Below are 288,358 nucleotides of genomic sequence, written 5' to 3'. Positions count from 1 at the left end.
AAACGCGATCACGACACGCAGGTTAAAATATCAAAACAAACTCTGAACCAATGACATTCATTTGGGGACAGGTCGAAAAGCATTAAACATGTATAGCAATTTAGCTAGTTAGCTTGCATTTGTGCTTTTTAGCTAGCTTGCTGTTGCTAGCTAATTTGTCCTGGGATATAAACATTGAGTTGTTATTTTACCTGAAATGCACAAGGTCCTCTACTCCGACAATTAATCCACACATAAAACGGCCAACCGACTCGTTTCTAGTCATCTCTCCTCCTTCCAGGCTTTTTCATCTTTGAACTTATATGGTGATTGGCATCTAAACTTTCATAGTATTACCACGACGACCGGCAAAACAGTTCGTCTTTCAATCACCCACGTGGGTATAACCAATGAGGAGATGGCACGTGGCTACCTGCTTCTATAAACCAATGAGGAGATGGGAGAGGCAGGACTTTCAGCGCGATCTGCATCAGAAGTAGAAAGGAGTTCTATTTTAGCCCTTGGCATCGCAGACGCCCGCGAGCAGTGTGGGTGCAATAATTGAATAACATGGATTTCAACATTTATTTTGCGACGCTCGTGCACGCGACGTGTCCGGTCTGGTCAGCATGTTAAGGTAGCGTCTATGAATGGGCTATTTAAACTCAACTCCACGATTTAAGCAGCTACTATTGTGAGCGCACTGGAGCTCTGACACCACAGCATCTAAAGAATAGCCAGCAATTACACACAACATAGTTCTGCGTAATTGCAGTGGAGAGCTAAATAAATATGTAAACACTCGGTTGTATCTATTTTTGAATGTTTCATTATGTTAGTCTGTTTGTCTCCACCGTTAGGCACATTTTTCTATAAAGATGTTTGATATGGAAGTTAAAACTCTCTTCAAGTACCATTATGCCACAGATAGAAAAATTAGCTAGATATTTCATTGGATGTATAAATGTGAAGCATCCGGTTGGTGTTTCCACTAACTATCAAATATGGTATTTAAAATATATATATTTAACCTTTATTTAACCAGGCAAGTCAGTTAAAGAACAAATTCTTATTTACAATGACGGCCTACCCTGGCCAAACCCGGACGACGCTGGGCCAATTGTGTGCCGCCCTTTGGGACTCCCAATCACGGCCAGATGTGATGCAGGCGGGATTCGAACTAGGTACTAGAGGTCGACCGATTTATGATTTTTCAATACCGATACCGATTATTGGAGGACCAAAAAAGCCGATACCGATTAATCGGCCGATTTTTTAAAAATACTCTTTTACTTGTAATAATGACAATCACAACAATACTGAATGAACACTTATTTTAACTTAATATAATACATCAATAAAATCAATTTATCCTCAAATAAATAATGAAACATGTTCAATTTGGTTTAAATAATGCACAAACAAAGTGTTGGAGAAGAAAGTAAAAGTGCAAAATGTGCCATGTAAGAAAGCTAACGTTTAAGTTCCTTGCTCAGAACATGAGAACATATGGAAGCTGGTGGTTCCTTTTAACATGGGTCTTCAATATTCCCAGGTAAGAAGTTTTAGGTTGTAGTTATTATAGGAATTATAGGACTATTTCTCTCTACCATTTGTATTTCATTAACCTTTGACTATTGGATGTTCTTCTAGGCACTTTAGTATTGCCAGTGTAACAGTATAGCTTCCATTCCTCTCCTCGCTCCTACCTGGGCTCAAACCAGGAACACAACGACAACAGCCACCCTCGAAGCAGCGTTACCCATGCAGAGCAAGGGGAATAACTACTCCAAGTCTCGGAGCGAGTGACGTTTGAAACGCTATTAGCGCGCACCCCGCTAACTAGCTATCCATTTCACATCGGTTACACCGGTCTAATCTCGGGAGTTGATAGGCTTGAAGCACAGCGAAGAGCTTCTGGCAAAACGCAGGAAAGTGCTGTTTGAATTAATGCTTACGAGCCTGCTGATGCCTACCACCGCTCAGACTGCTCTATCAAATCATAGACTTAGTTATAACATAATAACACACAGAAATACGAGCCTTAGGTCATTAATATGGTCGAATCCGGAAACTATCATCTCGAAAACAATTTCTTTCAGTGAATTACGGAACCGTTCCGTATTTTATCTAACGGGTGGCATCCATAAGTCTAAATATTCCTGTTACATTGCACAACCTTCAATGTTATGTCATAATTACGTAAAATTATGGCAAATTAGGCGGCCCAAACTGTTGCATATACACTGACTCTGCGTGCAATGAACGCAAGAGAAGTGACACAATTTCACCTAGTTAATATTGCCTGCTAACCTGGATTTCTTTTAGCTAAATATGCAGGTTTAAAATATATACTTCTGTGTATTGATTTTAAGAAAGGCATTGATGTTTATGGTTAGGTACACATTGGAGCAACGATACGCACCGCATGGATTATATGCAACGCAGGACACGCTAGATAAACTAGTAATATCAACAACCATGTGTAGTTAACTAGTGATTATGATTGATTGATTGTTTTTTATAAGATACGTTTAATGCTAGCTAGCAACTTACCTTGGCTTCTACTGCATTCGCGTAACAGGCCGGCTCCCCGTGGAGTGCAATGTAATCAGGTGGTTAGAGCGTTGGACTAGTTAACTGTAAGGTTGCAAGATTGAATCCCCCGAGCTGACAAGGTAAAAATCTGTCGTTCTGCCCCTGAACGAGGCAGTTAACCTACTGTTCCTAGGCCGTCATTGAAAATAAGAATGTGTTCTTAACTGACTTGCCTAGTTAAATAAAGGTGTATTTTTTTTATATAATGATAAATATCGGCCAAATCGGTGTCCAAAAATACCGATTTCCGATTGTTATGAAAACTTGAAATCGGCTGTAATTAATCGGCCATTCCGATTAATCGGTCGACCTCTACTAGGTACTGCAGTGACGCACGCCTCTTGCACTGAGATGCAGTGTCTTAGATCGCTGCGCCACTCGGGATGAGAGGAAGCCTTTTGGCCGGTAGTGGGAGGAGATAGAGCGAGATGGATTTTTGGCCAACATTCTGCTCATTTTCTCATCGTTTGATCTCATTCAGTTTTCTGTTTCCAAAGCTTATTAGTTTTAGAGATGTTCAGGACCAGTTTATTACTGGCCACCCATTCCTAAACGTATCTAACGTGATGAAAACTGCCCACTGGTATATCTGAAGGGATCTAGCTAGCCAGCTACGTAGCTCCCCAGCCCATGTTCTCTATTTGATTTCCCCATTGACAGGTGCTGTGGTGTCAAAGTAGTAGATGGAGGTTAACAACATGCCATCGCCACAAGTCCTGCAACCGGTGCTTAAAATGAAAGTGGATGAGCTCTTCCTCAACTGGTTGAGTGAGCCAACGACCCAGCTGATACTCAAAGACTACCTGGGCCTGATCAAGAGTGGACAGAGCATTGACCTGGGGCTTGGGGACACTAAGGACAAAAGGTCGATGACCTTCAATGAGAACAACAATGTGGCGTCCAAGAGAAGTCTGACGGAGAGGTCTTCTGCACCCCTCGGTGCGCCTTCCAGCCCCCCCTCTACACACACACTACCATCTGGGAGCAGTGGTAACGCCAGAGTAGTGGGTCCCAATGGGAGGGCGCTACGGAGGTCTGTCAGCACGAAAAAGGTAAGGCTGCTGCTCACTAGACTCATTTGTCTCAGTCCCAATTCATCAACCTAACCTCTAGCCCTAGAAATGTATCATCATTGGATGGGTGTAGCCAAAATACAGTGCATTCGGAAAGTATTCCGACTCCACATTTTGTTATTGTTACAGACTTATTCTAAAATTGCTTCAAATAAATTCTCATAAATTTATACACTACCCCATAACGACAAAGCGAAAACAGGTTTTTAGAAATGTTTGCAAATGTATAAAAAAAAAAACAACAGAAATACCTTATTTACATTAGTATTCAGACCTTTTGCTATGAGTCTTTTTTTATTTTAGGAGTGTTTCTGTCAATCTTGAGTAAGGACACGCACCTGATTATGCATAGAAGTAGGCTTAGGCTACCTGGCCTGTGTGCAAATGTAGGCCTATAAATGTGCCCATCTGGGGATCTGATACTATTTCTGATTGCCTTAACTCACCATCACTGTGTAGCTTCTCAAAGTAATTTTTTATTTGCCTCAAGTGGCAAATAAACATCCATTGTATCAACTATTAACTACTCAACGTAGCCTATTTGAAAAATCTTTCCAGCTCTCCCTTTTGATAACCACTCAGCATGAAAGGGGGAAAAAAATGTCATGCTCTGATCTGGTGGAAAAGTCCTAAAATAGGCCTACCTGATTACTTCTTATCCCTTGTGCAAATAGCCTACAGCTGTGTATGTCTGTCCAGCACTGGAAATTCTGAGGGCCTAGAATATTTTATACAATATTGCAAGTTTGCTAGCAGGAGCTTTGGGCCAGACCAAGTTAATAGTTGATACAATGTTTCAAGTTCCTTGCAGACAGACCGTGCGTAGCCAATGTGATTCATAGGATATTTACTTTTATCAGGATATTTTCTACCTGCGGGCTGCAATGTTTTTAGTTGCTGCCTTTTATGTAGGCTATTTTTACATATTGGCAATAGAAGTTACTTTTTTTTTTTTTGTATCAGTTTCATATAGATAGAATTTTGATTAACCACGTAACATTGATTTTGAGATATGAAGACTTTATTATAAATTAAACTCTTCCAGGAAAAGGTGCATATGAAATTCATAACTGTGGCACGCAGATCAGTAGAAATGGGACAATAACTTGACACTCCAAATGGAAAAGTTTGCTGACCGCTGGTGTAGCCTATTGCTGGCAACTTCAGGAGCTTAACAGCATAATCGCGGTAGGCCAGCAGCAGCGGGAGGATGGTCTGGAACACGTTTTTGTTCTTCTGGTTAGGCTATATTGATCTCTACTGGCTCTCTCTGTAGTAATTAGTGTCTTCATTTTTAATTGCAGTGCTTAAAACATCAGACAAGCTTAATAGCCTACATATAGTTGATTTTATTCAGTTTATTCAGTTGGTGATTTTATCCTTCGGAAAGTATTCAGACCACTTTTCCACATTTTGTTATTGTTAGACTTATTCTAAAATGGATTCAATAAAACAATTTCCTCAGCAATCTACACACTATCCCATAATGACAAAGCAAAAACAGGTTTTTAGAAATTTTTATATAAAAAAAAATATATATATAAAAAAAAATACATACCTTATTTACATAAGTATTCAGACCCTTTGGTACATGTATGAGACTTGAAATGGAGCTCAGGTGCATCCTGTTTCCATTGATCATCCTTGATGTTTCTGCAACTTGATTGGAGTCCACCTGTGGTAAATTGAATTGATTGGATGTGATTTGGAATGGCACACACACCTGTCTATATAAGGTCCCACAGTTGACAGTCCATGTCGGAGCAAAAATCAAGCCATGAGGTTGAAGGAATTGTCCGTAGAGCTCCGAGACAGGATTGTGTCCAGGAACAGATCTGGGGAAGGGTACTAAAAAAGTTCTGCAGCATTTGAAGGTCCCCAAGAACACAGTGGCCTCAATCATTCTTAAATGGAAGAAGTTTGGAACCACCGAGACTCTTCCTAGAGCTGGCCGCCCAGCCAAACGGCGCAATCTGGGGAGAAGGGCCTTGGTCAGGGAGGTGACCAAGAACCAGATGGTCACTAACAGAGCTCTAGAGAACCTTCCAGTCTGGTGTGTTAGCTGGGTCTGGGACAAAAGTGTGACACCAAACTTAACACTGTAGTTTCTAAATATTTAAAACTAGCCAACCATTTTCATATCATAGATCATGGCTCTCCAACTCTGTTCCTGGAGCACTACCGTCCTGTAGGCTTTCCCTCCAACCGTAATCTACCGCACCCGACTCAAATAATTAGCTGGTTGAATCAGGTTAGTTACAACTGGGGTTGGATTGCAAACCAGAGGTTAGCTCTCCAGGTACAGGGTTTGAGAGTATGGTTACATGCACACAATAATGCAGTTTATTGTGGATAGTCAGATTTAAAAGGTTTACATGCTTTGCAAGAGGAACGATTTCCCTAATAATCCTGTTTACATGGACACATCTGAAATCAGGCTACCTGATGGCACTCTGATCAATGCAGAAAATTGCCACTCGAAATAAACGTTCTACCACAGCGACCATGTTATTTTTCGGAAGCATATTTGATTCTGAGTTGAGACGTAAAATGTGTGCGTGAACTACTTCTAGGCGCATACATGGTTCCGAACTCACTTCACTCGCACTAAAGAGAGCAGCTCGCTCGGCTGGCGCTGGCACATGCGCTGATCAAATGCACAGCTGTTACGCCGACGTAAGGTGTTTACATGTCCTAATATTCCTAAAGATGATTCAGAACCAGGTCTTTTAATCGGCGTTTGCTTACTTCGATTTTTAAGATGAGCAGTGTAAGGTGTTTATGCAATAGTCCTATAATCTGCCAACTGCCATAATCCGTTTTAATATCGAATTATTACTGTGCACGGAAACATGCTCATCGATGGTCAGTTCTTGCATCCGTAGCCAAGCTGCGGTTACATTTTCTCAAGCCCCATCCTTCAGCTGTTTACCAAAACAAGTGGCGGGGTGGCCGCTTTGTTGTTTTTGGAATCCCAGATTGCTGTTTTAAAAAGTGTTAGGCCGAGTTAGTTTGTCTGTTTCATGATACTAAGAGCTATCCTATCAGCAACGTCCCATATTCCATGATCTTAAAATGGATTGTGAAGCAGTCCCAAGTCCTTTCTTTGGTTCCGGACAGTGACACAAAAACATGCACAAGTCTCTGTATGTCTCGTTCATTCAGATAATCACTCGCATGGCATGGTTCTCAAAGCTAAAGAGTGGGTGCAGTCAAAGCAAAACCAATATTTTCTTAGTATTCAACAGGGGACAGTTTAAATGGCCTAGTCTCTAGCCACAACAGTGATTGGCAGCATTTAGAGAAACCTCAACAGAACCATTCAGCCTCCGTATCTGTGGATTTTAGTCAGATAATGGTCTTTTCTCAAGGGAGACATCTGTTGGTAATGAATTGCTTGTCATAGGCTCTCTCTCTCTCTGTGCTGCTAGGGCTCGGATGATACCAATATCGCGATGCTCATTAGTAATTGTTGCGAGGAAACAAAACACGAAGCGGATTAACTTCTTTCGGGAAAAAAGCCCTAATGTTGGAAACACACATTATGTTGTCATTGAGTCACATTTTATTTATTTTCCAACCTATAGCACACTTTTTTTACAGCAGGTTTTTAAAGGACCAAAGAGTTTGGTCTGCTTTGTGTTTTCATTTTTGCCATGGAAAAAGTATTGCTGTGAAACGTCAAGAGGTGTGACAGATGTGAAAAGGTGATTTCCACGTCCGTTCTCTTTTTTTCCACGAGCTCTTCACTGGTCCCCGGCCCCATTCCCTCCATGTAGCAACTGTTTTGTACAGTCTGTATTTTGTGGCCTGACGTGAGAGGCTATCGGGTATCAAGTAATGCTCTATTTTAAGCAAGCCACAGGAATTCCAGAATACAAATGCATTCTTCAAAGGATTAGTTAAAAATGCAATTAACGTCATACTGATGCTGCTCAGAACAGCTGGTCCAACTTTCACACAAGACACTGATATAGATAGCCTTGGTTTCCCTTGTGCTTGCATTAACTTCTCAGAACTGAGCCTGGGTGTGCAGGCAAGGGTGGCAGCAGATTTGTCCTCTGTGTAATTTCAGTGAAGAGTAACTCCACACAGATGCTGTTAATTGTCTGAGTAAATGGCGGTCGATCATTCTTTTGATTTTCTGCTGAGGAGGGTGAGGTTCAGAGAAGGCAATATGTCTACTAGGCATGACCTGAGGTCTCAATGATTTGACGTGATCAGTGTTCTCCTTTTAATGGGCTGCCGAGGCTACATTCGAACAATCCCTATTCAGTTTCTACAATCACTGGAGTGGTCATTGAACCTGTTTTACTGTGACTCTTCTAAAGCTTTTGGCGCTTGCTCCTGCTCGCTTTCTTGTGAAGTCGGCCACACATAGGCTAGAACAATTCTAGCCAGCACCCAGCCTCAAGTGGCAACCCAAAAGGAATCAGCCACTACCCATCAATGGGTCCCAACCAAGCATTTTGGAAACAATTCTGACATGGCTAGGATAATGTATCAGTTAAGTATATGGCATTCCACTATAATTGAGAATTTCAAGAAGCATTTCTCTACGGCTGGCCATGCTTTCCACCTGGCTACCCCTACCCCGGGTCAACTGCCCGGCACCCTCCACAGCAACCCGCCAAAGCCCCCACCATTTCTCCTTCACCCAAATCCAGATAGCTGATGTTCTGAAAGAGCTGCAAAATCTGGACCCCTACAAATCAGCCGGGCTAGACAATCTGGACCCTCCTAAAATTATCTGCCGAAATTGTTGCAACCCCTATTACTAGCCTGTTCAAGCTCTCTTTCGTATCGTCTGAGATTCCCAAAGATTGGAAAGCTGCCGCGGTCATCCCCCTCTTCAAAGGGGGTGACACTCTAGACCCAAACTGCTACAGACCTATATATATCCAATCCTGTCTTTCTAAGGTCTTCGAAAGCCAAGTTAACAAACAGATTACCGAACATTTCGAATCCCAACGTACCTTTTCCGCTATGCAATCTGGTTTCAGAGCTGGTCATGGGTGCACCTCAGCCACGCTCAAGGTCCTAAACGACGACATAACCGCCATCGATAAGAGACATTACTGCGCAGCCGTATTCATCGACCTGGCCAAGGCTTTCGACTCTGTCAATCACCACATTCTTATTGGCAGACTCGACAGCCTTGGTTTCTCAAATGATTGCCTCGCCTGGTTTACCAACTATTTCTCTGATAGAGTTCAGTGTGTCAAATCAGAGGGCCTGTTGTCCAGACCTCTGGCAGTCTCTATGGGGTGCCACAGGGTTCAATCCTCGGGCCGACTCTCTTCTCTGTATACATCAATGATGTTGCTCTTGATGCTGGTGATTCTCTGATACACCTCTACGCAGACGACACCATTCTGTATACTTCTGGCCCTTCTTTGGACACTGTTAACTAACCTCCAGACGAGCTTCAATGCCATAACTCTCCTTCCGTGGCCTCCAACTGCTCTTAAACGCAAGTAAAACTAAATGCATGCTATTCAATCGATCACTGCCCGCACCTGCTCGCCCGTCCAGCATCAAAACTCTGGACGGCTCTGACTTAGAATACGTGGACAACTACAAATACCTAGGTGTCTGGTTAGACTGTAAACTCTCCTTCCAGACTCGCATTAAGCATCTCCAATCCAAAATTAAATCTAGAATCGGCTTCCTATATCGCAACAAAGCATCCTTCACTCATGCTGCCAAACATACCCTCGTAAAACTGACCATCCTACCGATCCTCGACTTCGGTGATGTCATCTATAAAATAGCCTCCAACACTCTACTCAACAAACTGGATGCAGTCTATCACAGTGCCACCCGTTTTGTCGCCAAAGCCCCATATACTACCCACCATTGAGACCAATATGCTCTCGTTGGTTGGCCCTCGCTTCATACTCGTCGCCAAACCCACTGGCTCCAGGTCATCTACAAGTCTCTGCTAGGTAAAGCCCCGCCTTATCTCAGCTCACTGGTCACCATAGCAGCACCCACTCGTAGCACGTGCTCCAGCAGGTATATCTCACTGGTCATCCCCAAAGCCAACACCTGCTTTGGCTTTCTTTCCTTCCAGTTCTCTGCTGCCAATGACTGGAGCGAATTGCAAAAATCACTGAAGCTGGAGACAAATGTCCATCTCTAACAATCAGCTGTCAGAGCAGCTTACCGATCACTGTACCTGTACACAGCCAATCCGAACTTGTTCTCAACTGGCCTACCCTGTTAAATAAAGGTGAACAAATAAAAAGTGAAATAAACAATACAAATTTACAGTAAACATTACAGTCACAGAAGTTCCAAAAGAATAAAGACATTTCAAATGTCATTGTCTATATACAATGATATGTGTTGTATACAATGATACATATATGTGTTGTAAGGATGTGCAAAAGGGAAAATAAATTAACAAATATGGGTATTTGTGGTGTTTTTTACAATGGTGCCCTTTTCTTGTAGCAACAGGTCACATCTTGCTGCTGTGATGGCACGCTGAGGTATTTCACCCAGTAGATATGGGAGTTTATCAAAATTGGGTTTGTTTTTGAGTTCTTTGTGGATCTGTGTAATCTGAGGGAAATATGTGTCTCTAATATGGTGAAACATTTGGCAGGAGGTTAGGAAGTGCAGCTCAGTTTCCACCTCATTTTGTGGGCAGTGTGCACATAGCCTGCGGCAGCCTTTCTCAATAGCAGGGCTGTGCTCACTGAGTCTGTACATAGTCAAAGCTTTCCTTCAGTTTGGGTCAGTCACAGTGGTCAGGTATTCTGCCACTGTGTACTCTCTGTTTAGGGCCAAATAGCATTTGAGTTTGCTCTCTTTTTTTTTTGTTAATTCTTTCCAATGTGTGAAGTAATTATCTTTTTCTCCCCTCATTATTTGGTTGGGTCTAATTGTGTTGCTGTCCTGGGGCTCTGTGGGGTCTGTTTGTGTTTGTGAACAGAGCCCCAGGACCAGCTTGCTTAGGGGACTCTTCTGCAGGTTCATCTCTCTGTAGGTGATGGCTTTGTTATGTAAGGTTTGGGAATCGTTTCTTTATATGCGGTTGTTGAAATTAACGGCTCTTTTCTGGATTTTGATCATTAGCGGGTATCGGCCTAATTCTGATCTGTATGCGTATTTGGTGTTTTACGTTGTACACGGAGGATATTTTTGCAGAATTCTACATGCAGAGTCTCAATTTAGTGTTTGTCCCATTTTGTGAATTCTTGGTTGGTGAGCGGACCCCATACCTCCACAACCATAAAGGACAATGGGTTCTGTAACTGAGTCAAGTATTTTTAAGCCAGATCCTAATTGGTATGTTCCTTTTGATGGTATAGAAGGCCCTTCTTGTCTTGTCTCTCAGATATTTCACACAGCTTTGTGGAAGTTAGCTGTGGCGCTGATGTTTATGCCGAGGTATGTATAGTTTTTTTGGTGTGCTCTAGGGCAACGGTGTCTAGATGGAATTTGTATTTGTGGTCCTGGCGACCTGACCTTTTTTGGAACACTTTTTGTCTTACTGAGATTTACTCTCAGGGCTCGGGTCTGACAGACTCTGTGCAGAAGATCTAGGTGCTGCTGTAGGTCCTCCGTGGTTGGTGACAGAAGCACCAGATTGTCCGCAAACAAGACATTTGACTTTCCATCAATTTGTATAGCAGACCCTTATGTCAAATTGAGTCGAAGGCTTTTTTTTTTTTTTTTTATCAAGAAAGCGTGAGAAGACTGCCTTTGTTTTGGTTTGTTTGTCAATTAGGGGGTGCAGGGTGAATACGTGGTCTGTCGTACGGTAATTTGGTAAAAAGCCAATTTGACATTTGCTCAGTACATTGTTTTTATTGAGGAAATGTACGAGTCTGCTGTTAATAAGGCAGATGATTTTCCTAGGTTGCTGGTGAAGCATATCCCGCGGTAGTTATTGGGGTCAAATTGACTTCCTTTTGGATTTGGGTGATCAGTCCTTTGTTCCAAATATATTGGGGAAGATGCCAGAGCTAAGGATGATGTTAAAGATTTTAACTATAGCCAATTGGAATTTGTTGTCTCTATTTAATAATTTCATTGAGGATACCATCAACACCACAGGCCTTTTTGGGTTGGAGGGTTTGCATTTTGTCTTGTAGTTCATTCAATGTAATTGGAGAATCCAGTGGGTTCTGGTGGTCTTTTAATAGTTGATTCTAAGATTTGTATTTAATCATGTATATGTTTTTGCTCTTTGTTATAGGGCCAAACAGATTGGGGAAGTGGTTTACCCATACATCTGTGTTTTGGATAGATAACTCTGTGTTTGTTTAGTGTTTTCCAATTTTCCCAGAAGTGGTTAGTCTATGGATTCTTCAATTATATTGAGCTGATTTCTGATGTGCTGTTCCTTCTTTTTCCGTAGTCTATTTCTGTATTGTTTTAGTCATTCGTAGGCTTAGGTTTTCTGGGTCTCTATGTTTTTGTTTGGATAGGTTTCTCAATTTCTTTCTTAGAGTTTTGCATTCTTCATCAAACAGTTTGTCATTGTAAATGTTCTTTTGTTTTCTTATTTCACAGACTTTAACCTGGACCTAACCAAAAAAGGTCTTGTTTAGCCTACTTAACACAGTGGTGACAGAGCCCTCGTTTTATCTGAGCAGGAACATGAAATCAAATCAAATCAATATTATTTGCCACATGCGCCAAATACAACAAGTGTAGACTTTACCGTGAAGTGCTTACTTACAAGCCCTTAACCAACCAGTTCAAGAAGAACATTTTTACGAAGTAGGCTAAAATAGAAAGTAATAATAAAAAGTAACACAATAAGAATAACAATTACAAGGCTATATACAGGGGGAACCGCTACCGAGTCAGTGTGCAGGGGTACAGGCTAGTTGAGGTAATCTGTACATGTAGGTGGGGGTGAAGTGACTATGCATAGGTAACAAACAAACAGCGAGTAGCAGCAGTGTACAAGAGAGGGGGGGGGGGGGGGTCAATGTAAATTGTCTGGTGGCGATTTTTATGAATTGTTCAGCAGTCTAATGGCTTGGGAGTAGAAGCTGTTGAGGAGCCTTTTGGTGCTAGACTTGGCTCCTGACAGGGCTGGTGTAACGGAGTCAGGTTTGTAGGCCTCCTTGCTCGCACATACTTTTTCAGTTCTGCCCACAACTTTTCTATAGGATTGAGGTCAGGGCTTTGTGATGGCCACTCCAATACCTTGACTTTCTAGTCCTTAACAATACCTTGACTTTCTAGTCCTTAAGCCATTTTGCCACAACTTTGGAAGTATGCTTGGGGGTCATTGTCCATTTGGAAGACCCATTTGCGACCAAGCTTCAACTTCCTGACTGATGTCTTGAGCTGTTGCTTCAATATATCCACATAATTTTCCTTTCTCATGATGAGATCTATTTTGTGAAGCGCACCAGTCCTTTCTGCAGCAAAGCACCCCCACAACACGATGCTGCCACCCGCGTGCTTCACGGTTGGGATGGTGTTCTTTGGCTTGCAAGCCTCCTCCTTTTTCCTCCAAACATAACGATGGTCATTATGGCCAAACAGTTCTATTTTTGTTTCATCAGACCAGAGGACATTTCTCCGAAAAGTACGATCATTGTCCCCATGTGCAGTTGCACACTAGTCTGGCTTTTTTTATGGTGGTTTTGGAGCAGTGGCTTCTTCCTTGCTGAGCGGCCTTTCAGGTTATGCTGATATTGGACTCGTTTTACTGTGGATATAGATACTTTTGTAACTGTTTCCTCCAGCATCTTCACAGGGTCCTTTGGTGCTGTTCTGGGATGGATTTGCACTTTTCGCACTAAAGTACTTTCATCTCTAGGAGACAGACCACGTATCCTTCCTGAGCGGTATGATGGCTGCGTGGTCCCATGGTATTTATACTTGCATACTATTGTTTGTACAGATGAACGTGGTACCTTCAGGCGTTTGGAAATTGCTCCCAAGGATAAACCAGACTTGGGGAGGTCTACAATATTTTTCTGAAGTCTTGGCTGATTTCTTTTGATTTTCCCATGATGTCAAGCAAAGAGGCACTAAGTTTGAAGGTAGGCCTTGAAATACATCCACAGGTACACCTCCAATTGACTCAAATGATATCAATTAGCCTAACAGAAGCTTCTAAAGCCATGACATAATTTTTCAAGCTGTTTAAAAGGCACAGTCAACTTAGTGTATGTAAACTTCTGACCCACTGGAATTGTGATACAATGAAATAATCTGTCTAAACAATTGTTGGAAAAATTGCTTGTCATGCGCAAAGTCGATGTCCTAACCGACTTGCTAAAACTATAGATTGTTAACAAGAAATTTGTGGAGTGGTTGAAACACTGAGGTTGGAGTCATTTAAAACTTGTTTATGTAAACTTCCGACTTCATCTGTGGGTCCTGGATGGCAGGAAGCTTGGCCCCAGTAATGTACTGGGCCTTTTGCACTACCCTCTGTAGCGCCTTATTGTCAGATGCCGAACAGTTGCCATACCAGGCGGTGATGCAACCGGTCAGGATGCTTTCGATGGTGCAGCTGTAGAACCTTTTGAGGATCTGGGGGCTAATGACAAATCTTTTCAGTCTCCTGAAGGGGAAAGGTTTTGTTGTGCCCTCTTCACTAATGTCTTGGTATGTTTGGACCATGATAGTTCCTTGGTGATGTGGACACCAAGGAACTTGAAACTCTCGACCCGCTCCACTACAGCCCCGTCGATGTTAATGGTGGCCTGTTCGGCCCGCCTTTTCAGTAATCATTTAGGTAAGTTACCTTCGCTTCCTTGGGCACAGGGACTATGGTGGTCTACTTTTAACATGTAGGTATTACAGACTCGGTCAGGGAGAGGTTGAAATGTTAATGAAGACACATGACAGTTGGTCCGCGCATGCTTTGAGTACACGTCCTGGTAATCCGTCTGGCCCAGCGGCTTTGTGAATGTTGACCTGTTCAAAGGTTTTGTTCACATCGGCTACCGAGAGCGTTATCACTCAGTCATCCAGAACAGCTGGTGCTCTCGTGCATGCTTCAGTGTTGCTTTCCTCGAAGCGAGCATAAATTCCATTTAGCTCGTCTGGTAGGCTCGCGTCACTGGGCAGCTCACGTCTGGGTCTCCCTTTGTAGTCCGTAATTGTTTTCAAGCCCTGTCAGAGCCGGTGTAGTAGGATTCAATCTTAATCCTGTACTGACGCTTTGCTTGTTTGATGGTTCGTCTGAGGGAATAGCGGGATTTCTTATAAGTGTTCGGATTAGTCTCCCGCTCCTTGAAAGCGGTAGCTCTAGCCTTTAGCTCGATGTGGATGTTGGTTGTAATCCATGGCTTCTGGTTGGGATATGTACGTACAGTCACTGTGGGGACGACGTCATCGATGCACTTATTGATGAAGCCGATGACTGAGGTGGTGTATTCCTCAATGCCATTGGATGAATCCCGGAACATATTCCAGTCTGTGCTAGCAAAACAGTCCTGTAGTGTAGCATCCGTGTCATCTGACCACTTCCGCATTGAGCGAGTCACTGGTACATCAATTAGTTTTTGCTTGTAAGCAGGAATCAGGAGGATAGAATTATGTTCAGATTTGCCAAATGGAAGGCGGGGGAGAGCTTTGTATGCATCTCCCTGGCCAAAAGGAGTGCCGCTTCTGGGTGAGCATTTTTTTCCTTGCTTTTGGCCTTATAGAATTGGTTGAGAGCGGTCTTAGTGCCAGCTTCGCTTTGTTGTTGTAAATAGACGGCTACGAATAATACAGATGAGACCTCTCTTGGTAGATAGTGTGATCGACAGCTTATCATAAGGTGCTCTACCTCAGGCGAGCAATACCTCAAGACTTCTTTAATATTAGACATTGCGCACCAGCTGTTATTGACAAAAAGACACACATCCCCCCCTCGTCTTACCAGAGGTAGCGTCTCTGTTCTGCCGGTGCATGGAAAATCCCACCAGCTCTATATTATCGATCTCTTCGTTCAGCCACGTCTCGGTGAAACGTAAGATATTACAGTTTTTAATGTCCCATTGGTAGGATAATCTTAATATTAGGTTATCGATTTTATTTTCTAACGATTGCACGTTGGCAAGAAGAATGGAAGGCAATGGGAGTAGTTGTCGACCGATTATGATTTTTCAACGCCGATACCGATTAATCGGCTATTTAAAATAAAAATATGTATATTTATTTATTAATTTAAAAATAAATTATATATATTTGTAATAATGACAATTACAACAATACTGAATGAACACTTTTATTTTAACTTAATATAATATTTAAATAAAAATCTATTTAGTTTCAAAAAAAATAGTGGAACATGTTCAATTTGATTTAATAAATAATGCAAAAACACAGTGTTGGAGAAGAATTTCAATATGTGCCATGTAAAAAAGTTAAAGTTTAAGTTCTTGCTCAGAACATGAGAACATATGAAAGCTGGTGGTTCCTTTTAACATGAGTCTATAATATTCCCAGTTAGGAAGTTTTAGGTTGTAGTTATTATAGAAATTATATAACTATTTCTCTCTCTACCATTTGTATTTCATATACCTTTGACTATTGGATGTTCTTATAGGCACTATAGTATTGCCAGCCTAATCTTGGGCGTTGATAGACTTGAAGTCTAACAGAGCTGTACTTCAAGCATTGCGAAGAGCTGCTTGCAAACGCAGGAAAGTGCTGTTTGAATGAATGCTTACGAGCCTGCTGCTGCCTACCACCGCTCAGTCAGACTGCTCTATCAAATTGTAGACTTAATTATAATATAATAAACACACAGAAATACAAGCCTTAGGTCATTAATATGGTCAAATCCGGAAACTATCATTTCGAAAGCAAAACGTTTATTCTTTCAGTGAAATACGGAACCGTTCTGTATTTTATTGAATGGGTGGTAACCCTAAGTCTAAATGTTGCTGTTACATTGCACAACCTTCAATGTTATGTCATAATTATGTAAAATTCTGGCAAAGTAATTACAGTCTGTGTTAGGAAGAAATGGTCTTCACACAGTTCGCAACGAGCCAGGTGGCCCAAACTGCTGCATATACCCTGACTCTGTTTGCACAGAACGCAAGAGAAGTGACACAATTTCCCTGGTTAATATTGCCTGTTAACATGAATTTCTTTTAACTAAATATGCAGGTTTAAAAAATATATACTTGTGTCTTAATTTTAAGAAAGGCATTGATGTTTATGGTTAGGTACATTGGTGCACCGACAGTGCTTTTTTCGCGAATGCTGGTAAATCATCACCCGTTTGGCGAAGTAGGCTGTGATTCGATGATAAATTAACAGGCACCGCATTGATTATTTGCAACGCAGAACAAGCTAGTTAAACTAGTAATATCATCAACCATGTGTAGTGAACTAGTGATTATGTTAAGATTGTTTTTCTATAAGATAAGTTTAATGCTAGCTAGCAACTTACCTTGGACTCGCGTAACAGGTGGTCAGCCTGCCACGCAGTCTCCTCGTGGAGTGCAATGTAATCGGCCGTAATTACCGATTTGTTATGAAAACATGAAATCGTCCCTAATTAATCGGCCGACCTCTAATTAGGAGTTTACTCGCTCGCCTATGGATTCTCAGAAGGATCCCCGATCTGCGTCCCCCTTTCCGGCATCTTTTCCTCACGCAAAAGGCGTGGATCTGGGCCTGTTCCAGTGAAAGCAGGGTATCCTTCTCGCTGGACTTGTTAAAGGAAAAAGTTTCTTCCAGTCCGCGGTGAGTAATCCCTTTTCTGATGTCCAGAAGTTTTTTTGCGGTCATAAGAGACGGTAGCAGCAACATTAAGACAATAAGTTACAAAATAAGTTATGCAAAAAAATAGTTGTAAAAATTGCGCAGTTGGTTGGGAGAATGTAAAACGTCAGCCATGTTCTTCGTCGCCATCTTTTCAAAGGCCTATGGGCTACGTCAAACCCACACTTTTTCTTGATCAGGTCATTTGGTGAGGAAAAAACCTGATCTGTGTATCATTAGCTCATTAGCAGTTAGGCTAGTTCCAGTCGTTGATGTCGGCCACCTAGCCCTTGGCTCCAGTTAGTCGCCACGTTGGCCATATGGATTTTCCCCCTAAACCTCCATGATGACAGTGTCATTCTAGCTACTGCCTTATCACTCTTTTATGCAAGCCAGCTGATCCTGCTCACATCATGTTCCGCTAGCAGGCCCTTCCCTAAGCCCACCATGTATGTCGGTGAAATGGGCCCTATTTTTGTCTTGGGTTCATATGGATTCTCAAATCCCTGTCACAGCCATAAGATTGGCGAGGTTAGAGCTGGATCTTGCTTGTTTCCATTTATAGGCTACTCTGCTATTGTTTTCTATTGACTTTCTCCCGCTGTTGGGTCAGAGGGGTCACTTGCTCACTCTCTCTCTCTCTCTCATGCTCGCTCTCGTGCTGTCGCTCTGTCTCGCACGTTCTCGCTCACTCTCACCATAATCTCTAACATTACGCAACAAGCTCTCACTGACAGCATGGTATACTGTTTCCTGTTCATATTTAGAGCCTTCAGATTAGACACGTTGGTGGGTGGACTCACTGTGTAAGAATGTGTTTACTTGTGTTTGACACGGTCTCTCTATAGTGTACCATGCCTACTTTTGTCTCTCTATGCAATAGTTTTTATTTAATTGAAATGTTTTTTTTTGCGTCTTCATCTTTTGGCAACCAGGGTAGGCTATAGCCTTTCAACAGCAGCGCAGACAAAAGCCCAAGGCTGAATTGGTGAGTGGTGCCATTGTTAAGTAGTTTTGGTCTCTGTGTGCATGTCTGCGTGAGTCTGTGTGTGTGTGTGTGTGTGAGAGAGTGGCACTGTTGGCACTGACAGCTGTCCTCTCCAGTGAAGGCCCATCTGATTCTCCCAGTCAGTCCAGTAGTACTCAGTACCAGAGCTCACTGGTACTACAGAGAGACTTCTCTCTCCCTCTCTGTGTTCCATTTTCCAAAGAGAGGCTGTGTCCTAAAGTGTGAACGAACAGATCGTCATCGCAGAATAAATACCTCTGTTTAGGAAACAACTTCAGATTATGGCTCTCGCTAATGCAAACACTGACAGAATATATATATACACTGCTCAAAAAAATAAAGGGAACACTTAAACAACACAATGTAACTCCAAGTCAATCACACTTCTGTGAAATCAAACTGTCCACTTAGGAAGCAACACTGATTGACAATAAATTTCACATGCTGTTGTGCAAATGGAATAGACAAAAGGTGGAAATTATAGGCAATTAGCAAGACACCCCCAATAAAGGAGTGATTCTGCAGGTGGTGACCACAGACCACTTCTCAGTTCCTATGCTTCCTGGCTGATGTTTTGGTCACTTTTGAATGCTGGCGGTGCTTTCACTCTAGTGGTAGCATGAGACGGAGTCTACAACCCACACAAGTGGCTCAGGTAGTGCAGCTCATCCAGGATGGCACATCAATGCGAGCTGTGGCAATAAGGTTTGCTGTGTCTGTCAGCGTAGTGTCCAGATTATGGAGGCGCTACCAGGAGACAGGCCAGTACATCAGGAGACGCGGAGGAGGCCGTAGGAGGGCAACAACCCCAGCAGCAGGACCGCTACCTCCGCCTTTGTGCAAGGAGGAGCACTGCCAGAGCCCTGCAAAATGACCTCCAGCAGGCCACAAATGTGCATGTGTCTGCTGAAACGGTCAGAAACAGACTCCATGAGGGTGGTATGAGGGGGAGGCCCTCCTACGGCCTCCTCCACGTCTCCTGATGTACTGGCCTGTCTCCTGGTAGCGCCTCCATGCTCTGGACACTACGCTGACAGACACAGCAAACCTTCTTGCCACAGCTCGCATTGATGTGCCATCCTGGATGAGCTGCACTACCTGAGCCACTTGTGTGGGTTGTAGACTCCGTCTCATGCTACCACTAGAGTGAAAGCACCGCCAGCATTCAAAAGTGACCAAAACATCAGCCAGGAAGCATAGGAACTGAGAAGTGGTCTGTGGTCACCACCTGCAGAACCACTCCTTTATTGGGGGTGTCTTGCTAATTGCCTATAATTTCCACCTTTTGTCTATTCCATTTGCACAACAGCATGTAAAATGTATTGTCAATCAGTGTTGCTTCCTAAGTGGACAGTTTGATTTCACAGAAGTGTGATTGACTTGGAGTTACATTGTGTTGTTTAAGTGTTCCCTTTATTTTTTTGAGCAGTGTGTGTGTGATATATATATATATATATGTACTGACAGTTTCATGTGCTCAGTTTGTTTGAGTCCTCGTGTTTTCCTTTCGTGTTTGTGTCAAGCTGACGAGCGTAGAGGGACGACAAAAGGCAGATGGCGTGAAAAGGCTTCACAAATGGCTTATCAAACTGGTGCCGTATCCTGCTGTTGGGGGACAACGGGAACTAGGTTTGTGCTGAAACCAGTGGAAGAATGTGGACTCTGTGATCCCCGTCATCTAAAAATACTTATCATTTTAGCCCGGCTGTGCTTTTCTATTCACACCCTGCATTTTTACACACCACAACCACACACTGTATTCACTAACACACACACACACACACACACACACACACACACACACACACACACACAGAGAGCTCAAGTCATTTTCAGCCTAATTAGACTTGTTTGAGAGAACAACAACTGGCGTTTATAAAAACATCTCTCCTCTTGAACGCACCCCTCCTCCACGCCTAGGCTGCCTAGTGCCGTTGGATCAGCACGTTTATGGGGAATTGATGTAATTGCTGTCAGTCCAGGACAGGAGGTGGATGTTTGCGCAAGCACTGAAGATACATACTTGTTTCTCCAGATCTGGTGTCTCGGGTTGCCCAAACAGTGCTCGCTGGTGCTTTTAATAGGCAGAGACTGGTTCGGCCATCATTCTTTGAAATTCAACACTTCCCCTTCCATACCGCCGGCTAGGGCTCGTCAACTATAATAAGACGTGGAATGGATGGCAGCCCAAGCCTGTGAAGGGAAGGGAAGGCAAAACAAAGGAAGACCATAAGACGTGATGCACAGAGGAAAACTGAGGCTTTTCTTTCCCCACTTTTTGTGAGTTGTCACAAGTTTTGATGGCTTCTCCTATCATCCTCATCGGCTCAAGGCTACACATATTCATCCCTCAGAAACAAGGTGTGCCCTGCCTACATGTATTTTGAAGTTGGTTAAATATACCGTTTTTAATATGACGGAGGCCCACGAATGAATCTGGCTGCTGCCACAGAACCTAGTATCTCATGCTGAGCGGACTCTCTGACTTCCCGCCGAAATAGGAGGAAGAACTGATGGTGAATCTTGCATTTCGAAGCTCTTGCCCTGAAGAAATGTTTGGTACTTCCAACTACCAAACTGGATTGTGGTCATAAAGAGACAGCTCTAGGTATTTTCCTGTGGCACAGACCTACTAGTGTCTCTCGGGAACCGTTAGGTAATATGGTTGCTGTGCTGTTAGGAAGCTGGTGAGCAGGGGGTCATCTTGGCATTCGGCTGCATTCTCAAGTTAGCGGGACCTCAACAACAGCAGGTCTGTCTCTTTACATAACCTTCTATGAGAACTGGAAAGGGCATATCCACACCCCTCACTCTCTCTCACACACACACACACACACACACACACACACACACACACACACAGAGAGTCCTTATCTCCCTAGTGGCTGCTGGTAGGCTGGGGCTCCCTGACCCTAGCAGTCAGTCACTGTGGTGTTTGGTGTGTGTGTGTAGGACAGCAGACAGACGGGCAGAGTTTTGAGGCTCGTGACACTGCAGCAGCTGCTGCCCAGCATTAAGAAGTTCTCGCTCTGTTAAAGGACAATCACAGGGACAGAGGAGTGCTACCACTACTTCCCCTGCCTACTGCTACTCTGACTTCAAGAGCCTCTCCCAGGACAAGGACAGTGGACACACACTGAGTATTTATGTTCTAGTAATTAGCCTACTACTGCTAGTACTACTACTACTCCCACTACTACTCTTGCGATTTCTACTATTGGGACAATCCATAGGAAGATAATCCCATTGGATCAGAGGGTGTGGATCTGTGTGTGCGTTTGTGCGGAGGCATCCTGTCCTGTCTGGCGCGAGGATGAGGATGAAGGAGCTGTCGTTGCGTCAGGACCCTGACCTGAGGAAGGAGCTGGCTCTGCTGGCCCGCGGATGTGACTTCGTTCTGCCATCACGCTTCAAGAAGAGGCTCCGAGCCTTCCACGCTGAGCAAGGACAGGCAGGTGGTCCACTCCCAATACAAGACTGTGTTTTCATCCTCTCTAGTGTTTGTCTGTATAAATGATTGTGTCGGCTAAGCCTTCCAGCAAGGACAGACCTGCGGTCCTACTGTAGCCTATAAGGTCCATCTGTCTGTCCATTGATCTACTATGTCCATCAGCAGTAGGCAAACTGAGAATGTTAAAGCTTTCCAAAAGGACAGGTCCTATACTATAGCAGTCTAGGACAAACATTACATGTTTTGTGGGTTCTAACAAGGACATGCATGTTGTCCATCCATGTTGTCCGTTGCGGTCTGTTACTCTTGGGGTTAGATTTTACATTTTGGATTGTGGCAAGGGAAGACTGGGTTAGGGGCTGGAAATTTATGTTTCTTTTGTTCTGTAGGTCATGGTTGGATTCCGATGTCAAGCATATCACTTAGCATGCACCAATACATAGCTTTATTATAGGGTGGTACGCTAGTATGGATATTGGAACAGAGGCCATGTCACATTATTCTGGCTGTAGTCCCATCATATCTCACAAACTCTGATTTGTAGATGCATTGTGGGTAATGTAGTTGATGTAGCCAGCAGTAGCTGTGCTTGTAGTTAGAGGTGTGAACATTTAAACATTGAAATGAAATTGGGACATTAACGTTAAGAAGAAATATATATTCTACAAAATTAAAATCAGTTATCAAAACTACCACTAACAGGTCCCGATCATAAAGGGAAAAAAAATGCTGCAATGTTAGTAGAAGATATGTATCTTTCTAATTATTTGCCATGGATATAAAGCGCTCCGCACACCATCATTAAGTTGGAAAAATGGCAGAGAATGGCAAGCAACCTGCAGCGAATAGCCTGCTCTGCCCTGAGTCAGCACAGCATTGAGTCTGCTTCTGCGCTGTGTTTTTTTTAATAGATAACCTAACTTTACAAAGTAACGATTGGTGCATTGGAAACATGCTGAAGTATGGACTGACTGCTGGGAACATGCCTACAACTTCATCAGCAAGCTGTCAAACTATCGTCAATAAGTGACAAGCTACACGGTGTTTATCAGTGCAGTGCCCAACATCCTTAGCTAGCTAGAATTCTACCCCTGTGTTTGTCAGTGAAGCTAGCTAGCAGCAGGCAGGCGACCACAAGCTAAATGAGCTGATGGAATCACTGGGGACCGATATAGTTGCACATATATTTTGTGCAGGAGTAAAGATGTTTTGTTTTTACGACTTTCTCACTGCCTATCAGAGTATGCACACAGCAGAACACAACAGCAAGTGGCCACTCGATAAAGGGCTTAGGGGCCAACTGTTTGGTTTGAGATTCAGCCTATGACTGTGGTAGGTAGAATTTCATTGCCCCTTAACGGTCATATGCAATAGGACCATATTCTGCATTGTGGAATTGTATACATTTTTCTCACAAAAAAAATAATAAATGACAGTTTTAACGTTAAGTAAAATTGTCAATTTGTCACATCCCTAATTGTAGTCATTCCAGTAGGTCTGTGTGTAAACGGCTTCCAGTTAGATCTTAGGCAACCTGTCTATACTATGGCACAGGTGAGCCATAATTTGCTAAACTAGGCCAGGCTGTGTTATCTTGCTTAAACTGATAGTTCGAGATTTTGGCAATTAACGCGAGCTGATCTCTTCGTCATTGCGCTAGTTAGCAATCGCTCTCGAACTATCCATTTAAACCAAGAAACACCACACAGAAACAAAATGTTTTCTACGGGAGACCTGGCCCAAGAAGACCGATCCAAAGCTTTGCCACAGTTTGGTTTTAGGCTGTTTTTGAGGATACTGTGGTTGTAAATTTTGTCCCAGGACACGATAAACTTAAATTCAGGTTAGGGGTGAGCCCCAAGTTGAGGTGCCCTTGTGCACTGTGTTTAGTTTGACCGACCATGTGGTTCTTGTGAATGTGTGGAATATCGCAAGGATTAGCGGTTGTGCTTAGGGGAGCTCTGCTGGTGGAGAGAGAGTGGGAGCAAGATCAGGTGGAGTTGGTGAGTGAGGGGGGGGGCAGTCGGACAGTTGAATGGGGCAGCAGGAGTAATCTGTCCTTTTATAGCCATAGTTGACACCCGCGCGCAGAGAGGAGCAAGAGAAGATCAACAGCATTTATCCATGCCTGCTCTGAGCAGAATGCCACAGAATATTTCCAAACAGACAACACTGCACACGCCATACAAGGACTCATGTAGATAGACATGTAGACGTCTAGATCACTGCTCTCTTGGTCATCTGTATTAGTTAGGATAACTGTTGTTTAGCTTTAGTTAAACAGCAGTCCTCACTGAGACTTTGACAATAAGGCATGTTGTTACAGAGCCACGTGTAGGGTGAGTTTAAGGCCACTGATTGGGGAAAACAGAATACAACATAACACGCAACTTTTTGTTTTAGGAGCGTCAAACTTTGTGTTCAGGCATGGACACAGCTAATTTAAAGGACGAGCAGACAGATCCAGAGGTTAAATGTCATGCAAATGGTCTCTGGGAATGATGTACATTTTGACATTTATGTCATTTTAGCAGACAGAGCGATGGCCGTCTGCACTTATCTGTCTGATAACACTCACGGGATAGCTAAAACGAAGTCCAGCTACAATATGCTGTCCTAAGTTAGAAAATATTACCAAGGTAACATCGTCCACTGAATCACATTTTCACCCTCGAGAGTCCGTTAATCTTACCAAAAACTACTGTATAAACCTGAGGCTAATATTGTCTTCTTTTTTTTTCATGAGCAAGTCTTCACTATCTAATTATATATCTAGCTAGGGTGTTTTGTGGTGGCAGAATAAGTTTACGGAATGTGCATGAAAATTTGCAAGCTAACGCGTTGCTGGCTAAACCAGTCTCCAGTCAATCCGTATGAAAGGAAAGGCAGGGATGCTAGCGCCAGTTCACACACTCCCTGCTAAATACTCCCTCTAGCTAACTAGTCAGTGTGGTGAAGTTCTAACTAACGCACAAATTAGTTTTCATGGTATCTGCTCTGCTGTGAATAGTGCACCGAATTTTACACTATAGCTGACTTTTCTCTGCAACTTTTATTGCGTTAGCCAAATGTTACCCGGTAGCAAGGCACACTGCCAGCTGTCAGTCAACTTCCTCAACAAGCTCGCAAACTAAGTGCACTATTTTTGACCAGAGCCCTATGACCAAAAGTAGTGCACTGTGTAGGGAATAGCGTGCTATGCTTTCTCCCCTTCAGACTCACTTCATCCCATAAAAGAAGAATGAGCATCTTAGCCATATTGAGTGTACCTGTAAAGTATCTATCAGACCCTTGTCTGACTCATCTACTGTAGAAGTAGGGAGGATTTCTACCTGTTGATTAGGATATCCTAATAGTATGTGTGCTATGCATGATCGGTCTATGAAAATCGTAATGGGGTGTATGGGATCAAATTGAACATGACCGGCATACTAGGGTTAATGTCATAACAGGCTAGTTATCATCAAGGTTATATAGCTTCTTATAAACTGGGTCGGTTCGAGCCCTGAATGCTGATTGGTTGACAGCATATGAGCTGGGTATGAGACAACATGTATTTTTACTTATCTAATTGCTTATCTAAAAATGATGCTGCAATGTTAGTAGAAGATATGCGTCTTTCTAATTATTTGCCAGCAAGTGGCCACTCGATAAAGGGCATGACAGGTATACTAGGGTTACTATCATACAGGCTAGTTATCATCAAGGTTATTATTATAAACTGTGTGGTTTGAGCCCTGAATGCTGATTGGCGACAGCCGTGGTATATCAGACCGTGTATGAGACAACATGTATTTTTACTTATCTAATTGCGTTGGTAACCAGTTTATAATAGCAATAAGGCACCTCGGGGGTTTGTGGTATATGGCCAATATACCACGGCTAAAGGATGTATCCAGGCACTCTGCGTTGCGTCGTGCTGAATAACAGTTCTTAGCCGTGGTATATTGGCCATATACCACACCTCCTCGTGCATTATTGCTTAAATGACACGCACAGCTCAGCCATTATGAGCCTAGGAGCAGACACCTCTGTCATTCTGTCTTCGGTGGAAACACTGTAGGGACACACACACACACACACACACACACACACACACACACACACACAGCTGTGCCCAAGCTCTGACATGCTTTGGGTTTTATGTTACTGGGGTCGCAGCAGGCACTTTGGAATAACATTCAGGTTTTAGGAGGATTGATCTCCACAGATTCAGAGAGTAGAACAATGGTGGGTCTAGGTTGTACCCTATGACATAAGCAAAGCACCAATCCCTTGAACAATGCTGAATGTTAAAAGTTTGCTGATGACACTCTCACTCACTCAATTCACAGGGCTTTATTTTGCAGGGGAAATGTGTTTACATTTCAAAAGCAAGTGAAATAGATAAACTAATGTGAAATAAGCAATTTGAAATCAACATTACACTCACACACATGCCTGCTATGAGCTGCTGTTCTTCTCTAATCAGGGGTCTGGCATTCAGACAAGATGGCTCTTGTCCTATCTCTCTGGGTGGCTGTCTCCTGACTTTGCTTTCCGAGACATGCTGGTTATCTCTGGTTGCCAGATTACACTCGTACACGAGCAGAACAAAACACACACACACACACACCTACATTCGAGCTCTCTGATCTCTTTTTTTACTCTGCTATTAGGCCTAGTTAACTACTTGTTGTTTACAAACTGATAACGTTTGCCAATTTGTTATGTCAGGGATGTTTAGAATAGGCCAGGCTGTCTGTCGTTTTTCCTTTAGCTAGATAATAGATCATCTCTATTTTTGCCAAAGTAACAGGCTACTTACTCCTTGTTGATTACTTTCTTAACCTTAAAATCTGTTGAATGACTGAAATGTTACAAATCCCATTGATATGGAATTTGCCATCCTCACTTCTGTCTTGGGCTTTGCTTCTTGTATTGTTCATTAATTTGGCTAGTCTATATAAATGTAAGGCAAGCAATACCTACCTACTGCTTTAGTTGGGCTACAAACTTAGGTCTACTAATATCTACCAGTACTTACTTACCTGTCTGGTCATCAACTCCGGTCTACCATGACCTATCTACCTCTCTAGTAGGGCAGGGAATTGCCAGGGGCCTCACGTTACGATATTATCACGACACTTAGGTGCCCGAAACTATATGTATTGTGATTCTATATGTATATGCGATTCGATACTGAGATTTCAAGGTTCAATGTTCCAAACATATTGTTCACCGTATGTCTGCTACAGCGGGACAGGAGAGCCATTAGAAAACAGCAAGTTTTAATTAGTCATAGAATTAAATGTGTTGAACACAAATTGACTCCCTGTTTTAGAAGATGGAGATTCAGCCAACTAGCGCAAATATAATATTATGATATGATATCGTCAAATAATATTTTGATGATTGAACTGTTGACCCCCCCCCCCCCCCCCATTTTTATAAAATCGTTTTTTTTTTTAAGAACACTATGTTGATTACTTAAGTATTCACACCCCTGAGTCAATACATGTTAGAATCACCTTTGGCAGCGATTACAGCTGTGAGTCTTTCTGGGTAAGTCTCTCTAAGAGCTTTGCACACCTGGATTGTACAATATTTGCACATTATTCTTTAAAAAAGCTCTGTCAAGTTGGTTGTTGATCATTGCTAGACAGCCATTTTCAAGTCTTGCCATAGATTTTCAAGCAGATTTAAGTTGAAACTGTAACTAGGCCACTCAGGAACATTTAATGTCATTTTGGTAAGCAACTCCAGTGTATATTCCTCTTCTTTCCTGCCTAAGCAAGTTCTGTCAGACTCTGGCATCATAACTAAGAAGCATGGGATAAGTGATGCTTTTAATAATTTTATCTTGACAAGCTTTTTATTTAAGCGAAACGGTGGTTTAATTGACCCTGGTCAGTCAATCGACTGCACTTCCGTCTGCCAGCCTCTAGCTGACTCAACGTTTAACCCGTCAGCTTCTTGAATCTTTGTTTTCATTTCAACAATTTACTATCTATGATGTGCTAGATGCCTTGCTTAATATTGTTGTAAAAACATCCACTGGGGGGGCTGATATACTTGATCCATTTTTGCTGCAGCTCTCTGCCCCCCTGATTTGCCGAATCATTAACCCATATTTTTAACCTGACGATTATATCTGGGACTATCCCTAAGTTTTGGAAGGTGGCCCATGTACCCCCTCACAAAGGTAGTGACCCTTGTGACCTAAATCATTATCGCCCTATTTCTAAACTTTCTTGTCTAGCTAAAATATTATAATCCTTGATTCATTCTAAATGTATATCAGTTGGGTTTTAGACCAGGTCATAGCGCTCACTGCTGCATCCCTAGTTATACATTATGTGGTTAACTGTATGGATAAAGGCAACTTGGTGCTGCCCTCTTCATTGACCTGTCAAATGCTATTTCGATACTGTTGCTCACTCACTCACTGTTAATTCAGAGGCTTTCCTCAATTGGTCTAGGCTGCATGTAACTGGTTAAAAAATGTACATGACAGATAGAACTCAATGTATATCTACTGATGGTGTTAAATCAGGTTTCCTGGGAAGGTGTCCCACAGGGGTCGATTCTGGGTCCTGTACTTTTGACTGTTTATATTAGCAATATCGACTTGTCTGTAAAAACAAAATGTAACATGCACTTGCATGCCAGTGATACTGTTGTGTGTGTGCTATTGCCCCCACGGTTGTCCAGACTCTATCTGAACTACAGTCTGCCTTTATTGTATTGGAGAACATCTTTATTGACCTGAAATTAGTATTGAACGCAGGTAAAACTAAGTATACAGTGCATTTGGAAAGTATTTGGACCCCTTGACAGTACCTCATAATGACAAAGCGAACACACGTTTTTAGAAAGTTTAGCAAATGTATTAAACATAAAAAAACAGATACCTTAAACAGACCATTTGCTATGAGACTCAAAATTGAGCTCAGGTGCATCCTGTTTCCATTCATCATCCTTGAAATTCTTCTACAACTTGATTGGAGTCCACCTGTGGTAAATTCAATTGATTGGACATGATTTGGAAAGGCACACACGTCTATATAAGGTCCCACAGTTGACAGTGCCCCCGCACATTGACTCTGTACCGGTACCCCCTGTATATAGCCTCACTATTGTTATTTTACTGCTGCTCTTTAATTATTTCTTACTTTTATTTATTTATTTTTTTTGTATTTTTTTCTTAAATGCATTGTTGGTTAAAGGCTTGTAAGTATTTCACTGTACGTTCTACACCTGTTGTATTCGGGGCATGTGACAAATAACATTTTATTTTATTTGTTTAATGCCAGTGGCAGGTCATTGGTAAAACTAGAAAAGAGTAGAGGGTCTAGAGAAGCTACCATTTAAACAAAAAAAAAATCTTTGAGTTCTATTAGATATCTCTGAATCCACAATATGGAAGAGGTTGAAAAGCCATAACACAACAACCGGTTATGGTCAATAATATCAAAGGTTGCACTGAAATCTAACAGTAGAGCTCCCACAATCTTATTATCGATTTCTTTCAACCAATCATCAGTCATTTGTGTCAGTGCAATACATATTGTGAGCCCTTCTCTATAAGCATGCTGAAAGTCTGTTCATTTGTTTACAGAGAAATTGCATTGTATTTGGTCAAACACAATTATTTTCAAAAAGTTTGCCAAGAGCTGGCAGCAGGCTTATAGGTCTGCTTTTAGAACCAGTGAAGGCCCCTTTACCATTCTTGGGTAGTGGAATTACTTTGGCATCCCTCCAAGCTCAGATTAAAGATATGACAGATAGGAGTGGCAATAGTCGGCTACCATCCTAAGTTGTCAATGTCAGGAGGTTTGTCAATATTGATCGATAACAAAACATTTTCCGCTTCCCCCACACTAACGTAAAAAAAAATCAAACTTGCAATGCTTTTCTTTCATTATTTCTTTTTTTATACATGGATACGATGGCTCACTGTTCATTGCTGGCATTTCCTGCCTACGTTTGCCCACTTTGCCAATGAAGTAATCATAAAAATAATTGCCAACATCAAATGGTTTTGTGATGAATAAGCCATCTGATTCGATAAAAGATGGAGTTGAATTTGTCTTTCTGTCCATAATTTCATTTAAATTACTCAAGTTTTTTCTTTATATAATTGATATTGGCTTCAAAATATAGTTTCTTCTTTTTTTTGAGTTTAGTCACATAATTTCTCAATTTACAGTAAGTCAGCCAGTCAGATGTGCAGCCAGACTTAATAGCCACTCCTTTTACCCTTTTCAACCATACAGTTTTAACATTTCTCATCAATCCATGGAGCCTTAAGTTCTAACAGTCAGTTTCTTAACAGGTGCATGTTTATCAATAATTGGACGAAGCAATTTCATAAATTCATCAAGTGCAGCGTCTGGATGCGCCTTATTAATCACATCAGACCAACAAATATTTTATCATCCACATAAGAGTCACAGCAAAATATTTTGTATTATCTCTTATACAGTATTTTAGGCCCAGCTTTTGGAACTTTGGCTTTCCTGGCTATAGCCACTATATTGTGATCACTGCACCCAATGGGTACGGATACAGCTTTAGAACATGTTCTACAGTATTAGTAAAAATGTGATCAATACATGTGGATGATCTTTTTCCGTAAGTGCTTGTAAACACCTTGGTAGGTTGATTTAATAACCTGAACCAGATTACAGGCACTGGTTACGGTGAGAAGCTTCCTCGAGCGGACAGCTTGATGAAAACCAGGCAATATTCAGGTCCCCAAGAAAGTAGACCTCTATTTTTACGTCACTTATACTATCAAGCATTTCACACACATTATTTATATACTGACTGTTAGCACTTGGTGGCCTATAGCAACACCCCAAAGAAAAAGGCTTCAGATATGCCAAGTGAACCGGCAACCACAACACTTCAATGATGCTTGTGCTTGACATTAGATCTTCTCTATGCATTTCAGGGATATGGCTCTGAAATAATACGGCAACACCTCCAACCATAATTGTTTGCCTCTTCTATAGATGTTATATCCTTGTATTGCTACTGATGTATCATCAAAATAATTATCTAAGTGAGTCTCAGAAATGGCTAATATATGAATGTTGTCTGATGTTATTGATTTCATTAACCTTATTTCTACGGCTACATGTATTAAAATGGGCTATTTTCATCCCTTTCCTGGGTAGCGTATCAGAGATGGAAAAGAGCAAACAAAGCGAGATAAAAAAAAATTACATTCAGCATTCCATTAATCAATTGGTGTGTGTGCTACGAACCCATATGCTTGGCTCTCTCATCCCTTCCAGGTGGGAAGGGTGGACAATGAGCCTGTCATAGCGGAGGTAAGCAATGTCCCCACGTGCTCTGTCAGCTTTCATCGCTGGGATAAGTTCTTTCCTCTTCTGGCGCACAGCTTCAGGGTGTCCTCATTGAGGAAAATATACATTCCTCTCAAGTTCTTGGCTCTTTCGAGAACAGCTACCTTGTCCTTGAACCTCAGGAACTTGACCACTATTGGCCTGGGCCTGTCACCTGGGCCGGTGGTAGGTTTTCCAGTTCTGTGGGCGCGCTCCACCTCAATCTTCCTGTGGTCCATCTTCAATTTCTCATAAACTCAGCAAAAAAAGAAACAGCCCTTTTTCAGGACCCTGTCTTTCAAAGATAATTTGTAAAAATCCAAGTAACTTCACAGATCTTCATTGTAAAGGGTTTAAACACTGTTTCCTATGCTTGTTCAATGAACCATAAACAATTAATGAACATGCACCTGTGGAACGGTCGTTAAGACACTAACAGCTTACAGACGGTAGGCAATTAAGGTCAATGAAATATGAAGGGTGGTACTCAGTGATGTGTTCAGGTCATAACGTTAATTTTTGTCACATTTTTTGCAGTTTTACTTTAGTGCCCTATTGCAAACAGGATGCATGTTTTGGAATATATATACACACATATATATACATATATATATATATATATATACACACACACACGTATATACACACGTATGTGTGTATATATATACACACACGTATATACACACGTATATACACACAAATACAAAAACATATATGTATGTGTGTAGATCTATCTATCTATAGAGAGTGTGTGTGTATTTATATATACATGTATATATGTCATTTATTTTTTTCTGTACAGGCTTCCTTCTATTCACTCTGTTATTTAGGTTAGTATTGTGGAGTAACTACAATGTTGAGCCATCCTCAGTTTTCTCCTATCACAGCCATTCAACTCTGTTTTAATGTCACCATTGGCATCAATCCCGTGAGCGGTATCCTTCCTCTCCGGCAGCTGGGTTAGGAAGGACGCCTGTATCTTTGTATTGTGTGTGTGTGTGTGTGATAGATAGATAGATCTATCTCTCATCCAACGTGTAATTAATATCTTCACCATGGTGAAAGGTAATTCAATATTTGCATGTTTATTTTCTTTCTACAAATAGGTGACCTTCTTTGCGAGGCACTAGAAAACCTCCCTGGTCTTTGTGGTTTAATCTGTGTTTGAAATTCACTGCTTGACTTCGGGACCTTGGAGATAATTGTATGTGTGGGGTTACAGAGATGGGGGTAGTCATTTAAAACATCGTGTTTAAACACTAATCATGTTAAGTCCATGCAACTTATTATGTGACTTGTTAAGCACATTTTTACTCCTGAACTTATTTAGGCTTGCCATAAGAAAGGAGTTCAATACTTATTTACTCAAGACATTTCAGCTTTTCATTTTTAATTCATTAATTCAAACATAATTCCTTTTTGACGTTATGGGGTGTTGTGTGTAGGCCGGTGACACAAATTCTAAATTCAGGCTGTAACACAACGTTTGGAGAAAGTCAATGGGTGTGAATACTTTCTGATGGCACTGTGCCTCTCTTGTTAGGAGATACTATTGTAAAGTGGTTGTTCCACTGGATATCATAAGGTGAATGCACCAATTTGTAAGTCGCTCTGGATAAGAGCGTCTGCTAAATGACTTAAATGTAAATGTAAATAATTCATTGGATCAACCATCTTTAGAGCATTTTCACTTACCATTCTGTATGTTGATCTCAGGTCATGCACTAGGCTGTATTTTACAGCTTTGCATTTGAAACAAACATGGATCACTGCTGTCAATTATTCTTGGATCGTAGCATACATTATTCACTGCTTTCATTCAGATAATTTGATACATAATTCCATTCATCTGTTGCTTATTTTCGATGTAGACTTGTGTGCAGAAGTCTATCCTGGTGGTTGGCGCCTGCCAGAATGTCTCTTAGTGTAAATGGTGTGTTTTGAACATTCCAACATCACTTGACACATCTTTATTGAAAGCCATTAGTTAATTGGTTGAAGGGAGGGGGGAGTCGTTTCCCTAATGGGGCAGATGGAGGCGGGGCCGGTGGTGGATAACTTTATTGGGACTAGGTAGCCTTTGCTTACTTTAGCCAGCGCTAGTGTTGTTGGGTCCTAAATGTTAGATACTGTTTGCCGCTGATGCTAACACAGGCTATTTCTGTCCTGTCTGTTTCTCCTCAGGCCCAGGTGAAGAGCGAGGCGCCTGTTCCCACGGCGCTGAGTGAAAGCATTCCAAAGTTCTACTTTCCGCGGGGGCGGCCCAAAGCCAACCTCAACATCGACGGCCTCATTGCTAAGATCGAGAAAATATTTTCCCAATTCCCCAATGAAAGGGCCACCATTGAGGACATGGGGAAGGTTGCCAAGGTGAGAAGGTGATTTGTAGTGCCGAGACTCCATAGCCACCCAGCAAATTTGTTTTCATTAGTGCAATTAGTGAAGGTTTGCAGCTCAGACGTGGTTTTTCTCTCTCTCTCTCTCTTAACCCATGAAAATATTATTTCTGAGCCCCCCCCCCCCCCCCCCCCCCCAGGTATGTGACCGCTGACCTGTGGAGGAACCTGAGTTGAGAAAGAAACATCAGCCAGGTTAACTCAGGGAGGTCTTTGAGGGGAAACACCACTGTTATCTGTGCGAGATGGGCACTTTATTGACATTTTCATTCCAAATCGAATCCTCTTCAGGTCAAAGCCAGTCATCCCAGGCAGCCCGGGAAATCGCTGTGTCACATTTTGACGGCTGGATTAAACGTTTTTAGTTGGAATTAGAGCAGAGTGACTGACAGCTGTAAGGTGGAGAGAGAAAATCCAAAAAGCACTGTAAAACAAAATAACATTTAGTTCACCCTGATGGAGGATAATGTTGAACACTTAAGCGTGTAGCTGGACAATATTTTGTTTGACACAGTTCTATTACGTGTGAGCTGTCACGGATAGTTAAGTGAACTGACATTCAACTGCACAGAAGAGGACACTTGTCTAAATCACTTATTTCTCCCTCCCTCCCCCTTATCCCCCTCCAGGCATGCGAGTGTCCGCTCTACTGGAAAGCTCCATTGTTCAATTCGGCTGGAGGCGATAGGACGGGCTTCGTGTCCGTTCACAAGTTTGTGGCCATGTGGAGAAAGTAAGACAATGGCTCTTGTACCCAGCCAGCCAACCCCACAGAGCTACTCTCACAACCCATAGTCCGATAGTCTCTCGTAAACAACTACCAATAGCCACATGTGTTGGCCAAAGCTTCAGCAAAGAGTACACAGTAACTGGTCTTCCAATAATGTTTTGTACTATTTTTTCATAGCAATTAAAATGGTTGAAAAACAAACCCTTGAAATGTTTACATGTACAGTGCATTCGGAAAGTATTCGGACCCCTTGACTTTTTCTACATTTTGTTAGGTTACAGCCTTATTCTAAAATGTATTCAATTGTATTCAATACCCCATAATGACAAAGAAAAAATGGTTTTAGAATTGTTTAATTTATCAAAAGAATAAAAAATGATATCACATTTACATAAGTATTCAAACCCTTTACTCAGTACTTTGTTGAAGCACCTTTGGCAGCGATTACAGCCTCGAGTCTTTTTGGATATGACGTTACAAGCTTCGCACACCTGTATTTGGGGAGTTTCTCTCGTTCTTCTCTGCAGATCCTCTCAAGCTCTGTCGGGTTGGATGGGGAGCGTCGCTGCACAGGTATTTTCAGTTCTCTCCAGAGATGTTCTATCGGGTTCAAGTATGGGCTCTGGCAGGGCCACTCAAGGACATTCAGAGACTTGTCTGAAGCCACTCTTGCGTTAGCTTGGCTGTGTGCTTAGGGTCGTTGTCTTGTTGGAAGGTGAACCTTCTCCCCAGTCTGAGGTCCTGAGCACTCTGGAGCAGGATTTTATCAAGGATCTCTCTGTATTTTGCTCCATTTATCTTTGCCTTGATCCTGACTAGTCTCCCAGTCCCTGCCGCTGAAAAACATCCCCACAGCATGATGCTGCCACCACCATGCTTCACCGTAGGGATGGTGCCAGGATCCCTCCAGACGTAGCGCTTGGCTTTCAGGCCAAAGAGTTCAATCTTGCTTTATTCAGATCAGAGAATCTTGTTTCTCCAGGTCGGATAGTATTTAGGTGCCTTTTGGCAAACTCCAAGCGGATTGTCATGTGCCTTTTACTGAGGAGTGGCTTCCGTCTGGCAACTCTACTGTAAAGGCCTGATTGGTTGAGTGCTGCAGAGATGGTTATCCTCCCATCTCCACAGAGGAATTCTAGAGTTCTGTCATAGTGCCCATCAGGTTCTTGGACACCTCCCTGACCAAAGCCCTTTCCCCCCGATTTAAGAATAATGGAGACCACTGTGTTCCACTGTTCTTGGGGGCCTTCAATGCTGCAGAAGTGTTTTGGTACCCTTCCCCAGATCTGTGCCTATGGACAATTCCTTTGACCTCATGGCTTGGGTTTTGCTCTGACATGCACTGTCACCTGTGGGACCTTTATATAAACAGGTGTTTGCCTTTCCAAATCATGTCCATCAATTTAATTTACCACAGGTGGACTCCAATCATGTTGTAAAAACAATTTTCGCTTTGTCATTATGGGGTATTGTGTAGATTGCTGAGGATTTTTATTTGTTTTTCCATTTTGGAATAAGGCTGTAACGTAACAAAATGTGACCCGATTCAGGAAACTAGGCTTATGTCGCAAGTGAATCGTTTGAACGTAGTAAAATTTATCAAAATGCATTTTTTGGCAGAATTGCCTTCTCAAACATGTGAACTTTCATGTGCCTTAATATCAAACTTGTATGCCATCTAAATACGAATAAAATTGTTAAATTACGAGCTTAGTTGGTTTAGTCACAGAAAAAGTGAGCAACCTTCCCGCTAGCCATGATTGGCTGAGATAAGGAGTAAGCTGGACATGCCAAGAGATGAGTTTGGATTGGTCTGCCATATAGCACGCGTCTGTCTATTGGAGCTGGTCAGTATGTCTAGGTAATTGTGTTAAACGCCGCTTTTATTTTTTATATATCGAGTAGTAAAACTGCATAAATCTAATGTCACGTTAAAGTGTACTGTTAACTAGCTTACGTTAGCTGGCTGTCTCGCTAGCTAACATTGTGTATGCTCTCCACTTTCTGGGGGACCGAGTTTTGAAATCAGTGGAATTCAAGTATGATAGCTAAGGAGATGGAGAAAACACCAGTCTGGATTATATCTTCAAACTAAGGGCAACCATACATTGCATCAGACAGGATTTGCATCCAACCATGATGTATACAGGTAAGATAGTCTAGCTAGTTACATTTTCAGATATGACATGTTTCTAATTTTGACAGAACATTTTTCATTTCAAGTGTGCTGTTAGCTAACGTTAGCTAACTTTGTGTATGATCTTATTATTTGTAAATCAGACACATTTGCTTGACTAGTTATAGCCGTAGAACTGGTTGGTTAGCTACCTGCAGATTCATGCAGGGTAGTAACATCATGTGTTACGGACATATTGTGTGTGTGTGTTTACGGACATATTCAAACACACGTGTGTTTACGGACATATTCAATTAATCCCTATCCGAATCTGCTGTTCCCACATGCTTCAAGAGGGCCACCATTGTTCCTGCTCCCAAGAAAGCTAAGGTAACTGAGCTAAACGACTATCGCCCCGTAGCACTCACTTCCGTCATCATGAAGTGCTTTGGGAGGCTAGTCAAGGATCATATCACCTCCACCCTACCTGACAACCTAGACCCACTTCAATTTGCTTACCGCCCCAATAGGTCCACAGACAACGCAATCACACTGCACACTGCCCTAACCCATCTGAACAAGAGGAATACCTATGTAAGAATGTTGTTCATCGATTACAGTTCAGCATTTAACATCATAGTACCCTCCAAACTTGTCATTAAGCTTGAATCCCTGGGTCTTGACCCTGCCCTGTGCAACTGGGCCCTGGACTTTCTGACGGGCTGGCCACAGGTGGTGAGGGTAGGAAACATCTCCACCCCAACATCTCGACAAAGGTGCGTTCTCAGCCCGCTCCTGTACTCCCTGTTCACCCATCACTGTGTGGCCATGCACGCCCTCCAACTCAACCATCAAGTTTGCAGACGACACTACAGTGGTAGGCTTGATTACCAACAACGACGAGACAGCCTACAGGGAGGAGGTGAGGGCCCTCGGAGTGTGGTGTCAGGAAAATAACCTCACACTCAACGTAAACAAAACAAAGGAGAATTGTGGACTTCAGGAAACAGCAGAGGGAGCACCCCCTCTGTGGAACGTTTTAAGTTCCTCGGCGTACACATCATGGACAAACTGAAACGGTCCACCCACACAGACAAGAGCGCAACAGCGCCTCTTCAACCTCAGGAGGCTGAAGAAATTTGGCTTGTCACCGAAAACACTCTCAAACTTTTACAGATGCACAATCGAGAGCATCATGTTGGGCTGTATCACCGCCTGGTATGGCATCTGCTCCGCCCCCAACCGTAAGGTTCTCCAGAGGGTAGTGAGGTCTGCACAACCCATCACCGGGGGCAAACTACCTGCCCTCCAGGACACCGACATCTCCCGATGTCGCAGGAAGGCCAAAAAGATCATCAAGAACAACAACCACCCGAGCCACTGCCTGTTCACCCCGCTATCATCCAGAAGGCGAGGTCAGTACAGATGCATCAAAGCGGGGACCGAGAGACTGAAAAACAGCTTCTATCTCAAGGCCATCAGACTGTTAAACAGCCATCACTAACATTGAGTGGCTGCTGCCAACATGCTCACTCAATTCTCTAGCCACTTTAATAATAAAAAATTGGATGTAATAAATGTATCACTAGTCACTTTAAACAATGCCACTTTATATAATGTTTACATACCCTACATTACTCATCTCATATGTATATTCTGTACTCTATGTCATCTACTGCATCTTGCCTATGCCGCACGGCCATCGCTCATCCATATATTTATATGGTCATATTCGTATTCATCCTTTACACTTGTGTGTGTATAAGGTAGTTGTTGTGAAATTGTTAGATTACTTGTTAGATATTACTGCACGGTCACACGCATTTCGCTACACTCGCATTAACATCTACTAACCATTTGTATGTGACCAATAAAATTTGATTTGATGGTCAAATGTTTAGCTAGCTAGCTAGATACATGTCTTAAAAAAAGACTCCATGCACGTATCAATTTCAATAGAATGTCACTGCAACTGTAGATAGACGTACTAGCTGTTAAATTTGCTCTGGCTATCTACTCCGATTTTAGACCAAGGGTAAGATAGTCCAGCTAGCTACATTTTCAGATATTACGCATTTCTAATTTTGAGAAAGTATTTTCATTTCAAGTTAGTGTACTGTTGGCTGGCTCGCTAACTAACGTTACGTCATGCGTTGGGATTCATTGTTTACCTAGCTATCTAGCTACATTTCTTAACAAAATACTCTCGTCTTAGAGTGCAGAATAACTGATGAATTGTTGAACGCTCACCACCCGTTGCATATGTCCGGTGTCAGTAAACATCAACAAAGCATAATTCAATTGTTGCCAGTAGCACAGTTACAGTCACCAATGCTCTGGATAACATGAACACAGCCTAACCAGCTCTAGTAGGGTGAGTAAAATGGTCAGAGTGGGGTGTTCTCATTGTGTATGGAAGTAGCTAGCCAATGTTAGCCAGTTAGCTTGAGTGCTTGACTGTCGTTGTGAGGTCACAGCTTTCGGATCAACCCTACTTATTGGCCAGAGCGTCCAGTGTGTGCGCTCTGTAAGCGGAACACTCTGTATTTACGAATGGACAATCTGATAGCACAGTTGCAGTCACCAATGCTCTGGATAACATAACAGCCTAAGCAGCTCTGCTAGGGCGAGTAATGTTCAGTGAGCTGTTCTCTCTCAGATGTCTGGATGTAGCTGGCAAGTTAGTACAGAACGCTCGGCTCAACCCTTAAAGAGATGGGTGGAGCTACGGCTTAAGAGGGTGTGAACAATGCTGAATGGGTGTAGACAAAGAAGGGCTCTCCAATAGTAGTACTAAAACATTGACAGACGGTTTTCTCCAAAGTGAGTTTACAAGTTGGCCAACTTTCAAAGCAGAATTACTTTCTAATTTTTTCCTCAAATGGAGTGTATGATATACCATTTTGTAGCTCTGAGTCTCTACTTTTATCCAATGTAAAAAATAAAAAATAAAAATAAAAGATTTTCAAATGTTGCTGCATAAGACCGAATCCAGGTGGTGTCACAAATGTGCAAAAAGTAAATGGGTCTGAATACTTTCCGAAGGCACTGTTTCTCTTGGATAAAGTAAGATGTACTGTACTCTACTGGACTGTTCTCTTGGTTGTGTGTTGTAAGCGTACTGTTTTAATAATGTGTGAGTCTCTAGAGAATTGGAGTGGAATGGCCTCTGACATTACCTCATGGCTCTGAGGGGGTTCAAAAAAGAAAGTTCCATTATGTCATCATCACTGCTGTAACACTCTGAGCATGACCCAGCGTCAATTCAGAATCCTAATTTCAGAATGTATTAACCTGCACTGCCACTTCAGAGGTGAATGATTTCAGACTCGCTCTGAAGTGTTCTCTGATGGAGAGAGAAAATAGGGAGAGAGCGAGACCCTGAAAAACACTGAAACCATATGTTCCCTCTTTCCTTCCCAGAATGCTGCAGACCTGTCATGACGACGTGTCTAAGTTTGTACACCTCTTGGCCAAACCTGGCTGTAATTACCTGGAACAAGAGGACTTTATTCCATTCCTTCAGGTACAGGAACACCACACACACAGCCACCCGGGGAGAGAGAGTGGGATTCTAGTTTGGGGAGACGTGCTGGGCAGCGGCGTATTACTAGGAAGAGAAGCAAGGAGGGGGTTCTTTGGGGCAGGGCAGGGGGAGAGGGGAATTTTGGGCCAGTGGGAGAGTTAACATGAGGACTTCATTCCATTCAGTGGTGTTTTATACTGAACAAAAATATAAACCAACATGTAACGTGTATGTCCCATGAGCTGAAATAAGAGATCCCAGAAATGTTCCCTACACACAAAAAGCATAATTCGCTCACATTTTGTGCACAAATTTGTTTACATCCCAGTTAGTGAGCATTTCTCCTTTACCAAGATAATCCATCCACCTGGCATGTGTGGCATATTAAGAAGCTGATTAAACGGCATGGTCATTACACAGGTGTACCTTGTGTTGGGGAAAATAAAAGGCCACTCTAAAATGTGCCGTTTTGTTGCACAACACAATGCCTAAGATGTCTCAAGTTTTGAGGAAGCATGCACATTTTTTAGGCAAGTCAGTTAAGAACAAATTCTTGTTCAGAACAAACTGCCTTGTTCAGGGGCAGAACGACAGATTTTTACCTTGTCAGCTCGGGGATTCGATCTAGCAACCTTTCGGTTACTGGCCCAACGCTCTAACCACTAGGTTACCTGCCGCAATTGGCATACTGACTGCAGAAATGTCCACCACAGCTGTTGCTAGAGAATTGAATGTTAATTTCTCTACCATAAGCTGACTTCAATATCGTTTTAGAGAATTTGGTAGTACGTCCAACCGGCCTGAACACCACAGATGATATATAACCAGGCCAGTCCAGGACCTCCACATCCAGCTTCTTCACCTGCAGGATCGTCTGAGACCAGCCACCCGGGCAGCTAATGAAACTGTGGGTTTGCACAACTAAAGAATTTCTGCACAAACTGTCAAACTGCTGCAGGGAAACTAATCTTCGTGCTCGTCGTCTTCATCGTTGTCTTGACCTGACTGCAGTTCCGTGTCGTAACCGACTTCAGTGGGCAAATGCTCAGCTTCGATGGCCACTGGCACACTGGAGAAGTGTGCTATTCACGGATGAATCCCAGTTTCAACTGTACCGGGCAGATGGCAGTGTGTGGGCGAACGGTATGCTGGTGTCAATGTTGTGAACAGAGTGCCCCATGGTGGCGGTGGGGGTATGGGCAGGCATAAGCTACGGACAACCAACACAATTGCATTTTATTGATGGCAATTTGAATGCACAGAAATACCTTGACGAGATCCTGAGGCCCATTGCCGTGCCATTCATCCGCCGCCATCACCTCATGTTTCAGCATGATAATGCACAGCCCCATGTTGCAAGAATCTGTACACAATTCCTGGAAGATGAAAATGTCCCAGTTCTTCCATAGCCTGCATACTCAGACATAATCACCCATTGAGCATGTTTGGGATGCACTGGATTGACGTGTATTAACTTCGGACAGCCATTGAAGAGGAGTGGGACAATATTACACAGGCCACAATCAACAGCTTGATCAATTCTATTCAAAGGAGATGTCGCGCTGCATGAGGCAAATGGTGTTCACACTAGATACTGACTGGTTTTCTGATCCACGCCCCTACCTTTTTTAACTATCTGTGACCAAAAGATGCATATCTGTATTCCCAGTCATGTGAAATCCATAGATTAGGGCCTAATGAATTTATTTTAATTGACCGATTTCCTTATATGAACTGTAACTTAGTAAAATCTTTTAAATTGTTGCATTTTATGTTTGTTCAGTGTAGATTTATCAGAGAAGTAACTGTACCTTGTATTTATTTTATCCCCTTTATAACAAACAAATTGTGGCAATCACATCCCTGAGTTGAGCATTGCTGTGCTGGCCATTTGTGTAGTCTGTCTGCCAGGGTTTCCGGGGTTAGCCTGTGCAATGGTTTTCTGGCACCTGACAAGTGACCAAAAATCTCAAATTTGAGCTCATCAGTACAAAGGACAGATTTCTAGCGGTCTAATGTCCATTGCTTGTGTTTCTTGGCCCAAGCAAGTCTCTTCTTATTATTGGTGTCCTTTAGTTGTGGTTTCTTTGCAACAAATCGACCATGAAGGCCTGATTCACGCAATGATGGACTGTCGTTTCTCTTTGCTCATTTGAGCTGTTCTTGCCATAATATGGACTTGGTCTTTTACCAAATAGGGATATTTTCTGTATACCAACCCTATCTTGTCACAACACAGCTGATTGTCTCAAACGCATTAGGAAGGTAAGAAATTTCTCAAATGTTTACTTTTAACAAGGCACACCTGTTAATTGAAATGCAATCCAGGTGACCACCTCATGAAGCTGGTTGAGAGAATGCCAAGAGGGTGCAAAGTTGTCAGCAAGGCAAAGAGTGGCTACTTTGAAGAATCTCAAATATATTTAGATTTAAAACACTTTTTTTGGTTACTACATGATTCCATATGTGTTATCTCATAGTTTTGATGTCTTCATTATTATTCTACAATGTAGAATATGGTAAAGATAAAGAAAAACCCTGGAATGAGTTGGTCAACTTTTGACTGGGTGTGTGTGTGTATATGTGTGTGTATATGTGTATATATATGTGTGTGTATATATACATACGTATATATATGTACGTACATACATACACACAAAAAGTAAGAGAAGCTTAGGCCTAGCCCCAGAGAGAGAGAGCGATTTGCCGGCGGCATGTTACGACACCGACATATATTTCTTTAACCTTGTCAGATACTACTGCGTCTGCAATACACACATAGGCGTACAGAAGGGGGCAAATTCGTACATTTTCGATCAGAATATTTTTTATATTGTTACATTATATGAGTAACTGGTAGGCTTTAAATATTCTTCCTCACCTCAAATTCAACTGTCGGAGTCAGTTGGGAGCGCCGGTGTGCACTGCTTTCATATCATAGGCCTGCAGTATAGTAGCGTAATAACCACACTGCTCCAAAAGTTTCTAAACTTTATTAAGGTAATATCAAAAGCAAGTCATTCCATTGTTTCTAGGGAAAATACTAGCAGGATATTATATTGCGGCAAACACAACATTACAGTTTAAACTTAATTTGGCCAGAGAAAATGGCTCAACAGAATGAAACAAAACATTTTGCGAACTGGTTTAAAACTTTACAAAAGTTTTGAACAGGCTATATTGCAGCAATTACCAAGAAAGGCTAGTGCCTATCTTACCCAACAAATGAAAGCAATAGTGATATTTATTTTACAAAAGGTCTACTTATAACTTACCTTAAATACGGAGCACACAATTAAAATGACAGATCTTACTTAATTTAGCACACTCAAATGTCTCAACAGAATGAAACCTAACATATTTTGAATATTTAAATAACTCGTTTAGATGAATTAATATGCCTAAAATAATAACAATGATATACAATAATAACAATATAATAAAAAATGTTAAGTTCCAAAAGCATCCTACCTGATTAGCGAGTTGTGCAGTAGCCTGCATTTGTTCTCGCCAACGTTCTTCTCATCTTTGTCCACTACAATATTAAAACGTGTCCATGCAGAGGACATTCCCCATGTAAACTTTACACTATAAGCATACTCTCAAACTTTTGTTTTAATTCAATGAAAAAGTCCTCCATCGTAGCAATCAACAATAGCCTCCTCTCTCGCTCTCTCCTCAGCAGCAGGTGCATGCACGCAAAGAGTGAGAGAATGGTGCAAAAGTGCGAAATCGGAGTGTATGACAGGATCGGCCAAAAGTCGTCAATTACCGGCTAACGTAAACCCTGCTGTCTGCCTACCTACCTGGTGGTGTACCGTATCTGCCCCAAATTGGGCTGATTCATATTCATGCTGGCAGAACCGTCTGGGCTGTGACAAAACACCCGTTAGCATACCGGGAGGAGATGCCTTCTGGCACTCACTGTTTAATTTGTATTGCGACTCCGGGGTGAATGGGCTCTGACTGTTGTGATGAATGAAGGAAGGATTGGCGCCGAGTAGATGTGACTGTCCCCGGCAGTTTCCTCACCCTGGTGATTTATGGGTTTTTCTATTATTTAATTTCTCACAGGAAGGGTTAAGGGGGGAGGAGTGGGCACACCGCAGTCCGCCTCCAAAATAAAGCTATTTTCATTTCACTGCCGCCTTCGCATTTACATCAACGTTTAGTTCCTTTCACCCATCTGACAGAGAGGGGTTAAAAAAACGACAGAGGGGGCATGAGTGATTTTCATGGCTTGGATAAAAGTACAGTTCATTAGAGATTCAGCTCACCAGTCACCACATGAAAGGATCTGTGTGTGGTGGTCCAGCATGGAGAATATGACCAGCTATATAACAGAGCAGGCCTCCTCTCCCATGGTCTCAATGTCTCCACGATGTCCCCTACTCACGCCGGCCATTTAAAGGGATAAGAGTCTGTTAGATGCTTTCATACTTCAAAAGTGCAATTCAATTGTCCTCCCAATTTAGATTCTTCCCATTCGTCTGCCATTGCGGTCTGCGGATTTCTCCTAATGCATAGCTGGATCTACACAACAGATGGAGCGGCTATATGGATGGACGCCGCTTGACATTAGTCCACCTTTTTGAAGTTCCAATACATCTTGAATATGGTGTTTGAGCTAGTCAAGCTCTTTCAACATCTCTCCAACAGGCAGAGCAGAAAATGGGGTCTGTCTTTCTGCTACTAACTCCCCAGAGTCCCCAGAGAGTGATTTGACATACTGTTGTATGTTTGATTGTCTCTCTAGTGCTTGTCTTGTGGCAAGGCCCAGTTAGTCCTCTGACCTGTCCCCAGCCTTGTTGTAATGTTATTAAAACCTCCTGTCTGTGTTGTTCAGGATGTGGTGAACTCTCACACAGGCCTGGCCTTCCTGAAGGAGGCGTCCGACTTCCACTCACGCTACATCACCACAGTAAGTCATTATACATACCACACCAAAATACATTTTGGCATTTTTCAATCCATACCACTTGGTATGTCTACAGAGGTTAGCGCGTGATGTTGAATGTAATGTCAAATGTGTCCTATCGTGACTGACTCTGAAGCTTTTTTGTCATACACAGAAAAAAATCTGTATATGTGGGATGAGGTTGAAGTGATCGTTTTGAGTGTTCTGGAGGCTATTAAAGCTGTGTGTTATCTGCAGGTTGCCCAGAGGATATTCTACAATGTGAACAGGTCATGGTCAGGCAGGATCAGCTGTTCAGAGCTCAGGAAAAGCAGCTTTCTCCAGGTAGGAAGGGAGTTTTGAGGTGGAACTGATCAGTTGTCACATCTACAGTAATGCTGCGAGTCGGATGAAGATGGGGCTCTTGTCGAGTCTAGTTCCTCCAATGTTTTTTTTCCCATCAAGGGAGCTTTTTTCATCATCACTATATCTGTTAAGTCATCAGTGATTTGATTTGGCTGGTTGGTTGATGAATTGATTGGTCCAACAGAACGTGGCCCTGCTAGAGCAGGAGGAGGACGTGAACCAGCTGACAGAGTTCTTCTCCTACGAACATTTCTACGTCATCTACTGCAAGTTCTGGGAGCTGGACACAGACCATGACCTATACATAGACCAGAGAGACCTGGCCCGACACAACGACCAAGGTACACAGAAACACACACACAAGACCTCTACATAGACAAAAGAGAGCTATGGGGTATGTCACGTAGCGGGATATAGAGAGTTCACAAACTCAAATCTGACATAAGGATAACCGTTGAGTTGGAAAATCGCTAGCTTTGTGACATACCCCTCTGATCCGACACAACGACCAAGGTGTGTGTACACACACACACACACACACACACACACACACACAGAGGATTACCAAGGCAACCTTAATGTTCAAGTGGAGTCCAAGTGCTTTTGCTCCCACACACCACTCCATATGTTCCTGGTCATGAAGGAAACGGGAAAGAAGATCAATGGGGCAATAGGCCTAACTCGTCCACCCACCCACCCCCCCAAATGAATGTCTTGGTTGAATTGGATGACACCATGTCTGGCTCCATTTATTAGTCCTATAGATCTCCCCTACAAGCAGAAATCGCTGTATTTATTGTACGGAAAAGATAAAGGAGAGGTTAACAGTTACATCATTCACTTTACTTCCCAATGAGCTGTATTTATGATCTGTGACTGGATCACATCTATAATGAAAGACCTTGTATACACAGTAACTTGCGTCACGCTGTTATCTTGCTTCGTTTGTAAAGTTTTTTTTTTTCTCCTGTGTTTTCCAGCTATCTCCCACAAGATGATTGAAAGAATATTTTCTGGGACAGTTACCAGGTAAGAGACATGAACTAATTAATGGCTGTTATGACGTTCCACACTGTGTTCTGTATCGACTCCTTTCACCGAGTTGAGGTTGGCTTGGGTCCCCTGTGTGTTTTTCCTTAGATAAACGCAACATTTAATCTACCATTGAATTGAAGGTGAAGTTGGAGTGGTGTGTTTGAGCGTTGCCCTACCCATCTCTCTCCTCCCAGGGATAGACGTCTGCGTAAAGACGGCAGGCTGAGCTACGCTGACTTTGTCTGGTTCCTCATCTCCGAAGAAGACAAGAAGACTGACACCAGGTACTACACACAGTAACACCAGTCTCACATTGGAAACAAAATAGTCCCCCACCTCCCCTCCATTTGGAGTGATACCACTCTATCCTGTGTATCTAGCCTGTCTCTTTCTCCCTCCACAGTATAGAGTACTGGTTCCGGTGTATGGACCTGGATGGGGACGGTGTGTTGTCTATGTACGAGCTGGAGTATTTCTATGAGGAGCAGTGTGTGAAGTTGGAGACCATGGCAATCGAGCCCCTGCCCTTCGAGGACTGTCTCTGTCAGATGCTCGACCTGGTCAAGCCGGAGGTCGAGGGTCAGACACCTAAACGCAAATTCTAAAATTGTTTCAAAGTGACATGCAGGCAATAGATACGTGTTAGCTATGAAGTAAAGAGCTAGCATGCACACACACCAGTACATCACAGCAACTGGGACACATAGTAATACATTCCTGCGCGGAATGAAAGACTGACTAATCAAAGGGTTCCAACCTCTTTACGTCAGAAATTAGAGAAAGAGACGCATGTAGAGGGACAGACAGATGAAATCGGCTGAGACAGGATTCACAGCCACGTTGCCAGGGGTATACAGTGCATTAAGAAAGTATTCAGACACCTTGACTTTTTCCACGTTTTGTAACATTACAGCCTCATTCTAAAATGTATTGAATTGTCCCCCCCCCCCCCCCAATCTACACACAATGCCCCATAATGACTAAGGAATAACAGGTTTTTACAAATGTTAGAAAATAAAAAAGTTAAATTAAATATCACATTTACATAAGTATTCAGACCCTTTACTCAGTACTTTTGCTGAATCACCTTTGGCAGCGATTATAGCCTCAAGTGTGATGCTATGAGCTTGGCACACCTGTATTTGGGGAGTTTCTCCCATTCTTCTCTGCAGATCCTCTCAAGCTCGGTCAGGTTGGATGGTTAGAGTTGCTGCACAGCTATTTTCAGGTCTCTCCAGAGATGGTCTATCGGGTTCAAGTCCGCGCTCTGGCTGGTTCACTCAAGGACTTTCAGAGACTTGTCCCGAAGCCACTCTTGTGCTGTCTTGGCTGTGTGCTTAGTGTTGTTGTCCTGTGGGAAGGTGAACCTTCACCCCTGTCTGAGGTCCTGAGCGCTCTGTAGCAGGTTTTCATCAAGGATCTCTCTGTACTTTGCTCCGTTAATCTTTCCCTCGATCCTCACTAGTCTCCCAGTCCCTGCCGCTGAAAAATCCCTGCAGCATGATGCTGCCAACCACCATGCTTCACCATAGGCATGGTGCCAGGTTTCTTCCAGATGCGACACTTAGCATTCAGGCCAAAGAGTTCAGTCTTGTTTTCATCAGACCAAAGAATCTTGTTTCTCATGGTCTTACAGTATTTAGGTGCTGGGCTGCCATGTGCCTTTTTACTGAGGAGTGGCTTCCGTCTGGCCAAACTACCATAAAGTTATTGTTGGAGTGCTGCAGAGATGGTTGTCCTTCTGCAAGTTTCTCCCATCTCCACAGAGGAACTCTGGAGCACTGTCAGAAAGACCATCTGGTTCTTGGTCATCTCCCTGACCAAGGCCCTTCTCCCCCGATTGCTCGGTTTGGCCGGGCGGCCAGCTCTAGGAAGAGTCTTGGTGTTTCCAAACGTCTTCCATTTAAGAATTTTTGAAGGCCTTTTTTTAATTTTTTGGGTTCCCTTCCCCAGATCTGTCACGGAGCTCTTAGGACAATTCCTTCGACCTCCATACCTTGGTTTTTTCTCTGACATGCACTTTCAACTGGGACCTTTATATAGACAGGTGTGTGCCTTTCCAAATCGTGTCCAATCAATTGAATTTACCACAGGTGGACTCCAAGTTGTAGAAAAATCTCATGGATGATCAATGGAAATAGGATGCACCGGAGCTCAATTTTGAGTCTCATAGCAAAGGGTCTGAATATTTAAGTAAATAAGGTATCTGTTTTTTACTTGTAATAAATTGGCAAAAGTGTCTAAACCTGTTTTCGCTTCGTCATTATGGGGTATTGTGTGTAGACTGAGGATTTTTAAAATCCATTTTACAATACGGCTGTAATGTAACAATGTGGGAAAGGGAAGGGGTCTGAATAATTTCTGAATGCACTGTGTGTTGTCCGGAGTTGGTACTCCAGCACACGACTATGAATGCTAGCCTAGTTTAATGCCACAAGTAGCTGTTAGTTCCAGCGTGTAGCATTTTTAGACCGAAGCTATGGTAATTCGCTAACACCTTCCCACCTTCCCTGATCTGGGTGAAAAACACATACTGTATGCCACAACTGAACATGTTTGAGGTGTGTTTGATTTAGTTTGAGACAAAAATGACTACAGATTTAGTTCCAATGTACCAGGTAAACGAAATCAAGCGCACCTCAGGTATTTGACATTTATTTTACCTAGTTTGGGAGCGTCACTAAATCTTGAAAAGCAGCTGAATTTGGCATAAAAAATGAGATTTCTATTCTCCCCAGGAAAGATCACCCTACGGGACCTGAAGCAGTGTAAGTTGTCTCACATCTTCTATGACACCTTCTTCAACATCGAGAAATACCTGGACCACGAGCAGAAAGACCCCTTCTCTGTTGTAAGGGTAACTATTGACTACGACAGGATGTTATTATTACGCAGGGATGACATATGACCTCAGGGCCTGAGGGACGGTGGATAATGGCGTTTTGTTGGTTGTCTTTTGTAAGGAGGCTGAGACAGAGGGCCAAGAGATCTCGGACTGGGAGAAATATGCAGCGGAGGAGTACGATATCCTGGTTGCCGAGGAGACTACTACAGATCAGTACAACGACGGGTAAGACGGACGGACTGACTACACTCAACCAGTGTTCTATAATTTACTGGACAGAATCGCAGGAGCCTCTTGTTGATTTAATGACAGATCTCTCATCGGTATCTGTTTCTGTAGAGGAGAAAGTCGATAGTTGAGTTCACAGTTGGTTAGGGGACTGACTGCTGTCCTGAAGGATAATTTGTGCTTTGACCTATTCTGCAGTAGGAATGCCAGGGTTAGTGACTGAGCCAGGGTTAGATTATCACTGCAGATTTTATGTATGCCAAGTTTTTCTTTGTTATTGCTTGACTTCAGGAGGATTGCTGTGTTTGTGTAGAATGATTATAGGCGGCCAGTGTGAGGGACAAGGCTGTTAACAGGCTATTGTGTGGTGGTTTTAGGAACACCACAGACTTCTAAAGACAAGCTGGGTAGGATGAGGGAGAGGCTGCTTTGCCTGGCCAGGTAAGAGATCAGGGTGTCTGTCTATCCCCAGGGTGTAGGCTCTCTCACTCCTTCACTCTTTCCATGCTCGCTCAGTTCCAATTCCACCAATAGCCTCTAGGTACATGTCTAAAAGGATTGGATAGGTAGTAGTGGGTCGGTACATGGTAAGCACTCCACCTTGTCCTCTGATAAGCTTGGGTGTATTTTTTGCCATAACTACACTCTTTCTACACTATCTGTTTTTTCAACACCTTGGACGTAGGGAGGTAGGTAGGGGCTACAGGCTGATATGGAATTGATATGGCAGCTGTGTTTCAAAACCAATCCCTTCCTCAGCACTCTGGAACTCTTCACCATCAGTATTTTCCCACCTGTTGCTCCTCCTGTTGTTGGTGTCCTCACCTGTTTCTCTCTTGAACGATGGTAGCTCCTCCATGGAGTTGATCCCTGCATATCTACTGTACCACTTTTTGTCCTGTCTCGTGTAGATACTTTCCACCTAACCCACCCTACCCCGGCCAACAGCTCTGCACCCCCCCCACAGCAACTTGCCCAAGCCTCCCCCACTTCTCCTTCACCCAAATCCAGATAGCTGATGTTCTGAAAGAGCGGCAAAATCTGGACCCTTACAAATCAGCTGGGCTAGACAATCTGGACCCTCTCTTTCTAATATTATCCGCTTCAATTGTTGCAACCCCTATTACTAGCCTGTTCAACCTCTTTCGTATTGTCCGAGATACCTAAAGATTGGAAAGCTGCCGCGGTCATCCCCCTCTTCAAAGGGGGAGACACTCTAGACCCAAATTGTTATAGACCTATATCTATCCTGCCTTTCTAAAGTCTTTGAAAGCCACGTTAACAGATCGCCGACCATTTGAAATCCCACCGTACCTTCTCCGCTATGCAATCTGGATTCCGAGCTGGTCATGGGTGCACCTCAGCCACGCTCAAGGTCCTAAACAATATCATAACCGCCATCGATAAAAGACACTACTGTGCAGCTGTCTTCATCGACCTGGTCAAGGCTTTTGACTCTGTCAATCACCGCATTCTTATCGGCAGACTCAACAGCCTTGGTTTCTCAAATGACTGCCTCGCCTGGTTCACCAACTACTTCTCAGATAGAATTCAGTGTGTCAAATCGGAGGGCCTGTTGTCCGGACCTCTGGCAGTCTCTATGGGGGTGCCACAGGGTTCAATTCTCGGGCCGACTCTTTTCTCTGTATATATCAATGATGTCGCTCTTGCTGCTGGTGATTCTCTGATCCACCTATACGCAGACACGATTCTGTATACTTCTGGCCCTTCTTTGGACACTGTGTTAACAAACCTCCAGACGAGCTTCAATGCCATACAGCACTCCTTCTGTGGCCTCCAACTGCAAGTAAAACTAAATGCATGCTCTTCAACCGATCGCTGCCCGCACCCGCCCGCCCGTCTAGCATCACTACTATGGACGGTTCTGACTTAGAATATGTGGACAACTACAAATACCTAGGTGTCTGGTTAGACTGTAAACTCTCCTTCCAGACTCACATTAAGCATCTCCAATCCAAAATTAAATCTAGAATCGACTTCCTATTTCGCAACAAAGCCTCCTTCACTTATGCTGCTAAACACACCCTCGTAAAACTGACTATCCTACCGATCCTCGACTTCGGCGATGTAATTTACAAAATAGCTTCCAATACTCTACTCAGCAAATTGGATGCAGTCTATCACAGTGCCATCTGTTTTGTCACCAAAGCCCCATATTCTACCCACCACTGCAACCTGTATGCTCTCGTTGGCTGGCCCTCACTTCATATTCGTTGCCAAACCCACTGGCTCCAGGTCATCGAAGTCTTTGCTAGGTAACGCCCCGCCTTATCTCAGCTCACTGGTCACCATAGCAACACCCACCCGTAGCACACGCAGGTATATTTCACTGGTCATCTCCAAAGCCAACTCCTCCAGCCACCTTTTCTTCCAGTTCTCTGCTGCCAATGATGAACGAATTGCAAAAATCACTGAAGCTGGATACTTATATCTCCCTCACTAACTTTAAGCATCAGCTGTCAGAGCAGCTTACCGAACATTGCACCTGTACACAGCCCATCTAACTACCTCATCCCCATATTGTTCAATTTTTTTTTGCTCCTTTGCACCTCAGTATCTCTACTTGCACATCATCTTCTGCACATCTATCACTCCAGTGTTAATGCTAAATTGTAATTATTTTGCCACTATGGCCTATTTATTGCCTTACCTCCCTAATCTTACATTTGCACACACTGTATGTTTGTTTATCCCATGTGTAACTCAGTGTTTGTGTCGCACTGCTTTGCTTTATCTTGGCCAGGTCGTAGTTGTAAATAAGAACTTGTTCTCAACTGGCCTACCTGGTTAAATAAAGGTGAAATAAAAAATCCAATGCAATGCTTTTATTTCACAATGTTGGAAGAACTTCTCTCTCGCTCATATATTCTCTGTAGGTATGACAATGCTCTGAGTCACATCTCCAGTGAATTGGGTCTGAGGACAGAGGAGAGACATTTCTTTGAGATCCCCAACCCTCACTGCAATCTGGACTTGGATGAGGACGACTTTGAATAGCCAGCACTGGGAGAGCAACAAAACAGGGAGAAGAAGCGGCTACGGGATACAGGACATATAGCAGTGTGAGCAGTTGAACGCCAAACCAGAACCACAAAATTTCACACGAAACAATGGTACAGATACGATCACACTGTAGTGAGTGACGGTCAAATGGCTAACTCTGAACCACAGACACTCGTCAAACTAGGGATGAAAACAAGCGCTACCACCAAACTACAGGACTAACAAACATCACACGGTTACTTAGTGGAAGCTGGCAACCACAGGAACAGGAAACGCTCACCAGACTCTAGGCAATACAGGAAGAAGACACATTCTGTGGTGGGAAGTTGTATCTTGATCTGCCAAACGATGCAGGTGTCGTTACCAGCTCTTACCTTTAACTAGAGGACACTTCAGTCCATGGCCTCAAAAAAAAACCTCATGTTTTGCCTTTCTCTACACAGTTAAGGTACAAACACATTGTTGCAACAGAGTGATAAGAGAAAGGTGCTGCCGTCATCTTAGCAGTGGTGTTAAACATACATGAATTGGTTTAAACGCTGGTTCCTACTGGGTCCTGGCTCAACACTTCTTGGTTGTGACTACAAACATCAGTTTTGTTATGTGGTGGCTCGCGAGGCAATTCAGGAGGCCTTGGGTGGGTTGCAGCGGAAAACATTTAGGAGATCCGAGAGGCTTTTAGGTGGGTCGATCACATCATGAAACAGTTTGGTAACCATTAGACAAGAGCCACTGAGGCACACTTGAATTATTAAGTTAATATCCCACATCAATGACAAACATTGTTTTGTTATTCATTCTTAGCAATTGGCTAATTCAACATTCCAGAGATATGAACCATATTGAGTCGTTTCTGGTCCGATTGCAAAGTAAAAAGGTAAGGTCTACCTGCTGGGAGGGGCGGGGTAGTAGAGTGCTGGAGCGCAGTCCAAATGCCTGGCAAGGCACAGACAGAGTCTGTCTAACTGTACAATATTGAGTTCATCAGTATAATATATTCTTTCTCATATGCTTTTTTTTTGTGTGAGATGGGGTTATAAATTTGAAATAAACTGTAAATATTTATTTTGTGCTTGCTGTGTTGCAAAATAGGTGGTCAGATGTTTTGAACAAATATTTTTTTTTTATATATATCTGACAAAGTACTTTAATACAGGAAGTAAAATGTATGTTTTGTTCAAATAAAGAATGAAAAAAATTGTGGCATTTCTTCATGGAAAGAAGCAAGAGCATTTTGTGCGAGTAATATTTATTCATGGTACTATTTCCAATGACAAGTACATTTAAAACAGGTCTGATCAGTTACTATGACCACACTTGTGTAAAAATCTACCATTAGAACAACAAATGAACAGTGGTGTGTTTCAATAACAATCCGATAAAGATAGATAATGTAGGTGAGATCTAAGTCATAACACAATCACCTACTAGCTAGGGCACATCTGCAGTTCAATCTTCTACAATACTGGTACAACAACCTGACTCATTGATAATCATTGTCTATATGACCCCAACCCCATACACAATATGCTTATTTTATAATCAAAATTAAAACGCTGGCACCAAAATATAATTTGCTACGATTTAAGTTGACATTTTCATGAATATGCTTTTAGTGTAAAAACGAGCACATTAGCTTTCGCTAAAAGCTGTTGACATAAACAATTGAGTCATTCTTTCAAGCTTGAGTACAATTTTTATCATTTAGTATCTTAGAGGGACTTTTCCCAAGAGCGAAGCTCAATTATGGGTCAAATGTAACAGCACCAGCAGATACATTGGTTTCAATACAAATAAAGAAGAGCTTATATCCATAATGCACCACGACAATGGAGGTATACCCAGTGTAATTAGTCTTAACCTACCATTGGTACAGCATCTTCTCTAAGGAAGACTGTCAAATTATGTCTACATGGGCTGGAAGCTGTAAAAAAGAAAAAACACTTTTTTGTCAAAGAGCCAGTTCTATTTTGACAGTTGGTTTAAATGAGGTTACAGAAAAATACTCCAACCATGTCTCAATAGACTAAAGCGGCTTGCATGTCTCATCTCCTTTTCCTACATCTGGATGGGGGAAAAGCATACGCCATATTACTTTCACCCATCCTATTTTCTTCCTCTTTCAAATCAGTGCCATGAAGGAGAGGAAGCAAGACTGTTGTCCCTTTTGATAACTAAGATGTGTATACGGGTGTTCAGCCCTCTATTCCATCCCTGTCCAGACACGACCCCTAGCCACCTGTGTAGATATCAATAGGTATTGGAGTTATAAGCAATATGGTACTACCACCACATCCTTTCTGATAGGCAAGGTGATGTTTGTCATATTGCTTAGACATATGCAGTCCTTTGCCTCCCATCCATTTTTATATCGACTCATCACATACGCTGCTGCTGCTGTTATCATGTTGCCTAGTCACTTTATTCCTAGTTATATTTACATAATTACCTCGTACACCTACACATCGACTCGGTACTGGTACCTCAGGTTATCATTACTCATTGGTGTCACTATTTTCTTTCTCTCCGCATTGTTGGGAAGGGCCCGTAAGTAAGCATTTCACTGTTAGTTTACAAAGCATGTGACAAATATTTTTTTCTATTTGATCCACCTTCCAGTTCACAGGTCAACCTCCACGGTGTCCACATCCAATTCCTCGTTAGCGTGGAACGGCTCCTCTGATATCACTATGGTCGGCGGGGGTTCCCTGACGATGGGACCAAGCTCAACCTCTGGCTTCCTGTCCTCTGGGCTGACCGGGTCAAAGACAAATATAATTAATAGAACGATTATACTCTATGGTAAGAAACAGGGAGCACTGCTTGAATATTTTTTTTAAACATTTATGCATCCCTTCCTGGTAAAGCAGTCACTGATCTGTAGGTGATTGAATGAGTATAGGCAGTGTTTCCATCTTCAAGGTAAAACAGAAAGAAATAAGTATTTGAAAGGAGTAAAAACTTGCCCAGAGTTGGGATCAGTTCCATCTCCAATCCACTTAATTCAGGGTTAGGGTTGGTATTAGTGTTAGGGTTTCTACCTTGTACTGCTGCTGGCCTTATGGGGCCTCCTTACTTTGGTCTCAGTAGAGGTAAGAGCAGACGGGGACCTCACGTCTCCTATCAAAGACAATATACATTTCTCTTATCAGTCCGCTCAATCGAATATGTTCTGTGTGCATAGCGATCTTGCCGGCCTTTTCTGGCACTCTGAAAACTGAATATGCAAGAATAAATCCTATACAAAGCAATACAAAGTGCAATCACTCATGGAAGTCATGTCATGGTGGGCATCATGATCAGAAGGTCCCTGTCAGATGATGTCAAAGTACCTACCGTCAGCAGTAGGGCTGTGTCTGACAGAGGGAGAGCGTGAGCGATTGGCTAGAGACGGTTGCTTTAACGTATCAGAGCTGATGAAGGACACAGCATCTTCCCCCTCAGCCCCAGTAGCCAATAAGGAGGCTCGGTAGTAGATGAGTGGCAGCCAACACTCCTCTCTGTTACTGATGGTCTGTTCACTTATGTACCTCTGTAGGTAGGTGTAACTGGAGGGAGAGAGGGACAGGTTTAAGCTAGTCCACTGACATACAAACAGTCTTTAAATGTCCAATGCAGCCATTTTTATCTCAATAGTTACCAGAAATGATTTTATATTAAGTACTTACTGTGATTGTTATGAATTAATAATGGTCAAGAAGAAACACATAACTTCTTAGCAAAGAACAATTTCTCAAGCAAAAGTTTTGCTGGGACTGTCTGGGAGTGGTCTGAGTGGGGAGGGGAAAACTGAAAACTAGCTGTCATTGGCAGAGCGGTTTGGAACTCTTTCATATTGGTCTATTAACTGCCTGAAATCTCCACCTATTTTGGTGGGATGGAGTTTTGGACTGCCTGGTGACATCACCAGATCTAAAAAAGGCATTATTATTTTCAGTTTCACAGTATTATTCCAGCCTCCGTGTGGAAATGTTTACAGTGCCAGTCAAATGTGGACACCTGCTCATTCAAGGGGTTTCTTTATTTGTACTATTTTCTACACTGTAGAATAATAGAAGACATCAAAACTATGAAAATAACACATAGTAATCAAAACAAAGTTTAATCAAAATATATTTTAGATTCTTCAAAGTAGCCACCATTTGCCTTTGACAGCTTTGCATACTTTGCATTCTCTCAACCAGCTTCATGAGGAATGCTTCTCCAACGGTCTTGAAGGAGTTCACACATATGCTGAGCACTTGTTGGCTGCTTTTCCTTCACTCTGCGGTCCAACTCATCCCAAACCATCTCAATTGGCTTGAGGTCGGGTGATTGTGGAGGCCAATGTCATCTGATGCAGCACGCCATCACTCTCCTTCTTGGTCAAAAAGCCCTTACACAGCCTGGAGGTGTGTTGGGTCATTGTCCTGTTGAAAACCAGATGGGATGGCTTATCGCTGCAGAATGCTGTGTTAGCCATGCTGGTTAAGTGTGCCTTAAATTCTAAAATAAAGCATCATCACACCACCTCCTCCATGCTTCACGGTGGGAATCACACATGCGGATATTATCTGTTCACATCAGACAGATTTCCACCCGTCTAATGTCCATTGCTCGTGTTTCTTGGCCAAAGCAAGTCTTCTTGTTGGTTTCCTTTAACAGCGGTTTACTTTGTAGCAATTCAACCATAAACCTGATTCACGCAGTCTCCTCTGAACAGTTGATGTTGATGTGTCTGTTACTTGAACACTATGAAGCATTTATTTGGGCTACAATTTCTGAGGTTGGGAACTCCAATGAACTTATCTTCTGCAGCAGAGGTAACTCTGGGTCTTCCTTTCATGTGGCGGTCCTCATGAGAACTACTTTCATCATAGCGCTTGATGGTTTTTTGCGACTGCACTTGAAGAAACTTTTCAAAGTTCTTGACATTTTTCAGATTGACTGACCATGTCATGAAATAAGGGTGGACTGTCGTTTCTCTTGGCTTATTTGAGCTGTTCTTGCCATAATATGGACTTGGTCTTTTACCAAATAGGGCTATCTTCTGTATACCACCCCTACCTTGTCACAACAAAACTGATTGGCTCAAATTAACTTTTAACAAGGCACACCTGTTAATTGAAATGCATTCCAGGTAACTACCTCATGAAGGTTGAGAGAATGTCAAAAGTGTACAAAGCTGTCATCAAGGCAAAGGGCTACTTTGAAGAATCTCAAATATATTTTGATTTGTTTAACACTTTTTTGGTTATCTCATCTTTTTGTTATTTCATAGTTTTGATGTCTTTACTATTCATCTACAATAGTGAAAATATAGAAAAACCCTGGAATGAGTAGGTGTGTCCAAACTTTTGACTGGTACTGTATAAAATCACTTTTTGACTGCATGTTATACAGAGAAGAGAACACACACGTACACAATCTTTTTGTCTGGTCTGAGGAGCTTGCTGGAGAACTCGCTGAGGATGGTGAGGTAGGAGAGGTACGGAGGAGAGGGCTTCTCTGCTCTCTGGACAAAGCCCTGAAAAACAAACTCTATACCGTCCCTTCACACACACACAGAGAGGAAAAGTGAATGAATGACATATGAGCGCAGGAAATGTGCTACAAATTGTATTATTAGTATAATTCTTATGAGTACAAGTAACATGAGTATTATTTCAAACAAATGCTCATAGTACTGGTGTGGTGTGATGAGGCCTCGGAAACCATGATGAATAACATTAATGGGACGTGAGTGTGCACGTATACAAGGTTATGAGGGTAGTGTTTACCTACCTATGGATCAGAGCGAGGGACTCTCTGGACTTTGTCTGGTCCCAGCCGAAGGTGAGAGAGAAGCGTCTGGCCAGCTCCTTGATGCTGCTGAATGTTTGGACACCTGAGCTACAGGTGACTCCACTGTCCTGCTCCTGCTTCAGACGCAGGAACAACTGAGTACAAAGTGACGGAGACATCACTGATCAACTTGGTCACAGTTTCGTTCAATTCATTTCAGCTGAATCTAACTCAAAGTGTACTTTACTCAATTTAATTCAGTTCAGATAAGCTCAGTTTAAATCAAATCCAACTAAAATCCGATCAGCTCAATTCAATCTAACTCAGTTCTCGCCCTCATTTAGACCTGAATGATATTTGCCATCCATTAGCCAGCCAACTAAAGGACAACACATACCCATAGACTGCAGAGCTGTGTGAGGCCAAAAAAGAGCAATGAGTGCATCCCCTACAAGCCACCCCTCCCTCTGTGGGATCTACCATTAAGCCTTACCCAGGCCTTTACAATTAGTCTGTATTGGTGTCATTTAAAAACTTCACCATGTGAAGAATACATTTTATGGATAATAAAAAATATTAAACGTGAACATCTAAAACCTAGAGGCCTGGATAGTGCCAAAATGTCACACATTTCCCAATTTAAATTATTTTGGATACAGATTTAAAATGCATGCAAAATATCCTTCTCCCAATGGATTTCATTTGAGGAAGATGCCAAAAATATATTCTAACCTTTCTGGATTACAACCAAATTATGATAAGTGATAATACGTATTGGATCACTAAAATATGCAACTTTTACATTACTGAGTAGTTTACCAATAAAATGGTCTGATGGTGAAGTGGACATACTCTGTATTCATATTGCAAAATTACCAAACTGCAATACATTTTAATACAAAGTTAGCAAAAATCAATAATCCCTTGCTACCAGGGAAAGATCACCCTGGTTAACTCTTTAGTCATATCCCAGTTGACCTATTTGCTTATTTGTACAAAAAATAAAAAACATTTTATTTGGAACGGTAAGCCAGACAACATTAAACGAGCCTATTTATATAATGAATGTGAATTCAGATGGCAGAAATTATTCAATATTAAAGCATTAGACCTCTCACTAAAGGCTTCAGTCATACAAAAGATATACTTAAATCCAAACTGGTTCTCTGGCAGATTAGTAAGAATGGCTGACCTAGTGTTCACGAATGTAATCTGAAGAAAGGGGAAAAGACCAATCTCACTTTTGGGTTATTTGAAAATGTAAATGTCAAAAATTTAGCTATTTTTTAAAACAAGCCATAGAAAGTAGGTTGCAATTTCAGTTTAATCCACCAGAAAAGACAGAAAAATAACAAATATTATACATATTTGTAGATATATATTTTTATCAATTAGCATATATATTTTTGGAAGAAAGAAAATGCAGTATAATCTTTGTAAATGATAAATAGGACTGGTGGAGCTACTTTTAAGAATCTCAAATATAAAACTTTGGATTTGTTTAACACTTTTTTTTGTTACTACATGATTCCATATGTGTTATTTCATAGTTTTGATATCATCACTATTATTCTACAATGTAGAAAATGTGTGTCCAAACTTTTGCCTGGCACTGTATGTATGTATGCCTTTTGGGGGGGGGGGGGGATTGTTGGAATGCGCCATGGAGGGTAAAGGGAAGGGTGAAACATGATGTAAAAAAAGAAAAAAGGTGAAGGGGTAGAGGTAGAGGGAGGACAACCCTGGCCAACCTGTTGCAGACAGAGCACCAGCGTGCGAGCACTCTCTATCTTATCCATCTGCCGCGTTCTGCTCAGAGTCTCCTTAATGATGTCACCAAAGTTATTATAATACTGCAGAGAGAGAGAGAGACAGAATATCAGTGGTGAGGAGACAGTCATATCAGAGCCTTTCATGTGGCGTCTGGCCTCTTCCCCCTCGCCCCCTTCACTACAGATACAGTGGGGAGAACAAGTATTTGATACACTGCCGATTTTGAAGGTTTTCCTACTTACAAAGCATGTAGAGGTCTGTAATTTTTATCATAGGTACACTTCAACTGTGAGAGACGGAATCTAAAACAAAAATCCAGAAAATCACATTGTATGATTTTTAAGTAATTAATTTGCATTTTATTGCATGACATAAGTATTTGATACATCAGAAAAGCAGAACTTAATATTTGGTACAGAAACCTTTGTTTGCAATTACAAAGATCATACGTTTCCTGTAGTTATTGACCAGGTTTGCACACACTGCAGCAGGGATTTTGGCCCACTCCTCCATACATACCTTCTCCAGATCCTTCAGGTTTCGGGGCTGTCGCTGGGCAATACGGACGTTCAGCTCCCTCCAAAGATTTTCTATTTGGTTCAGGTCTGGAGACTGGCTAGGCCACTCCAGGACCTTGAGATGCTTCTTACGGAGCCACTCCTTAGTTGCCCTGGCTGTGTGTTTCGGGTCGTTGTCATGCTGGAAGATCCAGCCACGACCCATCTTCAATGCTCTTACTGAGGGAAGGAGGTTTTTGGCCAAGATCTCGCGATACATGGCCCCATCCATCCTCCCCTCAATACGGTGCAGTCGTCCTGTCCCCTTTGCAGAAAAGCATCCCCAAAGAATTATGTTTCCACCTCCATGCTTCACGGTTGGGAGGGTGTTCTTGGGGTTGTACTCAACCTTCTTCTTCCTCCAAACACGGCGAGTGGAGTTTAGACCAAAAAGCTCTATTTTTGTCTCATCAGACCACATGACCTTCTCCCATTCCTCCTCTGGATCATCCAGATGGTCATTGGCAAACTTCAGACGGGCCTGGACATGCGCTGGCTTGAGCAGGGGGACCTTGCGTGCGCTGCAGGATTTCAATCCATGACGGCGTAGTGTGTTACTAATGGTTTTCTTTGAGACTGTGGTCCCAGCTCTCTTCAGGTCATTGACCAGGTCCTGCCGTGTAGTTCTGGGCTGATCCCTCACCTTCCTTATGATCATTGATGCCCCACGAGGTGAGATCTTGCATGGAGCCCCAGACCGAGGGTGGTTGACCGTCATCTTCAACTTCTTCCATTTTCTAATAATTGCGCCAACAGTTGTTGCCTTCTCACCAAGCTGCTTGCCTATTGTCCTGTAGCCCATCCCAGCCTTGTGCAGGTCTACAATTTTATCCTTGATGTCCTTACACAGCTCTCTGGTCTTGGCCATTGTGGAGAGATTGGAGTCTGTTTGATTGAGTGTGTGTACAGGTGTCTTTTATACAGGTAACAAGTTCAAACAGGTGCAGTTAATACAGGTAATGAGTGGAGAACAGGAGGGCTTCTAAAAGAAAAACGAACAGGTCTGTGAGAGCCGGAATTCTTACTGGTTGGTAGGTGATCAAATACTTATGTCACGCAATAAAATGCAAAGTAATTACTTAAAAATCATACAATGTGATTTTCTGGATTTTTGTTTTAGATTCCGTCTCTCACAGTTGATGTGTACCTATGATAAAAATGACAGACCTCTACATGCTTTGTAAGTAGGAAAACCTGCAAATCGGCAGTGTATCAAATACTTGTTCTCCCCACTGTAGCTGTATCACTGCGTGTGTGCATAAGTGTGTGCTTTATGCTGCTTGTCCCGCTCGGAGAGAATGTTGATGACCTCACATTCCCTAAAATGCTGAAGTGCCCCACACAAAACATACAACTGAATATTCATACCTGTGTGAGAATTCTGATACACTGTTCTAATGTACTGCTCCTACAGTCGTGAGGATGAGGAGGGGTCCTATCCAATATAACCCTAAATCTAGGTTTCCGGTGCGGTATAAATGTTCTACCTTGACATTTTGTTCTACCCAAGTAGAAAACATGCAGTTTCTTCAGAAAGTATTCACGCCCCTTGACTTTTTCCACATTGAGATTTTTTGTCACTGGTCTACACACAATACCCCATAATGTCAAAGTGGAATCATGTTTTATTTTTAGAAATGAATTCAATAATGAAAACCTGAAATGTCTTGAGTTAATAAGTATTCAACCCCTTTATTATGTCAAGCCTAAATAAGTTCAGGAGGAAAAACATGCTTAACAAGTCTCATAATAAATTGCATGGACTCACGCTGTGTGCAATAATAGTGTTTAACATGATTTTTGAATGACTACCTCACACATAGAGATAATTGTAACGTCCCTCAATTTCAACCACAAAGACCAGGGAGGTTTTCTAATGTTTTGCAAAGGGCACCTATTGGTAGATGAGTAAAACTGAATATCTCTTTGAGTAATCAATACACCCAGCCACCTTTCAACAGGACAATAACCTAAAGCACAAGGCTAGACTGGAGTTGATTACTAAGAAGAGTGATTGTTTCTGATTCGCTTGAAAATCTATGGTAAGACTTGAAAATTGTCGTCTAGCAATGATCAACAACCAATTTGACAGAGCTTTAAGAATTTGGAAAATTATGGAAATATTGTACAACCCAGGTATACAAAGCTCACAGGTGATTTTATCATGTATTGCCTCAGGGGTGTGAATACTTATGTAAATTAGCTATTTCAGTATTTAATTTTCAATACATTTGCAAAAATGTCTAAACATTTTTCTACTTCATCATTATGGGGTACTGTGTGTAGAAGGGTGAGAAAAAAATATGATATTTAATCCGTTTTGAATTCCAGTTGTAACAACAAAATGTGGAATAAGTCAAGGGGTATGAATACTTTCTGAATACACTGTATATGTATATTGTATGCAGAAATTACTTTGTGATAGTAGCATTACCTTCATGTAATACTTGAAGAGATCAGCAGCCATACTCATCTCCAGCACCCCGTGTACTATGAGTTTACAGTAGCCTGCCAATAAGCTCCTACGTCTGTGGAGCTCCTCCAACCTCCCCTCACCAGACTCTACATCACTACCTGAGAGAGAGAGACATGCAGAATGAGTAAGGGGAAGAAAAGGATGAACGAGAGGAAAAGCAAAAAAAGAGAGAAAAGAAAGAAAGGGGGGGAATGAGAGACAGATGAGAGGGAAAGAGTGGTTCAGTTAAGTTTCAGGACAATGGGTTTAACAGGTGGAAATAAGTGACAACACGCAACTATAGTTATGACACCATGTGGGTTCAATCTTTCACAGAGCCAATAAAACACTCTCAGAGGTAAACCAAAGTTAATGCTATTTTCTCACGGAAAAACCATTGCCCTTATTTCATAACTTAATGCCTTTGCCCCGAGACTGATCTCCAATCCAACATCTAATAGAAAACAGTGTCTATACTATAATGGCCACGAAGTAAATCAAATAACACAATAGATCTTTATTACATGTTCCAAACCAATAGTCCCATATTGCATTTGTTTGAACATATGAGAAATTCCTTCCTGTGCGCATATTGACTTATCTGGACTATCCGTGTGAGGACGCAATATGTTTCACATGAGAAAGGCTGTCGTCAAGTACCATTGATTATGAATGCCTCCTCTTGACCATCAATACTCAACACACAGTAAATGGCCCGCACAAAATACATTCTCGGAGAATAAAGCAGTGCATACGGTTTCTATCGATCCAGTTTCCCTTTTGTTTAAATATAGCCATTTTTTTTAATTGAACTTATCCCACTGTGGAACCTGTAAAAATATATTCAAACGCTATACAAAGGATCCATAGACACGTCACCTAACAAATACTTATGATCTCTTGGACTAACAACACACTGTATAATGAGTCTGTGTAGCACTAGTATTAGTGGCTTTCCTACGGGATTTGAAGTCGACTGTTAGGTCAGGTTTGAGGAGTAGAATATTAAGTGATTTATAGCCTAGGAGCACCTCCGTGTAGATCCATTAGCTACGACTGCGGCTGTGAATTTAATATCTGAATGTATTATCATGATTAACTTGTAACAGAAACAGGGAGTGAACTGTAAACCTGTGACATACTGTACATCTGTACCAATCCTACCGTCTGACAAAGAAAAACAGTGCCATCTGCTGGGGAACGGTACAAGTGTGTAAGACACACAGGACGAAACAAAGAGACAGAGGTGCTATTTTCTCTAGCCTCATCTAGTCTTATGGATATAATTTTGATCATTGCACTCTACCCTGACTTAATACATTCCTGCAAACTTTTGACAAACTCCTATTGATCTCCGGTCAAGTTTGGGGAGAAGGGGTGAGCAAGTCAGGTAGAGGTATGGTAAGATGGGGGTGCATTAGGCTCGCTCTCCATCTCTAATAAAGAAACTACAGTAATCAGAAGTAGAGTTGTCAATGGTCTCACCCCTGCTGTGGCTGTCGTACTCTGCTCCAGTGAAGACGTGCTCCAGAATGAAGGCGAGCAGCGCCCTCTGAAGTTTCGGGTCGGGAGTGTAGAGCAGGGGGCCGTAAGACGAGGGATCCCACACTTGCAACTGGTAGTTGTGGGCCGTCAGGACATCACACAGAGACAGGAATGCCTGGGGGGGGGGAGAAAGTGGGAGAGGGACGGAGAAAAATCATTAAAAAAGGAGAGCGAGACCATCAGAGAGACAGGAGCAAGACAACCTATTAGTTAGTTTCACAGTAAAGAGACAAGTAGCCAACATTCAGAGAACTAAATATATATATATTTTAACTGACTTGTGGCATGGTTGTCAGAGGTGTTTCTGCTTTAGCTAACTCTTTAGTAGTTGTCATGATGAATACTAGCTCACGCTAGTTGTGCCCTTCACAGAGAGAGCAGATGAACCACCCAGTGTCAGTGAGGTTATCATACACAGAGACATACTGTAGATACAAAGGCCTGAGTGGTTGAGGACACAATCAATCACATGACCAGTGATGTAGAATCAATGGTATGTCCAATGGTGTAAGCAGCACATTGTCACACATGCTGGAGCCACCGAAAGGCAGAAACAACAGAGGAAATTATCATATAAATAAATAATGTTTGTTCTTTAAAAAGGCTAATAAAGCACATTTTGACTATAGTACATTTTTACTCATGGGAAGAGATTGCTGATAGTTTATTAGTTTCACTAATTATCAGAATGAGGTATGGGGGGTGGCGGTGTAACAAAATCACTAAGATGTAAACGATAACAGAGTCACTAGGACAGTGGAATAACAAAGATCATAGTTCACTAGTCAATACTGATGCGCAACATTTTTTATTTATTTTTATTTAACCTTTATTTAACCAGGTAGGCAAATTGAGAACACGTTCTCATTTACAATTGCGACCTGGCCAAGATAAAGCAAAGCAGTTCGACACATACAACAACACATAGTTACACATGGAGTAAAACAACATATAGTCAATAATACAGTGAAAAAAATAAAAATAAGTCTATATACAATGTGAGCAAGTGAGGTGAGATAAGGGAGGTGAAGGCAAACAAATATATGTATAAATAAATAAAAATATAAAAGGCCATGGAGGCGAAGTGAGTACAACACAGCACGTAAAATAAAAACTAAAAAAACAATGGAATGGTTGGTTTGCGGTGGAAGAAAGTGCAAAGTAGAGACAGAAATAAAGGGGTGCAAAGGAGCAAAATAAATTAATAAATAAATACAGTAGGTAAAGAGGTAGTTGTTTGGGCTAAATTGTAGATGGGTTATATACAGGTGCAGTAATCTATGAGCTGCTCTGACAGCTGGTGCTTAAAGCTAGTGAGGGAGATAGGTGTTTCCAGTTTCAGAGATTTTTGTAGTTCGTTCCAGTCATTGGCAGCAGAGAACTGGAAGGAGAGGCGTCCAAAGGAAGAATTGGTTTTGGGGGTGACTAGAGAGATATACCTGCTGGAGCGCGTGCTACAGGTAGGTGCTGCTATGGTGACCAGCGAGCTGAGATAAGGGGGGACTTTACCTAGCAGGGTCTTGTAGATGACCTGGAACCAGTGGGTTTGGCGACGAGTATGAAGCGAGGGCCAGCCAACGAGAGTGTACAGGTCGCAGTGGTGGGTAGTATATGGGGCTTTGGTGACAAAACGGATGGCACTGTGATAGACTGCATCCAATTTATTGAGTAGGGTTTTGGAGGCTATTTTGTAAATGACATCACCGAAGTCGAGGATTGGTAGGATGGTCAGTTTTACAAGGGTATGTTTGGCAGCATGAGTAAAGGATGCTTTGTTGCGGAATAGGAAGCCAATTCTAGATTTGACTTTGGATTGGAGATGTTTGATGTGAGTCTGGAAGGAGAGTTTGCAGTCTAACCAGACACCTAGGTATTTGTAGGTGTCCACATATTCTAAGTCAGAGCCGTCCAAAGTAGTGATGTTGGACAGGCGGGCAGGAGCAGGCAGCGATCGGTTGAAGAGCATGCATTTGGTTTTACTTGTATTTAAGAGCAGTTGGAGGCCACGGAAGGAGAGTTGTATGGCATTGAAGCTCGCCTGGAGGGTTGTTAACACAGTGTCAAAAGAAGGGCCAGAAGTATACAGAATAGTGTCGTCTGCGTAGAGGTGGATCAGAGAATCACCAGCAGCAAGAGCGACATCATTGATGTAAACAGAGAAGAGAGTCGGTCCAAGAATTGAACCCTGTGGCACCCCCATAGAGACTGCCAGAGGCCCGGACAACAGACCCTCCGATTTGACACACTGAACTCGATCAGAGAAGTAGTTGGTGAACCAGGCGAGGCAATCATTAGAGAAACCAAGGCTGTCGAGTCTGCCAATGAGGATGTGGTGATTGACAGAGTCAAAGGCCTTGGCCAGGTCAATGAATACGGCTGCACAGTATTGTTTCCTATAACATACAGCGCGGGTCCATTTAGACAAAATAACATGGAGGCTAGCAGTCCTGTGTTCAGACCCGTTTCATTGAGCCTGCCTTCTGTGCCAGATGGACAGGATTTACACTCTTGGGACTATTCCATTGAATCCAATGCGCCAGTGCAGCTAAAGTATTTAAAGGTTCAGACTCATAGTGCTGCGGTGTGTCCTACCTGCTCCTTCACACTCTGATCGTTGTGGGACAGACAACGTAGACACTTCTCACACAATGCTCTCATCTGACTCCTCTGGGCGACAGCCTTTTCCTGCACACACATACACACACGGTCAGTCATAGCATCCAGCACAACCGTACAGGAAACTAGCTAACTGTAAATAAAGCCGGACTAGCTAACTGTAGGAGGTAATATCAGGTGGTCACCCGCGAGGTCAGGGTCTCTCCGCTGGTGTTGAGGTTCCAGAGGACAGAGTAAGATACACACTGCAGAGCTTCCACTGTCAGCTGAGGGCGGAGAGAGAGGGAGGTCAGAGGTGGTGAGGCATGGTGTTCTCAACTAGGCTGGTGTTTTACACTTCAACCGTACCTGTAAGTGTCAAAAGGTTATGTGATGTCCCATATAGGAAGAGCTCAGGGGTTAGTAGGACGCGACTGGTGTGACGTTATTTGACAGAGGGTGATCATAGCTCAGGGCAGGGTATACTATCTACCTGTGTAGGTAATCCACCATGAATGATCTCCACTGAGAGAAGAGGAAAGACCTGCTCATACAGTCCCCAACGAGACAGGTCCTGGGCACTACAAGAGAGCAGAGCAGGTGTCACACGCGCAGACACGGAACGCAGCCATGATCACCTGCCTGCGTACACAGGCACAAACGCACACATTATCTTACTTGTGGAAAGCAGTGAGTTTCTTCAGTGTGGATAGAATCTCTCCTGTCTTTTCCGCATCAGCAGTGAAGTTGCCATCCTGAGAAGAAAGAGAGAGAGAGGGGGGAGAGGAACATGGCAAACAGATACATAACTCAAATCGCCACTCTGTATTAAAGAAACTGCCTAAAGAAACTGCATATTTTTATGTATGTGTTACACATGGCATCTCTGTGCCTACCTGCAGTGCGTCACCCAGCAGTGCTGCCAGTCTGTCTGCCCAGCATTGGACCACTGCGTCTCTGCCAGGTCGTGCCAGGGGGTGCCAGGCTGTTTCCTCTCCACACAGGCTGAGGTATGAGCGAGCAGCCGCCTCCAGCACCGCAGGGTGAGTGTGGAGCTCCAAAACAGCTCCCATCTCAGCCAGCAGGCCCGACAACGCCTGGAAGGAAGGGGGACGGAGAAATACTCTTTAAAACAGGGTTGTTCTGACATTTTGTTGAATTTTGGTTGTATATGTAAAACATTGGTGATCTCAAACAAATGGTTGGGTCAATAGACCTTCATGGAGGTTGAACTTTAACCCCTGATCAAGGTCTATGGACTAAATATGTTTTGGACCATTGAAAGTACTGTGAATCATACAAGAATGCTGGAGATCTTTTCCTTCTAAAATCTGATTTAATAGTCTCGCCAGCAGAAGGTGCTAACAGCAGTCTGCGAAACAACAGGATTGCAAAGTAATTGCTGAGAAGTACATAGCTCACATGTCCCATACACTAATACAATAATAAATTATTACTAGTCTTGTCATGTATTTCTCACTCATTCATCTCTATGGTATTTGTTTAACATTATCTTGTTACTCATTTACCAAACACTTTTTTCCCCAGACCTACTTACAATAAGTGCATTCAACTAAAGTAGTTAAGACGATAGCATATCACCATCACTGGAATTTTGCATTTGTTGACAACAACTTTTACAAGAACAATGTAAAAGTGCTGATTGGCTATAAAGCACATTTTCTAGTAAGCTGACCTGTGGGAATTCTGCATGAGGCGAGTCTGGGTGTAAGTACTGAGGTATCTTCAAAAGAGATGCCACAGTTTCTGGGCTCCCTGAATACTAGGAATATAATTAGCACAATCATCATATCACAACAATCATCATTATCATTGTTTTGATTAGTCTGCACACCAGTTTGTTCATTGTAGCAAAAGCCATGTTAGTTGTGAGATTGTTAAGACGGAATATAACCGGTCACCTGCTGGATTGTAATGCCCTCTAGTGGCAGTAGCCTTAACATATATTAACTAGCAGGAGGATAAAACGTGTAATATCAATACAATCATTATTATCATTCTCTTAACCTTCATCAGTAGCAGCATTATCATCAATATCATCGTCATCCTTTCTGTCATCACCAGCCCTCCTGCACTGGTGTAATATGTTCCCATGAAAGAGTGTGTTTTACTTAACTAATTAATGTGTGTGTGGGCGCATGTATATGTTCTTACCTTAATCAGCAACTGTGGCAGTACCTTGAGGAAGTGTTCAGTGAGTCTGCCACAGTCATCTACCGGAGATTTTTTTTCTCTGGCACTTACCACCTGTCAAAAACAGTGTGACATTTACAATATTTGAAAAAAAATATATATATATATTTATTACTATTATTAACCCATCCACACACTATTATTATTACTAATACTGCATACACTACTGTTCAAACGTTTGGGGTCACTTAGAAATGTCCTTGTTTTTGAAAGAAAAGCAACATTTTCGTCCATTAAAATAACATCAAATTGATCAGAAATACAGTGTAGACATTGTTAATGTTGTAAATGACTATTGTAGCTGGAAACAGCTGATTTTTAATGGAATATCTACATAGGTGTACAGAGGCCCATTATCAGCAACCATCACTCCTGTGTTCCAATGGCACGTAGTGTTAGCTAATCCAATGTTATCATTTTAAAAAGGCTAATTGATCATTAGAAAACCCTTTTGCAATTATGTTAGCACAGCTGAAAACAATAAAACTGGCCTTCTTTAGACGAGTTGAGTATCTCGTCAGTCTATTCTTGTTCTGAGAAATGAAGGCTATTCCATGCGAGAAATTGCCAAGAAACTGTAGATCTGGTACAACGCTGTGTACTACTCCCTTCACAGAACAGCGCAAACTGGCTCTAACCAGAATAGAAAGAGGAGTGGGAGGCCCTGATGCACAACTGAGCAAGAGGACAAGTACATTCGAGTGTCTAGTTTGAGAAACAGACGCCTCACAAGTCCTCAACTGGCAGCTTCATTAAATAGTACCCGCAACACACCAGTCTCAACGTCAACAGTGAAGAGGCGACTCCGGGATGCTGGCCATCTAGGCAGAGTTCCTCTGTCTAGTGTCTGTGTTCTTTTCCCCCCCATCTTAATCTTTTATTTTTATTGGCCAGTCTGAGATACGGCTTTTACTTTGCAACTCTGCCTAGAAGGCCAGCATCCCGGAGTCGCCTCTTCACTGTCGATGTTGACTGTTGTTTTGCAGTCCCACATACCAGTCAAAAGTTTGGACACACCTACTCATTCCAGGGTTTTCCTTTATTTTTTACATTGTAGAATAATAGTAAAGATATCAAAACTAAGAAATAACACATGGAATCATGTAGTAACCCCAAAAAAAGTGATAAACAAATCCAAATATATTTTAGACTTCAGATTCTTCAAAGTAGCCACCCTTTTCCTTGATGACAGCTTTACACACTCTTGGCATTCTCTCAACCATGAGGTAGTCATCTGGAATGCATTTCAATTAATAGGTGTACCTTGTTAAAAACTTATTACGGCTGAGATCCCGTTAACGGGATCGACTTGACAACAGCCAGTGAAAGTGCAGGGCGCCAAATTCAAACAGAAATCTCAATTAAAATTCCTCAAACATACAAGTATTTTAAAGATACACTTGTTGTTAATCCCACCAGTGTCCGATTTCAAAAAGGCTTTACGACGAAAGCACACCATCTGATTATGTTAGGTCAGTACCTAGTCACAGAAAAACACAGCCATTTTTCCAGCCAAAGAGAGGAGTCACAAAAAGCAGAAATAGAGATAAAATTAATCATTAACCTTTGATGATCTTCATCAGATGACACTCATAGGACTTCATGTTACACAATACATGTATGTTTTGTTCGATAAAGTTCATATTTATATCCAAAAATCTTAGATTACACTGGCGTGTTATGTTCAGTAATGTTTTGCCTCCAAAACATCCGGTGATTTTGCAGAGAGCAACATCAATTTACAGAAATACTCATAATAAACATTGATAAAAGATACAAGTGTTTTACATGGAACTTTAGATAAACTTCTCCTTAATGCAACCGCTGTGTCAGATTTTTAAAAAAACTTTACGGAAAAAGCACACAATGCAATAATCTGAGTACGGCGCTCAGACACAAAAACAAGCCATACAGGTACCCGCCATGTTGTGGAGTCAACAGAAGTCAGAAATAGCATTATAAATATTCACTTACCTTTGATGGTCTTCATCAGAATGTACTCCCAGGAATCCCAGTTCCACAATAAATGTTTGTTTTGTTCGATAAAGTCCATAATTTATGTCCAAATACCTCCTTTTTGTTTGCGCGTTTAGTTCAAAAATCCAAATTCATGACGCGCAGGCCAGACAAAAAGTCAAAAAATTCCATTACAGTTCGTAGAAACATGTCAAACGATGTATAGAATCAATCTTTAGGATGTTTTTAACATAAATCTTCAATAATGTTTCAACCGGAGAATTCCTTTGTCTGTAGAAATGCAATGGAACGCAGCTAACTCTCACACGGGCGCGCCTGAGTGAGCTCGTGGCCTTCTGGCAGACCACTTAAATCAGCTCTTATTCCCTCATCCTCACAGTAGAAGCCTGAAACAAGGTTCTAAAGACTCTTGACATCTAGTGGAAGCCTTAGGAAGTGCAATATGACCCCATAGACACTGTATATTAGATAGGCAAACCTACAAACCTCAGATTTCCCACTTCCTGGTTGGATTTTCTCAGGTTTTTGCCTGCCATATGAGTTCTGTTAAACTCACAGACATCATTCAAACAGTTTTAGAAACGTCAGAGTGTTTTCTATCCAAATCTACTTTCTGTAAATGTGTTAATAATAATAAAATATTTTATAGTATTAGGAAATAAATCCTTACAGTTAATATCATTCAGTGGAAATTGAAAAAGACTTTAGCTTGAAATATGTTGCTTCCTCTTTCAAAATCTAATTTGGTGAATCATGGATGACTCCATAATTTGTAACGCATTTCTGTAAATTCGTTTTGGTAGCATTTATATATTGAAGATTCAATAAAAATATTTTTCACCATTTTCCATCCAATTCACTTCATTTTTGTAATACATTACACTTTATCGTTCTTGAGTAAGTACCTCCAATTCTTGTTGGTATTTCGCTAACCTATTTTATGCCTCTATAGTACAGTTTCCATTACCATCTAACTGCACTGTTATTTCCTTTATTAGTCTAATCTCTGTTGACCTAAACTGCTTTTATTTGAATGAGTATTGTATTGAATGACCTCTAAAAGTACATTTAAAAGTGTCCCATACAATAAGGGGATCTGTTGTGCAGAAAAAAAGTAAATTCTGAATTATTTTGTCTTAGTTAAGAACAAATTATCATCCAAAAGGCTTTGATTCAATTTCCAATATTCCAGTCCACGTGGTAATTCTGTAAAAGTTACAGTGGGGAGAACAAGTATTTGATACACTGCCGATTTTGCAAGTTTTCCTACTTACAAAGCATGTAGAGGTCTGAGAGACGGAATCTAAAACAATAATCTAGAAAATCACATTGTATGATTTTTAAGTAATTAATATGCATTTTATTGCATGACATAAGTATTTGATCACCTACCAACCAGTAAGAATTCCGGCTCTCACAGACCTGTTAGTTTTTCTTTAAGAAGCCCTCCTGTTCTCCACTCATTACCTGTATTAACTGCACCTGTTTGAACTCGTTACCTGTATAAAAGACACCTGTCCACACACTCAATCAAACAGACTCCAACCTCTCCACAATGGCCAAGACCAGAGAGCTGTGTAAGGACATCAGGGATAGAATTGTAGACCTGCACAAGGCTGGGATGGGCTACAGGACAATAGGCAAGCAGCTTGGTGAGAAGGCAACAACTGTTGGCGCAATTATTAGAAAATGGAAGAAGTTCAAGAGGACGGTCAATCACCCTCGGTCTGGGGCTCCATGCAAGATCTCACCTCGTGGGGCATCAATGATCATGAGGAAGGTGAGGGATCAGCCCTGAACTACACGGCAGGACCTGGTCAATGACCTGAAGAGAGCTGGGACCACAGTCTCAAAGAAAACCATTAGTAACACACTACGCCGTCATGGATTAAAATCCATACATACAATGTGATTTTCTAGATTTTTGTTTTAGATTCCGTCTCTCACAGTTGAAGTGTACCTATGATAAAAATGACAGACCTCTACATGCTTTGTAAGTAGGAAAACCTGCAAAATCGGCAGTGTGTCAAATACTTGTTCTCCCCACTGTATATGGAGGCCAATTAGATGGTGGTCCGATCGCATTTGGTCTTCTATTAATATTTTTTTTTTTTGATGCCAGCAAGAATGAGACCAGGAAGTAATCAAGACGGCTAATGTCAAGCCACAACTCAGGACGCAAACCCTTGGCGGCGGCCAGAGGGAATGATGGGCAGTCCCATGATAACATAATTCAATACTGCCACCCTTCACTAACACATTCAAATCCCCGTAGGTCTATTGCATATCTATGAGTGTGCTTTTTAAGATAACTAACCAAAAATGGAAAACATTCAGAAAAAAACAAAACAATAATAGATCATATTAATACAAATAATAACAGCCCAATATATAAAAACACGCATATTTAGAATGTCCTAGCAAGGCTATAAGCATGTCGGCCCAGCCTGGTCAGTTCATTGGATCCAATTGTTTGACTTTTTGGGGGAAAAAATGAATAGAAATCAACCTGAAGTCAGAAGTTTACATTCACTTATGTTGGAGTCATGAAAACTATTTTTTCAACCACTCCACAAATTTCTTGTTAACAAACTATAGTTTTGGCAAGATGGTTAGGACATCTACTTTGTGCATGACACAAGTCATTTTTCACAGACAGATTATTTCACTGTATCACAATTCCAGTGGGTCAGAAGTTTATATACACTACGTTGACTGTGCCTTTAAACAACAATTCCAGAAAATGATGTCATGGCTTTAGAAGCTTCTGATGGGCTAATTGACATAATTTGAGTCAATTGGAGGTATTTCAAGGCCTACCTTCAAACTCAGTGCCTCTTTGCTTGACATCATGGGAAAATCAAAAGAAATCAGCCAAGACCTCAGAAAAACTATTGTAGACCTCCACAAGTCTGGTTCCACCTTGGGAGCAATTTCCAAACGCCTGAAGGTACCACGTTAATTTTTACAAACAATAGTACGCAAGTATAAACACTATGCGACCACGAAGCCGACATACCGCTCAGGAAGGAGACGCGTTCTGTCTCCTAGAGATGAACATACTTTAATGCCAAAAAGTGCAAATCAATCGCAGAACAGCAGCAAAGGACCTTGTGAAGATGCTGGAGGCAACAGGTACAAAAGTATCTATATCCACAGTGAAACGAGTCCTATATCGACATAACCTGAAAGGCCACTCAGCAAGGAAGAAGCCACTGCTCCAAAACCGCCATTAAAAAAACATACTACTGTTTGCAACTGCACATCGGGACAAAGACCATTCTTTTTGGAGAAATGTCCTCTGGTCTGATGAAACAAAAATAGAACTGTTTGTCCATAATGACCATCGTTATGTTTGGAAGCCAAAGAACACCATCCCAACCGTGAAGCACGGGGGTGGCAGCATCATGTTGTGGGGGTGCTTTGCTGTAGGAGGGACTGGTGCACTTCACAAAATAGATGGCATCGTGAGAAAGGAAAATTATGTGGATATATTGAAGCAACATCTCAAGACACCAGTCAGGAGGTTAAAGCTTGGTCGCAAATGGTTCTTCCAAATGGACAATGACCCCAAGCATACTTCCAAAGTTGTGGTAAAATGGCTTAAGGACAACAAAGTCAAGGTATTTGAGTGGCCATCACAAAACCCTGACCTCAAACCTCAATCCTGGGCAGAACTGAAAAAGCGTTTGTGAGCAAGGAGGCCTACAAACCTGACTCAGTTACACCAGCTCTGTCAGGAGGAATGGGCAAGAATTCACCCAACCTATTGTGGGAAGCTTGTGGAAGGCTACCCGAAATGTTTGACCCAAGTTAAACAATTTAAAGGCAATGGTACCAAATACTAATTGAGTGTATGTAAACTTCTGACCCGCTGGGAATGTGATGATTTTTTGGGGATTTTTTTATAAATCGTTCTCTACTATTATTCTGACATTTCACATTCTTAAAATAAAGTGGGGATCCTAACTGACCTAAGACAGGGAATTTTTACTAGAATTAAATGTCAGGAATTGTGAAAAACTGAGTTTAAATGTATTTGGCTTAGGTGTATGTAAACTTCAACCGTATATATATATCTATCCAGACCAGTTCTTTACGTCTTTTACATGCAAGACATATTTCATATAGTCCTCATTATATCCTGTTTTATTCTGACAGAAAAGCAAGGAAAAAGTAACACAGATGCTAATGACTGCCAGCAAAAATGTGTTTTAGGTATTCCTTTATGGGTAGTGTGATGACTAAGTTCAACTTAGAATCGACTCGGACATAGCCATGGCACGATAGCCAAGAATACATGTACCACTAAAAATCCAGAGCGAGTAATCCTGTAAAACCAACCCTCTCTCCAACCACACACACCTTTTGTTTTTACCCCAGGGTCGTTGCTCTATCACTTTGGCTGTTTTACACCTAGACCTAAATCATTAGGATCATTAGAATATAAAAAGGTAGTGTAAATAGCTTATATAGAAATATGTAATATACCTCTCGCTTAGAGAAGTGCTTCCATAAGACAGTTACTGTGTTGGTTCTACCGTTAACTTTAATCCGTTTATCCCAGTGTTAACCAGCCCGCCACACACTAAAGACAACAACCCTGTTGACAATACGTAATCCATTTGCCGGTGTGTATCCGAACAATAACATGTCCTTTACATTTTAATATTGAGATACATTTGTTAAATGTAAAAGGATAATGACACCAATTATTTTAGGATTGTATAGGCCTACTCCAATAGACAACCTAGGCAGGTTTTTAATTATACAATCCTTTTTCCTAGATTTTAAATATATTTGCCATTGCAATCTGTACAATATAAAATCATGTAAGCGTTGAATTTTAAGTGATACTCATTCTTGAATATCATTCCAGAAAGGATTTGTAAGAAAGCAATAAAACAGGAGTTGTGTTACATAAATGTATTTCTGTTCAACGAAAAATGCCAAAATATATATAAACTCAGCAAAAAAAGAAACGTCCCTTTTTCCAGGACCCTGTCTTTCAAATATAATTTGTAAAAATCCAAATAACTCCACAAATCTTCATTGTAAAGGGTTTAAACACTGTTTCCCATGCTTGTTCAATGAACCATAAACAATTAATGTACATGCACCTGTGGAACGGTTGTTAAGACACTAACAGCTTACAGATCGTAGGCAATTAAGGTCACAGTTATGAAAACTTAGGACACTAAAGAGGCCTTTCTACCGACTCTAAAAAACACCAAAAGAAAGATGCCACGGGTCCCTGCTCATCTGCTTAAACGTGCCTTAGGCATGCTCCAAGGAGGCATGAGGACTGCAGATGTGGCCAGGGCAATACATTGCAATGTCTGTACTGTGAGACGTCTAAGACAGGGAGACAGGACGGACAGCTGATCGTCCTCGCAGTGGCAGACCACGTGTAACACCTGCACAGGATCGTTACATCCGAACATCACACCTGCTGGGCAGGTACAGGATGGCAACAACAACTGCCCGACTTACACCAGGAACGCACAATCCCTCCATCAGTGCTCAGACTGTACGCAATAAGCTGAGAGAGGATGGACTGAGGGCTTGTAGGCCTGTTGTAAGGCAGGTCCTCACCAGGCATCACCGGCAACAACGTTGCCTATCGGCACAAACCCACCGTGGCTGGACCAGACAGGACTGGCAAAAAATGTTTTCACTGACGTGTCGCGGATTTGTCACACCAGAGGTGATGGTTGGATTTGCGTTTATCGTCGAAGGAATGAGCGTTACACCGAGGCCTGTACTCTGGAGCGGGATCGATTTGGAGGTGGAGGGTCCGTCATGGTCTGGGGCGGTGTGTCACAGCAACAGCATCAGCTTGTTGTCATTGCAGGCAATCTCAACGCTGTGCGTTACAGGGAAGACATCCTCCCCCCTCATGTGGTACCTTTCCTGCAGGCTCATCCTGACATGGCCCTCCAGCATGACAATGCCACCAGTCATTCAGCTCGTTCTGTGCATATTTTCCTGCAAGACAGGAATGTCAATGTTCTGCCATGGCCAGCGAAGAGCCCGGATCTCAATCCCATTGAGCACGTCTAGGACCTGTTGGATCAGAGGGTGAGGGCTAGAGCCATTCCCCCCCAGAAATGTCCGGGAACTTGCAGGTGCCTTGGTGGAAGAGTGGGGTAACATCTCACAGCAAGAACTGGCAAATCTGGTGCAGTCCATGAGGAGGAGATGCACTGCAGTACTTAATGCAGCTGGTGGCCACACCAGATACTGACTGTTACTTTGATTTTGACCCCCCCTTTGTTCAGGGACACATTATTCCATTTCTGTTAGTCACAGGTCTGTGGAACTTGTTCAGTTTATGTCTCAGTTGTTGAATCTTGTTATGTTCTTACAAATATTTACACATGTTAAGTTTGCTGAAAATAAATGCAGTTAACAGTGATCAGACGTTTCTTTTTTTTGCTGAGTTTATATTTTAAGGCCAAAAACATAAATCACAATCAACAACTGGAGTTCAATCACAGATACAACTAAAAGCAGGGGTTTCATCCAGCATTTACCTATCCAATCATGTGAAAGAAGCATTTTCAAACAGGGCAGTTCTACGCTGCGGTCTGACTCCCTAATCTTCTCCCCGAAGAGTGCACTTACTCAAAGCGTTGGGTTGGAGGTGTAATAAATATGGTATACACTCTATTACCAATCCAATGTTCTTAAATCCTTGTGGGGGAGTAAACGAGTCCATACGCCAGGGAGAATGGGTGATAATGGTAATTGCGCTTCAGCCTCTCCAACCACTGACCTTCTTGCATGTGCTCCTTCCCGCCAGCAGGGGTCCCTCTACAGCCTGACGCACTGATGCCACCAATAACTCTACAACCAGAGACTGCTCTCCAGCACTCAGATCTGAGGACACACACATCATATGATATGATGCACACATAGAAACAAACACACAAATGCATGTTACAGGACAGACAGCTTTTGCACAATGCATACACCCTCTGGTGCTATTGCTCTGTCACTTAGCATAGGCTAGTTTAGCTGGGGTTTAGAACAAACATGAAACCGTTGCTAGTTTAGCGCTCAGTTGTGCGTTAGGTTAAACGTGATTGCACGGTAAAACTCCCTTTGAAGGCTAAACCTGAACTAACCAAGGAGAGAGCAATAGACCCCATTTATCCAAAACAGCACTATTCCCTGGCTGATGTTCCATATTAGCTATATTCCATATTAGGGTGCCATTCTGGACACCATCCCTGTTTTTCCCAGTTCTAAATCAGATGCTGATGTCATGTGGCTCAGAGTGTGGGTGTAAGCAAAGAACTACAGGGGTGTTGACATAGATGATAGGAGCACAACATACAGTCATTGGAGTACACACACATTGTTAAACATGTAGGCTTGAAAATCTAATTAAAATAAATGTATAACGTAATTACTTTTAGAAACACTTTTAGAAATTATTGTTTAATAACTAGTATAAGATGTCAATAAGTGTGTATATATTTTTTTTTTAAGAAAAAGAAAAGGAAATAATTAATTTACAGTTTACAGGACAGGACTCTTATTATGAAGGATTCCCAAAAAATCGTGCCCCGGAAGTGCTTCAGATTCAAAACAAGAGGATGGCGGGGCAAGCGAAGCCTGGCAAAGATTTTAGACGAAGGGACGAGAGGTCGGAAATGGCGGTGAATAGTGCGGACGAAATGGAGAAAAGGTTAGTGAAGCAACAGCTGAATAGCCGCACCAAAACGTACAATATCAAAAGTCAAGCCAAGCTATTGTTTATAGGGAAAATATGAGCATTTCAGTTGGAACTTAATTTAGACAAAGAAAATGGCTCAACAGAATGAAACAAAACACTTATGAACTAGTTGAAAGTTTTGAACAGGCTATATCGCAGCAATTACCAACAAAAGGCTAGTGCCTACCTGAATAGCGAGTTGCACACAGTAGTCTGCATTTGGCAACGCCAACATTCTTCTCAGACATTCCCCTTGTAGACGTTTCACTATAGGCATACCACTGAGTTTCTAAACCATACTGTACTGTTTTGGCCATACTCTTTTTCCTCTCATTTTTGTTTACGTCAAGGAAAGATGCCTCCATCTTCGCAATCAACAGTTGCCAAGGCCAAGGCTCCTCTCTCACTTTCCTCAGCAGCAGCATGTCAGGCAGCGCAAAAGGAGTGAGAGAATGGTGGTGTATGATAGGTAGCCAAATCTGGGATTTATTTTGACCAACTACAATTTTATTTATCGACTTTTCATTATAATGTTTGCGGCCAAAAGCCGGCTATTACCGGCTAACGGAAACCCTGACACGCACTGACCTGCATCCTGAGTGGAGGGGTCCTGTAGCAGTAATGAGGTAAGAGATGACCAGTCCTTCAGCATGGCACCAGCACAGTCCCACAGACTGTCCACCAGGTATACTACATGCTGATGGAGCTAGAAAGAGAATACACACATTCACTGTCCACCTGTGCTGATGTACAAACAGAATACATACCAACACACAGGCACTTTCTCTTACCTCACTGTCCTGGTAGAAGTGCAGCAGAGCCCTCACTCTGGCTGTCGTCAGCTGTGTGTGTGTGTCCTGCTCACTCGCCCCCTCTCTGAGGTCAGGTGCCTGAGTAGGGGAGCTGAGCAGTCTGACAGCAGAGATGAGAATGTCACCAGTGACTCTGGCCCCCATTCACTTACTCTCACTATTATAGATACCCCAGCTAATGTATATGGTCTATGGCCAACCCACTGTACTGACCGTGTGTAGAGCAGCTCTCCTGCGGCGGTAGCCAGAGGGCGATGTGAGGAGAACACCAACTGGAACAGCTGCTTATAGTCCTCAGGATTAATAACCTCCTCAGCTGACCTGAGAGGTAGGAGGGGGTGGAAAGAGAAAGAAAAGAGGGGCCGATGGCCAAAGAGAGAGGGGGAAGTTGATTAAGTATTTTAGAATGGATGTCATATTAGCACCTTTATCCTCAAACTTTTGGTGATGTAACAATACGAGAGCGCCTCCGACAATTCCCCGTGAAATGACCCGCTGCAAACAAGCAGCGAATTGAACCGTCATTTTGACCGAGTGGCATTCGTGATCATGTGTATCCAAGTCTCTGTGTTGTGGTGTCAACAAATGTCATATTCACTTTCACTAGACAATTTGAAAGCGTTCAGAAATGAACGGCGCAACTCAAAAGCATCCGTTATAACCTAACAACAGAGGAGATTCTGGGCGCTCTCTGAATGTTCAGACAGAAACATCATCCGTTGACCTACAACAGCAAAACCCAATAAATACTGTATATGTCTCTGGATAGTGTGTGTGCGTGTGTGTGCGTGCGTGCGTGCGTGCGTGCCTTCGACAAGGACTCACTGGGAGATGAGTGTGAGTAGTCTCAGGGTCTGTACTGCCACCTCGTGGTCCTTGTCCAGAGTCATAGAGATCATCCTGTCCTGTAGAGAGCAGATAGTAAATAGTTAAAAGGGGCAATCTGCATTTGAAATGATAACGGAGCCTCTGTTTTAGAATAAATCTGACACACACACACAGTACCAGTCAAAAGTTTGGACACACCTAAAAATTCCAGGGTTTTTCTTTATTTTGACTATTTTCTACATTGTAGAATAGTGAAAACATCAACACTATGATATAACACATATGAAATAATGTAGTAAAGAAAATAGTGTTAAACAAATCAAAATATATTTTAGATTTTAGATTCTTCAAAGACGCCACCCTTATCCTTGATGACAGCTTTGCACACTCTTGGTCTTGTCAACCAGCTTCATTTTATTTTTTACATTTTATTCAACCTTTATTTAACCAGGTAGGTCAGTTGAGAACAAGTTCTCATTTACAACTGCGACCTGGCCAAGATAAAGCAAAGCAGTGCGACAAAAACAACAGTTACACAAACAAACGTACAGTCAATAACACAATAGACAAAAATCTATGTACAGTATGTGCAAACGTAGAAGAGTAGGGAGGTAAGGCAATAAATAGGCCTTTTTTTTTACCCCCTTTTTCTCCCCAATTTCGTGGTATCCAATTGTTAGTAGTTACTGTCTTGTCTCATCGCTACAACTCCTACCCGGACTCGGGAGAGTCGAAGGTCGAGAGCCATGCGTCCTCCGAAACACAACCCAACCAGCTTAACACAGCGCGCATCCAACCCAGCCGCACCAATGTGTCGGAGGAAACACTGTACACCTGGTGACCTGGTCAGCGTACACTGCGCCCGACCCGCCACAGGAGTCGCTAGTGCGTGATGAGACAAGGATATCCCTGCCGGCCAAACCCTCACTAACCTGGACGACGCTAGGCCAATTGTGCGCCGCCCCATGGGCCTCCCGGTCGCGGCCGGCTGTGACAGAGCCTGGGTTCAAACCCAGAGTCTCTGGTGGGACAGCTAGCACTGCAAAGGAGTGCCTTAGACCACTGCGCCACCCGGGAGGCCCCAAATAGGTCTTTAAAAAAATATTTATTTCACCTTTATTTAACCAGGTAAGCTAGTTGAGAACAAGTTCTCGTTTACATTTGCAACGTGGCCAAGATAAAGAAAAGCAGTGCGACACAAACAACAACACAGAGTTACACATGGAATAAATAAGCGTACAGTCAATAACACAATAGAAGAAAAAAAAAGGTAAAAAAAGTCTATATTACAGTTTGTGCAAAAGGCGTGAGGAGGTAAGGCAATAAATAGGTCATAATAGCGAAGTAATTACAATTTAGCAAATTAACACTGGAGTGATAGATGAGCAGATGATGTGCAAGTAGTATGGAGGAGGAGGTGTGATGGTGTGGGGGTGTTTTGTTGGTGACACTGTCAGTGATTTATTTAGAATTCAAGGCACACTTAACCAGCAAGGCTACCACAGCATTCTGCAGCGATATGCCATCCCATCTGGTTTGCACCTAGTATCATTTGTTTTTCAACAGGCCAATGACTCAACACACCTCCAGGCTGTGTAGGGGCTACTAGACCAAGAAGGAGAGTGATGGAGTGCTGCATCAGACCTCCACAATCACCCAACCTCAACCCAATTGAGATGGTTTGGGATGAATTGGACTGCAGAGTGAAAGAAAAGCAGCCAACAAGTGCTCAGCATATGTGGGAACTCCTTCAAGACTGTTGGAAAAGCATTCCCAGGTGGAGCTGGTTGAGTGAATGCCAAGAGTGTGCAAAGCTGTCATCAAGGCAAAGGGTGGCTACTTTGAAGAATCTAAAACACTGTTCCTAGGCCGTCATTGAAAATAATAATTTGTTCTTAACTGACTTGCCTGGTAAAGTAAAGGTAAAATAAAAAAGTTATTTGTTTCTAGCCATTTTGAGCATATAATCAACCCACAAATGCTGATGTCCAGAAACTCAACTGGTCTAAAGAAGGCCAGTTTTATTGCTTCTTTAATCAGAACACCAGTTTTCAGCTGTGCTAACATAATTGCAAAAGAGTTTTGTAATGATCAATTAGCCTTTTAAAATGATAAACTTGGATTAGCTAACACAACGTGCCATTGGAACACAGGAGTGATGGTTGCTGATAACGGGCCTCTGTATGCCTATGTCAATATTCCATAAAGAAAAGCTGCCGTTTCCAGCTACAATAATCATTTACAACATTAACTTCTTGTGGGCAGGGGCCAGCATTTTCACTTTCGGAAAAATAGCATGCAAAAATTCAACTGCCTGCTACTCATCCCCAGAATATAAGATATGCATATTATTAGTAGATTTGGATAGAAAACACTCTGAAGTTTCTAAAACTGTTTGAATCATACCTGTGAGAATAACAGAACTTATGTAGCAGGCAAAACCCTGAGGACAAACCATTCAGAATTTGTATTTTTTTTATGTCACTGTCTTTTCAATTTGTTTTTTTAGAGACACCAGATTTCTAATGGACTTGCTTGCAGTTCCTAACGCTTCCACTGGATGTCACCAGTCCTTGGAAATTGGTTGAGGTTATTCCTTTGTGTCCTGAAGAAGTAGGGCTATCGTAAATGAGGGTCACATTAAGTCAATTTTTTGAGAGAGCCACGTTACGAAAAAAGTTGCGTCAGTTTGTTTTCTTTTGTATTGGACACAGATCATCCCGTCTTCAAATTGATCGATTATTTTATTTTATTTAAAATTGTTATTTTTTTACCCCCTTTTCTCCCCAATTTTCGTGGTATCCAATCGCTAGTAATTACTATCTTGTCTCATCGCTACAACTCCCGTACGGGCTCGGGAGAGACGAAGGTCGAAAGCCATGCGTCCTCCGAAGCACAACCCAAACAAGCCGCACTGCTTCTTAACACAGCACGCCTCCAACCCGGAAGCCAGCTGCACCAATGTGTCGGAGGAAACATCGTGCACCTGGCCCCCTTGGTTAGCGCGCACTGCGCCCGGCCCGCCACAGGAGTCGCTGGAGCGCGATGAGACAAGGATATCCCTACCGGCCAAACCCTCCCTAACCCGGACAACGCTAGGCCAATTGTGCGTTCGCCCCACGGACCTCCCGGTCGCGGCTGGCTGCGACAGAGCCTGGGCGCGAACCCAGAGACTCTGGTGGCGCAGCTAGCGCTGCGATGCAGTGCCCTAGACCACTGCGCCACCCGTGAGGCCCAAATTGATCGATTATTAACTTTTTAAAATACCTAACGTTGTATTACAAAATTTGTTTGAAATGTTTTGGTAAAGTTTACATGTAACTTTTGATATATTTTGTAGAGAAGTGGCAATAGTTGGAAGCTGTGTTTTTCTGGATGAAACGGTCCAAATAAATTGACATTTTGGATATATATCGACGGAATTAATCGAACAAAAGGACCATTTGTGATGTTTATGGGACATATTGGAGTGCCAACAAAAGAAGTTCGTCAAAGGTAAGGCATGATTTATATTTTATTTCTGCGTTTTGTGTCGTGCTTGCAGTGTTGAAATATGCTACTCTGTTTGTTTACTGTTGTGCTGTCATCAGATAATAGCATCTTATGCTTTCGCCGAAAAGCCTTTTGAAATCTGACATGTTTGCTGGATTCACAACGAGTGTAGCTTTAATTTGGTATCTTACATGTGTGATTTAATGAAAGTTTGATTTTTATAGAATGTTATTTGAATATGGCGCGCTGTATTTTCCCTGGCTATTGGCCGGTGGGACGTTTGCGTCCCACCTGCCCCAGAGAGGTTAACATTGTATTTCTGATCACTTTTATGTTATTTTAAATGGACAAAAATATAGCTTTTCTTTAAAAAACAAGGAAATGTCTAAGTGACCCCAAACTTTTGAACGGTAGTGTTAATTAAATGTATTTAAATCATAAAATGTATGTGGCAACAGCGGATTGCCCATTTAACACACACAGGCAAGCACGCACATACAGTACACTCACACTGGGTCGAGGGCAGGCACATGTACTGTACACACATATACACACACACTGTACCTTGAAGCGGCTGTTGAAGAGGTCTAGTTTGGGCAGGAGGAGCGGGTCTCCGTACAGACCCTGTAGCCCCAACACACACTTCAGACGCACGTCAGGTAGCTAGGGGGAGGGGGAAGAGTGTGTGTACAGTTTAAAATTGTGTTTATGTGTAACAGAGTGAATTCTGTCCCTGTCCTCCTCAGCCAGGACATGATCCCAGAATCCTCGGCACAATAAATCGTCACTTGACTTTGTGCAGGCTACATGTTGTTGTTGTGGTGGTTGTTGTTGCTTACCTTGTCGTGCATCATCCAGCCCATGTATTTGAGGTAGCTGTCAGTCAGAAACACTGGACTGTAAAGTTTCATCCACACAGCCAGCTCTTCCATACACATGGACCGGATCTCTGGGAGCACATCCCTACAGAGGACAAAATGTAAACAATTCATTTTATTACAAGTACAGTACCGGTCAAAAGTTGACACACCTAGAATGCCAAGAGTGTGCAATGCTGTCATCAAGGCAAAGGGTGGCTACTTTAAAGAATCTCACTTGTTTGATTACTACAAGATTCCATATGTGTTCTTTTATAGTGTTGATGTCTTCACTATTGTTCTACAATGTAGAAAATAGTAAAAATAAAGAAAAAACCTTATAATGAGTAGGCGTGTCCAAACTTACTGTAGATGTAATACAGTACATGCCAATACTTTCCAAATGTATTTCCAAAAACATTTCAATAGTCTACTTCAACTGTCTAAATATTTTTTTCGAAAATGCATTTGAAAGTAATATAATAAATATTTCAATCCAGGTCGGATTGAAAACACAAATGGGGTGAGTAGAGTAAATAGCATGCCTACCGGTATCTCTTCAGGAAGACTCCTTTGAATATGGCATCCATCATGTTTTCTATCTCCACCCTTCTATCCTGCAGCTGAAGAAGTTACATGTAAAATGCGGTGTGACATAACACACACACACACACACACACACACACTGACACACACTCACCTCTGTGGTCTTCCTGTTTATTCTCTCCAGTCTTGGTGAGTTGCGTCTTCCTGATGTCTTGGTTCTCTCCACCTCGCCCAGTCTCTGGCTGTTCTCTATACTCACACTCAGACTAAGGGCTACTCCAATCAGAGAGCTTAGCAACTTCATTGCTATGGGGGTCACAACAGGAGGAGGTCATACAGGTTCAACATCCTGGTGGAAGTTGCTACAGCTGCAACTCCTTGCTCTATTGCACTCTTTTTTTATATGATTAAATACAATCTTTTCTAAACAATACAAAACGTACACATACAAACGACGACATCGTACAAACGTCAACTACATCACACCTGCCAAGACCCACATCTCCAGCTCCCGTACCACTTTTCGCCACATGGCCTCAAAATGCACGAGTCTCTGTCGCCCACACTTTCAATTTTTAGATTGTAAAGCATTTGATCTTTCCATTGTGTGAACAACAGAGGATTGGAACATTTCCAGTTTGAAGATACAATTTTTTCTGATTGATGAGAAAAGTATTGTCCAACCCATTGGGTATCTCACTGCACCCTCATATGACCATCTTGAAATATGCAGACAGACGGATTAAAAAGTACATTTACATTGTAATACTTCTGACACCCATCTTTCCAACTCCGCCCATAACTTTCGGACTTTATAACATTCCCAGAAGGCATGAATTATTGAGTCATTAGTAGTTTCACACTTCAGACGTCAACAACAAAGCCATTTGATATTTTACACACACACACCTTGGGCATCTTAGGGGTGCTTTGCCATGCGTGTGTGACATCTGCCAGAGTGCAGGGGTGTGTGTGTGTGCGCGCGCGCGACCTGCCAGTGTGTGTGTGTTTTTGTTACCTGCCAATGTGCAGGTGTGTCTGAAGGCTCGTACACGGGAGTCGGACAGCTCGGTGAGCAGAGAGATGAGTGTGTCCATGAGGTAGCTGTCAAAGATCACATTGTATTGACACTGGGTTACCAACACCGACACAAACTCACAGAACTCACCACGGAACCGGCGCCAGTACGGACCAGACATGGTGAGAGGATATTCCCCACTGTCCTACACAGACAGACGCACAAACACACAGAAAGAGACGGAAAGAGACACAGAGAGAAACTAAGTAAGGGAATATTGGTAGCTATGAAAACTTGAACTTGACTAAACATGAAAATGGGGAACTAGATTCGTAAAGTGCTTTAATTTCTTTAAATGTAAATACGTATCTGAAACTGACCATGTCCATGGGCCACGTGACTGTGAGGATCCAGGGGAAGGCCAGGAATTTCTTATACTGCAGCCCCGAACCCTGACACACACACAAAATTATTTAACAAGAGTTCATTTCAGAGAAATAATCTTGTTGTTGCAAAACAGTATACATATCTGCCATAATCTTGAAGCACCGCTAGGGTTTACACAGTCAAATGAGACAAATAATTTTTTAAATAAAAATAACTGTACAAATTAGGGATTGAACGTTATTTATACGGATTACATGGAGAAAAATCAGACCTCTCTGAAATGAAAATGGATAGCCCTCCCATCAGCAAAATATATCTGAACACTTCAAAAAAAGAAAAGACAAAATACCCAAAACCTATACCCAAAATAATAATTTAAAGAAAGTGGATAGCAGAGAACATGTCTACTGAGAAAATAACCCTCACATCTTGGACAGACCAGAGCATTACAGTGGCTTGCGAAGGTATTCATCCCCCTTGGCATTTTTCCTATTTTGATGCCTTACAACCTGGAATTAAAATAGATTTTTGGCCGGTTAGTATCATTTGATTTACAACATACTACCACTTTGAAGATGCAAAATATGTTTTATTGTGAAACAAACAAGAAATAAGACAAAACAAATTACTGAAAACTTGAGCGTGCATAACTATTTCACCCCCCCCCCCCAGGTCAATACTTTGTAGAGACACCTTTTGCAGCAATTACAGCTGCAAGTCTCTAGGGGTATGTATCTATAAGCTTGGCACATCTAGCCACTGGATTTTTGCCCATTCTTCAAGGCAAAACCGCTCCAGCTCCATCAAGTTGGATGGGTTCTGCTGGTGTACAGCAATCGTTAAGTCATACCACATATTCTCAATTGGATTGAGGTCTGGGCTTTGACTAGGCCATTCCAAGATGTTTAAATGTTTCCCCTTAAATCACTCGAGTGTTGCTTTAGCAGTATGCTTAGGGTCATTGTCCTGCTGGAAGGTGAATCTCTGTCCCAGTCTCAAATCTCTGGAAGACTGAAACAGGTTTCCCCTCAAGAATTTCCCTGTATTTAGCGGCATCCATTATTCCTTCAATTCTTACCAGTTTCCCAGTCCCTGCTGATGACAAACATCCCCACAGCATGATGCTGCCACCACCATGCTTCACTGTGGGGATGGTGTTCTCGGGGTGATGGGAGGCGTTGGGTTTTCCTTGATGGCCAAAAAGCTCAATTGTAGTCTCATCTGACCATATATGTTTGGGGAGTCTCCCACATGCCTTTTGGCGAACACCAAACGTGTTTGCTTATTATTTTCTTTTTTTCTGGCCACTCTTCTGTAAATCCATCTTTGTGGAGTGTACAGCTTAAAGTGGTCCTATGGACAGATACTCCAATCTCCGCTGTGGAGCTTTGCAGCTCCTTCAAGGTTATCTTTGGTCTCTTTGTTGCCTCTGATTAATGCCCTCCTTGCTTGGTCCATGAGTTTTGGTGGGCAGCCCTCTCTTGGCAGCTTTGTTGTGGTGCCATATTCTTTCAATTTTTTTTATAATGGATTTAATGGTTCTCCGTGTGATGTTCAAAGTTTCGGATATTTTTTTATAACCCAATCCTGATCTGTACTTCTCCACAACTCTGTCCCTGACCTGTTTAGGTCATTGGTCTTCATGGTGCCGCTTGCTTGGTGGTGTTGCAGACTCTGGGACCTTTCAGAACAGGTATATATATATATATACAGTGGGGAGAACAAGTATTTGATACACTGCCGATTTTGCAGGTTTTCCTACTTACAAAGCATGTAGAGGTCTGTCGTTTTTATCATAGGTACACTTCAACTGTGAGAGACGGAATCTAAAACAAAAATCCAGAAAATCACATTGTATGATTTTTAAGTAATTAATTTGCATTTTATTGCATGACATAAGTATTTGATCACCTACCAACCAGTAAGAATTCCGGCTCTCACAGACCTGTTAGTTTTTCTTTAAGAAGCCCTCCTGTTCTCCACTCATTACCTGTATTAACTGCACCTGTTTGAACTCGTTACCTGTATAAAAGACACCTGTCCACACACTCAATCAAACAGACTCCAACCTCTCCACAATGGCCAAGACCAGAGAGCTGTGTAAGGACATCAGGGATAAATTGTAGACCTGTACAAGGCTGGGATGGGCTACAGGACAATAGCCAAGCAGCTTGGTGAGAAGGCAACAACTGTTGGCACAATTATTAGAAAATGGAAGAAGTTCAAGATGACGGTCAATCACCCTCGGTCTGGGGCTCCATGCAAGATCTCACCTCGTGGGGCATCAATGATCATGAGGAATGTGAGGGATCAGCCCAGAACTACACGGCAGGACCTGGTCAATGACCTGAAGAGAGCTGGGACCACAGTCTCAAAGAAAACCATTAGTAACACACTACGCCGTCATGGATTAAAATCCTGCAGCGCACGCAAGGTCCCCCTGCTCAAGCCAGCGCATGTCCAGGCCCGTCTGAAGTTTGCCAATGACCATCTGGATGATCCAGAGGAGGAATGGGAGAAGGTCATGTGGTCTGATGAGACAAAAATAGAGCTTTTTGCTCTAAACTCCACTCGCCGTGTTTGGAGGAATAGAAGGATGAGTACAACCCCAAGAACACCATCCCAACCGTGAACCATGGAGGTGGAAACATCATTCTTTGGGGATGCTTTTCTGCAAAGGGGACAGGACGACTGCACCGTATTGAGGGGAGGATGGATGGGGCCATGTATCGCGAGATCTTGACCAACAACCTCCTTCCCTCAGTAAGAGCATTGAAGATGGGTCGTGGCTGGGTCTTCCAGCATGACAACGACCCGAAACACACAGCCAGGGCAACTAAGGAGTGGCTCCGTAAGAAGCATCTCAAGGTCCTGGAGTGGCCTAGCCAGTCTCCAGACCTGAACCCAATAGAAAATCTTTGGAGGGAGCCGAAAGTCCGTATTGCCCAGCGACAGCCCCGAAACCTGAAGGATCTGGAGAAGGTCTGTATGGAGGAGTGGGCCAAAATCCCTGCTGCAGTGTGTGCAAACCTGGTCAAGAACTACAGGAAACATATGATCTCTGTAATTGCAAACTAAGGTTTCTGTACCAAATATTCAGTTCTGCTTTTCTGATGTATCAAATACTTATGTCATGCAATAAAATGCAAATTAATTACTTAAAAATCATACAATGTGATTTTCTGGATTTTTGTTTTAGATTCCTTCTCTCACAGTTGAAGTGTACCTATGATAAAAATTACAGACCTCTACATGCTTTGTAAGTAGGAAAACCTGCAAAATTGTCAGTGTATCAAATACTTGTTCTCCCCACTGTATATATATATAAATAAATAATCAGATCATGTGACAGATCATGTGAAACAGATGGACTTCATTTAACTAATTATGTGACTTCTGAAGGTAATTGGTTGCACCAGATCTTATTTAGGGGCGAATACATATGCACCCCAAGTCATTTTTTTAATTTCACGTCACCAATTTGGACTATTTTGTGTATGTCCATTACATGAAATCCAAATAAAAATCCATTTATATTACAGGTTGTAATGCAACAAAATAGGAAAAACGCCAAGGGGGATGAATACTTTTACAAGGCACTGTAGATATGCCATTTTAAAAACTGTTCTTCGTCCTGTAAGCATTACATGGCAACTTAGGAATTTTGATAGTGCACAGGGCTGCAGGTCATAAGGTTGTGGGTTCACAGACCACCATGGGCAAGAGTAGGGGCGGAAAGATCTCCTTTAAAGTAAAAGCATTGCATGAATCTATCATCTATCCTATTTCTCCAATGCCATATCAGTGTGTCTTGTAGGCAACGAGAACTGTCCCTGTTTGCAAATAATGAAATCTGAGCACGGTACTTTCAAAAGTTAGGCCTACCTTTCCACCCCCAAATGTATGTTTTAACTGCTGGCTACTCTTCTTCTGTGGTTTAACCCAACGAGAGAAGGTCACAAGTGTTTTCCTAAAAGCTGTCTGGGTTAAAACATATTTTATTTTACATAAAGTGAATAGCTTTATCAATTGATAATGACAGAATTAGATTACTTCCCAATCAAAGTCAGCCTCGGAGTGTCAAAGCAACAAAACAATAATTAAAGCATCACGGACCAAAGCGCTGTTATAGATCACTTTATATAATCGGATCAGTTTTATTTTCTTCAAAATCTTCAGCTAACAAGGGTTAGGCCTGTGCTTTTTGCCATTTCCTTTAATAAAAAGTAGGCCTATGGCATACCCACTCGTACCCCCTCAAATAGAGTCTTGGTTTTAACTTAACAGCCCTTGACATATAGGCTATTTAAAGAGCACATGGTGGGTGGAGGAATTGACTGACATCTATGGATATAGCAGCCTATAGCCTAATTTTATCTGTCAAACAGGTAGGCCTACCTCTTATTTCTTAAATAGGAATAAGTAGGCTCCAACAAAGTCCTCTTGTTGATATTAAAGTCTAATTAAAATAAAGACGCTTAAAATGAATTATGCCTACTCAAATGTGCCTCCTTTAGCACCGTGAGCTGTCCATTTCTGATTGATCATGCAGCGGCTGCTGCTTCAAGTTCCCAAAAATTTGGAAGAAACCTTTTGACTCCACTCCTGAACTGCCACCGTAGCCCTACACTGCACAGCCATTGGTTAAGCAGCACACAAAAAAAGCTTTTGACCAGCAAGAGCAGAGCAGGCCGGGGCTCAGGGTTGGAATATCCATTGCAGTGTGTAAGGCAGGCTAGTTTTATTTACACTATCCCAGCAACTCTCTTAGAAATACAACTTTGCTCTGTGCTTCTCTGAGGATGCACTTCGTAGCCTATAGACTATGGATAATTTGATTGAGACCATAGTAAATAGCCTATAGGAGTAATATTACGTAATATTACGCGCCCCGTGGAAAATCAGAGATGAGGAGCGGCATCAGGCACACACCGATAGATAGCCTAATAAGCAATTCATTCTAAAACACTGAGAAACATGGCCCACCCCTGGAGTAGATTTAACAAAAAAAAATCTAAACCCTTCCCTTGACTGAAATTGAAAAAGCATGACCATTTTCCTCCAGGTAACCATACTGTAAATTTCAATCAGTCCCTTATACAATATTTTTATATTTAAAAAAAAAGAAATCAATACAGTAATGAGATATTTATGATATGGACATTCCATTCCTGCTAAACAGTGGATATATAAACAGCTAAACAATTATTATAAAGTATTATATAAATTCTGAGAACAGTAATATTTTATACACAAAAGGTACCCATAAGCATTTCAGATTTTTGTTGTTGTTGAAAAATGGGTTGGTATTGCATTTTTGCAACAAAACTCTTCAAATGTAGATGGTAGACAGAGGAGGACACAATGACTGACAAACCCACACCTCATCCAATTCCTCCACCATCTTCCTCATGACATCATCCTGCCTGCTTTGGAACATCTCAGCTGTCACCAAACCTGGAAAGGGTGACAAGCACTACAGTATATAACAACCTATATTCAGATACCTCATACTACATTACATGACTTATTCACTTATAGTTAACTTCTTCTAATCATGTATGCATTTGGTGGGTGTTGGGGAGAGTTGGTTGGTTGGTGTGTGTGGTGTGTGTGTGTGTGTGTGTGTGTGTGTGTGTGTGTGTGTGTGTGTGTGTGTGTGTGTGTGTGTGTGTGTGTGTGTGTGTGTGTGTGTGTGTGTGTGTGTGTGTGCGCGCGCGCGCGCGCGCGCTTGCCTTTGCAACCAGAACACTGGATGAAGAAGCTAATGAGGTCCAGGAGGCCAGAGTCTCTGTCTGTGATGTACGCCTCAATCCAATCATCAACTACAGCCTGCAGGGAAGACAGACAGAAAGACAGACTCTCCCACTTTACACGGAGAAACAAAGGTGTCAGATACAAGACCAAGTCCAAAAGATCATACAGCATTGTTGGAGTGATTATTATGACAAAAAAAATAGATCTTCCCACTAGGCACAGACGTAAATTCAACATCTATTCCACATTGGTTCACTGTAATTTCATTCAAATGACATGGAAACAATGGTGATTCAACCAGTGTGTGCCCAGTGGGTTTATTCCTACCTGCATGGCACTCCTGCCCATGGTGACCACCTCGAACAATGTGACGGCCTCAATGTCCCCATGTTTGAGGTGTCTGTTCTGTGCCTGACCCAGACTGCCATTGGTTACCTTGGTGTGTCGGCGCTTGGCATTCTCAGAGCCCCCCCGTGCCCTCCTCTTCCCTCTCTGAAGGGTTAAATACAGTGAGACCGACAACCACACACACAGACACCCAAACAGGAACATAGACTATTACTGTACAGTCCATTTACGTTTCTGGAACATTCTTGGCTGAGTACCCAAAGTCGTATATACAAAGTCTACATAGTAAATTCTTTACTAAACTATTTTTGATATCCATATCTGATTATCATGTTAACTGAATAAGAAAGTATCCACCACAGTGTTCCCCAATCAAAGCACAGCCCATCCTGGTTGTAGGCTGTAAAGTAGCCTGTGTGATATTTCTCTGTGCCATTGTAGATCTTATCACAGGTGGCCGGTGGCAGCTTAATTGGGGAGGACGGGCTCGTAATAATCCCTAGAACTGAATAAATGGAATCAAACACATCAAAACACATGGTTTAAGTGTTTGATACCATTCCAGCTATTATTATGAGCCTGTCCTCCGCTCACCAGTCTCCTGTGGATCCTATTATATGTAAATGACCAGCATTGAAATTCTACAATGTGTTAAAGACCAGCAGTGAAATTCTACATGACCAGAAGTGAGATTGGAATATGTAAATGATCAGCACCCACCAAACTCTTCTGTCTGTTCTCATTCCGGGCTCCGCCCACTGTGTGATTGACAGCTCCAGAGGAGTTTGCATCCACAGCCAAGTTCTCACTGGGAAATCACAGATGATACTGATGGACAACTACCACACAGGGCATTATTCAGAAAATGATTAACCTAGGCCTGTATTTTATCAATTGTAGATAGTGGATTTTCTGCATAGAGAGGACCGGCATTATGGGCAGGCCTTAAGGCGTCCGCATGCTTCCCATCCGAAAACAGTTTGTGCATTATTATGATATTTCGTGACGTTATTTAAAAAAAATGTTTGGTAAGGGTTTTTCTGGCTGTTCGTCCGCACAACATTTTTTTCTCGAGGCAAGCCGAAGTCGGTAACCGAAGTCTACGTCCCTCCGTTGGTGATTGGTACAAGTAGGGATTCTTCAATTAAGTGTTTGTTGTCATTCAACAACAGACGACTCGTTTTCATCTTACATTTTTCCACTTGTTAAATACTGCACCAAACATATTAGTTAGCTGTAAAATTGCACAATCTCCTCTGCAAAAACATCAAAAGGAATGACACATTTCTTGAGTTATTTTACATTAATTCTGACTACGGCATCTCAAGATGGACAAATGGTACTATTACCGCTTTTTTCACCGAAGGTATTTTAAGGGAGTATACGAGCACACGTTCGGTTCGCCTAGTCAGCCGAACCGAAGGAGGCTGATGCCTTTAGGCTAGGGTTACATGAAGCAACTTTCACACAATTTCTGTTGCAGGTGAAATCATCTCAAGCAACTTTGCTGTTACATGAAGCAACTCAAACACGATTAAAATGGCATGCAATAGCCAATCAAATTAAAGCTGCTTGTTTGAAGATTCTAAACTCACCCCATGCCATCTGCTGCATTACATTGTGGTTACACAAATGATTTGTTTATCCAACTGTTTGGTTATTGTAACAGCATGTATATACAAGAAATGCAGCCTGTACAATTTAGCTAGCTAGCAAATAGGACATTGCAAACACCAATGCAGCTAACTACTGTAGCAATGAGCAAACCAAGCTAGCTAAGCTAGCTAGCACAGTTCATGTTGAAACTGGTCAGGGGGAGGTTTGGGTTCACCATGTACAATAATTTGTATACATCTCCTGTTGTGCTAGTCTCTGTTCTCTCAACCCTAATCGCGGGTTGTGCTTCGTAGCACTGACAGCTGTGTTGACATGACAACTCGAGCTCCCGAGTGGCGCAGCAGTCTAAGGCACTGCATCTCAGTGCTAAGGGCATCACTACAAACCCTGGTTCGGTTCCAGGCTGTATCACAACCAGCCGTGATTGGGAGTTCCATAGGGCGGCGCACAATTGGCCCAGCGTCATCCGGGTTAGGGTTTGGCCGGGGTAGGCCGTCATTGTAAATAAGATTTTTTTCTTAACTGACTTGCCTAGTTAAATAAAGGTTAAATAAAAATAAAAAAAACACTGGGTCAGAATTCCAAACCTTTGAATGGATCATGTGACAAAAGTGTTTGTTTTGATTGACTGTTGCTTGCAACTAGTTGCACAAAGTTGAAAAGTTTCAACTGGATACAACCAAAGTTGCAGATGAGTTGCTTATTAGTTGCGGGGGGGGGGGGGGTTTCATGAAGCAATCAAGAAGCAAACTCAGTTGCAAGCAACTCAAACTGCAGGCAAATGGCATTATGGAGCCTTAGGGGGCCTGGCCCGCCCCTAGCTTACATCCTTGCCCATCCAAATAAAATATGTAAATATTGAGAATTTATTTGACTGAGATGCGGGGGAGACAGAAAGACCCATCAATCTCAGATAAAGCAGCCAAGCGAGGGAAACAGCACCCCTCTGTCCCATTTATCTGATGCTGTCTGGCCAAAAAGAGTATGGCACGTCCCATCATCGCATGATCGTTCAGAGAAGTCTCCCAGTGCACGCAATCTAACAATTTCTATATCAGGTGCCAACTCCAGTGGGGCACCGGTCATTTTTTACATGGGTAGTTTAGGGGTTGCTTGGTTGTAATCTATGGTGTATACACGGGGGCTTCAAGCCCCTCTCTGGAGCCGCCCATTGTCAACTACCCAACTATTCCATCTACTGCTGCGCAACTGAGTGCACATCTGGAAAGCTACTAGGCATATCTATAACTGACTGAATCCCGGCATAAGAGATTATATTACTGCTACGACAACAGCATTAGCCTAGTCTGTTTCTGCTTCAGACAATTTGTTGTTGTCTTATTTGCTAAGACAAAACATTTGCATTGTTGATAACAGAAACAGCCAGACACTCTGGCTACTATCTTTCCAGCTTGATTAAGAGGTTTCAGAGAGTGGAAAGTTACCACTATTTCATAAATGGTGTTATAAGAAGAATGTTTCTTACTTCTGTACTGAGGACCGGGAGGTGACTGTAGGTTCTGCTATCATCTCTTCACATCATCCCACAGGAGCTGGGGGAGGTGGTGTGTGTTTCAGTGTAGATCTATGAGTATAGATGTGTCCAGTGATGTTTCCGAGTCGCTGTTGAAAAGGGAGACATGCAGATACTGCATCACAATAAATCCTCAGATGCACAAGATCTGTACAACTACACCATAGACTTGCAGTGCATACGGTATATAAAATAAAATAAATTACCGGCAAGAGCATGTCCATGTTGTCAGGCAATTGCTCTTAAAAGTGCCAATGCCTTATTTAGGGATGCAAATAATAGCATTTTATTAACCAGATATAATAGCTGTAGTTGAATAAAGAGGGAGGCCTATAAGGCCATTGAGATGTACAAGCACTGCCTGAAAAAGACGGTCAAAATGTGTAGTATTAATTTGTTTTCTGTGGACTTTATTCAATTGGAAGTGTACTCACGGTGGAAATGAGATTAGCGCTGTTGTAGCAGGATTAGATTAGATTAGCCCCCCTATCCACATCGAAGGGACAGCAGCAGAGAAAGTGGAATGTTTAAAGTTCCTCGGCATACACATCAACGACAAACTGAAATGTTTCACCACACTGTCTGTGTGGGTGGACAAGGCGCAGTAGCGCCTCTTCAACCTCGGGAGGCTGAAGAAATTTGGCTTGTCACCCAAAACCCTGACTAACTTTTACATATCCACAATCGAGAGCATCCTGTCGGGATGTATCACAGCCTGGTACGGCAACTGCTCCACCCTCAACCGCAAGGCTCTCCAGAGTGTGGTGCAGTCTGCACAACGTATCACCAGGGGCAAACTACCTGCCCCCCTGACACCTATAGCACCCAATGTCACAGGAAGGCAAAAAAGATAACCAAACACAACAACCACCCGAGCCACTGCCTGTTCACACCGCTACCATCCAGAAGGCGAGGTCAGTACAGGTGCATCAAAACTGTGACCGAGAGACTGAAGAACAGCTTCTATCTCAAGGCCATCAGACTGCTAAACAGCAATCACTAACTCAGAGAGGCTGCTGCCTACATGGAGACCCAATCACTGGCCAATTTAACAAATGGATCACTAGTTACTTTAAACAATGCAACTTACATTACTCATCTCATATGTACAGTTGAAGTCGGAAGTTTACATACACTTAGGTTGGAGTCATTAAAACTCATTTTTCAACCACTCCACAAATTTCTTGTTAACAAACTATAGTTTTGGCAAGTCGGTTAGGACCTCTACTTTGTGCATGACAAGTCATTTTTCCAACAATTGTTTAGACAGATTATTTCACTGTATCACAATTCCAGTGGATCAGACGTTTACATACACTAAGTTGACTGTGCCTTTAAACAGCTTGGAAAATTCCAGAAAATGATGTCATGGCTTTAGAAGCTTCTGATGGGCTAATTGACATCATTTGAGTCAATTGGAGGTGGACCTGTGGATGTATTTCAAGGCCTACCTTCAAACTCAGTGCCTCTGATTGACATCATGGGAAAATCAAAAGAAATCAGCCAAGACCTCAGAAAAAAAATTGTAAACCTCCACAATGTATTGTTCATCCTTGGGAGAAATTTCCAAAACGCCTGAAGGTACCACGTTCATCTGTACAAACAATAGTACGCAAGTATAAACACCATGGGACCACGCAGCCGTCATACCGCTCAGGAAGGAGTTCTGTCTCCTAGAGATGAACTTACTTTGTTCCGAAAAGTGCAAATCAATCTCAGAACAACAGCAAAGGACCTTGTGAAGATGCTGGAGGAAACATGTACAAAAGTATCTATATCCACAGTAAAACAAGTCCTATATCGACATAACCTGAAAGGTCGCTTAGCAAGGAAGAATCCACTGCTCCAAATCTACCATAAAAAAGCCAGACTGCGGTTTGCAACTGCACATGGGGACAAATATCGTACTTTTTGAAGAAATGTCCTTTGGTCCGATGAAACAAAAATAGAACTGTTTGGCCATAAGGACCATCGTTATGTTTGGAGGAAAAAGGAGGAGGCTTGCAAGCCGAAGAACACCATCCCAACCGTGAAGCACGCAGGTGGCAGCATCATGTTGTGGGGGTGCTTTGCTGCAGGAGGGACTGGTGCACTTCACAAAATAGATGGCTTCATGTGGAAGGAAAATTATGTGGATATATTGAAGCAACATCTCAAGATATCAGTCAGGAAGTTAAAGCTTGGTCGCAAATGGGTCTTCCAAATGGACAATGACCCCAAGCCTACTTCCAATGTTGTGGCAAAATGGCTTAAGGACAACAAAGTCTAGGTATTGGAGTGGCCATCATAAAGCCCTGACCTCAATCCTATAGAGAATTTGTGTGCAGAACTGAAAAAGCGTGTGCGAGCAAGGATGCCTACAAATCTGACTCAGTTACACCAGCTCTGTCAGAAGGAATGGGCCAAAATCCACCCAACTTATTATGGGAAGCTTGTGGAAGGCTACCTGAAACGTTTGACCCAAGTTAAACAATTTAAAGGCAATGCTACCAAATACAAATTGAGTGTATGTAAACTTCTGACCCACTGGGAATGTGATGAAATAAATAAATCCTGAAATAAATCATTATCTCTGCTATTATTCTGACATTTCACATTCTTAAAATAAAGTGGTGATCCTAACTGACCTAAAACAGGGAATTTTTACTAGGAATAAATGTCAGGAATTGTGAAAAACTGAGTTTAAATGTATTTGACAAGGTGTATGTAAACTTCCGACTTCAACTGTATTTTATACCATCTATTGCACCTTGCCTATGCTGCTCGGCCATCCATATATTTATATGTACATATTCTCATTCACCCCTTTAGATTTGTGTGTATTAGGTAGTTGTTGGGGAACTGATAGATTCATTGTTAGATATTACTGCACTGTCGGAACCAGAAGCACAATTATTTTGCTACACTCGCATTAACATCTGCAAACCATGTGTATTTGACAAATAGAATTTGATTTGATATGAGATAGACATGGTAAAGTACAGAAAAACTTGAGATAATGTAAAATAGAGAGTGAAGTTACAAATCTGTGTTTTTCTACCAGATACAACTGACTCCTGAAAAATGGCTTGGGGCTGTCTTGAATGTGTGCACTAAACAAGACTGTGCAGATACCTGGAGTAAGAACAATGATGGTGTTTGTTATTTGACTGATTGTGAACTAGACATGCACTTAAAATGAGTTTGCACTTAACTGATTTAAAATCAGCTTCAACTGTATCTGCAACATCCTTATCATAGTGCTCTACTGAACAATCCCTTGGTGTGTATTCTGCACCTTGCTGGCTGTCACATATTTAAATAGGATAATTAGTACCCACGCTATCATCTCCCAGGGGTCACAGGCGTGTGTGTACTTGGGTAAAAATACAACGCCTGTTGTCAGAAGAAGAAACAAATAAGCTGTTGGAGTTGCGAATTATATGAATTTAAACCAAAGGTGTAAATGTAATAAAGGGAGAATGAATGTAAATTCTAATACAATCGCCTGTATCGTGAGTTTTCAGCGGCAGTGTAGCATCACTCAAGTAGGTGCTACACAGTAGAGTATCGACATATGGCTAAACAATGCACTTTTTAGCGTACGTTCTCTTGAGTGGCGTTTTGGAAAACGCAAGTTACATCTTCGGTCGTTGTAGGAAAGATGCACCGTTAAAACACTCGTAAGCCTACCTGCATAAATGTATTTTGTCCCCCTACACTAAACACGATCACGACACGCAGGTTATAATATCAAAACAAACTCTGAACCAATGACATTAATTTGGGGACAGGTCGAAAAGCATTAAACATGCATGGCAATTTAGCTAGTTAGCTTGCACTAGCTAGCTAATTTGCCCTATTTAGCTAGCTTGCTGTTGCTAGCTAATTGGTCCTGGGATATAAACATTGAGTTGTTATTTTATCTGAAATGCACAAGGTCCTCTACTCTGACAATTAATCCACACATAAAACAGCCAACCGAATCGTTTCTAGTCATCTCTCCGCCTTCCAGGCTTTTTCATCTTTGAACTTATATGGTGATCGCATCTAAACTTTCATAGTATTACCACAACGACCGGCAAAACAGTTAGTCTTTCAATCACCCACGTGGGTATAACCAATGAGGAGATGGTACGTGGGTACCTGCTTCTATAAACCAATGAGGACATGGCACGTGGGTACCTGCTTCTATAAACCAATGAGGAGATGGGCGATGCAGGACTTTCAGTGCAATCTGCTTCAGAAATAGAAAGGACTTCTATGTTAGCCCTTGGCATCGTAGACGCTCGTTGGCGTTCGCAATAATTGAATAACATGGATTTCAAAATGTATTTTGCGACGCTCGCGCACGCGACGTTTCCGGTCTAGTCAGCATGTAATATACATTCCATAGCTATCCGGAAACCGGGCCGTGGAACAGAATAACTATCATATCATCTGAAATGGTCATCATTACATAATGTTGATTATACTAGGCCCATTGTGCATTAAGTCATGCAACATTAATATAAATACATCTACTTCCAGGCAAGTATTTAAGCAATAAGACGCAGTGCTGTATCATTAATACAGTCATAGGGCGTTGTTCGGCCCGACGTGATAGCGAAGCATGAATACAAATTGATCTGAGAATTACTATTGCATTACCGCCACAGGATATAGACTTCCTGATCAAAATATGAGCAACATGCCCACCCCAACTAGTCATTGGCTATCTATCTGCCAGTGATCATAAAGCATGCAGTTTGAATGAACGCTTCCAGAAGCACTCAGAATTTCGTGTACAATAGGTGTTATCACTTCTTACCACAGCCACAAAGTCAACGTGGGCTATTTCGTAAAAATTAATGAGACAAAAATGTGCTTCTTGGTCTTATTTTAAGGTTATGATTAGGCATGAAGTTAGCAGTGTGGTTAGGTTAAAGCAGAAAGTAAGAAGATAAATTGCAGTAATAGGCGGGGTTTATGACGTTGTGGCTGTGGTAACTAGTGAAAACCGTGGTAAAGGGGCAGTGACCACAGATTTCCATTATATTGACCAGATACTCCATTGGCCATTCTAACAATGAAAATAAACATCTTCAAAAATGGAGGCAGCCGGGAAGAGGCAAGATCAGGTGGGATCCTTCTAGCCAATGAGAAGGCACAACGATTTCCATTAGTTACCAAAGCCACAAAGTCAATAGTTGACTATTCTCGTAAAAAATCATTTTAGAAAATGCCCTTTTGGTCTTAATTTACCGTTAAAGTTAGGCATACGGTTAGCAGTGTGGTTAAGTTTAAGTTTAAAAATCACAATTTAAGAAGATAGAAATAGGCTAGAGTAATGACTTTGTGGCTGTGGTAAGAGTGACGACCAGGCTATAAAGTGTTTTTTCTCAAAGTTGCCGGGATGTAACGTGTCCTACTTATATCAGTACATTCGTAACAACCTCGTTATTAAAACGCTTCTATTCGATTAAATAAGCCACACGTAGCAAATAAGCCATTACATATTTTGTTAACCAAATTCGACACACTCATTTGACCTCGATAAAGAAAATCCTCGCTTGGTGAGCGAAAAAAATACAAAACGCCACCTGCTGGAGAAGACAGATTGTGCCCATTTATCCCTCTCTCTTCGCCTCTTCCTCTCTGCTGTGACTGCTTCCTCCAGCCTCTCAGTTCCCATCCCCCATGTTTCACTAGTTCATTCCGATACGAATGTCATGGGCTGGCTACTTCTACAGTAAATGTATTTTGACGGTGTGGCATAATATTTGAATAGTGTAGTAGGACTACCTAACGTTTCTCATCTCGTTTCTATCTCGATGTTTTGATAAGAACAAGCTCAAACAACAACATCGATCTCACATAGGGCTGAACAGCTGACTGAAATACTGACTATTGCAAGAAAACATGAGTATAACATGTTCCGTAATAAAAGTCTGAAAACCTGTCCAGATAAAATGTAATTTTCTTACCAGAAGCGTGAGAATTCCAAATAGCAGCTGTCAATAAGCAGTGCCAGGTCCCTGATGTGACAGCGCCATCCAGTGGAAGTATATCAACAGAACAAAAGCAGGAGGAGGGACATAGACCTGACCTATCCTAAAAAAAAGAGAAAAAGTCCAACTTTTGCACTATTCCTTTGTAATTTAAATGATGTATAGTGTCAGGTGGAAATGTTTATTGTATAATGACAGGTGGTAAACATTTGGATGTCTAAAGCTTCATTATCAATTACAAAACATATTTGACATTTTCATATGGGTGTCAAAGGCAACCATAGAATAATACCAGTTTCAAAGCTGCTACAGATCAATTTTAAGTTGAACATAGTATAGGGCTTCATTTGATGTCTAACACGTCCTATGGAAACCCTCTTCATCATTTTTTTCCCATGTTTCTTTGGTAGTAACTTAAAAAAAAAAAAAAAATCTGTTTCTAAAATATGGAACTGTAGCAGTCATAATGGAAGGAAATCAGCTTAAGTCAAGTGCTCAAGGTGTAGACTTTATTTACAGGTCTTTCATGGTGATCCAACAGTGAAGGCGGCATGTAATAGAAAATATCAAGCGAATCAACCTGGCACATAAATGCATATAAATCAGACATGGTTATTCATATTGTAACAAATCTTGATATAAATATTCAGAACTCTGTCAAGACTCAATATATGCCAAAATATTCTGATAAACCACATGGTGGCGCTATAACAGGCACCTATTAATATCTATTGATCTGTTTGACTCTGACTTATGGAATTTGGCACACATTCTCAGGGATGTGAGTCTAGCTAACCTGTAAAGCAGGGGTATTCAACTCTTACACTATGAGGTCCGGAGCTTGCTGGTTTTCTGTTCTTCCTGATAATTAATTTCACCCACCTGGTGTCCCAGATATATATCAGTCCCTGATTAGAGGGGAACAATGAAACAATGCAGTGGAACGTGCTTCAAGCTCCGGAGTTGAGTTTGAGGGCTGTGGAGTATTCTTGTATTTGGCCTCATGGTGGTGCTGTTGGAAGAAGGAAAGCTGCTGAGCAACAGTTTTCTCTAGAATCTTTGAAAGAAAAGGGAGGTTTGAGATGGGCCTATCATTTGTCTAATCATCTGGATCAATTGTTTTCTAGATATTGTTGTTTAGATTTTCAATATATACACTGGCAACAGCCAAAATAGATAACCTCTAAATCAGGCTCAACCTGTAGCATCTGAACAGACACAGGTTTTCAAGACCGCTCCTCTGCCGTTTCTTCGCTCGCTGACTGCATGGTGTGTTTTCGGGACCACCCACCTGTGGGTGTCTGACTGCCGACATGTTCGGCCATTTCTACATGTAGAATCGGTTTGCGCTAGGTTTGCAAACTTACTGCTGGAACTCTGTTTAGAGGTGCTAAGTACTCTCGGCCGGCAAAGTCTACCCGTGTCCATGCCAAGAAACCAAAATGAATCTGAATCACAGGACCTCAAACCGATGCATATGCACTTGCAAAGGCAATTCCCATATCCATCATTACATTGGTAAATGCATCTAAATAAGACGTAATCTTAACATTTTATCACAGTTCCTAAATTGAACACTTTTCATAGTACTGAACTCAATCGTAGCGCACAGGCCATAAAGGCCTCTTTCTACGCACGCTCAGATGTTTACATTTTACTCATTTAGCACACACTTTTATCCAGAGCGACTTACAGTTAGTGCATTCATCTTAAGGTAGCTAGGTTAGAAATGTTACGTTTACATTTTAGGAATTTAGCAGACGCTCATATCCAGAGCGACTTACACTGCATTTATCTTAAGATAGCTAGATGGGACGACCATATATCACAGTCATGATAAAAGGGAAATTCCTCAATAAGATGTTTATCAGCTAAGTCAGTGCTAGTAGGAAAAGACAAGTGCAATTATTATAATTTTTTTCATATATTTATTTATGAAGTGTTCCAATGTTCCACATTGGGGACAATTACATCAAACTCTCTGAGAATGAGAATGGTAAATTAATATTGATTTCATGAATTAATAGAATTTCGTGATTTAAACAAACCCTAACATTCTAGATGACGGAGATTAACATTAAATTAATTACTGGTGATATAATTAGTGGGGAATGGATAAACATTGAACAAAGGTACCCACTGGGCAGAGAATCAATTCAAATTCTATTCCACACTGGTTAAATGTAATTTCGTTCAAATTACCCCAGTGGGTAGGTTTAACAATTCACACAATGAAACAATGAATCCGCCCAAATTGGCGGGAGGCAGAGATCACATTTGTGGTAAAAGGGGCCCAGCTTTCACTTAGCCACACACATCCCATTCATATCTTTATGCAAGTTGCAACAGTCCTTCACAAAAATAAATAACCCTATTTTACTAACTTTTTGAAGCACCATCTAGCCTGGTTTGTTACTGGGTCTATATACACAAAAACATTCCTGTGAAATTATCTAAACAGGGGATATTACAAAATGACATCTCTCTCAGTTTCTGTTGTTGTAATTTTTACCCCCTTTTCTCCCCAATTTGTAGTTACAGTCTTGTCCCATCGCTGCAACTCCCATGCGGACTCGGGAAAGGCGAAGGTCGAGACCCATTCGTACTCCGAAACACAACCCTGCAAAGCCACACTGTTTCTTGACACACTGCTTGCTTAACCCGGAAGCCATCTGCACCAATTTGTCGGAGGAACGTGCATGCCCCTGGCCCGCCACAAGGAGTCGCTAGAGTGTAATGGGACAAAGACATCCCGGCCGGCCAAACCCTCCCCTAACCTGGACGACGCTTGGCCAATTGTGCGCCGCCTCATGGGTCCCCCGGTCACTGTAGGCTGTGACACAGCCTCCGATCGAACCCCGGTCTGTAATGACGCCTCTGCGATGCAGTGCCTTGGACCGCTGCGCCACTCGGAAGGCCCTCTCTCTGTTTTTTAACAGTGTTGTTTAACAGACACTCTGCTGTTCTCTCCACCCTGTCCATCAGATACATACTGGGCGGAGTACAGGCTCTCTCTGTGCAGGTCTGTCTTCCCCGTGTCCAGACTGCTCAGTGTTCTCAGCCTTAGCATCTGCCTCAACTTCTTCCGGAACTCCCTACAGGCAAAGTAGTAGATGAAGGGGTCCAGGCAGCTGTTGAAGCAACTGAGGGAGAGAGTCAGCTTGTAGGCCATGTACAAGGACTCCCCATAGAAGAGCCTCCGGATGGTGTGAGCCAGTAGGAGGATGTTGTTGGGAGTGAAGCAGAGCGTAAAGACCGTTAGGACAGTGACGGCGAGACCTATAGCCTTATCCTTCTGTTTGGTCTTGGAGTCTCGGGCCAGCTTGCGGATGATGCTGATGTAGCAGAAAACAGTGATGCAGAACGGGATGAAGAAGAGGATGACAAACAGTGCAAGGAGGAAGGCAGCCCAGGCCACCATGGATGGAAGCATGTCCCTTTTTAGAACGTCGAAGCAGGTGGTAATCCTGAGTTCTGGAACGTGGAACGTCAGGTCGGTTATAGTGAGTGGGTACAGGACCAATAGGACGACTGTCCACATGGCTAAGCAGACAATCACAGCGAATGACTTCCTTTCCCTGGTCTCACAGAAGAGCATGGGCCGGCAGATGCCCAGGTAGCGGTCTCCGCTGATGGCGGTCATAGTTAGAATTGAGCAGTACATGTTGGCAAAGAACACCAGGGTCAAGAGCCTGTGGAAAATCAGAATATAATGAATCATTATTAATCTGTGATGAAAGAAAGTTGTTGGCTCTTGTCCAGGGCTTGTAAAAGGCGCATCTAACTCAATGGGACTGATCAGGATAAATAAATGATAGTCAAAAGAATAAACAAGAATACCTGCACATGTCCGGGCCCAGGCTCCAATTATACCCCTGCAACTGATACATGATCTGGAAGGGCAGGACGAGGCCCAAGGTCAGGTCAGTCAGGGTCAGGTTGATCATGAAGATGATGGAGGGAGTTTTGGGAGAGGTATGGAAGAGGAGGAGCCACATGGAGAGGCTGTTTCCTACCAGGTTGATGATGGTGACCACAATATAGATGATGGAGATTGCTGTACTGGCTGTCACGTTCTGGAACAGGGACAAGGTGGTGTTGTCCAGCTTGGTGCTGTTGGAACTCCATGCCATGGTGACAATGACTTCACACAGACAACCTATGATCAGGCAGACATTTAGATTCATGTAAAAAGGTAGCATGGTCCTGTCTGTAGTGTCACCTGGGATCTGAAACCGTTTAAAACAAGATTTGGCAGACTATCGTGCCAATGAATTAAAACCAGTTAAATTCTGAGTGTTTGTTTTGGACAAGATACCAGGTCCGGCGAGTTTGGTAGATACTTTTTGTTATACAACATTATTTTATAATGCTAGCGAGCCAGGCTAGGTATGATACCACAGATGAAAGGGGAATGATACAGTAACTAGCTAAATACATCAAGCTAAAGTGTAATGTGATGTAGCTTGTCACAACTCAAATCATACTGCTAGCATTGCAATAAGAATACCGCCCCCCCCCCCCCCATAAAGACCATAAGTAATGCGCTATGGTCATATTCATAGAGTAGGAAATGTAGGTCAAGTCACCAGAAGTGCAAACATTTAGTATGCATGGAAATGGCACACCCTGGTGGTCATTGTAAAGCAATGCATTTCCTTCTCCGTCCACATTACCCTGTGTGACTCCTCCACATGTGCAGTTGATCTAGCTCAACATTTACAATAGGAAAAGTGAATGGGAAAATACGTTTGAAGTTTCCTCACCTGCCTGTGTCATATTTTAATTAGTTTTACTCCATAACTTGAAAGCCCTGGTTGATAAGGTCGTTTTAAGATGTCAGGTTTGAAAATCCATTTAGACATTTTGGCACAGTGACTCACTAACCAGACCAGATCCAAATGGTTTCAAGTGGCCAAGAGACGTCATGTGATCACCTACTGCTATCTAGTGAACTAACTGGGAAACAGACAGGGGTTATATTTACTGTACATCAATAGATAGATAGAGATGGCAGCTTCCTTCCTATGTATATCATTCCTGTAAGAAGAAAACACATTGCACAAGCCCTGTGCTTTTAAAATGGCTGTGTTCCTATGAGAATGTGTGCATGTTTAGAGCGCCATCATTAGGTCAAAGATCAGAATCTTTGTCTTATCCTTTTCGAACAGTAATTGGTGACATATTTTATTTCGAACCTGGAATTTGAAATCTCTTATTCCCAAACAAAAAACTACAACTGTACATTTCAAGGGTTGTAGCTCAGGCTCTGTAGTAGTCACATTGTTTCCCTTGTCAGAATCCCCCAGTTCTTACCTTTCTAACAGTACTAAGCATGTGTAGGACTTATAGTTTTGAAACTGAAATGTACCTTTAGAAAATGCCACCAGTGGGCGCCAGAGTTTGAGGTTAAATGACTGCGTACAGTTTATGCTTCTTCATTGAAGTCCATTGTTATATAGACTTTTTTCTGAACTGAAAGCCAATAATAGGCTATCCCCTCGTCAAGTTGAAATATCATCACGCCTAGAACAGCCTCCAGGCTTCTGTATCATAACGGTAAATTCTGAATGAAAAAAGTATTACATGGGGGCAGTTATAAACAGACATGCTGGGGTAATAATTATAAGTATCTAGTAATACTAGTCCTGTGCAAATATGAACTAGATCATGTGTTATAGATGTTGTAATAAAAAATATTGTCTATTAAATCTATAATTTTTGCACTGAGTGTGATATTTGGCAATTGTTGTGGTGACAATTGATATACTTTTTGACTCTGGAGTGATCCTCTACAACACTAGCATACCTTTCACCCACACATTGTGATGGGATAAATAACCACACACCAAATGTGACTGTTTCGGAGGCTTCTTGTGCCACATTAGACGAGCCAAAACTTCTCATGCGTTTCCTCTGCTGGCGCTTTCTATATAGTCTTGAACAAATTTCCAGTGCAGTACGAAATGTGAAATTCCAAAAGTGTACGATATTCCAACAGTGCATTGGCTCTTGCACAATGAATTCCCCTCCACGTGCAAGTGAAGTGGTACTCTAACCCAATACAAACTACATAACCAAAGCACAAGCTTTGCCAAAAGTAAATAGCACAGGTGCCCATCTGAATGAGTGCCTTGATTCTATACTTAAAATGTATAATAGAATATATCTGAATATTATCCCTATTGTCTGAGACAATGTTATCCCATATTGCAACAAAGAACAATTATACATTTTAGAATGACATTTTAACATTAACAGTCCAAATTGAAGTATCTCTGTATGAAATGTAAAGCAAAGAGACCGAGCAGTACTTACCTTTGACAATACACAGACACGAGTCAGAGAGGGGCGGTTGGGGCTGGATGCATTGGTACTTTAACGGGTCAGGAAACTGGTTATGAGTGCACGTTCCTGTAAAAAAGGGAAGTGCGTCATGCTTCATATCCAACTCTTTTGCCATCATATGCAGGCAACACTAATAAACAGATTGCACATATTATTAGTAATATGTAACACTGTTTGTGTTTGGTATTTACTTTTCATTTATTAGGTAAGTTGATTGTGGACACGTTCTCATTTACAACAACGACCAGGGGGAAACATGCTGGTGACAAACATTGTTTGTCATTTGGCAGCACAAATATTTCTTATTATATATGTAAATACAGTAAAAGACTGTCCCAAATTGTAGTTACAGTGCATTCAGAAAGTATTCAGACCCCTTTACTTTTTCCACATTTTGTTTATCTTACAACCTTATTCTAAAATGTATTGAATTGTTCATTTTTCCCACATCAATCTACACACAATACCACATAATGACAAAACAAAAACACATAAAAAAAAAAAAATCCCACATTTATTACAAAAAAACCCCCAGAAATATTACATTTACATAAGTATTCAGACCCTTTACTCAGTACTTTGTTGAAGCACCTTTGGCAGCGATTACAGCCTCGAGTCTTCTTGGGTATGACGTTACAAGCCTCGCACACCTGTATTTGGGGAGTTTCTCCCATTCTTCTCTGCAGATCCTCTCAAGCTCTGTCAGGTTGGATGGGGAGCATCGCTGCACAGCTATTTTCAGGTCTCTCCAGAGATGTTAGATCGGGTTCAAATCCGGGCTCTGGCTGGACAACTCAAGGACATTCAGAGACTTGTCCTAAGCCACTCTTGCGTTGTCTTGGCTGTGTGCTTAGGGTCCTTGTCCTGTTGGAAGATTAACCTTCACCCCAGTCTGAGGTCCTGAGCACTCTGGAGCAGGTTTTCATCAAGGATCTCTCTGTACTTTGCTCCGTTTATCTTTTCCCTCGATCCTGACTAGTCTCCCAGTCCCTGTCACTGAAAAATATTCCCATAGCATGATTCTGCCATCACCATGGTTTACAATAGGGATGGTGCCAGGTTTCCTCCAGACGTTACGTTTGGCATTCAGGCCAAAGAGTTCAATCTTGGTTTCATCAGACCAGAGAATCTTGTTTCTCATGGTTTGAGTCTTTAGGTGCCTTTTGGCAAACTCTAAGCCGGCTGTCATCTGCCTTTTACTGAGGAGTGTCTTCCATCTGGCCACTACAATATAGGCCTGATTGCTGGAGTGCTGCATAGATGGTTGTCCTTCTGGAAGGTTCCCCCATCTACACAGAGGATCTCTGGAGCTCTGTCAGAGTGACCATCAGGTTCTTGGTCACCTCCCTGACCAAGGCCCTTCTCCCCCAATTGCTCGGTTTGGCCGGGCGGCCAGCTCTAGGAACAGTCTTGGTGCTTCCAAACTTCTTCCATTTAAGAATGATGGAGGCCACTGTGTTTTGGGGATCTTCAATGCTGCAGATTTTTTTTGCTACCCTTCCTCAAATCTGTGCCCCAACACATGGTTTGGTTTTTGCTCTGAGATGCACTGTCAACTGTGGGACCATATTTAGACAGGTGTGTGCCTTTCCAAATCATGTCCAATCAATTGAATTTACCACAGGTGGACTCCAATCAAGTTGTAAAAACATCTCAAGGATGATCAATGGAAACAGGATGCATCTGAGCTCAATTTTGAGTGTCATAGCAAAGGGCCTGAATACTTACGTAAATAAGACATTTCTTAAAACCTGTTTTCACTTTGTCATTATGGGGTATTGTGTGTAGACTGATGAAAAGATATACTTAATCCGTTTTAAAATAAGCCTGTAACGTAACAAAAGGTGGAAAAAGTAAAGGGGTCTGAATACTTTCCGAATGCACTGTAAATATCATAAATTAATAGAAAATTGAGGTATATTGAAGTGTGTGGTGATCACCCAGAGATGGCACGACTAGCTAAAGGTCTATATTCTTATCACAGAGGTAGATAGATAAAGAACTACAGCTGAGCCCTTGGGTGGTGAAAAATACAAAGAAATAGGAAATTACACACCTCATCGTGTTGGATAACACTGAAATGGGGGGGTACGCACATACACGTGTGCACGTCGATACAGGCATGTGCACACATCCACATGCTTCCAACCATGTAGCTTTCATCTTTCTCACCACATCCTTTCACACCTCCAGCCTGTGAGTGATATAACCAGCCAACACCCCAGTGAGCAATACCACCCATCCTCACATTTTCAACATCCAGACATAATGCTAGACTAATTATTTTGAAACAGGATGTCACGATACATTATACACTGCTCAAAAAAATAAAGGGAACACTTAAACAACACAATGTAACTCCAAGTCAATCACACTTCTGTGAAATCAAACTGTCCACTTAGGAAGCAACACTGATTGACAATACATTTCACATGCTGTTGTGCAAATGGAATAGACAAAAGGTGGAAATTATAGGCAATTAGCAAGACACCCCCAAAAAAGGAGTGATTCTGCAGGTGGTGACCACAGACCACTTCTCAGTTCCTATGCTTCCTGGCTGATGTTTTGGTCACTTTTGAATGCTGGCGGTGCTCTCACTCTAGTGGTAGCATGAGACGGAGTCTACAACCCACACAAGTGGCTCAGGTAGTGCAGTTCATCCAGGATGGCACATCAATGCGAGCTGTGGCAAAAAGGTTTGCTGTGTCTGTCAGCGTAGGCTGTAAGCACAACCCCCACCTGTGGACGTCGGGCCCTCATACCACCCTCATGGAGTCTGTTTCTGACCGTTTGAGCAGACACATGCACATTTGTGGCCTGCTGGAGGTCATTTTGCAGGGCTCTGGCAGTGCACCTCCTTGCACAAAGGCGGAGGTAGCGGTCCTGCTGCTGGGTTGTTGCCCTCCTACGGCCTCCTCCACGTCTCCTGATGTACTGGCCTGTCTCCTGGTAGCGCCTCCATGCTCTGGACACTACGCTGACAGACACAGCAAACCTTCTTGCCACAGCTCGCATTGATGTGCCATCCTGGATGAGCTGCACTACCTGAGCCACTTGTGTGGGTTGTAGACTCCGTCTCATGCTACCACTAGAGTGAGAGCACCGCCAGCATTCAAAAGTGACCAAAACATCAGCCAGGAAGCATAGGAACTGAGAAGTGGTCTGTGGTCACCACCTGCAGAATCACTCCTTTTTTGGGGGTGTCTTGCTAATTGCCTATAATTTCCACCTTTTGTCTATTCCATTTGCACAACAGCATGTGAAATTTATTGTCAATCAGTGTTGCTTCCTAAGTGGACAGTTTGATTTCACAGAAGTGTGATTGACTTGGAGTTACATTGTGTTGTTTAAGTGTTCCCTTTATTTTTTTGAGCAGTGTATAACAAGCAATACATCTACAAAGAAAGGTCGCTCTCACTATAAGGGTGGCCGGTATTTTGCAGAGTTAAGTTAATGATACTCTATATAAGTAGACCTACATGTAGTTTCACAGTTACAGTGAGGCAGGTCATTGATGACTATAGTAGAACTTCACACACATGGGCCAACACACAGGCTTAAACATTCAACTGGAGGAGTGGATAAAAATTGTATCAATGAAAAGAGAATAATGTAGAAATGCAGAGATATGCTTAACATATTATAAGAAATATATAAAGTTGTCATGAAAGGTCACTCTTCTGTGTTGTTAAAATAATCCCATGATTATAGGGTACGGTAAAAGCAGAACTGTCGCTATCAACAGGAAGACATCCCATGCCTGCCCTTAAACAGATGTCTCGTGAATCTGGTGAACAACAATAAGGAAAGCACACTGTTCTCACTTCAGTCTCATGACATCACATTTCACAGTTGTAACCCAGCTAGCACATAATGTTCTGAGAACCATATGTTTCTTCAAACTTGGTGAGAGCGTTGTTGTCCTATTGTTATCTTGCATTCAACCTTCCCACAACTTTCTGGGAATGGTGCATGATGGTTGCTTGGCTTTGGAACATTCTGAGCACATTTAAGGAACTTCACAAAAAAAAAGGTTATTTTCTTGGTATTTCAATACTTTAACAGAATGTTTCCTAAAAGTTGGTCACATTTCATTTACATTTTGGTGATGTTCTAGGAATGTTCTCCAACTGGTTTGACATTGGGAATGTTCACAAATAGTTCAGAGAACGTTAAGAAACAGTGTCCTTCTATGGGAATTTCCATACTCCAGCATAACATTTCCTACAGGTTTCCTCATGGTGCTATTTAAAGTTATGTTCTCAAATTTTTCAGAGAACGATAAGAAACAACGTTCTTCTATGAGAATTTACGTACTCCAGCATAACATTTTCTACAGGTTTCCTCATGGTTCTATTTCTTGTCATGTTCTCAAATTGTTCCGAGAACGTTAAGAAAACTTTCCATAAAAACCACAAGAAATCTTTAGTAACGTTCAGAGAACATTCTAAGAATGTTATTTAACCTTTCACATGTACGAACAAACGGGTGTGATCATTCTACAGTGGTCTCTGCAGCGTACGCTTAAACCGGTTTGATTAGAACGCTTATTTAGAACGTCCAGTTTCGATTGACGAAACAGTCAGCATTTGAGGTAGCCACACTGTTTTTTCACAGAAACATTTAGCAGAAACACAGTCCTTACAAAGTTATGTCCTGAATGTGACAAGTTTATTTTTGGATGCAATGTTCAGACATTCACAGAAGTAGAAACAGCATAACACAATCATCCAAACCGTAAAATGTAAGCTACACTAGTCATTCATCACATCACGGGTGAGCTCAACATTGATCGAAATAATTGAGTAAAACACTTTATAGAAATCGAAAGTAATCCAATGATGGATAGTTTGTGCGCGCCGCCATGTTTGTTTTTCGTGTCAACCAGAAATAATAAAAGGAGACAAGATGAGTTTGGTCTGTTTACAGTATGCATGTTGAAGGGGGTGTGTCGTCTACGGTCATTCACTTTTTACCCGAAAGATGAGTGAACCATTCCTTCACCTCATTATAAAATCTTTGGTCTGACAGACGTTTACGTGACACTCACAATGCATTGCATGATGTCAGCAAACATGGTGCCACACATAGCTAGCAAATAGCTTAGCATTAGGTAAATATAATCAGTACAACCTTCAAAAAGTATTTTACACTCATCAAAGGTGTCCATTACAATCTATGCAATAATCGGAATGCATTGTTTGTGACCAGTACTTGAAAACATGTGAATAAAACTGTAAATACATTATGCTCCATACATACAGTACATACATACACTACCGTTCAAAAGTTTGGGGTCACTTAAAAATGTTCTTGTTTTTGAAAGAAAAGCTAATTTTTGGTCCATTAAAATAACATAAAATTTATCAGAAATACAGTATAGACATTGTTAATCTTATAAATGACTACTGTACCTGAAAACGCCTGTTTTTTAATGGAATATCTACATAGGTGTACAGAGGCCCATTATCAGCAACCATCACTCCTGTGTTCCAATGGAACGCTGTGTTAGCTAATCCAAGTTTATCATTTTAAAAGGCTAATTGATCATTAAAAAAAACTTTTGCAAATATGTTAGCACAGCTGAAAACTATTGTTCTGATTAAAGAAGCAATAAATCTGGCCTTCTTTAGAAGAAGCTTACTAGTTAGCAGCTAGTTAGGCTAGTTGAGACTGCATGCGCTTTCTCATCCTACACAGTTACAAACAACAACTCAATTTAGAATATAAAGTAGCAGACTACCTGTTTGCTCTTGGTAGTTGTAGCCTATCCTTCTCCTTAAATGTTTTATTCCATCATTTTAATTCCCTCTTCCATTGATTAGATATCCCGTAACTTTTGCCCCACATGGAGGTTCTATTATTGCCACTTTGATGACTTAGGATTGGCCAACAACAGCAACGAGCTACATGCGCCACTCAATTTCTCTCTCTCTCTCTCTCTCTCTCTCTCTCTCTCTCTCTCTCTCTCTCTCTCTCACTCTCTCTCTCTCTCTCTCTCTCACTCTCTCTCTCTCGCTCTCTCTTTCTAATACAGCAGCTGCGTTCGGATCTGTATGGGTCCTTCTGGACAAGTCAGTTAAAATTACACAAACCCGAGACCCGTGACAATCATATCAGAACCGAACAAGACATTATTTAGAATTCGGTATCCGGACCCGCTCTGGTCCCGGATCAGGTCTCGGGTATTCGGGGACTGGTGGATCCGTGAAGACCTCTAGCTTGGAGTTTAAAAAAGTTAACAAGCAGTGTTATTAAAAGTCTTATTGAAACATGTTCTCAGAATGTTATTTAATTACCTTCAAATAAGCTATAATTTCCTTTCTCAGAATGTTAATAAAACCTCCCAGGAAAACGTTCAGGGAACAATAGTAAAACGTTCCCAGAACCAATGCGAAGCGAAAAACGTATGTTCCCACAACATGCAAGAACAGGGCTCCGGGCAGCCGAGCGGAAATGGAGGAAAACTCGCCTCCCTGCGGACCTGGCATCCTTTCACTCCCTCCTCTCTACATTCTCCTCTTCTGTCTCTGCTGCTAAAGCCAATTTCTACCACTCTAAATTCCAAGCATCTGCCTCTAACCCTAGGAAGCTCTTTGCCACCTTCTCCTCCCTCCTGAATCCTCCTCCCCCTCCTCCCCCCTCCTCCCTCTCTGCTGATGACTTCGTCAACCATTTTGAAAAGAAGGTCGACGACATCCGATCCTCGTTTGCTAAGTCAAACGACACCGCTGGTTCTGCTCACACTGCCCTACCCTGTGCTTTGACCTCTTTCTCCCCTCTCTCTCCAGATGAAATCTCGCGTCTTGTGACGGCCGGCCGCCCAACAACCTGCCCGCTTGACCCTATCCCCTCCTCTCTTCTCCAGACCATTTCCGGAGACATTCTCCCTTACCTCACCTCGCTCATCAACTCATCCTTGACCGCTGGCTACGTCCCTTCCGTCTTCAAGAGAGCGAGAGTTGCACCCCTTCTGAAAAAACCTACACTCGATCCCTCCGATGTCAACAACTACAGACCAGTATCCCTTCTTTCTTTTCTCTCCAAAACTCTTGAACGTGCCGTCCTTGGCCAGCTCTCCTGCTATCTCTCTCAGAATGACCTTCTTGATCCAAATCAGTCAGGTTTCAAGACTAGTCATTCAACTGAGACTGCTCTTCTCTGTGTCACGGAGGCGCTCCGCACTGCTAAAGCTAACTCTCTCTCCTCTGCTCTCATCCTTCTAGACCTATCGGCTGCCTTTGATACTGTGAACCATCAGATCCTCCTCTCCACCCTCTCCGAGCTGGGCATCTCCGGCGCGGCCCACGCTTGGATTGCGTCCTACCTGACAGGTCGCTCCTACCAGGTGGCGTGGCGAGAATCTGTCTCCGCACCACGTGCTCTCACCACTGGTGTCCCCCAGGGCTCTGTTCTAGGCCCTCTCCTATTCTCGCTATACACCAAGTCACTTGGCTCTGTCATATCCTCACATGGTCTCTCCTATCATTGCTATGCAGACGACACACAATTAATCTTCTCCTTTCCCCCCTCTGATAACCAGGTGGTGAATCGCATCTCTGCATGTCTGGCAGACATATCAGTGTGGATGACGGATCACCACCTCAAGCTGAACCTCGGCAAGACGGAGCTGCTCTTCCTCCCGGGGAAGGACTGCCCGTTCCATGATCTCGCCATCACGGTTGACAACTCCATTGTGTCCTCCTCCCAGAGTGCTAAGAACCTTGGCGTGATCCTGGACAATACCCTGTCGTTCTCAACTAACATCAAGGCGGTGACCCGTTCCTGTAGGTTCATGCTCTACAACATTCGCAGAGTACGACCCTGCCTCACGCAGGAAGCGGCGCAGGTCCTAATCCAGGCACTTGTCATCTCCCGTCTGGATTACTGCAACTCGCTGTTGGCTGGGCTCCCTGCCTGTGCCATTAAACCCCTACAACTCATCCAGAACGCCGCAGCCCGTCTGGTGTTCAACTTTCCCAAGTTCTCTCACGTCACCCCGCTCCTCCGCTCTCTCCACTGGCTTCCAGTTGAAGCTTGCATCCGTTACAAGACCATGGTGCTTGCCTACGGAGCTGTGAGGGGAACGGCACCTCCGTACCTTCAGGCTCTGATCAGGCCCTACACCCAAACAAGGGCACTGCGTTCATCCACCTCTGGCCTGCTCGCCTCCCTACCTCTGAGGAAGTACAGTTCCCGCTCAGCCCAGTCAAAACTGTTCGCTGCTCTGGCACCCCAATGGTGGAACAAACTCCCTCACGACGCCAGGTCAGCGGAGTCAATCACCACCTTCCGGAGACACCTGAAACCCCACCTCTTTAAGGAATACCTAGGATAGGATAAAGTAATCCTTCTAACCCCCCCCCCCCCCCTTAAAAGAGTTAGATGCACTATTGTAAAGTGGTTGTTCCACTGGATATCATAAGGTGAATGCACCAATTTGTAAGTCGCTCTGGATAAGAGCGTCTGCTAAATGACTTAAATGTAAATGTAATGCAAGGAACAAAATTTGCTAGCTGGGGAGGCAGTTAGCTAGTTCTTGCTCGCCCACTCTCCACACACACACGCACACACACACATACACTGTTCGATACAGATCTGACTCACACTAACGCCCGTGAGGAGTATCATTCCACAAATAGAGTAGCTTTTACAGTGCCTTCAGAAAGTGTTCACACTGTTGACTTTTTCCACATTTTCTTGTGTTACAGCCTGAATTTAAAATGTATTCAATTTAGGAGTTAAAATGTGCTTAAGAAGTTACATAATAAGACATAATGTGCAATAATAGTGTTTAACATGATTTATGAATGACTACCTCATCTCTGTCCCCCACACATATAATTATCTTTAAACTCTTACAGCTACCCCCCACCCCCCTTCTTTCAATTTCCGCCTGAAGACATACCCAAATCTAACTGCCTCTAGCTCAGGCCGAGAAGCAAGAATATGCATATTCTTGGTACCATTTGAAAGAAAACACTCTGAAGTTTGTGTAAATGTGAATTGAATGTAGGAGAATATAACACAATAGATCTGGTTTAGATAATACAATGAAAAAACCATACGTTTTTTCTTTTTAATTGTTGTATCATCATCTTTAAAATGAACAAGATAAAACAAACATTCAGTTATGAATATGGGGACAATTTCAGTGAAAAACACAAGAGGTCAACAGTACTTGTGCAAAGTGTCACGTTCCTGACCTTATTTCCTTTGTCTTGTTTAGTTGGTCAGGACGTGAGCTGAGTGGGCATTCTATGTTATGTGTTTCTATGTTGGGTTCATGTTCAATTAGCCTGATATGGTTCTCAATCAGGGGCAGGTGTTTTACATTTCCTCTGATTGAGAACCATATTAAGGTAGGCTGTTCTCACTGTTTGTTTGTGGGTGATTGTGTTTGTGCCACACGGGACTGGTTCGTTCGTTCGTTCGTTCGTTCGTTCGTTCGTTCGTTCGTTCGTTCGTTCGTTCGTTCGTTCGTTCGTTCATTCATTCATTCATTCATTCATTCATTCGTGTGTTCCTTCCTGTTCGTGCGTTCTTGTTTTATGTTCTCAAGTTCAGGTCTGTTCACGTCGTTTATTGTTTTGTAGTTTGTTTAAGTGTTTTTCCGTCTTCGTTTAATAAACATTAAGTATGTATTCAAACCACGCTGCATTTTGGTCCGATCCTTGCTCCTCCTCAGACGAGGAGGAAAACGACCGTTACACAAAGTTTCAGAATGATAACTTCCAAAATGAGTGTGCTACCTGACATTTATCATGAAGTCACCCAGGTGTCCCACACAAGTAGCCCAAATGTACCCAAGTGGCCAAATTGGTGAAGGTATACATTTTTAAACAAATAACTATATACAAAATACCAAAATGGTATTCTAACACCCCCCCCCCAAAAAAAATGGAGGGGAAAAAAGGGGAAAAAGAAAATGGAAAAAAAAAAATATGAAGAAAAAATATATATACATTTACAAAATAACATGGGTAACTATTTACACACTTTCAATATTTGGAAGACCCTCAGTCCTCTATCAAATCAAATCTATTTATATAGCCCTTCGTACATCAGCTAATATCTCAAAGTGCTGTACAGAAACCCAGCCTAAAACCCCAAACAGCAAGCAATGCAGGTGTAGAAGCACGGTGGCTAGGAAAAACTCCCTAGAAAGGCCAAAACCTAGGAAGAAACCTAGAGCGGAACAAGGCTATGAGGGGTGGTCAGTCCTCTTCTGGCTGTGCCGGGTGGAGATTATAACAGAACAGATTTTCAAACGTTCATAGATGACCAGCAGGGTCAGACACTAATAATCACAGTGGTTGTAGAGGGTGCAACAGGACAGCACCGCAAGAGTAAATATGAACAGTTTACCTCTAGATGGCCCGGGAGGTGTGGAGCCAGAGACAGCAGGGGTCCAGCTGGATGAACCAGCTTCAGAGGGGGATGGACACGTTGGCACTGGGGGCTCCCATTCGGTGTCAGTGTCACTGTGAAAGAAAATGTTCAGTTAGAATAGTTTCACATATGAGCCCTGTATCAACAGGTATAATAAACAGATATATAGAGTACAGGGAAAGTGCTGTTCCATTTCACTTTGGCCATTGTTGTGGGCCTGCCTCAAATAGGCTATTTCATGTGGGGGTGGGGTGGATCCCCACCCCCACAGGTGTACTTTACACATTTCATTACATTTTTATATATTGCAAATAAAATGTAAAAACAATCACAAATAATATTTTATATTATTAATTTCAAACAACGGCATTAGCATGAGAAGAATTTACCAGTCCAAAACAATGTTCTCTCCGTTCAAAAAATATGCTTCCATTTGAGTCATGGTCGCTAACTGAGTCGTCTTCCAAAAGCATATGTTTCACTTTCACGATCAATTTCCTCTATAATTTTGTCTACATTCGTATATCTAGTCTTAGATTTAGCTTTCCCTGACTCATTCGCCATGATGTTCGATATATAAACAGCTGAAGATGCGCGTTACCGAAATAGTGCAGTGCGTAAAAAACGTAGCTCCTTCCAGTATGAATCTTCAGTGGCGAAAGACCGTCTTTACGCCAGAGTTTACTACATGGGTTGGTCTTCCAACACAGAACCATTGCATATTGCCGTTTACCTCTGCTCATTGGCTATCTACCCAGCTAGATTTCAAGACGATCAGTGGTCATTGGGTTAAAATACAGTCAATCAACGAAACAGCGGTCATATAATTGGTGCACAATGAGGTCGTTACTTGTTGTCTTCCAATCGGTTTCTTTGGGTCAATACGTCCCGCGAAATGACCCATCAAGTTTGGTTGTGTTACAAACAAACAGTTGATTGCAATGAAACCAAACATGACTGGATAAAGTCAGGTTTAGTCTGTGTATTTATGTCGAATGTTTCGTCGAAAATTGAATGACACGAAATTCAACGAAATAAGCGGTCACAAAATGTTTCGTGTTAGGCTATAAAAATGGATTTAACCGAACAAAATACCATTCATTGTGTAACAATGAGCCTTGGGATTGCAAACAGAGCAAGATCTTCAAAGGTAAACGATTTATTTCATTGCAATCTGTGATTTTGTTACGCCTGTGCTGGTTGAAATAGTATTTTGATATGGGGCTCTGTGCTCAGATAATCGCATTGTATTCTTTCGCAGTAAATCCTTTTTTAAATCTGACAACGCAGTTGGATTAGCAAGATTCTAGGCTTTTGAAGCATGTGAGACACTTGTATTTTCAGGAATGTTTAATATGACTTTATGTGGCGATCACCGTATGTTGTCGAATTTAAACCCGGTACCGGTATCCGTAGCGCAGAGAAGTTTTAAGGTCCCTCAGTTGAGCAGTGAATTTCAAACACAGATTCAACCAGAAAGACCATGGAGGGCCCCTTTTAGTAGATCTGTATAATAAAAAAGCAGACATTGAATACCCCTTTGAGCATGGTGAAGTTATTAAATACAGGTGTCCTTCCTAACGCAGTTGCCGGAGAGGAAGGAAACCTATCAGAGATTTCACAATGAGCCCAATGGTGACTTTAAAACAGATACAGAGTTTAATGGCTGTGATAGGAGAAAACTGAAGATGGATCAAAAAACATTGTAGTTACTCCACAACAATGTTCCCTCTAAGCTGTGCACAGAAGAAATGTTAGCCAGCGCAGAGAAGCAAGAGATTGAACTTCACTCAACTTTCTAGAGTTTTCCCATTTAGTTAACACTATCAACGTTTCGCTCCACTGTGGGAACTGTGATCGAATCAATGCAATATTAGCCACTTTCAATGTAACATACCGAAAGAAAATGATCTATGCAAGACTATCTATACAAAACAAACTGTGCAAAAGATTTTGCTGTAGCATTGGAGTCAGTGTTTGTGTTTGTATTTATTATGGATCCCCATTAGCTGCTGCCAAGGCAGTTCTGGACTTGGTGACTGTGAAGAGACCTGTCTTGTGGGGTTTGCATGGGTGTCAATACCTCTCACAAATACAAGTAGTGATGAAGTCAATCTCTCCTCCACTTTGAGCCAGGAGAGATTGACATGCATATTATTAATGTTAGCTCTCTGTGTACATCCAAGGGCCAGCCATGCTGCCCTGTTTTGAGCCAATTTTCCAAGGACCTGCCTTGTTGACAGTGCTGATAAGAATGCAAAGTGCGCTTTATTATAGACAGACTTCTCCCCATCCTAGCTACTGTTGTATCAATATGTTTTGATCATGATAGTTTACAATTCTATGTTACTCCAAGCAGTTTAGTCTCCTCAACTTGCTCAATTTCCACATTATTCATTACGAGGTTTAGAGTTTAGTAAATGATTTGTGCCAAGTACAATGCTTTTAGTTTTTGAAATATTTAGGACTAACTTTTCCTTACCACCCATTCTGAAACTAACTGTAGCTCTTTGTTAAGTGTTGCTGTCATTTCAGTCGCTGTGGTAGCTGACGCGTATAGTGTTGAGGCATCTACATACAAAGACACACGGGCTTTACTCAAATCCAGTGGCATGTCCTTTGTAAATATTGAAAAAAGTAAGGGGCCTAGACAGTTGTCCTGGAGAATTCCTGATTCTACCTGGATTCTGTTGGAGAGGCTTCCATTAAAGAACACACTCTGTGTTCTGTTGGACAGGTAACACTTTATCCACAATATAGCAGTGGGTGTAAAGCAACAGATTATGATCGATAATGTCAAAAGCCACACTGAAGTCTAACAAAACAGCCCCCATAATCTTTTTATTATCAATTTCTCTCAGCCAATCATCAGTCATTTGTGTAAGTGCTGTGTTTGTTTAAAAACTTATTCAGGATAGGGTCTATTTTTCTCAATTTCCACCTGATGTGCCCAAAGTAAAGTGCCTGTTGCTCAGGCCCTGAAGCCAGGATATGCATATAATTGGTACCATTGGAAAGAAGACACTTTGAAGTTTGGAGAAATGTTAAAATAATGTAGGAGATTATAACACAATAGATATGGTAGGAGAAAATCCAATGAAAAACCAACCGGAATTATTTTATTTTTGAGAGCCCATGCTCTTACAATGAAAATAATTGGGGCATTCTGAAATCTAGCTCTCAGGATGCAATTCCTATGGAATTGTAGGGGATACCTAGTCAATTGTCCAACTGAATGTATTCAACTGAAATGTATCTTCCGCATTTAACCCAACCCCTCTGAATCAGAGAGGTGCGGGGGGGTGCCTTAATCGATATCCACGTCTTCGGCGCCCGGGGAACAGTGGGTTAACTGCCTTGCTCAGGGGCAAAACGACAGATTTTTACCTTGTCAGCTCGGGGATCCAGCAACCTTCCGGTTACTGGCCCAACGCTCTAACCACTAGGCTACCAGAGCCACAGAACTCACCTGAGAAGAGGGCTGCTGAGACACCGGCTGCGTGCAGGCCACAACAGCCAATGGGACAGAACTCTGATTCAGAGAGCATGGCCCTGTGGAGGGGGGCCATGGTGGTCCAGGCTGTGCCCAGGCAGTTGATTGACTAGGGCAGGGAGAGGTAGCTGGAGGGGCATCCACAGCCATGGATGGAACACCCAAGCCCCCGGCAGAAGACAGCTGGTACAGGGGCTCAAAGTGATTTGAAAGTCTAAAGTCCGGACACGGGGGAAGAAGGCAGGCACACCGAGAATGATTCTTCTCCTTCTTTCTGGCTATGACACACATCCATTTACGTTCACCTGGAGTCGAACAATGAGCAGCCATTTTCTGGTTCAAGCTAGTAGAGTGGCGCAGTGGCGGAAATTGATCATAGTCCAGGAAGGTCCCATTATGATCCTCTTGGATGTTTTGATAGGAAGCATTTAAAGATGCCAATAGTCTCATAGAATCTTCATTCAGTTAAAGGGTTAGGGTTAGGGTTAGGCTTGGTCAAATATTTTATTTCTTCATGAAGACTAATAATCCTTTCTTTAGCTGCATCAAGTTCAATAAATGTTTCACAAATGAAGGTATCCATCGGACCTGACCCCGTGACAACAACGGACATACATTTAATGGCACGCGAGTCCCCAGCAGATTAAAATTAGTTTTCACTGCTGCACGCCAACAGTCCAAGGGAACAAACATTTCCATCCATGGCCGTGGACCCCCCCACCCCTGTCTCTCATTGAATGTGAAGAGCAAGGGAGAAGTGCAGGGGGCCGGGTGACGTCTTGAAAGTTTGTCAGTGGCAGGTTGTAGGTTGCAGGCTGTACCTTGCTACGCACTGGCCCGGCTGCGTATTAGTGTTCGGTGTGGCCTCTCAGAGCTGTGTCAGCATGTCCCCAGTGTCTTGTACCTATGTTTGTCCTCTGTAGTTGCGTGCCTTTCTTTGTTTACTTTCAGTTGTCGCAGCAGAAGGATAAGGACAGAGAATGATGATGTGTGGCTGTCACAATGTATCCTGTCACCTATTCTGTTCTCTGTGACCACGAACTTCAAAACCACCCCTTGGTTGGAATATGGGTTTGTTCATTCACAAAAACAGCGACACAGTGGGGGGTTGGCTTCAGCTGCCTCCCTTTGGCCAGCAGTGGCACGTGTGTCATGAACAACATTAGCGTGATCAATAATAATGGAATCGGTGGTCTGGTGGGAGGAGTTATAGGAGGACAGGCTCATTGTAAAGGCTGGAATGGAATAAATGGAATGATATCACACACATCCAACATATGGAAACCCCATTGAATCAGTTCCATTGCAGCCATTGCAATGAGCCCGTCCTCCTATAACCCCTCCCATCAGCCTCCTCTGATTGGAGTAGGATTCCATTGCATTGACAGGCACGACTCAGGCCCGTACTCTACACAGACCAATGTGCCATAACCAATCAAAGCTGCAGTAGGCCTAAATGCAAATAGCCATTGCCATACACGGATCTGTGCCATTCACTTTGAACTGGACTGTGTTTACAGCATGAGTGGTCGCGAGTAGATGCGCTTGTTTTGAGATCAAAGCGAGAGCTGCATGTAGCCACCTGTGCATATTTGTTAACCTCTACTGGATCTGTTCGGTCTATCAAATAGCTCACCTCTAACTTTGTACAGTACTAATGCAATTAGTAATACTATTAGTTGTGCAATTTAGTTTGTGTGTTTCTTGTTTGAAGTGCAATAGTGTAATAATCAGGTTCTCTTCTTTAAAAGTGTGTTATTCTATTTGTGTATTTGTGTGATATAGGATGTGCAAGTTAGTTTTATTTGTGTTTTTTGTTAGCAATAGGGTAATAGTGTAATAATTCGATTCACTTTTTAATTTGTATTTATATAATACAATTTGTTTCTATTTGTCTTTGTTAGTTCTTTTTTGAGTCTTATTTTGTTTGGGTGGGGGGGATTGGGGGCTGAATGGGGGGTTCGCCCAGGGAGCCATACAAGCTATAACTGCACTGGTCAACGGTGACAGCAGAGGTCACAGGCAAAACATCACTACCAGTTTCCACCAACTTCGCCACCTGATCGTAGAGGGTAAAGTATGGTTTAAACATGTTGACATGACACAGATAGTTTTTTTTCCCTGCTCTCCGATGTGGCGATGATGTAATCCATTAATTTTTTATTCACTTTGGGGTAAGAGCCTTAAAAGTGAGCCTGCAACGGTGACCCCAGAACGGGCAACAAAACCAGGACTTAGTCACCCACATCGAAAGGGCAGTTTCCGCCCTTCCGATCGTACCAAACTTTCATTTTCATTTGCGCCTTTCTCAGGATGTGAAATCTGAAACCACTTGAAGCAGGGATGTCCTTCCTATCATATCATTCGCTCTTCCGACTGTCCATCAACTTATGGCTGAACCCTACATCACAGCCGCTGACAAAGCACATGCCTACAATCCTTACATCAGCGCAGCAGGATAGAGTGGTTTCATCACTGAGTACGCTTACCTGCATACTAATAATTTGATAAACTGATTGTCAGTAGGCAGTTTATGCAATAGTCTTATAAAAACCTTACTCTGTTTATCTTAAATCGATATAAGGTCAAAATTGAAGTAAGCATAAGCAAATTAAAACACCTGGTTTTCTGAGCAATTTTTCAAATTATTAGGACATGTAAACACCTTAAATCGGCATTCCAGCGTTGTATTTGATCTGCCCATGTGCTAGCACCAGCTGAGCAAGCCTCCCTCTTTAGCTAGAGTGAAGTGTGTTCAGAACAACTAAATGTATGCCTCTTAGAAGTCGTTTTCACATACAAACGTTATATATCCGAACTCAGAATCAAATCTGCTTCCCAAAAATAATATATTTTCTGTGGTAGAAAGTTTATTTCGATTTTCTGCCATCAGGTAGCCTGATTTCAGATGTGTCCATGTAAACAGGATAATTAGGGAAATCGTTCTTCTTGCAAAGTATGTAAACGTTTTAATCATTAAACTATTATATTAACCTGACTATGCACAATAAATCGTATTATTGTGTGCATATAACCACACTCACTATAGCACATTCAGAGATTGATTTATAGACAATAATTAAAATAATGTATAGATTTTAGACAAAAAAAAACACTTTCTGATTGTCATAGATGGACAAGATTAATATGAGATGAAAGGCGAGTTTCCCGAACAAGTTCATTAAGCCAAACTGGAGCTCTGTGTGACGTTCACAGCGGTGAAGGCAGATGTTTTGATCGAGAGACCTTTAGAAAATATGCACATTTTCTTCAACACTATTCATACAAATATGTATTTTACAGTTATAAGTGTCCTTTAGACACTTATTGGTATCCTTTAGGAGTGGTTTCTTTGCAGCAATTCAACCACGAAGCCTGATTCACACAGTCTCCTCTGAACAGTTGATGTTGAGATGTGTCTGTTACTTGAACTCTGTGAAACATTTATTTGGGCTGCAATTTCTGAGGCTGGTAAATCTAATGAACTTGTCCTCTGCAGCAGAGATAACTCTGGGTCTTCCTTTCCTGTGGCGGTCCTCATGAGAGCTAGTTTCATCATAGCGCTTGATGGTTTTTGCGACTGCAGTAACATTTTCAGGACTGACTGACCTTCATGTCTTAAGGTAATGATGGACTGTCGTTTCTCTTTGCTTATTTGAGATATTCTTGCCATAATAAGGACTTAGTCTTTTACCAAACATGGCTGTCTTCTGTATACCAGCCCTACCTTGTCAAAACACAACTGATTGGCTCAAATGCATTAAGAAAGAAAGAAATTCCCCAAATTCACTTTTAACAAGGCACACCTGTAAATTGAAATGCAATTCCAGGTGACTACCTCATGAAGCTGTCATCGAGGCAAAGGGTGGCTACTTTGAAGAATCTCAAATATAAAATATATTTTGATTTGTTTAACACTTTTTTTGGTTACTACATGATTCCATATGTGTTATTCCATAATTGGAACACATAATGTCTTCACTATTATTTTACAATGTAGAAAATAGTCAAAAATTAAGAAAAACCCTGGAATGAGTAGGTGTGTCCAAACTCTGACCGGTACTGTATATCGTTTCCTGAACATTCTTATCTCTCAGATATAGGAGAGACATTTTAAAACATACTTCCTTTTGATTTATGTTTGAATATCTGTTTTGCCATGTATGAATATGTCATTCAAGGCGTTTATATGGGCAAATAGCCATAAACCAAATGCATTGTTTCGTCAAATTATTCATTCTCATAATTGTTTTATACTTACAGAGGTCCACATTTTTTTGATCCCATATGTTAGCTTAGTAGAAACACAGCCGGGCCCCCAAGACCTTAAAGGGTTTTAACTCAATGCTACCATATATTTTATACAGTAGGGCCATTTATACAATGACACTGTCACAAAGTGGGAAAGCAGACAGTGCCAGTTGTAATGAACAATGCTCCAAAGATGTCATTCTAAGAATAACCTACAGAAAAAGTGTTTCCTAAACCTGCTACGAGACATTTTTCCAACTGTCCCATTCATCCCATCTAGACTGTCACATTGGATCATTGGAATGTGCACGTCACTGTCTTAACAGTTAAATCAACCACATTTGTGTATCCATTCCACAATGATCCCGCAATTTATTTATATTTATACAGTGTCCACCCAGGCACCGGCTAATAGTGCAAGAAAACATAATTTAAGGAAGAAATTTCACTTCCTTATGGTATAAAATAAATGTCCCAGAAAAATACAACTCTACAGTTTCTGAATCGCTCAAGGGTATTTCTCTAACAAATCATCAACATTAGGCCTATATCCAAAATCAGATTTTATAATGTAATACATCCTACAACAAAGCACCAAGCACTGTTGACAGGTAAACTACAAATAAAATGAAATCGTGTGGCATATGAGGAAGATGCTTGAGGTGAATTATAGCTGCCAGTGTTATAGTTATAAGATAGCCTATAGGTCCTAATCGATTATAAATATTGCTTTACAACTATTGAATTTACACACAATGTAACAACAAGATAGTCTACATGTAAAAGCTAGTTTGATGACGTGCAATTAACCCCATGCATGTCACAAAGTTTAGGCCACAATTTGTGTTGTTTTCAAGAAGAATTTTCTGCCCTTAGCGACCACTTTTTATCTTGTGCCTCCATTGATTTTGTTCCCATAATGTTGCCAATTCTACAGGAGGAAACAACTCTATAACTTTTGATCAGATACGGTTTGGAACTTTGGTTTTCTGAGATTATCTACACAGTGAACTTATTCCCATACCCCTTGGTTAAAAAATACATTTTTGATTTGACACCCTACTTTTTACATTGATTATCATCTGCGATTGCCAGCAACCCTAAATAGGCCTACAGTAATAATAGACTCGTGACGGCATTTACAGAGAAGAAAAGGGTAAGTGAAATGATATAATGAAATACAGTGCATTCGGAAAGTATTCAGACCCCTTTACTCATTCCACATTTTGTTATGTTAGTCTTATTCTAAAATAGATTAAATCTTTTTTCCCTCATCAATCTACACACAGTACCCCATAATGACAAAGCAAAAACATGTTTTTAGAAATTTTTGCAAATTATAAAAATATCACATTTACATAAGTATTCAGACCCTTTACTCAGTACTTTGTCTAAGCACTTTTGGCAGTGATTACAGCCTCGGGTCTCCTTGGTTATGACACTAACAGCTAGCTTGGAAAACCTGTATTTTCTTCTCTGCAGATCCTCTCAAGCTCTGTCAGGTTGGATGGAGAGCATTACTGCACAGCTTTTTTTCAGGTCTCTCTAGAGATGTTTGATCGGATTCAAGTCCCATCTATGGCTGTACCATTCAAGGACATTCAGAGACTTGTTCCGATGCCACTCCTGCGTTGTCTTGGCTGTGTGCTTAGGGTCGTTGTCCTGTTGGAAGGTGAACCTTGAGGTCCTGAGCGCTCTGTAGCAGGTTTTCATTAAGGATCGCTCTGTACTTTGCTCCGTTCATCTTTCCCTTAATCCTGACAAGTCTCCCAGTCCCTGCCACTGAAAAACATCCCCACAGTATGATGCTGCTACCAGCATGCTTCACCGTAGGGAAGGTTTCCTCCAGACGTGGCGCTTGGCATTCAGGCCAAAGAGTTCAATATTGGTTTAATCAGACCAGAGAATCTTGTTTCTCATGGTCTGAAAGTCCTTTAGGTGCCTTTTGGCCAACTCTAAGCCGGCTGTCATGTGCCTTTTACAGAGGAGTGGCTTCCGTCTGGCCACTCTACAATAAAGGCCTCATTGCTGGAGTGCGGCAGAGATGGTTGTCCTTCTGGAAGGTTCTCCCATCTCCACAGAGGAACTCTGGCGCTCTGTCAGAGAGACCATCGGTTTCTTGATCACCTCTCTGATCAAGGCTCTTCTCCCCCGATTGCTCAGTTTGGTCGGGCGGCCAGCTCTAGGAAGAGTCTTGGTGGTTCCAAACTTCTTCCATTTTCCATCAATGGAAACAGGATCAAATCAAATCAGTGGAAACAGGATCAAATCAAATGTTATTCGTCACATGCACCGAATACAACAGGTGTAGACCTTACAGTGAAATGCTTACTTACAAGTCCTTAACCAGCAATGCAGTTTTAAGAAAATAAAGCTAAGAAAAGATTTACTAAATAAACTAAAGTTAAAAAAATTGAATGCTATACTATTTTTTTTTTAAGTAACACAAGAAAATAACAATAGGCTATATACAGGGGGTACAGGTACTGAGTCAATGCGCTGGGGTACAGGTTAATCAAGGTCATTTGTACATGTAGGTAGGGGTAAAGTGACTATGCGTAGATAATAAACAGCGAGTAGCAGCAGTGTAAAAACACCTGAGCTCAATTTCAAGTTTCATATAACAAAGGGTCTGAATACTTATGTAAATAAGAAAACCTGTTTTCACTTTGTCATTATGGGGTATTGTGTATAGATTAATGAGGACATTTTGTTATTTAATCCATTTTAGAATAAGGCTGATCAATTGGAAAATGTCAAGGGGTCTGAATACATTCGGAATGCACTGTATGTAAGTGTGTCCTGTTTGTTCAATATTTTAAATTCATTTCCCACTGGGATGCAGGGGATGGGTGGGCCTGGGTGGACAAAAATCTTAGTACATTAAACTGACATCTATGGACAATACTTTTTAAGGCAAGCCATGTTTTCCTGTCATCCAGAATCCTCAGTATATTCAAGTACTAAGATCCTCCTCATCCCCACTTTGGGTACGTTATTATACAGTTCTGCTCAGTTCTGGCACTCTCCCTACATATTTCATTTGCCACTACTTTATCATGCCTACATTGTAAACCTGAACAGTAGTATTCAAAAATTGGATTAAGTTCTGTAAAACATAATATATGTGAAAACGTTGTAGCAACATAACTGTTTTAGGTTTCGTGAGACTGGTATTTTTTTTACTCAGATTAAATGTATTGGAGAGTGTATGTAAACAGGAATTCTGATGATAGATTGTCAGACACATATCTGTCAAGTTTGACCTTGATTACGTCTGATTTCATATACGTCGACATTCAAAGGCACGGCTGTGGCATTTCAAAATCTTTCCAACATGGCGGATACTTTCTTAATGGTATAAATGTATAAATTATTATTAACTAGATCGTGCGTGTATGATTTGTCGGACTTCAAATGGATATCTGTCAAACTCGCAATCTAGTTCACTGGCAAGTACCAGGCAGGGCTATCGTTAGCTAGTTAGTTAGGAGCCAGCTAGGTTAGCTGGCTAGAGCCATCTAGCTAACATTAGATAGTATGATTTGAAAATGTCGGTGGTGGGGAAGTAACGTTAGGAATCGTTGATGATACATAATCAGTTTAAATTAACTAATGAAAGCTGGAAATTAAATGCAGGCAAGCCAAGCTCTGGGAGCACGCATGACGTATGAAGGTCATCTGACTGGAGTCAGATTTGTCTCTGCTGGAGTGGACTTCATCAGCTACAAAAGAATAACGTTACAAGTGCGAACTGTCATCTGAGGGTTCACGCGGTAAGTGAATTACTTAGCTTCGATAGATAACGGTAGTTATATTTTAATGTTTGAACATTATTTGTGTGGTAGTGTTTCTTTGGAGAATATATCCATTGTCAAGATCTCTATCCCTATCCAAATTGTGAAATGGGCAAACACGTTAGCTAACGTTTGCTAGTCAACTCACCAACAAGCTATAAAAAAAACGTTAGTTGCTTAAACATAAGGATTTTGGTGTCATAGGTGATAATTTTTTCTGAGGCATATTTTGTCAAATGTGCTTATTAGCTACGCCATGTTTCCTGGTTATTCTCAACTATCTTGGCTCCTAACTAGGCTACTTGTCTAGCTTGCTACCTGAAGTAGCTAGCTAGCTACCTCATTTGGCGCATGTCTGCAATTGATGAGTGCAACGTGACAGGTGCACAAAATGGCGCTGCCTAAGCTTGATTCAGAAACTAGGCGTATGTTGCATGTCACGACTTCACAGGAGAGCCTTTTGAAAGTAAAACATTTTTTGGGGGGCAGAAATGTCTTCTTGAACATGTGAACTTTCATGTGCCTTAATAACAAACTTGTATGCCATCTGTAAATATGAATAAAATTGTTAAATTACAAGCCTTGTTGGTTAAGCCACAGAAAAAGTTGGCAACCTTCCCACTAGCTATGATTGGCTGAGATAATGAGTGGGCTGGACATGCAGAGAGTGGAGTTCGGATTGGTCTGCCATAGCAGCTCGTCATTCTTTGTTGGTAATCCTGTCGAACCACAGCTTTTTTTAAATGTATTGTGTAGTGGAGCTGTATAAGTGTTGCTCTCCACTTTCTGGAGGATCAAGTTTCGAAATCAGTGGAATTAGAGAATGATAGCTAAAGAGATGGAGGAAACACGTGTCTCCGGATTACATCTTCATACTAAGGGCAACCGTGGCATGGCATTCCTGACAGAGAGACGCGTCCATGCACTATGATGTATACAGGTAAGATAGCTAGCTACATTTTCAGATATTACACGATTTCTAATTTTGACATAAAATTGTTAAATTTCAAGCTAAATTCTACTGTTAGCTAGCTAACTTTAGCTGGCTGGCTCCCTAACGGATGTTATTATTCGTTTCCCAGAGCAGTTTGCCATTTTAGTTAGAGCCTAATGTTAGCTGGCTAACATTGAACATGGTTGGTTAGCTCCCAGCACTGTGGCATTGTTGGCACTGTTAATTGTTGTTTAACTAGCTAATGTTAGCTGGCTGGCTCGTCGTTATGCTAACGTTATGTGACGTGTGTGAACTTACACTTTGTTTACCTAGATAGCAAGCTATATGTCTTAAGCTAAAGTGTACTGTTAGCTAGCTAGCTAATGTTAGCTGGCTGGCTCCCCAGCTGACGTTATTATCCGTTTCCCAGAGTGGTGTGCTGTTCTAGTTAGAGCCTAATGTTAGCTAGCTAACATTGAACATGGTTTGTTAGCTCCCAGCACTGTGGCATTGTTGGCACTGTTTATTGTTTAACTAGCTAACGTTGGCTGGCTGGGTCGTTAACTAACGTTACATGACGTGTGTACAACACTCGTTGAATATGGCCGGTGTCATTAAACATCTGCAAAAAAGCGTGATGAAATTGTTGCCAGCAGAGCTGGTTAGGCTGTTTTCATGTTATCCAGAGGTAAACAAATCATGGGCCAGAGCGTCAAGTGTGCCCTTCGAGAGCAAAACGAGATGGGTGGGGCTAAAGCTTAGGGTGAGGGTGTGAACGATGCTGAATATGTGTCGACAAAGAAGAGCTCTTCATTAGATACCAAAACATTCAAACGCCATTTTGTCAGAAGTGAGTTTACAAGTTGATCAAATTTCAAAGCAGAATTACTTTCCCCATTGTTCCTCAAATGCAGTGTATGATATACACTTTTGTAGCTCTGAGTCTCTACTTTTATATAATGTAAAAAACACAATTTCATATTTCTTTTTTTTAAGACCGAATCCAGGTGATGAGTCACTAATTACAATTAGATTTTTGAAAGTTAAAACAAATTCTGAAATAGTTATGTACTATTCAAATAACATATGCTTATTTCTGACATTGATATTTGGCTTGGGTGTGAAACATAAATCTAAAGTTATGAATATCATTTTCTGTAACTCTCTGAACGAACAGTAGTAGGCCAAAATACTTTCTCTCTACAGGCTTGACTAAAGGATGTTGGTGCTCTAGACACAAGGCCAATAGTTAAAAGTAAGCTTAGGTTGAAATTACCTGAGATGGACAACAACATGTTTGTCAGTTGGAGTCAGTGGAGGGCTGCCTCAGTTGTTCAGATATATCTTGTGAATAACAATGTTTATTTTCTCTGCAGTCACATGAGTCATGGTATGTAGAACATCTTCGTTCCTACAAGCTATCATCTACACAAGTTAGCCTGTCTGTTCAATTGCAATCTGAGCTCAACGAAACTGTCACCTTTTCTTCATACAACATTGATGGCCAGCTTCTGTTGACCCCCAAGAGGTTCGTTCGAGTGAGAGAGTTTAAAATGTTATGGTGAGTCATTATTTGTTTAATGAAGCCATTATGTACCTAGTGTTACCATTTGTATTGTTTTGATATTCCAAGTGCAACCTCTTAATGTGTATTCTTCCTCAGCAATGGGAGCTGCAGCTCCTCAAGACATAATAATTTGTGTTGTTGATGCTGACCATACAAGGAAGATAAACTTCAGCACTCATCCAGCATCTGTTGATGACTTGATAAACATTTTCAAGGCCAAGTTTGAGTTTGATGACAACTTCTGCTTGTAGTATGAAAACCCTGACGTTGATGGACAACTTACCTGCTTGAAGGAAATTGAGGAGTTGCCACAAAAGGCAACACTACACCTTTTAATGGAAGGAGGAGATACAAGTTCTACACCTGACACAGAAATGCTTTCCGATGTGTCTTCCCCAGAGCGCCTCAGTAGGTGTCCGCCAGACGTTTTTCCCGAGCCTACTTTTGCATTAGAGGTAGAGCTTAGAGAAGGAAATGCTTCCTTTGAAAGGAACAGAAAATATCTTCAGTAGTCTAAAGATCAAAAACATGACATCTTAGAGAGAATTGCTTCTACAGTGTACAGTTTCAAGGCTTACCCAAATGACAGAGAGATAGGAACGGCAGCTGTCCTTGTTACGAAACACCCCTGTCTGAAAGAGGCAGGATCTGACACTGGGTGGAATGAATTGAAGAATTGCATCAAATTCAAGATGGGTAACTACAGAACCAAGTTGAGGAGAGCAGGAGAAGACGCAATCTAGAGAATGAACCACCGCACTCAAACATAAAGAGACCTAAGCGGGCTGCAGTTAACTTTCTGCACATAACTTGGAGAGGACTCTGGGAGTCTTGAAACGCTGAGGCAGGAAATGGCCCAAGAAGTTCAGAAGACGAAAAGGAACTTACCCCTGATCGATAGGAAGATGCAGACCACATTCGCCCTGCGGCGCCAGGGTATAGTCACCAACACTCCACCTGTAAAGGAGTTCCTTGATCTATGGCCTGCTCTGCACATGGAGTTGCAGGTAAAACTGCAATTCTGTTTTTACACAAATTGGACCTGCTTTAAAATACTAGGTATACTGAATTAAATGGTGATACTGTGTTTCAAACTTGTGATAACTTCCAAATACTGTCCTTTTCCAAATGTAGGTGTATGCAGAGTTCCAGCAAATTACAAACCAGAACCTGCCAAACATCTTCTATGCTGAGATAGACCGTCACACCCCTCGGTTGATGACCTTGTATAGACAGAGGGCATCGAAGGCTGGAAGGACTTCTGACGCTTTGGTTGACATTCTGAGGTGTCATGATCTACAGGTAAGACAGAGGACTCCGATCATTAGGGCACTGGAATCAGATTTTGGTCTAATGCAAATATCAGCTACTTATTAGCTTATTATTTTTTATTAATTTATTTTGCTCCTTTGCACCCCATTATTTCTGTCTCTACTTTGCACTTTCTTCCACTGCAAACCAACCATTCCAGTGTTTTTTTAGTTTTTATTTTACTTGCTGTGTTGTACTCACTTCGCCTCCATGGCCTTTTATATTTTTATTTATTTATACATATATTTGTTTGCCTTCACCTCCCTTATCTCACCTCACTTGCTCACATTGTATATAGACTTATTTTATTTTTCACTGTATTATTGACTATATGTTTGTTTTACTCCATGTGTAACTATGTGTTGTTGTATGTGTCGAACTGCTTTGCTTTATCTTGGCCAGGTCGCAATTGTAAATGAGAACGTGTTCTCAATTTGCCTACCTGGTTAAATAAAGGTTAAATAAATAAAAAATTAAATAAATAAAAAAATTAAACCATGAGAGGAGATTTCCCAGACACAGATTAAGCCTAATCCTGGACTAAAATAATTTTCTATGGAGATTTTCCATTGAGCTTTCTGTTTAGTCCAGGACTAGACTTAATAAGTATTTAAAAGGCACCTGAGAGTTTGCCCTTTTGGAACTATTCCATTGGTTCCATTGTACCAGGCTCCTAATTGCCTACGGAGCTGTGAGGGGAACGGCACCTCAGTACCTTCAGGCTCTGATCAGGCCCTACACCCAAACAAGGGCACTGCGTTCATCCACCTCTGGCCTGCTCGCCTCCCTACCACTGAGGAAGTACAGTTCCCGCTCAGCCCAGTCAAAACTGTTCGCTGCTCTGGCACCCCAATGGTGGAACAAACTCCCTCACGACGCCAGGACAGCGGAGTCAATCACCACCTTCCGGAGACACCTGAAACCCCACCTCTTCAAGGAATACCTAGGATAGGATAAAGTAATCCTTCTGACCCCCCCCCCCCTCCTTAAAAGATTTAGATGCACTATTGTAAAGTGGTTGTTCCACTGGATGTCATAAGGTGAATGCACCAATTTGTAAGTCGCTCTGGATAAGAGCGTCTGCTAAATGACTTAAATGTAAATGTAAATGTAATTAAACCAAGCACAGCACGTCACAAGTGATTTAATGCTAAATATTCAAATCTTTCTCTGATACCAGGTTAGATTAGTAAACCCATGTCATAAAATGTATGTTTATGTATCCTTTAGGAACACATAATGCCCACACAAGGCGTACAACTGTTCTCCGTGCTCTTCCTGTGTTGCTGTGCAAGGAAGTCTCCGGATATTTCAAAATATGCAAGGTAGGTTTCCTGCCATTCTGGTTATTTTGGGAATGTGCCCATTCCCAATCACCTCACAAGCTAGGGTGGGTTGATCTGAAAGGTTTAGATGGGTGAGTATGGTCTATCTAGCCAACCATAGGTCAGCGAAGATATATTGCTATATAACATGTCTGTCTAGTATTCTCATCTGAAGTGCATTGTGTATTTCAGGTGGAGGATTCAGAAGAGCCAGAGCTTGATGACTCACCGGTAGCCCTGCTGACAATTGTTGGTGACAACACAGAAAATCCAGTCCACTACAACCCGGTCAAGATCTCCGTCATCCTGAAGAGTGAAGTTGTGGTGATTGACCTCCCCAGACTGCCGGATTCTTCGCTGGTAATGTTTGCTCTGATCTATGCTCTACATCTCTGTTATCCGGAAGAACTGTCCAACACGTTCGGGTTCATTCAAAAAACCATGCTAGGTTTAGATGGGAAACTGAAGCCAAGGCTAGAGGCTCTGAAGAATGATTTTATGATACATGCGTAGACATTGGCCAAATGCCTACCACAAGCTGATGACACTTTTTGTTTCAACATAATGAGATGTGGCTTAAGGTTGGAGTCTTATTTTTTTAGATGACATTGTGTTGGATTCTGTAAGAAGTGTTATGCTGAGCTGCTAGAATACAGTACAAAAGATTGTCCGAGTATTTGGTTTGAAGTCGGAGCAGAAAACCTTACACGCCACCTACCACAAGTGCTTTACACGGGCTTTTCCCTGAACCATGCAGGTGGAATTTGCATAGAATTATATTTTTGTGACTTTACTTTTTGTATGAAAACCTACACTCCTGAGTCTTCAACTGTACACTTATTTATTTTATGTTTTTTTTTTCCATAGCATTTGCTTTTATGGTTAATATGCATTTCATTTTTTATAAGCTGTTTTATCAGCTAAAGCTGACATATTTTGAGAAACTATCCCATGGTAATGCCAGTACAGTATGTATTAGACTTAGAGCAACCTGGACACACAACGGCGTATGTTCCAATACTTTAGATTCAAGAGCTGTTTAATAACACTGATATTCTCAGCAAAATCTCAGAACCAAATACTGAGCCAAGTCACTACACGTCCGCAAAGAGTTTGGACTGAGAACAAAAGCCAGCTATGACTTTAATGTACAAAATGTTGTTCAAAGTGATACTGTTGCGTCAATGCAGTATTTCCACCCCTTCACGGATTTTTGATGATCTTTTGGAAGGTATTGTGCCTGTTGAGCGGTCTCAATTGATATTGGAATTTCAGTTTACTTTAAATAATAAACTGTTTTATAATCCCAAACTGACCACAAAATGTTTTTGCGGTTGACATTGTTCTTTTTGTTTCAGAAAGGAGCCCCAAAAAACACGTCTTAAACCCTAACCATCATTATAGTAGAACCTTCACCAGGGTTGGGGTCAATTCCATTTCAATTCAGGAAGTAAACCGAAATTCCAGCAATGAGGAACTGGAATTGATATTGACATTTTTGTTTACTTCCTGAATTGAAAATAAATTTACCCCAACCATGGTGAAAGTGCTACTGTAAAGTGTTCTCTTTAAAAGTGAACCTTTGCAGTATGTAGGCTAATAATTGTAGGTCATGGTGTTTCCTAGATCTGCCATTGTCCTTAACTTATTATTTTCTTTCTCAAATGCATTGAGATTACTTTTTTTCAAGCATGTTGTTCACTGTTTGTAACACACAGCACTTGAATAGGCCTAGCACTGACAAGTTGATTTTGGGGCTTACATATGGGACAATGTCTCAGTGGAGGTCAGGGTCGGGTCAATTCTGGAAGAAAACAAATTCAATTATTTTCCCCAGAGGCAATGAGGAAAATATTTGAATTTCAGTTTACTTAACAAATTGACTGAATTGAAAATGACTTACCCAAACCTGACCTCCACTGAGACAGTAGGCCATCATTGTAAATAAGAATTTGTTCTTAACTGACTTGCCTAGTTAAATAAAAGTTAAATAATTAAAAATTGTAAAAAATTGTAAAAAATTGCCACATTGACCCCAATCTGTGCTCTTTAATAATTGTGAACCTTGCACTATGTTCTCTAACTTGTGAACCTTTTACTGTAATAATAATAATAATTAAATGTACTCTGATCAGGAGTCTTTTCTTCGGGAAATGTGTTATTATTATATAAATCCATATTATTCCTGGTTTAAAAACATTAATTTGTACATGTTTTTTTTGATATATTAACATTGCAATTATTTTGTTTGAATTGGTGCTACTGAAGAAAACCTACGCAATCAGTTGCCACAAAGTTTTTGTTTAGATGTACAACTACCTTTTGATTTTATTAAGTTATAGTTTTTCATTTGTGTATTAGTTGTCTCAACTTACAATAATTGATTACAGGTTAATGGCTAGGAAGTAAGCATAAGACAAAAATATTAAGTTCATGCAACATGAAGTGTGTAGTAAAACTACTTGAAAGTGGTGTGTTACATTTACGTAAACAATCAGTTATATCGATATATATTTTAAGTTACTGTAGATCATAGTAATAAAGTTAATAATTCGAATTACTTTAAGTTACCTGTAATCAAAATTGTATATTAATTAACATAAATTGTTAAGTACCGTATCAATCAATACTTTAAAGTTTCATCACAACAAAAAAACCTGAAGCAATCAGTTGCCACAAATTAGTTCTGCTAACTTATTCAGTTTTACAGTGTGCACTTTTAATATTATGTGTATCCTAGTTGACGTGCTTGTATCTCCCTTCCAGAAACAACAACCTTCCTTCCTACCACAACCATCCTACAGGACTCAACTCCAACTGCAGAGCATCCACTCCAACTGTGTTTAATTGTGTGAACATTTTAACCACCTCCTGTCATTTTAACCACATCCTGCCCTCTCCCTCTTTATAACCTGTAGACCAACTGTGTTTGGTGTCGAGCACCTCTGTTTGGGGCAGCGAAGGAAGCAGGAGTGTGTCTGTGGGTCCAAGAAACAAGCTGTCGGTCCAAACTGCAAATGTCTGAGCTGTGGAGCTCTGGTTGGAGCTAGCTTGTAGTCTTGCGTCCGTCCTAACATAGTTTTCCCTGCATTCAGGATTATCAGCTATCGTTGTTTTTGTAGTTCTTGCCCCAAGCGCCACTCCATGTGCTCCCCCATGCTCAGTGTGATGGTGGCTTCGTTAAGGAATTTGTTGTGATTATGAGATGTAAAGTAACTTATTGCTTTGTAGTCCGAGCTATTTACAGAATTGATTGAGTAGAGCGCATGCCACTATCCGGGAAGTCTCGGAAACCCAGATCTAGGCAACAGCAGTGACTAGTTCTGGGATTAATGATGTACTCTATTGGCAAATTTGAAAAGGGGAGACAAAACATTTGTGACGAGGGTCCTCTTCCAACAAATCTCAAGTTTGGGTAGGTGGGACTTAAAATATAGGCAGGAATTGAAAGGTGTCTATTATCTGGCCCGGGTTACCCCGGTGGGAGGAGTTTGTACTGGTTGAAAAGTGATTGCATTCGTTTTGAAACCGCCTCCTGGGCATGAGCCAGGTGCCCCATTCAAAGCACATGGCAAAGTTAGCTCAAAACAAAAGTGATGTAGCCTAGGCTAGATTAAAACACATGGAGTAATGAGTAGGATTCCGTGTTCACATGCAAAAGTGATTGCTTTTGATAAAAATGCTTTATCTGCCTTCCCAATGAAAACTAGTTTGAAAATGTGAACATATTTTATGTAAAAGTACACTATATGGACAAAAGGTATGTGGACACCTGCTTGTCGAACATCTCATTCCAAACTCATGGGCATTAATATGGAGTTGGTACCCCTTTGCTGCTGTAACAACCTCCACTCTTCTGGGAAGGCTTTCCACTAGATGTTGGAACATTGCTGTTGGGGACTTGCTTCCATTCAGCCACAAGTGCATTAGTGAGGTCGGGCTCTGCTGTTGGGCGAATCGGCCTGGCTCGCAGTCGGGGTTCCAATTCATTCCAAAGGTGTTCGATGGGGTTGAGTTCAGGGCTCTGTGCAGGCCAGTCAAGATCTTCCCCACCGATCTCAACAAACCATTTCTGTATGGACCACGCTTTGTGCACAGGGTCATTGTCATGCTGAAACAGAAAAGGGCCTCCCTCAAACTGTTGCCACAAAGTTGGAAGCACAAAATCGTCTAGAATGTCATTGTATGTTGTCGCGTTAAGATTTCCCTTCACTGGAACTAAGGGGCCTAGCCCGAACCATGAAAAACAGCCCCAGATATTATTCCTCCTCCACCAAACTTTAGAGTTGGCACTACATATTGGGGCATGTAGCGTTTTCCTGGCATCCGTGAAACCCAGATTAGTCCGTCGGACTGCCAGATGATGAAGTGTGATTCATCCCTCCAGAGAACGCGTTTCCACTGCTCCAGAATCCAATTGTGGCGAGCTTTACACCACTCCAGCCAATACTTGGCTTTGCTCATGATGCTGAGCTTAGGCTTGTGTGCAGCTGCTCGGCCATGGAAACCCATTTCATGAAGCTCCCGACTCACAGTTCTTGTGCTGACGTTGCTTCCAGAGGCAATTTGGAACTCGGTAGTGAGTGTTGCAACCAAGGCCAGACGATTTTTACACGTTTCAGTACTCGGCTGTCCCAATCTCTGACCTTGTGTGGCCTACCACTTCACGGCTGAGCCGTTGTTGCTCCTAAACGTTTCCACTTCACAATAACAGCACTTACAGTTGACCTGGGCAGCTCTAGCAGGGGAGAAATTTGACGAACTGACTTTTTGGAAAGGTGGCATCCTATGACGGTGCCATTTTGAAAGTCACTGAGCTCTTCGGTACGGGTCATTGTACTGCCAATGTTTGTCTATGGAGATTGCATGGCGGTGTGTTTGATTTTATACACCTATCAGCATCGGGTCTGGCTGAAATAGCCAAATCCACTAATTTGAAGGGGTGTCCACATACTTTTGGTCATGTCGTGTATAATTGTATGCTTCTGTAAGTTGCACCATGCTGCCTTGTTGACAACATGACGGAGCGGCGCATATTACCGTTATTACCACTTTTGATGTTCACGTCACAGGCCATAGATCGGTGCACCGCAGCTCAGGTTAATAGAACTCCCTCAATGTGCTGGGGCAGTGTTTCCAAACTCCGGTCCTCAAGTACCACCAACTGTACACATTTTCATTGTAGTCCCGGACAAACACACCTCATTCAACTCATCAAGGGCTTCATGATTAGTTAACCAGTTGAATCAGGTGTGTTTTTCTGAGGTTACAGTAAAAATGTGTTCTGTTGGGGGTACTCAAGCCCGGGAATTGGGAAACACTGTGGTAGCGCAACAAGCGGATAAGGCCGTGACATAGGTACGCCGGATGTTCCAACTCCACCCTTTCCTCTATGCCAAACTGACGTTCTTTACGTATAAACTGGAACATTGGTACATTGTAGGAGGCAACCCACTGTCTCTAGAGAGAACACCATCCAGGTATGTATTATTGATTGATAACTGTTGGTACTGGCTAACAAACAAAGTGCCAGTGATTTTAATCTTGTAACGTAAAGATAAACTTGTAATAAAATTATATATATATGTATGGTCTGTTGTAATGCTCAGAACTCATGATCCAGCTCAATGGGTCAAGGACGGTCTTCCTATGGTTGAGGTGTTCCGCCTCAGTAAATAGGAATCTCAGTAATCTGGTAGTTTTAGGTAACCCTATAGGCAGCAGGTGTTACATATTCAAATGGCCAGTAATGTATTCTGTAAATATAATTACAATACAGTAATGTACTTGCTCTTCAGTGAAGTTTCTGTCAGTCTTATATTGGAAACCATATTCCTCTGTTTCTTGAACACCAGTGCTTTTTTAGGACAAGAATGACTGTAACCTTTATGACAATGTCTTCATCACAGGTCCCCAAGGATGCAGTAAGGGTATATCATTAACTTAATTTGTGATGGTTTAAATGTTCAGATTGGGCTTGACAAATCAATGAACTAATGATATCAATGTTGTGTTATTTACAAGGTTATTTACAAGGTGGAAAAATGCTTTCAGTGTAAACTTAAAACGACTAAAACCATATATAAACAGTGGTGTAAAGTACTATTTAAGTAGGTATCTGTAACGATAGTCTATTTCGTCCTCATCGGACGAGGAGAGGCGAGAAGGATCGGAGGACCAATTTGCAGAGTGGTAAGTTTCCATGATATTTCATAAACACGAAAACAATATACGATACAAAACAACAAACGAACATACCGTTTCAGTCCCGTGTGGCGAAACACTAACACAGGAACAAACACCCACAAACCAAACGTGAAACCCCAGCTGCCTAAGTATGATTCTCAATCAGGGACAACGATTGACAGCTGCCTCTGATTGAGAATCATACCAGGCCGAACACAAAATCCCAACATAGAAAACACACATAGACAACCCACCCCAACTCACGCCCTGACCATACTAAATAAATACAAAACAAGGAAAAATAAGGGCAGGAACGTGACAGTATCTGTACTTTACTATTTATATTTTTGCCAACTTTTACTTCACTACATTCCTAAAGAAAATAATAATGTACTTTTTACTCCATACATTTTCCCTGGCACCCAAAAGTACTCGTTACATTTTGACAGGAAATTGGTCCAATTCACACACTCATCAAGAGAACATCCCTGGCCATCCCTACTGCCTCTGATCTGGCAGTCTCACTAAACACAAATGTTTGTGTTGGAGCGTACCCCTGGCTATCCGTAAATAAATAAATACAATTGTGCCATCTGGTTTGCTTAATATAAGGAATTTGAAATGGTTTATACTTGAACTTTTACTATATTTTTTATTTTATTTTAACCCCCTTTTTCTCCCCAATTTCGTGGTATCCAATTGTTAGTAGTTACTATCTTGTCTCATCGCTACATCTCCCATACGGGCTCTGGAGAGACGAAGGTCTAAAGCCATGCGTCCTCCGAAACACAACCCAACCAAGCCGCACTGCTTCTTAACACAGCGCGCCTCCAATTCGGAAGCCAGCCGCACCAATGTGTCGGAGGAAACACCGTGCACCTGGCGACCTTGGTTAGCGTGCCCTGCGCCCGGCCCGCCACAGGAGTCGTGGTGCGCGATGAGACAAGGATATCCCTCCTTAATGTCTACACTGCCAAGATGGGGGCCTCTAAAATATTATATAAAATCCAGCCTGCCCGACCGCCCCCATTGCCACTTCAATCACCTAAGCGCCTATTTGATCCAGAAAAAAACTGCTAGCCAATAGTTGAGAAGAGCTGCATTTGCTAGGGTAGTCCCAGATCTGTACTGTGTGCCCACTCATCAACATATACTAATCCTAGACCAGGGGGTAAATCTGAAGTTATAAAAGGATGCAGGAAACGAAATAATTCACCATCAGAGTAGGAGTGCTGATATAGGATCAGTTGCACTCTGACCATATAATACTAGTATTCATTCAGGAAACTATTAGTCTTCTCCCAGGTCAAAGTGGACCCCGTATATTAATGAAATAAGATTAGTATTGTAAATCCATATGTACAGTGCATTCGGGAAAGTATCCACATTTTGCTATGTTACAGCATTATTCTAAATGGATGGAATATTTTTTTCCCCTCAATCTACACACACAGACACACAATACCCCACAATGTCAAAGAGAAAACAGTTGTTCAGACATTTTTGCACATTTATTAAAAATTAAAAACAGATTCCTTATTTACATGCAGTTGAAGTCGGAAGTTTACATACACCTCAGCCAAATACATTTAAACTCAGTTTTTCACAATTCCTGACATTTAATCCTAGTAAAAATTCCCTGTCTTACGTCAGTTAGGATCACCACTTAAATTTAAGAATGTGAAATGTTAGAATAATAGTAGAGAGAAGGATTAATTTCAGCTTTTATTTCTTTCATCACATTCCCAGTGGATCAGAAGTTTACATACACTTAATTAGTATTTGGTAGCATTGACTTTAAATTGTTTAACTTGGGTCAAACATTTCGGGTAGCCTTCCACAATAAATTGGGTGAATTTTGGCCCATTCCTCCTGACAGAGCTGGTGTAACTGAGTCAGGTTTGTAGGCCTCCTTGCTCGCACACGCTTTTTCAGTTCTGCCCACAAATGTTCTATAGGATTGAGGTCAGAGCATTGTGATGGCCACTCCATTAAGGACTTTATTGTCCTTAAGCCATTTTGAAGGTGCGCTTGGAGGTCATTGTCCATTTGGAAGACCCATTTGCGACCAAGCTTTAACTTCCTGACTGATATCTTGAGATGTTGCTTCAATATATCCTCATACTTTTCCTTCCTCGTGATGCCATCTATTTTGTGAAGTGCACCAGTCCTGCAGCAAAGCACCCCCACAACATGATGCTGCCACCCCCATGCTTCGCGGTTGGGATGGTGTTCTTCAGCATGCAAGCCTCCCCCTTTTTCCTCCAAATATAACAATGGTCCTTATAGCCAAACAGTTCTATTTTTGTTTCATCAGACAAGAGGACATTTCTCCAAAAAGTACAATCTTTGACCCCAAGTGCAGTTGCAAACCGTAGTCTGGCTTTTTTATGGTGGTTTTGGAGCAGTGGCTTCTTCCTTGCTGAGCGGCCTTTCAGATTATGTCGATATAGGACTCGTTTCACTGTGGATATAGATACTTTAGTTCCTGTTTCCTCCAGCATCTTCACAAGGTCCTTTGCTGTTGTTCTGGGATTGATTTGCACTTTTCGCAGCAAAGTATATTCATCATCTCCTTCCTGAGCGGTATGACGGCTGCGTGGTCCCATAGTGTTTATTCATGCGTACTATTGTTTGTACAGATGGACGTGGTACCTTGAAGCGTTTGGAAATTGCTCCCAAGGATGAACCAGACTTGTGTAGGTCTATACTTTTTCTTCTGAGATCTTGGCTGATTTTTTTTCTTCCCATGATGGCAAGCAAGGAGGCACTGAGTTTGAAGTTAGGCCTTGAAATACATCCATAGGTACACCTCCAATTGACTCAAATGATGTCAATTAGCCCATCAGAAGCTTCTAAAGCCATGACATTTTCTGGAATTTTCCAAGCTGTTTAAAGGCACAGTCAACTTAGTGTATGTAAACTTCTGACACACTGGAATTGTGATTCAGTGAATTATAAGTGAAATAATCTGTCTGTAAACAACTGTTTGAAAAATTGCTTGTGTCATGCACAAAGTAGATGTCCTAACCGACTTGCCAAAACTATAGTTTGTTAACAAGAAATTTGTGGAGTGGTTGAAAAACGAGTTTTAATGACTAACCTAAGTGTATGTAAACTTCTGACTTCAACTGTAAGTATTCAGACCGTTTGCGATGAGACTCAAAATTGAGCTCAGGTGCATCCTGTTTCCATTGATCAGCCTTCATGTTTCTACAACTTGGAGTGCACCTGTGGTGAATTCAATTGAATAGACATTATTTGGAAAGGCACAGAACAGTGTATATAAGGTTCCACAGTTGACAGTGCATGTCAGAGAAAAAACCAAGCCACATCAAAGGAATTGTCCGTAGAGCTTCAAGACAGGATTGTGTCGAGGCACAGATCTGGGGAAAGGTACCAAAACAGTTCTGCAGCATTTAAAGTCCCCAAGAACACAGTGGCCTCCATCATATTTAAATGTAAGAAGTTTGGAACCACCACAACTCTCCCTAGAGCTTGCTGCCCGGCCAAACTGAGCAATTGGGGGAGAAAGGCCTTGGTCAGGGAGGTGACCAAGAACCCGATGGTCACAATGACAGAGCGCCAGAGAGATGGGAGAACCTTCCAGAAGGACAACCATCTCTGCAGCACTCCACCAATCAGACCTTTATGGTAGAGTGGCCAGACGGAAGCCACTCCTCAGTAAAAGGCACATGACAGCCCGCTTGGAGTTTGCCAAAAGGCACCTAAAGGACTCAGACCATGGGAAACAAGATGGCCTGAGGAAACCAAGATTGAACTCTTTGGCCTGAATGCCAATCGTCATGTCTGGGCGAAACCTGGCACCGTCCTACGGTGATGCTTGGTGGTGGCAGCATTATGCTGTGGGGAAGGTTTTCAGCGGCAGGGACTGGGAGACTAGTCAGGATTGAGGGAAAGATGAACGGAGCCCGAACCTGATCGAACATCTCTGGAGAGACCTGAAAATAGCTGTGCAGCAATGCTCCCCATCCAACCTGACATAGCTTGAGAGGATCTGCAGAGAAGAATGGGAGAAACTTCTCAAATACAGGTGTGCCATGCTTGTAGCGATATACCCAAGAAGACTCAAGGTGCTTCAACAAAGTACATTTTTTTATTGATACCTTTGCACCCCATTTTTTAACGTTGTTATTATGGGGTATTGTGTGTAGATTGATGAGGGGAAAAAACGATTTATTCAATTTTAGAATAAGGCTGTAACAGAACAATATAGAAAAAGTCAAGGGGTCTGAATACTTTCTGAATGCACTGTACGTGTACTAGCTAGCTTGCACTGTATTAGTATCAAATATAGGATACTTGTATCAGCTGTTACAGATGAACTTCATGAAAATGAGCTCCTACATGTGCTCCAGGGGGTCATGCCCTCCAGTGGCCACCACCATTCCTCCTGCCACATCTGGAACTCCAAGACAGACACACAATGTCTGAGGGTTGGGCAAGACAGACCAATGCTAAACAAATGTTACTTTTCATATCTTGCAACTCCGTCATACTTTGCAACTGGGTCGTGTCACGCGCTCTCAAGCCGCCATCTGCCGACGGAATCATAGTGGTGCCCAACAGTCGTGATAGATGGAGGCTAACGACAGTTTAGTCTAAATAAACATAGTAGCCTGGAAATATGACATTGCTAAAGTAGGCAAATGTTTAGTAGGAAACAACTTTGCCATCATTGTCATGTCGTCACATGGCTGGCAATGTTGTCATAAGATAGAAAAGTTAGTCAAAAATAGCTAGCTAGCAATGATAATGTTAACTCTTAGCTAGCTAAAATCCAGTGGTCTCCTCTCAATCTTAGTTAGCTAGCAAACGTTATACGGCATCTAAAGTCAATCTGGCGACATCAAAAGGTTTTCCTACTAATTATTTGCCTCCTTTTCCAATGTCATTGTATTTCCAAGCCACTGTAATGCACTTTTGATTAAATCAGCGCTCACTGACAATGTATTGAGCAGAATGCTTGATCAGACGGACATGCTTCTCAGATAGTGGCTTGCTTGTTCTTGAGAATAGCCATAGCTAACTACCATAGTGATCCCCTCGAGAGTAGCTAATTTCAGTGTATCATTCATTATAGCTTGCTAGCTAGCTAGTTGGCTGTCCTAGAAAATATATAATCATGATAGCTAATTGTTTCAATGCACCTTCCAAATGGGTCGCCACATACAGTGGCAAGAAAAAGTATGTGAACCCTATGGAAATACCTGGATTTCTGCATAAATTGGTCAATCGGTCTTCATGTAGGTCACAACAATAGACTAACACAGTGCTTAAACTAATAACACACAAACAATTATACGTTTTCATGTCTTTATTGAACACACCGTTTAAACACTCACAGTGCAGGGTGGAAAGAATATGTGATAACTGGTTGACCCTCCTTTGGCAGCCAAAACCTCAACCAAATGTTTTCTGTAGTTGCGGATCAGACCTGCACAACGGTCAGGAGGAATTTTGGACCATTCCTCTTTGCAAAACTGTTTCAGTTCAGCAATATTCTTGGGATGTCTGGTGTGAACTGCTCTCAAGGTCATGCCACAGCATCTCAATCGGGTTGAGGTCAGGACTCTGACTGGGCCACTCCAGAAGGCGTATTTTCTTCTGTCTGTTGTTGATTTACTTCTGTGTTTTGGGTCGTTGTCCTGTTGCGTCACCCAACTTCTGTAGAGCTTCAATTAGCGGACAGATAGCATAACATTCTCCTGCAAAATGTCTTGATAAACTTGGGAATTCATTTTTCCATCAATGATGCAAGCTGCCCAGGCCCTGAGGCAGCAAAGTAGTCCCAAACCCTGATTCTCCCTCCAACATACTTTACAGTTGAGATGAGGTTTAGATTTTTTTCTCCATACATAGTGTTGTGTGTTCCTTCCAAACAATTCAACTGTAGTTTAATCTAGAAATGGTATGTATTATGGTTAGTACAGAGTATTGCTTTTTTTGTAAGTAGTAGGCAATAACAATATTAGACACAGCCAACGTCTCAGTGAACTCACGTCAATTTTGTCAGCACAACCAACAGTCAGTCTTCAAGTTCTTAAGAAACACATCTTTCCAGACAAAGGAAGGCAGTGAGTGAAGCTCTGCTATCGGTCAACCTCTCTACAAGTAGCTTACTGGAACACTCTGAAGGTTTTAGATTAGTGGATGCTTTTGTGACAGAAGTAGAGTGTACTGTTCAGTCCATGCAGGCACTTGACTCTCAGTCTCAAAAGTGAGTACCCTCTCTATACATAGAGACAATGACATCACTAACTCCAACATTACTAGTATGTTTGCATGTTAAGGCACTATTTGCATCCATTTATCCAAAGTTTGAAGCATATGTAAACCATATGTTCTTGATATACACTGCTCAAAAAAATAAAGGGAACACTTAAACAACACAATGTAACTCCAAGTCAATCACACTTCTGTGAAATCATACGTCACCCCGCTCCTCCGCTCTCTCCACTGGCTTCCAGTTGAAGCTCGCATCCGCTACAAGACCATGGTGCTTGCCTACGGAGCTGTGAGGGGAACGGCACCTCCGTACCTTCAGGCTCTGATCAGGCCCTACACCCAAACAAGGGCACTGCGTTCATCCACCTCTGGCCTGCTCGCCTCCCTACCTCTGAGGAAGTACAGTTCCTGCTCAGCCCAGTCAAAACTGTTCGCTGCTCTGGCACCCCAATGGTGGAACAAACTCCCTCACGACGCCAGGTCAGCGGAGTCAATCACCACCTTCCGGAGACACCTGAAACCCCACCTCTTTAAGGAATACCTAGGATAGGATAAAGTAATCCTTCTAACCCCCCCCCCTTAAAAGAGTTAGATGCACTATTGTAAAGTGGTTGTTCCACTGGATATCATAAGGTGAATGCACCAATTTGTAAGTCGCTCTGGATAAGAGCGTCTGCTAAATGACTTAAATGTAAATGTAAATGTAAATCAAACTGTCCACTTAGGAAGCAACACTGATTGACAATAAATTTCACATGCTGTTGTGCAAATGGAATAGACAAAAGGTGGAAATTATAGGCAATTAGCAAGACACCCCCAATAAAGGAGTGGTTCTGCAGGTGGTGACCACAGACCACTTCTCAGTTCCTATGCTTCCTGGCTGATGTTTTGGTCACTTTTGAATGCTGGCGGTACTTTCACTCTAGTGGTAGCATGAAACGGAGTCTACAACCCACACAAGTGGCTCAGGTAGTGCAGCTCATCCAGGATGGCACATCAATGTGAGCTGTGGCAAGAAGGTTTGCTGTGTCTGTCAGCGTAGTGTCCAGAGCATGGAGGCGCTACCAGGAGACAGGCCAGTACATCAGGAGACGTGGAGGAGGCCGTAGGAGGGCAACAACCCAGCAGCAGGACCGCTACTTCCGCCTTTGTGCAAGGAGGAGCACTGCCAGAGCCCTGCAAAAGGACCTCCAGCAGGCCACAAATGTGCATGTGTCTGCTCAAACGGTCAGAAACAGACTCCATGAGGGTGGTATGAGGGCCCGACGTCCACAGGTGGGGGTTGTGCTTACAGCCCAACACCGTGCAGGACGTTTGGCATTTGCCAGAGAACACCAAGATTGGCAAATTCGCCACTGGCGCCCTGTGCTCTTCACAGATGAAAGCAGGTTCGCACTGAGCACATGTGACAGACGTGACAGATTCTGGAGACGCCGTGGAGAACGTTCTGCTGCCTGCAACATCCTCCAGCATGACCGGTTTGGCGGTGGGTCAGTCATGGTGTGGGTGGCATTTCTTTGTGGGGCCGCACAGCCCTCCATGTGCTCGCCAGAGGTAGCCTGACTGCCATTAGGTACCGAGATGAGATCCTCAGAGCCCTTGTGAGACCATATGCTGACACATGCACATTTGTGGCCTGCTGGAGGTCATTTTGCAGGGCTCTGGCAGTGCTCCTCATTGCACAAAGGCGGAGGTAGCGGTCCTGCTGCTGGGTTGTTGCCCTCCTACGGCCTCCTCCACGTCTCCTGATGTACTGGCCTGTCTCCTGGTAGCGCCTCCATGCTCTGGACACTACGCTGACAGACACAGCAAACCTTCTTGCCACAGCTCGCATTGATGTGCCATCCTGGATGAGCTCTACTACCTGAGCCACTTGTGTGGGTTGTAGACTCCGTCTCATGCTACCACTAGAGTGAGAGCACCGCCAGCATTCAAAAGTGACCAAAACATCAGCCAGGAAGCATAGGAACTGAGAAGTGGTCTGTGGTCACCACCTGCAGAATCACTCCTTTATTGGGGGTGTCTTGCTAATTGCCTATAATTTCCACCTTTTGTCTATTCCATTTGCACAACAGCATGTGAAATTTATTGTCAATCAGTGTTGCTTCCTAAGTGGACAGTTTGATTTCACAGAAGTGTGATTGACTTGGAGTTACATTGTGTTGTTTAAGTGTTCCCTTTATTTTTTTGAGCAGTGTATATATACACACACATACACACATACTACCGGTCAAACGTTTTAAAACCAACTCATTCAAGGGTTTTTCTTTATTAGTAATTTTCTACATTGTAGAATAATAGTGAAGACATCAAATCTATGAAATAACACATGGAATCATGTAGTAACCAAAAGGTTTTAAACAAGTAAAAACCTATTTTATATTTGAGATTCTTCAAATATCAAGGCAAAGGGTGGCTGACAGGTTTGCACTCTTTAGATTCTCTCAACCAGCTTCCTGAGGTAGTCACTTCTTAAAAGTTAATTTGTGGAATTCTTAATGCATTTGAGCCAATCAGTTGTGTTGTGACAAGGTAGGGGTGGTATACAGAAGATAGCCCAATTTGGTAAAAGACCACATCTATATTATAGCAAGAACAGCTCAAATAAGGGCTGAGGGAAGCTGAGGGTTGGGATGTGGAATTAGAGACAAGTGGGAGTGGAGTTGCTGGGCGGAGGATAGAATGATGGTCAAAGATAAGTCAAAAAATTAAGTCAAAATAAAACAAAAAGTACGTACGAATGACACTGAGGGGCAGTGTTGTTACAGTTAATGCCCGTTTGCCTGAGAGTGATGCCGCACAGGTGTTTGTGCACATGCATATACACACACACACTCACACCTTGCTGTTATGATTTTTATTGTCCTTGATGTCTTTAGTTTTTTGCATTCTTGTTTTCATTTTATTTTTCCTCAGATGGTTGAGGGGCAGCTGTTGGGGAACTGTGGTGTGGGATCTAAAACTTTTGAGAGATAGGGAATATATAAAACCTGTATTTTCTCTTTTTTGGGGGGGGGGGGGCACAATTTAATCTATACATTTCAACTTCACTCAAATGTTTAGGAGAACAACGTGTGACAGTCAGAGAGTTCTGCTGCTGAAAGCTGCCAAAGACAATTGCACAACGGGCAGAGTGATCCATTTTCTTTTAATTTGTGTTTGTTGTACCACTATCGCAGCACTACTAATCATGTGTGCACAGGATAAAATTTGATTTGGAGAGTACCCACTAAGAAAGAACACCAATACTTGTCGCCAACAGTAATTAGCAATCACTACTTTTTCAGCTGATGGACTATTCTGGAGATAAAGCACATCTCAAGAAACAGATACAGCACAGTAATTTTTTCCACTAAATAACTTGATTGTTAGAGTACAAGTAGGTTAGAGTAAGTTTGCTCAGGGAATGATTTAAACATTTGTTCATATCTGTATCAAAGTGTGACATTTTCTTTAGTCTGTGTGCACGCTCTACCAAAAGCTTGGACAGAAGCACATCTAAGACTGACTACAGAATCTCAATACAGACCCCTATACTGCTTTTTTTCCTCACAATTTCTGTATGCCCCTTGTCTACCCTCCCCATTGAACAGAAGGAAGAATCTCAGGCTCTAAAAGCAGAGCTGACAAAAAAAGCCTAGTTTGGACCACAGATTGCGGTGCTGCCTGAGACAAGTGGGAAAAACTGGTCTTGCATGGATGTCTGAACAGTAGTAAACTACGAACAGATATGTTTGACTTTTGTACTTTTTCTACAGCGGATAGTATGTGACTTCTGGCAGATAGAAAGTTGGCCTCAAATATTCCCCATGTCTCTCCTGGCCTTGGCTTTGAGAGTCGTTTTGCTCCTGAGGAGCATCAAGATTTTAGCAGGTGGGGGGGATATTCTCGTAGGTTGAGCAGGAAGGATGGTCTTCTATTTCCTGCTTCTCTACCACTCTCCATCTCCCCTACAATCTCCATTCAATCCAAGTTTAATCCAGCAGCTTCGAGTGCTCTATCCTGGTGATGGTCCAGTCTGGCAACACCCCCTTAGTAAACTCCCTTTGGAATCTGCCAACAGCCATGATAAATAAGAGTTGTTAAACAGGAAGTCTATACATTAAACACTTGAGACATTTGAGAGTCATGCAAAGGTGGTTAATGCAGGTAGTTATTCCCTGGGAACAGATCTAGGATCTCAGTGTGCTCATCCCTGAGAAACTGTTTGCAGACTTTGTAAATGCAGCCTAAGACACCCCAATTCTGATCTTTTGCACAATTATTGGCAAAAGATCTGATCTGTTTGGTCGAAACACCAATTAGTGTCAAAAATATCAGAATGGGTTGCCTGTGTAAACACAGCCTGTGTTCTCTCTTTGTCAGATTAAGTATGAATGCTTTATCACAGCTACCTCCAACTGTAGACCATTAAATCAACTGTCATTGTACTTTAGCAAAAACAAACTACAAAGAAAACTCACTCATAGTTGGCTGTGAGCAGTTTCTTTGTCTCCGGCTCACCCTCACCACCTATGGCCACCTGAAAGATACGTGTTCCCTCCAATGATTCCTCAGGCAACCGGGCACTTGTCAGATACCAGTATCTCATCAGAATACTGACAAACTTCCGCCCTGAAAGAGGAGAGAAATGTTTTTAGAACAATGACAAAACAACTATTTGACTAAGAAGGAGAGTGATGGAGAGCTGCATCAGATGATCTGGCCTCCACAATCACCTGACCTCAACCCAATTGAGATGGTTAGGGATGAGTTGGACCACAGAGTGAAGGAAAAGCAACAAGCCAACAAGTGCTCAGCATATATGGAAACTCCTTCAAGACTGTTGGAAAAGCATTCCAGGTGAAGCTGGTTGAGAGAATGCCAAGAGTTTGCAAAGCTGTCATCAAGGCAAAGGGTGGCTACTTTTGAAGAATCTAAAATATATTTATATTTGTTTAACACTTTTTTGGTTACTACATGATTCCATGCGAGTTAGTTGATGCCCTCACAATTATCCTACAAAGTAGAAAATAGTAAAAAATAAAGAAAAACCCTTGAATGAGTAAGTGTGGCCACACTTTTGACTGGTACTGTTATGAAGATATGCATTCTCTGAGAACCACCAGTGTTAGCAAATTGCATAACAGTCATCTGTCATGTTTATATTGCTTTCTGCCCATTTCAGCCAATTTGCTCTTCTGTCTCAGCATACATGTTGCTTTTGTTAGTAAGTGTTAGTATTTTCTGTATTATGCTGGTTATTAAAGTTTAAACAAGGATGTGTTCTTAAGGCCTCATCAGCCTGGTTATTAGTTGGGTCACAGTCAACAGTTACTAAATGAAGTCATTATTAGTATCATCATTGCATGTTCAGCCTAGGGAGAGCCTGTAGTGTGTGTTTGCCAGCCTGTGTGTGTGTGTGTGCGTCTTCGCCATCTGACCTTGATCCGCATGTGCGTGTGTGAGAAAGAGCAATTCCTCTTCATTAGCTTATTAGTTACATTCCAACAGTATCACTCTATGCTGTAGTGACTATGATATTATTTAAGACAAATGTAAAAGATATAAAGACACAATGTGACACGTTTCAGGAAACTAGTCGTATATCGCGCATCACTACTCCACGGGTTAGGCATTTGAAAGTAAAAATGTAAAAAATAAAAATGAAAACACATTTTTTGGCAGAAATGGGAACTTCCATGTGCCTTAATAACAAACTTGTTTGCCATCTTTAAATACAAATACAATTGTTCAATTACGAGCCTAGTTTGTTTTGCAACTGAAAAAGACTTCAAACCAATGTCAACCATTGCATCCCTCACACACATGGAGAAGCGTTCAACCATCTATACGGGTAAGAGAGTCAAGCTAGCTACATTTTCGAATATTATACGTTTCTAATTTTGTCAAAGTCGTTTTCATTGCAAAAATGGTGTGTCTTTACCAGACACGGTAATGTGAAGAACAACATGACCTGCACCAAAGTCAAATTAGGATATAACGTTAGACCAACGAGACGTGTCCAAGTAAAAAAAATCATCAGGTAGAATGCCCTGCTTTTATTTCATCACACTGACAACTGTAAGCCATTTTCTGTAATTACCTCGGCATTGTCTTGTAAATAAGGATCTTGCTGTTTGTTTATTGTCCTGTAATAATGAATACAAATTAGCTAAAGTTAAGATGTCAGCTATATGATAAGGTCATTATTTGAACTGGCTAGCTAGCTAGCTAACAAGCTAGAATCGAATCAAAACATTGGTTAGAAAGTTGCTTTTAGTTGCCTGGTTTGCTAGATTGACATTTACTAAATTCATTTTTAAAACACATGGGTTTATTGATGTTAAAATACATCAGTTATGCTATTTTGGACCATCAGGCTGCTGTCATACAGCTTGTCATTTTGGTGTTTATACTTTTTCATAATGACAACTTTGATGTCGGACGACAATAGCATGTTCAACTCAAATCTTGTGCTCATGATGTCACTGCGACAACTGTCTACAGACATGTCGATAGATGTAGTTTAGACAAGCCTTTAGACTTAATCTTGGGTTGTTTAGTACACTACCGTACGTACTTTGTTTAGGGCAGGTATTCCCAAACTGGGGTACGCACAATGCCGTCGGGGTACGCCAAATAAAAATGTGATACACAAATGTATTTATTTAAAAAAAATATTTCATCTTCACATTTTCAAACAATCCATTTAGATTTTCCAATGGGGCTATAAATTTGGGTGAGTTTTTCCCCCCCTCGCATCCTCGTTTCACTGCCAAAAATAAAATTAAACCATCTAGTGTTCAGCTAAATAATAACAATGTCAAATGCAGGTAGCCTAGTCAAATAATTACAATCCAATCACATTCACCGTTACTCTCTCGCGGGAATTCCACTAACAGTCCGTATGTAGCCAAGCGTAGCTGCTGCTCATGTTGGCATCTGTACTGATGGCGCAAAAGCCATGACAGGGAGACACAGTGGAGTGGTTACGCGAGTGCAAGCAGTTGTTCCCGACGCCACTTGGGTACACTGCACCATCTTGCTGCCAAGGGAATGCCTGACAGCTTGAAAGACGTTTTGGACACTACAGTGAAAATGCTTAACAAAGTTAACCAAGGCCCCTGAACTGTCGTGTATTTTCTGCACTATGCAATGACATGGGCAGTGACCATGTAACGCTTTTACAACATACAGAAGTGCGCTGGTTATCAAGGGGCAAAGTTTTGAAACGTTTTTTTGAATTGAGAGACAAACTAGAAATTCTCTTTACTGACCATCATTTTCACTTGTCTGACCGCTTGCATGATGACGAGTTTCTCACACGACTGGCCTATCTGGGTGATGTTTTTTCTTGCCCGAATGATCTGAATCTAGGATTACAGGGACTCTCCGCAACTATATTCAATATGGGGGCCAAAATTGAGGCTATGATTAAGTTGGAGCTCTTCTCTGTCTGCATTAACAAGGACAACACAAAGGTCTTTCCATCATTGTAGGATTTTTTTGTGTGCAAATAAACTCAAGCTTACGGACTATGTCAAATGTGATATAGCGAAGCACCTGAGTGAGTTGGTTGTGCATTTACGCAGGTACTTTCCCGAAACGGATGACACAAACAACTGGATTCGTTATCCCTTTCATGCCCTACCTCCAGTCCACTTACCGATATCTGAACAAGAGAGCCTCATCGAAATTGCAACAAGCAGTTCTGTGAAAATGTAATTTAAATCAGAAGCCACTGACAGATTTCTGCATTGGGCTGCGCTCCGAGTATCCTGCCTTGGCAAATCGCGCTGTTAAGACACTGATGCCCTTGGCAACCACGTACCTATGTAAGAGTGGATTCTCGGCCCTCACTAGCATGAAAACTAAATACAGGCACAGACTGTGTGGAAAATGATTTAAGACAGACTCTCTCCAATACAACTCAACATTCCAGAGTTATGTGCATCCTTTCAAGCACACCCGTCTCATTAACCTCTTTGGGCTATAGGGGCAGTATTGAGTAGCCTGGATAAAATGTGCCCAATTTAAACGGCCTCGTACTCAATTCTTGCTCGTACAATATGCATATTATTATTACTATTGGATAGAAAACACTCTAGTTTCTAAAACTGTTTGAATTTTGTCTGTGGGTAAAACACAACTCATTTGGCAGCACACTTTCTGACCAGGAAGTGGAAAGTCTGAAATCGATGCTGTGTTCAAGGTTCTGCCTATAAATGGGCATGATACGTATGACTATACGTGCACGTCATACACCTTCCCCTAGATGTCAAGATGAGGTGAGAGGAGAAATGAGTTGATTATCTTGGTCTGAGATATAATGCATCCTCTTGGAATGACGTGTCCCCAATTTTAGGTTTTCTGGAAGGCGCGTGGAGGGACCCGTTATTGCCTACTGGAAAGCTGTCGTTATGGGCCAATACTATCTCCGGCTTTGATTTTATTTGATACATGTCACAATATCATCGTAAAGTATGTTTTTTCAATATAGTTTTATTAGAATATTGAAATTTATTCGGGACGTTAGGCGTGTTGCATTGTTTGCGTTTGTTCACGAAGGAGAGCTTAGCACCACTTGGCCAGTGTGCTTGCTAATTCAAGAGGGAAAAACGACGTTCTGAATCCAAACAAAGACGGTTCTGGACAAAGGACCCCTTGTACAACATTCTGATGGAAGATCTGCAAAAGTAGGAACCATTTTGTGATGCTATTTCATATATCTGTCGAACTGTGTACTAGTAGCTTTGCGCTCAGGTTTTGGTTATTCCCTTACCATAACTAAGTCTTATGTCGCAATGAAGATATTTTTAGAATTCTAACACTGCGATTGCATTAAGAACTAATGGATCTATCGTTTCCTATACAACATGTATTTTTTTGTAATGTTTATGAATAGCTATTTGGTCAGAATAGGTGAGAGTCTAATAGAAATATCCGCACATTCTGGGAAATATATGCTACGTTAGCACATTGTATAACCACGGATTTCAGCTCTAAATATGCACATTTTCGAACAAAACATAAGTGTATGTATAACCTGATGTTATAGGACTGTCATCTGAGGAAGGTTTATGAAGGTTAGTGAAATTTAATATCTTTTGCTGGTTTATTCGCTAACGCTAACGTGCCTATTGCTATCGCTAACGTGCCTTGATGAATGAATGCGGTAGTGTGGTAGGCTATTGTAGTAAGCTAATATAATGCTATATTGTGTTTTCGCTGTAAAACACTTTAAAAAAATCGGAAATATTGGCTGGATTCACAAGATGTTTGTCTTTAATTTGCTGTACACCATCGATTTTTCAGAAAAGTTTTATGATGAGTATTTAGGTAATTCACGTTGGTCTATAATTACTCTGGCTGCTTCAGTGCTATTTTTGACGGTAGCTGTGATGGTAGCTGCAATGTAAAACTGATTTATACCTCAAATATGCTCATTTTTCGAACAAAACATAGATTTATTGAATAACATGTTATAAGACTGTCATCTGATGAAGTTGTTTCTTGGTTAGTTTGGTTGGTTCTAGGTTAGTTTGGTTGGTTTTGTGCATGCTACCTGTGCTGTGAAAAATGTCTGTGCTTTTTTTCTATTTGGAGGTGAGCTAACATAAATATACGTGGTGTTTTCCCTGTAAAACATTTTAAAAAAATCGGACATGTTGGCTGGATTCACAAGATGTGTATCTTTCATTAGCTGTATTGGACTTGTTAATGTGTGAAAGTTAAATATTTCAAAAAAATATTTTTTGAATTTCACGCTCTGCCTTTTCAGTGGAATGTGGGAGGAGTTCCGCTAGCCGGGGCTGTAAAGGGCTGTAAAGGTTAACCTGTGGTGAGTTATTCACCATTTTTGATGAACAAATACGGTTTTATATGTAAGATGGTTAAATAAAGACCAAAATGATTGATTATTATTATTTGTGCCCTGATCCTCTTTGTCACTACCCACGAGCCGGGTTGTGACAAACTCACTCATTCTTATGTTTAATAATAGTATCGTATATTGTGTGTATGGCAGGCTTACAATGATGGGAAAACAAAATTTGAGTGCGCTGACCTTAGTGCTAGAGGAGGTACGCAGCTGGAGGTTGAACGTTTGAAGGGGTACGGAATAGAGGTCGACCGATTATGATTTTTCAACGCCGATGCAGATTATTGGAGGACCAAAAAAAGCCATGCCGATTAATCGGTCAACCTCTAGTACAGGACAATAAAAAGTTTGGGAACCACCAGTTTAGGACATGGCCTCACATGTGAATCATCAAATAGATGGGTGGGGCTAAGGCTTAAGAGGGTGTGAACGATGCTAAATGGATGTAGACAAAGAAGAGCTCTCCAGTAGGTGTACCAAAGCGATTCAAGAGCCATTTTCTCAAAAGTGGGGTTACAAGTTGATCAACTTTCCCTTTTGCCTAAACTGTAGTGTATGATATACAATGTTCTAGCTCTGAGTCTCTACTTTAATTAAATATTTTAAAAAAGCTTTTTTTTTTTTTTTACCAATTTTTTCTACATAAGAAAAATATTTTGAAAAAATTGAGCAGGCCAATCACATTTAAGAACAAAAAAACTCCACTAACAACAACATCTGGCTCTTACCATCATCATCATCATAAATGCCAACATCCCCTGGTGTTGTGTACACCAAGTCTTCCGGATCTGCAGAAAGCGCTTGCAGGTGACTTGGTGGGAGCAGAGCACATTTCTCTTCCAGTTTTGCAATCAGCTGTGTGGGAGAAAATGGAGAGAGGAAATATGATTAAGGGCCAAATGTCTGCAGAGAATGCTGTTGAAAATACCAGGTATCCTATCAATGCTACACAGACATTATTTTAGCAACAATGTCTGAGTATATCATACTCACGTCTTTAGCAACCAGACCTTCAAGTGCCTCAAATTGACTCCCTGACAACAGTCTTGAAACATGGGAGAATGCCTGCAACACATGGCGGGGACGACGAGGACACTGTCACTTATTTAACCAGAACTGAACTGTGCACAAAACTTGGATTGCAGTAACGCCCACCTTGTCTGGATGTGTCTATGTCAGAAATACTTTATTTCTTAAAGTAGCTAGCTTCCACTTGCTAGAGACCACTCATTCCACGGATTGTAACCTACCTACCTGTTTCGACCCCTCTGTGAATTCTTCGATCTTGAATTCCTTGTCTAAATAAACCCGAATCAAAAAGTAGTATACTCGGGTTCGGAACCATATTAAAGGGTTGGGGATGCCGAGCACAACCACCTTCTGGTTTTGTTTACCTCCACCTCGATCAGAGCAATAAGTTCGGACGGTGGACACAACACCAAAGGACAAAGTAGGAGCCAGGCGGGTGGTCTTGATGGCCCGGGGAAGCACAACGTGCTCAGGTTTCAAGAAACGACTCAGTACTGAAGGCAGTCTGCTACAATTGCAACCTCTTAACATGGGCAGCGCCATCTTTTTTTGTTCTACGTTTACGGTCCAAACACTTAAAAGACACACCCTATTCCCTCAGCCCTCAAATTAAGTGGACACTTCTGATGACGTTCCATGACGTCTGACGAGTATACACTTGCAGGGCGAGGGAGGAAGCAATGATTTTTAAATGGACCACCATTGGCCGGAAATTCATCACTCGTTCATCCCGCGATGATTGTGTTTTCAGCCAACGGTGACTTGCGCTACATTCAATTATGAGTGGATGTCTACCTATATGAAATATATAATTATAATATACGCCTACTGTATGATAGTTAGCTAATTAATTTGCTAGCTAACGTTAGCTTGCCTAGCTGGAACTTGTTTTATTGTTTTATGTGTTTTGTTTCTACAATTACCAAAATATAACAAAAAATAAAAACAAAAAAAATACCTTTTATTTAGTAGGAAAATGTCTAACTTATTTGCATTCGTTTTTACTTACACTTGTATGTTGACTTCTTCATTGATGTTGTTTTATGGGGAGTTTCAGGCCCGGAGTGAACGTAATTGTACACTCTTAAAGCCAACTAAAAACGAGAGCTGAGGGGCTTAGGTTGCAAACTTCCCTTGCTTGGCTAATCATTTGGATTCCCCAAGGGCATAAGGCGAGGGTAAGTGGACGAGGGTGTGTCTTTTAAGTGTTTGGACCGTAGCCCGAATCTCTGCTATTCACTCTGTATCATCCGACAGTGAACATGGGTTCACGCATTATTTGGTTCCTACTTTATAAAAGCTCTGACACATGACATTCATAAGTATGAGCTAATGCCATTTAATTCGTACTTTACTTAACAATGTACTTGTAGATTCTTATGACTGAAGGTAAGTATAGATGACTAGTGAAGCTTGACTTTAAATACAAAACAATACGTTTATTAGTGGACCTCAGATTGCATGTTGAACCAGAGAGGAAGAGGCGAAGTGAGAAGGTTTACTACCATCAAAATCTGTCCATGATAAGAAGACTGATATACCATGGGGTCCACGACCCTCTAGGGGTCCGCAGAGGTACTGCAGGGGGTCCACACAATGTTTTTATTTATTTATGTTTTTATGAATATCGCTAGCAAAAACAGAATAAACAAACTTTGACATACCTACAGTACAAAACAGTACTTCTTTCTAATGATGTCAACTTCATTTCTCCCCCGCACCGGCTGTCTCGATGTCAGAACGCTCGGCTATGAAAAGACAACTGACATTTACTCCTGAGGTGCCGACCTTTTTCACCCTCTATTACCCTAGCCTGCCTTCCCACCTTTGGGCTCCCGAGTGGCACAGCGGTCTAAGGCACTGCATCTCAGTGCTAGTGGTGTCACTACAGACCTACTGGTTCAACTCCTGTTGAGCAAATTAGACTCATTGGAGCAGTCTGTCATAGCTGGTGTAATTCTCCTGTCTTATCTCGTGTCCTGTGTGATCTTAGGTATGCTCCCTCTAATTCTCCCATCTCGCTCTCTCTCTCCCCTCCAGGAGGACCTGAGCCCTAGGACCATGCTTCAGGACTACCTGCCCTGACGACTCCTGTCTGTCCACGTCCCCAGTCCACACGGTTGTGCTGCTGATCCAGTTTCTATTTTTCTGCCCTGACCAGTTCACCGGTCGTGCTACCTTGTCACGGACCTGCTGTTTCGACCCTCTCTCTCTCCCCTGCACCTGCTGTCTCGACGTCAGAACGCTCGGCTATGAAAAGACAACTGACATTTACTCCTGAGGTGCTGAACTTTTTCACCCTCTATAACCCTAGTTTGCCTTCCCGCCTTGGTGCTACCGAGTGGCACAGCAGTCTAAGGCACTGCATCTCAGTGCTAGAGGTGTCACTACAGACCCTGGTTCGATTCCAGGCTATACTACCACCGGCCGTGATTAGGAGTCCCATAGGGCAGCGCACAATTGGCCCAGCGTCGTCCGGGTTAGGGTTTGGCCGGGGAGGCCGTCATTGTAAATAAGAATTTGCATAGTTAAATAAAGGTTAAATATTTAAAAAATAACCACTGTGATTATTATTTGACCCTGCTGGTCACCTATGAACGTTTGAACATCTTGAAGAACGATCTGGCCTTATTAGCCATGTACTCTTATAATCTCCACCCGGCACAGCCAGAAGAGGACTGGTCACCTCTCAGCCTGGTTCCTCTCTAGGTTTCTTCCTATGTTCCTGCCTTTCTAGGGAGTTTTCATAGCCACCTTGCTTCTACATCTGCATTGCTTGCTCTGGGGTTTTAGGCTTGGTTTCTGTATAAGCACTTTGACATCTATTGATGTAAAAAGGGCTTTATAAACACATTTGATTACATCAAAAATGAGTTTTATAAATAAATACATGTGATTGATTGATTGATTGATTGATTGATTTACAATCACTGCAGTATTTGACATAAGCTTTGAAAAAGCACCGAACGATTTCCAGGCGCGGCAAGTGCCGTTGGCTGCTGGTATAAGCTTTCTTGACTTGGACATACATTTTTTTCCAAAACATGGCTAACCTTTCTTTAATGAGCTAAACAGCCACAATTAGCAAAAATGTGTTTGGGATTACCTTTCTAGGTAATTGGCTACGTTATAGTTTACACTCACTCTATCAATTATAATGTCCAGAGGTCAAAATAATGAAAAACTATTCATTAGAAAATGTTGATTACTTCTCCTTGCCATTATCATTCACCTGATGATAAGACATGCACATTGTTTTTTGCTAACATATGATTGGGGTCCCTGGATCACCGGTTTGATGGGCGGGGGTCCCTGGGCAAGAAAAGGTTGAAGACCCCTGCGATAGACTGATAACCATACCACCTGCCTTCCTGCCTTTGGGACAACGACTCCCATTGTTAGGATGGGAGACAAGGCCATCTTGTCATTATATCTCTGGTTGAACTCATCAGTAGCTTCAAGACCGGAACTACTTTCAGACTGCATGACAACCCTGTATTACTATGTGCTTGTCACTGGTAGTATACGTGCACAATACTATATACTATACTGAACAAAAATATGAACCCAACATGTAAACTGTTGGTTCCATGTTTCATGAGCTGAAATAAAAGATACCAGAAATGTTCCATACGTACAGAAAAGCTTATTTCTCAAAATTGTTGTGCACAAATTTGTTTACATTGCTGTTAGTGAACATTTCTCCTTTGCCAAGATAATCCATCCACCTGACAGGTGTGGCATATCAAGAACGTGATTAAACAGCACTATCACTACACAGCTGCAACTTGTGCTGGGGACAATAAAAGGCCACTCTAAAGTGTGCAGTTTTGTCACACAACACAATGCCACAGATGTCTCAAGTTGAGGGAGCGTGCAATTGGAATGCTGACTTCAGGAATGTCCACCAGAGCTGTTGCCAGGGAATTGAATGTTAATTTGAATGTGAATTTGGCAGTATGTCCAACCGTCCTCACAACCGCAGACCACGTGTAACCATGCCAGCCCGAGACCTCCACATCCGACATCTTTACCTGCGGGATCAACTGAGACCAGCCACCTGGACAGCTGATAAAACTGAATATTTCTGTCTGTAATAAAACTATTTTGTGGGTAAAACCTCATTCTGATTGGCTGGGCCTGGCTCCTCAATGGATGGGCCAGGCTCCCAAGTGGGTGGGCCTATGCCCTCCCAGGCCGACCCATGGTTGCGCCCCTGCCCGGTCATGTGAAATCCATAGATTAGGGCCTAATTTATTTATTTAAAATGTACTGATTTCCTTATATGAACTCAGTAAAATCGTCATAATTGTTTCATGTTGCTTCTATATTTTTGTTCAGTATACATATCCCCTTTTTACATTAAAGGATATCGATAAACATTCATGGAAACCATTCTTGTTCCTGAATAAACTCATGACAAACTGTCAAATATAATTTCATAAGAGGGAACATACGGATCCTCTTGAGTGACACAGCGGTCTAAGGCACTGCATCGCAGTGCTAGAGGCGTCATTACAGTCCCCGTTTCGATCACGCGCACAATTAGCCCAGCGTGTCCGGGTTAGAGGAGGGTTTGGCAGGGAGGCTTTATTTGTCTCATTGCGCTCTAGCGACTCCTTGTGGCGGGACCTCGGTTGTCAGGTGAACGGTGTTTACTCCAACACATTGGTGTGGCTTCCGGGTTAAGCAGGCGGGTGTTAAGAAGCGTGGTTTGGCGGGTCGTGTTTCGGAGGACGCATGACGCAACCTTCGCCTCCCGAGCACGGTGGTGGAGTTGCAGCGATGAGACAAGATCGAAATTGGGGAGAAAAGGGGGGTATATATACTGTATATAGTACTAGTCAAAAGTTTGGACACACCTATTCATTCCAGGATTTCTTCTTTATTTTTACTATTTTCTACATTGTAGCATAATAGTGAAGACATCAAAACTATTAAATAACACATATGGAATCATGTAGTAACCAAAAAAAGTGTTAAACAAATCAAATTATATTTTAGATTTGAGATTCTTCAAATAGCCACCCTTTGCCTTGATGACAGCTTTGCACACGTTGTATCAAGGGACCTAAACATTCCCCACACCGTTACACCATCGCCACCAGCCTGTACCGTTGACTCCAGGCAGGATGGGGCCATGGACTCGTGCTGCTTACTCCAAATCCTGATTCTGCCATCAGCATGACGCAACAGGTACCGGGATGTGTCTGACCAGGCAATGTTTTTCCACTCCTCAATTGTCCAGTGCTGGTGACAGCGTGCCCGCTGGAGCCGCTTCTTCTTATTTTTAGCTAATGGGAGTGGAAGCCGGTGTGGTCGTCTGCTGCAATAGTTCATCCGTGACAAGAACTGACGAGTTGTGCGTTCCAAGATGCCGTTCTTCACACCACTGTTGTACTGTGCTGTTATTTGCCTGTTTGTGGCCCGCCTGTTAGCTTGCACGATTCTTGCCCTTCTCCTTCGACCTCTCATCAACAAGCTGTTTTTCGCCCACAGGAACGTAGTTACGAAAGTTCAATCAGTAAGTCTGGTCTGAATGGATCGTCACTTTTCATTCATCTAGTAAACTCTTAACTCACATAACTTTCTCTCACTCAGGGCGGGGGGGTGAATGCTTCATGATTAACGACTCATGGTGTAATCATAACAACATACGGGAACTCAAGTCCTTCTGCTCACCCGATCTAGAATTCCTTGCAATCAAATGCCGGCCATTTTACCTACCAAGAGAATTCTCGTCAGTTATAGTCACAGCTGTGTACATTCCCCCTCAAGCAGACACCAAGACGGCCGTCAAGGAACTTCACTGGACTATATGCAAACTGGGGATTTTAACAAAGCAAATTTGAGGACAAGGCTACCTAAATTCTACCAGCATATTGATTGCACTACGTGCATGGGCAATACCCTCGACCACTGCTACTCTAACTTCCGCGATGCATACAAAGCCCTCCCTCGACCTCCCTTCAGCAAATCTGACCACGACTCCATCTTGCTCCTATCGTCTTATAGACAGAAACTCAAACAGGATGTACCAGTGATGAGAACCATTCAATGCTGGTCTGACCAATCGGAAGCCACGCTTCAAGATTGTTTTGATCACGCGGACTGGAATATGTTCCGGTCAGCCTCAGAGAACAACATCGACCTATACGCTAACACAGTGAGTGCATTTATAAAGAAGTGCATTGGAGATGTTGTACCCACTGTGACTATTGAAACTTACCCAAACCAGAAACCGTGGATGGATGGTGGCATTCGCACAAAACTGAAAGCTCGATCCACCACATTTAACCATAGAAAGAGGTCTGGGATAATGACCGAATATAAACAGTGTAGTTATTCCCTCCGCAAGGCAATCAAACAAGCGAAATGCCAAAACAAGAACAATGTGGAGTAGCAATTCAACGGTTCAGACACGAGATGTACGTGGCAGGGTCTACAGGAAATCACGGACTACAAAAAGAAAACCAGCCACGTCATGGACACCGACGTCACGCTTCCAGACAAACTAAACACCTTCTTTGCCCGCTTTGAGGATAATACAGTGCCACAGTTGCGGCCCACTAACAAGGACTACGCCCCCCTCGCAAGGCTGTTGGCCCAGACGGCACCCCCGGCCGCAATCTCAGAGCATGCGCAGACCAGCTGGCTGGTGGGTTTAAGGACATATTCAATCATTCCCTATCCCAGTCTGCTGTCCCCACATGCTTCAAGATGGCTACCATTTTTCATGTACCCAAGAAGGCAAAGTTAACTGAACTAAATGACTACCGCCCTGTAGCACTCACTTCTGTCATCATGAAGTGCTATGAGAGACTAGTCAAGGATCATATCACCTCCACCTTACCGGCCACCCTAGACCCACTTCAGTTTGCATACCGCCCCAATAGGTCTACAGACAACGCAATCACCATCACACTGCCCTATCTGGACAAGAGGAATACCTATGTAAGCATGCTGTTCATTGGCTGCAGCTCAGCATTCAACACCATAGTACCCTCCAAGCTCATCTTTAAGGTAGAGGCCCTGGGTCTCAACCCCGCCCTGTGCAATTCGGTCCTGGAATTTCTGACGGGCTGCCCCCAGGCGGTGAAGGTAGGAAACAACACCTCCACTTCGCTGACCCTGGGGCCCCACAAGGGTGTGTGCTCATCCCCCTCCTTTACTCCCTGTTCACCCACGACTGCGTGGCCATGCACACCTCCAACTCAATCATCAAGTTTGCAGACGACACAACAGTAGTGGGCTTGATTACCAACAACAACGAGACAGCCTACAGGAGGAAGGAGGTAAGGGCACTCGGAGTGTGGTGTTAGGAAAACAACCTCTCACTCAACGTCAACAAAACAAAGGAGATAATCGTGGACTTCAGGAAACAGCAGAGGGAGCACCCCCCTATCCACATCGAAAGTACAGCAGTGGAGAAGGTGGAAAGTTAAGTTCCTCGGCGAACACAAACAAACTGAAATGGGCCACCCACACAGTGCGCAATGGCGCCTCTTCAACCTCAGGAGGCTGAAGAAATTTGTCTTATCACCCAAACCTCTGCCAAACTTTTACAGATGCACAATCGAGAGCATCATGTCAGGCTGTATCACAGCCTGGTACAGCAACTGCACCGCCTTCAACCGCAAGGCTCTCCAGAGGGTGGTGCGGTCTGCACAATGCATCACCGGGGGAAAACTACCTGCCCTACATGACACCTACAGCACCCAATGTCACAGGAAGGCCAAAAAGATCATCAAGGACATCAACCACCCGAGCCACTGCCTGTTCACATCGCTACCATCCAGAAGGCGAGGTCAGTACAGGTACATCAAAGCTGGGACTGAGAGACTGAAAAACAGCTTCTATCTCAAGGCCATCAGACTGCTAAACAGCAAACACTATCGCAGAGAGGCTGCTGCCTACATTGAGACCCAATCACTGGCCACTTTAATAAATGGATCACAAGTCACTTTATACAATGCCATTCCAAATGATGCCACTTTAATAATGTTCACTTATGTTACATTACTCATATCACATGTATATACTGTATTTTAGACCATCTATTGCACCTTGCCTATGCCACTCGGCCATCGCTCATCCATATACTTACATGTACATTTTCTCATTCACCCCTTTAGATTTGTGTGTATTAGGTAGTTGTTGGGGAATTGTTAGATTACTTGTTAGATGTTATTGTACTGTCGGAACTAGAAGCACAAGCATTTCACTAGAGTCGCATTAATCTGCTAACCATGTGTATGTGACAAATAACATTTGATTTGATAAGCTGAAGGAGATGTGGTGATATATTTTTTGGAGATGTGGTGATACGTTTTTGCCATGACCTTGACCAATAAGACACTAACAAAAGTGATGGTCCTCTGAATGGGAGACTAAGCTGCCTGACTAGAACTAACCAGAAGGGATGGCTAGAATCAGCTGACTGAAGCTGGCCGTTTTCAACAAGTAGTGAAGTTCTAGCTAATAAACAAATTGTCACGTTCCTGACCTTATTTTTCCTTTGTTTAACTTTGTTTAGTTGGTCAGGACGTGAGCTGGGTGGGTAGTCTATGTTTTGTGTTTCTATGTTGGGGTTAATGTGTTGCCTGATATGGTTCTCAATTAGAGGCAGGTGTTTGACGTTTCCTCTGATTGAGAACCATATTAAGGTAGGGTGTTCTCACTGTTTGTTTGTGGGTGGTTGTCTTCCGTGTCTGTATGTCTACCACACGGGACTGTTTCGTTTGTCGTTCGTGTATGTAGTCTGTTCCTGTTCGTGCGTTCTTCGTAGTTTGTAAGTTCTCAAGTCAGGTCTGTCTACATCGTTTATTTGTTTTGTAGTTTGTTAAAGTGTTTTCGTGTTTCGTTCTTTCATTTAAATAAATCATTATGTCAAACTATCACGCTGCACTTTGGTCCAATCCCTACTCCTCCTCTTCAGACGAAGAGGAGGAGAACGACCGTTACACAAATTCGTTATCATTATCTGTTCTGCCTTGATTAGTGTGCTGAGTTCTACAGCACAGATGACTGCCATCTTCGACATTATTGCATTGGCCAAATGTTACAAAGTAGCGAGGCACAGACTCCGATACATTTAGATTTCTGGGAACAGTCTCATATCTTTGGTGCCGTACACCTTCATCAACAAGCTGGCAAACTAGCTACCATATGGCCATTCAAACAAGCTTGTGCTAGACTGCTGGCTGGAGCAAATTTGCTCAGCTGATCAAGCATGGTTTTCCAGTTTGCCGTAGTAGCCATAGCTACAGAGGAGTGATTTTCAGAATTATTTATCTATTGTGTGTGTCATTGAAGCAAGGATTACACGGCCACATAAAAAAACTACTCAGAGTCTTATTTGTTTCATGTAGATGTGTTTATGAGGGTACAAACACGACAAATTGGCGACAAGATTGAACCTGCATCTTACCGATGTGCACCCGATGCATGCAACGTCAGAATGCACTGTCTATTCTAGGGAGAGGGATGCGTGTGTCAAGTGAAAAAGCACAGAATGACTTTGCATGAAAGTGATTGTGAAAACCTTTACCTGAATAAACATTTCGGGATATATTGGAACTATTGCCGCTTTTGATAGCAGCTGTATTGACGATTGGACAACCTATACTGAACAAAAATATAAACGCAACATGTAAAGTGTTGTTCGCATGTATCATGAGCTGAAATAAAATATCCTAGAAATGTTCCATACGCACAAAAGCTTATTTCTCTAAAATTTTGTGCAAAAATTTGCTTACATCCCTGTTAGTGAGCATTTTATCCTTTGTCAAGATAAGAGATATGCTTACTTAAGTCATTCAAGTTCAGCATAGCTAGCCAGCTAGCAAGCGATCCCCATTTCTTGGTAGCTAACCAAATGAAATGAAAAAAGATAGGGAAAAGCTGTTCATTCACACACTCCTCCAATGACATGACATCCTCCCAGCAGCTAGCTAGCTAACGTTAGGCTCCATGTTTTTAGCTTGCTAAATAAATAGCTAGCTACATAAATACGCAAGACCAGGGGTGTCAAACTCAATCAGCGCACGGACCATATTGAAAAAACACAGTGAATTCGCAGGCCAGACATAGCCTATTTATATATACAAAAAAAAACATGTAACTACGACCCAAACTGGCAATGGTTTTATTTGAAAAAATATTTCCCTTTAATGTCCACTTATGTACATAGGATGCTGTATATAGCGTTTTCCCTTGCTAGTTTGATTGTATTGACATTCCCAGCCTTAGTTAGAGTCGTCCATTTTCAGTCATTGAAACTGAAAGTGCATCCAGAATGGTTGTGGCAGCAAACAATGTACCAGGCCAGCTGTGATTTACAATCCGATAACAATATATTTTGACTACCAAGAAATGTATTGGTGAATTATATGAACTGCATCTATCTATTCTGCCAACAATGCCTAACTCTACGTCATGGAATTTTGAGTCAAATAGTTAGTTTTGAAGCATAAACTGGGAATTCAATATTTTTGACTGATATTATGATCGTCTGTTTGTTTCATATATGCAAAGTAGTTAAATAGTAGTTAAATTTTATAGGATGATCCCTTATAGGATACTTCAAAGTTACTCAATCTCTCTAGTCTGTGGTGTCCTCCCGTCTTTCCCCGTGGTCAGGGGATGGACAACCTGCTGGCCCAGGTAACGGGGAGGAAGCGTGTGGTGCTCTACAGCCCCCAGGATACATTGCACCTCTACCTGACGGGTGAGACCCCTGGAGGGAGATTGTATCTCCTTGTGTCAGGAAAATGGCATAATACTTCCACAGTAACGAAAGCAAATTCTCTACATGTACATACCTGTCTATTGACTTTCACATCTAACTTAGTGTCAGGTGACAAATCTGAGGGTCTGGTCAGACTGTTCAGACCTGGGGTGGTTTCCAGAGTTTGTGAAGGCTTGGTGGTACTAGTGTACTAGAACCTAGAGACTTTTTTTCGCCATCGCTGGTATGGGCAGACTGGGTGATGAAATGAAGGGCTCTATTCAAATCTGTAAAGCTGAAGAGTTACAGACTCTGTACTAGAAATGTAAAGGTCATTTCTGATTGAGCAGACATATGCAGTGTTTACCGTGAATGCGGGCTAAACTAAAGCGGGAACATTGCTTTAAATTGCAATCACTCTGTAAAGCTGAACTTCTGCTATGTGGATTGAATAGAGCCCTTAATTCTGATTACACACAAGTCAAACAAATTGAATTAAATTTGTCCCCAATACTAAATAGTATGGAATTTACTGTAATTACCAGAATTTACACTGTAAACAGAAGTGTGCAGTTACTGTACATGAGTTACATCAGTTCAATATTGCCCCCCCGTTTCTCCCTTAGACCTGTGGTTTCCTAACACCATGGCGTTACAGTTTTGCATGGGTGTCAACATTTTCTGGTGCCACCTGCCTACAGAAGGTTGCAACAAGAAGGACCCCTATGGCAAGAACAAGGGTGTAGAGAAAATGTTGCAGTTTTACAGCTAATTTCCTGCAATGATTTGATTTAAACACTCAACTGCCGGTACAGCATGGTTGGACATTTTATTGCACAGCGATTACAATTCCTTAAGGTCTTCATAAACATTTTAAAGCTTTGTAAACAGTGAAGCAGCATCTCCCCAGAGTGTGTGTTTTAGGCTCATCCTATCAACATTCCCCCTTATTTGTGTCGTCTTCTTCATCACCATCATCATCAGCATGTCTCAACAAGCAAGATTATGTGAGGTGGCCTTTTTACATTATTGCTTGAGACAAACGTCAGTGAGGCTCTACCTGATTTGGGGGGGGGGGGGGTAACGCAGGCTGCTCTGAGTCTTCATGTCATTGGCTGCTTCGAGGCTCACTCATAGCTGTGGCTGTAGTAGATTGGTTCATTCATTTGGGCAGGCTGTTTGGGACCTAACGCGTGGGTCGTGTTCATTAGGGCACCTGCACACTGTAGCAAAACATTTCAAACCAATGGCAACAGAACTATAATAAGCGTAACTTATTGGACATTTCTAGGTAGTCCCTCCTTGTTTGAGCCATTTATTCCATTTGGCGCCTAATAAACATGATCTGGGTACATTCAAAAGACAAATCGGTCTTTCAACTCTATTATTTTGTCCCCCCCCCCCCAAAAACGAATTGAAAAATGAATACATCTGAAGTAGAAAGCGGGTGAAATCATAGGTGAAGTTAAATACTGTACATTCTGTTTGTGAGACAATGATTATAGCAATTGTGGTAAGAGAGAAGGTGTAGCTTGCGAAGGTGGGATGCATACACAACCTCCTGTGTCCTATCGACTACACAAGCCCTTGGACTTAAAAGGGCAACTCTACCACTTTTCAACCTCATTATCTCCATATGGGAAAACAGCACTTTTCTATGACCTGTGGTCCTAAAATAATGTTTCCATGTGATATTACAGGGTAGTATTAAAAGTAAAAAAACATTGATTTTCAAAACCTCCAACGAGTTTCTAACCGAAGGTAGGGTGTTTTCTTGCTCCCCACGACTCTGTTTGAAAATCACTGTTTTTAAAATGTAATAACTTGTCATCGGGTAGAAATTTTAACTCTATATACAGTTGAAGTCAGAAGTTACATACACTTAGGTTGGAGTCATTAAAAATCATTTTTCAACCACTCCACAAATTTCTTGTTAACAAACTATAGTTTTGGCAAGTTGGTTAGGACATCTACTTTGTGCATGACAAGTAATTTTTCCAACAATTGTTTACAGACAGCTTATTTCACTGTATTTCAATTCCAGTGGGTCAGAAGTTTACATACACTAAGTAGACTGTGCCTTTAAACAGCTTGGAAAATTCCAGAAAAGGATGTCATGGTTTTATAAGCTTCTGATAGGCTAATTTACGTCAATTGGAGTACCTGTGGATGTATTTCAAGGCCTACCTTCAAACTCAGTGCCTCTTTGCTTGACATCATGGGAAATTCCAAAGAAATCAGCCAAGACCTCAGAAAAATGAATTGTAGACCTCCACAAGTCTGGTTCATCCTTGGGAGCAATTTCCAAACGCCTGAAGGTACGACGTTCATCTGTACAAACAATAGTACGCAAGTATAAACACCATGGGACCACGCAGCCGTCATACCGCTCAGGAAGGAGACGCGTTCTGTCTCCGAGAGATGAACATACTTTGGTGCGAAAAGTGCAAATCAATCCCAGAACAACAGCAAAGAACCTTGTGAAGATGCTGGAGGAAACGGGTACAAAAGTATCTATCTTCACAGTGAAACGAGTCCTATATCGACATAACCTGAAAGGCCGCTCAGCAAGGAAGAAGCCACTGCTCCAAAACTGCCATAAAAAAGCCAAACTACGGTTTGCAACTGCACATGGGGACAAAGATCGTACTTTTTGGAGAAATTTCCTCTGGTCTGATGAAACAAAAATATAACTGTTTGGCCATAATGACCATTATGTTATGAGGAAAAAGGGGGAGCCTTGCATGCCGAAGGACCTACTGTGAAGCACAGGGGTGGCAGCATTATGTTGTGGGGGTGCTTTGCTGCAGGAGGGCCTGGTGCACTTCACAAAATAGATGGCATCATGAGACAGGAAAATTATGTGGATATATTGAAGCAACATCTCAAGACATCAGTCAGGAAGTTAAAGCTTGGTTGCAAATACATCTGCCAAATGGACAATGACCCCAAGCATACTTCCAAAGTTGTAGCAAAATGGCGTAAGGACAACAAAGTCAAGGTATTGGAGTGGCCATCACAAAGCCCTGACCTCAATCCTATTGAAAATTTGTGGGCAGAACTGAAAAAGCATGTGCGAGCAAGGAGGCCTATGAACCTGACTCAGTTACACCAGCTCTGTCAGGAGGAATGGCCCAAAATTCACCTAACTTATTGTGGGAAGCTTGTGGAAGGCTACCCAAAATGTTTGACCCAAGTTAAACAATTTAAAGGCAATGCTACCAAATACTAATTGAGTGTATGTAAACTTCTGACCAACTGGGAATGTGATGAAAGAAATAAAAGCTGAAATAAAGAATTGATTCTCTACTATTATTCTGACTTTTCACATTCTTAAAATAAAATGGTGATCCTACAGACCTAAGACAGGAATTGTGAAAAACTGAGTTTAAATGTATTTAGCTATTTCGCTGCTCTGGCACCCCAATGGTGGAACAGACGCCAGGTCAGCGGAGTCAATCACCACCTTCCGGAGACACCTGAAACCCCACCTCTTTAAGGAATACCTAGGATAGGATAAAGTAATCCTTCTAACCCCCCCCCCCTTAAAAGAGTTAGATGCACTATTGTAAAGTGGTTGTTCCACTGGATATCATAAGGTGAATGCACCAATTTGTAAGTCGCTCTGGATAAGAGCGTCTGCTAAATGACTTAAATGTAAATGTAAGGTGTATGTAAACTTCCGACTTCAACTGTATATGTTTTTTCTTCAAAATGTACAAATGCGCCGTTGACACTGGTAATGTGATGAGATGATGAAAACAAGGTTGAAAAGTGGTGGAGTTGCACTTTAAGAGACAAAAGGTAAACACAAAAAGAGACAAACATATACACCCAACCATGGGAAAACGTGCTCATAATTTGGCTTTTAGGACACAGATAAGAGAAATGCAGGGCATAAGAGGGAAAAAAATGTAAATACACACAAAAAAATGCTTTCACATCCACGGCACACCATGTTAACCCAGTTCAGTTCAGTCCACTGAGACTTGGGGCCATGTCGTCTCTGTTTAGTAAAGGTGAACATAGGGGGTTGAGTGAGGCGGCGGATAGTTCCCGGACAGAGGGACATTCAGTGTTAGTCTGTACACTGTAGATGGGATAGCAAAGTTATGTAGCCCAAGTAGCCAGTCGCGGTCCAAAGAACCCAATCCAGTCCCAAGTCGCCCCTAGTCGCACCGTATTTCCCACAATTCTCTGGTGCAGAGCAGCGCCTTCCCCCAGAAAATAAGACATACAGACTTACTCTTCCCCGCCAATTAGTGCTTGGTAAGGGCTTTCTGTGTGTCATTTACTGTGTCATATATACACCTATGAAGAATTCTCATCATTGGAAAAACAAACAAAAACAAAGACATTAAGAAAATGGCACATTGCGCGTGTTTGTGTTCTGTGTGCTAGCGATTAGGATAACTCAAGTTAATTAAAGTAAATTTTTTTTCATAAGGTTGCGAAGCAGATGGAGAGGCAAGCCCAATGCAAGGCGGGACACTCCCTCCAACGTGGGCAGCCATTGGTGGACGGACAGGATCGGGACGGAGTTATGCTGCCAGGTCATCATTAGGGAGTCGTTGCCGTGGAGCGGTTGGCCTTCATCTTGTCCAACCGTTTAGAGAGGTGGCTGTTGTTCGACTCAAGTTCGTCTACCTTGTCCAGCGCTGACCGCAACTGCCATCCAGGAATAGAAAAAAAAAAATCATTAGATTTTATTCAGAGACTCATTCAAAATCAACAATGAATCAAAACCACAAATTGTGTACATTATAACCCAAGTGTGCACTTGTTCACTCCCCCTAAGATTTGAAGGGATTAGTCCAATCCTTTTAAATCCATGCAGGGAAGTCCATTAGTGCACACTTCGGGTAAAGGAGGGAGAAACTAGTCCCTTCTATTCCACATGACCATGTAATTCTATCCATTTCAGAAGCAATGTTCTGAACATTGCAGACCCCTGACATCTGGTCTCTGCATAGGAGCTTGATTTAAGCCACATAACTGACAGCTGGTGGCCATACTTCTCTCTGCAGCTTGCGTTTCTCAGACTTCAACTCATCCTCCACTTTCTCTGCGTTCTCCGACGCACCCTTGTAGCGGGTCACCTGACCCTCTAGCCTAGTAACCTGCAGATTGGTGATTGGATAGAGTACATGAGAATCTCAGCCTATAACGAGTAAAATGAGCAGTACTTGGATCTGTGATAATTATCTCTTTCCAATCAACCAGGTTAATGACAGTACACTTACATTCTGTTCCAAAGCTGTCACTTCCTGCTCCGATTTGACAAGTTTGAACTTTAGGTCACTAAGTTGCCTGCTGGCATCTCCTGCAAATGTGGGAAAAAAGAAAACAAGGTCTGATGTGCCAATGAGGTAGATACTGAATATGAATCCTATTAAAATAACAGTTAGGACTAACATACATTTTTGTCTTGAGTTATTAATTTCAGTCATAACACGTTACAGTGTCTGTGAATCTTACTCTGCAGGTCTTGTATGTGTGGGTCTGTGCCGTTCTCCAGAACCTCGCCCTCTGGGCTGGAGTCCTCCTCAATCTCGTTCCTCTGTTTCTTCTGCTCTACTTGGGCCTTCAGTTTCTTCACCTATAGGGAGGACCACATTCAGGACATAGACAGACAGACAGTTAAAACCTATTCAAATTGTAGCTGTATAAAAACAACTACAGGAAACAGCAACACAAACATACAGGTAACTGCCAAAATAAAGGAAACACCAACATTAATTGTCTTATTAGGGCATTGGGCCACCACGAGCCGCCAGAACAGCTTTATTGCACCTTGGCATAGATTCTACAAGTGTCTGGAACTCTATTGGAGGGTTGCAACACTAATCTTCCACGAGAAAATACACATTTGGTGTTTTGTTGATGGTGGTAGAAAACACTGTCTCATGCTCTGCTCCAGAATCACCCATAAGTGTTCAATTGTGTTGAGATCTGGTGACTGAGACGGCATACATCATTTTCATGCTCATTAAACCATTCAGTGACCACTCGTGCCCTGTGGATGGGGGCATTGTCATCCTGGAAGAAACCACACCGATCAGCATAGAAATTATTCACCATAGATTGAAGGTGATCACTCAGAATGGCTGTGAATTTGTTGCCGTTTATCTTGCCATCTAAGGGGTTGAGTGGACCTACAGTTGAAGTCAGAAGTTTAGATACACTTAGGTTGAAGTCATTAAAAATGTTTTTTCAACCACTCCACAAATTTCTTGTTAACAAACTTATACTAACTTATTGTGGGAAGCTTGTGGAAGGCTACCCAAAATGTTTGACCCAAGTTAAACAATTTAAAGGCAATGCTACAAATTACTAATTGAGTGTATGTAAACTTCTGACACACTGGGAATGTGATGAAAGAAATAAAAGCTTAAATAAATCATTATCTCTACTATTATTCTGACATTTCACATTCTTAAAATAAAGTGGTGATCCTAACTGACCTAAGACAGGGAATATTTACAAGGTTAAATGTCAGGAATTGTGAAAAACTGAGTTTAAATTTATTTGGCTAAGGTGTATGTAAACTTCCAACTTCAACTGTAAACCATGCCAGGAAAATGCACCCCATATCATAAAAGAGCCACTAGAACCTTCATTTATTTGGACAGTTACGCAATCTCACCTCACACTCTACACTGCCCTTTCCCACATGGACAAAAGGAACAGCTGTGTGAGAATGCTGTTCATTGAATACAGCTCAGCGTTCAACAACATAGTGCCCTCAAAGCGCATCACTAAGCTAAGGACCCTGGGACTAAACACCTCCCTCCGCAACTGGATCCTGGGCTTCCTGACGGGCCGCCCCCAGGTGGTAAGGGTAGGCAACAACACATCTGCCACGCTGATCCTCAAAACAGGGGCCCCTCAGGGGTGCGTGCTTAGTCCCCTCCTGTACTCCCTGTTCACCCACGACTGCGTGGCCAAGCACGACTCCAACACCATCAAGTTTGCTGACGACACAGCAGTGGTAGGCCTGATCACCGACATCGATGACACAGCCTATAGGGAGGTGGTCAGAGACCTGGCGGTGTGGTGCCAGGACAAAAACCTCTCCTTCAACGTGAGCAAGACAAAGGAGATGATCGTGGACTACAGGAAAAGGAGGGCTGAACACGCCCCCAGTCACATCGAGTGGGTCGAGAGTTTCAAGTTCCTTGGTGTCCACATCACCAACGAACTATCATGGTCTAAACACACCAAGAAAGTCGCGAAGAGGGCACAACAACGCCTTTACCCCCTCAGGAGACTTACATTTACATTTAAGTCATTTAGCAGACGCTCTTATCCAGAGCGACTTACAAATTGGTGCATTCACCTTATGATATCCAGTGGAACAACCACTTTACAATAGTGCATCTAACTCTTTTAAGGGGGGGGGGTTTAGAAGGATTACTTTATCCTATCCTAGGTATTCCTTAAAGAGGTGGGGTTTCAGGTGTCTCCGGAAGGTGGTGATTGACTCCGCTGACCTGGCGTCGTGAGGGAGTTTGTTCCACCATTGGGGTGCCAGAGCAGCGAACAGTTTTGACTGGGCTGAGCGGGAACTGTACTTCCTCAGAGGTAGGGAGGCGAGCAGGCCAGAGGTGGATGAACGCTTGACTTGAAAGATTTGTCATTTTTATTTTATTTAACCTTTATTTAACCAGGTAGGCTAGTTGAGAACAAGTTCTCACTTACAACTGCGACCTGGCCAAGATAAAGCAGAGCAGTTTGACACATACAACAACAGAGTTACACATGGAATAAACAAACATACAATCAATAATACAGTAGAAAAAAGAAAATTCTATACAGTGAGTGCAAATGAGGTAGGATAAGAGAGGTAAGGCAATAAATAGGCCATGGTGGCGAAGTAATTACAATTTAGCAATTAAACACTGGAATGGTAGATGTGCAGAAGATGAATGTGCAAGTAGAGATACTGGGGTGCGAAGGAGCAAGATAAATAAATACAGTATGGGGATGAGGTAGTTGGATGGGCTGTTTATAGATGGGCTATGTACAGGTGCAGTGATCTGTGAGCTGCTCTGACAGCTGGTGCTTAAAGCTAGTGAGGGAGATATGAGTCTCCAGCTTCAGTGATTATTGCAGTTCGTTCCAGTCATTGGCAGCAGAGAACTGGAAGGAAAGTCAGCCAAAAGGAGGAATTGGCTTTGGGGGTGACCAGTGAGATATACCTGCTGGAGCGGGTGGGTGCTGCTATGGTGACCAGTGAGCTGAGATAAGGCGGGGCTTTACCTAGCAGAGACTTGTAGATGACCTGGAGCCAGTGGGTTTTGCGACGAGTATGAAGCGATGGCCAACCAACGAGTGTACAGGTCGCAGTGGTGGATAATATATGGGGCTTTGGTGACAAAACAGATGGCACTGTGATAGACTGCATCCAATTTGTTGAGCAGAGTGTTGGAGGCTATTTTATAAATTACATCGCCGAAGTCGAGGATCGGTAGGATGGTCAGTTTTACGAGGGTATGTTTGGCAGCATGAGTGAAGGATGCTTTGTTGCAAAATAGGGAGCTGATTCTAGATTTAATTTTGGATTGGAGAAGCTTAATGTGAGTCTGGAAGGAGAGTTTACAGTCTAGCCAAACACCTAGGCATTTGTAATTGTCCACATATTCTAAGTCAGAACCGTCCAGAGGTGTGATGCTGGACGGGCAGGCAGTGATCGGTTGAAGAGCATGCATTTAGTTTTACTTGCATTTAAGAGCAGGAGGCCAGGGAAGGAGTGTTGTATGGCATTGAAGCCCGTCTGGAGGTTAGTTAACAGTGTCCAAAGAAGGGCCAGAAGTATACAGAATAGTGTCGTCTGTGTAGAAGTGGATCAAAGAATCACCAGCAGCAAGAGCGACATCATTGATGTATACAGAGAAGAGTCGGCCTGAGAATTGAACCCTGTGGCACCCCCATAGAGACTGCCAGAGGTCCGGACAACAGGCCCTCCGATTTGACACACTGAACTCTATCAGAGAAGTAGTTGGTGAACCAGGCGAGGCAATCATTTGAGAAACCAAGGCTGTTGAGTCTGCCAATAAGAATGTGGTGATTGACAGAGTCGAAAGCCTTGGCCAGGTCGATAAATACGGCTACACAGTAATGTCTCTTAACGATGGCGGTTATGATATCGTTTAGGACCTTGAGTGTGGCTGAGATGCACCCATGACCAGCACTGAAACCAGATTGCATAGTGGAGAAGGTACGGTGGGATTCGAAATGGTCGGTAATCTGTTTGTTAACTTGGCTTTCGAAGACCTTAGAAAGGCAGGGTAGGATAGATATAGGTCTGTAGCAGTTTGGGTCTAGAGTGTCTCCCCCTTTGAAGAGGGGGTTGACTGTGGCAGCTTTCCAATCTTTGGCAACATCAGACGATACGAAAGAAAGGTTGAACAGGCTAGTAATAGGGGTTGCAACAATTTCGGCAGATCATTTTAATAAGGGAGGGTCCAGATTGTCTAGCCCGGCTGATTTGTAGGGGTCCAGATTTTGCAGCTCTTTAAGAACATCAGCTATCTGGATTTGGGTGAAGGAGAAATGGGGGAGTCTTGGGCGAGTTGCTGTTGGGAGTGCAGGGCTGTTGACCGGGGTAGGGGTAGCCAGGTGGAAAGCATGGTCAGCCGTAGAAAAATGCTTATTGAAATTCTCAATTATAGTGGATTTATCGGTTGTGACAGTGTTTCTTAACCTCAGTGCAGTGGGCAGCTGGGAGGATGTGCTCTTATTCTCCATGGACTTTACAGTGTCCCAGAACTTTTTTGAGCTAGAGGATGCAAATTTCTGCTTGAAAAAGCTAGCCTTAGCTTTCCTAACTGCCTGTGTATATTAGTTCCTAACTTCCCTGAAAAGTTGCATATCACGGGGTCCATTCGATGGGTTCCCAGATCCTCAAAGTTCTATAGCTGCACCATCGAGAGCAGCGTGACACCGCCTCGTGTGGCAACTTCTCAGCATCCGACCGTAAGACGCTACAGAGGGTAGTGCGTACGGCCCAGTACATCCCTGGAGCCAAGCTTCCTGCCATCCAGAACCTATATACTAGGCGGTGTCAGAGGATGGCCACAAAAATGGTTAAAGACTCCAGTCACCCAAGTCAGACTGTTCTCTCTGCTACCGCACGACAAGCGGTACCGGAGCGCCAAGTATTGGTCCAAAAGGCTCTTTAACAGCTTCTACACCCAAGCCATTAGACTGCTGAACAAATTAATCAAAATGGCCACCTGGACTATTTGCATTAACCCCCCCCTGTTTTTACACTGCAGCTACTCACCGTTTATTATCTATGCAAAGTCACTTTACCCCTACCTACACGTAGAAATTACCTTGACTAATCTGTACTCCCACACACCGACTCAGTACTGGTACCCCCTGTATATAGCCTCATTATTGTTATTTTATTGTGTTACTTTTAACAAAAAAAAACAAAAAAAAATGTAATTTGTTTATTTAGTAAATATTTTATTTACTCTATTTTCTTAACTGCATTGTTGGTCATGGGCTTGTTGTATTCAGCATATGTGACAAATACAATTTCATTTTATTTGCCTGTAGGTCTATTGCCAATTCAGTTGAAGAGTTCAGCTAGCGTAATGGGTGACAGACTATGGATGGATGGATGTCCTTACTCACCTGTCCTATCAAGTTCTCCCGCTCGTCAACCAGCTTCCTCAGGCGGATCTCTGAAAGAAAAAAAGTCTTTAGAGCGGATCTGCTTAGTGTTAAAAGTGTCACAGAACTTCTCACCATTATCTGTATAACTTTGAGTAAGCATCTATAACCCAATCAATACACACTTTCATTATGTTCATGCAAGAACAACTTGAGCATACAGTAAAAACAAATGTCAACATACCGGGGGTGGGAGGAGCCAAGTACATGGATGGGGAGGGGCTGAGTCGGGGTGGGAGGAGTTTAGAGTCACTTGATGCATGCAATGGAGCAGGTGTCCACTGGGAGAGCGTAGGTGAGGGGTGGGGTTATGGTTAGCATGCAGAAACTGGAGAGGAGGGCACACAGCCCTCTAGGGCATTTTTATGCTAAACAGCTAATGGATGAGAGAAGTTGAGCCGAAGAGATGATGTTTATGCGTCAATGAGACTGCTATAGACAGGCAGACAACACATAAGTACTATTATACATTACTAAAGTGTATTTCTCAAAGTTTGTAATCACTTATTTTATTCAATCATGAAAAGGGTCGGAAGGTATTTCTTTACAAAAAGTGCACATGAAGAAACATTTAGACCAGTGATTAACAAGGGAGACATATTCTTACACGGTATACAATTTGTCTAGCAGTCATATCATCATATGAATTCAGGAAACATGGCATATACTGAACACAAAGCAATTTTATAGTATGCACATGATATCCTAGGGCTTGGATTTCACCTGATATCATTGCCTACATGGAATGGACTTGTAACATGGAGGATTTTTATTTCAATGGCATGAGACAATCTCAATCGGTTAGTTTCTCTCTTCGTCAAAATACACCAAGCAAGAAAATATTTTTGTTGTTCTGGGCAAACTTTGGACGAGGCTTGGGCGTTATACTGTTTTTGGAAATAGCCAGGGAAAACTAGGTCTTTTAAGTTTACAAAAAAAGAGTAATATTTGTCGCTACTTTTTAAGGAAAGCACCTGCAGTCAACTTGTGCAATACGTTAGCAGATACAGCAGATCGCGTTCTTCATTTCACATTATGAAGCTTACCGTATTTCCCCCAGAACAGTTGATAGTTTATTTTTTTATTTCTTTATTTAACCCTTATTTTAACAGGTAAGTTGACTGAGAACACATTCTCATTTACAGCAATGTCCTGGGGATGATTGAGCCAATTGGAAGCCGGGGATGATTAGGTGGCGATGATGGTATAAGGGCCAGATTGGGAATTTAGCCAGAACACCGGGGTTAACACCCCTACTCTTAACATGTTTGTTTGTAAATAGCACAATGGGAGAAAGCGGGAGTAGTCCAGCTGTGTATTGACAAGGGTCGCGTTTTATATTTAAAGTCAAGTGTTTTTTGCTTCAAGAGTGATCAGGGAAGTGCAACTATAGTTTTCCTTCACAGAAAATACATTAGTGCAGCACATTCGACAGAAAATAGCTTCCTTTTTATCAACAGAAGTGCAACGCTATTTGGCTGGCAGCCACACAGCTAAATGAGCTTACAATGAAAAAGCAAGGTCTTTCTTGCAAAAACGATGCATGGCCATCATACTGTATTTCGAATGTTTATCATAGAAAGAATGTAGCCAGCTACTTTTCCTAATGTTTTGGTTAAAGTTAATCTAGCATTTTACAAGAGAAAAGTAGTCTGGCTACACTGAGAAAAGTATCAGAAAAGTAGCTACACATCATTCAGAGAACTGTCTGCTGATAGAATGCTCGTTTGAGTGGAGAAGTGAAACTGAGGCACAAAAGTAGTCTGATGCCGAGCAGAAATTTTTAGAAGCATTTTAGATCTGCGTTTACAAAATTCAGCAAGATATTTGTTATGTTTTATATTTTTTCTCCTGCGTTAAAAACACAGAATTCTGCATTAACGTAAATTAAAGTGGCTGAATTGATAAGGTGACGGGGCATCGTATGGTGTTAGCTTTCTGCTGTGTTTGAGAGCTCAAAGCCCTTTGGATGAATTATCTGTAAGGCTGCCACTGCTTGATTTCCTTGCGTTTTTTTCTCCTCTTCGTTCATGTTCTGTCTGAGCAGGCAGGCCCCTTCCCTAGCGACTCCACACAGACAAAGTGTGTACACATGCTGCTCCAGTGCCAGTACTGTTTTTACTTCAGACAAGCATGCGTCAAAACTTAATTTGCACAATGTCCGTCATTCACATTTCGCTTGTAAACGTCCAAACTGACCAAAAATGACATTTGGTAGCTCCTACCTATATATGTATACCTTTATGAGCTGGATTGCCTGTCTTTGCAATTTGTTTATTTTCGTTTGGGCTCGTTAACATATTTAGCTAGCAGCCTCCATGGAAATTCCCTATTACTTGTGCCAATTTTGTTAGCATTCTGGTAAGACAGCCAATGTTTTTTTGGGGTGCCCCCTTGTGTACTAGGCCGGTAATTCCATAAATCACAGGATGAGAGAAGGACGGTATGACGATACGAATATCATGCATTGCAATATAAACATTGTACCTTGAATAGATGAAGAAAAACATACCGTCATTCAATCAATCAATATTACATTATTACAGTATAGGTACTGCAGTTTTATACGAGAGTATGGGCAATGTACCCTACCAGGGCCAGGCAAGTAGTAACACATTTGATTGATTCTACTTATCAACTACTACTAGTCTTAAATTAATGGTTTTCTTAGTTGAATCAGGTGTGTTACTGCTTGTTTGGGGAAAAACAGCCTGCGTGGTAAGATTACCCACCCCTTATGGCAAACTTCCCTAAAAATTAGCTAAAATACCCACATGCTGTGAAGTCAAAGTACTTGGACAGTGGCATATTTGTTGTTGCATGGCCATCATGTCTAATGTATATCATAGTCAGCTTTAATTTGAGGATATTTTCATCCAAATTGGGGTACCCGTTTAGAAATGACTGCACGTTTTGTACAATGTCCCCCCATTTTAGGGAACCAAAAGTATTTGGACAAATTCACTTATGTGCATTAAAGTAGTCAAATGTTTAGTATTTGGTCCCATATTCCAAGCAATGACTACATCAAGCTTATGCCCAATAGAAATGTATGGTAAATAATGTATTGTGCCATTTTGGAGTCACTTTTGTTGTAAATAAGAATATAATATTTCTAAACACTTCTACATTAATGTGGATGCTACAATGATTATGGATAATCATGAATGAATCATGAATACTGATGAGTGAGAAAATTACAGAGCCATACACATCATCCCCCTCAAACTCTCCTGTTTAGCATGTCTTGGGTTTATGGTCTTTGTGCCTCTAACTTTCTCACTCATCATTATTCGTAATCATAGTAGCATCCACATTAATGTAGAAGTGTTGAGAAACATCCTATTCGTATATACAATAAAAGTGACAATAGAAATGTAATGGTAAATAATGTATTGGGCACAACATAATCTGAAACAACCGAAACAAACTGCAAATGCATCCAACAAGCTTCGTGTAGTCATTGAGTACTATAAATATAGGTCCAAATACTACACTTTTGATTACTTTAACACACAAAAGAATTTGTCCAAATACTTTTGGTTCCCTAAAATGAGGGGACTAGAGCATGTACAAAAAGTGCTGAACAAAAAGTACGCTCAAATTAAAGCTGACAGTCTTCACTTTACCTCATAGTCATTGTATAATTTCAAAATCCAAAGTGCTGGAATACAAAGCCAAAACAAAAAAAATGTGTCACAAATACTTTTGGACCTCAAAATACAGTACATCGAATTATAACTTTGGAAGGAATGTGAATGGTACTTGCATTGGCTGTAGTAGTTGAGACTCTTTGCACTTTCATAAATATTTGCTGTTGTTTATATTGAGTGCAGACCTAAAAACTAGGACATTCGGCAGTCCTCTTTTCCCTTGCCTTTTACTTTCTTACTGCCTTTTTTCAAGCCTGTCCTAGATTGCTCATTGTCGCCCTCTGCTGAATCCTCTGTACTTCGACTACTTTCTCTTCTACCCTGCTGTGACCCATACTGGATTGCCTCTTCCCCCTCCTCTACTGGCAAATCCTCTACCTCAGTTGCATTCTGCTGCCTCTCGCTCTCTTCTACACCTTGCTGTTCAACAGTCACACTCACTCCCTCCTCTGCAATGTCTTCCTGTTTGTATGTTACACTAACCCCTTCCTCTAATGTGATTAGTTGTTGTTCTTCATTCACGTTCTGGCCCTCGACTATGGTTTGTGCTTTTTCTTCAGGGCTTCGGAGCTCCTCTGGTGCATTATCTGACCCCCCTTCAATTGATTGCTGTGCCACTATCGCGCTAACTCCCTCTGTGTCCTGCGGTTTGTCATCCTCCTCTTCCTCGTTAGCCTCCGCTTTACCAGGCTCTACCTCCATTTTGTATCCTACCGACATCGTTCTCATTTCCTGGCTGACCTCCTCTTGGGATGTTATTGGGAATACATTTGCAGGATCCACTGAGACTAGGTTAGAAAGGTCAAACGATTGACCCTCATTTTCATTCTCCTCGTCATTCCACTGCTCACTGGGTCCAGGTACCTTGTTACCCTCCAGCTTGGCCTCAATGGGATCATCTTGCTCTTCTGCTTTCGCCACCATAGTGCATGGTCCACTTTCATTATGGCTCTGTTCCCTAAAAGAGTCAATTGTAACCGGAGTTTCTTTTAATGGGTCCTGTAGTCGTGTTTCTGTATCATTCAGCTCGGTCTCTGTAGAGATCCCTCCATTTGATGCCTCTTCTGGATCAAGTGTTTCTGGCTTGTTGTTTTCATACAAGTGCATGTCAGTGACTGGACAATCAAGTATATCCACCAATTGTTCAGGCAGTCTTATGGTCTCAGCAGCAGGGCAGTTGCGGTCAAGCGATATGCTACAACATTTCTCATCTGCTGAATTGTTGCATTTCTCTACATTTGCTGGCAGTGCCATTGAAGTGTCTTCATGTTCAAGTGCATTTGTACGCTCTTCTGGGCTCCCATTTTGTTTATCCTGACCTGCCTCTTTTAGGTCTTGTGTCGCATTTTCATTAGCCTGGTCTGGGTGAGTAGTGACACCATCATGGGAGAAAAGGTCTTCAGGTTCCACGCTCTTCTTGAGCTCTGGTCTTAGAACGATGGGACTGTGAAAGTTATTCCCCTGTTCCTTTGTGTCTTGGATTGTTTGAGCCTCTTCAACTGAGACCATGATTGCACCTTCCTCTTTGACATTGTTTGAATTCCCAGCTGTGGACTGTTTCGAGTCCAATGGACATTTTGGGTCAGCTGAAGAGTTCAAACAGTCTCCAAAGTTATCAGGGTTGGTTGTGTACCCTGACTCGTCCTTTTGGGTACCAGTATTTGTTGTCGATTCTAATTCCTCCATAGGGTTATAAGCGCTGGTTATACACTTGGAGTGAGCAACAGGATCAGCAGTACCAATGTTGGACTCAAGGGAAAATACTGATATCTCGCCTTCTGATTTCGCCGATTCCATTGTAGGTTTGTGTTTGTCCTTTTTCATTTTCTTCTTTTTCTTCTTTGAGACAACTTCCTCACTCTTAGCTTGGTCAGTCAGAGATACTTCAATAGTAGGCCCCTCGCTTTTAACCTCTACTCGGTCTTCTTCTAGTTGTTCTTCCTTCAGGTTCAGTCCCTCCTCAGCTATGGTTTGGAGCTCTCGATCTGGTGAACTACTGGTCCCCTCCTCTAGATGCTGCTGTGTCTCTATTGTGATAACCCCCTCTCCTACCGCCTCTACTGGCTCCTTATCGGTTGGGGTGGAGACCACATCCTTTTCTGTTTTGCTCATCTTATCTCCCTGCGTTTCATCACCTTGTTTCTCTCCCTTCTTCTTGCCTTTCTTTTTCTTCTTGCCTCCTTGGGACTGTGGCTGCATGTCAGTGGTCTCTGGTAACACACATGCCTTTTTTGTTTTCTGAGGCTCAGGTTGAGGCTCAGGGTTTGAGTCGACTGGGCTCTTAGGAGTATCAAGGTCTGTCCCTAGGCTAATCTGTGTGCCATTTGTCATGGAGACTACACACGTTTCTGTTGTGCTCTTCTTATGGTCTTCCTGCTTTACATCGCTTTGTGTCTCTCCCTTCTTCTTCTTGCCTTTCTTCTTCTTGTTGCCTGCTTGGGCCTGTGGCTGCATGTCAGTTATCTCTGGTAACACTTCAGCCTTTTTTGTTTTCAGAGGCTCAGGGTTTGATTTGATTGGGCTCCTACTAGTATCGAGGTCTGTCCCTTGGCTAATCTGTGTGCCATGTTTCATGGTGTCCTCAATGGTTTCCCTAGGCAGAGGATATGAGTCTAAACATTTCACGTCCTCTTTACTCGATTCGTTTTTCTCTTGTTCAGCTGCTGCACCATATTCTGAGGTAGGCTCTTTTGAGGACGTCTCTTTGGTGTCGTCACTGCTCTTGACAACTTTGGTCTCTGCCTCATCTGCCTCGTCATTTTCTATTCCCATTTCCCCTTCGCTTGCAACCTCTACTCTGCCTTGCCCTGTCCCCTCTACACCTGCTGCTTCGTACCCCTCCCCCGCTACTGTAACCTCTTCCTCAGGACCCGTTACAACCACAAGTACCTCAGCATCACAGACCGGTCCACTTTTGACCTCTACTACTGGTGTGCCATTGTCAGAGTCTTTGTTGACATCACTGCCTTCAATTTCAACCTCTTCCCCCAATGTGGGCGAGAACGGCTGAGCCTCCCTTGGCGTCTCTGTTTCAGAAACACTAACAAGGCTACAGGGGGTGGGCGAGGTCAGATGGTTCTCTCGAGCCTCCTCCTCGTGTGTATCCTCTTGCTGCCTGGACCTTCCTGGATCCACCACCTTATCTCCTCTACTTCCCAACGCCGTCTCCTGAGCTCTGCCTAGGAGACCATGAGGGATACCATGAGGGTGAAATAGGCCAAACACTGTGGCTTGGAGTTTCAAATAGACATTTTTCTGATGATCGAGATCTGCCAGTTGAACCTGGGCCAATTAGCGCAAAGCGGAATTGGAAAGAATTGGGTAAAAATCGAACCAGCTTGGAAGAGGTGGAAAAGGAAGAAGAGGAGGAGAGCACCAAACAAACCCTTGATCCCAGATTAATCTTCAAGGCAGATGAGCAGGTCAGAGGCACCTTGGCAAGCTGCAAATCTTAAACTCTGAAATGTCTACTGTGGTGTTATATTGCTTTGGGACTGGACATAAATTGACAGGTTTGTGACTTAACACAAACAAAACATTTTTTTCCTAATCATTTACAAAAAAAGAATCGATAACCTACATTGAATAGACCAATTCATGGATTTATTGATTGTGATCCGTGTAAACACCAACCAACTATACCACCACAGCAAACACTTCAAATACCATTGACTTTTATCAGGTTGAAGCAAAGAGTTTAAAATAGACAAACACAAGGTCAACATAATTTCGCCAAAGCAATCAGCCTAATGACCCCTGGACTTACCTCAATATTAAACTACTATGTAAGGATACACATTTTGGCACCAAAACAAGGGTGTTTACACCATCTGCTTTAAATCATGGTTCAGATACATGGATTAGTTAACATGCATCAAGTGCAAGGGTTGCATTGGGTTGGGAGGAGAATCAGTGGTGAAAGCTTAGAAGTTAGTCGCAGAAGTCCAAAACCTATGTCAGTCAACCAAACTCAGGTTAAGTATACAGGGTTGCATTAGATCAGGTGTGGGCATGATTTAAGCTTACACGTTAGCTATAATTTGGCAAAGCTACGAGGTAAGCAGGAGATAATTGCAACATGTAGCGATCTTTGTCCAGTAACGGTGCTTACCAAGCATGCTGTTCCCCCCTTCCATGGGCGACGTCTGGGAGTCAGGAGCCAATTGAGAAGCTGGATCTCCACTGGCTGACCCTTCAGTGCCCAACTCCAGCGTTTCCCCATTGGTGGTCAGGTCAGGTCTGAGGACAATTCCATGTTTCTGGGCAGGACATGAACACAAACTGATGACAGGCTTAAGACTCTCACAACAGTACATTACAGCTGCATAACTACAATAGAGAAACACTGTTTAAGGGCCACTGTTGCATATTCCGAGCTCCGGCTCCCTTGAGATGACTAAGTACCTTCAGAATGTCTTTCAGCTGGACCACCTCATCCCTGAGCTCATCCCGCTCATTTCGGATGGCATCCGAATACTCCTTTTGCCGCTCTAAGGCCTGAGCAGTTCCCCCAGTGGGGGAGGTGGAAGCGCAGGTAAAGAACAAAGAAAGATATGGGTGAAGTGAAAGTGAGCATAGAGAAAGTGAAGGAACAGTATACAGTATCAAGCATGCATGCACTTAGGCAGAGAAGTTGATGCTAGCCAAGTAAATAAGTGTATTTTAACACCACAACGTAGGTGAACACAACACAATTATGTGTGGGGGTTTTCCATTTGCATCCACCAAATTGAACATGTACTAACAAAACTAATGGATTAGAGTTCACAGGGCATACCCCAATCTTTTTATCCTTCCACTCCACGGTTTCCTGCAGGTCAGAGATTTCCCTAACAAAGCAGTCCTGCTTGAGACGCATCTGACGGATCTCCTGGACAGCGGAAATGCAGGAAGATGTGATGGAATAAATAGGAGAAAATTAAGTGTGTGTGAAAGCAGTGAGAACAATAGACGATCAGCATGGAGGTGAGGAGACGGGGAAGTTCAGAAATAAGAATACTGAAAGGTGACAGGTAAAGTCATTTTGGCTGTCCTGACAAGCTTTGGGGTTTAATTTTGAGGGTGCCTTGGAGGACTCACTGTTAGTAACTCCTCGCTCTGTTTTAGCGTTTCCTTCATCTCGTTGAACTGGAACTGCAGCACGCCATGGGCATGTTTCTCACGCTCAAAGTCCTGGGAGAAATGGCAGAGGAAATGTTTTAATGGATTTGCAATATATGCAGTGATCATTGTGGCCCAAAACAGCAGCCTTATAATCCAGGAAGTTGCCATAGCTACATTAGTTGTGGATGAAGTCAGTTTCGGTCTGTAAACTGACTCTTGATCAAAGTGTGTTGTACATATATATATTTTTAACATAAATACAGTTTTACATGCATAAAATCGTACATATCATTTACGTACAATGCATTTGGAAAGTATTCAGACCCCTTCACTTTGTTACGTTACAGCCTTATTTTAAAACGTATTAAATATATTTTTTCTCATCAATCTAAAAACAATACTCCATAATGACAAAGCGAAAACTTTAGTCATTTTTGCAATCTATTACAAATAAAAAAACAGATACTTTATTTACATAAGTATTCAGACCCTTTGCTATGAAACTGAAATTGAGATCAGCTGCATCCTGTTTCCATTGATCATCCGTGAGATGTTTCTACAACTTGATTGGATTCCACCTGTGGTAAATTAAATTAATTGGACATTAGTTGTAAAGGCACAGCCCTGTCCATATAAAAGGTCCCACAGTTGATGATGCATGTCAGAGCAAAAACCAAGCCAGGTCGAAGGAATTGTCCGTAGAGCGCCGAGACAGGATTTTGTAGAGGCACAGATCTGGGGAAGGTTACCAAAAAATTCCTGCAGCATTGAAGGTCCCCAAGAACACAGCAGCCTCCATAATTTTTCAACGGAAGACGTTTGGAACCAGCAAGACTCTTCCTAGAGCTGGCCGCTCTAGGAAGGGGGAGAAGGGCCTTGGTCAGGGAGGTGACCAAGAACCTGATGGTCACTCTGACAGAGCTCCAGAGTTCTCTGTGGAGATGGGAGAACCTTCCAGAAGGACAACCATCTCTGCAGCACTCCACAGATCAGGCCTTTATGGTAGAGCGGCCAGATGGAAACCACTCCTCAGTAAAAGGCACATGACAGCCCACTTGGAGATGGCCAAAAGGCAGTGTAAGGACTCTCAGACCACGAGAAACAAGATTCTCTGGTCTGATGAAACCAAGATTGAACTCTTTGGCCTGAATGCCAAGCGTCACGTCTGGAGGAAACCTGGCACCATCCCTACGGTGAAGAATGATGGTGGCAGCATCATGCTGTGGGGATGTTTTTCATTGGCAGGGACTGGGAAACTAGTCAGGGTCGAGGGAAAGATCAACAGAGCAAAGTACAGAGAGATCCTTGAAGAAAACCGTCTCCAGAGCACTCAGGTTCAACAGGACAATGACCCTAAGCACACAGCCAAGACAACGCATGAGTGGCTTCAGGACAAGTCTCTGAATGTCCTTGAGTGGCCCAGCGAGAGCCCGGACTTGAACCCGATCAAACATCTCTGGAGAGACCTGAAAATAGCTGGTAAGCGACACTCCACATCCAACCGGAGAGGATCTGCAGAGAATGGGAGAAGCTTCCCAAATACAGGTGTGCCAAGCTTGTAGCGTCATACCCAAGAAGACTCGAGGCTGTAATCGCTGCCATAGGAGGTTCAACAAAAGTACAGAGTAAACAAATTTTGCAAAAAATTCATAAAACCTGTTTTTGCTTTGTCATTATGGGGTTTTGTGTGTAGATTGTCGAGGGAAAAAAACTATTTAATCCATTTTAGAATATGGCTGAAATGTAACAAAATGTGGAAAAAGTGAAGAGGTCTGAATACTTTCCGAATGCTGTATATGCATACAGTTCATGTTTCTAATCATCCAGTATTGCATTACTATAGGCAACTATAGTTTCCAAATGGTACCATCTGGCTAATGTCAATCCCAGTTTCCACCTAATATCGCCCTCCTCAATACACCTTTCTCTTTCGATCCTAACTTTTCCCTTCATCTTACTGTAATAGTATATTTCTCTTGATCTGGCCCTATCCCTTCTCTCCCTCTCCATCTCTCCCTCCCTCGGATGTATCCCATACCTTGCTCTTCCCTTCGTACTCGCGGCGTGACTCGGACAGCAGCTCCTCCAGCTCCATGAGCGAGTCCTTCAGCGTGTCCACCTGGTACATCAGGTTGTTCTTCTCATTGTCCAGCTGGGCGTTGGACACCATGGCCTTGCGGTACTTCTCCTCCACCTCCACTAAGGTATCCTATAGGAAGAGATGCCCGTTGGTGTACGCACATGGGAACACAGACAGACAGACCCTAACACAGACACACCAATATCCAAAGGGGGTATTGTTACACCGCTGCCGCTTCCATTTTCTATACTCCATTCTGACGGTCTCAACTAGGAGGAACGATCAGAAGCATGATCGAAAATGGAGGGCATGGATAGAATTCGATGGACATAATTCGTATTCAGAGGGAAATGATGTAATGATGTTAGGACACAAGCAACAGTTGCCTACTGCATGCCTGTGGGGTTATTGCATTTGACATCAGGACAGCTTAACTTGACTGCTTTGAAAGGAAGCTAAAAAATGCATAGGAAAAGGCAAGCAAGCCATCTAGTCTTCAAATAAAACTATAAAGTTAACACTTCCCGAAAGTTATAATTCTGTCAATTATCATGCCGATCTGGGCTTTCAACATCACTAGTCTGAAATCATAGGTAATTATCACCTTAGTAAACGATTAGAGGAGTCCAAGATTCTGGCAACCATTTAATATCAAGGTAGGAGTCTAAACATAAAACTGTAGTTGATAGCAAAAGGATAGGTAAGGAAATAATTCTAAAACATTCATTAAATATTAGTCAGGAGGACTAATAATTGCTTAATTGGAGTCGCAGGTACTTTAACACTGACGACTAAAACTACCATTGGTTAATTCTAAGGAAGTTCAAAATGACTATTGGTTAATAGTAGGGTAGTCTAAAGTTTAGACTCTAAACCTATCATTGGTCAACTCAAAAGCTAGGGAAGACTAAAATCATATGAATATTAACAGGGCCTCAGGCTGGGTTGCGTTGGGTCAGTCCAGTAATGTACCTTGACTTCTTTGAGACTCTGCATGTACTTTGACTCCACATCTTGGATCTGATCCTTCAGCTCATGAATCTCCTGGGGTGAAGAGTGTGGCAGGGTTGAGGAGAGACAGAAGCATGCTGCGACAGGGTTCAATAGGTGAAGTGACAAGCACAATGATAGGTAGAGAATGACTTGCAGAGCAGTGTGCGCTGTACAGCGATGGGCTCTTAAAGAGTGGAATTGATGGAAGATGGTTCTAGGACACCCATGTTTTTGTAACCTTTACCTTGATCTCTCGTATGGAGGTTTCTGTGTCGCCAGTGATGGACGTCTCACCACTTTCTCTCTGGGAGGAAGACCCGCCCAGCGAGGCGAGGGTGGCTGCCGATAGGGTGGAAGCGGCTCGAGATCCCTTTTCCAGGTAATCTCTGTCCTCCAGCTGGGAACAACGGGGAGAGACTGTTAGAACAGGGGCAACATCATGACTTTAGGGCCTAGAGAAGGGTCCCGGAAGGCCACGGATTCACACTCAATGTCCTCATCACATCTTTACCTTACTCCACTTTGTCCAATCACATTATCCCTAACAAGCTGTGGTGGGGGGGGGGGGGGTCAGTAATCTTTCCATCCAATCATAAACCATGAGCTGTTTAAATGCTGTTATAAACACACCAGTTACTAGGTATGTTAATTTAAATTTTTTTTTTTACAGCTGTCTCAACTTTCAATGCCGTGCAATGTTCATTGTTATGATCCATCACATACAACAACATGTTACATATGGCCATCAGACTGTACAGAGTATTCAGCATGCTATGTTTGGGAAGTGAACAATATGAGTATCAATCAGCATCAATACTGGTTACAGGAGCTCCTACATTCTAAAATAGTTCATGGTACTTCTAGTCCACGACACAGACCATGCTGTTGTTAGTCCCATTCTACAAAGACTCTTGGTCTATCTACAAGAAACCATCCACCTGCATGCTATAGATTAGCAATTCATATTTTTTTATTCACTAGTACCCCTGTTCATGACATCTCTTCAGTTCTAAAAACACTTTCTAAGGTCTCCTCTCACCCATCTTCCAGGTGTGACAACGACCATACAGTAGGAGTTGACAGCACAATCCAGGCTACCACTTCACACAGCAAGTCAGACAGTAATTAGTCTCTTTATGTCTACCCCCCACTCCACACAAAAGAAGCCAGTCTTTATATGCAAGTTGAGACCACGCTGCCATGCCCTGGCATGACTCTGGGCGGGCAGCCACTCACGTCCGATAAATTGGGGATGGTCATGTGATCCAGGTCTCTGGGCAGGCCACTGTTGGTGGCCGCGCTGCGCAGGAAGCTGGCCACAGAGTTGCAGTCCTCATCCTAGTTGCCCACCAGGGGGCGCAATAGGACAAAGTATATTCAGGTTGGGCACTGTCTGAATCCCTCTCACACACTGCCTTTTCCCAACCAAAACACATCTATGAATGAAAGCACACAATCATGGCCAAATGGAGAATCTGTGTTAAATGGAACAAGGATCGGCCTACAGCTGTACAGAGTAATGAGCATACTAAACAGGACACACAGTAGCCCACATGTTAATTCATTCCTGTAAAGACCTTAAAGTTTGATGATTTGTTAAGGTAGGATGACCCAGCATACCAGATGTCAACTAGTCTTCATATTCTTGCCACTGGTTAATAAAATATCTGCCCAGAGTTGACAATTAAAACCAGAGGCTTTTCTGGGCAACCTCTCAACACAAATATATGAGGTACAGCAAGAAGTTGTACTGGGCCTCAGATATCACCTTGTCTGTTACAACAATCTCAGTCTGAAAGATGCCAGTTATGTATTTATTAGGGCTGACACAATTACTGTATAACCACGTAAACGTTAGTTTTGGAATATAAAATAACCGTCATAACAGTTTAAATTGTATATATGTAATTTTTTTGGGGTGGAACGAACAGCTGACTGAAGACGGGATGGCCGGTTATTCGAGTGGTTGAGTCCGTTTCTGCGGTAATATGGACTCTTATCAACGTGATGAAACTCGGTTGCGCCTTTCTGAAATGAGCAAGGTGTTTCGAGCAAACATTCCACAGTAACGTAGAACGTCAATTCAAATGATGTTAACGAATGTGGCTCTGTAATGTCAGGTGAGCTGAATAACACATTGATAGGTACTCCTCCTGCTTTTGCCCCCTGCTTTGCTCCTATGGGTACACCTGCAATTGCCGCCAGTCCACACGTTATGCCATTATTGACTTGAACGAGGACGCCTGCTCTATTAATTCTATTTCTATGGCAGCACATGCCGTCAGGAACGGAGGAACAAACGTATTTTCGTGTTTTACTATTCGAACGGTTATTAAGGTGACTGCAGTCATTTGGCTTGCGTCATCCTAAATTCCATGACCTTCACAGCCCTAGTACTTATCTAAAGTTATGTACAGTGGGGAGAACAAGTATTTGATACACTGCCGATTTTGCAGGTTTTCCTACTTACAAAGCATGTAGAGGTCTGTAATATTTATCATAGGTACACTTCAACTGTGAGACACGGAATCTAAAACAAAAATCCAGAAAATCACATTGTATGATTTTTAAGTAATTAATTTGCATTTTATTGCATGACATAAGTATTTGATACATCAGAAAAGCAGAACTTAATATTTGGTACAGAAACCTTTGTTTGCAATTACAGAGATCATACGTTTCCTGTAGTTCTTGACCAGGTTTGCACACACTGCAGCAGGGATTTTGGCCCACTCCTCCATACAGATCTTCTCCAGATCCTTCAGGTTTCGGGGCTGTCGCTGGGCAATACGGACTTTCAGCGCCCTCCAAAGATTTTCTATTGGGTTCAGGTCTGGAGACTGGCTAGGCCACTCCAGGACCTTGAGATGCTTCTTACTGAGCCACTCCTTAGTTTCCCTGGCTGTGTGTTTCGTGTCGTTGTCATGCTGGAAGACCCAGCCACGACCCATCTTCAATGCTCTTACTGAGGGAAGGAGGTCGTTGGCCAAGATCTCGCGATACATGGCCCCATCCATCCTCCCCTCAATACGGTGCAGTCGTCCTGTCCCCTTTGCAGAAAAGCATCCCCAAAGAATGATGTTTCCACCTCCATGCTTCACGGTTGGGATGGTGTTCTTGGGGTTGTACTCATCCTTCTTCTTCCTCCAAACACGTCGAGTGGAGTTTAGACCAAAAAGCTCAATTTTTGTCTCATCAGACCACATGACCTTCTCCCATTCTTCCTCTGGATCATCCAGATGGTCATTGGCAAACTTCAGACGGGCCTGGACATGCCCTGGCTTGAGCAGGGGGACCTTGCGTGCGCTGCAGTATTTTAATCCATGACGGCATAGTGTGTTACTAATGGTTTTCTTTGAGACTGTGGTCCCAGCTCTCTTCAGGTCATTGACCAGGTCCTGCCGTGTAGTTCTGGGCTGATCCCTCACCTTCCTCATGATCATTGATGCCCCACGAGGTGAGATCTTGCATGGAGCCCCAGACCGAGGATGATTGACCGTCATCTTGAACTTCTTCCATTTTCTAATAATTGCGCCAACAGTTGTTGCCTTCTCACCAAGCTGCTTGCCTATTGTCCTGTAGCCCATCCCAGCCTTGTGCAGGTCTACAATTTTATCCCTGATGTCCTTACACAGCTCTCTGGTCTTGGCCATTGTGGAGAGGTTGGAGTCTGTTTGATTGAGTGTGTGGACAGGTGTCTTTTATACAGGTAACGAGTTCAAACAGGTGCAGTTAATACAGGTAATGAGTGGAGAACAGGAGGGCTTCTTAAAGAAAAACTAACAGGTCTGTGAGAGCCGGAATTCTTACTGGTTGGAAGGTGATCAAATACTTATGTCTTGCAATAAAATGCAAATTAATTACTTAAAAATCATACAATGTGATTTTCTGGATTTTTGTTTTAGATTCCGTCTCTCACAGTTGAAGTGTACCTATGATAAAAATTACAGACCTCTACATGCTTTGTAAGTAGGAAAACCTGCAAAATCGGCAGTGTATCAAATACTTGTTCTCCCCACTGTATATGTATTTCTATCCCGGGTTGTCTAACAAAACACTAAATCCAAAAGGCACAGGGCAAATCCAAGATATATTTTGGCATGACGCAGCATCATGCGGTGTCAATCATCACTAACAACCATAAACCAAAGACCTTTGAGATGGTGGATATTGTGACCGATTGCCTCAAATCGGCTACTGTTTCCATTACAATTCTCTATCAACCGCTTATGAAAAGTGGACTGAATCAGCAAATCAGGAGCCAATTGTCAACGTCATAGTGTAATTGAAATGCAACGGACAAATACTTTAGTGGATATACATTTTAAAATGACATGGAAAACAATGCCTACACCATTAACATGTTCATAAGTCTTACAGTGCATTCGGAAAGTATTCAGACCCCTTTACTTTATCCACATTTTGTTACGTTACAGCCTTATTTTAAATGGATGAAATAAAAAAATGGCCTCAATCTGCAAACAATAGCCCATAATGACAAAGTGAAAACAGGTTTAGACATTTTCTTAAATGTATTAAAAATAAAACAGAAATACATTTAAATAAGTAATAAGCAATGAGACTCGAAACTGAGCTCAGGTGCATCCTGTTACCATTGATCATCCTTGAGATGTTTCTACAACATGATTGGAGTCCACCTGTGGTAAATTCAATTGATGGACAAGATTTGGAAAGGCAAACACCGGTCTATATAAAGGTCCCACAGTTGACGGTGCATGTCAGAGCAAAAACCAAGTCATGAGGTCAAAAGGAATTGTCCTAAGAGCTCCGTGAAAGATCTGGGGAAGGGTACCAAAACATTTCTGCGTTATTGAAAGTCCAAGAACACAGTGGCCTCCATTATTCTTAAATGGAAGAAGTTTGGAACCACCAAGACTCTTCCTAAAGTTGGCCGCACGGCCAAACTGAGCAATCGAGGAAGTAGGGACTTGGTCAGGAGGTGACCAAGAACCCTATGGTCACTCTGACAGAGCGTTAGAGTTCCTCTGTGGCGATGAGAGAACCTTCCTGAAGGACAACCATCTCTGTAGCACTCCACAGATCAGGCCTTTATGGTAAAGTGGCCAGACAGAAGCCACTCCTCAGTAAAAGGGACATGACAGCCCACTTGGAGTTTGCCAAAAGGCAGTGTAAGGACTCTCAGACCATGAGAAACGAGATTCTCTGGTCTGATGAAACCAAGACTGAACTCTTTGGCCTGAATGCCAAGCGTCACGCCTGGAGGAAACCTGGCACCATCCCTACGGTGAAGAATGATGGTGGCAGCATCATGCTGTGGGGATGTTTTTCAGTGGTAGGGACTGGGAGACTAGTCAGGGTCGAGGGAAAGACGAACAGAGCAAAGTACAGAGAGATCCTTGATGAAAACCGGCTCCAGAGCGGTCAGGACCTCAGACTGGGGCAAAGGTTTACCTTCCAACAGGACAACGACCCTAAGCACACAGCCAAGACAACGCAGGATTGGCTTCGGGACAAGTCTCAATTTCCTTGAGTGGCCCAGCCAGAGCCCAGACATGAACCCGATCGAACATCTCTGGAGAGACCTGAAAATAGCTGTGCAGTGACGCTCCCCATCCAACCTGACAGAGCTTGAGAGGATCTGCAGAGGAGATTGGGAGAAACTCCCCAAATGTGCCAAGCTTGTAGTGTCATACCAAAGAAGACTCGAGGCCGTAATTGCTACAAAAGGTGCTTCAACAAAGTACTGAGTAAAGGGTCTGAATACTTATGTAAATGTAAAAATGTCAGTTTAGATTTTTAATACATTTGCTAAAATGTCAACTGTTTTTGCTTTGTCATTATGGGGGATTGTGTGTTGATTGATGAAGATTAATTATTTTTTTTTAAATCCATTTTAGAATAAGTCTAACGTAACAAAATGTGGAAAAAGTCAAGGGGTCTGAATACTTTCCGAATGCACTGTATATCACCATACATAAAATCACCTGAAAAAAACTACCTTTAAAAGGTAGACTCAGCGATATATGACAGACAGAGAAAGTGAACAGCATAGTGGGTCAATTTTTGCAACAACTAAGAACGTTGAAGCGCAAAACTCAACTTCTCTGCTGTTTTGGTGCCCTGGCTACCACGCTCTGCACAGCGGGAAGCGAAACCGTGCACATGAGCAGATGCTGTGTGTAACTGTGTGAGAGCAAAATGTTGCATCTCTCGCTCATCTCAAGACCTCCATCGTTGCTGCCGGCAAAGTCATTTCGCTGAGTCTACCTTTAAATCTTAAGACGATATAACCAATCCAGTGTAAAAGAATACTCAGGTTTGTGATTAAATGCTTGCGAGAGGGTCGTGCCACTTTAAATGCTCCATGGCTGGACAGTGTGACTGAGAAGGGGAGCTCACCACTGGGCTGGCACGGGCTGAGCTGGCCCTGGAGGATGCCCTGGAACCGCTGCCGCGATAACTATTGTACTCTGAATGCTGGGGAGGGCACATACACCATCGTCAGCGTCCACGCACACAAGAACACACACGTGCACGTCTGCAGTACCCACTCACATACGCACACCAGGCGACAGGTAGAGAAATCCTAAGCCAACAGAGCTATTCAGTGCGTTAACGTTCACAGGGAACTGAACCCACGGCCTGCAAGCACCACGCTTCCAACCAACTGAGCAGTTGCACCAAAGTTAATGAGTGTCATCTCCACAGCACAAACACAGCTAAACACTCTGGAAACTAAAACTCACCACGGGAAAAACAGAACACATCATTGCAAAAGCTAATAAAAATAACCACGAACAGAACATACCTGTCATATACATTCCAGTTACTCACAGACATGCCCTACACATACACATATAAACCTAATTTAAAAACACTCGCATTGCAATTAGTGAAGCAATTTCCTCAACCATCTCAATTATAGGCCCGGACGATAATATTCCTATCAATCTTTCAATTGAGTACTCAAACCGGAAAGGTTAGTGACCGCATGTCATCTATTAGGTGCAGAGGGGATATAAGATGTTACGTAAGAGAATGTCAAGTGTTAAGGACACGTGGGTTTACTGCCACACAAACACAATCCCACAATGCATTGGGAGTCTTACACGAGAGCTGGAGCCGGTCACCCGTCGAGACCCACTGTACAGGCTGTCCTCATATAAAGAGCCCTGCAGGGGTGGGATCGGACGTCACATACACACACACACACACAGGATTGCAACAACATAATATTTTGCAGCAGTGCTCTCGGAGGCATGCTTGCTAATCTACACGACACAGTGACATAAATCATAGCTTCTTCAGTGCACAGTAACTTCTCCAGTAAAATCCAAACACCCAAAAGTAAATTGTTGCTACTATAAGTGCGATCAGAACTTCTTGATAATTACAGAATGGCTCCTAAAGCCACTGGTTACACTATGAAACTAAAAAATACTAGAGTGCTTACTTTAAAGATGATCTTGTGATAAAAAACAGGTGTCTTTCAGGTGACAAACAGGCAGAGAAACACGTGTGTTACAGGTAGCATATGAAGTATCATAATGGGGTTGGGTCAAAGGTCACACTAATGAATGGCATCACAAACCCTGTGATGGCGCCGGTAGGAGATCTGGCTGAGTAGCCCGGATGACTAAATGGAGTGTGGGTATAGTAGGGAGGGGGTAAGAATACTTGTCACAACATGTATTCACACTGTAGTCAGTGCCTGGGTAATAACAATGGTAAGACCATGTGATCTAGCGTGGTCCAAGATCTGTATGTGCCGCCTTGCCAACTACTACGGTAATTGTCACGGCCAACATGATGGCAAGACTGCAAAAACTGATCTGGGAGCAGTTCTGGGAGTGCACAGCTCAGGAGAGGTAATATTGCCTCAAATATTGGATTTGTGGTATATGTGTTTGGGTGTGTGCACGTGCATGCGTGAACAGACCTCGTAGGAAGAAAGCCGTTGCCTAGAAGAGGACAGACCATTGTTGCTGTTAAGGTCAGAGGAAGCATAGGATGCCTAAGACGAGGGAAAGAGGGAGAGGGATTGAAGAGAAACACAGCAAGAGAGAGGAAACAGAAATGACTAAGAAACCTTAGTTGAAATGTGTTTAGATGTAAAGGCAAATGGCCAATGACAATACCATTCAGCGGAATTCCACACAACACTACAGAATGTATACAAAACATCAGGGAAAACCCTCTTGCACCCAGTCACACCCTCTTTTGCCCTCAGAACAGCCCCAATTCGCCAGGGCATGGACTATATAAGGTGTTGAAAGCTTTCGAACAGGGATGCTGGCCCATGTTGACTCCAATGCTTCCCAAATGTGTGTCAAGTTGGCTGGATGTCCTTTGGGTGGTGGACCATTCTTAATACACATGGGAAACTGTTGAGTGTGAAAAACCCAGCAGCATTGCAGTTCTTAACACACAAACCGGTGCGCCTGGCACCTACTACCGTACCACTTTATTATCAGGTATGCTATGAAAATGTGAAGGGCCACAGTCTGATTTCAATACCAAAAGTGAATGGTTATCTGTAGAAGGAATGTATATGGTGGGGTCAAGTAATGTTGGATATGAGCCAGGGGCTTGGAATGTACTGAGTAAAGGAAAGGCAATCACATGGTTGCGGTCACTGATAAGGGTGGAGAGCTGTGGATTAGTGAGGAATGGGGGCTGAGGTCAGGTCAGATTAAGGGAGAAGGAACAATTTATTACCCACATCACTTAACTTCCTGCCTAGCAATAAATATGTCATGTTTAGAGGGAAGGAGGAGTTCGCCTAAATTGGAGTATGTGTATTTGTGCTGGTGGGAACATATATTTTTCAGCTGTCTGACCCTTTGGGTGACTAAACTTAGTTTGAGCTTTTATAGATGTCCGTCCGTTTTTTACCCTGGTATTTAGAACCTAGCACCCCGTTCAAAGACACAAATCTTTTGTCTTGCTCATTCACCCTCTGAACGGCACACTTACAAAATCCATGTCTCAACTGTCAAGGCTTAAAAATCCTTATTTAACCCGTCCCCTCCCCTTCATCTACACTGATTGAAGAGGATTTCACGAGTGACATCAATAAGGGATCATAGCTTTCACCTGGACTCACCTGGTCAGTCTGTTGTGGAAAGAGCAGGTGTTCACCATGTTATGTACACTCAGTGTATATCATGAATTCAAGTGGTGTCTCTGTCCGTGACCATTCATTTTTGCAGCCATCATTTCACATTCACACAAATTTACAGTGTCTTTCGAAAGTATCAATGGTGATAAAAAAAAAAAAAAAAAACATGCCGACTCAAACACACTTCTGACATAGATACATTTGGCATAGATGCTGAACAAGAGAACATATCTCCGTTTAAAGGTACTCTAAAGAGTGTTACAGCAGAACGAGTAAAGAACAACAAAAAAACACAGATGAACTGAAAGAAGAAAAAAAACACACTCGGTGAGAGGTGTCAGACTTGCAGATATCAATGGTTAGTGGACAAGCCATGCGGAGAAAGAGAGAGACGAGTGAGTATAAAGTAAGACGTGCAGTACCAGTCAAAGGTTTGGACCTACTCATTCAAGGGTTTTTATTTATTTTGATTATTTTCTACATTGTAGAATAATCCCAAGAGTGTGCAAAGCTGTCATCAAGGCAACAGGTGGCAACTTTTGTATTTTGATTTGTTTAACACTTTTTTTGGTTACTTCATGATTCCATATGTGTTATTTCATATTTTTGATGTCTTCACTGTTATTCTACAATGTAGAAAATAGTCAAAAATAAAGAAAAACCCTTGAATAAGTAGGTGTGGCCAAACTTTTGATTGGTACAGTACATATCGCTCAACACATTTGGGGTCACAAGTGGGATCCAGCATTCAGTAGTTAACACCAAAGTGTTAATGCACAGTCAGTCACGCAACACCCACCGGCTGCAGGTCCAGTCTGGAGGAGCGAGAGACCTTGCTAATGCTCTCATCACTGAGTCTGGAGCTCTGAGAGTGGGTGAGGAGAAAGAGAGAGAGAGATAACCCCTGGTGTCGACATCAACATTAAAAGAACAGACTGCTACCAAACAGACCACATTTTTTGCCTCAATTCAAGCCCTTAGAGTTACCTCCGCAAGTTCCGCCTTCTATCTTATACAGATCAATTGATTGAATTTAAAAAATGGTTCCTCATTGGTAGGATAAAGGCAGTAGGGCTATTGCTAGAACTCTAAAAGAAAGATAGAGGGAGAGGGAAAGAGGAAGAGAGGGAACCCACCGGCTGCAGATCTAGTCTGGACGAGCGAGAGACCCTGCTAGTGCTCTCATCACCAAGTCTGGAGCTCTGAGAGTGGGCGAAGAGGAGAGGGAGATAAACCCTAATTAACTGCAAGGCACTTAACTACAGCACACCATGCTAGACAGCACCCCTCTGCCTGCAAAATAATAACCATAACTACCCTCGCTGAAGCCGAATTTGAACAAAACAGCCAAGAAACTGCAAGTATCTTGGAATAGTTCAATGTGGTCAAGAATGACCCGTGTCAATATAAACAGTGGACTGATGGAATAAGGAATACGGAAACAAACAGTACTGAATTGTGTGGTATGACAACCCCAGTATCCTGAAATTCCCTCAATGCGTACCTTCTAAAACACACACATATCGTCTGCAATCACTTAACTGAAGTCAACTTTAAAACATGTCCACTTGAACCTATTGGCATTCATCCATTCACCCTGCTGGACACTAGCCAGGTACCACAGGTTAAAAGGCACTACTAACCCGACTGGATATAGCACTGTACTCATTGTCATAGCCGTTGCTCTGTAAGGGACAGAAGACATGCAAATGAGCAACAAAACTGCAATCATTTTTCAGTTTGGGCTATTCTTAAAGGTCACAGTCTTTACGTACGTCACGATCTTTGTGTTTGTGTTTCTTCTTTTTCTTGGATTTCTTGTCCTTCTCCTGTGAAAGGGAGGAGGAGCCCTGGGAGAGGGGGATTGAGGAGGCGGGTAAAGGTGTGTGTCAGGACGCCTCTCCCGCCCATGGGAAAAGCCATCATGGAAACAGTATACGTGGAGCCACACCCACTAAATTACTGACATGTCAAATTAATGTCACCAAAAAAAAATACAACGACGGGCAAGGCAGGATGGGAGGAAGACACCTTGCATTTTCCTCAGTGTCTAGGTTTCCATCCAAATGGCAACAGATTTTAATGTGGATATTCTAAAATCCACAAAAAGAAAATATGCACATTTTCCCACAAGTGGTTAGTTTCCACCAAACTGACTTGTTGCAGATAAAAATCAGTGCGCGATCTACTTTTTCGCTTCAGTTTTCATGTAGTGAACACAAATCAAACTTGTCACAAAAACTGTTGCGTTAAATAGCAAAATGTGCCTACTCTGATCTTGGCACGTGCTCTCTAGCCAACAGCTCGCAGATCCAGTGCGGGTAGGCAAGTCTACATGAGATTAGTATGGATAAGAGCGAGAATATTTGTATTTGTCAAACGGCAGTCAAGCATCGATCCATCATGTCACCAGAATAAGACCCTTGGTATTTATTGAAAAGGAGCATCAACATCACCGTGCACTTTCACCATCCTGTGAAGTTCATCATCATTAATTGAATCTGTAGCCTAATAAACTGCATTAGTTTCCCGAGTTGTAGTGGGAGGACTATACACTATGTGACTCCATTGCCATTTCTCACATAATACATTTTCAGGATAGAAAAAGATCGCACCATGTTGAGAGAACAAATGATCTGTCAGCATTTATAAAACTTCTTGTTTCCATCACAGTTGCCATGATAATATTTTTTATACAGTTTCACTTTACTCGCATAAAAACTGTGGATGGATTCCCATCACCACCAAACTGATAAAGACATTAGCCACACGTTACTTTCTGGTTTGGGTAAAACATGCAAACCATTGCAGCAGCCAAGAAAACCACAAACTCACAACTAGGTCTAGACTAGAGGTCGACCGATTAATCAGAATGGCCGATTAATCATAACAATCGGAAATCTGTATATATATATTTTTTTTTTTACACCTTTATTTAATCTTTATTTAACTAGGCAAGTCAGTTAAGAACACATTCTTATTTTCAATGACGACCTAGGAACGGTAGGTTAACTGCCTCGTTCAGGGGCAGAACGATAGATTTTTACCTTGTCGGCTTGGGGGATTCAATCTTGCAACCTTACAGTTAACTAGTCCAACACTCTAACCACCTGATTACATTGCACTCCACGAGGAGCCTGCCTGTTACGTGAATGCAGTAGAAGCCAAGGTAAGTTGCTAGCTAGCATTAAACTTCTCATAAAAAACAATCAATCATAATCACTATTTAACAACACATAGTTGATGATATTACTAGTTTTTCTAGCGTGTCCTGCGTTGCATATAATCGATGCGGTGCGTATCGTTGCTCCAATGTGTACCTAACCATAAACATCAATGCCTTTCTTAAAATCAATACACAGAAGTATGTATTTTTAAACCTGCATATTTAGCTAAAAGAAATCCAGGTTACCAGGCAATATTAACCAGGTGAAATTGTGTCAATTCTCTTGCGTTCATTGCACGCAGAGTCAGTGTATATGCAACAGTTTGGGCCGCCTAATTTGCCAGAATTTTACGTAATTATGACATAACATTGAAGGTTGTGCAATGCAACAGGAATATTTAGACTTATGGATGCCACCCGTTAGATAAAATACGGAACGGTTCCGTATTTCACTGAAAGAATAAACGTCTTGTTTTCGAGATGATAGTTTCCGGATTCGACCATATTAATGACCTAAGGCTCGTATTTCTGTGTGTTATTATGTTATAACTAAGTCAATGATTTGATAGAGCAGTCTGACTGAGCGGTGGTAGGCAGCAGCAGGCTCGTAAGCGTTCATTCAAACAGCACTTTCCTGCGTTTTGCCAGATGCTCTTCGCTGTGCTTCAAGCCTACCAACTCCCGAGATTAGGCTGGTGTAACCGATGTGAAATGGCTAGCTAGTTAGCGGGGTGCGCGCTAATAGCGTTTCAAACGTCACTCGCTCTGAGACTTGGAGTAGTTATTCCCCTTGCTCTGCATGGGTAACACTGCTTCGAGGGTGGCTGTTGTCGTTGTGTTCCTGGGTCGAGCCCAGGTAGGAGCGAGGAGAGGGATGGAAGCTATACTGTTACACTGGCAATACTAAAGTGCCTATAAGAACATCCAATAGTCAAAGGTTAATGAAATACAAATAGTATAGGGAGAAATAGTCCTATAATTCCTATAATAACTACAACCTAAAACTTCTTACCTGGGAATATTGAAGACTCATGTTAAAAGGAACCACCAGCTTTCAAATGTTCTCATGTTCTGAGCAAGGAACTTAAACGTTAGCTTTCTTACATGGCACATATTGCACTTTTACTTTTCTCCAACACTTTGTTTTTGCATTATTTAAACCAAATTGAACATGTTTCATTATTTATTTGAGGCTAAATTGATTTTATTGATGTATTATATTAAGTTAAAATAAGTGTTCATTCGGTATTGTTGTAATTGTCATTATTCCAAATAAAAAAATATTTTAAAAAATTGGCCGTATCGGTGTTGAAAAATCGTAATCGGTCGACCTCTAGTCTAGACCCATCCCTTTTTCGGTTTTAAAAACGTGCGTCTCCCTTTAAGGACATATTTCTCATTTAACTACAATTCTTTAACACTACAGTATTTTCCATGATTACTCACCAGAAAACATTTCTCTATGAGAACTCAGACAACAGTGCCTAAAATAGTTCTGAGTCTGTGTCTTAGTCCCTAATGGCACCCGATTCGCTATATAGTGCACTACTTTTGACCAGATCCCTATGGGCCCTGGTCAAAAGTAGTCACTATAAAAGGAATAGGGTGCCATTTATGATGCACATTGTGTTTGTTTTGGAACAGACAGCTGGCAGTCAGGCTAGCCAGCTCTATAAAAGTCGATTTACTCCATCGCACTAGCCAGGGACCAACCTAGTAGTCCACTGAAGAAATTAACCGTACTAACACCCAAGATGAAGCTATAATGTAACCAAACAAGCCAATTATGGTTTGATTAAATAAACATGTAAGACAAGTGCTTGTTTCGGGTTATTAAGCATTGAAGCATGCCTCCGAGGGGCAATCATTAGTGGTTCCGATGGTAAATAGTATTAAACTGGGTAGTTCGAGCCCTGAATGCTGATTGACTGACAGCCGTGGTATATCAGACCGTATATCACGGGTATGACAAAAGTTATTTTTACTGCTCTAATTACATTGGTAACCAGTTTATAATTAAGGTACGTTGGGGGTTTGCGGTATATGGCCAATATACCACATTCCTCAGGCCTTATTGTTAAATATAACATTCAACTCAACTTTAGAACACAAACGTCAATTAGTCAGGCTTTGTGTCATCACACAGTCATGTCAACTTTCTCCAGAGTACACACCATGTCTGAACAACACCCTACAATAAGTCCATGCTAATGTCTGTGACACACACACAGACACACAAACCCAAGACTGGATAAAGTGGTTGCTCCACTAAAAGGTTTGCGATTATGCTGCGGGATTTAGAGGTAATTTGTGGTTTAGTACGGTACCCTGTGTCACCACTTCATTGCTCCAGAACAGTGCAAGGGGGAGTTAGAGCACCAATTATGCTTTTGGGTCCTACTGTGTCTCTGACAATGAATGGGCGACATAAACCTAAATAGAAACTGATAATTGTGCGTTGCTACAGATGCTGGTTCAATACCCGTGCCGGCCTCGACTGGGAGACCCATGAGATGACTGTAGGTTTTTGGTTTCTCCCCCTCTACAAACAGAAATAAATTATAAATATCCAACTGGCTTTATTTACAAATTAGTAACAATGTCACCCAATGTCCTTTTTCCTCGCTCATTTTACATTATTTGAAAACAAAATAGTCTCCAAAATATTTAAGGGGCATTGCACTAATAATGTCGCTGACTAGGGAAACGTTCCCGCTGTTCTGTTTTTAGTGTCAGTCTGCACGTTTAAACTAAAACAATGTAACTAATGATGGCATATTCAAGCTTTCATTAATAAAATAATGATAAAAATACTCTTTCAAAATGCCAATGTTTATTTAGTTATGGATCCATAATGACTTTACCATGGGAATAAATATCACTGAATTACAGAAATATCCTTTATTTGTAATTATTGGCGGAGTGTCACGTCATATTTTTCGATATACTGTTTGCCTACCGTAGGCGACATGATACTCAATAGTGTTGAGTAATGTGCTGCTAAAAGTGGTGCAGGTCTTATTTATTTAAAGAGCATATTGAAGTTAGAAGCATTAGCCTACAACTATTTCAGCACTGTTTCGCGCTGTTCTGAGACAAACATGGGGACTGGTCTTGATAATTCAATTTGATTTATATTTTCACTGAATCTTCCTTTGGGTATTGGTTAGACTACAAGGGTGAAGAAATGTTATGCTCTTAGTGTAACTAGGCAAGTCAATTAAGAACAAAATCGTATTTTCAAGGACACCCTACTCCTTCCTCCCCATCGGGGAATTGAACCCCGGTCTCCCGTGTGCCTGCATTCTCTAGTACAGCCGCTATTGAAGGCTTTCAAATTCTTCTCAAAGATGCCCTCTGGTGGTCAAACTAACCCTAACTCGCATTAATAGTACCAGTGGTTAACACTTAAATAACGTGCCATAGAATTCTGAAAGACCATGCAAGCTGCACCGCAGTACGCTGCAACTGTGGGAAATGTATTGCAATCTTCCCAACACACATTAAACCATGATTAGTAACTATCACATCTGCAGTTAATCAAACTGATGAGTTAATAATGTAAATAATGAGCCAAAATCTACCCAACAATTTGTTGGCTTTCCTGTGAAACTATTTTGCTGTCGCTAAGGGAGAAAATGACATGGTTGGTGCCTGATCCTGCTATGCTTGATTTTCTCCTAAGAGGACTGTCATGTTTTGGCACGCCATCGTTGCCTTGCTCGGAATTGAGTTTAAATTGTAAACTAACAACTACATGTTGTTACTAAAAACTGACATAAAGACCATTATGGGATGCAGTAGGGTTAGATGATCAGGCCAGGTTAATCTCACAGCAGGTGAAGTCTTACCCCTCTTCCGTAGGCCCCTATTGCATCAATATCCGACTGCCCAAAGACATAAATAGCATCGTCACCAAGAGTTTAAACACCAAGTGATGGTTGTACTTGTTACCCCCTTCTGAGCAGCTATGGAACCACTCATGCTTACCTCTTTATGGAAGTTGGTAGAAAATGCCCTAACCACTGGTTTTACTATCCCTAATGGTTACAGTTAGATCCAAGATCTGTGTTTAGGGGCAACTTCTACCTCAAGCCTCTTTACCGATAGTCATAAATTCTGCAATTGGATTGAAAACAAAGATGGCGGCGTTAGAGTGATACTGACCCTCACACTGCCTCGGCTGCCCACAGACATCCGCTCATCATCGTCTGAGATCTGTGTGGGAAACAAAACAAATTAAGTAGATGTTCTTCGATTGTCCAGTACAACATCTGTACTTGGGGAAAAAAATATTTAATGTGGTTTAACAGTCAAATTAAGAAAGAAACAGAAATTGCAATGAATTTTTTGATACACAACGAGGAAAATTGAATTTCAATTTACTCCATGAATTGAAATGTAATTTCACCCCAACCCTGGTGTTTAACATGGTTCACTGAAAGACCTCAGAAATGAATCTCTCCCCTCCGTCTGTAAATGACTTGACTGTGACCTCTTTCTCTGTGCTCCCCAGACTGGCTGTACAAACCAGATTATGTGCCTGAGAACACAGCTCAATGGCCCAGGGCAGTGGAGTCAGAGTGGGCCACACTGAATGACATTAGTGTGTGAAATTATTGACACCCTTAGCAAAAATGATAAATAATTACTATACTGAGCTATATTGTATGCTCAAAAAGATTGGGAAATTATACTATTTTATAATAATACAATTGCTCAGGGAAAGAGATGTTCCGGTACTTTCATATACTTTTTAGCCAGTAGCTCTGAAAGTAGCACTCACGAGCCAAAAGTGGTCCCCGAAAACTGCGTACCCACATCACATGTGCAGATATGTGCACCACCTCATTGCTCTTTATTTCGCTCTGCTGTGGGTATATATGATGTGCCTCTTGCTAGATGTCACTCAAATGGCGAAGGGTTGAACCTCATTGGCTAGAACTTGAATTGCTAGGGGGCTGGCCCACGCAGGGAAAAAATGACACTGCACAGCTTCATGAAAAACGGTCGCTTTCAAACTAGGGATTTTGTGGCTAATTGAGATGCATAATCTATAAGCAGAATTACTGTATGTATGAACTTCACAATGACACATTCAGCCCAAAGTTCCAATTCATGTCTAACCAGCAATATTTTTTTTCTCTAAAAAAGGTAGGGGTTAAAATGATTGACACCTCTGTTTTCAATACGTCACCTTGAGGATAATGGCACTGAGCCTCTTTCTAAAAAGTTTGAGTTGGAGAACACATTGGGAGGGATTTCAGACCATTCCTCCATACAGAATCCTTCTAGATCCTTGATACCCTTTGTCTGCACAGGTTTTCAATGGGTTTCTATTTTCATGTCATCTGACCAAAGCACCAGTTCCAATCCAAGTGCCAATGCTATTTAGCAAACTCCAGGATTTACATTTGTTGGATGACATGAAAATAGAGCTCTTTGGCCACTCACACCAGCGGTGGCTTTGGCGTCGAAATGAGAATGCACGAGCAGAGAATAACCTCGTAAAATATGGTGGTGGATATTTGATGTTATGTGGCTATTTTGCTTCCACTGGTCCCGGGGCCGTTGTTAAGGTTAATGGCATCATGAACTTTACCCAGTACCAGGACATTTTAGGCACAAACCTGATTGCCTCTGCCAGAAAGCTGAAACTTGGTGCAAGTGGATCTTCCCGCAAGACAATAACCCCAAACACATCTACAAATAAATTGTTAATTGGCCATAAAATCAACAATTTGTAATGGCCATCTCAGTCTCCAAACCAGAAACCCATTGAAAACCTGTTTGAATTGAAGAGGGCAGTCCATAATCACAGACAAAGGATATCAAGGATCTGGACGGATTCTGTATGTAGGAATGGTCCCAATGTGTTCTCCAACTCATAAAACATTTTAGAAAAAGGCTCAGTGCCATTATCCTCCCAAGGTAAGGTATTGAAAACAGGGTTGTCAATAATTTTAACCCTTATCTGTTAGAGAAAAACAGTACTACTTGTTAAACATGTATTTCTCTGAGCAATTGTATTAGTATAAAAATTATTTCCCCAGTATAAATGTATTTTTGCTCATCTTTATCAAGGGTGTCAATCATTTCAGACCTCACTGTTTATCCCAACAAGCATACTACATGATATAAGGCAAAATATTGCCAATCAACCCATACTAAATAGTATCCTAGTATGGATTGGATATTGGAACTTGGAGTGTATTGACTGATAGGAGACAAATATCGTCACTTGAACAAAAAGTGCTGACATTGTGACACTCCAGCACCTGAGTTCCCAAGGTATTAAGTCACGGTTCAAAGAAACGAAAGCTGCTTTTGTCAGATGGAGACAGGAAGGTGCAAAGAGAGATGGTGGATGATAGGGGGAGAGGAATACACACCGAAGTATGTCTCTGTGTGGGGCGTGAGTACCTCTCACTGTCCTCCTGGAGGAATGAAAAAGGAAAATAGGACACAGGTAGAGGTCAAAGGTTCAAATGACAGGGGAAGGATGAAACACTTAGAACAATATCAACATTGTTGTTCATATAAGCACGTCAGAGAGGGGTTTCAGCAAGCACCCAAACAAACAGACAAATTCAAACTCGCACAAGGGCACACTTACGTGCAAAAACTCACACCCCATTATTCCAAAGGAGGACTTCTAGCATGTATGCACACTTTTTCCAATTCAACTGTGGCTATTAAACTGAGGAGAATTGAAAGTGAAGGGTAATTGCCTGCTAACCTTTGAACGTGAACAAATTCTCAATGGTCAAGTGCACTGCATTCATTCCCTAAGCAGCCATGCCTCCAGTTCATCACATCACTGTGGCCATGGATACTGATCCTGTCACCTAACCACTCAAGCAGACATGGTTACACAGACAGGACAGGACAGAGATTAGTTCCTCTCCTGCAACTTTCATCACATGCTGTGGTTGGTTACTTGTCATTGTTTTCCGATACCTTCACATAATTCAGCATTTGTCTTTTAAAAACACAATATGACAGGAGAGACCTATGTCACACAGTGTCCAGTCTGGTGGATCTGAACCACCCAGGAACACTGCAAGAATAAGACCGTCGCTTGGCAGTCAAGGGGATCATCAAAACCCAGGCAGTCTACACGAAAGGGATAGGACATGCAGATCCAAACCCATTCAACATGCACATCAATTCTGTGGATTATCATTAGATGTGCGGCCTTATAAATCAACAATCCGCTCTAGAACTTGTTAGCTAAAAAGGTATATCGCACACAAAAGCCTCTCAAAAAAAATATGAAAAGCAAATGCCATATAGGTTTAAGAGGAAAGCCCTTTTTTTAATCTCAGCTATTCTCCACGGCTAAGAACATTCACATAACCTGGCATTATTAACAGCTTTGAGTATTGAAAGAGAGTGATAGTGAATTACTTTCATGCATGATTCAAAAACAAGCTATTATTCCACAACCGTTAGTGCAGCTAATTCATTAACAATGCTTCGCTTGTCAAAGATTCATTCTCGTTATTGACTGTACCATCCATTGCTCGATGTGTCCCCATTCGCTGTCTACTTTGTCTGGTTTGTTGTCCAAGCCGTAATATTTCTGAGGAAAGAGCGTGAGAGGAGAGGAAGGAAGGGTGGAAACGCACAGCCAATCGAACAATCATTATTATCTAGCTATATGTACTATGTAGTCTAAACCATGGTGATTTTATATAGACATTAGACATGTCTAACAAATAACTAACACATTTATACCGGGATGCATGTCTAAATTGAAGAATTTTTATTTTTTACTACTGACAAGATGATAATGAAAGTAGAAAAACAGTACAGAAAATGTGTGGGAGGGGGGGGGGGGAGACAAGAATCCTACCTTCTGAACCTGATAGATCTATAAATTAACACCACAGGAGGAGCAGCCAGGGCAATGGAGGAGAGGAACCAGGAATCAGGGACAGAAAGGGAAAGAATAAAAGAAAAAAGAGTGACATTGGGGAACAGAGGGATAAAACATGATAGACCACAACAAAGAGGGCGAGAGAGAGAATGTAAAGCTGTATACGTATATGTATGTAAACCTACATAGAAAGCGAGAGAACAGTACAATAATTAGGGTGGTGTCCATACAGAGGCAGGTTATTGCTTATGACAGGGACTTGGCTGTGGAATGTGGCATGGACATAGCGTGGCAGGCCAACAGTAACCGACCCCAGGAACGTCTCAAGAGTTCACATGATGGTCTCGGGAGGGACCATGTGATTAGAGTCACCAGGGTAAGCAGGATTCTTTCCGACCGTGGCTCCTTAAGGTTAGTGACAGCGTGTTGGCATCTCAACAGTAGCATGACCCGTGTCACCTGGCACACGAGGCAATCAGCCAAAATACTGTACACTTTTCTCAAGTCAAGTTTTGACAAGATCCAAAACATGGCCTGTTTCTTTCTAGGAGGGGATGTTCCTCAGCGACAGTGTCAACACATTATTCTATGATTCACCAATATTGCCTTACTTTAAATCTCAACTACCTCTGAAGAGATCCTAAAAAACGACATGCATTTCAGTCAGTGCTGTTGTACAAATAGGTAGCAGACAAAACCCCAGTAACTAGACTTTCATAGCCAGATTTCCTAAAGAACAAAAGGGTATACTACGACACTAGCTAGATCTACAGTGGTTCCTCCTTTAAAAGTTGCGTCATACTGCAGCACACCTTGCGGGCTGCTGCAGCATTCTATGGCACGTTATTCGATTGTCAGCCGTTTTTTTACGTTAATGTGCTAGTTTGACCACCGAAGGGCAACTTTGAGAAGCATTTGATAGTCACCCATATTGGCTTCACTAGAGAATTCAAAACCTTGGTACATTGGATTGATTTCAAGAAATTTGGCTGAATTCATTTAGTTAATATTATGGTGTTTCTATTCCGAGAAAAATGAATCCCTCAGGGTTTCTGTTAGGATGGAATGTAAAATATTGCGCTGTACAACGTGACGGTCGGGAGTAGGCTACAGCATAAGAGGATTCTAAAATAAATATCTAACGGGCATAACATTTCCACACCCTAATTGTAGCGTAACCAACACTCACTTCGCCTATGGTAGGCCTACAGTATATCTAAAAACTTATTTTTTTTTTTCAATGAAGTGACTCTCTGCCATTAATTACATTTAGTGGATTGGAGAATTCTACATTAATATCTAAGGGGCATTTTCCGTTAGGATCTGTGAGAATATCTAAGGGTCTTTTTATCTAATTCTAAATGAATGAATAATAATCGCTTTTGGAGATTTTGTTTTCATTTAACCTAGAGTGAGCGATAAAAAGGCAATTCTTGAACATGGACTGAGACAGTCTCACTAATTTGTAAATAAAGTCAGTTTGTTATTTAGATGTATTTATTTCTGGAGAAACCTAACTTGATTATTTAGCGGACATCACTTGCTTATATTCAGTCAAGACATATCTTAAGAATATCATGGAACATAATTGAACATTTTAGTTTCTCCATGCTTGTGTCAGCATTAAACGGTGCTGAAATAGACGTCCACAGCGGGAAGGCTATATATATATAACGATATTTTGGAGATTATTTCCTTTAAAAAAAATGACAGTGAGCGATTGTAATCTGAATAAAAAGGCCCAAATAATAGTTATAAAGGCCAAACTATTGCCCTGCTAATAGCCATAATGACGCTGTACAATGTGACCATGTGTGTTTGAAAGCATATTTCAGTAAGCAAAACTTTGTTTGCCTTTAATAGACAACTTTGTTCCAATATTTCTGTAATTCAGTGATATTTATTCCCATAGCAATTTGTGGATCCATAACTAAATCAACAACTGCATTTTGAAAGATTATTTTTATTATTATTTTATTAACATAAGCATAAAGATGCTGATGAAGAAATATAGTACTGTACATTAAGATATTCTTAATGATCGGCTATGAAAAGCCAACTGACATTTACTCCCGATTATTATTTGACCATGCTGGTCATTTATGAACATTTGAACATCTTGGCCATGTTCTGTTATAATCTCCACCCGGCACAGCCAGAAGAGGACTGGCCACCCCTCATAGCCTGGTTCCTCTCTAGGTTTCTTCCTAGGTTTTGGCCTTTCTAGGGAGTTTTTCCTAGCCACCGTGCTTCTACACCTGCATTGCTTGCTGTTTGGGGTTTTAGGCTGGGTTCCTGTACAGCACTTCGAGATATTAGCTGATGTACGAAGGGCTATATAAAATAAACTTGATTTGTACAGTATATGCTGTTACATTTGGATAATAAAGCATTTTGAAGATAAGCCACCTGCATTTGTTTACAAGTAAACATAGCCTTCAATACATACTGTAATAAACATTGGAAAGTGCCTAATTCCTTACATAAGAATGAGCAGACCATGTCCAGACTTTCTTGGTGATCTCAAGTACCTTCAATAATGGCTGTACTAGAAAATGCGGGCACGCGGGAGACCGGGGTTCAATTCCCCGACGGGGAGTAAGGAGTAGGCTGTCCTTGTAAATAAGAATTTGTTCTTAACTGATTCCATATGTGTTATTTCATAGTTGCGATGTCTTCACTATTATTCTACAATGTAGAAAATAGTAAAAATAAAGAAAAATCCTGGAATGAGTAGGTGTGTCCAAACTTTTGATTGGTACTTGCTTAATTAATTGGACTAATATTATGGTGTTTCTATTACAAGAAAAACGAAAAACCCTCTGGGTTTGTTAGGACGGAATGGAAAATATGGTACTGTACAACGTTACGGTGGGTAGTACAGTACTGGGCTATTTAGCTAAAGAATCCCCATATTGTGCGGGCAGGCCAGGGCATGCGGGAGACCGGGGTTCAATTCCCCGACGGAGAGGAAGGAGTAGGTTGTCCTTGTAAATACATGTTGTTCTTAACTGACTTGCATAGTTAATTAAAGGTTACACTAAGAGCATTACATTTCTTCACCCTAATTTTCTAATTCTAGTCTAACCAATACCCAAACGGAGATTCAGTGAAAATAAAAATCTCATTGATTTATCAAGACCAGTCCCCATGCTTGTCTCAAAGCAGCGCGAAACGGTGCTAAAATAGTTGTAGTCTATTGCTTCAAATCCTATTGCTTCTAACTTCAATATGCTCTTTAAATAAATAAGACCTAGCACATTACTGAACACTAGCTCCAACTCAGGCTTCATCCATGTTACGAAGGTGGATATTGATCCCGCACTTGTTGCTAACTCAATCTAAGCTAGTAACTGCGTGTAAGAACAGTTATCCTGCAAATTCAGTCTATGAGAAAAAAGCTATTTGACAGGCCGTCTTCATTTCATTACGTGTATCATTAATACCGTCTTTCTGCTTATCAATTACCCTTTTTCCCCCCACTATTGATAAAATAATTGTATAAAGTCATACGAAGGTTTTACTGCACGTGAAGTTTTAAATGCATCTTGACATTACAAAATATGTAGTGTGACAGGTCTTTCATTATTACTATATTTAACACAAAAGAACATCAACTATTCTCCAGATGAAGGGATGATAATGTGGTCTTTGTGAGAGTGAGGGAATCTGATTTAATTGCTCCTCAACGCACCGCCCAGAGACTTCTTTCAGGATAAAGTGGAGTTAACAGGTTAGAGCGGAAGTATTCGTTGCCATAGAAATTGGCCTGGCTAGAAGGTGAGCCACCTTTATGTCAACGGTTATCCCAAGTTGAACTCGGAGCTGACCAAAGTCAGGTCCTCAAACCCGCTATGTAGTATACCCCTCTGAACATCTTAAGCATTGGGATATTTATCGTTTATACATAGACAAAAACAGTTTTAACTCAGAACGGCACTAGCCGTCTTCATTAGCAGGTACATGCAGTTAAAAAAACTATTCTATTAGACCTGAATTGGGGAAACTACAGCGTTAAATGGTCCAAAACAGACGCCAAAGACAAGAGATGGAGACCAAACCTTCCCACGACACTATGAGATGCATTCACTTCATACAAGCTTAGAAATGTATTTAAAATCATGAAATGCATTAGTTATTGCACTCACCAAGAGAAGTTTGATTAACTCCCTATGAGTGGTTCCTTAAAGTATATGATCTGGTCTCGGTGGAGGTCCACTTGAGCAAACAAGCTAACTATTTCTGATTTTGTTGAACAAAATGTTTCAATGTTTTACATGCTGTACCTTTGAGCTCAGTCTAGAAGCTGTGGTCGCTGAACCAAAATCGCTCTACGAACTATGTGAAAAATGTGCCACCTCTTCTATACTGTCCCCCAATACCCAGCCGACAATGCTTTTCCTGGTTTTAAAGACACCCTACCCCTCCAGTTTCACTGGCCTGTCAGTGGGCCACTAATCCAGATTTAACAGCACTCTCTCGCTTTCAGCCCTGCAGTACAAGCTTTGGCTGGTGTGCGATTCTCAGTTCTACAGATCCATCATCAGTTGGGCCGACCCTTTCATCCACTGTTACTCTTCATTCGCTAACTAGAAGTGCTGTTCAGACGACGCCCTGCCACTTCTTGACCCCATCAGTCTCAATTAACGCTTTTTTCTGCCTACGTCTATGTCCGTGCTTGCTCCATTGGTCTGGCCAAAAGATCTCGACCCAACCTTGGCAAACTCCCCTCACGGCAGATTTACTGACCCGTTGTTATGGTTAATGCCTGAGGCCTGTCGGAAAAGCACTTATTGTTAGAGTTAACCTTTGTGTCAGCGTTTCTCTTTCGAAGATGGTCACGTTCAAGGACCTGAGAGCTGAACAAATGCGTTTGCCATTTAAATCTCCAAAATATCATGCAGGAACGTGTGCACTTACAGTACCATACACATATGTCCCATTGCCACAGGTATGACACATTTTATGATAAAAGCATTACGAAACAAAGGTGATAATGGAACCTCTTCTTCCAAGCTTTGACAGCTGAGCTCTCTTTGACCTCCGAGCAAAAGATACCTAGCAAAGGAAACGTGACAAGCTTTTCGGCTCAGCGTCTGTGAGGCACGTTGGAGTCAGCATTCTGGAAAAATTGTGCTGTGAACCAGCGTGCTTAAAGTGTCTCACAGCAACATGTCAATCAAGAACACAGATTTTTCTGGCGATTTCATTACAGAAATTGTTTGGGATTTAAGAAGATTTCAAATCAGAGATGGCAAATTAAGGTAAAACTTCATATCCAGGTCCGACCAAAGTATTTGATAAACGGTCAAGAACTAAAAGCGTCACTATTCATTTTTCTAGTGTAAATAAACACGTAAACAATTACCTTGCCTCGTTCAGTGCAAGACCACTCATCAGATGAGTTACAGTTACACAATCAGCTTAGGTACTGTACCTCCCCGCTTCCCATCCCAACTAGCTTCAAACATACCGGCTCACCTTTCTATTTGGAGGGGTCCCCGGACGCCCTTTAAGGGCAGCCCGAAACCCCCTCCCCGCCAACCACCGCCCGGCCGTCCTGCTGCGGTCACGATGCAAACTTAGGGTGTTCCATACAGATGTCGCCAATGACGATGGCCTGCCATGCAGACGGGATCAAGGAGGTTAAAAGTTCCCAGTTCAGAGGCTCAGGCGACGCTACGAAGACACCCTGATGATTTAGGTTAGCACTACTGTAGACATACAGCTAGCAATCCACTCTTCTGGCTTGAGTGTTTCCACAATTGAAGAGGATATCTCCTAAAGTTATCATCCGGACAGTAGTGGAAAGCATAGTAGTGTTGTCCAGACATAACATCGTTGGAGCAACAAAACAAACCACAGTCAACAAGAGGCTTCACTAAGGAGGACAGCCCGTTAAGCTACTTTGGGACTTGGGTTGAGGGTTTAAGCCACACACACACACACACACACACACACACACACACACACACACACACACACACACACACTCGCACACAAACACACATACCAAACACACCTCCTGACCAGACTAATCTGAACACTGACTGTTAATCCAGTGAGTATGACAGGAGGGGGTGTGCCTGCTCATGCATGTCTACCATAACACAGGGGTGGGTGCACTGTTTGCTCAATCACATGTTTTAAATGTGTGAGCATATGGCATGTGTCTCTCATTGCTGGCAAATTTCACATCTAAAAATGGGACAAATGCTAAATATATTGAGAAACTCACATCATAGTACACTAAACAACTCAAGCACTATCACAGTGATCATTCTGTACATTAAGGCAAGGACATATGGTTTCTTAGAGCAGGGTAGCAATGTCGGAGTAAGAGTGAGCAGTGACTGTGAAGCTTTCGGTAGGATTATTGTGGTCTAAGAATAGTGACCCAAGGAAAGGTGAGGCTCCCTTAGGTAGGGATCAGAGGTGATAAACCACAGCAAGACACATTCATCATGTAACACACACACACGTAAAAATCTAGAGATTAGAGCCTCTATCGGCAGAGTCAAGCCAAATGGTGATTTAATGAACCTAAAAGGTGCTTGAGTCTGCAGAACCAAGAGGGAGGCAAAGCTAGCAGGGAGCATGTAGCATAATGCTATGCTTTAGTCCATCGCAGGTAATACATCACTCTGATAAACATAACTTTAATGAACTGAAGATGACCCAATATTTCCTAATAGGAAATGTCCAATTCATGTATTGAATTTTGACTGAAATGGAATTTACCCCAGCCCTGCTTGATGGATTACTTACTGAGACGGAGGGATTTACAATCTCCTATGGTCCAATCAGAGCCATTACTTAATCTCACAGCTGGAAACTAACCTAGAGATACTACTAATACAAATCTCAGCCAATAAAAAAAAAAACGATCCAAATACAACAGCTGAACACAATGTAAACATCTATTGGACCAAAGCAACTTGCTTTATAGTTCCCGTTACATTAAGAAATAGTACACATTCACCGATGCGTCCTTGGTCATATGACAACTGAACAAGAGCGTCAATTACCGATGCTATTTGGTGAGTTCAGCCATTGCAGGTACTGGTCAAGCTCAGGTGAGGGTTAAGTGCTTAAGACCTCCAGGTCAACTGGATTTTATCATGCTCTCTCTCACTGGGTCAAAGAGCATAAGCAGATCAATTTCCCACCAATTTGACCGCTTCTGCTACTGCACGTACAAAGGGTAAACCAAAATCAGGGTTGGCAACTAGTAAGCACCATGTGTTCCAGAATATACTAGATGTAAAGATTGTATAACTTCAAGATGACTTTTTAAGATTAGAAATCATCTTATTAAGAAAAGACGGTTCCAAAAAGGCAAAACTGGAATCCTGAATTCCCCGGATCTCTAATGGCAATGTTCTTGCTTGTTGTTTATACTCACGATGTTCAGAGTGTATGCTAATTTGTTTGGTAGAAATCCCCAGCTGTGCACTCTCGTGCTGGGCTATAGTGATAACAGTACACCATTAACACTGGTGACCTCTGTCCCCACCCTGGCACAGGATGAAAGGACCCTCAGCTTAATGAAACACTGTGTCCAGAGGAAATGCCTTCGTCTTTAATGACCAACCCTGGCCCCATGTGACCCTCCAGCTTCCCGAACCGTCTCCCTGGTCATGTGACGTGACTCATGGTGCCTAAAGCTTGGTGTAGTTTTGGGACCAAGTCTCTGTAAGGTACAGTATTGCACCTGGTCTGTTATGTCTGACATTTGGAAGTGTAGTTGTATTGAAGTTCTGTAGGTATGGATACTAATTTTGCATGCATGTCTGTGTGCATGTGGTCTATGTGCTGTATAACGTAAGTGTGTACATTATGTGTGTATTGGGAATATAGTGCCCTCTAGTTGTACCTCTTTCTGTTGTCTCTCCAGCTCCTTCATACGTATTTCCCGGGCCTCTGCCCTGGCCGCCCTCTTCGCTGCCAACCTGGCCTCTGCCTAAATTAGAGAGAAAGATAGGATGAAGAGAGAGCAAGGGAGAATGAGAGAGATTGTTAGTTTAGCATTAACACCAGCATATATAAATAGAGACGATGTGACCAGACATTATTTTCCTAGATAGGGCTCCTGTTCCCTAATGGCTGGGACAATTCATGTATAACGTGTAACCCGGCAGTTTTGGATGAAGACCATGATGAAAATAAGCAGTCCTAACCGGTTAATAAAAAATAAAAAATAAAAAAACTGAAACGAACAGCTGACTGAAGACAGGATGGCAGGGCATTTGTGCAGTTGATTTAGTTTCTGCGGTAACAGACTTAACAACGTGATGAAACTTTGTTCCTCCTCGCTGAAATGTAGAATGTTCATTCAAATGATGTTAACTGATGGGGCTCATGCAATGGAATGTATTTTTTGTAATGTCAGTTGAGTTGAATCAACAAAATCACAGCACGGATTGATGGGTACACATCCTGCTTTTACTTCCTGCTCTGCTCCTATGGTTGACTCGCAATGGCTGCCTGTCCACCATTGACTTGAATGGGGACACCCGTTCTATTCATTCTATGTCTATGGTAGCACATTCAGTCAGGAGCAGATGAGGAGAAAATCGATTTGAACGATTATTACCGAGACCTCAGTTATTTGGCTTGCCAGTTACAGTCATCCCATGACCATCACAGCCCTACATGCAACCCTTGATTTAAAAAAATCTATATGCAGTCCTCCACATTTATATTGTGTATTCTTGGATGTCATAAGGTGAATGCACCAATTTGTAAGTCGCTCTGGATAAGAGCGTCTGCTAAATGACTTAAATGTTAAAATGTTGTTTGTATATTTACGTGAACACATTACTTTGGGCGTGGCAATGCTTTATGTTTGCGTGTCTGTGTGTTTACGCAAGCAGTGTGTAGACTCGGCTTCACTTGAGTGAGAGCAAGGCTTTTTCCTTAAAAGGCTCTGTCTCAGAGGGTGGGTGAGTGAGAGAGAGAGCGAGAGAGTGGGTGTGTGTGCGTAAGAGAGAGTGAGTAAGCACTTCCTTCCTGCCCCTGAGGCTGTCAGAATGTGGCCGGGAACATGTTGCCTCTAGGCGGGGTCACTGTGCAAGCTAGAATGCTGTAACCCCTCCTCCCTCGCCCTTCTGCGTTTCCCCAACTGCGGCCCATTTGCCCAAGTAACAGGAAAACTCCCATAAAGCAACGGTCTGGTACACACAAAAACACACTCCCACATGTACTGAAACAGAAATATATTACTTATGCCCTGCATTTTATATATACACATTTCAATGTGTTTAAAAAGGTCCTCCTCATTCACATTATGGGTGTGACATACAGGCCAGAGTAAAAGAGAACTCTGTCGTTGACACATTCTAGACCAGTTTACACTTCACTGCCTTGGACTGTGAACTCCACACTACAGATCTAGGCCCTGTTGAAATTAGTCCTGCCTTCCTCGAAGTAATCACTGATCTCACATGATTAGATAGATGAAAGCTAGCCCTGCCTTCAACTATTCAACCGTGTGAGATCAGGGATCCCTTTAAGGAACGGAGTAAGGAAGGAGGATGCATTTTCGATTGCAATAGGGCCTTTTGTTTCTGTACCAGCATACACCACTGGCAGAGGACACAGAGTCCAATTGAGGAAAGGTGGATGACGCAGTAGTGGTTAGAGGAGTGTAAATGTCAGCTGGGGGGGTTTAAATAGGATTCTGGCAAGCCCATAAGCCTTATTCTGTGCTTGGAAGCATCTGACAATCTGGAGGGCTACTGGTGTAGTCTTTGAAAATATCGGGACGTCTGGGACTGCTCAAACAGGTTTGATTTTATCGGCACAAAATCTGCAATGCTTTGTAGTGTGAGATGTGCAACGACAAGTTTTGAGATCGGTGATTAGTAATAGATAAGAAGCCAGTGAGATGATGACGTTGTTTCGCGTCACCCAGAATGTGTGGACTCTCGAGCAGGAGAGATGACTACTACTAGTATGCGTTCGTACTTGCCTTTAACCAAAGGTAAACTGTCAAATCGTTACAGCTTTGAAGTTCACAAGCAATGATATTCAATTACAAATGTTGGCTAGATATTTCAAATGTGTCTGGCAATTGTGAATGTCTGAATGGTTATGAGGCTGCTGTGAGCCAGAGCTCGTAGCTACGTTACAAACTAATCACATCATTGTTTTCACGAGACAGTGTGGTAGGGAGAATACTCAACACCAAGTGAAGAATCTTGACCCCGTCTGTGTCACTATTTTGGCAACACAAAAGAAAAATTACAGGAAAGACTGTTGTTTAATGTGAGAGGCTCAACGATGTTAGTATTTTCATATTTTTTTTTTCATACTTTTTCACTCCAATTTCGTGGTATCCAATTGTTAGTTACAGTCTTGTCCCATCACTGCAACTCCCGTACGGACTCGTTGCTCGCTTAACCCAAAAGCCAGCAGCACCAATGTGTCAGAGGAAACACCGTACAACTGGCGACCGTGCATGAGCCTGGCCCGCCACAGGAGTCGCTAGAGCACGATGGGACATGGACATCCCGGCCAGCCAAACCCTCCCCCAACCCGGACGACTAATGGGTCTCCCGGCTGCACCTGCTCGGGATCGAACCCGGATCTGTAGTGACGCCTCAAGCACTGCAGTGCCTTAGACCGCTGCGCCACTCGGGAGGCCCTACGATGTTAGGATTTTAAAAGTTGTGTAGTGCCTACCCAGCTTAAGGCAAAAAGGATCTTGATCCAGGAGGGGATTGAATGTCTCTGCTGTAACGAAGATGCTTGATGTTGACATCTACCCACTTAGCTAGCAAGTTAGCAAACCAAATGCAAAGCTGCAGCCCTGAGCTGGATATAATTTGACACATCTTAGTTATACTTGGCGTAGCACACCCCCCCACAGCCTCCGGTATTGAAAATCATACCACCGGTATTTTGAAATATACAGTATACCGGGGTATCGCCCAAGCCTATAGGTATTTTGTTAGCTCCCTGGGGAGAGTATGAGTTACATAGTCAGAGCTCAGTAGGATGACATTTCCTGCTAGCTTGAGCCAGAGGGCAGAGTTCTCCTGGTGAGCCCTGTAGTATAAGCAGTTGTCATTGCCATTAGCCTAGTCTATACGCTTTAAATCCAAGTCTGGCCACATAATTGTCTCACAGGCTAAGGACTGTAAATAATGTATATTATCATCTTTCGCTGTTTTGCATTGGGTATAAAGCATGACTGGCCAATAATTAATTTAAATAAGCAGAGACCAGCACATATAGAGATTCGAAGTTACAAGCATCAGGATATGATCTCATGCCAGCTTAATGCCTGGCGACCTAATGGAAAGTAATATTTTGTACAAGTGAAGAAAAAAACAAACAAGTAACTCCACTATAAAGCTGGCAGTTAGTATGCAAATTGCCACAGCAGCTTTTCCCCCTTCATTTGACTAGTAATCTTTTTTCCTGACTTCAAAAGCCATACTTATGAACCCCTAGTTTGTTTATTTTCAACAGTTGATGACTAAACTAGTGTAACCATTCTTGATTAGATGCTATGCCACGCAGTGAGAACAAGTAAACAGCTTTACATATACATTTCAGCAGGAGTGGAAAGAGTAGTGAAATATCCTACTCAAGTAGAAGTACTGTTACTTTAAATGACATTTTCCTCAAGAAGTAAAACTACTAGTGTTTGGTAGTCTAAATTCAGTGTCCTTGTCTTTAACTGCCATTTCCCGAAAGTCAGACTCTTCCCACACAAACTCATTTTTCTCAGCCTCAGAAGAATCTGCATTCAACAAATTGTGTGTGGTTATCCGACATATTCTCCAATATTATACATCTTGCAATCGACATCTTGGAGTCGGTTCAGCCACAGGGCTTCTTCATGCGTCGCGAAGACCGAGATAAACACCTCTCTGGGAAGAAGGGCAGGTGTGAATGCTTCATGATTAACGACTCATGGTGTAATCATAACAACATACAGGAACTCAAGTCCTGCTGCTCACCCGAACAAGAATTCCTTACAATAAAAAGCCGGCCATATTATCTCCCAAGAGAATTTGTGTCAGTTATCGTCACAGCCATGTATATAATCCCTTAAGCAGACACCACGACTGCCCTCGAGGAACTTCACTGGACTCTATGCAAACCATATATCCTGAGGATGCATTTATTGTAGCTGGGGATTTTAACAAAGCAAATTTGAGAACAAGGCTACCTAATTTATATCAGCATACACTCGCGCAGGCAATACACTCAATCACTGCTACTCAAACTTCCGCAATGAATACAAGGCCCTCCCTCACCTTGCCTACGGCAAATCCGACCACGACTCCATCTTGCTCCTACCGTCTTATAGGCAGAAGCTCAAACAGGACGTACCTGTGACAACTATTCAACACTGGTCTGACCAATCGGAATCCACGCTTCAAGAATGTTTTGCTCATGCAGACTGGGCAGCCTCAGAACAACATCGACCTATATGCTGACTCTGTGATTGAGATTTTAAGGAAATGCATTGGAGATGTTGTACCCACTGTGACTATTAACTTTTGGGATAGGGGGCGGTATTTTGACGTCCGGATGAAAAGCGTGCCCAAAGTAAACTGCCTGCTACTCAGGCCCAGAAGCTAGGATATGCATATAATTGGTAGATTTGGATAGAAAACGCTCTAAAATTTCTACAACTGTTAAAATAATGTCTGTGACTATAACGGAACTGAAATGGCAGAAAAAACCCAGAGGACAAACCATCCCAATTTCTTTTTCTGATTTCAATTGCTGGCACTTTTATAATAGGGCGAAATTGTCCCAGATTGCAGTTCCTAGGGCTTCCACTAGATGTCAAGTCTTTAGAAAGAGTTTCAGGCTGGTTTTTGGAGAAATGAGGGAGAAGTTGTAGTTTTTCTAAGTGGCTCCCGTTTTGGCTGTAGTGTTTCCAAGCGCATGGCAGAGAGAGCGCGTTCTTTTTGTTTATCTCTGGTAAAGACAATAACGATTCTCCATCTTAAATTAAATTGTTTATTTGCATATTAGGGTACCTAAGGTTTGATTATAAACGTTGATTGACTTGTTTGGATAAGTTTATTGGTAACGTTTGGGATTCAATTTGTATGCATTTTGAAGGAGGGAAACCGAGTGGATTATTGACTGAAGCGCGCCAGCAAAACTGAGATTTTATGGATATAAAGAAGGACATTATCGAACAAAAGGTCCTTTTGTAATGTAACTGGGAGATCTTCAAAGGTAAGGCATATAATATATTGCTATTTCTGACTTTCGTGTCGCAACTCCCTGGTTGAAAATGATTTGTTATGCATGTGTGTGCTGGGTGCTGTCCTCAGATAATCGCATGGTTTGCTTTCGCCGTAAAGCCTTTTTGAAATCTGACACGGCGGATGGATTAACAACAAGTTAAGCTTTATTTTGATGTATTGCACTTGTGATTTCATGAAAGTTAAATATTTACAGTAATTTAATTTGAATTTCACCGGATGTTGACCAGATGGGACGCTAGCGTCCCAATGATCCGCAAGAAGTTAAAACCTACCCTAACCAGAAACCATGGATGGAGGGCGGCATTCACGCAAACCACCGCATTTAAACATGGAAAGAGGACTGGGAATATGGCCGAATATAAACAGTGTAGTTTTCCCTCCGCAAGGCAATCAAACAAGCGAAATGTCAGTATAGGGACAAAGCGGAGTCGCAATTCAATGGCTCAGACATGAGACAGGGTCTACTGGCAATCACGGACTACAAAAAGAAAACCAGCCACGTCACGGACACCGACGTCTCGCTTCCAGACAAACTAAACACCTTTGCCCGCTTTGAGGATAATACAGGGCCACCGTCATGGCCCGCTAACAAGGACTAACAAGACACTTTAAACGTGTTAACCCTCGCAAGGTTGCCAGCCCAGGAATCCCTAGCCGCATCCTCAGAGCATGCGCAGACCAACTGGCTGGTGTGTTTACAGACATACTCAATCTTTCCCTATCCCAGTCTGCTGTCCCCACATGCTTCAAGATGGCCACCATTTTTCCTGTTCCCAAGAAAGCTAAAGGTAACTAAGCTAAATGACTACCGCCCCGTAGCACTCACTTCTGTCATCATGAAGTGCTTTGAGATACTAGTCAAGGATCATATCACCTCCACCTTATCTGCCACCCTAGACCCACTTTTGTTTGCACAGCGCCCCAACAGGTCCACAGACGATGCAATCGCCATCACACTGCCCTATCCCATCTGGACAAGAGGAATAACCATACTGTACTGTTCATTGACTACAACTCAGCATTCAACACCATCGTACCCTCCAAGCTCATCATTAAGCTGGAGGCCCTCGATCTGAACCCCACCCTGTGCAATTGGGTACTGGAATTTCTGACGGGCTGCCCCCAAGTGGTGAAGGTAGGAAACAACATCTCCACTTCACTGACTCAACTCTGGGGCCCCACAAGGGTGTGTGCTCAGCCCCCTCCTGTACTCCCTGTTCACCCATGACTGCGTGGCCATGCACACCTCCAACTCAAATCATTAAGATTGCAGACGACACAACAGTAGTGGTCTTGATTACCACGAAACAGCCTACAGGGAAGAGGTGAGGGCACTCGGAGTGTGGTGTCAGGAAAACAACCTCTCACTCAACATCAACAAAACAAAGGAGGTGATCATGGACTTCAGGAAACAGCAGAGGGAGCACCCCCCTATCCACATCGACGGGACAGTAGTGGAGAAGGTGGAAAGCTTCAAGTTCCTCAGCATACACATCACAGGCAAACTGAAATGGGCCACCCACACAGACAGTGTGGTGAAGAAGAAGATCTCAGGAGGCTGAAGAAATTTGGCTTGTCACCCAAAACCCTAACATTTACAAATGCACAATCGAGCGCATCCTGTCGGGCTGTATCACCGCCTGGTACGGCAACTGCACCGCCCTCAACCGCAAGGCTCTCCAGAGGGTGGTGCGGTCCGCACAACTTATCACCGGGGGCAAACTACCTGCCCTCCATGACACCTACAGCACCGATGTCACAGGAAGGCCAAAAAGATCATCAAGGACAACAACCACCGAAGCCACTGCCTGTTCACCCCGCTACCATCCAGAAGGCGAGGTCAGTACAGGTGCATCAAAGCAGGGACCGAGAGACTGAAAAACAGCTTCTATCTCAAGGCCATCAGACTGCTAAAAACAGCAATCACTAACTCAGAGAGGCTGCTGCCTACATTGACACTCAAATCACTGGACACTTTAATAAATGGATCACTAGTCACTTTAAACAACACCACTAATAATGTTAACATATCTTACATTACTCATCTCATATGTATATACACAGTACCTTATACAATCTATTGCACCTTGCCGCTCGGCCATCGCTCATCTATATATTTTTATGTACATATTCTTATTCCATCCCTTTAGATGTGTAGTAGGTAGTTGTTGGGGAATTGTTAGATATTACTGGAATGTCGGAACTAGAAGCACAAGCATTTCACTACACGCATTAACATCTGCTAACCATGTGTATGTGACCAATACAAGTTTGATTTTGGGAAATATTGATATTTTGTCAAATTTCCTTTCTAGTAATTTTTGTTTTTTACAGATACGATGAAAAAAGATGTGCATTTATCCACAAATGGCTATATGTACTATAAGTCCGGTCCTGGAGTGTCTTAAGGCGAAACGGAAATATTTAGGCAGACTTGATCCAGTATCTGGAAAAATAAATTCATGTGCTATGCAAATATGACCATATTTAAAGACACATCGCCTCATTTGCATATTGTAATACAAAAAAAGTATTATATATGTGTCCACATTCAACTATTAAAAGTAAGACCAGTCCAAGCTCTTCTCTGTACTGGCACCCCAATTGTGGAACCAGCTTCCCTCTGAAGCTAGAAGAGCAGAGTCCCATCTTCCGAAAGCACCTGAAACCCTACCTCTTCAAAGAGTATCTTAAATAATCCCCCTTACCTCGACCACCCCCACAAAAAATATAAAAATAAAGAATCTTGAAACATGCACTTGACTATAATTTGGCCAAACACACGTGTTTCTTGGTCCTACTGGCAGAAAACCATTGTTTATTCAAGTACTTCAACCATTAGAAGGAAGTTAGAACGCTGACTCATGCAGTGGTCAGGTCTCGCAACCAGTCACACACCCTTTCCTATAGCATTTAGAGAGAACGACATGCTAAAAGTATTCTCCCACCCCATCTTTCTATTAGTGTTTCACAATTACACGAAGACAATGTAGTCCCACAGACACTAGTGTTGCACAGTATACTGAAACTCTTGTACTTTTTCGATAATAGAACAAACTGCTCGGTACTAGAATTTGTTACTTTCGGTAATTCTGTCTGTTTCTACTGATGGAGATCAAGTCTTTATCAGCGCAGCTGATGTCCCTTTGTAGCGCGAGAGCACCGTCCCTGCTCAACGCATTGCTAGCTCTAGCCTGTGCTGAGGAACCACTGCACTCACTTAGTCTGGGCTGCATCACCACTTGATTAAGACTAGGGTGGAGGATTGTGCATATTATAGATTCATTATATCCCATACAGTGCTTTCAGAAAGTATTCACGCCCCTCCAAATTTAGTTGGTTACAGCCTGAATTGAACATTTATTACATTTGGTCACTGGCCTACACACAATACACCAAAGTCAGTGGAATTATATTTTTCTAAATTTGTACTAAATTTAAAAATGAAAAGCTGAAATGTATTTAGTAAGTATTCAACCCCTTTGTTATGGCAAAACTAAATTAGTTCAGGAGTAAACATTTGATTAAGTCACATAATAAGTTGCATGGACTCACTCTGTATGGAGTAAATGTTTAACATGATTTTTGGATGACTACTTAATCTCTGTACCAACACACAATTATCTGTAAGGTCGCTCAGTCGAGCAGTGAATTGCAAACACAGATTCAACCACAAAAGACCAGGGAGGTTTTCCAATGCCTCGCAAAGAAGGGGACCTATTGGTAAGAAAATCTTTGCTTGAGCCCAAGGTGCCAGAGTTCAGACAATGACTGGTGAAGTTATTAATTACACTTTGGATGGTGTGTCAATACACCCAGTCACTACAAAGATACAGGCATCCTTCCTAACTCAGTTGCCGGAGAGGAAGGAAACCACTCAGGGGTTTCAACACGAGGCCAACAGGGATTTTAAAACAGTTAAAGTTTAATGGCTGTGACAGGAGAAAACTTAGGATGGATCAACATTGTACTTACTCCACAATACTAACCTAAATTACAGAGTGAAAAGCAGCAAGCCTGTACAGAATAAAAAATATTCCAAAAGATGCACCCTGTTTGCAATAAGATAATGTAAAACTGCAAAAGATTTGGCCCAAAAAATACTATAAATGAACTTTGTCCTGAATACAAAGTGTTTTTGGGGCAAATTCAACACAACACTGAGTACCACTTCATATTTTCAAGCATGGTGGTGGCTGTATTATGTTTTGGGTATGATGATCTACAAGGACTAGGGAGTCTATTAGGATAAACGAAACAGAATAAAGCTAAGCACAGGAAAAATTAAAGGATAACCTGGTTCAGTCTGCTTTCCAAAGACACCTTTCAGCAGGGCAATAGCCTAAAACAAGGCCAAATACGTTAACCGATTCAGGAAACTAGGTGTATGTCGCAAGTCACGACTTCACAGGAGTCTTTTGAACGTAAACATATTCTTGGGCAGAAATGCCTTCTCGAACATGTTAACTTTTGTGTGCCTTAGTAACAAACTTGTATGCCATCTGTAAATATGAATACAATTGTTAAATGACGAGCCTTGTTGGTTAAGCCACAGATAAAGTTAGCAACCTTCCCACTAGCCATGATTGGCTGAGATAATGAGAGGGCTGGACATACCGAGAGAGGAGAGAGGATTGGTCTGCCATATTCAAGGCTTCTGTCTATTTGAGCTGGTCAGTCTGTGTTGGTAATCATGTCAAACGCTGTTTAAAAAAAAATATATTGTGTAGTGGAGCTGCATAAGTGTTGCTCTCCACTTTCTGGAGGATCAAGTTTTGAGATCAGTGGAATTAGACTACGATCGCTAAAGAGATGGAGGAAACACCTGTCTCCAGATTACATCTTCAAACTAAGGGCAACCGTGGTATGGCATTCCTGACAGGGAGACACGTCCATCACGCATGATGATGTATACAGGTAAGATTGTTGAGTGTTAGCTAGCTACTTTTTCAGATATTACGCGTTTCTACTTTTGACAGAAAGTGGTTTCATGTCAAGCTAAAGTGTACTGTTAGCTGGCTAGCTAATGTTAGCTGGCTAGCTAATGTTAGCTGGCTAGCTAATGTTAGCTGGCTAGCTAATGTTAGCTGGCTAGCTAATGTTAGCTGGCTAGCTAAAGCATAATGAAATTGTTGCCAGCAGAGCTGGTTAGGCTGTTTTCATGTTATCCAAAGATAAACAAATCACTGGCCAGAGCGTCAAGTACGCGCTCCGAGAGCGAAACGAGATGGGTGGGGCTAAAGCTTAAGAGGGTGTACGATGCTGAATGGGTGTAGACAAAGAAGGACTCTTCACTAGACACCCAAACATTCAAAGACGATTTTCTCAAAAGTGAGTTTACAAGTTGATCAACTTTCAAAGCAGAATTACTTTCCCCATTGTTCCTCAAATGCAGTGTATGATATACCATTTTGCAGCTCAGAGTCTCTACTTTCATCCAATGTAAAAACCATTTCACATTTTAAATAATCCCCCTACGTAAGACCGAATCCAGGTGGTGAGTCACATATACACTGTAGTTGCTTACCAAGATGACATTGAATGTTCTTGAGTGGCCAAGTTACCGTTTTGACTTAAAATTGCCTTGAAAATGGCTGTCTAGCAATGATCAACAACCATCTTGACAGAGCTTAAAGAATTTATAAAATAATAATGTGCAAATACTGTATAATCCAGATGTGCAAAGCTCTTAGAGAGACTTACCCAGAAAGACTCACAGCTGTGATCACCAAAGGTCATTCTAACATGTATCGACTCAGGTGGTTGAATACTAATTTAAATCATGTTATTTTTCACAAATGTTAGAGGGGTGTGAATACTTTCTGAAGGCACTGTATATAATTATGGATATTTTTATATGGTCATAGCTGCACTCCTGGTAGATAGTACTAATTTGCCATTTTGTACTTCTTATTTGTGAACCTTGTTAACCATTCAATTGATTTGTATGGATCAAATACCCGCTCCGGTCATATGAATGGTCTTTCTCCTATCCTTTTCCCATATGGGCAACATTAGGAAAAACATTTTAATAATAAAAAACAAACAAAAACACTTCATGCAACATGGCATGTAGAAATGTTTGAAACTGTTAAAAGATGCACTATGCAGAAATAGCTCCGCCATTGCCTGGTTGCTAAATTTAGAAAAGTTTGCCTAATTTTAGTTTGAGACAAAACATGCAAGTATAGTGTAGAGAATCACTGTATCATCTTTACCGCTGTGAAATATATTTTCCACAAACAAAAATATTGTATTTTAAGCTGGTGTACAAAATCGAAAGTAAGACGCAAAGACAAAACTTAGGAACGGGAAGCATAGACATAGCGCTCATAGAACACATCTAACGCTTCTTAGACTTGCTTTCAATGGGAACAAGATCCATAACTCATATTTCTATGTGAATTGGTTGGGTCGCCCAAAAAGTTACATATTACATCTTTAATTAATGTTTGCAAAACAAATGTCCATTACAGGCTAGAACACTTTAGAATGCAAGATGATACCAGTTCCAGCTTTGTAGGCTAACGTTCCTTGCTAGCTTACAGCTGAAGCTAAAATCAATTTACTACCCTATCATCTTGTTTCTGATCCAACGAAAACTATTGCTGATTTTAAAGCTGATTGTCACCAAACACTTTATTAATTCACTTAGTCTCACCCGCCTCATGTCTCTTCCAGTCAAGATAATCTTCGCTCGAGCCCAAGTGACCAGGGTTCTGGTCTAGAAGCACAACTTCAAATGCTCCTACAGTTTGGCTTCGTACTGCAGTTTAACTTGTTTGGGATAGGGGGCAGCATTTTGGATAAATAGCGTGCCCAGAGTGAACTGCCTCCTACTCAGTCCCAGATGCCAATATATGCATATTATTATTAGTATTGGATAGAAAACACTCTGAAGTTTCTAAAACTGTTTGAATGATGTCTGAGTATAAACAGAACTCATATGGCAGGCAAAAACCTGAGAAAAAATCCAAACAGGAAGTGGGAAATCTGAGGTTTGTAGTTTTTGAACTCACCCCTATCAAATACACAGTGGGATATGGGTTATTTTTCACTTCCTAAGGCTTCCACTAGATGTCAACAGTCTTTAGACCGTTGTTTCAGGCTTCTCATATGAAGGGGGGCCGGATGGGAGCTGTTTGAGTAAGGGGTCTGCCTACAGCCTCGTTCTCAGTCACGCGCTTTCACTTGAGAGTTAGCTCTCGTTCCATTGCTTCTCTACAGACAATGGAATTCTCCGGTTGGAACATTATTGAACTTTTATGATAAAAACATCCTAAAGATTGATTCTATACTTAGTTTGACAAGTTTCTACGACCTGTAATATAACTTTTTGAACGTTTCGTCCGAATGGACCAGATCGCGATTTTGGATTTGTTTACCAAACGCCCTAACAAAAGAAGCTATTGGACATAAATTATGGACATTATCGAACAAAACAAGCATTTATTGTGGAACTGCGATTCCTGGGAGTGCATTCTGATGACGATCAAAGGTAAGTGAATATTTATTATGCTATTTATGAATAATGTTGACTACCCAACATGGCGGATATTTCTCTGGCTGGTTTGGGCTCTGAGCGCCGTTCTCAGATTATGCTTTTTCCGTAAAGTTCTTTTGAAATCTGACACAGCGGTTGCATTAAGGAGAAGTGTATCTAAAGTTCCATGCATAACACTTGAATTTATCAACATTTATAATGAGTATCTCTGAATTCATGTGGCTCTCTGCAAAATCATACCATGTTTTTGAACTACTGAACATAACACACCAATGTAAAATGAGATATTTGGATATAAATATGCACTTTATCGAACAAAACATACATGTATTGTGTAACATGAAGTCCTATGAGTGTCATCTGATGAAGATAATCAAAGGTTAGTGATTCATTTTATCTCTATTTGTGCTTTTTGTGACTCCTCTCTTGGGCGGGAAAAATGGCTGGGTTTTTCTGTGACTTGGTGGTGACCTAATAATTGTTTATGGAGATTCCACTGTAAAGCATTTTTGAAATCAAACACTGGCTGGATTAACGAGAATGTTATCTTTAAAATGGTGCCTAATACTTGTATGTTTGAGACATTTGATTTATGAGATTTCTGTTGATTTGTATTTGGCGCCCTGCTATTTCATTGGCTGTTGGTGAGGGGTTCCGCTAGCGAAACGGGGTGCCGCTAGCGGAACCCCTGTCCTAGACAGGTTAACTGATGTCCGGCCCAGAACAATGTCTATCTGCAGACTGCTGTTACTACATGCCGCGCCCGCTACGATTGAGGCTGCTGGTGTGGTCTCTGGCCCACACCCCAGCACAGTAGGTGACGATAATGCAGCAACGTTGGATGCCAACTGTCAAAGAACCCCAACTGGTGTCTTCTACCCAGCTTCTAGCTAGGTAGGGGACACCAGTAAACAATGTCCTTCACCCCTGCCTGCCGAGTACTGTGTGCCAGTGTCCTAGCTAGCTAGCAGCCTTAATGACAGTGTGAAACAGCCTTTAGTAAGTGATGCATATTGGTAGACCCTTCTCGCCCAGACAATTTCCATAGACGGCCACAGAGCAGTCAGATTAGAAAACTCCTAATAAGGCACTTTAGTCATCACCTTCGTACACAAAACATGCAGTTAATTATTCAAATAATTGTTGCAGAGGCAGATTTTTTGCCATCGCTCACACCCGAAGATATTACAAGTATGGGTAGCTGCAGCCTAATATGGTGACCGGAGTATGGGCGAGTGTGTGTGTTAAAAGGAGTGGGTGTATGGAAAGCGAAACAGCTAATTGGGCAGATGTCACTCAAGAAGTTTTGCGTCGCTGATTGTGCTTCACGACGAGAAATACTGGAACAATATTTCTAACATAGAACGTGGGGAATGGTCAGCGGCGATCTACAGAACACTAATGTAATTTTGTGATTTCCTTTATAACATTGTTAATGACATACTGTAACATGGACAATATACCCACTACATGCACAAAGTTCCAATACTATGCGTTGTGCATGTAATTTGACAAATTGTTTTTGTTAACAGAGTGATGTGATTTGATGAACTATAAGAGAAATTGTTTTACATAACTTTGTAAAATTGACAAGTCACGCCCCCAAGTGAGGTCAGAGTGTGTGTCAGCCTGAAGGAACTGCCCCTTTCGAACAAACTGCATAAATGAGGTAATAAATTAACATACCAGACTAGAAAAGCTAAAGTGGTTTGAACTTTTAATCTGAACACGGAGGTAGAGACGATAAACTCACTTCCCGGACAATCACTGGTACGGCTGATTCGCTGATCTAAGTAAAGGGTCTTCAAAAGCTAATTTAAGTGGGTCCAGTCTACTACTCTGCTCAACCCATCGTATTAGGCTACTCTCATCACCCGAATGGGAACCATCGACACAGCTGGCTAGCCTATCTTCAAAGCAGCATCTACAAGAGCTAATGGAAGGAAAATAACCTGTAGTTCTGTTCAGGATTTCATGACAAGTCACCAGACAACTACAGAGAAGAACAGTAGAAGACTTGTTGGAACCCTTTTGGACAATCAGAGCCATGCAAGCGTGCCGCCAAAAGGCCCGATTCCCTTTCCATGGAGGCCCTGTCCGCCGAGAGAGATACACGGCGAACCCAGGCATTTCATGTAAATACAGTCATGATTTTACTCAGAGGGCGGAGGTTCGTGTGCAAGGTATAAGATTACTGCAAGTGAGAGTAGTTTCTTAAAGTACCAATGTTAAGTGTCTCTGTCCCTCTCTCCATCTCTTTTGTAACAAGCAGCGATGTTGTGTCATTCCGCTAGGGACCTGTTTTTAACGTATTAAGTGTATATGTTTATTCTGTGTTACCATTTAATTAGCTGGTGAATACATTAAACCAATTTGTGTAGCACTGAATCATACGGCTCTGGTTTTTGCAGATGCATGGAGGTTACGACTGTTCAGAATGGTGATATGATACAAGGTTATGATTAATATGATTAAGTTGACTGTTTATAGATGTGATAGGTAAAGACCTTTTAGGGTTGAATTCGAGAGATGGTAACTCTTTAAAGAACCACTCTCGTGGTGCCCCAGATCCTGATGAGTTAATTGTTACATGATTAATTTAAACATCGGTAACAATTAAACATTGTTATTCATCTGATTAACTGTCTTCAGATTAATGTTAGTCAAGTCACGACACAGCATACACAAGAAATAACTAATATTGATAACCATCTAGATGTCACTTTGATACAAAGCCTACACACAGTCTACTACTCAATGGGGAGGGCATGAACAGCAACACCGGGACATAGTGCCCTCCGCTCCCGCTTGACAAGCACTACTGTGTCAGGCAACGGCGTGGGAAGTACTTACCTAGTAGCCAATATCAGAGTGACAGTCACAGTAAGCACACGCATACAATGTATGAAGTAACAGTATACCATCAAACAATCGTCAATTTTATAACTGAAAAAGGTACATTTGTGTAAAACAGTGAAATATGACTAAGTCCAAACTCTCACAGTACGGTAGCTACATGTACGGTAGTTGCGTGGTAAGAAACAGTAAAAAAAGAAAAGAAAAGTGCTCAATCAAAAATGTAACCTATAGCAGAGCACTTGACACACCCACTCCTTTACACACGCCCACTACTTTTCTTTCGACCCACCTCCGGTCACCATATTAGGATGCAGCTACCCCCCTTCTCAGATATTAACATTTTATATTCATCCAATGTCTGCCGCGATGTGATAACGATATATATGGTCCATGAATCAGCGTATGCGAACGCGAGTAGATTACCTGAAACGACGGTTTGTCATCTTGGACGCAGTCTCCAGTTCTTATTATACCTTAGTGCTTGAGCCTCCAACGGACTGTGGGTGAATGACATCATGGGTTTTAAAGAGACGGCGCACACTTTTATAAAAGAAGAGTGCTCCTTCTATGCAAATGTTGTTGACCAGTACAATAACATAAGTCCCAAAAGGAAGGGAAACAGATTGGTTTTCATCTGTAGCCCCATGAAATCAGCCAAAACAAGCTCAATAACGCATGCACAAACTCCCATTGAATATGCATTCACCTGTATTGTGAATAGGCCTAGGCAACATCTTGATTTACCCAGTTTATCAATAGACTAGAGATTTACCATTCAAATAAAGGATTACCATTGTTTTTATGTAGTTTGATAAAAAGCAAAGTCAAATTGATTGTATATTTGATTCTTTAATGCATACATTTAAAAATCTCAAAAAGGTAATGATATTGAATTCAAAAGATCTGTCTGGATCAAGTGCCATTCTGTGACTTTGGCCAATACAATTTTTTTTTTTTTTTTAAACGTAGTATCGTGATGATATCAAGTACTTTAGTACTAAACTTTGTATCGAAGTAAAAATTCTGGTATTGTGACAACACTACCAGACACACACCGATCCAACAAAACCTGCTTCAAATAGCAGGTATGATAACAAAGTCTCTTACCTGCTGCTACTAAATACAAAACACCACATCTAACTGGGCCAGGGAAGAGCGACAGAGAGAGAAATAATGTCTTTCTCCTCCTCCCGCTGCTCCCCTTCTGCGCAGCTATTTTTAATGACCTACATGGACCCGAGTTCCATCAAAAACGCTCCAATTCAGTTGGCTTTCATTAGAGTGACTGTCCTCTGGAGACGCAGAGTTAGTTCACTGCATCAAAAATGGGTGATGTTGACACACCTCTGTGCCATTCTATAAAGTGCTGCAGGAACCATAACCTCGCCTGTCGCTCAACTGTCTACTTTCGGCGTGAGATCCAAAGCGCACGCAAAAAGGGATTGTCGACAGGTTCAAGGATGCATGGAGAACATCTATGATGGGCTGCGCATAAACTTGAGATGGGACCTGGAAGAAAAAAAACATGGTCAAGTAGGTGGGCAAAGTGATAGGGCGGTATCCAGATTTTCACACCATTCCTATAACCGGCAGTGCACACAAGGGGCGCTTTCTTTCCAAACGTAAAAAACACTAAAACATTTAGAGAGCAGGGATCCTGATCCAGGAGGGGATTGCTCTCTACTGTAAACAAGAAACTTGATCTTGCATGCTAGCCACTTTAATTTTTGGTACGGTATTGAAAATATTAACATCGGTATTTCCAAATACCCCGTATATGGTATATACAGTATACCACCCAAGCCCAGTATGTACTGCATACCAGGGTACTTTAAAATACAGACAGAATAATTTTCAATAACGTAACAACCCCAAAAAGTTTACCATTGAAGTTTTTTTATATGTGAATATTTGTAGCTACTTAAGTAAATACCTGCAGTACAACTTGTGCAATACGTTAGGAGAAAAAGCAGATTACGTTCTTCATTTCCCCATCAAATTGGTTTTCATTATGAAGCTTAACAGTAGTCCCAGTCACACCGTTTCTTTACATGCACACAACGATGCGAGACAGCAAATCTATTTACAGTATGGAATTCAAAAGTAAATATTTGCCAGCTAGATATCTTAGAACTATTAACTTAACTGTCTGAAATGTGCTAGATGCTCTGCAGTTGTGCATTTTGTTCGCTAACTTAGTAACTAGTTATTTAGCTAGATAGCGTCAAGCTTTTCTTGGTAACAGCAGAGAATCCCCTCCTGGATGAAGAGCTTTGCCGTCTAATATTTGTTTTGTGCATGAGGCAAAACGAGTAGCATTTCATCCTCAACTTCGATCAACAATTCATAACCTGGTGGTTGGTGATCCCACACCAAAATCGATACTAGAGTGCCAAGGAAGATCAGCAAAACCAGAAGGCACCATGGCTTTCAAATGAGGCCCTGCTAGCTTCAGTGCCTTGCCTCTGGTTCTAGGGGCAGGGGTGTTGGCCTGGATCCTGTCATTCTGATCACGTCGCTGACCGTTCTCAGAGAAAGCGCAAAGCCCATATCGCAGGTCTCAGTGCCACCCCAGTTGAATGCCATTCTGGCCTGTGCCACCAGGGAGGCTCACTCCCAAGTCCCTCCACCCTGACTGCCAGTCAACCAACATGTCCGGGCATTATAAAAGGCAGAGGGCGCCGACAGACTGGACAAAGAGAGGACACAGAACGACACCGATATTTGATTAAGTGGAGGTTAAAATAACTTGGGAAAATTAGGTCCAACCAGAAAATGGATTCAAGCAGCAGAGTATCTTGATTGGCACAGTCAAGAGTATAATTATAACCTGCTTTAGGGACTATTTCTAAGACCCACATTGATTACCAAGTATAGACGTACTGGTAATGCTACAAACTTGCACAATGCTCTGTTGCTTTCCAACAGGGTGTGGGCGCTGAGCCAGGCACTAACAATGACCTAGCAATAGCATCCCAGCAGAGCCAAGTCCCAGCCTATTCTATGCCCACAGACATAGTGACTCAAGGTTCTATGCCAGACACTAACCAAGAGACAGCGTCACACACAGACAAGGAGCAATATTGGCTAAACAACCTTTTTAAATGACCAAAATATGGCTGAGTAGAGACGTGGCCAGATAAGAGTCAGACTGCCTGAAAAAAAACAGAACCAGGGTACACAACAAGGGACATCCAAAACAAAGTGTCAGTCACTGAGCACAGAGGTTTAAAAAAAAAAATATATATTCTCTCACATGGTTTCGTCACGGTCAAATAATTCATTCTGTGGATGAAACAAATAGCTTTGTAGGAAGTTTGAAGTTTACGAAATAAAACTCATGATATACCATTCGTCTAGTTCTGTGGAACTTACAACCCACCTGAAACATGCGTTGTTGAACATGAACAGCATGCCGATCGGCCTATTAGTTAGGCATGGCTGGTATGATGGTTTGGCCTGGTCTAGGGTAGGATAGAATGTGCAAAAGTTCTCTACAGGTCCCTGGATCAGAGGAAACGGAAAATAAACTTACAGCTGCCCCCCTGTTCTTTAATGACAGAACATGTCACCCGAGGCCTTACCACAAACACACACACACACACACACACACACACGACCAGCTGCCGCTTTCCCAGCTCTTCAGAAAAACTGGTGAGCAGCTGTGTGCACGCGCGAGTGCACCAGGGTAAAATAAACAGTATGCTTCAAGCTTCCTTCAAGGGGGCAGTGTAATTCAAATCTGTGAAATAGTCCAGTGCCATTTACAAAACTAGACAGCAGTGAAAATAATAAAAGCAGTTTTTGATGAGGTTCAGTGGAACACTGAAATGTACTCTGGCATCCAAGCATGGTCACAAGACTGCTTACAAAAATATCTCACCTGTTGTCCCAATTTGATAGCACAGTCACCTGCAGACAATGGAGCTTACTTTAGAAAATTCTCCAATGCGTGGTATGATACAGTCGGTAACATGAAGCTGGCATGTTAGTATTTGGCAGAAAAGCAGTTGTGGATACTGTGGAAGGGGCTGCAACCAAGGCGAGCATCACCAAGCTAAAAATTGTTCTGGGAAGGTCGTCCAGATGTTTCTCATTGGTTCACACAGTATGGGCCACCCTGTTGTCCCTGAGGAGAAACAAAATAACTCAGTCTGGCTTTTCATTTCAGGGTAGGGAGGAAAGACCGAGTGGCATTAGATTTAAGGCAGTATCGGTTTACATTGCAACACTAGGGATGTAACGATTCACAGATAAACATTGCAATTGGGACCAATGCATAAAAATACGACTGCATTGGTCCACGGACCCCAAACCGATCCAAATGTAGCTTACATCGGTCCGAAAATCTATTCAAACATTAAGAATTGCCGATTCACATTTTTTTGCTCAAATTACTTTAACTACATTCCAAAAATCTAAGTTTAACAACCATAGGGAATATCAGTAGCCTAGTCAAACTGCGCACTCTTCCCAGCTTTGTGCACTGACCAACGTGGAGAAGGCGGCCTGTTCCTGATCTTGCACATTTGCAAGGCACCTTTAGCATTCAAATGCTAAAATGGCTTGCGCGATATTAGGCTTTATTAGTCGAGTGACTGAACAAAAATAAACACAACATGTAAAAAAGATCCCAGGAATGTTCCATATGCACAAAAAGTTCAAATGTTTTGTTTGAATTTGTTTACGGTTGGTGAGCATTTCTACTTTGCCAAGATAATCCATACACCTGACAGGAGTGGCATATCAAGAAGCTGATTAAACAGCATGATCATTACACAGGTGCACCTTGTGCTGGGACAATAAAGGGCCACTAAAATGTGCAGTTTTGTCACAAAACAATGCCACAGATGTCTCAAGTTGAGGGAGCGTTCAATTGGCATGCTGACTGCAGCAATGTCCACCAGAGCTGTTGCCAGAGAACTGAATGTTCATTTATCTACCATAAGCCACCACCAACGTCGTTTTAGAGAACTGCGCAGTACATCCAACCGGCCTCACAACCGCAGACCATGTGCAACCATTTCAATTGACTGATTTCTTTCTGAGCTGTAACTCGTTGAAATTGTTGCATTTATATTTTTGTTCAGTATAATTTTCTAGGTTAATGTTATCTATGCGCTGTTGAAAATTGTGTTTTACCAGAATAAAAGTAAGAGATACAACTCATCTGGCTATACCTGTTGAAAGGGGCTTACAATAGATTTTATTTTGATTGTTCAGGTTCACCGTCAGCAATAGGCTTGGTAGTTTTGCTTTAAACAATGTGTATATGGACATTTTTAGATATGAAATGATCAACTTTTGCCTGTATAACGAGGAATAACTTTAGACAGTCTCACTCATGGCCAAAGCGGGAGGAGAAAATGTTTTCACAAAAAACTTCCAAACGGTCAAAACCATAAAATTTTGAGATGGGGTAAAATCCAAAATTGTGCTATATGTTCATTGACTTTCTCATAGCAAATTTCTAAACTGTAGATATTGATACATTACTAACACAAAACACTTAATCTGTAAAAAAAAAAGTTAATTAGTGGGTGATTGTGATTTCAGAACCTAAGTGACGGTACTGCTAAATAGCCAACGAAATGGATACACGTATTACCTGCATTCACCCTTTTTTGCGCCAACTCTTGCACTGACTATGCACACACGCTGGACTCTACCCACACACGCGCTGCTGCTACTGTCTATCATCTATCCTGTTGCCTAGCAGCTTTACCCCTACTTACAGTTGAAGTCAGAAGTTTACATACACCTTAGCCAAATACATTTAAACTCAGTTTCACAATTCCTGACATTTAATCCCAGTAAAAATTACCTTTCTTAGGTCAGTTAGGATCACCACTTTATTTTAAGAATGTGAAATGTCAGAATAATAGTAGAGATAATGATTTATTTCAGCTTTTATTTCTTTCATCACATTCCCAGTGTCAGAAGTTTACATACACTAAATTAGTATTTGGTAGCATTGCCTTTAAATTGTTTAACTTGGGTCAAACATTTTGGGTAGCCTTCCACAAGCTTCCCACAACAAGTTGGGTGAATTTTGGCCCATTCCTCCTTACAGAGCTGGTGTAACTGAGTCAGGTTTGTAGGCCTCCTTGCTCGCACACGCTTTTTCAGTTCTGCCTACAAATTTTCTATAGGATTTAGGTCAGGGCTTTGTGTTGGCCACTCCAATACCTTGACTTTGTTGTCCTTAAGCCATTTTGCCACAACTTTGGATGTATGCTTGGGGTCATTGTCCATTTGGAAGACCCATTTGCGACCAAGCTTTAACTTCCTGACTGATGTCTTGAGATGTTGCTTGAATATTTCCACATACTTTTCCTCCTAATGATGCTATCTATTTTGTGAAGTGCACCAGTCCCTCCTGCAGCAAAGCACCCCCACAACACGATGCTGCCAACCCTGTGCTTCACGGTTGGGATGGTTCTTCAGCATGCAAGCATCCCCCTTTATCCTCCTAACATAACAATGGTCATTATGGCCAAACAGTTCAAGGACATTTCTCCAAAAAGTACGATCTTTGTCCCCATGTGCAGTTGCAAACCGTAGTCTGGCTTGGTTATGGCGGTTTTTGAGCAGTGTCTTCTTCCTTGCTGAGCGATATAGGACTCATTTTAATGTGGCTATAGATACCTTTGTGCCCGTTTCATTCAGCATCTTCACAAGGTCCTTTACCGCTGTTCTGGGATTGATTTGCACTTTTCGCACCAAAGTACGTTCATCTCTAGGAGACAGAACACGTCTCCTTCCTGAGCGGTACGACGGCTGTGTGGTTCCATGGTGTTTATACTTGCGCACTATTGTTTGTACAGATGAATGTGGTAAGTTCAGTGTTTGGAAATTGCTCCCAAGGATGAACCAGAGGTCTTGGCTGATTTCTTTTGATTTTCCCATGATGTCAAGCAAAGAGGCACTGAGTTTGCAATTGACTCAAATGTCAATTAGCCTATCAGAAGCTTCTAAAGCCATGACATAATTTTCTGGAATTTTCCAAGCTGTTTAAAAGGCAGTCAACTTAGTGTATGTACACTTCTGAGCAACTGGAATTGTGATACAGTGAATTACAAGTGAAATAATCTGTCTGTAAACAATTGTTGGAAAAATTACTTGTGGCATGCACAAAGTAGATGTCCTAACGGACCTGCCAAAACTAGTTTGTTAACAAGAAATAGGTGGAGTGGTTGAAAAACAAGTTAATGACTCCAACCTAAGTGTATGTAAACTTCTGACTTCAACTGTATATGTACAGTACATGGCTACCTCAATTACCTCGTACCCTTGCACATCGATTTGGTACTGGTACTTTATATTTACTCTGAATTGTTGGAACAGGAAATGTAAGTAAACATTTAAACTGTTCGTCTATCCATCTACACCTGTTGTTTACAAAGCATTTGACAAATCAAATTTGATCTGCATGTTGGGGTAAGTCGCCAAAGTATTAGTATCAATCCACACAGGAAGTTACTCAAACGTGGTACTAAAAGATATGGTGTAAAAACAAGAGATTGGTAAGAGGAAGCAATTTGAGAGTGGATTTTTGGGGGGCATTTTTGTTCTCCCCACTGTAATCACTGCACATTGGTGTAGTGTGCACACAGGTATTCAGTGTTGTGTTCAAAATACCAGTCTCAACATCAACAACGAAGAGGCGACTCCGGGATGCTGGCCTTCTAGGAAGATTTGCAAAGAAAAAGCCATATCTCAGACTGGCCCAAAAAAAAGAAACGATTAAGATGGGCAAAAGAACAGACACTGGACAGAGGAACTCTGCCTAGAAGGCCATTATCCCAGAGTTGCCTTTTCACTGTTGACGTTGAGACTGGTGTTTTGTGCGTACTATGTAATGAAGCTGCAAGTTGAGGACTTGAAGCATCGGTTTCTCAAACTAGACACTAATGTACTTGTTCTCTTGCTCAGTTGTGCACCGGGGCTTCCCATTCCTCCTTCTAATCTAGTTAGAGCCAGTTTGCGCTGTTCTGTGAAGGGAGTAGTGCACAGCGTTGTGCGAGATCTTCAGTTTCTTGGCAATTTCTCACATGGAATAGCCTTCATTTCTCAGAAGAATAGACTGACAAAGTTTCAGAAGAAAGGTCTTTGTTTCTGTCCATTTTGAGCCTGTAATCGAACCCACAAATTCTGATGCTCCAGATACTCAACTAGTCTAAATAAGGCCAGTTTTATTGCTTCTTTAAATCAGAACAAGTGTTTTCAGCTGTTCTAACAATTGTAAAAGGGTTTTCTAATGATCAATTAGCCTTTTAAAATGATAAACTTGGATAAGCTAACACAATGTGCATTTGAAACACAGGAGTGATGGTAGCTGATAATGGGCCTCTGTACACCTACATAGATATTCCATAGAGAATCACCCGTTTCCAGCTACAATAGTCATTTACAACATTAGCATTGTCTACACTGTATTTCTGATCAATTTGATGTTATTTTAGTCGACCAAAAAAAAAGTGATTTTCTTTCAAAAACAAGGACATTTCTAAGTGACCCCAAACTTTTGAACAGTAGTGTATATTTGACATTTGTATCTGAAAGCATAATTGAAGTTGGAACATTGACATTTTGATCTTACCCAGGCCTCCTTTAAGACTCCATAATGTTTCATCTGTATGTGCTACAACACATTTTTTGGGGGGCGTCTATGAAGCTTTACTGCATTCTCTATAATACAAGTAGTATTTTGATTTCAATAAACATGCTATTATATGAACTTAAAATAAACATGAATATTGAAAATATAAATGTTTTTCTTCATTTGGCAAGCCTTTCTATATATTGATGATCCCATTTCCAGAGTGGGATCTTTGCTAGTTTTTTTTTTTTCTTCCCCGAAACATACAATATACTTGCAGTGAAGCCACTCAACAACTACATCATACCAGTCATCCAACAGATTCCCATTCTGAGCGACACACATAAGCATCCAGGGTCAATGCCCTGCTCAAGGGCACGCTGACCGATCTACCACCAGGCCAAAAAACGTGAACACGAACCCTCCAAGATCCCCCCCACAGTTCCCCAATAGCTGTCCCTCAACCATTCGAGACCCCTCCCACAAGAAGGAGAAAAAAAATACAATGAATTCCATTCCCCACACCCAAGAACCCCCACAGTGCACAAACAAAGAAGAGAAAAAAGGAAAAGACAGAATAAAACAATGCAAAAAAATTATAATAAATACATTTAAAACAAAGGACATCAAGGACAACTAAAATCATAACAGCAATGCCAACTGTATATGTTTGTGTGCATGTCTGGCACTATTACATGGATGTGTGTGTTCTCGTATGTGTATATTTGAATGAGAGTGTGTGTATATGCATGTGTACAAACACCTGCACGGCATCAGCCTCAGGCAAACCGGCATTAGTTGTAAAAACACTGCCCCTCAGTGTCATTCAAATGTACTTTTTAAATTATGTTTTATTTTGACTTTTATCTTTGACCATCATTCTATCACCCACACAGCAACACACTTGTCTCCAATTCCACCTACCAACACTCAGCCCATCCCATCTAGCTCTGCTGGCCACCCACTTCAGGTTTCTACGCAACACATATCTTTCAACTATGCTGTGATGTTTAACGTACAATTTCAATCTAATAGAATCCACAGATTGCGAGTTGAAGATAAATACTTTTACTGCATTTTCAGCCATTCCTGAACCTGAGACCAGAAACAGGCTACCCGAGGGCAATACCAAAATAAATGGTCTATTGATTCTGTATCCTCACAACAAAATCAGCAGAGCTTCGATGATTTTATGCAGCAAATATTTAACATTTTGTTGGTGGCAAGAATGCTATATAATAATTTTAGCTGAAAAGCATAATGTCTTGAATCTTGCATTGTTTTATATATCAACTCGTACCATGGAATCGGTATATCAAAAATCTCTTCCCAACTATGGCACAGTTGTCAACATCCTGGTCCTCAAATTAAACTAGAATACGGTCTTATTTATGCCATTTTTATTCCTCCGCCAGTTTTGATCTTTTATATTGGGCAGACAGACCAGTTCCCTACCTCCTCCCGCTGCCACCTGCCTGAGTATTTCTGTAATCAATTGGTTGTATTCTTGGATTGAGCAGACCTTTCCGTACAATTCTGAACTCCATAAAGGACATAAACTCTACCATTCCAATTTACAATATCATTTAAGAACAAAATACCCTTTTCAAACATATTTCCCATAAATACAAGTATTTTATCAACAAGCACATTTGAGTTCAGCCATAATATTTGTTCCATCTTTTCAGGGGGATGGAATTGAAATTGTAGCCAGCTCTGCAATGCTCGTTTGAAAAAGACAGATACTTTGAAAAAAGTATCATTTTCAATGAATCGAAAATGAGACATGGCAATCTGCCAACCTGCGTAATGATCTGTCATGTGTACCCAAATTGCTTGCCACTTTTCCATGTGAAGAAGAAACCACAGACTCCATGAAATTACCTCAGCCTCCTAAATATTTGCTAAGCTAATTTTGTGTAAGATTTCTTTGAAACAAGGGTGGCTCAATTTACTCCTTTGGCTCAACTTACCCACCCTCCCCTACTGTTAATTCTTGACATGCCATTTCTTCCTTCTTACCAACCAATCAACAGTGCTCCCTGGGTTTCGAAGCGAATAAACAGGAAGGCATGTGTGATAACTATCTCTACGGGCCCTGTGTGTGATGTCATCAAGAGGAAGCAAAAGCACAGTGCCTCAACATCCTTTTATGGAAACTTCCCTTTGAGGGTCAGAGCAGGCTAGGCTAACTGAACCCACTCGTCCATGTCTAAACATATGAAGAAATATTTAGAGAATTAATGTTTACATCTCCATGTTTGTGTAAACCTCAGTTTGCTTCTTTATTTTGGCATACTTTTTAGCTGAGCTAATGGATTTGGAAATGCTGAAGTTGAAACAGGAGTGAAATGACAGCTCATTGTTCCACAAAAAAAGGGTATACTTAAAAAAATTAAATAAAGTAGTTTAGAAACATGACCTACTGGTAACTGGTGCATGCATGCATTTGTGTCTATGACACAATGTAGCCTAGATGTCTGTGTATATGCAGTTTTAAAATTAATCTCTGCATTTATCTGTGCGTTTATGTTTGTGCGTGATTGCGTACACACGTGTGCCAATTATCTGGCCTGTCCCATTGATGACAGTGACATTTTTTAAAGATGTGGGTTGTGCCCCTCCTAACTTCAGGGTACCAGACTAATCTAAACACTTGATTCTCCACTCCCCTTGGTCTGTCACCGAACGTTGACAAGGCAACTTAATCTGCCACTTACTTTGTCTCCCGACCGCAGTGAGACAAAACGCACTGACGTCAACAGAATCCTAGACAGCCATCAGCGCTGATAGAGGATTTCATCCACAGATGTTGAGCAGACTAGAGTTTTGTAAATGAACCTCTGACTCAGAGTTGATATGCAGTTGATACTTCAAAACTTTATCCCTTACCGTGTACCTATGTTTGATGATATCAATACGTTTTAATAAAACATTAATCAAATGCAACCACCGACTGTTTCCATGTTGAGATTCAAATTGGCACATGCACATTTGCGCCGAGTTGCCATCTTAGAGCAACAGCAATGAGGAAACAGTATGGATTTCAGCAAAGAAAAGGCATGCAACAGAGGACAAGCATAGGTACACGGCAGTGACGGTCGGCGCCGTTGAAAATGAGGGTGGACGATGACCGCCTTGCACACTCTTGCCTGCATCTAGCTTATCTAGGGTGTAATCATTAGTGCAACAGTTGCAAACGAGAGTTTCTATTGGACAAATTCAGATATGTTTATCACCCTTCCTTTTGCGAAACATTTTTTCATCAGAATCGGAATGAATACACCCCTGATGATCGCACAGTTCACTTTCATAGCAACCACACACACACAGCATGATTTGCTGGTTGTATAATTCCTTCTCGCATGCATCTACGTGCCCTCCTCTCACCTTTTCCCTTCGCTTGTGGACTTCAGTCCACAATACAACAGCTGTCTGTGACCAGGTGAAAAAAAACTTCAAGCCAAACCTTCACACCATAACCGCTAACCTCTACACACAGCCTACTTCATTGTCACCATATTAGCTAATGTTATTTTCAACAGCTAGCTACTAGAACTTATGCATTGCTAAACCCGCTACAATCCTGCAGTACAGTAAGCAGGTACACCGGCAGGTCCCGGTGGCAATAAATTAATAAAACCAAAAGCTTACCTTGACTTGGAAAAGTCTCAGCTGTTGATAGCCATAGCCAGCTAGCTATCATAGCATCCCTCTCTGTTTGAGCAAGCTAAACTAGCTAGCTGCATTCACTAGCTAGGCAATTGAAAAGAAATACAGCTAGCTCTCTTGCTCATACTTCTTCATTTTGGAAGACGTTTGTTTAACCATTGTCTCTCTCGGAGTCAACTACTCACCACATTTTATGCACTGCTGCGCTAGCTAGCTGAAGCTTATGCTTTCAGTACTAGATTCATTTTTAGATCCTTTGACTGGGTTGGCAGTTCATACTGCTAGAGCTCTGATAGGTTGGGAAAATTGCTCCAGAAGTTGTCATAATTACTGCGTAAGTCCAACAATGAGCCTCCTAGGTTTTGTCCTGAAGTCAATGTGCCCTGAGGATGACGGAAACTAGCTGTCCTCTGGCTACACCATGGTGCTACCCCAGAGAGTGCTGTTGAGGCTACTGTAGAAAATGTGTATTAATCAATTATTTGGAGACATGTGAATATATTTAGTAGAGTTTTATCTGAAAAGGACACCTTTATTAATGTTTCACAATTTATTTTTCTGAAATTCACTGAGGATGGTCCTCCCCTTCCTCCTCTGAGGAGCCTCCACTGGTACATGGTATGGTTTTAAGAATTGAAATTGTTAAAGTATCGACTGCATAGGGACTCAGAGTTGCAGGTTAATAAAAAATAAAAATAAACTCTAGTCTGCGCTCAACTCTGTGGATTAAATCATTGTGTAGTTGAGGTACTTGGCAGGACAGGAGGATGCTCTACCCTGAGGATGCCCGTCCACCGCTGTCGTGAATGCTAGCCTAATCCAGCAAGGAGAAATCCAAGACATGCCGGTTTCTAAAGTGTCAGGCAGGTGCAGCAGGACGAACGGGAACTTACTTGAACCCTTCTCTGTTTTTTTATTTTATTTTTTCAAATCAAATCAAATTTTATTAGTCACATACACATGGTTAGCAGATGTTAATGCGAGTGTAGCGAAATGCTTGTGCTTCTAGTTCCGACAATGCAGTAATAACCAACAAGTAATCTAACCTAACAATTCCACAACTACTACCTTACACACACACACAAGTGTAAAGGGATAAAGAATATGTACATAAAGATATATGAATGAGTGGTGGTACAGAACGGCATGGCAGATGCAGTAGATGGTATAGAGTACGGTATATACATATGAGATGAGTACTGTAGGGTATGTAAACATAAAGTGGCATAGTTTAAAGTGGCTAGTGGTACATGTATTACATAAAGATGGCAAGATGCAGTAGATGATATAGAGTACAGTATATACATATGAGATGGGTAATGTAGGGTATGTAAACATTATATTAAGTGGCATTGTTTAAAGTGGCTAGTGGTACATTTTGACATAATTTCCATCAATTCCCATTTTTAAAGTGGCTGGAGTTGAGTCAGTATGTTGGCAGCGGCCGCTAAATGTTAGTGGTGGCTGTTTAACAGTCTGATGGCCTTGAGATAGAAGCTGTTTTTCAGTCTCTCGGTCCCTGCTTTGATGCACCTGTACTGACCTCGCCTTCTGGATGATAGCGGGGTGAACAGGCAGTGGCTTGGGTGGTTGTTGTCCTTGATGATCTTTATGGCCTTCCTGTGACATCGGGTGGTGTAGGTGTCCTGGAGGGCAGGTAGTTTGCCCCCGGTGATGCGTTCTGCAGACCTCACTACCCTCTGGAGAGCCTTACGGTTGTGGGCGGAGCAGTTGCCGTACCAGGCGGTGATACAGCCCGACAGGATGCTCTCGATTGTGCATCTGTAGAAGTTTGTGAGTGCTTTTGGTGACAAGCCGAATTTCTTCAGCCTCCTGAGGTTGAAGAGGCGCTGCTGCGCCTTCTTCACAACGCTGTCTGTGTGGGTGGACCAATTCAGTTTGTCCGTGATGTGTACACCGAGGAACTTAAAACTTTCCACCTTCTCCACTACTGACCCGTCGATGTGGATAGGGGGGTGCTCCCTCTGCTGTTTCCTGAAGTCCACAATCATCTCCTTTGTTTTGTTGACGTTGAGTGTGAGGTTATTTTCCTGACACCACACTCCGAGGGCCCTCACCTCCTCCCTGTAGGCCGTCTCGTCGTTGTTGGTAATCAAGCCTACCACTGTAGTGTCATCCGCAAACTTGATGATTGAGTTGGAGGCGTGCATGGCCACGCAGTCGTGGGTGAACAGGGAGTACAGGAGAGGGCTCAGAACGCACCCTTGTGGGGACCCAGTGTTGAGGATCAGCGGGGTGGAGATGTTGTTACCTACCCTCACCACCTGGGGGCGGCCCGTCAGGAAGGATGGTGTCATCTTCCCTCACCATCACTGAGAAAGACATCCCAGTAGAGTGTGGGGACTGCTGCAGTCAATCAACCTCCACTACTGTGAAGCGTTCACCTTCCACAGACATAATCCAGTCATATCCTCAAACAGTAAAAGGACAAGTATCCAAAATACATGCTTTCGTGTTCACACTTTTCACTATTTAACTCCAACTTCAGAATGTAGGACACATATACAGACAGCTTAAAAACAAGGTCACAATGTGACTAATTTTAACTTTAGCTATAATCCCTCAATTAGGACATTCAATTCAGCGTCGTAACACTGGAAACGAATCAAATTAGGCTAGCATTTGATGTGTAACCAAGGTTGCTATGTAGGTTTTACAGGCTGACAATGCATCAAGAAATTTGTTTACTGCAGACATTAACACGGAATAGCCTACATTAAACATGAGGTGATCCCAGCACACTGTGGTGGACTCTTACCAGTACATTCATGCAAACTTCCCACAGGCTGAGTTCCAGGCCTGCCATCATTATCACAGCACTTGACATCCCAACACCACACTAGGGGAATCAACATAGCTGGGAGGGCAAATGGAACTGAGGTGAAAGAAGACAGTGGAGCTACTGTGCAATTCACTCATCTTCTATCAACTTCCCTCTAGCTTCTCTTGACAAGGTGATCGATAAATGTTTTAGGATCATCTGACAAACAAAACACTGTGCTTAACTAATGTAACACCTCTGTACCCTCTCTGCACGTGCTAAGTCACCGTTTTGTTTATTGAATGTATGAGGTAAGTCCCTTTACATCCATATTCATCTTCTAAGTCCAAGGAGTCAACGCCTCCTTAATCATCAACACTGTGTACTATTCAAAGACTCAACTGTGAGGACACTTTGCCTGTATTTGTATTTTATTTTTAATACCGCTTTCATTTCCATATCCCACCCTTTGGTCTGAAGAATGCTCCTGAGTTTCTTGTATTGAACACATAGCGGGCTCGCTGTTTGTCATCCATTAAATTTTACCAACTTCATTAGGGTTGGGAATTGCCAGGGACGTCACGATTTGGTATCATGATACTTAGGTGCCGATACGATCTGCATTGTGATTCTCATGATTCTATATGTAGTGACTTGATACTGTGATTTTCTTGCGATTTGATGTTCCAAACATGTTGCTCACCATATGTCTGCTGCTGAGGGGCAATAGTGAGGTTTGATCAGTCATGGAAATAAAAGTGCTGAAAACATGGTCTCGCTTATTAAAAATAAGGAAGGAGAACAAGTTATGAAGGGAACATTTAAAAAAATAAAAAAATAGAGCTTTGGTGCAGGTACAGCCAACTAATATTGCGATAGTCAAAACGATACGTCGTCAAAATATGTATCCTGAAATGTAACTGTATACCAGTTTCCCCCAACCCCTACTGTTTGTGTGGATACGTTTTCCATGGTTAATATTAGTAACTCTGTCGTAGCCATAAGATCTTATCATTAATGGCATACAAATAGAAGTTTAATTCAGATCAACTGCCTCTTGGTGTTAGTTTATAAGAATAACGTGAAAAGTTGGAGTGATGCAGCCTGGCAGCGTTAGTGCCAGGGTTAATCTTTCAAATGCACCATTGAATTAAACACATTTCAACATTTTCTATGAACTTTTACCTTGGCAAGATTCATTATGGTGACGTGCCAGAAATCCTTGTTTGAATTATTATATTGAAGTGTTTGACATTGGCAAAAAGTACAGAATTACAAGTGTGCAAAGCTCCTGAGCCAGAACATTCCTTCCTACTGTGTGGTCTCCTCTCCCTTGTCCATACTAAGTCAAGGATACACATATTATAACCATACATTTAAACTTCTTCCTAAGCAAATACTGCTCTGCACAACAACCCGTATAGAAACAAGATACAGTTGAACCACCAACAGCTCAAGCTCCTGATGTCTCGAAGACTACACTTAAAAAGGCTCCATTACCAAAGAGTCATTTGCCATGCCTTTTCCATGAAGTGGCCATTTCCAGTGGACCAGTAAGCTATTGGCATGCGCCATTAGACCCCATCCCCCCGCGACAGACCCAATCTGAAGGCAGGGTGCAGTAACAGCTGATCTTTAGGGCCTTTCTATTTTTAAAGCCTGTGTTGCAGAATCGGTCTGCTCATCAGGACTGACATACCATCCTGTCAGAGGGCTGCCATTGTGGGACTCGACCCAGCCTGCACTTAAAGGCACAGTATTTCTCTGTGTGTAGCAGTTACAGTCCTGAAGCTACCGTTCTATGACAACAGGAAACTGTCCACTGACAAAGTGTTTTTAAACACTCGGGAAATGTGCAAGGGCAGCTGTGGGGAACTGCCCCTTAAAATTGTACGTATCAAACCCTAAAAACTACAAGCAGACATCACCAACTACAGCATGTTCTCCCCATTGCACATGGTCTACAGCAAGCAACAATGACTAAACTTCAAGAAAGTGTAACCCCCAGACTGTAAAGTAAATAGCAATCTGCTAACTTCATACCAGAAAATTATAACATTCAGATCGCCAACTGCTACCGACTTGGCAAAGGTAATCATGAAGCAACAGTCACTAGTGAGTCAGGTGTCTGAGGGGAGATGCCCATTTGTTGCAACATCCAGTATGAGTCTTAACAGACCGCACTTCCTTCCATTTAACAGTGCTGTTACTACCCTGGGAGCATAGTGGTAAAGTACACCCTCTAGACATGTACTACTGAAACTGCCTGAGCTGTATCACATGTAAGACAGTGACTCAAGATGCTTGTCTTTTACAGCATGATAGGACTGTTTAACTAGAACAATAAAAAAAAGTGTGTGTTGGCACAACCAGGAAGTCACCATGTGGAACTGTATTTCAAGGCCTACATTCAGCCTGCGTGCGTCACACTTCAAACAAAGGTCTCGAAGACCCAGAGTTTATAGTTGAAACGTGAAAGCAGTGCCCTTTCACCCCATAAATTAGTGGCCTGAGGCGTCACACTTCATGCAATCATGTAGCCAATGCAACATGTTATTTCAGTGTAAGACATAGAATTTTGGCACTGTAAACTTCTGTATACTTTTTAGCCAGTAGTTCTTAAAGTAGTGTTCACGAGCCAAAAGTGGTCCCCAAAAATGGCCTACTATGTCACATGTGCACTACGTCATTGCTCTCGCTCTGCTGTGTGTGTACATGTGCATGGGCTTTCCACTAAGTTGTTGGGCCTGCCCTGCAACCTCATTGGATAACGCTGGGCAGTCCTGGGCCAACCTTCTTTCACTATGCAACCCAGGCCCCCGGTGCCCAGTCTAGAGTGTGAAGTCAAGCTCTGCTGGTCGCTAGCAAAAAGGCAGTAACTGCTCATAGTGTGGAAGTGAGAAAAATTGCTTTAGTTTTACCTTGGTTTCACAGTAACTACTAACATGACCCCCATTTTCTCCAAAACACAATAGAGGAAGGATACTTGTCCACATGATTAAGCATGTATTTAATGTAGCAAAAATGACATTGCTCATTTTGTCTAAAAATGAGTTACTGCCTTTTTGCTTGGTAGGGCAGTACTGTGTAGCAACCTAACGGTGCCAAAAGCGCAGGTCTGCCCTAGAATGCCTATGTAAATTACGATCGCCAGAACAGCCAAACCCCCCAAAAAATTTACTGATGTATTGGGCCCAAAAGGTGTTTATGATCAAGATCAATCTCCCACAGTGAATTATTTTGAAGTTTGCTACAAATTGAGATATTTTATTAAATAGTCATCCATTCTGACGACTACATTTGTCGTCACACAGGACCACGTGCAGATAGAGACGAATCAAAAAAAAGTTAATACACTATCCAGTACAATTCAAAAGTTTGGACACCTACTGATTCCAGGGTTTCTATTTTTTACTATTTTCTACATTGTAGAATAGTGAAGACATCAAAACTATGAAATAACACATGGAATCATGTAGTAACCAACAACAACAAAAAACAGTTAAATCAAAATATATTTGAGATTCTTCAAAGTAGCCACCCCTTGCCTTGATGGCACCTTTGCACACTCTTGGCAGTCTCTCAACCAGCTTCACCTGGAATGTTTGAAGGAGTTCCCACATATGCTGTGCACTTGTTGGCTATTTTTCCTTCACTCTGCAGTCCATCTCATCCCAAACCATCTCAACTGGGTTGAGGTCGGTTAATGGACATTTTGTCCACTGGCAATAAATTGATTGGACAGAGCATGTGTCATAAACAGTCTAAGGACAGCATAGATAGAGTACACATGTACTGTACAGTGTCCCAGTTGTGGACTTTATTAGTTTAAGGCCTTTAACTGCATGTCCAATTCGTGATGGTAAATATTTGATATTTCATACTGCAAATGTTGGCACTGGCAATTTATCATATGTCAATGGACACTGTCCATTTCCAATATCTTTAAGCAGCGATTTACCATCACCAAATGGACAGGCTGAAATCAACACCAAAGAGCAAGGAAGAGGAACCACTATCACTGCTAGGCGGTCTTGAGTTCAACAAGCATGACAATTGTTAAATTGCTGAAATGCCCAACATGTAAAATTCCTGATAGCAATGTATTACAATGGGCATTTACTAATGGACAGTGTCCATTGGCCATAATTATTTTTCCAGTGCCAACATTTCCTACAGCAATTGGACAGTGTTATACAGTTGAAGTCGGAAGTTTACGCACACCTTAGCCAAATACATTTTAACTCAGTTTTCACAATTCTGACATTTAATCCAAGTATTAATTCCCTGTTTTAGGTCAGTTAGGATCACCACTTTGTTTATTTTAAGAATGTGAAATGATTTCAGCTTATATTTCTTTCATCACATTCCCAGTGGGTCAGAAGTTTACATACACTCAATTAGTATTTGGTAGCATTGCCTTTAAATTGTTAAACTTGGGTCAAACGTTTTGGGTAGCCTTCCACAATAAGTTGGGTGAATTTTGGCCCATTCCTCCTGACAGAGCTGGTGTAACTGAGTCAGGTTTGTAAGCCTCCTTGCTCGCACACGCTTTTTCAGTTCTGCCCACAAATGTTCTATAGGAATGAGGTCAGGGCTTTGTGATGGCCACTCCAATACCTTGACTTTTTTGTCCTTAAGCCATTTTGCCACAACTTTGGAAGTATGCTTGGGGTCATTGTCCATTTGGAAGACCCATCTGTGACCAAGCTTTAACTTCCTGACTGATGTCTTGAGATGTTGCTTCAATATATCCACATACTTTTCCCTTTCATGATGCCATCTATTTTGTGAAGTGCACCAGTCCCTCCTGCAGCAAAGCACCCTCACAACATGATGCTGCCACCTCCATGCTTCACCGTTGGGATGGTGTTCTTTGGCTTGCAAGCCTCCCCCTTTTTCCTCCAAACATAAGGATGGTCATTATGGCCAAACAGTTCTATTTTTGTTTCATCAGACCAGAGGACATTTCTCCAAAAAGTACGATCTTTGTCCCCATGTGCAGTTGCAAACCGTAGTCTGGCTTTTTTATGGCGGTTTTGGAGCAGTGGCTTCTTCCTTGCTGAGCGGCCTTTCAGGTTATGTTGATATAGGACTCGTTTCACTGTGGATATAGATACTTTTGTACCCGTTTTCTCCAGCATCTTCACAGGGTCCTTTGCTGTTGTTCTGTGATAGATTTGCACTTTTCGCACCAAAGTACGTTCATCTCTAGGAGACACAACTCGTCTCCTTCCTGAGCGGTATGACGGCTGCACGGTCCCATGGTGTTTATACTTGCGTACTATTGTTTGTACAGATGAACGTGGTACCTTCAGGCGTTTGGAAATTGCTCCTAAGGATGAACCAGAATTTTGGAGGTCTCCAATTTTTTTCAGAGGTCTTGGCTGATTTCTTTTGATTTTCCCATGATGTCAAGCAAAGAGGCACTGAGTTTGAAGGTAGGCCTTTAAATACATCCACATGTACACCTGCAATTGACTCAAATTATGTAAATTAGCCTATCAGAAGCTTCTAAAGCCAAGACATAATTTTCTGGAATTTTCCAAGCTGTTTAAAAAGGCACAGTCAACTTAGTGTATGTAAACATCTGACCCACTGGAATTGTGATACAGTGAATTATAAGTGAAATAACCTGTCCGTAAACAATTGTTGGAAGAATTACTTGTGTCATGCACAAAGAAGATGTCCTAACCGACTTGCCAAAACTATAGTTTGTTAACAAGAAATTTGAGGTTGAAAAACGAGTTTTAATGACTCCAACCTAAGTGTATGTAAACTTCCGACTTCAACTGTATTGCCAATATATTGCTATTGGAAAGTGTCCATTACAGATATGATATATTGCCAGTGTGAACATGCTATTCTGCAATTGGACAGTGTCCATTGCCAATGTATAAGGACATGCTGAAATTAACACGTAAGTATAAGGGATAAGATACACTATGAATAAAGGCCCATTGGCAATATATTGCTAAATGGACAGTGTCCATTACACATATAATATATTGACAGTCTCAACATGTTATACTACAATTGGACACTGTCCATTGCCAATATATTTTAATAGGGATTTACTGTCACAAAATGGGCAGGATGTAATCAAAACTAATGAGAAATTCTGACTTCCTATGATCAAACATGATTAATAGACCTTCTAGGCTGATTCAGGACTTAACATACAGATATATACCATTTGGTCATTATATAGGCCATTTGGACATGATTCACTGACTTTTGGGTTCGGAACCTGACTTCCTATGATCATATGCGACAAGTGGACATTTTGCCCATTTGGAGTATTATATGCCTGATATGGACATAACATAGGCCTTATGGATAAATTCAAATAAGGCGGAACTATATCCTTATGGCTCTTTAGTAATGGATAATTGATAAATAATTCCCCCAAAAAATTTAAACGGTGCAAACGCACTCATAAAGCATATGGTTTCTCTTACCTAACTAATGCTTGTGGCTGAATGGAAGCAAGTCTTCGCAGCAATGTTCCAACATCTAGTGGAAAGCCTTCCCAGAAGAGTGGAGGCTGTTATAGCAGCAAAGGGTGGACCAACTCCATATTAACACCCATGATTTTAGAATGAGGTGTTTGACGAGCAGGTGTCCACATACTTTTGGTCATGTAGTGTAGCTAGCCCTCTCACTTGCACAAGCCAGCCATAGAGGAAGGTTCTTCCAGCCATAATTGTACCAAACATGTAGCTAGGATGCTATTGATACTCATGTCAGAGAAAACTAGACTGATCTATCAAATGGTTGGGCGTTTAATGAAATCTAAAGTCGCTAGCTATCGGTTTATGGTAAATGCATATCAGGGAACATCATAGTTGTTGGTCTAGCCAATGTTCAAAACATTTTAATATATATATATTTTTTGAAATCACTCCAATTTTCTATTGCGGAGCTGGGTGCAGACATGCCAGATGATCATGCATACAAAAGGCCCTTGGAATCAGGTAAGGTTTGATTTGGACTAGCAATTGTTGTTGATGGGATGTTTCCCACATTGTGCCATATATGGACTTTGACAAAAGATTTATAGGCATAGTTTCATAATGTGCTGGCCATTTACCACCACTCCAGAGTCCAATGGCAGCAAGCTTTACACCACTCCAGCTGACACTTGGTATTGCGCATGGTGATCTTAGGCTTGTGTGTGGCTGCTCAGCCATGGAAACCCATTTCATGAAACTACCGACGAACAGTTCTTGTGCCAACGTTGCTTCCAGAGGCTTGGTATTGAGTGTTGCAACCGAGGACAGACTATTTGTACCCACTTCAGCATCTGGCAGTCTGGGGTTCTGTGAGCTTTTTGGCCTACCACTTCGTGGCTGAGCCGTTGTTGCTCCTAGATGTTTCCACTTCACAATAACAGCACTTACAGTTGACCGGGGCAGCTCTAGCAGGGCAGAAATTTGACAAACTACGACGGTGCCACGTTTAAAGTCACTGAGCTCTTCAGTAAGGCCATTCTACTGCCAATATTTGTCTATGGAGAGTGCATGGCTGTACGCGTCAATAACGGGTGTGGCTGAAACAGCCAAATCCACTAATTTGAGGGGGTGTCCATATACTTTTGTATATATAGTGTACATCTGTTCATAAATCAGTGTTCCTAAAAGCAATATGCATACCCTGTATACCTTACCTCTTCAGCTGACATGTTGAAAATAATGGCAATTGTTTACACAATCCATGTGTAGACTCCGTTAGCTACAGTCTGTCTCTCATCAATGAAGACTCAAATGCATCTTGCTTGCTGTCACTCAAATGGGGAGGGGCTGTAGCTCATTGGTTGGAAATTGTATTGCTAGATTGTGGGCCAATCTTGCAGTACATCACCAAATTATCGTAGTAGGCAAAATGGTGGCACAAAGGTTCCAAAATAAACTGTCGGTTTCAAACTAGAGATTTTTTTATATTAAGAGCATATTCTTATTTACAATGACGGCATACCGGGGAACAGTGGGTTAACTGCCTTGTTCAGGGGCAGAACGACAGATTTTTACCTTGTCAGCTCGGGGATTCGATCTAGCAACCTTTCGGTTACTGGCCCAACGCTCTAACCACTAGGCTACCTGCCGGACTTCTTGGCTAATTGAGGTAAAACAGTAATTCTGCTCATAGATTATGCATGCATGAACTACATATTGACACATCCAGCCCAAAGCCGGAGGTTTTAAAAATACTGACATAGTTAAACACAATTCGCCAAAGTCCCGGAGCATGTCTTTAAGAATTAAAATGTACATTTAAAATAAACAAAGAGTTGAGGTATGACAAAAGGGACTGATTTAAAAAAAACTAGGCCTATAGATCACACACCTATCGTATTACAGTGCATGGAGAAAATGTTCTGCTAAATTGAAAATAAATTCCAGCACATTGGAGATCTTGATGCTCCACAGATATAATGGATGTATTACAAACGATTTGGTCTCAATATGCCTTCATCAGGGTTTAATCTGTGAAGCATCAAGATCACCAGTTTCTTTTGAATTTAACACAAAGAGACAGGAAGTGCGGGTCCACCAGGAAGAGTGAGTGCGCCAGTCACAACATGAGTAAGGCACGACTTCAGCACCTGTCAGAGAAACAACAGCATATCACTGCTGCCAAGACTCAACCATACTGGGAATGGATTCTTGCAGGTTAGCACATGTAATGCAAAATGAAAGTGAAATAAGAATTGGTGCTACATGGCCACAAATAGGACAAGGGTGATCATTGCCACCTGCTCCAAGAACATGTAGCCTAGTCTACATTCATCAAGGAGAATTTATACATCAGTGCTTTTGTGCACATAAAGTAGGATTAAAACTATACAGTGAGTTGGCCAATGAATTAGTCATTGACACACAATTTGTTCTTTATGTTGGGCACGTGTCTGGCACTGGACAGGCACCATTTACATTTGCAACCAAAGCAACAATGAAATGTATATTTACAAAGCAATAATTTGGCTAGACTGCTAGAGAAGGGCAAACTAATATGAGAAGGACATTTTCACTTTTGGGGTCCAGTGTGGGCTATACTTTATTTCCTCGTGCGCTTATTGTGTCAAAAATATATATTCCTGCCGCTGGGAGAAAGGAAGGGAACAAAATGAGGGTGAAATTATAGAAATACCGAGTAGTGGAAGTTGAATGGATGTGCAAAGTACCTTTCGTATTGTTCTCATCTAAAATACGTACCTCTCTTGATATGAGATTAAGGGCATCATCCTCGGCCGTCGACCTGTCCTTATTGGGATTTCTTTTTCGTCCGGTGCCCTGAGTCCCCATGTCTTGGTTTCTGCCCGATAATTAGGCTACTGGTCCAATTCGTTGAACGTAGAAGACAAATCCAAAGCACGTCGAGGAAAGTATTACTGTCACAATGTTGGGAGCAACATTAGTCAAATCATAAATTCGTTACCGCGCACGACATTGGTCATGGAGTTACATCCGTCTTCAAGATCTCTTCCTGTGTTGTTTCTATCCAAACGCTAAATTGCAACTTTGTAACAAATGTTTGCCTTCGTTTGTATTGAATACGCAGATTTTTAACACCTGTTCTTCCCAGAGGAATTCACAAATAGTTGAGTGCTTCATAAAGATACGTTGACTGGCAATACATCTATTCAGATATGGAATCAAAATGATTGTATAGCCTATGTAAGAAAAACGATTACATAAAAATACAATCTAAAAAAAAATAAAAACTTGGTGAACACGCTTGGAAGGAGCCACGATGCTGTCAAAGTATCCTAAAGTTGAGTCGGTCCCGGATGAGGACATGAGCGAAATACATATTCCGGGGCTCGTGCAGCCTTCTCCAGCCACCAAATTGCCATTGAGGGCTATGTTGCTACCGCACTCTCTCACACCCTCTTCGCTATTTTTAATGATGAGTGGTGAGAGCTAAAAACAGAAACCTTATCTTGTAGGCTACTTCTTAAAGGCGTAGACTATGACTAATGGATATGCATATTTCACAACAGTATCATATTTGATCCACATATGTTAAAAAAGTGGCCATAATATATGTTCTGTAGAATATTACCCTTTCCCTCCATGTTCATTCAATTAAGTTCCTATGAAGTATCTCAACGTGATTGGGGAATTTTTATTTTCTTGGAATTATATCATGTACTTCCAAGTAGTAGCATATTCAGATTGTAGACTAGCAATAAACTACCAAATATGGTTGGTAATATTGTGGTAATTTAAATTCTATTGAGTCATGGTTGTTGCTCCATAAGCCAAACTGTTGCCTAATTGTTGATCCGTGTTCACTATAGGAAGTCCGATAAACTCATTGACTTGATCATAGACGTGATAATACCCAGACAATAACATATTGAGAAGTGTAGTTAAAGTTATTGGAACCCGGAACGATAATACCCAGACAATAACATATTGAGAAGTGTAGTTAAAGTTATTGGAACCCGGAACATTAACCACGTTTCACCCAGTTTTATGACCATAATAATAATACCCATCATACCTATAAAAAAAATATGACAGCTGCGACGGAAAGAGGAAGTTTCGGTACAAATGTATAATTTGTTCGTTCGACATGGTGGGATCCTTTTGTGTTGGTAAGATTAATTGTTCAAGAAATTCCGGTGGAAACGCTTTTTACGCAAATATTGATAACATATCGAAGTAAACTTGGGAGTCACGGTGATGATATGGTGTACGGTCATCCTACTACGACTCGGTAAACCATGCCGTTTATTAGGCTAGAGATTAAATCAATTATGATGAACGTCACAGACGGTGAAAGTGCACAATGATGAGCTTGGTGCTCCTTTCCAATAAATATCGAGGGTCTTATTCGGGTGACAATGATCGATACTAGACTACCGTTTGACAAACAAAAATATTCTTGCTCTTATCCAAAATAATCTCATAATGTAGACTAAACTACCTGCACAGCCTACCTGCACTGTACTTACTCTATTTGCAAGCTGTTTGATAGAGCTATCCGTAGAGTTGAAAATGCGATTTTTTTTTTAACATTTTATTCGGTACACTTATCCGAAAAACTACATTTTGTGTGCACAGTCATCACGCACTGATTTGTATCCGCAATAAATGAGTTAGGCTGAAACACCACTGGTGAGAAAATTCACATTTTCTTAATGCGAATTTTTCAATATTCGCATTAAAAATCTGTCGCCAATTGAATGGAAACCTAGCTAACGTTACTGCCCTGGGTGTCCTCAAACTTGGAAACCTCTCAAAAAATTATCAATCTACTTGGTCTATAAGCAATGACTCCCTCTGGTGTTAGTCACATGTCTTGCAAGGAACCTGAGAGATATCTGGACTAGGGAGACCACAGGGTTGACCATTCAAAAACGTTTAGCAATAAAACAAAAAAAGTCATTTTTATGGTGTATTGGTTTTGATGTTCCAATTGTGACAGGGAGAAGGTGTAGCCCCTATATTACCTTGTTTAACGAAGTCCTCGAATAAATAACCGAATACAACTAAACCAAAGATAACTAACCCAAGATAGACCACAGCCTGTCGTTTCCAACAGGAGCAAATGAATCAGTGGGCAGAATGAGCAAGGAGGTGGGCAGAACCAATCACGAGCTAGCGAGATCCTATTGCTGCGTTCTAGCATTATTTGCATATTTCCGTTAGGGAACGGCGACTCTGTGAAATGCTGGTATGCATTAAGTCAATTCACCCTTGCACTCCTGAACAAAGCACTGTTTAGAACATTTGGCAAAGGTTAAAGTCTATATATATATATATATATATATATATACACACACTGCTCAAAAAAATAAAGGGAACACTTAAACAACACAATGTAACTCCAAGTCAATCACACTTCTGTGAAATCAAACTGTCCATTTAGGAAGCAACACTGATTGACAATAAATTTCACATGCTGTTGTGCAAATGGAATAGACAAAAGGTGGAAATTATAGGCAATTAGCAAGACACCCCCAATAAAAGAGTGGTTCTGCAGGTGGTGACCACAGACCACTTCTCAGTTCCTATGCTTCCTGGCTGATGTTTTGGTCACTTTTGAATGCTGGCGGTGCTTTCACTCTAGTGGTAGCATGAAACGGAGTCTACAACTCACACAAGTGGCTCAGGTAGTGCAGCTCATCCAGGATGGCACATCAATGCGAGCGTCTCCAGACTCTGTCACGTCTGTCAAATGTGCTCAGTGTGAACCTGCATTCATCTGTGAAGAGCACAGGGCGCCAGTGGCGAATTTGCCAATCTTGGTGTTCTCTGGCAAATGCCAAACGTCCTGCACGGTGTTGGGCTGTAAGCACAACCCCCACCTGTGGACGTCGGGCCCTCATACCACCCTCATGGAGTCTGTTTCTGACCGTTTGAGCAGACACATGCACATTTGTGGCCTGCTGGAGGTCATTTTGCAGGGCTCTGGCAGTGCTCCTCCTTGCACAAAGGCGGAGATAGCGGTCCTGCTGCTGGTTTGTTGCCCTCCTACGGCCTCCTCCACGTCTCCTGATGTACTGGCCTGTCTCCTGGTAGCGCCTCCATGCTCTGGACACTACGCTGACAGACACAGCAAACCTTCTTGCCACAGCTCGCATTGATGTGCCATCCTGGATGAGCTGCACTACCTGAGCCACTTGTGTGGGTTGTAGACTCCGTTTCATGCTACCACTAGAGTGAAAGCACCGCCAGCATTCAAAAGTGACCAAAACATCAGCCAGGAAGCATAGGAACTGAGAAGTGGTCTGTGGTCACCACCTGCAGAACCACTCCTTTATTGGGGGTGTCTTGCTAATTGCCTATAATTTCGACCTTTTGTCTATTCCATTTGCACAACAGCATGTGAAATTTATTGTCAATCAGTGTTGCTTCCTAAGTGGACAGTTTGATTTCACAGAAGTGTGATTGACTTGGAGTTACATTGTGTTGTTTAAGTGTTCCCTTTATTTTTTTGAGCAGTGTATATATATATAAAAAACTTAGTCCACTATATTCGTAACAGATTCTTAGTTCTGGGAACCGAAAACTTCAATGAGATCAAATGTTTCATGAGAAGGGCTACAAGAAAAATGTGTACTGTTGGTAGTAACTTACTCGGGGACCAGGGTTGGGAAACACTTCATTAGACTATAGCTAAAGCAACCTAACGTAGCGAAAGTTAGCTTGCAAAGTCACAAATCACGTCGCCAGATAGCTTCGGAATGTCGAGCAACCATATTACGAAAGCTAGCAATCTATATTTTGGTTTAGATAAACAAAACGTTGTTTGCTAGCTAAGTAAGCTACATTATCTCTGCCTGACTTCTTAGTAAGGTAACTGATTAAATGCTACCCGAGCAGCATGTGCTTGCTTGTACAGTTTGCTTACATCCAGGAAATGTAGGTGGCCTGGTGAGATGCATTAACGCTTGTATTTGCGTGTAGTGAGGAAATTCTCAATTTTTATGATGCACGTTCATGTACAGTGAAAGAGCAACAGTGACATTTCCCTTTAAGAAAACACAGGTTCGAAACATCAGGGGTGGAGCTAGCCTAACAGGCCCCAAGATTTAGATTTTTATGTCGTTTGTCATCTTACAGCCGACTTCAACTGCTCAGCCAGCAATACCCTCATGTCGCTCATGGACCGGCTAGTACTTAAAACACCCTCAATTCTGGCTTGCAAAGGCGTCGGTTTCCTGTCTCATCGGTGGAAAAAGAAAGGGGGGAAATATGCTGTACTATCTTAATAAAACAAAAACTTTTTGCATGTCAGCAATCAAGTTAAGATAACTCACAAAATGCAGGCGGTGTGATGCATTTTGTATCATATGATGCTGACATGCAAAATATTTTGGGACTGTATTAACAATGGACTAATGAAACAAATACCAAAATATAGTTTTAGGGTGGAATTTTCCTTTAAATCGAGTTAAGGAGGAAACCGATGCCTTTGCAGCCTGAATATAGACTGTTTTATTGGAGAGCCGATCCATGTTGGACACGAGTGTATTGGCGGCTGAGCACATTAAAGTCGGAAGTAAGATGACAAATGCTGTAAAAGGAATAATAGCGCCGGTTGGCTAGGGTGGAGCATGGAAATAACAAGAAAGATATTGCAATAGAAAGCTTGTTTTATTTACTGCAGCAACGAGAACCAACAATGTTATCACCATTCAATCAATAAATAATGGAGTGCGCCACACACACATTCAAAATTATCTTCAGCACTGTAGCTCGTACAACACACCATCCAATAATAGTTTCGCAATAATTACAACAAGTGCAACCAGTTGAGGGCGTGCCCAGGGAGGAGGAGAATGGATCCTGGAGATATGAAACACTCCATCCTTAGGATTGTTCAGCATGTCAACAACCATTTCAACAGTAACATCTGATACCCCCAATATCTCTTTTACCGTCTCCACAATAACCTTCAGCCTGGCATTTCTGCTTTCCACAACCCGAGTCGTATTGATAACCTTACCAATAAAAGCTATGAAATCAACGTTATTCATTATCAATGTGTCCTTTGACACTGCACATTTATGAGCACAAGATTTCTGAACAGGCCTCAAAACCATGCCAGGACAATCAAATCATATCAAATATTATTTGTCACATAAGCCAGTGAAATGCTTACTTACAAGCCCTTAACCAACAATGCTTTAAAAAAATTTTTTTTTTTAAGTGTTAAGTAAAAAACAGACAAGTAATTAAAAAAAATAAAAAGTAACAAATATTTAAACAGCAGGAGTAAAATAACAATAGTGAGTCTATATACAGGGGGTACCGGTACAGAGTATATGTGCGGGGGCACCGGTTAGTCGAGGTCATTGATGTAATATGTACATGTAGGTTGAGTTAAAGTGACTTTGCATAGATAATAAACAGAGAGTAGCAGCAGCGTAAAAGAGGGGTCTGAGTAGCCCTTTGATTAGCTGTTCAGGAGTCTTATGGCTTGGGGGTAGACATGGTTAAGAAGCCTTTTGGACCTAGACTTGGTGTTCCTGTACCGCTTGCCGAGCAGTAGCAGAGAAAACAGTATATGACTAGAGTGTCTGGAGTCTGACAATTTTTAGGGCCTTCCTCTGACACCGCCTGGTATAGAGGTCCTGGATGGCAGGAAGCTTGGCCCCAGTGATGTACAGGGCCATACTCACTATCCTTTGTAGTGCCTTGCGGTCGGAGGCCGAGCAGTTGCCATACCAGGCAGTGGTGCAACCCGTCAGGATGCTCTCGATGCAGCTGTAGAACATTTTGAGGATCTGAGGACCCATGACAAATCTTTTCAGTCGCCTGAGTTGGGGAATAGGTTGTCGTACCCTCTTCACAATTGTCTTGGTGTGCTTGAACCATGATAGTTTGTTGGTGATGTGGACACCAAGGAACTTGAAGCTTTCAACCTGCTCCACTACAGCCCCGTTGATGAGAATGGGGGCGTGCTCGGTCCTCCTTTTCCTGTAGTCCACAATCATCTCCTTTGTCTTGATCACGTTGAGGGAGAGGTTGTTGTCCTGGCACCACATGGCCAGGTCTCTGACCTCCTCCCTATAGGCTGTCTCATCGTTGTCGGTGATCAGGCCTACCACTGTTGTGTCATTGGCAAATGTGATGATAGTGTTGTAGTCGTGCCTGGCCATGCAGTCATGAGTGAACAGGGAGTACAGGAGGGGACTGAGTACGCATCCCTGAGGGCCCCCGTGTTGAGGATCAGCGTAGCGGATGTGTTGTTGCCTACCCTTACCACCTGGGGCGGCCCGTCAGGAAGTCCAGGATCCAGTTGCAGAGGGAGGTGTTTAGTCCCAGGGTCCTTTGCTTAGTGATGAGCTTTGAGGGCACTATGGTGTTGAACGCTGAGCTGTAGTCACATAGGTGTTCCTTTTGTCCAGGAGGAAAAGGGCAGTGTTGAGTGCAATAGAGATTGCATCATCTGTGGATCTGTTGGGGCGGTATGCAAATTGGAGTGGGTCTAGGGATTCTGGGATAATGGGGTTGATATAAGCCATGACCAGCCTTTCAAAGCACTTCATGACTACAGACTCGAGTGCCACGAGTCGGTCGTCATTTAGGCAGGTTACCTTAGTGTTCTTGGGCACAGGGACTATGGTCGTCTGCTTGAAACCTGTTGGTATTACAGACTTAGTCTAGGACAGGTTGAAAATGTCAGTGAAGACACTTGCCAGTTGGTCAGCGCATGCTCGGAGTACACGTCCTGGTAATCCGTCTGGTCCTGCGGCCTTGTAAATGTTGAAAAGTTTAAAGGTCTTACTCACATCGGCTATAGAGAGCGTGATCAGACAGTCGTCCGGAACAGTTGATGCTCTCATGCATGCATCAGTGTTACTTGCCTCGAAGCGAGCTTAGAAGTAATTTAGCTCGTCTGGTAGGCTCGTGTCACTGGGCAGCTCTCGGCTGTGCTTCCCTTTGTAGTCTGTACTAGTTTGCAAGCCCTACCACATCCGACGAGCATCGGAGCCAGTGTAGTACAATTCAATCTTAGTCCTGTATTGACGCTTTGCTTGTTTGATGGTTCGTCGGAGGGCATAGCGGGATTTCCTATAAGTTCCGGGTTAGAATCCCTCTCTTTGAAAGTGGCAGCTCTACCCTTTAGTTCAGTGCAGATGTTGCCTGTAATCCATGGTATCTGGTTGGGGTATGTGCGTACGGTTGCTGTGGGGACGATGTCATCGATGCACTTATTGATGAAGCCAGTGACTGATGTGGTGTACTCCTCAATGCCATCAGAAGAATCTCGGAACATATTCCAGTCTGTGCTAGCAAAAGAGTCCTGTACCTTAGCATCTGCTTCATCTGACCACTTTCTCATTGACAGAGTCACTGGTGCTTCCTGCTTTAGTGTTTGCTTGTAAGCAGGAATCAGGAGGATAGAATTATGGTCAGATTTGCCAAATGGAGGGCGAGGGAGAGCTTTGTACACGTCTATGTGTGTTGAGTAAAGGTGGTTTAGAGTTTTTTCCCTCTGGTTGCACATTTAACATGCTGGTAGAAATGAGGTAAAACAGATTTGAGTTCCCTGCATTAAAGTCCCCGGCCACTATGAGCGCTGCCTCTGGATGAGCGTTTTCCTGTTTGTTTATGGCCGTATACAGCTCATTGAGTGCGATCTTATTGCCAGCATCGGTTTGTGGTGGTATATAGACAGCTACGAAAAATACAGATGAAAACGCTTGGTAAATAGTGTGGCCTACAGTTTATCATGAGATACTCTACCTCAGGCAAGCAAAACCTCGAGACTTCCTTAGATTTCATGCACCAGCTGTTGTTTACAAATATACATAGACCGCCACTCCTTGTCTAACCAGAGGCCGCTGTTCTAACCCGCCGAAAAGCTTAAAATCCGCCAGCTGTATGTTTTTCATGTCGTCGTTCAGCCACGTCTCGGTGAAACGTAAGATATTACAGTTTTTAATGTCCCGTTGGTAGGATATACTTGCTCGTAGTTCGTCTATTTTATTATCGATTAAATGTACGTTGGCTAATAGGACCGATGGTAAAGGTAGATTACCCTCTCGGTGACGGATCCTTACAAGGAAGCCGGACCTTCGTCCACGATACCTCCGTCGCTTTCTCCTGCGAATGCCAGGGATGAGGGCCTTGTCGGGCATCTGAAGTAGATCCTTCCCGTCAGACTCATTGAAGAAAAAGTATTCCTCCAGTATGGGGTGAGGTATTGCTGTCCTGATATCTAGATGCTCTTTTCGATCATAAGACACGGTGGTAGAAACATTATGTACAAAATAAGTTACAAATAGCGCAAAAAAACATATACAATAGCACAATTGGTTACAGGATCGTAAAACGGCAGCCATCACCTTCGGCACCAATCAGAAGCACTAGCCTTGATAGTAGGTTCACTTAATACAGGTATGTCAATTTGAGCTCCATCAGTCCGCACTGTAGTTCTACCAATCTGTTTTACGGCCTCTGCGTATGATACATCATGACTGATCCTATATCTCTGAGCATCTCTAGCCTTTCTCTGTACCTGACATCCACCAAATGCTGCAGGGTGTTCTCCCCCAAAATTACAGCACTTAACCCTCATATTGCTTCCACAGTCACCGTAATCATGTTCCCCTCCACACTTGGCACATCATTTCCTTCCTTTACACTGAGCAGCTGCATGTCCCATTCTTTAGCATTTTAAACAACGCAGTGCATATGGGCCAAATTCTCTCACAATGAAACTAAGGAATCCTATCTGTACTTTTCCCGGCAAGACTTTCTCAAACCTCAGTATCACTGATAAGCTTTCACTTCTTTGACCCTCTTTCCTACTGATCAACCTTTTGGCCTCAATCACTCTGCCTCCCTTCACATTTTCTTTAATATCACCCGTGGACATATATATTGGGACCCCAGTGATCATTCCCTTCAATCTAGCATAAGCACCAGGGACACAGCTTTTAATTTTCTTCCCATTAAGCTTTTCCATTTTCAGAATCATCTCTTGCTGAGCCTGGCTACCACACAATATTAACAATCTACCATTTCCAATGAACCAAGCTAATTTCACTTCACTTACCTCTTTCTCTACGGCATTAGTTAGTCGGATAGGGTGTAAGTGAAGCCCTGTGGTCTCAAACACTATCACCACTTTGCACTCCAACACATCACTACTCTTTCTTCCTACCTTGACCCTCTTCATGCTTTCTTTACTAGACGCTCCACTGCTTTCTGTATCATGATCTCTCTTCTTCCTATGTCTTTCCACTATCGGCAATTCTGGTCCTTGACCCTCATCCTCCCGCTTCATACCATCAGAACTGACACCTGTATTGTTCTCATTCCAGCACAGCTGTTGCTTTACCAACTTTTTCTCAATTTCCTCCATTTCGTCCACACTACTCCCTACCATTTCCGACCTCCAAGACTCTCTCACTCCCCTTCACCATCTTGACCGATCCATAGACTATCCGTCCACCCAGCAAGGACCCCAACTCGACTATTTACTGGGAACAGGGAAACACCAGGCATGTATTCACAACCCAACCCTCACTAACCTGCTGCACCTGGAACTAATCACAATTTAGCTTCTAGTAAACTCTCCTCCTTCAGTCTTCTTCTTCTTCTTCTTCTTTGGACTTGGCAGTTGGCAACTGTCTTTAAGGTGCATTACCACCACCAACTGGACTGGAGTGTGGACCTCAGTTCATCTTTCAATCACCGACGTGGGTAAATGCTCCTAAAAACCAATGAGGAGATGGGAGAGGCGGGACTTGCAGCGCATACAGCGTCACAAATAGAACCAAGTTTAGCACCTGGCTACCAGACGTTCGTTGACGCACGCGAGCAGTGCGGGTGCAATGATTGAATAACAATCATGTGTACATTTATATTGCAACGCTCGCGCACCAGACGCAGGCGGTGTGGTCAGCATACCAAACATTGTCCTTCAGGCCAAGATATTATTAGGTTTTACATAAACCTTTCATAACAAACCATATAAAAAATCAGGCCATGCCTGCAGGACATGCACATGTATGATGGTTGTGTTAAAGTTGTTTTAATATAATCAACAATAAAGTAGTAGCCAGTGAAATGACACACTTGTTTTTTGTATTTCTCATTGAAATAAATGTAATTGTCAAGCTATGTGTGTATGATGCCTTTCAACACCAGTCCATCATCCCACGTGACTGTGGGTATTTTGAAAAGCATGATTCAGTTTCAATTCCTTTATTTTGGTGTCCTATGCAGAAACCAAAGTAAAAAAGCAAAGTAAAAAGACTGCTCTTGTAGCTGCTCGCTGTCTCTGGGGAAATTAGTCTTGTTTTTGCTTTAGCACTTGTATGGTCTTTATCTTGACCTCTTATTTACTGTTTCTTCAGATAGCAGAATTTTTATTAGCTTTACCCTTTTACAGCCAAGCTGGTGTGAGTTGTGTACGAGTAAGTTATATTGTGGTCTGCGATCCAACGTTGGACTTTGGTTTGATCTTCACCTACAACAAGATAAATTAGAGGACTAACCTTCATAATCCTGCAAATTTTTACTGGTTTCACATTATTAATTTAACCGTCTTGTGTACTTGTGAGTTCTTTAGCTAAAACTACAACACCAGATATTTGGATTCTATGACCGCTGGCTTTGTCTGTACCAGCAACCGTGGAGTATCCTGTGGGTGTCCCTCCTCTCTGGATGGGGAAGAGAACTCGAAGGATGGAATCAACAGGGCCCCGGTCCCCTGGGCCAACAACTCCAACAAGAGACACCAGGACAATACGGGTGAAGATGGTGCTGTTGGGAAGCTCTGGGGTGGGGAAGTCCAGTCTGGCATTACGTTTCAGCAAGGATGAGTTCAAAGGCACTTTACCCACCGTAGGCTGTGAGTACACATATATGTGATATAATACTGTGTCATTAGTAGTATTAGGGTGGATACAAGTGTATTGGTATCATATACATAGCTATTACAGCATTATGCTCCTAGTGCTAAAGGTATGTGTACACTTCCGTGGCAGCTGTGCACTTTTAGCGTTTTTCAGGAGCTTGTTTTTTCATATAGTAGTATCTTATTTCATAGCCCTAAGCTAAGTTGTCTCTCTGGTATATTTTGTCAAGAACACTTGTTACTCTGTTGTTATTGATTTGAATCCAAGATGGCGTAGCAGTCAGACGTCTTTGTCTTTGCCTTGTCTCGTCCCATGTATATATATTTTTATATATTTTTCTTCGCAATCTTTTTTATATTTTTCCTAAACCTCAACAAAATACTCTCCTGCAACCCGCCTCACCCAATGTGGTGTGGATCTGTTTTTTTTCCTAAAGTATTTCTTTTTACCTCCGAACTGGAATATCTCAACTCAATAGCTATCAGCTATCAGTCAGCTAATCACTGCTAGCGGTCATCAGCTAACCTTTAGCTCGGAAAGCTCTCGCCAGTTCGTACAACGCTTTTCAAACCAGAGCATACCGGACCTATTTTTCTCTCCATATCCCCGGATTCCTACCGCAAACTCTGAACCCTTTCATCTGGATCACGGCAGCTAGCTAACCGCAACCCGGGTTGACTACTCCTGGCTAACGTTTCCGTCCCGGAGCAAGCACCAACTAGACTGGGGCTAGCCTATGCTAGACCCATCTCCCGGCTAGGGCTCCTGGGCTACTCCTGAAGCTCACTCCTCGGCTACAATATCCGGACCCCTTCTACTGCTTCAACACGGAACCCTGCCGATCCTTCACGACTGGAATACCAACATTCCATACCAGCTATTCCCTCCGCAAGGCAATCAAACAAGCTAAGCGTCAGAACAGAGACAAAGTGGAGTCGCAATTCAACGGCTCAGACACGAGAGGTATGTGGCAGGGTCTACAGTCAATCACGGACTACAAATGAAAAACCAGCCCCGTCGCGGATCACAATGCCTTGCTCTCAGACAGACTAAACAACTTTTTTGCTCGCTTTGAGGACAATACAGTGCCACTGACACGGCCCGCTACCAAAATCTGCGGGCTCTCATTCACTGTAGCCAACGTGAGTAAAACATTTAAACGTGTTAACCCTCACAAGGCTGCAGGCCCAGACGGCATCCCCGGCCGCGTCCTCAGAGCATGCGCAGACCAGCTGGCTGGTGTGTTTACATACATATTCAATCAATCCTTATCCCAGTCTGCTGTCCCCACATGCTTCAGGAGGGCCACAATTGTTCCTGTTCCCAAGAAAGCTAAGGTAACTAAGCTAAATGACTACCGCCCTGTAGCACTCACTTCCGTCATCATGAAGTGCTTTGAGATACTAGTCAAGGACCATATCACCTCCACCCTACCTGACACCCTAGACCCACTCCAATTTGCTTACCGCCCCAATAGGTCCACGTCCACACAAGGGTGCGTTCTCAGCCCTCTCCTGTACTCCCTGTTCACACACGACTGCGTGGCCATGCACGCCTCCAACTCAATCATCAAGTTTGCAGATGACACTACAGTGTTAGGCTTGATTACCAACAACGACGAGACGGCCTACAGGGAGGAAGTGAGGGCCCTCAGAGTGTGGTGTCAGGAAAATAACCTCACACTCAATGTCAACAAAATAAAGGAGATGATCGTGGACTTCAGGAAACAGCAGAGGGAGCAGCCCCATATCTACATTGACGGGACAGTAGTGGAGAGGGGGGAGAGTTTTAAGTTCCTCGGCGTACACATCACGGACAAACTGACATTTTCCACCCACACAGACAGCGTGGTGAAGAACACAGACAGCGCCTCTTCAACCTCAGGAGGCTGAAGAAATTCGGCTTGTCACCAAAAACACTCACAAACTTTTACAGATGCACAATCGAGAGCATCCTGTCGGGCTGTATCACCACCTGGTATGGCAGCTGCTCCGCCCATAACCGGAAGGCTCTCCAGAGGGTAGTGAGGTCTGCACAACGCAGCACCGGGGGCAAACTACCTGCCCTCCAGGACACCTACACCACCCGATGTCACAGGAAGGCCAAAAAGATCATCAAGGACAACAACCACCCGAGTCACTGCCTGTTCACCCCGCTATCATCCAGAAGGCGAGGTCAGTACAGGTGCATCAAAGCAGGGACCGAGAGACTGAAAAACAGCTTCTATCTCAAGACCATCAGACTGTTAAACAGCCATCACTAACATTGAGTGGCTGCTGCCAACATACTGATTCAACACCAGACACTTTAATAATGGAAAAATTTATGTAATCAATTTATCACTACCCACTTTATATTATATAAAGTTTTCATACCCTACATTACTCATCTCATATGTATAGACTGTACGCTATACCATCTACTGCATCTTGCCATCTTGATGTAATGTATCACTAACCACTTTAAACAATGCCACTTTATATGTTTTCATACCCTACATTACAAATCTCATATGTATATACTGTACTCGAAACCATCTACTGCATCTTGCCTATGCCGTTCGGCCATCACTCATTTATATATTTTTATGTACATATTCGTATTCATTCCTTTACACTTATGTGTATAAGGTAGTTGTTGTGAAATTGTTATGTTATATTACTTATTAGATATTACTGCATGGTCGGAACTAGAAGCACAAACATTTCACTACACTTGCATTAACATCTGCTAACCATGTGTATGTGACAAATACATTTGATTTTGATTTGATTTGATTTGAACATTATCTGCCCGAGGATCCCAACTACCCCTCAGGCGTGACGTGCCCTGAAGGCCCATTCTGCTAACCGCGGCCTGCTAGCTATCTATAGCATATTGGACTGTTAGCTGATCCACCGGCCACTTACTTGGACCACTATACCCATTTTGCCAATTGGACTTGGACCCCTCTGCTACTTGGAACCCTACTAATTCCATGACTGTTCTATCGACGTCTGTCACGTTCGTCGTATGAATCGGACCAAGGCGCAGCGTGGTATGCGTACATTCTTTATTATAATAAGAATGAACACTGAACAAACTAACCAAAATAACAAAACGACACGTGAAGCTATACAAATGAGTGCTGACAGGCAACTACACATAGACAAGAACCCACCAACACAAAAGGGAAAATGGCTACCTAAATATGATCCCCAATCAGAGACAACAATAAACAGCTGCCTCTGATTGGGAACCATATCAGGCCACCATAGACATACAAATTACCTAGACCTACAAAACCCCTAGACAATACAAAAACTAGCATATCCACCCTCGTCACACCCTGACCTAACCAAAATATAAAGAAAACAGATATCTAAGTTCAGAGCGTGACAGTACCTCCCCCCCCCCCCAAAGGTGTGGTCTCCCGGCCGCAAACCTGAACCTATAGGGGAGGGTCCGGGTGGGCATCTACCCTCGGTGGTGGCTCCGGTTCTGGACGTAACCCCCCCTCCTTACGCTGATCCCTCCGCCTTTGTAGAACCGGACCGTGGATCATCGCCGGAGGCTCCGGACTGTGGATCCTCACCGGAGGCCCCGGACTGGGAACCGTCGCTGGAGGCCCCGGACTGGGAACCGTCGCTGGAGACCCCGGACTGGGGACCGTCGCTGGAGACCCCGGACTGGGGACCGTCGCTGGAGACCCCAGACTGGGGACCGTCGTTGGAGGTTCCGGACTAGCGACCGTCGTTGGAGGTTCCGGACTGTGGCCCGTCGTTGGAGGTTCCGGACTGTGGCCCGTCGTTGGAGGTTCCGGACTGTGAAACGTCGCCGGAAGCTCTGGACTGTGAAACGTCGCCGGAAGCTCTGGACTGGGTACTGTCGCCGGAAGCTCTGGACTGGGTACTGTTGCCGGAAGCTCTGGACTGGGTAATGTCGCCGGAAACTCTGGACTGTGAAAGCTCACTGGAAGCCTGATGCGTGGTGCCGGAACTGATGGTACCGGGCTGAGGACACGCACCTCAGGACAAGTACGGGGAAGAGGTACAGGCCGTACTGGACTGTGGAAGCGCACTGGAGGCCTGATGCGTGGTGCCGGAACTGGTGGTACCGGGCTGAGGACACGCACCTCAGGGCGAGTGCGGGGAAGAGGCACAGGCCGTACTGGACTGTGGAAGCGCACTGGAGGCCTGATGCCTGGTGCCGGAACTGGTGGTACCGGGCTGATGACATGCATCTCAGGGCGAGTGCAGAGAGGAGGCTCAGGACGTACTGGATTGTGGAGGCGCCCTGGAGATCTGATGTGTGGTGCCGGCACAATGCGTCCTGGCTGGATGCTCACTTGAGCCCGGCAAGTGCGGGGCGCTAGCACAGGACGCACTGGGCTGTGCAGACTCACCGAAGACACTGTACGCAGAGCCGGCGCAGGATATCCTGATCCAAGGAGGTGTACTGGAGACCAGGAGCGCTGAGCCGGCACCATCCATCCTGGCTGGATGCCCATTCTAGTCCGGCAAATGCGAGGAGCTGGAATAGAGCGCACCGGGCTATGAATGCGAACTGGAGACACCGTGCGCATCACTGCGTAACACGGTGTCTGACCAGTCACACACTCCACACGGTAAGCACGAGGAGTTGGCGCATGTCTCCAACCTGACTCAGCCAATCTCCTCGTGTTTCCCCCCCAAAAAAATTATTGGGGCTGCCTCTCGGGCTTCCGTGCTAACCGTGTCCCCTCGTATCATCGCCGTTCCTCCTGCGCTATCTCCAACTGCTTCCATGGCATGATCTTGTCCCCTGCCATTACCTCCTCCCAGGTCCAGGATGTCCTCCACTCATCTTTCTCCCTGGCCCAGGATGTCCGCTCCTCATTAACACGCTGCTTGGTCCTTTTGTGGTGGGTTCTTCTGTCACGTATGTCGTATGAATCGGACCAAGGCGCAGCGTGGTATGCGTACATTTTTTATTATAATAAGAATGAACACTGAACAAACTAACCAAAATAACAAAACGACACGTGAAGCTATACAAAAACCCTAGACAATACAAAAACTAGCATATCCACCCTCGTCACACCCTGACCTAACCAAAATATAAAGAAAACAGAGATATCTAAGGTCAGAGCATGACAACGTCACCGCACGAGGAGGCAAAAACAGACTTTTCCCCCATCGCGACGTCTCTCTAAGGCCCTTATGCTAGCTTGCTAGCCCCGCGCTGCTAACTGCTAGCTTGCTAGCCCCGGCCTGCTAACTGTCTGAATCGCCGTGTCCCCAGCCAGCCCACCAATCACTGGACCCATACGATCACTTGGCTACGTATGCCTCTCCCTAATATCAATATGCCTTGTCCATTACTGTCCTGGTTAGTGATTACTGTCTTATTTCACGGTAGAGCTCCTGCTCAATATGCCTTAACCAATCATGTTGTTCCACCTCCCACATATGCGATGACATCACCTGGTTTAAACGTCTCTAGAGACTATATCTCTCTCTTCATTACTCAATGCCTAGGTTTACCTCCAATGTACTCTCTTCCTACCATACCTTTGTCTGTACATTATGCCTTGAATCTATGCTATCGTGCCCAGAAACCTGCTCCCTTTACTCTCTGTTCCGAACATGCTAGACGGCCAGTTCTTATAGCCTTTAGCCGTACCCTTATCCTACTCCTCCTCTGTTCCTTTGGTGATGTAGAGGTTAATCCAGGCCCTGCAGCGCCTAGCTCCACTCCCATTCCCCAGGCACTCTCATTTGTTGACTTCTGTAATCGTAAAAGCCTTGGTTTCATGCAGGTTAACATTAGAAGCCTACTCCCTAAGTTTGCTTTATTCACTGCTTTAGCACATTCTGCCAACCCGGATGTCTTAGCCGTGTCTGAATCCTGGCTTAGGAAAACCTCCAAAAACCCGAAACAAGTCTCTCACCGTTGCCGCTTGCTATAGACCACCCTCTGCCCCCAGCTGTGCCCTGGACACCATATGTGAATTGATTGCCCCCCATCTATCTTCTGAGCTCGTGCTGCTAGGTGACCTAAACTGGGACATGCTTAACACCCCAGCCATCCTACAATCTAAGCATGATGCCCTCAATCTCACACAAATTATCAATGAACCTACCAGGTACAACCAACCCCAAATCCGTAAACACGGGCACCCTCATAGATATCATCCTGCCCTCCAAATACACCTCTGCTGTTTTCAATCAAGATCTCAGCGATCCCTGCCTCATTGCTTGCATCCGTAATTGGTCTGCGGTCAAACGACCACCCCTCATCACTGTCAAACGCTCCCTAAAACACTTCTGCGAACAGGCCTTTCTAATTGACCTGGCCCGGCTATCCTGGAAAGGCATTGACCTCATCCCGTCAGTAGAGGATGCCTGGTTATTCTTTGCATTCCTCACATCTTAAATAAGCATGCTCCATCAATTTTTTTTAAACTAGGAATAGATATAGCCCTTGGTTCACTCCAGACCTGTCTGCCCTTGATCAGCACAAAAACATCCTGTAGCTTTCTGCATTAGCATCGAATAGCCCCTGCGATATTACACTTTTCAGATTAGGACCAATATACACAGGCAGTTAGGAAAGCTAAGGCTAGCTTTTTCAAACAGAAATTTGCATCCTGTAGTACAAACTCCAAAAAGTTCTGGGACACTGTAAAGTCCATGGAAAATAAGAGCACCTCCTCCCAGCTGCCCACTGCACTGAGGATAGGAAACACTGTCTCTACCGATAAATCCACAATAATTGAGAATTTCAATCAGCATTTTTCTACGGCTGTCCATGCTTTCCACCTGGCTACCCCTACCCCGGTCAACAGCCCTGCGCTCCCCACAGCAACTCGCCCAAATCTACCCCACTTCTCTGTCACCCAAATCCAGATAGCTGATGTTCTGAAAGAGCTGCAAAATCTGGACCCCTACAAATCAGCCGGGCTAGACAATCTGGACCCTCTCTTTCTAAAATGATCTGCCGAAATTATTGCAACCCCTATTACTAGCCTGTTCAACCTCTCTTTCGTATCGTCTGAGATTCCCATAGATTGGAAAGCTGACGCGGTCATCCCCTTCTTCAAAGGGGGATACACTCTAGACCCAAACTGCTACAGATGTCACGCCCTGACCTTAGAGATCCCTATTATTCTCTATGTTTGGTTAGGTCAGGGTGTGACTCGGGTGGGAAAATCTATGTTTTCTATTTCTTTGTTTTGGCCGAGTGTGGTTCCCAATCAGAGGCAGCTGTCTATCGTTGTCTCCGATTGAGGATCATATATAAGTTGTAATTTTCCGTTTGGGTTTTGTGGGATCTTGTTTTTTGTATAGTTTATTTGCCTTACAGAACTGTGCGCTTTCGTTTTCACTTTGGTTATTTTGTTTGAGTGTTTTTTGAAAATAAATATAATGAACACTTTCCACGCTGCACTTTGGTTCACTAATTTCGACGAGAGCCGTTACAACAGACCTATATCTATTCTACCCTGCCTTTCTAAGGTCTTTGAAAGCCAAGTTAACAAACAGATTACCGACCATTTCGAATCTCACCGTACCTTCTCCGCTATGCAATCTGGTTTCAGAACTGGTCATGGGTGCACCTCAGCTACGCTCAAGGTCCTAAACGATATCATAACCGCCATCGATAAGAGACATTACTGTGCAGCCGTATTCATTGACCTGGCTAAGGCTTTCGACTCTGTCAATCACAACATTCTTATTGGCAGACTCAACAGCCTTGGTTTCTCAAATGATTGCCTCGCTTGGTTCACCAACTACTTCTCCGATAGAGTTCAGTATGTGAAATCAGAGGGCCTGTTGTCCTGACCTCTGGCAGTCTCTATGGGGGTGCCACAGGGTTCAATTCTCGGGCTGACTCTCTTCTCTGTATACATCAATGATGTCGCTCTCGCTGCTGGTGATTCTTTGATCCACCTCTACGCAGACGACACCATTCTGTATACCTCTGGCCCTTCATTGGACACTGTGTTAACTAACCTCCAGATGAGCTTCAATGCCATACAACTCTCCTTCCGTGGCCTCCAACTGCTCTTAAATACAAGTCAAACTAAATGCATGCACTTCAACCGATCGCTGCCCGCACCTGCCCGCCCATCCAGCATCACTACACTGAACAGTTCTGACTTAGAATATGTGGACAACTACAAATACCTAGGTGTCTGGTTACACTTTAAACTCTCCTTCCAGACTCACATTAAACATCTCCAATCCAAATTAAATCTAGAATCGGCTTCCTATTTCGCAACAAAGCATCCTTCACTCATGCTGCCAAACATACCCTCGTAAAATTGACCATCCTACCGAACCTTGACTTCGGCAATGTCATTTACAAAATAGCCTCCAACACAAATTAGATGCAGTCTTACACAGTGCCATCCGTTTTGTCACCAAAGCCCCACCACTGCGACCTGTATGATCTCGTTGGCTGGCCCTCGCTTCATACTTGTCGCCAAACCCACTGGCTCCAGGTCATCTACAAGTCTCTGCTAGGTAAAGCCCCGCCTTATCTCAGCTCACTGGTCATCATAGCAGCACCCACCCGTAGCACGCGCTCCAGCAGGTATATCTCACTGGTCACCCCCAAAGCCAATTCTTCCTTTGGCTGCCTCTCCTTCCAGTTCTCTGCTGCCAATGACTGGAACGAACTGCAAAAATCTCTGAAGCTGGAGACTCTTACCTCCCTCACTAGCTTTAAGCACCAGCTGTCAGAGCAGCTCACAGATCACTGCACCTGTACATAGCTTATCTGTAAATAGCCCATCCAGTCTACCTCATCCCCATACTGTATTTATTTATCTATTTATCTTGCTCCTTTATACCCCAGTATCTCAACTTGCACATTCATCTTCTGCACATTCTACCATTCCAGTGTTTAATTGCTATATTGTAATTACTTCGCCACCACGGCCTATTTATTGCCTTACCTCTCTTATCCTACCTCATTTGCACATGCTGTATATAGATTTTTGTACTGTATTATTGATTGTATGTTTGTTTACTCCATGTGTAACTGTGTTGTTGTATGTGTCGAACTGCTTTGCTTTACCTTGGCCAGGTCGCAGTTGTAAATGAGAATGTGTTCTCAACTAGCCTACCTGGTTAAATAAAGGTGAAATAAAAAAATATATTTAAAAAATATATTTATTTCATAAGGTTGCCAAAGCGGCCACTCTAACTTCGTATTAGGGATGTGGATTAAAGTTTGAGTAACATTGTAGTATGTCATTGTGCTTAACCTCTAGTTGAAGAATGTTGCCTGTTAGGGTAGGTTACTGTATGTCTTCATTCTACCTGGTGTCACAGTATATTCTGTCCCCCCCCCAGGTGCCTACTTCACCCAGGTGGTGTGTCTGAGTGATGTCACATTTCACTTTGAGATCTGGGACACGGCGGGACAGGAGAAGTACCACAGTGTCACCCCGCTGTACTACAGAGGAGCCCATGCAGCACTGGTGGTGTACGATATCAGCAAACGAGTAAAGCTAACACACAAATGCAAACACACGAACACAAACTGTGACTTTCTCACTCATCATTAGTCACGATAAATGTAGAACTATCCGTAACCATGGTAGCATCCACATTTAATGGAGAAGTGTTTCGAAACATATTCTATTTATATTTACACTAAAAGTGACTCCAAAATTACACAATACATTATTTATATTGGGCACAAAAGAATCTGAAATACAACCAAAACAAATAGCTATTGCATCTAACATCTAATGCATCTAGAAATATGGGACCAAATACTAAACTTTTGACTACTTTAATACACATAACTGAATTTGTCCGAATACTTTTGGTCTCCTAAAATAGGGGGACATTGTACAGAAAGTGCTGTAATTCTGAAACTGTTCACCCGATATGGATGAAAATACCCTCAGATTAAAGCTGACAGTCTGTACCTCATAGTCATCATATACACTACTGGTCAAAAGTTTAAGAACGCCTACTCATTCAAGGGTTTTTCTTTATTTTTACTATTTTCTACATTGTAGAATACAAGGGAAGACATCAAAACTATGAAATAACACATATGGAATCATGTAGTAATGAAAAAAAGTGTTAAACAAATCAAAATATATTTTATATTTGAGATTCTTCAAATAGCCACCCTTTCCCTTGATGACAGTTTTGCACTCTTGGCATTCTCTCAACCAGCTTCATGAGGTAATCCCCTGGAATGCATTTCAATTAACAGGTGTGCCTTGTTAAAAGTTAATTTATGGAATTTCTTTCCTTCTTAATAAGTTTGAGCAAATCAGTTGTGTTGTGACAAGGTAGGGGGGTATACAGAAGATAGCCCTATTTGGTAAAATACCAAGTCCATATTATGGCAATTACAGCTCAAATAAGCAAAGAGAAACGACAGTCCATCATTACTTTAAGACATGAAGGTCAGTCAATAGAGCAAATGTCAAGAACTTTTAACGTTTATTCAAGTGTAGTCGCAAAAACCATCAAGCACTATGATGAAACTAGCTCTCATGAGGACCGCCACAGGAATGGAAGACCCAGAGTTACCTCTGCTGCAGAGGATAAGTTAATTAGAGTTACCAGCCTCAGAAATTGCAGCCCAAATAAATACTTCACAGAGTTCAAGTAACAGACACATCTCAACATCAACTGTTCAGATGAGACTGTGTGAATCAGGCCTTCATGGTTGAATTGCTGCAAAGAAACCACTACTAAAGGACACCAATAAGATGAAGAGACTTGCTTGGTCCATGAAACACAAGCAATGGACATTAGACCGATGGAAATGTGCCTTTGGTCTGGAGTCCAAATTTGAGATTTTTGGTTTCAACCGCTGTGTCTTTGTGAGACGCGGTGTGGGTGAACGGATGATCTCTGCATGTGTATTTCCCACGGTAAAGCATGGAGGAGGAGGTGTTATGGTGTGGGGGTGCTTTGCTGGTGACACTGTTTGTGATTTATTTAGAGTTCAAGGGACACTTAACCAGCATGGCTACCACAACATTCTGCAGCGATACGCCATTCCATCTGGTTTGGGCTTAGTGGGAATATCATTTGTTTTTCAACAGGTCAATGACCCAACACACTTCCAGGCTGTGTAAAGGCTATTTTACCAAAAAGGAAAGTGATGTAGTGCTGCGTCAGATGACCACAATCCCCCGACCTCAACCAAATTGAGATGGTTTGGGTTGAGGTGGACCGCAGAGTGAAGGAAAAGCAGTCAACAAGTGCTCAGCATATGTGGGAACTTCTTCAAGACTGGTGGAAAAGCATTTCAGGGGAAGCTGGTTGAGAGAATGCCAAGAGTTTGCAAAGCTGTCATCAAGGCAAAGGGTGGCTATTTGAAGAATCTCAAATATAAAATATATTTGTTGGTTACTACATGATTCCATATGTGGTATTTAATCGTTTTGATGTCTTCACAATTATTCTACAATGTAGGAAATAGTAAAAATAAAGAAAAACCTTTGAATGAGTAGGTGTTCTAAAACTTTTGACCGGTAGTGTAAGTGCTGCAGGACAGAGCCAAAACAACAAAAAATGTGTCACTGTCCCAATACTTCTGTCACTCACAGTGTGTGTGTTTAGGAGAGCTTCATAAGGGCCCAGGTGTGGCTTCGGGAGCTGGAGAAGCACTATATCCCGGCTTCCACCGTGATGGTACTAGTAGGAAACAAGGGGGATCTTTCAGAGCTGCGCCAGGTGACATTACAGGTACTGTACTCACCGTATACAAACAACACACACAAATACACACTCATGCATAATCACACTTGCACCAACCCCTATAACACACCACATACACTGTACATGTTACAGCAAACAAACACATTCACCCAGACTGTAGGGAGACTCAGTCATACATAGAGTATGTCCCATGTGGATATTAACGGTACTCCTATATGATGATCAAACTGACATAAACATCCTTTCCCCCACCACACACACATACACACATTGTACTGTACTTTCACATTGGTCACCACATGACAGCGGTGCAATGTACCACTCATATTTGATTAGTACTTGATCCTCTCTATTCATTTCATAGGAAGGGCACAGTCTTGCCGTTGACAGAGGCTTGCTTTTTATGGAGACCTCGGCCAAGTCAGGGAATCAAGTCCGTGAACTGATGCTGGCTATTGGTAAGTAGTCAGGCACTCTGGGTGTGAAAATATGTCTCAATTTATGTTCTTTGATATTCATAATTGTGACAGCTTTGAATTTGTATCTCTGAAGATAGACCACTAGGGGGCAGCAGATAGACAAGTATATATTGTTCATATTTCTTATAATGGGGAACAATATGGTCTATACAGAAAAGTGACTAAGCAGCAATGCTCGGTGAGACATATCAAATGTATTTATAAAGCCCGTTTTACATCAGCAGATGTCACAAAGTGCTTTACAGAAACCAAGCATAAACCACAAACAGCAAGCAATGCAGATGAAGAAGCACGGTGGCTAGGAAAAACTCCCTAGAAAGGCAGGAACCTAGGAAGAAACCTAGAGGGGAACCAGGCTCTGGAGGGTGGCCAGTCCTTCTGGCTATGCCGGGTGGAGATTATAAGAGTACATGGCTATTAAGGCCAGATCGTTCTTCAAGATGTTCAACTGTTCATAGATGACCAGCCGGGTGAAATAATAATCACAGTGGTTGTAGGTCAGTAGGTCAGTGCAACAGGTCATTATCTCAGGAGTAAATGTTAGTTGGCTTTTCATAGCCAAACATTCAGAGGTCAAGACAACAGGTGCGGTAGAGAGAGAGAGAAAGTCGAGGACAAGGTAGCACGTCCGGTGAACAGGTCAGGGTTCCATAGCCGCAGATAAGGTTCAATAGGACTCCATATAAGACAGGAGAATTACACCAACCATAACTCTAGCCCCTCAGCACATAGACTATTGTAGCGTAGATACTGGAGGCTGAGACAGGGGGAGGTCTGGGGACACTGTGGCCCCATTCGACACTGTGGCCCCATCCAACCAGGCAGGATACAACCCCACCCACTTTGCTAAAGCACAGCCCCCACACCATTAGAGGGATATCAACAGACCACCAACGTACTACCCTGAGACAAGGCTGAGTATAGCCCACTGAGACCGCACAAGCCCAAGGGAGTGCAAAACCGGACAGGAAGATCACGTCAGTGACTCAACCCACTCAAGAGACGCATCCCTCCTACGGACGGAATGGAAGAGCACTAGTAAGCCAGTGACTCAGCCCCCGTAATAGAGTCAGAGAATCACAGTGGAGAGAGGGGAGCTGGCCAGGCAGGGACAGCAAGGGCGGTTCCTTGCTCCAGTGCCTTGCCGTTCACCTTGGCACTCCTGGGCTAGACTACACTCAATCATAGGACCTACTGAAGAGATGAGTCTTCAGTAAAGACTTAAAGGTCCAGACCGAGTCTGTGTCTCTCAAATGGATAGGCAGACCATTCCATAGAAATTGAGCTCTATAGGAGAAAGCCCGGCTTCCCGCTGTATGCTTCGAAATTCTATGGACGATACAGAGGCCTGCGTCTGGTGACTGTTATTAAAAGTAAAAACCGAGAGTTTGGCAGGTAGCCAAATATCAACAATCAGCACTGAGACAAGTCCTGAAGTTGTGATTTTGTGGTTGTGGTAACTAACACTGGCTGTGGAAGTGCTGAGTGGCATATAGAAGGATGCGGTGTTTGTGTGATCCCTCTCTGTCTCAGCCCGCAGGGTGAAGAGGTGTACGAGTGAGCATCAAAGCGGTCTGACAGAGTGGCAGGAGACAGAGTTAGTGAACCTGCGCCGCTCTGAGACCCTACAGCACCCTCTTGCATCCTGTTGCCCCTCCATTGGACCCTAATGTGTGGTGTGTGTCTGATATTTTTGTGAGGAACTGTATGTTCAAAGATTTAAGTTTAAGACAATGACTTCTCAATGACCCAAGATCAGCTCAGTTAATCCCTACCATTGTGACAATGAGTTGTCACAGTGCTGCATCAAATGTACGTTATCTGAGGGCCGTTGGCAGACACAATGTAAGTAACTTAATTTATGTGCCCCTAATTGCACCGAATACCTGTTTATCTTACAGCTATTGTATGCGGTACTCATGTGCCTATGAACCAGAGTTACAATGTTAGCACTGAGGCTGTGTGCCCTAGTAGGAAGTCCACTGTGTGCAGCTCACCATGTACTATCAGCTCCAATATAAATAACATGAGCAAGTCTACTTCTGATAAGCTTCCCAGTAAAGCATTAAAAACAATTAAGCAACCCAGAAAAGTGCTAGAAATAGTCAATAACTTTCTTGTAACAGATGACATCTATATTCTGACTGTCTCTGAAACTCACTTAGATAATACCTTTGATGGTACAGTGATGGCAATACCTGGCTATAAAGCTTAGAGGATGTCATGTTAAATCTTATTGAAGTAAAATCGCTACAGGTTCATCTGCCTCACGTAAAGCCCATTCTTGTGGGAAGCTGTTATAAACCACCAAGTGCTAACAGTCAGTATCTGGATAATATGTGTGAAATGCTTGATAATGTATGTGATATCAACAGAGAAGTATATTTTCTGGTGATTTAAATATTGACTGGCTTTCAGCAAGCTGCCCACTCAAGAAAGAACTTGACTGTAACAAACTGTAACCAGTGCCTGCAACCTGGTTCAGGTGTCATGGCCGTCAACAGAAGTAGACCAAGGTGCAGCGTCGTCAGCGTACATATTCCTTTATCCTATATTTATTAGGACGCCGACAAAAACAATAAACAATCCAAAACAACCGTGAAGCTAAAGGGCTATGTGCCACAAACAAAGTTAACCTCCCACAAAGACAGGTCGGAAAAAGGGCTACCTAAGTATGGTTCTCAATCAGAGACAACGATAGACAGCTGTCCCTGATTGAGAACCCTACCCGGCCAAAACATAGATATACAAATAATAGAACTAAAGAACATAGAATACCCACCCCAAATCACACCCTGACCAAACCAAATAGAGACATAAAAAGGATCTCTAAGGTCAGGGCGTGACATCAGGTTATCAGTCAACCTACCAGTGTAGGTACAAATAGCACAGGAATGAAATCATCAACATATGTTGATCACATCTTTACTAACGCTGCATAAATGTGCTTTAAAGTAGTATCCAAATCCATAAGATGTAGTAATCACAATATAGTAGCCATATCTAGGAAATCCAAAGTTCCAAAGCCTGGGCCTAATATAGTGTATAAGAGGTCATATAATAAGGTTTGTTGTGTTTCTTATGTTGATGATGCAAATAATATTTGCTGGTCTGTGGTGGGTAATGAGGAGCAACCAGACACTGCCACTTGACACATTTATGAAATTGATTATTCCAGTTACTAATAAGCATGCACCCATTAAAATAATTACTGTAAAAACTGGTAAACCCCCTTGGATTGATTAGGAATTGTCACGTTCCTGACCTGTTTTCCCTTGTTTTGTATTTATTTAGTTGGTCAGGGCGTGAGTTGGGTGGGTTGTCTATGTGTGATTTTCTATGTTGGGATTTTGTGTTCGGCCTGGTATGATTCTCAATCAGAGGCAGCTGTCAATCGTTGTCCCTGATTGAGAATCATACTTAGGCATACTGGGTTTCACGTGTGTTTTGTGGGTGTTTGTCTACCGTGTTAGTGTTTTCACCACACGGTACTGTTTCGGTTTTCTGCACTTCGTTTATTGTTTTGTATTTCAGTGTTCAGTTTCGGTTTTAATAAATCATCATGAGCACGAACCACTCTGCATATTGGTCCGATCCTTCTCGCCTCTCCTCGTCCGATGAGGAGGACGAAATAGACAATCGTTATAGGAATTGAAAAATTGTATGGTTGAGACGGATGAGGGAAAATAAATGGCAAATCGATTGGCAAACGTACTGCAAATTAAGAAATCATGTGACTAAACTAAATAAAAAATAATCTATACTATGAAACAAATTGAATTATATAAAGAATGATAGTAAAAAGCTGATTCATCGAATCAGATGGCTCATTCATCACAAAACCCACATGCCACGCTGACAATATATATCCAGGTATATCTGACCAAATTTTGAAAGACAAGCATTGTACTTTTGAATTCCGTAGAGTGAGTGTGGAAGAGGTGAAAAACATATTGTTGTCTATCAACAATGACAAGCCACCAGGGTCTGACAATCTGGATGGACAATTACTGAGGATAATAGCAGGCGATATTGCCACTCCTATTTGCCATAACTTCAATTTAAGCCTACTAGAAAGTGTGTGACCTCATGCCTGGAGGGAAGCAAAAGTAATTCCGCTACCCAAGAATAGTAAAGCCCCCTTTATTGGCTCAAATAGCCAACCAATCAGCCTGTTACCAACCCTTAGTATACTTCTGGGGGAAAAATTTTGTTTGACCAGATACAATGCTATTTTACAGTAAACAAATTGACAACAGACTTTCAGCATGCTCATAGGGAAGGACATTCAATCACAGCACTTACACAAATGACTGGTGATTGGCTGAGAGAAATTGATTATAAAAACATTGTGGGGGCTGTTTTGTTAGACTTCAGTGCGGCTTTTGACATATTCAATCATAGTCTGTTGCTGGAAAAACGTATGTGTTATGGCTTTACACCCACTGCTATATTGTGGATAAAGAGTTACTTGTCTAACTGAACACAGAGAGTGTTCTTTAATGGAAGCCTCTCCAACATAATCCAGGTAGAATCAGGAATACCTCATCGTAGCGGTTTAGGCCTCTTACTTTTTTCAATCATTACTAACGACATGCCACTAGCTTTGAGTAAAGCCAGTGTGTCTATGTATGCGGATGACTCAATATTATACACGTCAGCTACTACAGCGACTGAAACGACTGCAACACTTAACAAAGAGCTGCAGTTAGTTTCAGAATGGGTGGCAAGGAATAAGTTAGTCCTAAATATTTCCAAAACTAAAAGCACTGTATTTGGGACAAATCATTCACAAACCCTAAACCTCAACTACATCTCGTAATGAATAATGTGGAAATTGAGTAAGTTGATGTGACTAAACTGCTAGGAGTAACCCTGGATTGTAAACTGTCATGGTCAAAACATATTGATACTACAGTAGCTAAGGAGCATTCTATCCATAATAAAGCATTGCTCTACCTTCTTAACAACACTATCAACAAGGCAGGTCCTACAGGCCCTAGTTT

The 288,358-nt window shown here is 42.3% G+C and overlaps 6 protein-coding genes across 39 annotated transcripts in view; 2 read left to right on the top strand and 4 right to left on the bottom strand.

Annotated features, from left to right (window-relative positions):
* Positions 1-53,538, top strand: part of ppp2r3b (protein phosphatase 2, regulatory subunit B'', beta) — a 55,054-nt gene extending 1,516 nt beyond the window's left edge. Inside the window, exons 2-15 of one of the 6 annotated variants that reach the window (XM_071340213.1) lie at positions 3,238-3,629; positions 33,325-33,510; positions 34,166-34,269; positions 39,806-39,908; positions 44,755-44,829; positions 45,064-45,150; positions 45,356-45,512; positions 46,152-46,200; positions 46,401-46,490; positions 46,610-46,785; positions 48,945-49,057; positions 49,170-49,276; positions 49,657-49,720; positions 52,177-53,538. In XM_071340213.1, coding sequence (XP_071196314.1) covers positions 3,261-3,629; positions 33,325-33,510; positions 34,166-34,269; positions 39,806-39,908; positions 44,755-44,829; positions 45,064-45,150; positions 45,356-45,512; positions 46,152-46,200; positions 46,401-46,490; positions 46,610-46,785; positions 48,945-49,057; positions 49,170-49,276; positions 49,657-49,675 — 1,635 coding nt within the window. In that variant the 5' untranslated portion in view covers positions 3,238-3,260 and the 3' untranslated portion in view covers positions 49,676-49,720; positions 52,177-53,538. Of the gene's footprint in view, positions 1-3,237; positions 3,630-21,239; positions 21,806-33,324; positions 33,511-34,165; positions 34,270-39,805; positions 39,909-44,754; positions 44,830-45,063; positions 45,151-45,355; positions 45,513-46,151; positions 46,201-46,400; positions 46,491-46,609; positions 46,786-48,944; positions 49,064-49,169; positions 49,277-49,656; positions 49,721-52,176 lie in introns of those variants that run through there. The other 5 variants (XM_071340212.1, XM_071340211.1, XM_071340210.1 and 2 more) reach the window with 5 other exon arrangements.
* LOC139538310 (cohesin subunit SA-2) lies at positions 53,536-102,175 on the bottom strand. 4 transcript variants are annotated; one of them, XM_071340206.1, is made up of 32 exons: positions 102,047-102,175; positions 96,054-96,190; positions 93,671-93,758; positions 92,930-93,094; positions 92,581-92,677; positions 92,229-92,302; positions 86,839-86,910; positions 86,459-86,663; positions 85,595-85,746; positions 85,444-85,517; positions 84,877-85,000; positions 84,602-84,700; positions 80,543-80,622; positions 79,931-80,038; positions 79,697-79,817; positions 79,494-79,611; positions 77,961-78,064; positions 69,167-69,259; positions 68,688-68,774; positions 67,888-68,088; positions 67,670-67,746; positions 67,485-67,572; positions 67,198-67,278; positions 66,989-67,081; positions 64,337-64,511; positions 62,831-62,970; positions 59,818-59,919; positions 58,067-58,221; positions 57,706-57,834; positions 55,640-55,851; positions 55,345-55,423; positions 53,536-55,056 (listed from the first exon to the last, which is right to left on the bottom strand). In XM_071340206.1, the coding sequence occupies exons 2-32, from the start codon at positions 96,095-96,097 to the stop codon at positions 54,924-54,926; spliced, it is 3,570 nt and encodes a 1,189-aa protein (XP_071196307.1). In that variant the 5' UTR covers positions 96,098-96,190; positions 102,047-102,175; the 3' UTR covers positions 53,536-54,923. The 4 variants fall into 4 exon arrangements, with proteins under 4 accessions (XP_071196307.1, XP_071196309.1, XP_071196308.1 ...); XM_071340208.1 differs by having other exon boundaries at positions 86,609-86,663; XM_071340207.1 differs by lacking the exon at positions 102,047-102,175 and adding an exon at positions 96,536-96,652.
* Positions 102,176-103,978: 1,803 nt separating this feature from the next.
* Positions 103,979-108,478, bottom strand: LOC139538309 (P2Y purinoceptor 8-like). Of its 3 annotated transcripts, none has more exons than XM_071340205.1 (3): positions 108,389-108,478; positions 105,911-106,229; positions 103,979-105,762 (listed from the first exon to the last, which is right to left on the bottom strand). In XM_071340205.1, exons 2-3 carry the CDS (start codon positions 106,201-106,203, stop codon positions 105,003-105,005), a joined length of 1,053 nt encoding a protein of 350 aa, XP_071196306.1. In that variant the 5' UTR covers positions 106,204-106,229; positions 108,389-108,478; the 3' UTR covers positions 103,979-105,002. The 3 variants fall into 3 exon arrangements, with proteins under 3 accessions (XP_071196306.1, XP_071196305.1, XP_071196303.1); XM_071340204.1 differs by lacking the exon at positions 108,389-108,478 and having other exon boundaries at positions 105,911-105,963; positions 106,087-106,571; XM_071340202.1 differs by lacking the exon at positions 108,389-108,478 and having other exon boundaries at positions 105,911-106,569.
* Positions 108,479-151,052: 42,574 nt separating this feature from the next.
* Positions 151,053-159,763, bottom strand: LOC139538308 (m-AAA protease-interacting protein 1, mitochondrial-like). Its single transcript, XM_071340201.1, has 5 exons — positions 159,040-159,763; positions 158,779-158,850; positions 158,514-158,640; positions 152,387-152,537; positions 151,053-151,976 (listed from the first exon to the last, which is right to left on the bottom strand). Exons 1-5 carry the CDS (start codon positions 159,355-159,357, stop codon positions 151,898-151,900), a joined length of 747 nt encoding a protein of 248 aa, XP_071196302.1. The 5' UTR covers positions 159,358-159,763; the 3' UTR covers positions 151,053-151,897.
* Positions 159,764-170,355: 10,592 nt separating this feature from the next.
* Positions 170,356-260,795, bottom strand: LOC139538307 (leucine-rich repeat flightless-interacting protein 2-like). Of its 24 annotated transcripts, XM_071340199.1 has the most exons (28): positions 260,088-260,794; positions 220,086-220,172; positions 212,186-212,203; positions 211,844-211,912; positions 210,720-210,764; positions 208,495-208,545; positions 208,179-208,214; positions 202,937-203,011; positions 202,805-202,846; positions 202,298-202,363; positions 201,961-202,026; positions 199,980-200,054; positions 199,632-199,676; positions 199,150-199,212; positions 198,440-198,517; positions 193,295-193,396; positions 192,303-192,455; positions 192,038-192,109; positions 191,024-191,194; positions 188,962-189,054; positions 188,660-188,752; positions 188,287-188,379; positions 187,994-188,141; positions 180,191-180,240; positions 175,022-175,142; positions 174,787-174,866; positions 174,559-174,663; positions 170,356-174,211 (listed from the first exon to the last, which is right to left on the bottom strand). In XM_071340199.1, the coding sequence occupies exons 1-28, from the start codon at positions 260,175-260,177 to the stop codon at positions 174,104-174,106; spliced, it is 2,295 nt and encodes a 764-aa protein (XP_071196300.1). In that variant the 5' UTR covers positions 260,178-260,794; the 3' UTR covers positions 170,356-174,103. The 24 variants fall into 24 exon arrangements, with proteins under 24 accessions (XP_071196300.1, XP_071196301.1, XP_071196275.1 ...); XM_071340200.1 differs by lacking the exon at positions 192,038-192,109 and having other exon boundaries at positions 260,088-260,795; XM_071340174.1 differs by lacking the exons at positions 170,356-174,211; positions 174,559-174,663; positions 174,787-174,866; positions 175,022-175,142; positions 180,191-180,240 and adding an exon at positions 180,723-187,061 and having other exon boundaries at positions 260,088-260,790.
* Positions 260,796-270,499: 9,704 nt separating this feature from the next.
* On the top strand, positions 270,500-286,925 carry LOC139538306 (ras-related protein Rab-17-like). Its single transcript, XM_071340173.1, has 5 exons — positions 270,500-271,200; positions 280,531-280,682; positions 282,775-282,900; positions 283,238-283,331; positions 284,886-286,925. Exons 1-5 carry the CDS (start codon positions 271,014-271,016, stop codon positions 285,020-285,022), a joined length of 696 nt encoding a protein of 231 aa, XP_071196274.1. The 5' UTR covers positions 270,500-271,013; the 3' UTR covers positions 285,023-286,925.
* The last annotated feature ends 1,433 nt before the right edge of the window (positions 286,926-288,358 follow it).

The sequence above is a fragment of the Salvelinus alpinus genome, chromosome 14 (genome assembly GCF_045679555.1).
Source record: "Salvelinus alpinus chromosome 14, SLU_Salpinus.1, whole genome shotgun sequence".
Taxonomy (NCBI): Eukaryota; Metazoa; Chordata; class Actinopteri; order Salmoniformes; family Salmonidae; genus Salvelinus; species Salvelinus alpinus.
This window is presented reverse-complemented; position numbering and strand designations above follow the sequence as displayed.

Excerpts from the sequence above, each read along its gene's own strand:
- LOC139538308 (XM_071340201.1), bottom strand. The coding sequence starts at position 159,357 with ATGGCGCTGCCCATGTTAAGAGGTTGCAATTGTAGCAGACTGCCTTCA. Across the intron at positions 158,851-159,039 it reads TCACAGAGGGGTCGAAACAG|GCATTCTCCCATGTTTCAAG; the intron begins GTAGGTAGGTTA and ends CATGTGTTGCAG. Across the intron at positions 151,977-152,386 it reads CTGCTCACAGCCAACTATGA|ATTCCAAAGGGAGTTTACTA; the intron begins GTGAGTTTTCTT and ends GGCTGTTGGCAG.
- LOC139538310 (XM_071340206.1), bottom strand. The coding sequence starts at position 96,097 with ATGATAGCAGAACCTACAGTCACCTCCCGGTCCTCAGTACAGAA. Across the intron at positions 93,759-96,053 it reads TCCCGGTCCTCAGTACAGAA|TGAGAACTTGGCTGTGGATG; the intron begins GTAAGAAACATT and ends GTGATTTCCCAG. Across the intron at positions 85,518-85,594 it reads TAAACAGGAAGACCACAGAG|CTGCAGGATAGAAGGGTGGA; the intron begins GTGAGTGTGTGT and ends TAACTTCTTCAG.
- LOC139538309 (XM_071340202.1), bottom strand. The coding sequence starts at position 106,272 with ATGCTACCTTTTTACATGAATCTAAATGTCTGCCTGATCATAGGTTGT. Across the intron at positions 105,763-105,910 it reads CTGGGCCCGGACATGTGCAG|GCTCTTGACCCTGGTGTTCT; the intron begins GTATTCTTGTTT and ends GATTTTCCACAG.
- LOC139538306 (XM_071340173.1), top strand. The coding sequence starts at position 271,014 with ATGGGGAAGAGAACTCGAAGGATGGAATCAACAGGGCCCCGGTCCCCT. Across the intron at positions 271,201-280,530 it reads CACTTTACCCACCGTAGGCT|GTGCCTACTTCACCCAGGTG; the intron begins GTGAGTACACAT and ends TCCCCCCCCCAG. Across the intron at positions 282,901-283,237 it reads TGCGCCAGGTGACATTACAG|GAAGGGCACAGTCTTGCCGT; the intron begins GTACTGTACTCA and ends TTCATTTCATAG.
- LOC139538307 (XM_071340174.1), bottom strand. The coding sequence starts at position 260,177 with ATGGGGACTCAGGGCACCGGACGAAAAAGAAATCCCAATAAGGACAGG. Across the intron at positions 203,012-208,178 it reads TAGGGGCCTACGGAAGAGGG|GGCTCCTCCTCCCTTTCACA; the intron begins GTAAGACTTCAC and ends CCCCTCTCCCAG. Across the intron at positions 188,753-188,961 it reads AGAGCGAGGAGTTACTAACA|GAGATCCGTCAGATGCGTCT; the intron begins GTGAGTCCTCCA and ends TCCGCTGTCCAG.